Here is a 202,712-nt window from a genome sequence, read left to right on the forward strand (position 1 = left end):
TGGGGGGGGCACCAAGAGGTAGCTTGAACAAATGCAGGGGTGTGGGTTGGAGTGGAGTGTCTCCACTAAAGGCTCCTGGGAAGGAGCTCAGAGCCTGGTTAGCAGGTGCTGCACTCCAGCGCAGAAGCCAGGGCTTCTGTGGGGAGGGAGGCAGCCAGTCACCTGGGCCCTAACCGGTGGAGGTAGGAGCCACGGTGCCTGTACACCCCTAACCCCAACCTCCAAATGAACAGAACTATGGAGAGCTCAGCTGGCTTGTGGAGAGGATCACACCAGGAAGAAATGTTGCACAGCAGCACTGTAGCCTCCTCACACTCGTGGCTCCCATGGCCCTCTCACTCCTCCCCTCTGGTGGTCAAACCTGGCACTGCTCTCTACCCTCAGGGGCCAGGCCAGTTTCGAGAGAGACGATGGGAAAACCTGCTCAACAGGGTGGCCAAAGCCTGAACCAGCTGAACAGGACGGTCCCATCACCCCCCAGCAACCCTGTCTCCCTCCTGGCCCATAGAACAGAGCCAGAAACCCCACAAACCACTTTTATTACCCTGTGGGCGGGCTGGACTGTGATGTTGGAGAACCCTGGGGGTGGGGGCTGCGGGATGCAGCTGAGCCTCTCCTGGCTCTGTCTGCCGGTCCAGGCCAGGTTGGGGCTGGTCAAGGGCAGGGAGCCCAATCTTAGGGGAAGGCCTTCCCCACCTCTTCACCCATGCCACAGCATTAAATAAACAAAAAGCAACTCTTTACAGCACAAACGACACAGGGAAGTCCTTCCTCCCAGCCCTGGGCGCACCGTGTGGAAGAGGAGCTCTGGAGGACGGGGTTGGGGCCTCCAGGGTCTGATACCACCCCACGCCTCTTCCTAGCGCCATGGGGTAGGGACAGGCAGCTTTGAACAGAGGAAACAAAACTCCAACTTCCTCCAAACTCCTATGCAGGCAGGTCCATCTAGTCTGGTACTTCTGGTCCAAGGGTTTTCTGCTCCTTCCAAACCCTTTCTCAGGATCTGAGCTTAGCTGAGACTTCTCCAAGAGGGGCTGGAGCCCTGGTCTCTGAGGCACAGTGGGCCTGGGAAACAGGCAAGAGTCTGGTTCCAAAGTTTTTCCCAGCCCAGCCCTCTGCCTTGGCAAGCAGGAAGCAGGGCCAGGTGAGAGCCGGCAAGACCCAGGCTCAGAGGGGCTGGGTGGTGTGGTTATAGACCAGGTGCTCCGTGTCCTCAGTAGTGGAGACAGTGGAGCTAGCAGTGGTGGGTGGTGGGTGGTGGTGGTGCCTGTGGAAGCCCTTTCTCTGGTTCTTGAAGAAGCAGTAAGCTAGGATGGATACCACCACCACAATGCAGATGACCAGGAACACTGCGACAGCCATCTCCACAGAGCCTGGGGGAAGAAGGGGTAGAATAAGGGGCTCCCATAGCCTGCCTGGTTCTGACACCCACCCCCACTCTATGGAAGGGACCAAGTCAAATGGATGCCAGGTGTGGAAGGACATGGGCACCCGGCTCAGACCTCCCACATATGAGCAGCTGAACAGCTCTGTGCGGAGCTCAGAGGAACTCTGGTGGGCCTCAGGTCTCAGCTCAAACTGCATTCCTTGCAGTTAGCTTGGGGGAAGCCTGGGACGCTGCTGACGGACATCGGCACGCACTTTACTGTACTCCCTCCCTCATGTGTGGCAGGCATCCCTATTTGATTACGGTACTCTGTCTCTGTAGGCCACCTTGGCATCCTTCTCAACACAGGTTGGGCTGTCACAACCCATCAGATGGAGCTGATCCGTGAGTTGATACCTACATGCCAACCTCAGTTACAGGACAGACCAGGGCTTACCTGTGTTGGGAATGGGGTTTTCCCGCCGCAGGCCAAACACATCCTTCTCTGTAGAATGATGAGGGGAGAGACCAGTCAGTACTAAGGGCTCAGAGACTCGGCTGCTCCCCAGTGCCCCAGACCCCGCACTGCCATCCTCTCCCACCCCTACTCTAGGCACTCTGAGGATGGAGGGGTGACTCCCACAGGCCTGGGGACAGAGTGGAGGCCACTGGCTAAGCCTTCCCCCTGTACATGCCCACCCTCTCACTGGCCCGCTCACTGGAGATGCCGCCACAAGACTCGAGGCACTGCTGCTCTTCCTCAAAGTTGTTCTTGTTGCCATAACAACCGCCATAGGTAAAGCGGGCACAGTGTTCGCTGAAGGGGTTGTAGTACCAGCGCGGGATGCTCTCCTTGCAGAGTCCTGTGTCTGGCAGATCCACACAGTGCCCTGGGGGGTATGGAGCAGGCTGTGGTGAGCGAGTCCACGGCCTCCCTGCCACCTTCTGCTAGGCTCCATGTGGCTGCTGCCCAGCACCTCCCCACCCACCACGGCTCAGGGAGGGCCTGAGAGGCCCCAAAACACCTGGCCCAGCTGCAATGGTGCCAGAAAAGGGAAGACAAAGCCTGGACAATAATTGTAGGCACAAAAGTAAACTACGCTGACTCATAGTTATTTCAATTTTCTTTCAGCTTTTCTGACTGGGTCACAGTCTCAGTTTTCCAACACTGGGTCTTTGTTGGTCTTTCCAACACTGGGTGGTTTACCTCTTTTTTTTAGACAGGGTCTCGCTATGTTGCCCAGATTGACCTCAAACTCCTAGGCCAAGCGATCCTCCCACCTCAGCCTCCCTAGTAGCTGGGATTCCAGGTGTAAGCCACCACGGCTGGCTGATTTACATTTCTTAACAAAGAGGATGGGCCTCAGGGTCTGAGCCTTGGCCGGCAACAGCATCCAGCTAGAGCTTATTATTATTATTATTATTATTATTATTATTATTTTGAGACAGGGTCTCACTCTGTTGCCCAGGCTGAGGTGCAGTGGTGCCATCTCAACTGACTGGTCTCCATCTCCCAGGTTCAAGTGATCCTCCTACCTTAGCCTCCTGAGTCGCTGGGAGTACAGGAACGCATAACCACATCCGGCTAATTTTTCTATTTTTTGTAGAGATGGGGTTTTGCCATGTTGCCCAGGCTGGTCTTGAACTCCTGAGCTCAAGCAATCTGCCAGCCTTGGCCTCTCAAAGTGCTGGGATTATAGGCGTGAGTCACCGCGCCTGGCAAGCTAAAACTTTTGTTTTATTATATTTATTTTTGTTGTTTTTTAATGTTTGGCAAGTAATAGTGGCTTCCCATTTATGGTAGTGATGTGAAAGTTCCTTTTTAATATATTACATTTAAAAAGTAACTGATTGGCCGGGCGCGGTGGCTCAAGCCTGTAATCCCAGCACTTTGGGAGGCCGAGACGGGCGGATCACGAGGTCAGGAGATCGAGACCATCCTGGCTAACACGGTGAAACCCCGTCTCTACTAAAAAATACGAAAAACTAGCCGGGCGAGGTGGCGGGCGCCTGTAGTCCCAGCTACTCGGGAGGCTGAGGCAGGAGAATGGCATAAACCCGGGAGGCGGAGCTTGCAGTGAGCTGAGATCCGGCCACTGCACTCCAGCCTGGGCGACAGAGCCAGACTCCATCTCAAAAAAAAAAAAAAAAAGTAACTGATTAAGTAAATAAGATCTGAGTAACATGCGGTGGGCATGGCTGAAATTATGAAGGTGTTTGGAGAATGACTGATGCCTGGAAAACACAGAGCCACAGAAGAGAGCCCAGGACCCAGCCAGGGAAGAAGCTGAGCATCTGGAGAACTGGGAGCCCACCCCGGCTCTTCGTGCCCACAGGCCCGTACACCCGGCAGGCCCCTCAGGCACTGCTGCATAGAAATAGTGAGGACGGCAGTGTCAGAGTCTGCCCTGATCCAGGGCACCTGGGGAGGATCTCACCTTTGTCACTGGGGAAATGGATGCGCTGGAGCTCGTCAAAGCCACTCGTGTCTGCAGAGATGAAATGTCAGAGGCTCGGCCCCAACAAGGGTCTCCCAGGGGTTCAGGGCAAGGCTGTCAGGACCTCCCTGTCTGCTGCCCAACCCCCTCTATTCCCCGGCCTCACATTTTTCACAGGTGGCCTCGTCGGAGGCGTCGGGGCAGTTGGGGGTGTCATCACACTCCAGGAAACTGTCGATGCAGCAGCCATTGCTGCAGCGGAACTGGGTGGGCTGACAGGTGCCAGAGCACACTGGGTGGGGGCGGGACGGGTGGAGGGGAGGTCAGGCTCAAGCAAAGAACAAGTGCCCAGGGTCCATCTTCTACCTGGGCCTCTCTGCCCAGACACAGCACATCCCCCATTCCCTTTCCACCGACCCCACTCCTCTCCCCGCAGACTGGGTGGATCCTCACAGGAGGATGCTGGGCTGGAAGGGGAGGGATATTTGTGGTACTTCCATAAACTCTGAGGGGAGGAACAGCTTGGGCAAAGGCAGGCTGCTCAGGGGCATGGGGATGATATGGGCTGGATAAGTGGAGGGGATGGGGGATGGGGAGGGGAGTAAAGCCCACCTGGATGGTGCCTTTCCATGGAGGGGCCTGGGAGAGAGAACAGAGACATGAGAGGAGGCATGACCAGGCTCCAGTGGGGATAAGATGATTTGGGGGGGGTGGGCAAGGGAGAACTCTCACCACCCACCTCCCTGGCCACAGAAGAGAGACCACTCACCCTGGGGGAAAGTCGCCTGAGCCCCAGAGCTGCCTCTCAAAGGCCCACCTTGCACACCCCGGCAGGCTAGAATGCACTCTTCTTCCCGAAGGTAGTTGTTCTTGTTGCCCAAGCAGCCTCCATAAACGAAACTCTTGCAGATCTGCTCCATGGGGTCATAGTACCAGCGTGGGAAGGAGCCCCGGCAGCGGCCCACCTTGTTGGATGCGAGGCAGTAGTCTACGGGGGAGAGCTTATGAGGGGACCGTGCAGCCAATCCGCAGAGCGGGGGCTCCAGGTGCTGCCTCCTCACCCCTCCCTCACCTTCTGTCTGCTTGGTGGACAGCACAGTGACTGTGACGTTGGCCGTGTCCTCTGGGTGGTCTGAGCTGGTCACTGTCAGCTGGAACAGGTAGGTGCCTTCCTTGAGTCCCCACAGTTCCACCTGGTTTGGGTCTTTCCTCTGCACACAGGAGTGGCCATCAGGCTTGGGCAGATGCCTTGGGCTGCCCCAGGCTCGGCCAGACACACACCCACACCCCTGGCGAGGCCAGGGGGGACTTGGATTAAATGCATCTTCAGCCTGTCTCCTCCCCATCCCATCCGGGGCCACTGGTTGGCCTAGGGCCCCAGAAAGGGGCTCCCAGAAGGCTGGCAGGCAGAGGGCGGGGTCGGAGAGTCAGCCCAGTGTCTCACCTCTACCCTGACATCCGTGTTACCCCGCAGTAGGCGCCAATCTGTGTTTTCCACATCCTTCAGCACCAGGGGTTCCTGGGGTTGTACCTTCAAGTCTATGCCCGCCCAGGTCTTGGGGATTCCAGACCCTGGTGGGGGGAGAAAGTGAGATAAGGTCAATTCTCACTAGATGGACCAGGCTTCTCCTAGGAGCAAAGTGGGGTGGTGACAGTATGGGCCCCACCTAGACCAAACGGGGACTCTGCAGCCTGCATAGGGTGCAGGTGGGAGCCCCCAACAGAACCAGCTTCTTGATCTCTATTCAGAGACAGCATGTTTTTGGTACACTGAAGATATTTTTATGTTGTAACCCACTTTCTTTCCTTTTTTTTTGAGAGATGGGGTCTTGCTCTGTTTCCTAGGCTGGAGCACAGTGACTATTCACAGACTCGAGCACGGCCATTATAGCCTCAAATTCAAGCAATCCTCCTTCCTCAGCCTCGTGAGTAGCTGGGACTAAAGGTGCAATCACCACACCCAGCTGTAAAACCCTCTTTCTGAAGCAAATTACTGAACAAATTGCCATCTGATCTTAGTGAGTAAACACACACACACACACACACACACACACACACACACACACACACACACGTGAGGGAATGGGCTTGTTTCTATTTTCTACAATAGAAACACCTCAGACACACTCGGCTTCCAGTTACAAGGGGTCCCAGGAGCCACGCCCTTCCTTGACTTGACAGTGCCTGTGTCTGAGGCTTCCCCACCTCAGGGTCAGGGATCAGGGAGGGTGACAAGCACAGTGCAGGATCGCTACCTGTAGGGGCTGAATGGCGGCCCCTCCAAGATATGTTCACATCTAACCCCTGGGACCGTAACCGTGGTCTGATGTGGGAAGAGGGTCTTTGCAGAAGTGATTAGGATCTCCAGATGAGATCATCCTGGATGAGCTGGTGAGGCCCCAAATCCAATGACAAAGTATCCTCATAAGAAACAGAAGAGAAGACAGAGCGAAGGAAGAGAACGCCACGCGGAGACAGAGGCAGAGACTAGAGTGATGCAGCCACAGCCAAGGTATGCCTGGGGCCGCCAGAAGCTGGAAAAGACAAGGAAGGATTCTCCCCTAGGGTCTTTGGAGGGAGCGCAGCCCTGCTGACACCTTGACTTGGGGCTTCTGGCCCCCAGAACTGTGCGAGAATAATTTTTTTTTTTTTTTGAGATGGAGTCTCACTCTCATCCAGGCTGGAGTACAGTAGCACAATTTTGGCTCACTGCAACCTCCGCCTCCAGAGTTCAAGCAATTCTCCTGCCTCAGCCTCCCGAGTAGCTGGGATTACAGGTGTGCACCAACATGCCCTGCTAATTTTTGTATTTTTAGTAGAGATGGGGTTTCACCACATTGGCCTGGCTGATCTTGAACTCCTGACCCCAAGTGATCCTTCTGCTTCAACCTCTCAAAGTGCTGGGATTACAGGCAGGAGCCACTGCACCTGGCCAAATTTCTGTTGCTATTTTCTGTTTGTTTTTGTTTTTTGTTTTTTGAGACGGAGTCTCGCTCTGTTGCCCAGGCTGGAGTGCAGTGATGCAATCTGGGCTCACTGCAAGCTCCACCTCCTGGGTTCACGCCATTCTCCTGCCTCAGCCTCCCAAGTAGCTGGGACTATAGGCACCCACCACCACACCTGGCTAATTTTTTTTGTTTTTGTATTTTTAGTAGAGATGGGGTTTCACCGTGTTAGCCAGGATGGTTTCGATCTCCTGACCTCGTGTTCCACCCGCCTCAGCCTCCCAAAGTTCTGGGATTACAGGCGTGAGCCACTGCGCCCAGCAAATTTCTGTTGTTTTAAGTCAACCAGTTTGTAGTCATTTGTTTTTTTTTTGTTTTGTTTTTTTTTTTTTTTTTGAGACGGAGTCTCGCTCTGTCGCCCAGGCTGGAGTGCAGTGGCGCTATCTCGGCTCACTGCAAGCTCCGCCTCCCGGGTTTACGCCATTCTCCTGCCTCAGCCTCCCGAGTAGCTGGGACTACAGGCACCCGCCACCTCGCCCGGCTAATTTTTTTTGTATTTTTAGTAGAGACGGGGTTTCATTGTGTTAGCCAGGATGGTCTCGATCTCCTGACCTCGTGATCCGCCTATCTCGGCCTCCCAAAGTGCTGGGATTACAGGCTTGAGCCACCGCGCCCGGCCTGTAGTCATTTGTTACAGCAGCTCTAAGAAATTAATACATTGCCCTTCAGGGGATTAGTCCAGTTGGGCAGATAAGACCCCACGACATGAAGCAACATGTGGACAAAACAAGGCAGTGGACATTCAGAGAAAGGAGGCCACGGCAGGCTAAGAGGATAAGGGAAGGCTTTCTGGAGGAGGGAGAAAGGATTTTTTGTTTTTTTCGTTTTTGTTCTTGTTTGGTTGTTGGGAGAATGTAGGGTGTTGTTGAAAATGGCAGAACACAGCTGAGCAAGGTGGCTCATGCCTATAATCCCAGCACTTTGGGCAGCCAAGGCATGCAGACACAAGATCAGGAGATCAAGACCATCCTGGCTAACACGGTGAAACCCTCTCTCTACTAAAAATACAAAAAATTAGCCGGGCATGGTGGCACGTGCCTGTAATCCTAGCTACTCAGGAGACTGAGGCAGGAGAATTACTTGAACCCAGGAGGCGGAGGCTGTAGTGAGATGAGATCGTGCCACTGCACTCCAGCCTGGTGACAGAGCGAGGCTCCATCTAAAAAAAAAAAAAAGAAAAGAAAATGGTAGAACTCATGAGAAACCAAAGCAAAGCAAGGAGTTAGGAATTTGCAAGGCCAGTTCGGTGGACAGTAAGGAGAACAGCTGGGTTTGAGTTGACCTGAAAGCACCCTGGATGCCAGGCCAGGGTGTTTGGACACAGCAGGAGTAACATTCAAATATTAAACAACTGGTAGTACAGAAAGGGGACAGACACTGGCCGTGAGCAGTGGCACAGAGTCCTGGAGGCCACAGCTGCACCAGACATTGACCTCTTAGATACATGACAGAGGTCCAGGAGTTCAAAGGGAGGGGCCAAAGGCTTGGACAGCAGGGACACTCCTGAGCTCTGGGCGGCAGCTGTTTTCCCATCCGTTTGGAAGTATTCTGTGGCACGAGGAGGCTGGCAAGTAGACCAATACAGTGGTCCAGGGCGGATAGAACAGGAGTGGCCCGAATGCCAGAGCAGTCAAGGGAATGGAGACAAGGATGTGAGAAACAACGCTGGGCTGATGCTTCTGGCTTCTCCCCTTCCAGTCTCTGGGAACTGGGAAGAAAAAGCCAGGACACAGGCAGAAGGGAAACCGGATTTAGAGGGAACATATGGGTTAAGTCACAGCGAAGTTAAATTTGGGAGAAAGCAAGCCACCCAGAACCAGCAGACAATGAGGGATAGGCATGGCTTGGAAAGAGAGGCGCTGGCTGAGTATATGCTGGGCAGCATGCTAGGGACTCCACCTGCATCAGCCATACCCGGGGTTGGCACTAGCCTGCAGGCCAAATCCAGCCCACTATCTCTTATATTTTGGAATGGATGAAAAAACAAAAGGAGAATCCTTTTTTATGACATGTGAAAAGCACATGAAATTCAAATTTGTGTCCATCGATTGGAACACAGCCTTGCCCATTACACGTTGTGTATGGCTGCTTTCATGTAACAACAGCAGAGCTGAGTAGTCACAAGTAGGACTGTACGGCCCACAAAGCCTAATAATTTTCTATTTAGATCTTTACAGAAAAAGTTTATTGTCCCCTGGAGTCCATCATGTACCTTTATAACCAGCCTGCCACACCTACATTCTCACCTCTTTTCAGATGAGAAAGTTGACACCAGAAAGATTAAATGGCTTGCCCAGAGTCATTCAGTTTCTAAAGGCAGAGCTGGGATTTGAACCAAGCGAATGCTCCACAGCGAATGCTTTCTTCAAAACGTAATTCTATAGGTTATCCACCCGCTCAGAGGTGTGATTTTAATTGCTTTTATAATCTTGGGTTTTTAAATTTTGCTTTTCTAGTTTAGGTAATACATGTATGATATAAAATTCAAAAGGTGGCTGGGTGTGGTGGCTCATACCTGTAATCCCAGCACTTTGGGAAGCTTGAGCAGAAGGATGGCTTGAGCCAAGGAGTTTGAGACTAGCCTAGGCAACATAGTGAGACCTCATATTTACAAAATAAAAAATTAGCTAGGTGTGGTGGCTACTTAGCTATTCAGGAAGATGAGGCTGGGAGGATTGCTTGAGCCTATGAGGTCGAGGCTACAGCGAGCTGTGGTTACACCACTGAATTCCAGCCTGGCTGACAGAGTGAGACCCCATTTCAAAAAAAAAAAAAATCAGAAAAGCAAAAACCAATAGTGAAAATTAAGTTACCTCTTCTCCTTAAGAAGGAACCTTCTCTATCAGGTTTATTACCCCAAAGGTATCCATTTATACGTGTGTGTGTGTGTGTGTGTGTATGTGAGAGACAGAATATCAAGAGACAGTATTTGAATTTGCAGGCATGTGAGTTCTTCATCTTGTTTTGCCCATATATATTGGAAATCGTTCCCTAGCAACACATGAAGAGTTTCCTTTTGTTGTTGCTGTATCATATTCATTGTATAAATGTATCACAATTTATAATTTATTTAACCACTCCCTACCAGTTTCCTGATTTAGATTTTCTTTCTTTCTGTCCTAAGAACTAAACCATGCTGCCTTAGGGTTTATTATTATTACGAAAACAACATCACAGTATTCAATTATAGGATGTGTTGACAGACAATGCGATTGTTTCCAATTCTTCGTTATTATAAACAATACTACAGGGACTAACTAGCTGGTAAGCTATTTTATCCGTGTATAGGTACAGCTGCAAGATGAATTCCTACAAGTGGAATTGTGTTCAGGGCTGTGTGCATTTAGGTTCGATAGATATTGCCCAACTACCCTCCACAGAGGCTCTCTAGAGAGTTTTTTCAAGTGTTAGAGTGAATGCAAAGAAAAGAAGAGAAGGTAAAGAGATAAGAACATAGGAAGGTAAAGAGATAAGCTGGTAGGAGGCTGAGTCACAGGGATTCCTCTTTGGTGAGGCAGAGAAAGCAGAGCCAATGGGGACTCACAGAAGGTGGTCCTGGGGCTGAGAAGACCAGGATGCACAATGACAGCAAAAGGGATGGGAAGGGAGAGATTTCAGGAAGAAACATGTTGAATGCTTCAGAGGCCTACAAAAATAATAGAAAGAGAACTGGGTTCCAGGGATTAGGGGAAATAAGACAGGAATGAGCAGGAACGAAAAGTGGCTGTCTGGAGGCAACCTCCCCGCCCAGGGGCTTGGTTGACAAGCAGGAGAGTACCCTGAGAGCACATGCCAAGGGAGTAGTGAGCTGGGAGGAGCCCAGTCCTCCATCCTTGCATTTTGTAGAAAGAAGACAGACTACTTAGCAGTCTGTCTAGCAGACAGACAGGCTAGCCCCACTAGGCCCCCAGAGTGGAAGTAGCATGCAGAGTGATGCATCAGACTTTGAGCTGAATCAGAGGCTGAATCTCACCCCCACACAACTCAGTCCTCTCCAAGCCCCAGCCCCCAGGACCAAGGAGCAGGTACCTTGCCTTACCACTCCCTTCTTCCCACCCCCAAGAGAGCAAAGGGCTAGAGTAGCAATAAAACCAGCCCCTCCCCCAGTTAGTTACCAGGTCTCAGGACCTCAGGGAAGTGCAGACTCCACCTTCTCAGCCACTTCGTAGGACTAGGGAGGAGGAGAGGTGGGGGAAGAGAAGGGGAGAGGAGGAAGTGCAAGCTGCTCGGCCTCCAGCTGCAGGAATCTACTGGCCTGGCCTGGCCACAGGCAGAAAGAGGAACAAACAAACGCATTCTGGGGAGCATTTATCTATGTAATAGGAGAATCAAAGGTTTGGAAGCTCTCAGTGCCCGTGACCCACCCAACCTGCCTCATCCTCCCTAGCCCTTAATGACTCTACCCTGTCATTACCCACCTCCAACCTCTCTAACTGGACCCAGCTAAGAATAAACCCCTTGACACACACACAGCTTTTCCCACTTCCCAAAGCACTGCAGTACTCTTAAGAATGGCCTAGAATGGCCTGGAGCTCATACTCAGTCCAAGCCCTACCTGCCTCCCTCAATGTACCAGGAAATCCCCACTCCACCCTCTCTTGTGGCAAACAGGCAGGTCCCGGGGGTTTCCAGATAAGGATGGCTGGTCTCAAGACCATGGGGCCACAGTCCAGCTCAGCTCCCTGACCAGACTCCAGAATTTCACACTCTGGCCCTGGAGAGGGACTCCCATGGGGCCTCTGTGGAGCAGGAAGGGCAGGAGCAACTCAGGTCAATAAGAGTCATCACCACCTACACTTCCTGCTACTTCCTTGTGGAACAGGCTGCAGCCCTGGTCCAGTGGGACTTGGTGGCCCAGCCTGGCCCTCAGATATGTCCCCCTCCCATCCCCAGGAATCCCCATGTCACCTCTCCTCAGAGACCCAGGAGAGCACTGGAAGGATAGGGAGAAAAGAGGACTCTTAGCCTGGCAGAGTGACTAGCCCAGGAAAAGGCTGCGGAGGAAAGCCCTTTCTCCACTTTCCAGAATGGAGACCACGCCCAGATGTGGCCCCAGTCCAGTTTTGGCCCCCGAACTCCCCAGTCTCCGGCTCTGTTATCCACTGGGCTATGTTGGGTCAGAATGCTAGGTTTTTACCAGAGAGATGGTCTTGTGTGAAAAACAGCACGGGTTATTTATTATTTCAAAAAAAGAAAAAAGAAAAACAGCATGGGACTTTTGGAGGTCTCCCCTGTGGTGAATCCCAGGCCTACCATTTATGGGCAGTGTTACCCTGGGCAAATTCTTTAACATGGGAGTCTCAGTTTCCTAATCTAAAAAATGGGATGACTGCTAGTAGCACCCTTTTTGGAAGTTGTTGTGATGAGGCCTGAGTGAGAGGATGTGTGGCACAGCAATCAGTAAGCTGTAAAGTGCTCACGGAGCTTATGAGAGGTGACCCTCCCCTGCCCTGGAGTCCCACCTGGCCAGAACCCCAGGTAGAGAGAATGGGGAACCAAGGCTCTGGACTGGCCCTGATCCCAGCAGACAGTTCAGCCCCGGGAAGAAAGAGGAGGAGCCCTGGCCTTCACTTTGCCTTTATCCATGGAAGTAAACAAGGCTTGGGCTACCAGATTCTAAGCAGGGAGAGCCCTGTCTGGCTCATGCACAAGCACACACACCTGCCTGGACAGCTGACATCCCTTCCCTACTAGGTATACATACCAACAGGCTGACTCACCCCACAACCCTCCTCATCCCCTACCCCAGAGCCTCTAGGCTTCTGTGCCTACAACATCACTCCTCTCCCTTTGGATCAACTGCAGACTGGGCTTGTTTTCTAGTCTCAGATCTGGCAGTCTTCCTGGACCACCAAAAGGCCAATCTATTCCTAGGGCGTAGAGAGATGCTAAGAAGTCCCAAGTCCAGCCAGTGGAGGAGTCTATGGCCAGGCTCACCTGACAGGGCATCAGTGTACCCAGACCAGTGCTTGGCCAAGGTGCCTTTCTAGTCACCAGACCATCCAGACAGCTCACTCCTTCAATCAGCCTATCAGTGCCATAGGTCAGGAGTCCTGGGGACTGCCTCTCCCCTCCAGTACACACAGCCCAGAGCCAAAGGCCTCCCTGTGAGCACCAGCCCATCACCTCTGAATATCCTGAGTTCAGGAGACAGAGCCTGGGCCCTGCCCTCCCTACTCGTGTCCCCTTTCATTTGTTTACTGTTTGTACTGCCTACTTCTAAGGAGGACTTTGGGTAGAAGTAATCCCAGCACTTTGGGAGGCCAAGGTGGGTGGATCACCTGAGGTCAGGAGTTCAAGACCAGCCTGGCCAACATGGTGAAACCCCTGCTCTACAAAAAAAAAAAAAAAATTAGCCGGGCCTGGTGGCTGGTGCCTGTAGTTCTAGCTACTCGGGAGGCTGAGACAGGAGAATCACTTGAACACGGGAGACAGAGGCTGCAGTGAGCAACCAGAGATCATGCCATTGCACTCCAGCCTGGGTGACAAGAGCGAGACTCCACCTTAGAAAAAAAAAAAGAAAAGAAAAAAGAAAGAAAAAAAGGCAAAGAAAAAAGAAGTGGACTCTCCTTAACTCCTCTCTGATGTTCGCCTCCCCTAGGACCCCACAACCAGTCCCTTTTCCGAGTCTCTCCAAACTCATCCTGACACCCTCCTCACCTCCAAAGCCCTGGGTCTGCAGCTGGCGGTAGGAGCGGTATACTTCCCTCGTGAGGTAGTTGATGAAGCCCTCCCTGGGCGCGAACTTGCACACGAAGTTCTGTTCGTAGAGGCAGTTGATGAGGAAGCAGGCGGCGATGGCGTCCTCCCCGCGGTCGGGCTGCAGCTCCACCAGCGCTAAGTTGCAGTTCTGGGTGGTGCAGCAGGCGCGCACACAGTCCCAGCCCCGGCGCACGCTGGGGGACTCTAGGAAGGTGGCTCCGTTGCTGACCGAGGCATTGGTGTCCAGCACGAAGGCAGGCACCCCGGCGGTAAAGAGGTTCAGGCAGTCGGCTCCCGAGGGCAGCCCCGGGGGCGCGGGCGGCGGCCCGGCCTGGGTGCCCTGGAGGCCGAGCGAGCACAGAAGCCACAAGGCGACGGCAGGGATGCGGGCCGGGACGAGGCGGGTGCCGGCCATAGTCCTCGCAGGGGCCATCGCCTTCCTCTCCAGGGTGATCACCTTCAGAGCGCGGGCCTCTGGGTTCCGAGGGTGCTGGTGACCTGAGAGAAGGGAGGGGACAGAGGAGGAGACACATCTGATCAGCCGGGGAGACTTCGGAGGAGGCGGGCCGGCCAGGAGGAAGTGCGGGGAGGAGGGACCGGAGCACCCCGGGAGCGAAGAGGGAGCGCGGACCCTGCCCTCCCACTCGCCCTCCAGGGACCCGGCAGCCAGACGGACCGACAGGCGGACCGCTAGGGAGGTCACGTACCCGGACACACGCAAGAGCGCAGAACAAAGGGACGGACATGCTCCAGCCCGCTCCGCCTGCGCCTCGGCCTCGCGCGCCGGGGCCCCGGTTACCTGCGCAGGTGAGTTGGGTGGGGCCGGGTCAGCCGAGGTTCCGGTCCCGGCTTCCTGCGCGTCTCGGACCGCGGCTTCCGCCCCGGTGCTCGGAGAGCTGGGGTTCGGCCGCCTTCTCCCCCTGGTTTCTGGTGAAACTGAGTCAGCGCCGTCGGGGCGGGGCCGACATTCACCTCTGCGCTGCCGGCCCCGCCCACGCCCGGTGAGCGGCGGCCTCCTCCAGCGCCGAGCTCCAGTCCCGGCCCGGCCCGCCCCGCGGCCCCGCAGCCCGGGCGCCTCCCCGGCAGCCAGCTCCTGTAGGGGCTCTCGGGCTCCATCCAGTCTAGCCTCGCGAGGGAGCCCCGCGCCCGAAGCGCATCCCCAGCCGGGAGGGGACGCGGCCCGGACGGGAGGGTCCGGCCTCTGGGGCGGCGGCCTCCCGCCTTCCTTTCCGGCCGGGGCCTGCATTCCCAGCCCCAGACCTGAGGCCTGATGCAAATAATCTTTCCGGCCCTCGGGAAATCATTTCCATTTCGTGGCGGGAAGGGAACACAAAAGTTGCGTGGCTGCACCTGTGATAACTGGGATCCGGGATGTCTGCCTCACTGTCAGCTCCGGGAAGCCCTCCCTGCTGTCAGGGTGAGAAACGGAGGTGATTCCCCACGTCCAGGCTGCCCTGGCTCATTGGACTGTTGCCCCTTTCCCTGGGGCCCAGGCTTCCTCTCTTTCACAAAAGGGACGCTGCTGGCCACTTTCTTCCAGGGAAATATCATCCTCGGAAGCCTGGAGGTTCTCCAGTTCACCAAGTAGCTGAGTTATTGCCCGTCACGAAACCGTGGACTCCTTGAAGCCAAGCTTATTGCTCCTCCTGAGTAAAGAACTCTTAAGAGACCATTCTTTACACGGCAAGGGTCTGAACAGGTGAAAGACAGATGAAGGCAGGGCTGGAGGAAGGAATCACATAGCATGCTCTCTTACAATAGAGATTCCAAACCTTTTCCTGATGGCTTAACAACCCCCAACCCAATGGGAACATTCTTCCCAGTTTCTCATCCAGAGCAGCTTTGCCTAGCAGATCCTGTGGCCAACCCTTGGATTTTGCTGAACTGCGACATCCTTCAGCTGCTCACATGAAGCGTGTTGGGGTGGGAATCTGGGGCCTGTCTCCCCTTCTCTGGATTTTTAGGGTTTATCCACAGACCCTGGCACACTGGTGGATATAGAACAATGATGGTGTGCCGGAAATGAAGAAAATGATTGTGCAGTCACTGGGAAGAGTTTTGTGATTTGATTTCCCCTTATGGCTAACACATTCAAGAATCTTTTTCTTTTTCTTTTTTTTTTTTTTTTTTTGAGACGGAGTCTTACACTGTCACCCAGGCCGGAGTGCAATGGCATGATCTCGGCTCACTGCAACCTCCACCTTCCAGATTCAGGTGATTCTGCCTCAGCCTCCCAAGTAGCTGGGCTTACAGGTGCGCACCACCATACCCAGCTAATTTTTGTATTTTTAGTAGAAACGGAGTTTCACCTTGTTGGCCAGGCTAGTCTTGAACTCCTGACCTCAGGAGATCCACCTGCCTCAGCCTCCCAAAGTGCTGGGATTACAGGCATGAGCCACTGCGCCCAACCTCAAGAATCTTAATAGAGGGGAATATTACCTTATGGTAATATTACATTACCATAAATTTATCATTACATCCATTACACTCACCATTATAAAAACCAACATGAATTCAGCACTGACAATGCCTAAACTCTGTTCCTAAGCACTGCCCATACATTACCCTATACTCAAAACAAATCTAGGGAAGTACTATTTTTAGTCCCATTCTACAAATGAGCAAACAGGCTCAGACAGGTAAACTGATTTGTCAGGTCTTTCAACAGTAAAGTGGCAGAGTAGGGGCCGGGCGCGGTGGCTCAAGCCTGTAATCCCAGCACTTTGGGAGGCCGAGACGGGCGGATCACGAGGTCAGGATATCGAGACCATCCTGGCTAACACGGTGAAACCCCGTCTCTACTAAAAAACACAAAAAACTAGCCGGGCGAGGTGGCGAGCGCCTGTAGTCCCAGCTACTCGGGAGGCTGAGGCAGGAGAATGGCGTGAACCCGGGAGGCGGAGCTTGCAGTGAGCCGAGATCCCGCCACTGCACTCCAGCCTGGGCAAGAGAGCCAGACTCCGCCTCAAAAAAAAAAAAAAAAAAAAAAACCAAGTGGCAGAGTAGGGATTGGAGCCCAGGCAGGCCAACCCCATGGCTTCAGTGCTTAAACCCTGGACTTTATGGTCCTTGCAATTCTGACTTCATCTGGAAGTTCTGCCCTCACCTCAGATTCAACTTTCTTGAACCTGTAACTCACTTTCTTTTTTTTGTTGGGGGGACGGAGTCTCACTGTGTCGCCCAGGCTGGAGTGCAGTGGCACGATCTCGGCTCACTGCAAGCTCCGCCTCCTGGGTTCACACCATTCTCCTGCCTCAGCCTCCTGAGTAGCTGGGACTACAGGCGCCCGCCACCATGCCCGGCTAATTTTTGGTATTTTTAGTAGAGACGGGGTTTCTCTGTGTTATCCAGGGTGGGGTAACTCACTTTCAAGTGGTGAGCAGCCACCATTTGTTGAGATGCCCACTGTGTTCCCTCCAGGCACTTGACATAGGATTGCTAATGCTCAGGACAACTCTGGAAATTGTTTCCACTTTGCAGAAAGGTTCACTGACTCCATCAAGGTCAGGTAGTGAATGAAGAGTGGTGACAGGTTGTAGAGAAGTTAAACTTGTGAGCTTCAGACTCAGACTACTGGGTTTAGCTCTTGCATCTGCCACTTCGTGTGGCCTTATGCAAGTTATTTGATCTTTCTGTGCCTTAGTCTCCTTGAATGGAAGTGGGGCTTCATAGGGGTTTTTTTTTTGTTTGTTTTTTTGAGACGGAGTCTTGCTCTGTCGCCCAGGCAGGAGTGCAGTGGCCGGATCTCAGCTCACTGCAAGCTCCGCCTCCCGGGTTCACGCCATTCTCCTGCCTCAGCTTCCCGAGTAGCTGGGACTACAGGCGCCCGCCACCTCGCCCGGCCAGTTTTTTGTATTTTTTTTGGTAGAGACGGGGTTTCACCGTGTTAGCCAGGCTGGTCTCGATCTCCTGACCTCGTGATCCGCCCGTCTCGGCCTCCCAAAGTGCTGGGATTACAGGCTTGAGCCACCACGCCCGGCCCATAGGGTTTTTTATGAGGATTAAATGAGTTAATGCAGATAAAGCATTTGACACCTAGAGTTCTCAATAAATGTTACTTGAAATGACAACAACAACAACAACACATGCTGGTGAGGATGCAGAGAAAAGGGAACGCTTATACATTGTTGGTGGGAATGTAAATCAGTTCAGCCACTGTGGAAAGCAACTTGGAGATTTCTCAGAAACTTAGAACTACCATTCAACTCAGCAATCCTATTACTGGGTATATAACCAAAGGAAAATATATTGTTTTTCCAAAAAGACACATGCACTTGTACGTTCATCACAGCACTATTCACAATAGCAAAGACATGGAATCTACCTAGATGCCCATCAGTGATGGATTGGATAAAGATAATGTACTTCATACATCCCACGGAATACTACGCAGTCATAAAATGAACAAAATCACGTCCTTGCCAGCAATACGAATGCAGCTGGAGGCCATTATCCTAAGCGAATTAAGGCAGGAAGAGAAAACCAAATACTACATGTTCTCACTTATAAATGGGAGCTAAGCATTGACATAATGATGGAACAATAGACACTGAGGACTACCAGAAGAGAGAGGGAGGGAGGGGAGCATGGGGAACGTGGGCTGAAAAACAACCTTTTAGGTAATATGCTCACTACCTGGGTGACAGGCTCATCTGTACCCCAAACCCTATACCCATGTAAGAAACCTGCACATATACCCACTGAATCTAAAATAAAAGTTGAGGCCGGGCGCAATGGCTCATGTCTGTGATCCAGGCACTTTAGGAGGCCGAGGCAGGAGGATTGCTTGAGCCCAGGAGTTCAAGACCAGCCTAGGCAACATGGCAAGACCCCATCTCTATAAAAAAAAAATACAAAAACATAGCCAGGCATAGTGGCGCATGCCTGTAGTACCAGGTACTCAGGAGGTTGAGGTGGGGGGATTGCTTGAGCCGGGGAGGTCAAGGCTACAGTGAGCTATGATCATGCCACTGCACTCCAGCCTGGGTGAAAGAACTAGACCCTGTCCCAAAAATAAATCAAATAAAAGTTCAAATGATTCTTTTAAAAAAGTGACAGAGCCAGGATTGTATCTGAAGTCTTTCTGACATTAAAAGCCGTACTTTCCAAATACTACCTTATGCTGCTTCTTACATACTAAAAAGAAAAACTACATATGAAGAGAAGAAAGACTACAAGGTATTCCATCAAAGGAGTGAAAGTGATGGTATTTGAATGGTGAGTCTATAGGATAACATTTCTGCTTTCTCATTTTAAAAATATTTTCCAAGATCCCTTCAGTGAACATGGGATGCTTCCATAATGAAGAGAGAGACACACCGTGATGACCTCCACATACCATATTTGATGACAGTCTTCCATGGTAATCACTCACATCCATCTCTTGTCTGTTCCCTCTGCTGCCCTTGATCTAGGCTCTGTGCCAGCTTCATGATGGAACTCCAGGCCACCCTGCACACTGCCATGTGGTTCCCTCCTCCGGCCCTGCCTTCATCTGTCCCTCACCTGTTCAGACCCTCAGTGATCCCCAAGAACTTCTCTGGCAGAGTGTACAGAGCCAACCGTTCCCTGGATGAAGTTCAGTATTTGCATAGGCAGACAGTGTCAGAGCTGTCAGAGGAGACTCAGCTAAAACCCTTCCCCTGGCTGGGCACCGTGGCTTACGCTTGTAGTCCCAACACTTTGGGAGGCCGAGGTAGGGGGACTGCTTGAGGTCAGGAGTTCAAGACCAGCCTGGGCAACATAGTGTCTAAAAAAATAAATTTTAAAAAACAACCCGGCCAGGCGCAGTGACTCATGCCTGTAATCCCAGCACTTTGAGAGGCCAAGGTGGGTGGATCATGAGGTCAAGAGATTGAGACCATCCTGGCCAACATGGTGAAACCCCATCTCTACTAAAAACACAAAAATAAGCTGGGTGTGGTAGCACGTACCTGTAGTCCCGGCTACTTGGGAGGCTGAGGGAGGAGAATCACTTGAATCTGGGAGGTGGAGGTTGCAGTGAGCTGAGATCGTGCCACTGCACTCCAGCCTGGCGACAGAGCGAGACTGTCTCAAAACAAAACAAAACAAAAACCCTTCTCCTTATATATAGCAAACTGAGGCCCAGAGAGTTGGCCTTGGTTTGTTCATAGACACAAGGCCAGCTCCAGACCTCAGGTCTCTTGACTGCCAACCTTAGGCCCTTTCCTTAATTTGAACTGCCTTCCTGCAAAGTATTTGCAAATGATACTGTTTTCTAACTCTATACTGCCGGCCCTAAGGGGAGTTCACCTCTTCTCTTCTCTTCTTTTTCCCTTTCCTTTCCTTTCCTCCTTCCCTTCCCTTCCCTTCCCTTCCCTTCCCTTTCCTTTCCTTTCCTTTCCTCCTTCCCTTCCCTTCCCTTCCCTTTCCTTTCCTTTCCTTTCCTCCTTCCCTTCCCTTCCCTTCCCTTCCCTTCCTCCCTCCCCTCCCCTCCCCTTCCCTCCCCTCCCCTCTCCTCCCCTCCCCTCCCCTCTCCTCCCCTCCCCTCCCCTCTCCTCCCTTCCCCTCCCCTTCCCTTCCCTTCCCTTCCCTTCCCAAGATGGAGTCTCGCTCTGTCACCCAGGCTGGAGTGCAGTGGCATGATCTCGGCTCACTGCAACCTCTGCCTCCCAGCTTCAAGTGATTCAAGTGATTCTCTTGCCTCAGCCTCCTAAGTAGCTGGGACTGCAGGTGCCCACCACCATGTCTGGTTATTTTTTTAATTTTTTGGTGGAGACGGGGTTTCACCATGTTGTCTAGGCTGGTCTTGAGCTCCTGACCTCAAGTGATCCACCCGCCTCAGCCTCCCAGAGTGTTGGGATTACAGGCATAAGCCACCGTGCCCGGCCAAGTCTGTGTAGCTGTTTTCTTAGGCCATGTAGCTCACTCTTTTCTTAGGCTGTGTAGTTCACTTTCCCACTGCAAGCTTTGGGAAGAGAAGCTCTGTGCCACAGGCTCCATTCCTATTTGCCACATCACAAATACCAATCATTGCTTTAAGGAGTGGATGATTTGATGAGAATATTCAGTTCTTACACCACTACTAGAAGAGGAACACTGACTGCCTTGTTGTGGAAGTGGTCTGGCAGTTTCTGTAGGTAGGAGTGGTGGATTGTCTGCAAATGTGGCCACCGACAGCGCCTCCCATTCCTGTGTGTACATGCTGCTTCTCCCACTAGAAGGTGTCTTTTACTTTCCTTCTCTTTGAATCTGGAACTTGCTTTGACCAGTTGGACCTAGCAGAAGTGGGGCCCTGTGACTTGCAGGCCTTATGAAATCTCGTAGCTTTGTTTTTCCCTTTTAGAGCCAGCTGTGATATAAAGAAGTTTGTCTGTGCTGCGTGAGAGAGATACCACCTGAAGACAACAAGGCCCTGGAGGATGAGAGATTCTCAAGGAAAAGAGAAGGGCCTGCCGTCTTCCAGCCACACCAGCCCCCAACTGAGGAGCTGGGTGAGGCCATCTTGCATCTTTAGCCTCAGTCAAGTTGCCTCAGCAGAGACTAGCTGACGCTGCCAAGCCCTGCCCAAGTTACAGAATCATGAGCAAATAAATGACTGTTTCTGTTTTAGGCTTTTACATTTTGGGGGTGGTTTGTGTGCCAGTAGTAACTGAAACAGATAATATATTTACAGAATAAACTGTAGTTTTAATGATCTAAGTAAAAACCCACTAATTCATTATGCAGAAAAAAATGATTTTTTTTGAGACAGAGTCTCGCTCTGTTGCCCAGGCTAGAGTGCTGTGGCACAATCACAGCTCACTGCAGCCTCGACCTCCCTGGTTCAAGCGATCCTCACACCTCAGCCTCCTGAGTAGTTGAGACCGCACGTACGTTCCACCACACCCGGCTAATTTTGTAATTTTTTTGTACAAACGGGGTCTCGCCATATTGCTGAGGCTGGTCTCTAACTTCTGGGCTCAAGCCATCCTCCTTCCTCAGCCTCCCAAAGTGTTGGGATTACAGGTATGCGCCACTGTGCCCAGAAAATTTAACTTTTATTTTAAAAAGACAGTCCTCTCAGTTAGTGCTACAGCTCCGTTAAATCAAATATAGCCTCCTTACATATTTTAAGTTTCACCTAAAGGTTTCTCTGTACATAGTGAGCTATCACCTAAATGGAGGTATAAACAGCCTATAATCTACCCTTGTGCCAAACACCAAGTTTTGGCCAATCAAAAGGGGCCAACTGTTTAAACCCTCTTCAAATAAGGCAAACACTGAGCTGTAACCAATCTGGCTGTTTCTGTCCCTTGCTTCCATTTTCTGTACATCACTTTCCTTATTCTGTCCATAAATCTCTGAGCCTACTCTGGCTCAGAAGGCTGCCCAATTTACCAATCGTACTTTGCTCAATTAAACTCTTAAATTTCATTTGGCTATGGAATTTTTTTTTTTTTTTTTTTTTTTTTTGAGACAGAGGTTTACTCTTGTCACCCAGGCTGGAGTGCAATGGCATGATCTCAGCTCACCACAACCTCTGTCTTCTGGGTTCAAGAGATTCTCCTGCCTCAGCCTCCCGAGTAACTGGGATTACAGGTATGCACCACCACACCTGGCTAATTTTGTATTTTTAGTAGAAACGGGGTTTCTCCATGTTGGTCAGGCTGGTCTCAAAATCCTGACCTTAGGTGATCTGCCCACCTCGGCCTCCCAAAGTGTTGGGATTACAGGCATGAGCCACTGTGCCCAGCCTAATTTGGCTATGGATTTTATTTTATCAGCCCTTAAAGGGGAATTTTTTTTTTTTTTTTTTTTTTTTGAGATAAAGTTTCGCTCTTGTTGCCCAGGCTGGAATGCAATGGCTCTATCTCAGCTCACTGCAACCTCTGCCTCCCGGCTTCAAGTGATTCTCCTCCCTTAGCCTCCTGAGTAACTGGGATTATAGGCGTGCGCCACCATGCCTGACTAATTTTGTATTTTTAGTAGAGACGGGGTTTCTTCATGTTGGTCAGGCTAGTCTCGAACTCCCAACCTCAGGTGATCCACCCACCTCGGCCTTCCTAGGTGTTGGGATTACAGGCATGAGCCACTGCACCCAGCCTGTTTTTATTTTATTTTATTAAGTTCTGGGGTACATGTGTAGGATGTACAGGTTTGTTGCATAGGTAAACATGTGCCATGGTGGTTTGCTGCACCTATGAGCCCATCACCTAGGTATTAAGCCCTGCATGCATTAACTATTTATCCTGATGCTCTCCCTCCCCACAACCTACCCCACAGGCCCCAGTGTGTGTTGTTCCCCTCCCTGTGTCCTAAAGGGTTATTTTTGAGGAATGCTTCTAATGTCAGAAATGCTCACATGAGGGTGGAGGGTACAGGGAGGTGATAATGAAAGGATACAAAGCCTCAGGAGGAAGTTTGATATTTTTGTATGAGATCTATTGTACATGGTAAATATAACTAATAATTGAGAACTGTACATTTCAAAATTGCTGAGAGAATAAATTTAAAATGTTTTCATTATAAAAAATATTAAACATTCGAAAAAAATGCTCACAGTATTCCATTGTGGTAGGTTGCTTCCAAATGGCTCCCAATGATCTATACCTCCTGGTACTATTGCCTTGTATAATTTCCTCTCCTTGAGTGTAGTTGAACCTGGTGACTTGCTTCTAATGGATAGAATCAAGCAAAAATCATTTGGTTACGAAGACTGTAACTTTCTCTCTCTTTGTCTCTCTCTCTCTCTCTCTCTCTCTCTCTCTCTCTCCCCCCCCCCCCCAGTGCCCTTGGTGTGGTAGAAGCAAGGTGTCATGTGATAAGTAAGCCTCCAGAGAGGCCTGCATGGCAGGATCCAATGTCTCTAGCCAACAGCCTCTGGGGACCTGAGACCTGCCAACACCCTTGTTAGTGAACCTGGAAGTGGACCTCCTGCTCTTGGACCTTGAGGTGACTATAGTACTGGCTGACACCTTGACTGCAGTCCCTGAGCTGGGGTGTCCAACTGAGCTACTCTCAGAATCCCCCCTACTGAAACAGTGATATAATAAATGCTTATTGTTTCAAGCTGGTAAATTTTGGAATGCTTTGTTATGCAGCAAAAGATAACTAATACATTCATCACTGAAAAAATGAGGATATCAAACTATAAACTCTTTATTTAGTCGACCTTTTAGGGAACTAATATGGACATAAATATCAAGCCTCCTACAATTTTGCACATTCTTTGACTTTGTAGTTCTACATCTATAAACTTCTCTTAAGGGAAATCATGGATGCTAACAAAGAAATACTTACAGAAATGTTCAGCAGAGGAGCACTATTTATAATGGCAATCCGCGTATCTAAAGATGGGATTGAGTGACTAAATCATGGAGTCACCTCTAATAGAACAGGTTGGGGTTCATTAGTGAGTTTTAAAAACAGTAAAGGGATTTGCCACTGGCATTTGAAAAGTTAAAATAAAATTAAATAGAATGAAAAATATCAGAGTAAGGACAAGTTTTGCTTCATAAGAAATTTAGCTTTATATTTGTACATGTGTACATTGTGATATTAAATTCCTTACTCTGAGTCGTGGTCCAAATTTTGAAAACCTGAAGTGTTAATAAAAGATGTATATAAAACTACTTAGGTCAGGCATGGTGGCTCACACCTGTAATCCCAGCACTTTGGGAGGCCAAGGTGGGCGGATCACCTGAGGTCAGGAGTTCGTAGACTAGTCTGGCCAACATGGTGAAACCGCATCTCTACTAAAAAAACAAAAATTAGCTGGGCGTGGTGGCAGGCTCCTGTAATCCCAGCTACTCAGGAGGCTGAGGCGGGAGAATCGCTTGAACCCAGGAGGTGGAGGTTGCCGTGAGCCGAGATGGTGCCATTGCACTCCAGCCTGGGGGACAAGAACAAGACTTTGTCTCAAAAAAAAAAAAAAAAAAAGTACAAAAATTAGCTGGGCATAGTGGCAGGTGCCTGTAATCCCAGCAATCAGGAGGCAGGGGAATCACTTGAATCCGGGAGGCAGAGGTTGCAGTGAGCTGAGATCGCACCACCGTACTCCAGCCTGGGCGACAGAGCGAGACTCTGTCTCAAAAAATAAATAAATACAACTACTTAATGACATAAAATGTATCCAAAATATATTAAGTTATAAAATGTATTCATAATGTTAGAAAATGATTAATTTGGTGAAAACCCAAACAATATATGAAAAAAATGGAAAATAAATACACCAAACAGAAAATTTATACTTTTCTTTATTCATTTGTATTTTAGAGTTTTCCACAATGAGCACATCTTCTTAAAGACTCATTTCTTTTTTTTTTTTTTAAGACTCATTTCTTGAATAATCATACTAATTTAAAAGTTTTCCAAATAACTGTATATAGTATTTAACTATGTTAAATATATATGCGTAGAGGGCCGGGTGCAGTGGCTCAAGCCTGTAATCCCAGCACTTTGGGAGGCTGAGGTGGGCAGATCACCTAAGGTCAGGAGTTTGAGACCACACTGCCAACATGGTAAAACCCCGTCTCTACTAAAAATACAAAAATTAGCTGGGCGTGGTGGCAGTTGTCTGTAGTCCCAGCTACTCGGGAGGCTGAGGCAGGAGAATAGCTTGAAGTGGGGAGGCGGAGGTTGAAGTGGGCTGAGATCACACCACTGCACTCCAGCCTGGGTGACAGAGCAAGACTCCGTCTCAAAAAAAAAATTAAATTAAATTAAAATTAAATTAAATTAAAAATATATATAAAGACTAGAAAAAAATAGACAAGAAAGAAACTTGTCAGAATGTTAGTGGTGGTGGTTTTTGTCTGGTGGGATTATGGGAAATTTTGAATATTAAAAAAAATTTTTTTTTGAGACAAGAGCCTTGCTCTGTCGCCCAGGCTAGAGTGCAGGGGCACAATCTAGGCTCAATGCAACCTCCACCTCCCGGGCTCAAGACATTCTTCTGCCTCAGCCTCCCGAGTAGCTGGAATTACAGGCACGCGCCACCATGCCCAGCTAATTGTTTGTATTTTTAGTAGAGATGGGGTTTCACCACGTTGCCCAGGCTGGTCTCGAACTCCCGACCTCAGCCTCTCAATGTGCTGGGATTACAAGCGTGAGCCACCATGCCCGGCCATGTTTTAGAAAATGTAGAAAAGTTTATAAATAAACATGTTTTTCTTCTATAATAAAGTTTTTAATAAAAGAAAAGGCATTTAAAAAGAGCAACCTGGTTCTGTTGGGGTCTGCCTGCTGCCCATTTTATCTCAGCACTGGATCTGGCCCAAGCCAGGAGAGCAGGCAGGCACCTTTCTCCCCGCCCAGGCCCCCGCCCTCTTTTTCTGCCCTGATGTGGCTGTGTGCTCCTGGTGGCTTTTATCTCTCATCTCATCTTGGATCTCGAGCTCCCTTATCTTTGGGCAAACTTACTGATGAATGGTGGCACCAATAGGCCAGGGAGGAGATGTGGGTCACTGCTAAGTTGGAAGGATATCAATAAGGCACCTCTTGCTATAAATAATGGACATCACTCATTAGTGTGCCATCAAGCTTCATGGTATCCATGCTGCGTGCTCATATAGAATCTTACCAACCCCCAGTTTACGAATGAAACACGTTCGTGGAGGCTGCATGCATGCATCTGTCTGTCTCAGTGTAGGCTTTCATAAAGTTTGCATGTTTGTGTGTCCCCAGCCCATTACCAGTCAGTATCTGTTAAATGTTACCTCCTAAATAGCTCTCCAATCTGCCTGCTTCTTGCCATTGACAGCACTACCTCCCCTACTAGCTCTACTGCAATGGCCTTCTAGCTGACCTCCACCAGCCCTTCTGTGCCCTCTGATTGTCTTTCTGTGCAACAGCCACGGTGATTTTTGGAAGTTTAAATCTGAATATGTCAACTTGCCCAAGCACCATCTTTTAAGACTCTTCAATGACTGCCCAATGCCTTTTAGATGGAGACAAAATTCCTCAACGTGGCTTACAAGGCCCTGCGTGGGTATCTCAGCCCTTTCTCCTGCCTCACTTTTCCCTCTCTCCTCCCTCTGTTCCAGCACCATTGACCCTGTTAGTCCCTTGTACTCACCATCTCCCTTCTGCCACCGGGCCTTTGCATGTTCTCTGTATTCTGCCAGGCCAATTCTTGCTGGCTCCTAGGCCAGGTTAACTCCTACTCATCTGTCAGAATTCAGTCCAGATGTTATCACTCTCCAGGTTACACCTTCATTAGACATTCATATAGCACCTCCTACTTTTCTTCAAATCACTAAATGAAATTGCAATTTTACATTTATTTGATTAGTTGATTATTGTTTATTTATTTTCCCACTAGACTATAAGTTCCTTCCATGAAGGCAAGGAACTGTCTCTTTTGTTGTTTTTTGTTTTGTTTGTTCTTTGTTGTTGTTTGTTTGTTTGTTTTGAGATGGAGTTTCGCTCTCGTTGCCCAGGCTGAAGTGCAAAGGCGCGATCTCGGCTCACTGCAACCTCCGCCTCCTGGGTTCAAGCAATTCTCTTGCCTCAGCCTCCCAAGTAGCTGGGATTAGAGGTGCCCACCACCACGTCTGGCTAAATTTTTGTATTTTTAGTAGAGATGAGGTTTCACCATATTGGCCAGGCTGGTCTCAAACTCCTGACCTCAGGTGATCCACCTGCCTCAGTCTCTCAAAGTGCTGGGATTATGGGTGTAAGCCACCGTGCCTGGCTTTGTTTTGTTTTTGTAGAGACAAGGTCTCTATGTTGACCAGGCTGGTCTTGAACCCCTGGCCTCAACCAATCTTCTCGCCTCAGCCTCCCAAAGTGCTGGGATTACAGGTGTGACCCACCGTGCCCATCCTGTGTCTCTTTTGAATAACCAATCTCCAGTACTGAGCATAATGTTTGACCTACCAGGGGAGCTCATAAAATCTTTGTTAACTGAGTAAATAAATAAATGAACAAAACACAGTGACTCTTCTCATTTAGTTTCTTTTCCTGAAAGGGCTCTCAAACCCTTCAGTAGACAGGGAACAGAAGAGGCAGAGAACTATCATAATAATGCCTCCTGGCCACAGAGTGTTAAAGTGACAGCTGAGTCGACAAGATGCATCCTAGAGGCCCCCTCCTCCTGCTCAGAAAGAGAGCCACATTGTGAAAGCCCAGGCATTGGCCACCAGAGCTTCGCCAGGAGGGCAGGGAGAGCGGGGAGGTAAATAAAGGACAGGAATGAATATCTACTGACAGGGACTCTGTGTTGGATGCCATGCTAAATGTTTACAGGCATCATCTCATTTTATCTTCCCAACAAGCCCAATCTGCAGATGTGAAACCAGACTATGAAACTTGGCCAAGGATTATGAAACCAATGCAGGGCAAAGCTGAGTTGAACTCAGGTTGTCAGCCTTCCTCCAAAGCCAGGGCTTTGCCTGGCTGCCATCTTAGCTTCCAACACCTCAAACACCTCCCTCACCTTCTTAAGTGAGGGCCTAAAATTTCATCATTAAACTGTCATCCATTCGCCTTTTTCCTTTATGAGACAGGGTCTTGCTCTGTCGCCCATGCTTAAGTGCAGTGTTGCCATCGTAGCTCACTGTAGCCTCGAACTCCTGGGCTGAAGTGATTTTCCCACCTTCCAAGCAACTAGGATGACAGTTGTGCACCACCATATCTGAGTAATCTTACTGTTCATCTTTTACTTTTTTTTTTTTTTTTTTGAGACGGAGTCTTGCTCTGTCACCCAGGCTGGAGTGCAGTGGCACGATCTCGGCTCACTGCAACCTCCGCCTCCCGGGCCCAAGTGATTCTCCTGCGTCAGCCTCCTGAATAGCTGGGGCTACAGACATGCGCCACCACACCTGGCTAATTTTTGTTTTTTCAGTAGAGACGGGGTTTCGCCATGTTGGCCTGGCTGATCTCTAACTCCTGATCTCAAGTCATCTGTCCGCCTTAGCCTCCCAAAGTGCTGGGATTACAGGCATGAGCCACCGTGCCTGGCCCATTGTTTACATTTTTTTTAATGGAGACAAGATCTCGCTATGTTGCCCGGGCTGGTCTTGAACTACTGGCCTCAAGCGATCTTCCCGCCTTGGCCTCCCAAAGCAGCTAATTTTTTTTTTTTTTTGTAGAGATGGAATTTCACCATGTTGCTCAGGCTGGTCCTGAACTCCTGAGCTCAAGCAATCCACCCGCCTCAGCCTCCCAAAGTGCTAGGATTACAGGTGTGAGCCACCGTGCCTGGCCCCATTTTTTAAAAATTACAGGCTGGGCACAGTGGCTCACTCCTGTAATCCCAGCATTTTGGGAGGCCGAGACGGGTGGATCATGAGGTCAGGCATTTGAGACCAGCCTGAGCAACACAGTGAAACCCTGTCTCTACTAAAAATACAAAAAATTATCCGGGCATGGTGGCAGGTGGCTGTAATCCCAGCTACTTGGGAGGCTGAGGCAGGAGACTTGCTTGAACCTGGGAGGCAGAGGTTGCAGTGAGCCAAGATCACGCCATTGCCCTCCAACGTGGGTGATAGTGCGAGACTCCATCTCAAAAAAAAAAAAAAAAAAAAAAAATTACAATGTTTTTCTGTCACTTTTTTTAAAAGTTTAGCAATTTTCATTACAAAAGACTAAACAAAAATACCTTGCCTTAGAATACAAGTATGTATGCCTGGAAGTATTAGTCCCTGACACCTGCGTATAGGTTAGGTCTGCAGGTTTCCTCTGTGTCAGGAAATATATGAATCAGGGGAGGGTCACGTGGTCATAAACATGGCTTCCTAAGCAGTTGCCTCAGGCAAGCGGGCATGGTAGACTAGGCTCGATAAATTTGCCTTTGCAAGCAGGTAAACTGCCTTTATAGGCCAGGCTGATAACAGTTTACATTTGGACACACCCAGACACTGGGGGCACTGGTCCCGTGGGAGCCATGGATAACTGACCTCCAACTCCATCCACCAGCTGGGACTCTGCCCCCAGTGGTGCTACATTCTGAGCAAGAATCCCTGCCAGCCAGGGACGCTGCTTCTGCGGAATCTGACCACGGCTTCTCAGAGCCCAGAGTGGATCTAGCCCCAAGAAGGTGGGATACAGAGGGATCCCAGGTGAGAACGATTCAGATCCCGTTCCAGAACTGGCCATAGAGCAGCAATTGGAGCCCTGTACGCTTCAGGACCCCAGGGCCCCTTCCTCCTCAGTGGGCATGGCAGCCTCTTGACCTTTGCTCATCTGCACTTTATGCCACTTTGGGCCCGAGAAGCTGCAGAAAGGGAGGCTGGGGCATGGCTCTGGAGTGCCACTCACTGGCTGGCAGTGAGGAGCCAGGAGACTGGCATTCCCAGCACCAAAGTCCTATTGATCTTTGCCCTTGCCCCTCCCTGGGAGCCTTGGCCCTCCTCCTGCCTTTATTTCTTCTCTGCTGGCCTTTCCTGTTCTCTGTCTCCTCACTTCCCTCCGTGGCCCTGCTCTGAACTGGCGGTTTTTCCCAGCTCCTTGCCCAGGCCAGTCCTTCCATGCTGTCTTCAAGCCCTGCTTCCTGCACATCTCCCAGCCCAGACGGGGAGAACCCATGTAAGAAGGTCCACTGGGCTTCTGGGAGGAGCAGGACATCATCCACAGACTCAGAGTCCAAGTCCCACCAGGACTCCTCCAAGATACCCAGGTCCCGGAGACCCAGCCGCCTGACAGTGAAGTATGACCGGGGCCAGCTCCAGCGCTGGCTGGAGATGGAGCAATGGGTGGATGCTCAGGTTCAGGAACTCTTCCAGGTGGGTAGCACAGGGGAGAGTGGGAGGAGATAGGGGGCCTGGGGCCCACCCAGGGGACTAAGACCTTCACAGGAGCTGAAGGGCTGATGTGAGATGCTTCCATGAAGAGAAAGCTTTTGTAACTGATGAAAGGAAGAAGCAACGGTTTGAAATCCAGAAGTCTGCCTCGCTCCAGCCTTGGCTGTGCCTCTGTGCTCTTTGTGATCTGGGGAAGGTCTTTTAACATCTCTAATCTATAAAACAGGGCTGTTAGTGCCTGTTATGTCTCCTTTATAGGACTTTCTGAGGCTCCAATGAGATAATAGAAGGGAAAATGCTTGGTCACACTATTTTTCAAAATTTTATATCTTGATTTACTCCCATCCTCAATGCACATGCATGTCCAGAGCTACATTTTCTTTTCTTTTTCTTTCTTTCTTTCTTCTTTTTTTTGTTTGTTTGTTTTTGAGATAAAGTCTCACTCTGTTGCACAGGCTGGAATGCAGTAGTACAATGCAGTAGTACAATGCAGTAGTGCCTCTCAAATGCAGTAGTGCCTCTCAAAGTGCTGGGATTAGAGGCGTGCACCACCATGCACCACCATGCCCAGCCTAGAGCTATATTTTCCAATTCTGTAACCATCAGCCATGTGTAGCTGTTTGACTTTAAATGAATTATTATTATTATTATTATTATTATTATTTGAGATGGAGTCTCACTCTGTCCCCCAGGCTGGAGTGCAGTGGTGCAATCTCAGCTCACTGCAAGCTCTACCTCCCGGGTTCACACCATTCTCCTGCCTTAGCTTCCCCAGCAGCTGGGACTACAGGCGCACGCCACCATGCCCAGCTAATTTTTGTATTTTCAGTAGAGACGGGTTTTCACCATGTTAGCCAGGATGGTCTGGATCTCCTGACCCTGTGATCCGCCCGCCTCGGCCTCTCAAAGTGCTGGGATTACAGGCGGGAGCCACCGCGCCCAGCCAACTTTAAATGAATTGTAATTAAATAAAATTATTCAGTTCCCCAGTCACATGGGCCACATTTCTTTTCTCTTTTTCTTTTTTTTGAGACAGAGCCTTACTCTGTCACCCAGCCTGGAGTGCAATGGCGCGATCTCAGCTCACTGCAACCTCCGCCTCCCAGGTTCAAGCAATTCTCAGCCTCAGCCTCCCGAGTAGCTGGGATTACAGGCATGTGCCACCATGCCTGACTAATTTTGTATTTTTAGTAGAGACGGGGTTTCTCCATGTTGGTCAGACTGGTCCCAAACTCCCAACCTCAGGTGATCTGCCCACCTCGGCCTCCCAGTGCTGGGATTACAGGCGTGAGTCACCATGCCCCGCCAACATAGGCCACATTTCAAGTGTTAAATAGCCCCATGTGGCTAGTGACTACTATGTTGTCAGCCCAAATATAGAACATTTTCGTTATTTCAGAATGGACAGTGCAGGACTAGAATGTTAAGAGTAACCAAAGTTGAGTGCCAATACCAGGACCTAAGCAATCTTTGACCCTGGCTCTGACTAACACTCTTCAACCCCACTCTGGGAAAAGGACAGGCCTTGGTCCCTGGTCACTGGAAATGGCACTTTCTTACTTATATACCTTCAAACCTGGATTCTAGAGAGGTGACAACTGCTGCTCCAGCAATAAGAATAACATTCTGAACACTTAACTATGTGCTAGGCACAATGCCAGGCACTGACATGCATTCTTTCATTTAATCCTCCCCACAACTCCATTAAGCAGGTACTGTTTTTCTTTTCTTTTTCTTTTTTTATAGAGATGAGGTCTTGCTATGTTGCCCAGGTTGGTCTTGAACTCCTGGGCTCAAACGATCCTCCAATCTTGTCCTCTCAAAGTGCTGGGATTATAGGTGTGAGCCACCATGCCTGGCCAGCAGGTACTGTTTTATAGCTGAGGGAATGGAGGTTTATACATGTTGAGTAACTTGCCCAAGGTCACACAGCTAGGAAGCCATGGGATCAGGTGTGAAGCCTGGCCACTTATTTGAGCAGCCAGTTATTCTCCACACTTGAAATACTTAAGAAAAAAAAACAGATGCCCTGGCTCCTCCTCAACTGAATTTAAATCTACTATAGTGGAGTCCAGATACTGGGCGTTTTTTATAAGCTCCACAGTTGGTTCTAATGTGTGGCTGGGCTGAGAACCATAGGCCAGGCTAGCCAGGAGTTCAAAATATGTGGTCCTTGTTTCTCCTTCTTGTTGACTCGGATCCTATCTTTTTGGGGCAGCAGGGCCGTATAATGGGTAAGGGTTCTCAGCAGTCCTAGGGTGCAGGTGGTGAAGAATGATTGATGTGACCCAGTCTATCTCGATACTAACTGGGTCATGTGTCCGTTTGGTTAAGGTGTTGACCATGTCCCTTGCAGCATCCCAAGCATCTACCTCCCAAGCCCACTCACTGAGGGTGGGGAGACCCCGTGGAGCTGGGAGGCAAACTATCTTGGCCTGTGTCTCCTCTGACCTTGCAGGACACATCCACTGCCCCTCACTAATTCCAGCACTCTCCATTGGATCAGTTTCAATTTCAGAGTGTTTATTGTGCACTTGCATAAAGTCTCAAATTTCTGACACTCCAGGGCAAATCCTTCCAGGCATCAAAGAAAGACAGTAGCTAAAGAACCTTGTTTTGCAAGATGAAAGTGGAGGGCTGGAGGCTGTACAGTAATAAGCCTGTAACACAGAAAACAAGACATGTGGGAGGACCACTCCCAGGCAATGACTGGAATAAAATGCCTGGCCTGTGATTGCCATGGCAATTGTCCAAAGGTGCCAGGTGGCAGTTTCTTTCCCAATCCCTGCGCTTTGCAGCAGGAAGCAGTTAAGTAGCTGGGGAAGCCCCAGGTGGTTGATCATCTTGGGCAGAGGTCAAGACAGCACAGTCTCCAGCCTTACTCTACTCTATTCCAGTTTTATGAAGAGTTCCTGCCCACCCACCAGGGCTCTACCCCAGACACCCACCTTAGACAGCCGCAGTGGGAAAGCATCTAAAGATGCAACACAACACTTTATTTGTTTAGTATCTTGGGACCAACCTTCCTTTGTTGGAGGGCTCTACCTCTTCTCCCTGGATGTGCAGCCTGGTGTGGGGTCTTTGGAGGAACCAAGTCTGGGAATGCAGACTTGGGGTCCTAGAGCTCCTATTGTCTGGAGGTAGAGCATGGATTTGCCTTCTAAACAGGGACTTAAATATGCATGAGTTTCTCCTGTTTTATGGAGACCCTTGCCCAACATGCACCCCTTTAGTTACCATCCGCTGTATTTCTTTTCTTTTCTGGACAGGGTTTCACTCTTGTTGCCCAGGCTAGAGTGCAATGGCGCAATCTTGGCTCACTGCAACCTCTGCCTCCCAGATTCAAGAGATTCTCCTGCCTCAGCTTTTCAAGTAGCTGGAATTACAGATGCCCACTACCACACTTAGCTAATTTTTTTTTTTTTTTTTTTTTGAGACGGAGTCTCGCTCTGTCACCCAGGCTGGAGTGCAGTGGCCGGATCTCAGCTCACTGCAAGCTCCGCCTCCCGGGTTCATGCCATTCTCCTGCCTCAGCCTCCGGAGTAGCTGGTGGCGCCCGCCACCTCGCTCGGCTAGTTTTTTATGTATTTTTAGTAGAGACGGGGTTTCACCGTGTTAGCCAGGATGGTCTCTATCTCCTGACCTCGTGATCCACCCGTCTTGGCCTCCCAAAGTGCTGGGATTACAGGCTTGAGCCACCGCGCCCGGCCTATTTTTTTTGTATTTTTAATAGAGACGGGGGTTTCACCATGTTGGCCAGGATGGTCTCAAACTACTGACTTCAGGTGATCCATCAGCCTCAGCCTCCCAAAGTGCTGGGATTACAGGCGTGAACCACCACACCTAGCCTACTGTCCCCTATTTCTTGTCACCTTAGAGCCAAACTCCTTAAAGGACTTGTCCACACTCACAGCCTTATTTACTTTTTCCCTGCCTGTCGTCAGTCAGTCCACTGGAATCTGCCTTCTGCTTCTACCACTCTATTGAGAGCTCTGGCCAAGGTCACCAGTCACTGCCTTGGGGGTAAATCTAATGTTCACATTAGCAAGGGACACTGTTGACCATCCCAGAGTTTTGAAACATTCCTTTCCTGTAGCTTCCTTTTTGATATAGTAACATTTTAAGTAATAATTCTATTAAGCTTTTGACTTAAAAAAAAGTATTGTCTGGACAGGCGCGGTGGCTCATGCCTGTAATCCCATCACTTTGGGAGGCCGAGGCGGGCAGATCACGAGGTCAGGAGATTGAGACCATCCTGGCTAACACGATGAAATCCCGTCTCTACTAAAAATACAAAAAAATTAGCCGGGCGTGGTGGCAGGCGCCTGTAGTCCCAGCTACTCGGGAGGCTGAGGCAGGAGAATGGCGTGAACCCGGGAGGTGGAGCTTGCAGTGAGCCACGATCATGCCATTGCACTCCAACCTGGGTGACAGAGCGAGACTTCATCTCAAAAAAAAAAAAAGTATTGTCAACTGGGTGCAGTGAATCATGCCTATAATCCCAGCACTTTGGGAGGCTGAGGTGGGCAAATTGCTTGAGCACAGGAGTTCGAGATTAGCATAGGTAATATGGTGAAACCCTGTCCAAAAAAATACAAAAATTTAGCAGCGTGTGATGGTGTGTGCCTGTGGTCCCAACCACTTGGGAGGCTGAGGTGGGAGCATTGCTTGAGCCTGGGAGGTCAAGGCTGCAGTGAGTCATGATCGTGCCACCGCACTCCAGCCTGGGCGACAAAGCAAGACCCCGTCTCAAGAAAAAAAAAAAAAAGTATTGTCGATGAATGTGTGAAACAAACATTTGTGTTTAACTTGATTGCCTCTATAAAAAAAGGAAAAAAAGTTGTTGGTTCATCTGAGCCTTATTTCATTGCTGGTCTCCCTGGTGGAGAGGTCAGGAGTAAGGGCCCTGGATATGGAGAGGAGGTAAGAAAGGGGGTTAAATCAGGCAGCAGCCTCCAGCAAACCACCCTATGTGAGATAGAGTCACATGTTTCACACTTGTTCATCTCAGTAGGGGTTGTTTTATATACCTGCTTATGTTCTGAGAGTTCAAAAATTATTTGAGGGCAAGAGTATTTGGACTGTGATGTCAGCCCACATTCTCAACACCAGATTGCAGTGGTAGCCCTTTTTTTTTTTTTTTTTTTTTTAATAGAGATGGAGTCTTGCTATGTTGTCCAGGCCCCTCTTTAACCCCTGGGCTCAAGCAATCCTTCCACCTTGGACTCCCAAAGTGCTGGGATTACAGGGGCGAGCCACTGCGCCCGGCCTGCAGTGGCAGTCTTGTACTCAGTAATACACATACCTGATATTAAATATGTAGTCATGCCCTGCTTAACCACAGGGATGCATTCTGTGAACTGCTACATTGTTAAGCAATTTCATCATTGTGCAAACCTCATAGAGTGTACCTACACAAACCTAGTAGCTATTGTTCCTTGGCTACAAACCTGTACAGCAGGTTACTGTACTGAATACTGTAGGCAGCTGTAATATAATGCTAAGTATTTATATATCGAAACATAGAAAAGGTATAGTAAAAATATGGTAGAAAAGATTTTAAATGGCACGACTGTATAGGGCACTTACTATGAATGGAGCTTGCAGGACTGGAAGTTGTTCTGGGTGAGTGGGTGAGTGAATAGTGAGTGAATGTGAAGGCCTAGGACATTACTGTAGATTTTATAAACACTGTACACTTAGGCTACACTAAATTCTTTCTTTTCCTGCTGGGTACAGTGGCTCATAACTGTAATCCCAGAACTTGAGAGGCCAAGGCAGGAGGATTGCTTGAGCCCAGGAGTTCAAGACCAGCCTGGGCAACATAGTGGGACCCCACTCTACAAAAAAAAAATTTTTTTTTTTTTTTGAGATCGAGTCTCGCTTTGTTGCCTAGGCTGGAGTGCAGTGGTGTGATCTCGGCTCACTGCAAGCTCCGCCTCCCGGGTTCACGCCATTTTCCTGCCTCAGCCTCCCGAGTAGCTGGGACTACAGGCGCCCGCCACCACGCCTGGCTAATTTTTTGTATTTTTAGTAGAGACAGGGTTTCACCGTGTTAGCTAGGACGGTCTCGATTTCCTGACCTCGTAATCTGCCTGCCTCAGCCTCCGAAAGTGCTGGAATTACAGGTGTGAGCCACTGCGTCCCGCCAAAAAAATTTTTTTAAATTAGCCAGGGGCCAGTCGCAGTGGCTCATGCCTGTAATCCCAGCACTTTGGGAGGCCAAAGTGGATGGATCACATGAGGTCAGGAGTTAGAGACCAGCCTGGCCAACATGATGAAACCCCGTCTCTACTAAAAATACAAAATTAGCCAGTCATGGTGGTGGCCACCTGCAATCCCAGCTACTCGGGATGCTGAGGCAGGAGAATCGCTTGAACCCAGGAGGCGGAGGTTGCAATAAGCCGAGATTGCACCATTGCACTCCAGCCTGGGTGACAAGAGCAAAACTCTGTTAAAAAAAAAAAAAAAATCAGCTGGATGCGGTGGTGTGCACCTGTAGTCCCAACTACTTGAGAGGCTGAGGTAGGTGGATTGCTTGAGCCCGGGAGGTTGAGGCTGCAGTGAGCTGTGACTGTGCCACTGCACTGCAGCTTGGGTGACAGAATGAGACCCTATCTCAAAAACAAAAACAAAAAAACACCCCACAAAACAACAACAACAACAAAATGTCTTTTTAATTTTTAAAAAACTGTTTCTGAGGCCAGGCATGGTGGCTCATGCCTGTAATCCCAGCACTTCGGGAGGCCAAGGCAGGCAGATCACCTGAGGTTGGGAGTTTGAGACCAGCCTGACCAACATGGCAAAACCCCATCTCTACTAAAAAAATACAAAAATTAGGAGGGCCTGGTGGCGGGCACCTGTAACCCCAGCTTCTTGGGAGGCTGAGGCAGAAGAGTCACTTGAACCCGGGAGGCGGAGGTTGCAGTGAGCTGAGATCGTGCCTTTGCACTCCAGCCTGGGCAACAACAGTGAAACTCCGTCTCAAAAAAAAAAAACCAAAAAAAAACAAAACTGGTCTTGAACTCCTGACCTCAAGCGATCCTCCTGCCTTGGACTTTCAAAGTGTTGGGATTATAGGCATGAACCACCATAACCAGCTGCTACACTAAATTCATAAAAATTTTTTTTTTCTTTCTTTTTTCTTTTTTTTTTTTGAGACAAGTTCTCACTATGTTTCCCAGGCTGGTCTCGAACTTCTGGGCTCAAGCAATCTGCCTGCCTTGGCCTCCCAAAGTGCTAGGATTACAGGCATGAGCCACTGTGCCCAACCTATAAATTTTTTTGTCTTTCTTCAGTAATAAGCTAACTTCAGATTACTGTAACTTTTTTACTTTATAAACTTTAAATTAAAAAAAAAAAAAAGAGAGATGGGGTCTTGCCATGTTGCCCAGGCTGGTCTCTAACTCCTGGACTCAAGCAATCCTCCCACCTCAGCCTTCCAAAGTGCTGGGATTACAGGTGTGAGCTACCACACTCGGCCCTGAACTTTTTAATTTTTTAAATTTTTGACTCTTTTGTAATAACACTTAGTTTAAAACACAATCACATTTTACAGTTGTACAGAAATATTTTCTTTCTTTATATCCTTATTCTACAAGCATTTTTTTTTTTTAGACAGGGTGTCACTTTGTTACCCAGGCTGGAGTGCAGTGCACGAATATGGCTCACTGCAGCCTCGACCTCCCGGGTTCAAGAGATTCTCCTACCTCAGCCTCCCAAATAGCTGGGACTACAGGCCCACATCACCATGCCTGGCTAATTTTTGTATTTTTTGTAGAGATGGGGTTTCACCATGTTGAGCAGGCTGGAGCTTTGTACTATTTTTTAAATTTGAAATTTTTTTTTCTTACTTTTTGAACTTTTTTTTTTTTTAGCCGAATACATAAGCACACACATTCGCCTAAATAGGGTCAGGATCATCGATATCACTATCTTCCACCTCCACTTCTTGTGCCACTGGAAGGTCTTTTTTTTTTTTTTTTTTTCTTTCCAGTTGCAAGATTTAATAGAGTGAAGACAGAGCTCCCATACAAAGGGAGAGGACCCAAAGAGGGTAGCCGTTGCTGGCTCAAATGCCTGGGTTTATATCCTGATCATTGTCCCTCCCACTGTGCTCTCAGGCAATAGGTGATTGGCTATTTCTTTACCTCCTGTTTTTGCCTAATTAGCAATTTAGTGAGCTCTCTTTACTATCTGGTCGGGTGTGAGCTAAGTTGCAAGCCCCGTGTTTAAAAGTGGAAGCGGTCACCTTCCCAGCTAGGCTTAGGGATTCTTAGTCAGCCTAGGAAATCCAGCTAGTCCTGTCTCGCAGTCCCCCTCTCAACAGGAAAACCCAAGTGCTGTTGGGGAGATTGGCCGACGACCACTCTGACTGCTTCCTGCTGAATTGGGGTGTAGTACGGGTTGTGCAGTTGAGATTTCCTTGAAACAGGTGCCTTTGATGTCATTAACATTGGAGCACAGGCTAGCAGGCCGGTCCAGGGGTCCGTGGTAGATTTTAGTCATGGACTGCATCTGGGGCTCCATTTGAAGAACGATTTGTAGCTTTACAGCTTTGATTCTGGAAGAGACAAACTTAACAGGGAGGTTAAAGATACAGGGTTCAAAGAGGAGTAACACTATTATAGCTGCTAGAGGTCCTAAGAAGGGGAGAATCCAGGGCATCCATTGGCTGGGGAGGCCCCAGGGTCCGTTGTTTTGAAGCTCCTCTGCTCTATGTTGTATTCGATCTCGAATTTCTTTAACTTTTTCGGTGACGATTCTGGATTGATTAACGTAATAACAGCATTCTTCCCCTAAAATAAACAGGTTCCCCCTCTTTCGGTGGTTAGCAAGTCTAAAGCTCTTTGATTTCGAAGGACTACAGCTTCTAGGGAGTTAAGTTTGATCTTGCAAGGTGACCAGGGAGTCGGCAACCCATTCCATGTCACCATTTAGCTCTTGAGATAGTTCGTAGTAGAACTGAGTAGAGGTTGTGATACCGCCAATGCCAATACCTAGTCCGCCTAGCACTCCTGCTCCAATAACAAAAGGAAGAATGGATACTCTTTTGTTGCGGGGCTTAGGTAAGACATGATTGTATAAATCTTGTTCAGTGTAGATGGTCATAGGGGGCACTAAGAATGAGAGGAAGCACATAGATTCTGAAGAGCCATTCAAACAACCATAGACTGAGGTACCACAGACAAAAATATTCCTGAGGGTAGGCAGACTATTCGTGTGCAAGGAGTTACCCACCTGATGCATTGGGAGTTGGCTGTGTCTGTAGTATTGCTACATTTTACATAGGTGAGGTTTGAGGTATGGGTTATTTCCAGATTGGAAACAAGAGGTCCTACTAAAACGGAAGTGGAGTTTATTTCCGTGCTGAAGTTGTTCCATTGTTCAGGTACAGGGATTGAAATGTATGGCCTGAAGTGCAGGGGGAGGCACATCCAACAGTTAGAAGGATTTTGGGCCGAGACCTCATGGAGCCCAGTGAGGGTGATATTAAATAGACTTACCAGGTGAGTATGGGTACAGAGGGTTTCATGTAGTTTTGAGAAATCTAGTGCTTTGTAGGGGGTAGGGGTGCTATGTACCCGGGTCAGTTGAGAGATTGCTTCCTTTACGTGTTTTTCTCTTGCCTGATCTTGAACTCCATCCCCATCAGACATACCGGTATGGGTGAAGTAAGTCCAACAGACAGACCACTGGAAGGTCTTTAGGGGCAATAACAGGCATGCAGCTGTCATCTCCAAGATAACAGTGCCTTCTTCTGGAATACCTCCTGAGGAATCTGCCTGAGACTGTTTTACAGTTACTTTTTTGTTTGTTTAACGAGTAGAAGGAGAACACCCTAAAATAATGATTAAAAGTATAGTATAGTAAATACATAAACTAATATCATTGTTATTTATTATCATTAGATGTATTCTGTACTGTGTGTAATTGTATGTGCTATACATTTACACAACTGCAGTACAGTAGGTTTATTTACACCAGCATCACAATATGTAATTAATGCCTTGCACTATGACCTTATGATGGCTACAATGTCACAAGGCAATAGGAAATTTTCAGCTCCATTATAATCTCTGTTTTGTTTGTTTGTTTGTTTGTTTGTTTGTTTTTTAGACAAAGTCTTGCTCTGTCACCCAGGCTGGAGTGCAGTGATATGATCTCAGTTCACTGCAACCTCCGCCTTCCAGGTTCAAGCGATTCTCCTGCCTCAGCCTCCTGAGTAGCGGGATTACAGGGACGTGTCACCATGCTAGGCTTATTTTTGTATTTTTAGTAGAGACAGAGTTTCCTCATGTTGCCAGGCTGGTCTCGAACTCCTGACCTCAGGTGATCCGCCTGCCTTGGCCTCCCAAAGTGCTGGGATTACAGGCATGAGCCTCTGCTCCCAGACTCCATTATTATTATTATTATTTGGGATAGGTTTTGGCCCTGTGACCCAGGCTGGAGTGCAGTGGCTTGATCTTGGCTCATTGCAACCTCCACCTCCTGGGATCAAGCCAGCCTCCCACCTCAGCCTTCCAAGTAGCTGGGAGCACAGGTGCATGCCACCACACCCGGGTAATTTTTTCATTTTGTGTAGAGATGGGGTTTTACCATGTTTCCCTGGCTGGTCTCAAACTCCTGAGCTCAAGTGATCCACCTGCCTTGGCCTCCAAAAGTGTTGGGATTACAGGCATGAGCCACTTAGCCTGGCCCCATTATAACGTTATGGGATTACCATTGTATATGTGGTCAGTTATTGACTGAAACATCGTTATGTGGCACATGACTATACATGTATTGAATATCAAAAGTGATATAATGATGGTTTTGGGGGCAGGACTGATACTTTTTTTTATTATTATTATTTAATTTTTTTATATATATGTGTGTGTGTGTGTGTGTGTGTAGAGACAAGGTCTCCCTATGTTGCCCAGACTGGTCTTGAACTCCTGGACTTAAGCAATCCTCCCACCTCAGCCTCCCAAAGTGCTGGGATTACAGGTATAAGCCACTGCACCTGACCAAGACTGATGCCTTTTTAAAGGCAAAGTTCTAATCATTAGAGTGTTTTTTGTTTGTTTGTTTGTTTGTTTGTTTGTTTGTTTTTTTGAGACGGAGTCTCGCTCTGCCGCCCAGGCTGGAGTGCAGTAGCCGGATCTCAGTTCACTGCAAGCTCCGCCTCCCGGGTTTACGCCATTCTCCTGCCTCAGCCTCCCGAGTAGCTGGGACTACAGGCACCCGCCACCTCGCCCGGCTAGTTTTTTGTATTTTTTAGTAGAGACGGGGTTTCACTGTGTTAGCCAGGATGGTCTCGATCTCCTGACCTCGTGATCCGCCCGTCTCGGCCTCCCAAAGTGCTGGGATTACAGGCTTGAGCCACCGCGCCCGGTCTGTTTGTTTGTTTTTGAGACAGAGTCTCACTTTATCACCCAGGCTGGAGTGCAGTGGCACGATCTCGGCTCACCACAACCTCCGCCTCCCAGGTTTGAGTGATTCTCCTGCCTCAGCCTCCCCGGTAGCTGGGGTTACAGGCATGCACCACCACACCTGGATAATTGTTGTATTTTTAGTAGAGACGGGGTTTCGCCATGGTTGCCAGTCTGGTCTCAAACCCCTAACCTCAGGTGATCCGCCCACCTCGGCCTCCCAAAGGGCTGGGATTACAGGCATGAGCCACTACGCCTGGCCTAGAGTGTATCTTTATTATAATGCTCACCCGCACCTTCTGAGATTCCAATTATAGATGTTAGACCACTTGATATCCATAGGTCATCAAAGTTCTTTTCTATTCTGTGCTCCCCCCTACCCTGCCCACCCAGGATTTTTTTAATCTGTACTTCCTTTTGGCTCATTTCATTTGCTATATCTTCAACTGACCTTTTTTTTTTTTTTTTCCACACAGTGTTAAACATACTGTTAATTCTATCCAGTAAAGTTTACATTTTAAATATGCAGTTTTTCTTCTCTAGGTGCTCCATTTGTTTTTTTGTTTGTTTGTTTGTTTTGAGACAGACTCTCACTCTGTCACTGAGGCTGGAGTGCAAAAGGTGCGATCTCAGCTCACTGCAACCTCTGCCTCCCTGGTTCAAACAATTCTCCTGCCTTAGCCTCCTGAGTAGCTGGGATTACAGGCATGGACACCATGTCCGGCTAATTTTTGTATTTTTAGTAGAGATGGGGTTTCACCATGTTAGCCAGGCTGATCTCGAACCCCTGACTTCAGGTAATCCCCACCTTGGCCTCCCAAAGTGCTAGAATTACAAGTGTGAGCCACGGCACCCGGCCTAGTTCTTTTTTCTTAATTTTTTTTTTAATGGGGAAGAGTTCTTGCTATGTTGCCCAGGGTGGTCTCAAACTCCTGGCCTCAAGCACTCTCCTGTCTTAGCCCCCACCAAAGTGCTGAAATTAACGCATGAGCCACTGTGCCCAGCTGGTTCTTTTATTTATTTATTTATTTATTTTTATTTTTATTTTATTTTGAGACAGAGTCTTGCTCTGTCACCCAGGCTGGAGGGCAGTGGCATGATCTCGGCTCACTGCAACCTCCACCTCCCAGGTTCAAGCCATTCTGCTGCCTCAGCTTCCTGAGTAACTGGGATTACAGGTGCATGCCACAACACCTGGCTAAATTTTTGTGCTTACCTCAAGTAAGCCACCCATCTCAGCCTCCCAAAGTGCTGCGATTATAGGCATGAGCCACTGCACCTGGCCTGATTCTTTCTTTTATCTTCCATATCTCTCATTACTGTGTTCATGTTTTCCATGTCTGCTAATTCTATCATTTATGTCATTTCTGGGTCTGCTTTTTAAGTTTTTTAATCCAGGCCACACCTGTAATCCCAACACTTTGGGAGGCTGAGGTGGGTGGATTACCTGAGGTCAGGAGTTAGAGACCAGCCTGGCCAACATGGTAAAACCCCATCTCTGCTAAAAATACAAAAACTAGCCAGGCATGGCGGCGGCACCTATAATCCCAGCTACTTGGGAGGCTGAGGCAGGAGAATTGCTTGAACCTGGAAGGCAGAGGTTGCAGTAAGCTGAGATCGTGCCACTGCACTCCAGCCTAGGCGACAGAGCAAGACTACATCTCAAAAAAAAAAAAAGTTTTAAATCCAGAGTGAGAGGGAGAGGAGCAGCAAGATTGTTAAGGGGCAGAAGGAGCTTGGTCTGCTTTTATTGACTAATTTCCCTCTTGGTTATAGGTCACGTTTTCCTGCTTCTTAGCACAACTAGTAATTTTTGATTAGAAACTAGGCATTGCACATTTTATGTTGAGTGACTGAATTTTTAGTTTGGCTTTGTTCTAGTAGGTGATTAAGTTACTTATGGTTCAGCTTGATCTGTCTGAGCTTGCTTTTAAGCTTTGCTAGAGTTAGTCTAGAGTAACCTTTAATCTGGAGAGGAATTTAACCCTCTAGTAATGCCTGACCTTTGTTATTATTATTATTATTATTATCATTATTTTTTGAGACAGAATCTTGTTCTGTTGCCCATGCTGGAGTGCAGTGATGTAATCAGGGCTCCCTGCAACCTCAGCCTCCCAGGCTCAAGTGATCCTCTTGCCTTAGCCTCCCTCAGATCTGGGACTACAGGAGCATGCTACCACACCTGGATAATTTTTAAACTTTTTTTTTGTAGAGACAGGGTCTCACTATGCTGCCCAGGCTGGTCTCAAACTCCTGAGCTCAAGTGATCCTCCCGTGTCAGCCTTCTAAAGTGCTAGGATTATAGGCAGGAGCCACCATGCCCAGTAAGCATGACCCTTTTGAGGTCTGTACTGAACTCCTGCATGATCAAGAATAACTGTCCACTCTGGTTGGAACTCAGTTTGTCTCCAAGTCCTGTGTGGGGTCTCGGAACTGTTTCCCTCTGTGCCTTCAGTGCCTCATAATATCTGGTCTTGTGAAAATTTTACTCTATGAATATGCATCTTAAGAGTTCAACACGGTGGCTCAAGCCTGTAATCCCAGCACTTTGGGAGGCCGAGATGGGCGGATCACGAGGTCAGGAGATCGAGACCATCCTGGCTAACCCGGTGAAACCCCGTCTCTACTAAAAAATACAAAAAACTAGCCGGGCGAGGTGGCGAGCGCCTGTAGTCCCAGCTATTCGGGAGGCTGAGGCAGGAGAATGGCGTAAACTCAGGAGGCAGAGCTTGCAGTGAGCTGAGATCCGGCCACTGCACTCCAGGCTGGGGGACAGAGCGAGACTCCGTCTCAAAAAAAAAAAAAAAAAAAAGAGTTCAACAAAGATTCAAGAGAACCTTTATGCAGATTGCTGGAGGTCTCGTTCTGCATACATCCTTCCTTCCCAGAACTTTGTCCAGTAACTTCCAGCCATCTCACCCCTCTTAAACTCTGATCTGTCTTACCAATTTAGCAAGACCACTGTGCTCTATTTGGGATCTCTCTGCTCTGTGATTTGGAAGTTGCCTCCAGGAAGAAATCTGGGGCAATGGGAGTTTACCTCTTTTGTGTCCTGGTCTCTGGGATTACAGTCCTGAGTTACCTGTCATCCAATGTCTGAAAATATTGTTCATATATTTTGTCTAGTTTTCTAGTGACTCAAATTGTGAGAATAAACTTCATCGTGACCAGAAGCATAAATATCTGATTAACTCAGCCTTCAGGTCTCAGAGGAGAGCTCACTGCCTAGGAAGCCTTCCTGAACCCCAGCCTTGGTTAAGCTCCCCTCCCATGTGCTGCCATAGTATCTCATCAGGGTACCTATCACCCTGTTATGTTTTTTGTCTTGTTTTGGTTTTTTGTTTTGTTTTGTTTTGTTTTGAGACAGCGTCTCACTCTATTGCCCAGGCTGGAGTGCAGTGGTGCGACCTTGGCTCACTGCAATCTCAGCCTCCCGAGTTCAAGCAATTCTCCAGCCTCAGCCTCTCGAGTAGCTGGGATTAAAGGTGCCCACCATCACGCTCGGCTAATTTTTTTGTATTATTAGAAAAGAGGGGGTTTCACCATATTGGCAAGGCTGGTTTCGAATTCCTGACCTCAAGTGATCTGCCCACCTCAGCCTCCCAAAATGCTAGGATTACAGGCATGAGCCACTGCGCCTGGGCTCACTCTGTATGGTAACTGCCATTTCACTTGTCTGTATCCCTCAATAAACTATAGGCTTTTTAAGGCCAGGGTCCTCCTCTCTGTCTTGCTGTATGCCCCAGCACTCATCATAATGCTTAGTACATAGGATGCACTCAATAACAAGGCAGAGGCCAGGCCTGGCCCTGTCTCTACAAAGAAATACAAAAATTTTCCAGGTGTGGTGGAGCATGCCAGTAGTCACAGCTACTCAGAAGGCTGAAGCAGGAGGTTTTCTTGAGCCCAAGGAACTTGAGGCTGCAGTGAGCTATGATCGCACCAATACACTCCAGCCTGGGTGACAGAGTGACACCGTGACACCTCGAATCAAAAAAATATGAATAAAAATAAACAAATAAATGCTGAGTAAGATGACCTAGATGTCAAGGAAGCAAAGGGGAAAATCTAGATCTTAAGGTGAAAGGGCTAACTTAGGCATTATTTATTTTTAAAAAGGTATGGAAGGACCAGAATTGTTAAAGTGGTTATCCACTGGCAATGGGAGCAGTGAGAAGGTAGGTGAGGTTTCTTTTTCTTTTTCTTTGATTTATTTTTTTCTTCTCTCTTCTTTCTTCTTCTTCTTCTTCTTCTTCTTCTTCTTCTTCTTCTTCTTCTTCTTCTTCTTCTTCTTCTTCTTCTACAAGCAACTTTATTGAAGTATAATTGACATAGCAGTAAATTTGCACTTTTTTTTTTTTTTTTTTTTTTTTTGAGATGGAGTCTCCCTCTGTCACCCAGGCTGGAGTGCAATGGAGTGATCTCAGCTCACTGCAACCTCCGCCTCCCAAGTTCAAGCAATTCTCCTGCCTCAGTCTCCCGAGTAGCTGGGACTACAGGCACCCGCCACCACCATGTCTGGCTAATTTTTTGTATTTTTAGTAGAGATGGGGTTTCACCATGGTAGCCAGGATGGTCTCAATCTCCCGACCTCATGATCCATTCACCTCCGCCTCCCAAACTGCTGGGATTACAGGCGTGAGCCACTGCATCCGGCCTATATAATTTAATTACTTATAATGTCTATTTTTATTATGTCTCCTTGACTGCCACCACCTCTTTGAGGCAGCATCTTTGTTTTTCTCACTGAAGTTCTCAAGTTCACAATGCCAGGTAAATAATAGGCACTGGGCACATATGTTGAATAAATTCCAAAGGATTTTAATCAAATGCAAAGGGTGAAATTCTCTGTCAGGTGTGGTGGCTCACACCTGTAATCCCAGCACTTTGGGAGGCTGAGGCGGGCAGATCACTTGAGGTCAGGAGTTCAAGACCAGCCTGCTCAACATGGTGAAACCCCGTCTTGACTACAAATACAAAAATTAGCCATCCTGGTGGCAGGCACCTGTAATCCCAGCTATTCGGGAGGCTGAGGCAGGAGAATCGCATGAACCTGGGAGGTGGAGGTTGCAGTGAGCTGAGATGGAGCCACTGCATTCTAGCCTGGGCTACAGAGCAAGACTCCATCTCAAAAAAAAAAAAAAAAAAAAAAATTACGGCTGGGTGCAGTGACTCACACTTGTTATCCCAGCACTTTGGGAGGCTGAGGCGGGCAGATCACGAGGTCAGGAGATGGAGACCAGGCTGGCTAACAATGGTGAAACCCTGTCTCTACTAAAAATACAAAAATTAGCTGGGCATGGTGGCCGGTGCCTGTAATCCCAGCTACTCGGGAGGCTGAGACAGGAATGTCACTTGAACCCGGGAGGCAGACGTTGCAGTGAGTTGAGATCGTACCACTGCACTCCAGCCTGGGCAACAGAGCAAGACTCCGTCTCAAAAAAAATAATAAATGAATAAATAAAATAAAATAAAAATACAAAAATTAGCCAGGCCCAGTGGTGGGCTCCTCTTGTCCCAGCTACTCAGGAGGCTGAGGCATTGAGAATCACTTGAACCTGGAATGCCATGGTTGCAGTAAGCTGAGATTGCGCCACTGCCCTCCAGCCTGGGCAACAGAGTAAGATTCTGCCTCAAAAAAATAAAATAAAATAAAGTAAAAAAAAGGTGAAATTCTCAAACCAGTGAAAAATTGTAAACGTGAATATAAAATATGTGTCCAAGTCAGTATGGGGAAAACTTGTTAAGCATTAAAAAAAAAAAAAAAAAAAAGTAGTGGCTGGGCAGGGTGATTCATGCCTGTAATCCCAGCACTTTGGGTGGCCGAGGTGGGTGGATTGCTTGAGCTCAGGAGTTAAAGACCAGCCTGGGCAACATGGTGAAACCCCGTTTCTACCACAAATATAAAAATCAGCTGGGTGTGTTGGTGCACGTCTGTGGTCCTGTCTACTCAGGAAGCTGAGGTGGGAGGATTGCTGGAGCCCAGGAAGTTGAAGCTGCAGTGAGCTGTGATCGCACCACTACACTCCAGCTTGGATGACAGAGCGAGACCCCTGTCTGGAAGAAAAAAAAAAAAAAAAGTTCTGGGCAGAGTCTGATGCCTGTAATCCCAGCACTTTGGGAGGCCGAGGTGGGCAGATCACCCGAGGTTGGGAGTTCAGGACCAGCCTAACCAACATGGAGAAACCCAGTCTCTACTAAAAATACAAAATTAGTCAGGCGTGGTGGCGCATGCCTGTAATCCCAGCTACTCAGGAGGCTGAGGCAGGAGAATTGCTTGAACCCGGGAGGCGAAGGTTGTGGTGAGGCGAGATCACGCCATTGTACTCCAGCCTGAGCAACAAGAGCAAAACTCCATCTCAAAAAAAAAAAAAAGCAATACACACTGGAAAATACCATTAGATTCAACTATATAAATACATACATGTATTTCCCCAACAGCACCCCTCCAGCACAATAGATATTTCCATCATATGTGGAATCTAGGGTTAATCTGAATTCAATAAGTTAAAAAGAAAGAGTTCTTAAATCAGTAAGAAAAAACTGAAAATCTCAACAGAAAAATGGATAACATATCAGTGCTTGAAGTAGTCTGGTGACCTATGGAGGTTTCCAAGAACTCATTCAAAGGTTCTGTGATTATTTTCATAATAACAGTAACTTTTTTTTTTTTTTTTTTTGAGTAACAGAATCTTGCTCTGTCACCCAGGCTGGAGTGCAGTGGCGCAATACTGGCTCACTGCAACCTCCGCTTCCCAAGTTCAAGCCATTCTCCTGCCTCAGCCTCCCAAGTAGCTGGGATTACAGGCGCATGGCACCATACCTGGCTAATTTTTGTATTTTTAGTAGAGACAGGGGTTACACCAAGTTGGCCAGGCTGGTTTCGAACTCCTGACCTCAAGTGATCCGTCTGCCTCAGCATCCCAAAGTGTTGGGATTACTTACAAGCGTGAGCCACTGCTACTGGCCAATGCTAAGATTTTGTTTGCCTTTTCCAGTGTGTTGACGTTTGTGCTGATAATGCAAAAGCAACAGTGGCCCTTAACATGAATCAAGAAAGTGGCACTAAACTGTACTAGTAATCGTGTTCTTCGCCACCACGTCGTTTTCACTTAAGAAAGTCCTCTTCAGCGGGGCGTGGTGGTTCACGCCTGTAATCCCAGCACTTTGGGAGGCCGAGGCGGGCGGATCACAAGGTCCGGAGATAGAGACCATCCTGGCTAACACGGTGAAACACCGTCTCTACTAAAAATACAAAAAAAATTAGCCAGGTGAGGTGGCGGGCGCCTGTAGTCCCAGCTACTCGGGAGGCTGAGGCAGAAGAATGGCCTGAACCTGGGAGGCAGAGCTTGCAGTGAGCCCAGATCACACCACTGCACTCCAGCCTGGGCGACAGAGCAAGATTCTCTCAAAAAAAAAAAAAAAAAAAAAAAGTCCCCTTCATCTGTAAAATGGGTAAATGAAAAGATAGCAGAAAGAATGTCCTTGTTGAAGCAGCAAAATATGAATTTTATTATATTTGAGCTCACGTCCTTTTTTTTTTTTTTTTTTTTTTTTTGAGATGGAGTCTCACTCTGTCCCCCAGGCTGGAGTGCAGTGGCCGGATCTCAGCTCACTGCAAGCTCCGCCTCCCGGGTTTACGCCATTCTCCTGCCTCAGCCTCCCGAGTAGCTGGGACTACAGGCGCCCGCCGCCTCGCCCGGCTAGTTTTTTGTATTTTTTAGTAGAGACGGGGTTTCACCGAGTTAGCCAGGATGGTCTCGATCTCCTGACCTCGTGATCCGCCCGTCTGGGCCTCCCAAAGTGCTGGGATTACAGGCTTGAGCCACCGCGCCCGGCCAATTTTTTTAATTTTTAAATTATTTTTATTTTTTTCTTTTTGCAACGAAATCTCCCTCTGTCACCCAGGATGGAGTATAGTGGCACAGTCTCAGCTCACTGCAACCTCTGCCTCCCAGGTTCTGGGTTCAAGTGATTCTCCCGCCTCAGCCTCCCAAGTAGCTGGGATTACAGGCATCTACCACCATGCCTGGTTAATTTTTGTAGTTTTAGTAAAGATGGGGTTTCACAATGTTGGCCAGGCTGGTCTTGAACCCTTGACCTCAGGTGATCTGCCTGCCTCGGCCTCCCAAAGTGCTGGGATTACAGGTGTGAGCCTCCGCACCCAGCCAAAATATAGTACATGTTTAGTAAATTACTGTTGAATGGAAAACTGAATGGGTGTTCTGAGTGAGGAGAAAGTCTAACCATGGGAAATTGGAGAGAGGTGGGCTGAGTCCCTGACAGTAACCTTCATTCTAGCACCAGCTGGTCAGGCCCCTCTGAGACCCATGTGATTTCCAAATAGGATCAAGCAACCCCTTCTGAGCCTGAGATTGACCTGGAGGCTCTCATGGATCTATCCACAGAGGAGCAGAAGACTCAGCTGGAGGTAGGATGGGGGCTAGAAGCCGGCCTTGGGTCAGAGGGAACCCAGACTCCCAGGTTCTGCCTCCTTTGGTGGAGTGGAGAGAACCAACCCAGAGGGGAGAATTCTTGGGAGATTGGTGGGGACTTGTGGGAAAATGCTGTGACTTGGGGCCCTCTCTGTGTTCTCCCCTATCTAGGCCATTCTTGGGAACTGCCCTCGCCCCACAGAGGTAAGGGACGTTCTGCTGGTCTGGGGTAAGAGGAGGCCCAATGTGGGAGGCAGCTAATGAAGAGGAGTATTTGAAGGGAAGGCTTGACTGTGGGTCTTCTCCTTCTCTGGGGAGTTAGGGGTAGGGGAAGATTAGAGAGGGCAGGGTGAGGGGTGAATTGTGACCCCAAGCCTTGGTCTCACTCCTGTTTCTCCCTCAGGTTTTTATCTCTGAGCTGCTCAGTCAACTCAAGAAACTCCGGAGACTCAGCCGGCCTCAGAAATAAGCTTGAAAGACCATCTTTAGCAGCCTCGGTGCTGCCAGGCCTGCCCTGAAACTCCAGATCCTGGCTAAGAGGGAAATAGCTCCTTGGGACACAAACAAGAAATGTGAACAAGGAGGGACATTTGCATACTCCTACTGGCTGTGCGGTCACAACTAGTTTCTGTCAGCTGGGCTCTCTGGGAGAGAGCTGGCTGCTGTCTAATGCCTTCCTTGGCAGCGAAGTGGATAAAACCTTTAGGAGCCCCAGCTCAATGGAGTGTGGAACATGTCTGTGCTGAGGGACAGGGGAGGGAGAGGATGAAGTGATACACAGAAAGGCCACAACCTAAGTCACTAGGCTGTGCCCACACACCCTGTCCGTCCGTCCGTCCGTCCGTCCGTCCGTCCATCCGTCCATCCGTCCATCCATCCATCCAAAGGACTCGAGAATTCAAAGACGAAGGTCACAGCTCCACTTCAGAGAGATCACAATCTAGCAAGGCCAAGGAGCCAAGCAGACATTATCTGCCTAAGGTACACAGCCTCCTGGCATAACCAACAAGAGGGACGCCAATGGCAAAGACTAGTTTCAAATCCTAGAGAGGAAGTAACAGGAAAAACCTAGCTGGATCCGAGAGCCTCAGAAAAGGCTCCTCCAACCACAAATGATGCAGGAGGTAGACCTCAGCCCGAGGACTCCTTAGGGAGTTGGTTCTAGCCAGGGGCAGGAAGAGAAATAGCAGAGGCAATGCAGAGGCATGTGAAGGGTACATGCCGAGAGGTCAGGGGTCCGGTTAGGGCGCATCACTGGAAGAGAGATACTGAGACTGAACGGCAGGCAGGTTGGTACAGGAGCCCTAGGAGGTGGGGTCCTTTGCCAGTAAGGCAGGAAGCAGGGTGTGTGTGCATTGTCCCAGCATGCATTGTGTGAGTAGTGGAGAGGCTGAGAAATCCAAGATGGTGGGGCCTGGTGGCTAAGTAGGGCTGCCCAGAGCTGGAGCACAGTTCAAATGAATGAATGCGCATGTTTACTTCATGTGACGCCACCAGGATGGGTAGGGTTGCTCCTGCCTGGAGAAGTTCATAGGATGGCTCAACCTTTTCCCCCATTCCCCACAACTGTGCTTACAGCCTGCTGTGTTCCTGCCACCGCTCACAGGGCCCAGGCTCACAGGGTTGTAGAAATGAGATGCTAGGCTCAATGTATCAACATACTTTATTAGATCCACTAAGTGCCAGGGGAGGGCCCTGTGCCCCAGAGCCAGGTTACAGGGCTCACCCGTAGATTCAGTCTGGTCTCTCCCCATCATGCCTCTCACTTCCAGTCTGGGCTTCTAATAGGAGGGCCGCGACTTCTTCCCTCGGCCCTCCCAGTCATCTTCTCGAATAGAGAATCTTTCCTCATTTCAGGGACACCAAAGCTCAGGAAGGGGCCTATCCATCATCAGTAGAGCCAGACAAGCTCTCCCATCGGACGTCCTGTGGCTGGGCCCAGAAATGGGTGCCACTGCCTGTGGGACTGCCTTTCCAGGAGAACCAGGGTGTCCTCAGTGCTCTCGGCCTGCACGCGGAGGGGAGTAGGCAGATGTGTGGTGCTCTTTAAGCTCAAAGGCATCATGGCCCTCTCTGTGGAACAAAGGGATACAAGTCAGGGATCCAGGCAGCCCTTGAGCCCTCCCACAGAACATTCCACCTGCACCCACCGGAAGCAGCGGGCACAGAAGAGGTCCCCGTCGCAGCCAGCGCAGCGTAGGGTGGCATCCTCATTGCAGATGCAGCACCAGGGGAGCTCCTCTTCCTCAGCCTCAGGCCTGGGGTCCACATCCTGGGCCTTCAGGGACCAGAGAGGCATAGAGGAAGTAAGGTACCCAGTGGGGTGTGGGAGCCGCTGCAGGAGCAGTCAGCCAGGCAGGAAGCAAGGCTGTGGGCGGCCTGGGGGTCTGCACCTGGGGCTTTTCTCACCTCAGGCTGTGTCCTTCGGGGTTGGGTCCGGGGTCGAGAAGCCTGCTCTGCCGGGATGTTAAAGCCACTTGCCTCATCCAGGGCAGCTTCTTCAGTGAGCTGCAGACAGGGTGAAGAGGTACCACTCCCTGCTCCAGGCCCAGGCCCTCCATCTCCCAGTATTTCTGTGTGCTGTGGACTTAGCTTCTCAAACTCATCTTTTTCTTTACTTGTGGCTTGTGGCTGCTGATTCCCTATCTCCAGGGACCAGTGGGCAGGTCTGGGTCACAGGGACAGTGGGGGCCCAATGAGAACTCCCAATGAGGCTCCCACACCCCACTGGGTACCTTACTTCCTCTATTCCTCTCTTGTCCCTGAAGGAGCTTCACAGTTACTGTCTAACCACGGTGGAGGTGGGGCAATGAGGCAGAGATGGGACAAGCGGTGGCAGGTGAGTAAGCCAGGCCCACCTGCTGCAGGACTCTCTGGATGGCTGTCTCCTCATCCTCGTCGTCATCACTGTCTGGGAGGCGATAGTCCTGGAGGGTCACTTGAAGAGGGAGATGGGAACAGGGGAAGGGGGAGTGAGGGTGAGAGATTTCACATGAGTGGCTGCCCTCCTGCCTCCCAGAACTGGTGCGGTTCCCAGGGGCACTTATTTCAGAGCTGAGAAGCCTCTTCGGCTACCCTGATCAGACCTGTCCCTGCCTGCCCCAGCCCTGCAGGGCTGGGCCATCACTGAAGCAGGCCTGAGGGCTAGGTTGGAGGCAGGAGTGGAAGCCTCAGCCCCTGAATGGACTGAAGGTCCCCTGCCCTCTTGGCTGCCCCTGACTCCTCCTCACCCACTGCTTTGCTCCACCACCTTCCTTGTGGCTCTGGGCTGGGCTCAGCAGATCTCTGGACACAAATACCCCCAGCACCTGACTCAGCCCTGCCAGGGAGGCCTTGACCAAGGGACACCAGTGAGCAGCTGCTCCCCAGCCTTCACCTCTCTCGGGGTCCTGTCCCCGCAGTACGGCCAGTCGCTTGGCCAGGGCCAGAATCCGTTCCTGCCTCGTGTTCTCCTCCCGCAACTCAAGTGCTGCCTCAGCCAGCAGTCTGCTCTTCTCCGCCTCCAAGGACCAGCTGGCCTGCTTCTTGGAATTAGTGCTCCCTGGGCCACCCTGGTTGAGGTCATTCTGGAGAGAGGCAGCTGGAAGGGGTAATGCCATCAGAGAGGCAGAGACTTCCCAAGATCTCTCCTCAGAAGCCAGTGAGCCCATTTCTCAATGCTTTCTTGCTCTTAAATAATTTTCTTTTTTTTTTTTGAGGCGGAGTCTCGCTCTGTCACCCAGGCTGGAGTGTAGTGGTGCCATCTCAGCTCACTGCAACCTCTGCCTCCCGGATTCAAGCAATTCTCCTGCCTCAGCCTCCCGAGTAGCTGGGATTACAGGCACATGCCCCCATGCCCAGCTCATTTTTGTATTTTTAGTAAAGATGGGGTTTCAACATGTTGGTATCCAACTCCTGACCTGTGATCCACCCACCTCGGCCTCCCAAAGTGCTGGGATTACAGGCGTGAGTCATCACGCCCGGCCTTTCTCAACCCTTTCTAATCACAGATCATCAGCTTTTTGCTCAGCACTAGAGCCTATGGTTTCTATTACAAATAAAATCAGTATTCCTCCATTTTCCCAAATGTAAAAAACTAGTAATCTTAGCCATGTCTTTTCCAACCACATCCATCCCCATCTACCTGATATTTTAACAGTCTGTCCTAAGGGTGGGTATCCTATGGTTTGAGAATCACTGCCCTAAAGGAACAAGACATGATGAGGCCAAGGTTCAGTCAGTCTCTTTGCCTTTCAGGGCAGGAATTACCATTTCCTGGGATCAGCACAGAGAGGGCAATGAAGCCAAGACCTTGTATATCACTGGGCAGGAAGAATTTTACCAGATTAGGTGTGGCTCTGACACAGTCACCTTCAGTTTAGTGTTTCAGAGCAAGAGGTTTAAAATTACAGCTTAGGTTTAAGTCTCATCTCTGTAGCTTAATGTCTGTGTGACCTTGGTCAAGTTCCTCAAGCTTACCAGGCCTGTTTCCTCATTTATAAAAAAGAACAGTATATACCTCATAAGATTTTTTTTTTTTTAAACAGGGTCTTGCTATGTTGCCCTGGCAAGTCTTAAACTCCCAGGTTCAAGCTATCCTCCCTCCTGCCTCTGCCTCCTTAGGTGTTTAGGATTACAGGCATGAGCCACCACACCTGGCCTCCTAAGATTATCAAAGCTATTCAATGAGATTGTGCCTCTAAAGCAGGATTTCTCAATCTTAGTTCTCTTGACACTTTGGACTGGGTAATTCTTCATTGTGATGTGCTGTCCTGTGACACAGTAGATTTAGTAGCATCCCTGGCTTCTATCCTCTAGGTGCCAGTAATATCCTGAGTTGTGACAACCAAAAAGTCCCTAAATGTTGCCACAAGTAGCCTGGGGGCCAAAATCATCCTTTGTTGAAAAACACTGCTCTGGCCGGGCGCGGTGGCTCAAGCCTGTAATCCCAGCACTTTGGGAGGCCGAGACGGGCGGATCACGAGGTCAGGAGATCGAGACCATCCTGGCTAACACGGTGAAACCCCGTCTCTACTGAAAAATACAAAAAACTAGCCGGGCAAGGTGGCGGGCACCTGTAGTCCCAGCTACTCCAGAGGCTGAGGCAGGAGAATGGTGTGAACCCGGGAGGCGGAGCTTGCAGTGAGCTGAGATCCAGCCACTGCACTCCAGCCTGGGCGACAGAGCAAGACTCCGTCTCAAAAAAAAAAAAAAAAAAAAAGAAAAACACTGCTCTGAAGCCTTCAAACAGCACTGTCCAACAGAATGTTCTATGATGACAGAAACATTCCATATCATGTTCTATATCTGTGCTGCCCAAGATGGCAGCCATGAAGCCCATGTGGCTACTGAGCATTGAGATGTGGCTGGTGCTACTAAATAGCTTCTTCCTCCTTATCAACATCATGATTGCAGAGAATATTCACTGAGTACTCACTATGAGTCAGATACCATCCCAAGCACTTATTGGATTATCTCATTTACTCCTCGTGATTTCCCTGAGGTAGGTTTTTCCATACATAACTTCATTTTACACATGAGGAAAGTGAGACTTAGGTCAAGTAACTTGTCCAGCATCACACAGCTAATACGTGGTAGAACTGGGAATCACTGTCTGACTCTAAAGCCCGTGCATTTAAACACTAGACTTACACTGGCTCCCTTTGGAGTAAGCACTCAATGAATCGTAACTCTTACAATGTTGATCACGCTCTGATTTACATTCATCTCCCAGAGGGTGGACAGCAGAGCCTCTCCAGTCTGGGGAAAGAGGTGGGGCAGATTCCTAGGGAGCCAAATGGAGGGGTTACCTGGGCCTCCTCCTTTCCAGCTGTCGATAGCCACCTCAGCTGCCAGCTGCGTTAGCAGATCCTGTGTCTGCTGGGCTTGGGTCCTGTTGTCTGGTGTGTGATGTGCCTGTCCAGACGAGGAAACCTCAGTGGAGAGCAGGGGTAGCCCAGAAGCAGTCTAGGTCAGGGATGGATGCTAAGGAGTTCTCAAAGCCCAGGGAAAGGAGAAGGATCCACGGCCCACATAATCAAGTAGGTCTGGCAGTCCCCAACAGGACTGAGGGGCCACTTTTTCCTGCCCTACCCAATTGTGCTGTTTGTCCCTGGTCCCCGGGTCTGGTAGCAGGCCTGAGGATCAGGAGGTAGGGGTGGCAGGCTTTGCCAACTCCTGCAAAGTACATAAAATACAAAGGTTGGTGCAAAAGTAACTGAGGTTTTTGCAATTAAAAGTAATAACAAAAACTGCAATTACTTTTGTACAACCCCAATACCTGTGTCTGGGCATCTGCTGGGTCCTCCCCCTAGCACTCCTGCTTCTCTCCTAAGCCATAACACTCACCGGCTGGGGGGTTTGAGAAGGTAGAACTCTGCCCTGCAACGCCGCAAGTCGTGCCTCCATTTCCCGGGTGGAAGGGATGGAGCCCTGACGTTCATCCTTTAGCGCAGCCAGTCGTGCCTCTATCTCTTCCTGTGAGGGGACTAACTCTGCAATTGGCACGGAGGGAGCCTTGTAAGGGCCAGAGGCATCTCAGTCCCAGAAGCCCTGGACTGTGTCCTCTAGGCAACCCCATCTGCCCCCGCTCACTGGGCTTGTTCTCCTGGCGGAGTCGTGCTAGGCGCTCAGCAATCATCTGGTCTTGTCGGGTCAGTCCCTGGCTCTGGGAAGTGCTGGGCTTCTGCCTGGCTTCCAAGGCTGCCACACGCCTGGCAGGATATGAGATAGAGGCTCTTGAAGAAGGCAGAGGGGAAGAGTGAAGGCACCCACTCACTGTTTCCCATTCAAATCGAATCATTTCTGGGCACCTAGGGAGGCCTCCAGTGGGCAATCTGCTGTGCCCCTCACTCATGCCACCCTGCAGCCCAACCTGGCTGACCAGCCAGAGGGTCTAGCTGAAAGGACAAGCTATACCTAGTGCCTGTCCTGGAGAGAGGGCTGAAGAGCTGCTTTAGAAGCCCAAGAGGGCAGTGAGGAGCTGGAGAGGAGAGCATTCTCCTGATTCTGTGCTCATTCCATCTAGAAGATTCGGGGAGGGTCTTTCCCTATGGCTCCCTTAGCCTTTCCCCAACCCTCTTTGTCTTTTTCTCTTCAGCACTTACTTCTTATAGTTCTGAGGTGGTGACCACTTGGAGGCATTGGCAGAAGATCCTCTACAGAGAGGAAATCTAGTGTTATAAGTCCTGCCATCCCACCAGGTAGTGCCCCCCACTCCAAACACTTCCTCGGCTGACTCTCGCCACAGAGTACAAAGCTGTGGGGGCTGGCCAGATGCCCACTGCCATACTTGACTGAACTTTCACCCATGCCTGCCTCTCACCTGGTCAGGACCTCGTGGCATTGCTTGCAGACTTTCTGTTGGGTGTTCCCAGTCCGAGGCACTGCTGCATTGAAGCTTAGGCAGCCTGAACAAAAGGCCCTGCCACAATTCTTACAGCCATACTACAAGAAACATGAAACAGGAGATCCACCTCTCACCTGCCCCTGCAGGCTGTTCCCAGGGACTCTCCAATCTTACACACAGAGAAGTCACTGAAGTTATGGCCAGCTGCTGGGAGGAGGAAGAGGAGTGGGGCCCCTAAGGCCTAGGGGTAGAGAGTAAAGCAATTCCTCGGTTTCCAGCATCTTATTCAAGCCAAATGAAGGTTTATACAAAATTCCCATGCTTTCTACCCTGTCTTCAATTCCCTGACCCAGGGGTGTAGAAGGCAGATAGATAAAACCAGTATTTCAGGCCACTGACTCTTCCACAAAGGAGAATCAGAGACTGGGCAGAGCCCATGCCTCCTCTGCTCTTGCAGAGATGGAGGGAGGCTTGGCTCAGGATGGGCTAACAATAGCCTCCATTTATTAAGCACTTACTATGTACCAGGCACTAAACCCAGTACTTAACATTCATCATGTGATTTATTCCTCACAATTTACACACATTATTTTACTTAATCTTGATGCCAACCGTGATTATACTTGTTTCGAGAGGAACAGAGGTCCTTTTACCCAAACCAAGGTCACCCCCTCAGTAAGATAGCAGATCTCAGATTTGAACCCTGACTCCAAAATCCAGGTTGGTAAACGCTACACAGTCCTGCCTTCCTACATGATACTAATTTACTCCATCTGGTTCCCAGCATCTCCTGGTCAGAATCCCTAGCCACAACTGAGGCAGAGGGGGCCTGCAGTTTACTAGAGGAATCTGGCAGGTCTGTGATAAGGACAGGACAGCTACCCTTCACCATGGTGCCCCTGAATCAGGAGGAAGTGTGGTAACCGAACTCGAGTGACCTGGAGAAGGGCGGGCTGCGGGATGGGGAAGGTTCAGAGCGGAGAGAGTAACGGGCTTGGTGTGATAGACACCGCGCTTCGGAGGGGCAGGGTGGAGAGGAAAAAACCGCCAGATGCTACACTGGGCCGACAGAAAAGAGTAGCGTTGCAAAAATGACGGCAGCGCGCTTTACAGTTTATAGGGAACTCTCAACCTAAAGCACTTCAGTGGACCCTCACATAAACTCAGAAAGCGAGGGAATGTTAGTCCCATTTTACAGAAATGGAAACTGAGGATCAATGACTTCATCAAAACTACATAGCTGGAAAGGGGCCGTAAGACCAAGTTTTGGACGTTAAGTCCCGCGCTTTTCCCTCCTCTCCTCCCTGGCCCTGCAGCTTTCGGGGAGGGAAGACTCGCCTCCTTCTTGAAGAGGGTGAACTTGACAGCGCAGCCGTAGCACCTACTCTCCATGGTGGCTCCCAGCACCGCAGGATCTGCAGAGTTGAAGTCACGCCGGCCAAGTCCTAGGCCCCTTGTACCCTCACCCCAGCTCCGCCCTTCCCTTCCCTGCCCTGCCACGCCCTGCCCCGCCTCACACGCCCACTGGCACTGTCCGGCCGCGACCTACAGCGGGGAATCCGCACGCTCCCCTGCAGCCAGCGTACGGCAGCGGCGGCAACGGGGGCTGCTGGGAGTCGTAGTTCATTCACGACTGCCAGCCTCCCTCAGAGTCAGTCAAGCCTGACCCAGAACACAATTCCCAGAGGGCTAGGCGCCACTCGGAGCCGGCAGTCCCCACGCGCGCTTAGACTCTTGGGAGTTGTAGTACGAATCCGTCAGGCCAGAACCATGGCAGTGACCAAGGAGCTCTTACAGATGGACCTGTACGCGCTGCTAGGCATTGAGGAGAAGGCAGCGGACAAAGAGGTGAGAATGGTGGCGAGGAAGGCTGATCCTGAGAGGTCTGGCGGCCCTTCCTGTCCTAGCGCCAGGGCCGCGGCTGGTATCCGCTCTCCAGGTTCATTCGGGTCCTGGGCGGGGAGCGAGGGTCGGCCCTATGCCCTCCGCAGCGGGCTCCCAGACATTTCCTGGACGGTCCGAGGGCCTCAAGAGGAAGCGGGGAACAGAGGGCTCTTCGCGCCGGGTGGCTGTGCTCTCCCTGTGGCCTCTGTCTGCTAGAGGCCGCGGGGTGAGGCTGCGAGGGAACGCTAGCCTCCTCTGCGCTTGCGCAGTCTCGGCCTCCGTTTCCGCTTCTGCCTTGGCTGTGACAAGAGGTGCCTCGTTTCAGTCTCTTCTGCAGGCTGATTTAATTCCTCCACTTAGAGCCTAGGGCGAAAGAAAAGTCAGATCTCAAGGCCTCTCCACTCCCTTTTCATGCCCCCTTGCCAATGTGACCGATGACCCTGCTGTCTCTATTTTCTTTTCCACTCTAGCCCATTGATTCTTTTCAGGTAGCTGATGCCCTTCTCAGCATGTGCTCGTTAGTGGGCTAAAAGCAGGAGGATCAGAAAGTTAAGGCAGACGGCCTAGAGTTCCATGCTACCTTAGGTGTTGATAGAAGATGCCAGGGAGTGAAACACTGATCAAGCTGGATTTAGGATTTCTGTTATCTCCCCCTGGATCATGGTGGTAGTTTTAACAATATAGGGAGAGGCGTTCATCAAATGAAAATTAGTGCCCAACTGAGCCGAGATCGCGCCACTGCACTCCATCCTGGGCGGCAAAGCAAGACTCCGTCTCAAAAAAAAAAAAAAAAAGTAAAATTAGTGCCCATTAGGCCGGGTGAGGTGGCTCACACTTCTAATCCCCGCACTTTGGGAGGCCGAGGCGGGTGGATCACGAGGTCAGGAGTTCGAGACCAGCCTGGCCAATATGGTGAAAGCCCGTCTCTATTAAAAATACAAAAACTAGCCAGGCGTGGTGGCACGCACCAATAGCCTCAGCTACTCGGTGGGCTGAGGCAAGAGAATCGCTGGAACCCGGGAGGTGGAGGTTGCAGTGAGCCAAGATTGTGCCACTGCACTCCAGCCTGGGTGACAGAGCGAGACTCCGTCTCAAATTAAAAAAAAAAAAAAAAAGGAAAAAAGAAAATTAGTGCCCACTATTGTCCCTGTACTTCTGAGCTGCCCTGCTCATGGGGTGAGTGAGCTTTTGAGAAGAGGAAGCTCTGGGGCAGAAAATCAGGGAGACCCAGAGGGTCCCTGAGAGATGCTGTCAACCTGCACAAATCTGTCCCCTGCAGCCGCAGTTGAAATCAGAAGTGGCCATGGCATGTCTATGAAGCATCAAAAGCATCTGCTCCACCTCTCTCATGTTTTAATATTTTAGGATTAATAATTCCTAACACCTGTATAATGCTTACTATGTCCTAGACAGTATTTTTTTTTTCCTGGATTGTATTCTAAGTGCTCTCCGTTTGCAAATTATTATTTTAAAAATTCTTTATTTATTATTATTTTTTGAGATGGAGTCTTGCTCTGTCGCCCAGAGCTGGAGTGCAGTGGCGCAATCTCAGCTAATTGCAACTTCTGCCTCCTAGGTTCAAGTGATTCTCCTGCCTCAGCCTCCCGAGTAGCTGGGACTATAGGCATGCACCAGCACGCCTGGCTAATTTTTTTTTTTTTTTTTCCGTGATCTTCCCACCTCGGCCTCCCAAAGTGCTGGGATTACAGGTGAGAGCCACCATGCCCTGCCTGCATATTATTTAATTAGTACTTTATTACTAGTGGGAAATTATTTGAGACATTTCACCCAAGATCCGAGTGGGAAATCTGGAGTTTTGGGGTTTTTTTTTTTTTTTTTGAGATGGAGTCTCACTCTGTTGCCCAGGCTGGAGTGCAGTGATGCAATCTTGGCTCACTGCAACCTCTGCCTCCCAGGTTCAAGGAATTCTCCTGCCTCACCCTCCTGAGCAGCTGGGATTACGGGCATGTGCCACCATGCCCAGCTAATTTTTGTGTTTTTATCAGAGACAGGGTTTCACCCTGTTGGTCAGGCTGGTCTTGAACTCCTGACCTCAAGTGATCCACCAGCCTTGGCCTCCCAAAGTGCTGGGATTATAGGCATGAGCTACCGCGCCCAGCTGAAATCTAGAGTTTCTAACCCTGAACTTGAGAACTCCTGAGGAAGTCAGTTGGAAGCCATTCTCTATTAATTAGAGAAGTTACATAATCAGATTTTCTTTTTTTTTAATTCTAGTTTTTGAGAAAAGATCTCTCTCTCATTCAGGCTGGAATGCAGTGGCACAATCACAGCTCGCTGCAGCCTCGACTTCCTGGGCTCAAGTCAACCCACCTCAGCCTCCCATGTAGCTGGGACTGCAGGTGTGCATCATCATGCCTGGCTAATTTGTTTTGTGTGTGTGTGTGTTTTTCTCCCAGAGATGGGGTCCAGCTGTATTGCCCAGGCTGGTCTCAAACTCCTGGGCTCAAGTGATCCTCCTGCCTTGGTCTCCCAGAGTGCTGGGATTGCACGTGTGAGCCACTGTGCCCTGCCCATAATTGGATTTTAAAGAAAGTATTCAGCTGAATGTGATGGCTCACACCTGCAATTCCAGCACTTTGGGAGGCCAAGGTGGAAGGAATGCTTGAGGTCAGGAGTTTGAGACCAGCCTGGGAAACATAGTGAGACTCTGTCTCTCCATATATATAAAAAACAAAAAAAAAAAGCTGGGCAGGGTGTTACACGCCTGTAGTCCTCACTACATGGAAGGCTGAGGTGGGAGGATCACTTGAGCCTGGGAAGTTGCAGTGAGCTATGATTTTGCCACTGCATTCCAGCCTGGATGACAGGGTGAGACCCTGCCTCTCTTAAAAAAGAAACGAGAAAAGAAAAGAAAAGAAAAAAGGAAAGAAAAGAAAATTCAACTCTAGTCTGCATAATGAAAATGGGTGGGGGTGGGAGGAATGGAAGAGCTGCCACTAGGGGGTCAGGTGGGGCTGGTGTCTAGGCAAGAGACCAAGGTCTGAGCTGGGCAATAGTGACTGGGATCCAGTTCTAACTCAGATGAGATAAGGGATATGTGTGAAGCCTCTTTATAAAGCGTAACAGGTGCTGTTCCTGCCTTTTAGTAGGAGAGGCAAGATTCATGCATACAAGGGAGACATGGTAAGTTCCTTAAGAGGGGTACAAAGTGCTGTGGATGTTCAGTGTAGGCTGAGATTGCTTTTAGTTTGAGAGAAGGGATAAAGGAAGTAGAGAAGGTATTTGGGGCCTTGAAGAATGAGAAGAGTTTGGACATGTGGAGGTGGAGGCAGGGCATTCTAAGAAAGCAAATGTATATATTAATACGTACAGTCTATTTTGGAGCATAAGTAGGTGGCACCCTCAAAGAGGCCTTACCTATTTTTCTTTTTCATAGCAGCCAGTTCTCCTTTCTAGCACTTATTCCCATTTGCACTTTGGATACACTGGCTAGCTTCATGGCAACAGACACTTTTTGGTAGAAAACAAGAGAGACCTAGGCCCTGGTGTCCCCTCACCATGGTTTAATACCTGTCATAGCCAACCTAGGTTGCTGTCATAGGGCAACCTAGAGGATACACAAATATTTCAAGTGTATACAAGGAAGAACTCCTAAACTGGTTGTCCAAATAGCCTGGGAGTTCTCAATTTGGCCTCTACAGAAAGTCTCCAGGAACTGGGTGAAGGAACCTCTGAAAATCATGTGTGATATTTTTTATGTATTTATTCTGGAGGAGAGGGGGACATTTTTTTTTCTTTCTTTTTTTTTTTTTTTTTTTTTTTTTTGAGGCAGGGTCTCTCCCTGTTACCCATGCTGGAGTCAGTGGCATGATTACTGCTCACTGCAAACTCCTCCTGGCCTCAAGCAATCCTCCCACCTCAGCCTCAAAAGTAACTGGGACCACAGGTGTGCACCACCATGCCCGGCTAATTTTTGTATTTTTGTAGAGATGGGGTTCCACCATGTTGGCCACGTTGGTCTTGAACTCCTGGGTTCAAGCAATCCTCCCACCTTGGCCTCCGAAAAGTGTTGGGATTATAGGCATGAGGTACCACACCTGGCCAGAGGAGGGAATTTTAATTCAAAAAAGGTTAAAGAAGCCCTGATGGAGGCCAAGCTCCTTGTGTTACTGATGGTGAAACTGCGGCTCAGAGAAGTGGGTTAGTGGCAGAATTGAGACTAGAACCCTGATGCTCAGGCCTCTGCTCCGTCTACTAAGGCTCCCTGGCCCTGTCCAGTGCGGTTCAGTGGTAGTGATGAGCACCACTACCAAATTTAACTTGTGTTCAGACTACTTCTCTGAATCCCTAATCCATGTATCTATCTGCCTGTTTGATCCCTCCATTTGGATGTTTCACAGCAGTCTAAATCTTACTACATCCAAAAATTGGTCAGGCACAGTGGCTTATGTCTAATCCCAGCACTTTGGGAGGCCCAGGCAGGCACATCACCTGAGGTCAGGAGTTTGAGACCAGCCTGGCCAACAGGGTAAAATCCCATCTCTACTAAAAATACAAAAATTAGCCAGATGCAGTGGCACGTGCCTGTAGTCCCAGCTACTGGGAGGCTGAGGCAGGAGAATTGCCTGAACCTGGGAGGCGGAGGTTGCAGTGAGCTGAGATCAAGTCACTGCACTCCAGCCTGGGTGACAGAGCTAGAATCTGTCTCAAAAAAAAAAAAAAAAAAAAATTGAACTCTTTCAAGTCTCTCTCCAAACCTGCTCCTTCCTTGGATTTCCCTATCTTTTGGCACCACCATCCATCTATTCAAGCTAGGAACCTGGAGTCATTCTCAGTACCTCCCTGTCCTCTCACCCATGCCATCTAGAACATCACCGGGTCCTGATGAGTCAGGCTCCCAAATAATCCTCAAACCTGTTCACCCTCTCTGTCTCCACCACCACCACTCCAGCCCAGGCCCCCATCCACTCAGCCGAATGTTTCAAGGAGCCTGCCAACCTGTTTCTGCTTTCAGCCTATTCCATTCTGATCTATTGGGCCTCTCCAGTTCTCCTCACAGAAAATGGAGTGACTTTGCTACTCCCTGAAAACCCTATTTAGCACTTTTAATAAAATACTCAATAGAATTTCTTAGCCCATTCTTACATTTTCCTCTGCCAGGAATGCTCTTCCTCCCCTTCTGCTAATCTGAGTTGCTTTCACTTGTCCTCCAGAACTCAGTTGAAATGGCATTCTCAGAGAAGCCTTGCCTATATTCTCTTTCATAGCAGCTGGCTTTTCTTTTTTCTAACACTTATTTCAGTTTGCATTTATGTATTTATTTGTGTGATTATTTGTCTCATACCTTAATGCCTTCTGCACTCCTGCTTCTGAGGACCAGATCTGATTCAGGCTCTTCCGTAGCAGCCCCTTCCCTGGTGACTGGCAAATAGTAGGTTCTCAATAAGTATTTGTTGAATGAATGAAGTAGTAGCTAAAGAGACCACTGCAACAACTTTACTTGACAATCAGGAGACCAAGGGCAGTCACTGCCTCTCTCAGGGCCTGACTTTCCCCAAATGTAAAATGAAGGAGTAGGGCAAACTACAGTTTGAGGGGACAAATGGCCCATGACCTTTTTTTTTTTTTTTTTTTTGAGACGGAGTCTCACGCTGTTGCCCAGGCTGGAGTGCAGTGGCACGATCTCGGCTCACTGCAAGCTCCACCTCCCGGGTTCCCACCATTCTCCTGCCTCAGCCTCCTGAGTAGCTGGGACTACAGGCGCCCGCCACTGCGCCCGGCTAATTTTTTGTATTTTTAGTAGAGACGGGGTTTCACTGTGGTCTCGATCTCCTGACCTTGTGATCCGCCCGCCTCGGCCTCCCAAAGTGCTGGGATTACAGGCTTGAGCCACCGCGCCCGGCCGACCTTTTTTTTTTGAGACAAGAGTCTCACTGTCACCCAGGCTGGAGTGTGGTGGTGTAATCTTGGCTCACTGCAACCTCTGCCTCCCGGGTTCAAGCAATTCTCTGCTTCAGTCTCCGGAGTAGCTGAGATTACAGGCACTCACCACCACACCCAGCTAATTTTTGTATTTTTAGTAGAGACGGGGTTTCACCATCTTGGCCTGGCTGATCTTGAACTCCTGACCTCGTGATCCACCTGCCTCGGCCTCCCAAAGTGCTAGGATTACAGGCGTAAGCCACCACACTCAGCCAACCTTTTTTTTTTTTAATGGTTTATGTGCTAAGAATGGTTTTTACATGTTTAAATGGTTGTAGGAAAAAAACACAGCTCGACAACCAAAAAACAAACAACTCAGTTAAAAAATGGCCAAGCCAGGAGTTTGAAGTTACAGTGAACTCTGATCATGCCACTGTGCTCCAGCCTGGGTGACAGAGTGAAACTCTGTCTGTAAAAAAATTTTTAAAAAAGGAGGGTGGTGGGGGCAAAGAACCTCAATAGACATTTCTCCAAAGAAGATAATACAGGGCCGGGCGCGGTGGCTCAAGCCTGTAATCCCAGCACTTTGGGAGGCCGAGACGGGCGGATCACGAGGTCAGGAGATCAAGACCATCCTGGCTAACACGGTGAAACCCCGTCTCTACTAAAATATACAAAAAACTAGCCGGGCGAGGTGGCGGGTGCCTGTAGTCCCAGCTACTCGGGAGGCTGAGGCAGGAGAATGGCGTGAACCCGGGAGGCGGAGCTTGCAGTGAGCTGAGATCCGGCCACTGCACTCCAGCCTGGGCGACAGAGCAAGACTCCGTCTCAAAAAAAAAAAAAAAAAAAAGAAGATAATACAAATGGCTAATAAGCACATGAAAAGATGCTCAACTTCACTAGTCATTAGGTAAATGCAGATCAAAACCATTTTGAGTCCAGGTGCGGTGGCTCACACCTGTAATCCCAGCACTTTGGGAGGCAGAGGCAGGTGGATCACCTGAGGTCAGGAGTTCAAGACCAGCCTGGCCAACATAGTGAAACCCCATCTCTACTAAAAACACAAAAATTAGCCGGGCGTAGTGGCAGGCGCCTGTAGTCTCATCTACTTGAGGAGGCAGGAGAATCGCTTGAACCTGGGAGGCAGAGGTTGCAGTGAGCAGAGATCATGCCACTGCACTCCAGACTGGGCAATGGAGCAAGACTCCGTCTCAAAAAACAAACAAACAATGTTGTGATACCACTTCACACCCATTAAGATAGCTATTATGAGACAAAAAAAAAAAAGGCAGCCGGGCGCGGTGGCTCAAGCCTGTAATCCCAGCACTTTGGGAGGCCGAGACGGGCGGATCACGAGGTCAGGAGATCGAGACCATCCTGGCTAACACGGTGAAACCCCATCTCTACTAAAAAAATACAAAAAACTAGCCGGGCGAGGTGGTGGGCGCTTGTCGTCCCAGCTACTCCAGAGGCTAAGGCAGGAGAATGGCGTGAACCCGGGAGGCAGAGCTTGCAGTGAGCTGAGATCCATCCAGCCACTGCACTCCAGCCTGGGCGACAGAGAGAGACTCCGTCTCAAACAAACAAACAAAAAAGGCAAAAAAAACCCCTGGTGTGATGGCTTATGGAGAGGCTAAGGTGGGAGGATTGCTTGAGCTCAGGAGTTCCAGGCTACAGTGCGCTCTGATTGTGCCACTGCCCTCTGGCCTGGGTGACAGAGCGAGACCTTGTTCTAAAAATAAAAAGTAAAAAGAGAGAGAGAGAAATAAATGTTGGTGAGGATGTAGAGAAATTGGAGCCCTGTGCATTGCTGTGGTGCAGATACTGTAAGATGGTATGATGATTTCTCAAAAAATTAAACATAGCATTATCATATGACTCAACAATTATCATATGATTCATATGGTAATTAAATATAGAAGTAATATGATCCAGCAACAGAAACAAATACAAGACAACAAAGGAGAATATACAGCAAAGACCATATGTAGCTCCCTAAAATTTTTACTCTCTGGCCCTTTACAGAAAAATCTGCTCATCCTTGTTCAAGTTAGGGACAAGTTCCTTTCTGTACACTCTGCCTTTGTGTACACGAAAGTAGCCTTTCTGCAAATGTTCTTCCCTCGTATCACAACAAACCTAGCAGGCCAGAAGTGGGCTAAACACCACCTTTCATGGGGATTTAACAATCAGCCATTCTCCTTGTTCCCTGTCCAGCCCTAGAGGAGACAGGCAGGGCATGGTGTGGGGTTTTTTTGTGGGAAAGCCTTAAGTTGAGGACCTGGGTTTCGGGTGGAAGTGCTCCTGGGGAGAGGATCCGTCTCCTGCTAGAGCCTGAAGCAGCGAGCGCCAAATTCTTACACACACACTCACAAGGCGGGCACCACGCTGCCAGAATGAAGGGTTAAGTTGTAAGTTAACGCTGTTTGCAAACCTTCAAGAGAGATTCCAAAGTAATCTCAGGAATTAGCTGGGTGACTGCAGTGGCCTTTGAATCCTTTTCCTATTTCTGTTCTTGATCCTCTTGATCCTCTTCACACAGCAGCCAGAGTGAGCCTTTAGAATGTGAATCAGATTTTGTCACCTCTTGTCACAACTCCCAGTGGCTTCTCACCAGTCCTAGAATGAAATCGGAAGTCCTTCCCCTGGCCCATGTGGCTCTTATTGCCTGTCCTGCACGTTCCCTGCCACCACTCTCCCCTTTGCTCACTGTGCTCCAGCCACATCAGTCCTCCTGATATTTCCTACAACATTGTGATAAACAATATATTTAACACAAAATTTACTACTTACCATTTTCATCCTTTTTGATTATAGGATTCAGTGGCATTAAGTACATTTACATTGTTGTGCAGCCATCACCACCATCCATCTCTAGAACTTTTCCATCACTTTAAACTGAAACTCTATACTCAACAGTGATTCCCCGTTCCCTTCTCCCCCAGGCTACTGTGACCCACTCTTCTACTTTCTTTCTCTATGTGAATTTGACTATTCTATGAACCTCATATAAGTGCAACCATGCAATATTTGTCTTTTTGTGTAGGCTTATTTCGCTTAATTAACATCATGCTTTCAAGGTTCAGCCATGTTGTAGCATGTGTCAGAGCTTCCTTCCTTTTTGAGGTTGAATAATATTCCATTTTATGTATATACCACATTTCGTTTATCCATTCATCTGTCGATGAATATTTTGGTTGTTTCCAGCTTTTGACTATTGTGAATAATGCTAGTATGAATGTGGGTTAGAAATCTGTTTGAGCCAGGTGCCGTGGCTCACACCTGTAATCCCAGCACTTTGGGAGGCCGAGGCTGGTGGACTGCCTGAAGTCAGGAGTTCAAGACCAGCCTGGCCAATATGGTGAAACCCTGACTACTAAAAATAGAAAAACTAGCCAGGCATGGTGGTGGGTGCCTGTAATCCCAGCTACCCAGGGGGGCTGAGGCAGGAGAATTGCTTGAACCCAGGAGGCAGAGGTTGCAGTGAGCCGAGATCGTGCTACTGCCCTCCAGCCTGGGCAACAGAGCGAGACTCTATCTCAAAAAAAAAAAAAAAAAAAAAATCGGCTGGGTGCTGTGGCTCACACCTGTAATCCCAGCACTTTGGGAGGCTGAGGCAGGTGCATCGTCCAAGGTCAGGAGTTCAAGACCAACTTGGCCAACATAGTGAAACCCTGGCTCTACTAAAAATAGAAAAATTAGCTGGGCATGGTGGCGGGCGCCTGTAATCCCACTACTTAGGGAGTCTGAGGCAGGAGAATCACTTGAACCCAGAGGCGGAGGTTGCAGTGAGCCAAGATTGTGCCATTGTACTCCAGCCTGGGCAACAAGAGCGAAAGTCTGTCTCAAAAAAAAAGAAAAGAAAAGAAAAGAAATCTGTTTGAGTTCCTACTTTATGAATTTTTTGTGGTTATTGAAACAAGGTCTTGCTCTGTTGCCCAGGCTGGAGTGAAATTGTGCGATCACAGCTCACTGCAGCCTCAACCTCCTGGGCCCAAGTCATCCTCCCACTTCAGTCTCCTGAGTAGCTAGGACTACAGGCATGTACCATCATGCCCAGCTGATTTTTAAATTTTTTGTAGAGATGGGATTTTGCTATGTTGCCCAGGCCGGTCTCAAACTCCTGGCCTGAAGCAGAGTCCCTACTCTAATTTCTTGTGCTAGTGCGGTGGTTAATGCCTGTAATCCCAGCACTTTGGGAGACTGAGGCAGAATTGCTTGAGCCTAGGAGCTTGAGATCAGCCTGAGCAACATGGCGAAACCTTGTCTCTACAAAAAAGAAAAGAAGAAATTAGCTCATTGTGGTGGCACACGCCTGTAGTCCCAGCTACCCTACTCGGGAGGCTGAGGTGGGAGCATTGCTTTAGCCCAGGAGGTCAAGGCTATAGTGAATTGAACCACTTCACTCCAGCCTTGGTGACAGCAAGATTGGGTCACAAAAACAAAACAGTTCTTTTGAGTATATACCCAGAAGGAGAACTGCTAGATCATATGGTAATTCTATGCTTAATGTTTTGAGGACATACCAGCTTCCACAATGGCTGTGCCATTTAACCTTCCCACCAGCAATGCACAGGAGTTCCATTTTCTCCACATCCTTTCAACACTTAATTTTCTGTTTTATTTGGATAATAACCATCCTAATAAGTGTGAAGTGGGCCTCCTGTGATTTTTTCCAGCACACCTAACACATTCCTGATTTTCAGGGCCTTTACACATGCTAATCCTTCTGCTAGACTAATTCTTTCTCTGGGCAGTCATCCATCTCCCACACCTAATTCAGATTTCCATTCAAATATCATCTGCTCAGAGAGGCTTTTCCTGACCACCTATTTAAATGAGCTACCCCCACACCCTTATCTGCTGTATATTTCGAAGTAGATCTCACTACTACACATTATAGTACATGCCCATTTGCTTACCATTGCTCTCCCCATTAGAATGTAAAAAATCCAGGAAGGAAAGGACTTCCTCTGTTTTGTTTACTACAGTGTCTCCAGCACCTAGAACAATGCCTCGCCCTTGGTAGATGCTCAATAAATCTTTGCTGAATGATTGATGAACATGCATTCTTATTTTCTTGGGCAGTAATATTTTATGACGAAGTGAAGTTATTAGACTGAGAGTAAATATATTTACAAGCTTTTGGTTTATAATGCAGAATTGCATTTCAGAAAGGTCATACTGACTTATACTCTCACCCGGTAGGTAGGAAGTCGCCCATCTCTCCACTTGCAGCCCTGACTCTAGAAAGCAGCATGCTGTGTGCTTGGTGCCTTGCCCAGAGCAGGCACACACTGAACCTATTTTATTTTATTTTATTTTATTTTATTTTATTTTATTTTAGACAGAGTCTCACTCTGTTGCCCAGGCTGGAGTGCAGTGGCATGATCTTGGCTCACTGCAACCTCTGCCTCTCGGGTTCAAGTGATTCTCCTGCCTCAGCCTCCCAAGTAGCTGGGACTACAGGCGCCCACCACCACGCCCGGCTAATTTTTGTATTTTTAGTAGAGACGGATGTCACCATGTTGGCCAGGCTGGTCTTGAACCCCTGACCTTGTGATCCGCCCGCCCCGTTCTCCCAAAGTGCTGGGAGCCATCACGCCCAGCCCACACTGAACGTTTATTAAATCAAACTTGAGAGTGCCTGGTTCTTTTTCATTTCCCTTCCTTTTCTCCATGAGTGTTTTAGAGGAGGGTTGAAACATTTCCCTTAAACAGCATTTTTATTAAGTGCCTGTTTTGTGTCAAACTCTGAGCCTGGTGCTAAGGATACAAATGTGAAGAGAAGCAGTTTTAGGGCCCCCACATCTTGTCTGTTTCCATCTTCTCTGTCTCTTGCTCCCGGGGCCCATCATTTTGAAATGCAGAGGCTAACGTTGGCAGTTCTAGAAATTCGTGTTTTTCTTCCTTCCCTCCCTCCCTCACTTCCATCCCTTTCATCCCTTCTATCCCTTCCTCCCTGCCTTCCTTCCTTTTTTTGAGACACCATCTCCCTCTCCCACCCAGGATGGAGTGCAGGTGCGTGGTCATGGAAGCAATCCTCCCGCCTCGGCCTCCTAAAGTGTTGGGATCACAGGCACGAGCCACTGTGCCCAGCCTAGAAGTTTATGTTTTCTAATCAGTTGATGATTTCCTAGAGAGGATCTTGGTGCAGAAAATAACAGGTTTTCCAGAGAGGAGCAAGAGTCAGCTAAAAATACATATTAAAAATAAATTTACAGTGGCTCATGCCTGGCATCCCAGCATTTTGGGAGGCCGAGGCAGGGGCTCACCTGAGGTCGGAAGTTCGAGACCAGCCTGGCTGACACAGTGAAACATCTCTACTAAAAATACAAAAAATTAGCCGGGCTTGGTGGCAGGCACCTCTAATCCCAGCTGCTCAGAAGGCTGAGGCAGGAGAATCGCTTGAACCTGGGAGGCAGAGGTTGCAGTGAGCCGAGATCGCGCCACTGCACTCCAGCCTGGGTGACAGAGCAAGACTCCGTCTCAGAAAAAAAATAAATAAATAAAAATAAATAAATAAATTTAATAAAGAGAGTAACAGTTTTTATTTTTGTTTTTTGTTTTTTTAAAGATGGTCTCGCTTTGTTGCCCAGGCCAAAGTGCAGTGGTGCAATCATAGCTTACTGCAGCCTTGACTTCCTGGGCTCAGGTGATCCTCCCACCTCAGCCTCCTGAGTAGCTGGGCTTACAGGTGTGTGCCAGCATGCCAGGGTCATTTTTGTATTTTTTGTAGAGATGGGGTCTCACTATGTTGCCCAGGCTGGTCTTGAACTCCTGGGCTCAAGTGATCCGCTGGCCTTAGCCACCCAAAGTGCTGGGATTACAGGCATGAGCCACTGTGTCCAGCCGAAAGTAACAGGTTTTGTTTTTCTTTTCTTTTTTTTTTTTTTGAGAAGGAGTCTCGCTCTGTCGCCCAGGCTGGAGTGCAGTGACACAGTCTCCACTTACTGCAAACTCCGCCTCCCGGGTTCACGCCATTCTCCTGCCTCAGCTTCCCGTGTAGCTGGGACTATAGGCGCCCGCCACCGCACCCGGCTAATTTTTGTATTTTTAGTAGAGACAGGGTTTCACCATATTGACCAGGCTGATCTTGAACTCCTGACCTTGTGATCGGCCCGCCTTGGCCTCCCAAAGTGCTGGGATTGAAAGTAACAGTTTTTATAACTATCTTTAACGTGTGAGGCTAAGAATTGTTGCTTGTTGCATCTACCATGTGTTAAGAATAGATGGAAATCATGATACAGATGTTGGAATTGTAAATGTGCCTTCATAATTACCTTTGTACTTACTAGCAGTTACAGTTAAGAAAGTGGACTTTGGAGTCAGATTGTCTGGATACTTGCCCCATGACCTAGTTTGTGACCTGGAGCAAATATTTAACCGCTCTGTACCTTGGTTTCCTCGTCTGCAAAACAAAGATGATGATAGTCTGTCCTTGATAGCACTGTTTTGAGGCTTGATCCATGTAAGCATTTGGCACAGTACCTGGCACAGAGTGAACGCTCACTATGAGTCAGTTTTTGCTGTTTTCTTCGTGAGTCCATCTTCCTTACACTGTAAGCTTGAAAGTCAAATATAAATCGCCCCCAGCTTGTGTCCTCCACCTGAACCCCTTCTTTACTCACTCCATTCCTGACACATCAGTGCTGAGTCACCTAACAGCACACCAGTGATTCTCGATTGAGGCAGTGGTCCGGGTAGGAAGGTGGTGGAGGATCAAGTAGAACAAAACTGAAGATCACCAGAGTTCAACGTTTAGTTCACAGCAACAAATGAATGGAGTTCATCACCATGGACAAGGTACTGTTTGAGCATGGTGGAACTTAGAGCTGAGTGAGATACCACTTCTGACTTCTGGCAGCTCACACAGTTATATGCTCAGTGAACACTGAGGTACAATGAATGAGGTTCAGTAAGAGTATACAAGAAAATGCTGTAGGAATAAAGAGGAAGATGTGATTTATATGACTGGTGTTTTTGTGCAAGATCTTGAAGGGAGAAAAGAATATATTGCAGCAGTTAGAAGGGATCTTCATGGTCATTTACTGTCTTATTTTGTAGACTGGAGAATGGAGGTTCAGAGAGGTTACAAAATTTGTCCACGACCATCCAGCGAGTGAGCATCAACCTGAGACTAGAGCCCCAGTCAAGATCCTTTCCACTCTTGTGCAGCCCACATGTGTATTTCTGGGGGTCGCACTCTGTCTTCCAGGCTGGGACCACAGGAGTGCCCCATGCCTGGATAATTTTTTTTTTTTTTTTTTTTTTTTTTTTGAGATGGAGTCTGGCTCTGTCGCCCAGGCTGGAGTGCAGTGGCCGGATCTCAGCTCACTGCAAGCTCCGCCTCCTGGGTTTATGCCATTCTCCTGCCTCAGCCTCCGGAGTAGCTGGGACTACAGGCGCCCGCCACCTCGCCCGGCTAGTTTTTTTGTATTTTTTAGTAGAGACGGGGTTTCACCGTGTTCGCCAGGATGGTCTCGATCTCCTGACCTCGTGATCCGCCCGTCTCGGCCTCCCAAAGTGCTGGGATTACAGGCTTGAGCCACCGCGCCTGGCGCCTGGATAATTTTTAGAAAAATATTTTGTAGAGATGGGGTCTCCCTATGTTGCCCAGGCTGGTCTCGAACTCCTGGGCTCAAGCAATCCTCCTGCCTTGGCCTCCCAAAGTGCTGGGATTACAGGCGTGAGTCAGCATGCCCAACCTGCCTTTTTCTTCTATCTATAGCAGCCTTACCTTTCATTTGAAGCCCTTTGGAGGGTGTGTAGCTCACTCACCTTGGCAGGTAATTGCTTAGGGAAGCCAGATGCTTGAAAATGCATTTTGATTGTTTTTCAAGACTCAAAGCTTAAGTCTATTTATCAGGAAAACTACCAGGGAAACTTAATGTTGACATTTTCTGGGAGGGAGGTTATATTATAGCATAGAAATTACTGTAAGGAAAAGGCTGTTTTATCTTTAAGCTAGCTATTATCTCGGTACCACTAGCTACATATTTCTTTTATACCCTAGAAGGTGGTACATCAACATTGTTTCTTACAAATTTAAGAAGACTTGGTTTTTGAGGACAGAGGACAGACAAGGGCTCAAGGGAGCAACCAGGGCATGCCGATGTGGAGTGCCTAGCTTGACAGGGAGTGGGCATGGCCTAGGGTTTGCTGACAAAGGTCATAGGAGATGAATCTGAGAACTGTGTGTTTGGGCCTCTAGGCCCTAGGGTGGTTACGCTTGATTCTGTGGGCATCTGGGGGCCATTTCTGGATCTGAAGTGTGCCTGACGAGGTCTCCAAAGGGGGCCTTTCCCAGAGCCTCTTATATCTAGACCAGATGCTGAGGCCTTAAGGTTGGGTACTGAGCCTGTTTGTTTTGTTTTGTTTCAGGCGGAGTTTCGCTCTTTTTGTCCAGGCTGGAGTGCAATGGCACGATCTTGGCTCACTGCAACTTCTGCCTCCTGGGTTCAAGCGATTCTCCTGCCTCAGCCTCTCCAGTAGCTGGGATTACAGACGTGTGCCACCACACCCAGCTAATTTTTGTATTTTTAGTAGAGACAGGGTTTCACCATGTTGGCCAGGCTAGTCTCAAACTCCTGACCTCAGGTCATCTGCCCACCTCAGCCTCCCAAAGTGCTGGGATTACAGGTGTGAGCCACTACGACCGGCCGCCTGTTGTTTATTATTTTATTTTATTTTATTTTTTTGAGATGGAATCTCTGTTACCCTGGCTGGCATGCAATGGTGCGGTCTTGGCTCACTGCAACCTCCGCCTCCCAGGTTCAAGTGATTCTCCTCCCTCCGCCTCCCGAGTAGCTGGGTCTACAGGCACACGCCACAATACCCAGCTAATTTTTGTATTTTTAGTAGAAATGGGGTTTCACCGTGTTGGCCAGGCTGGTCTCAAACTCCTGACCTCAGGTGATCGCCTGCCTCGGCCTGCCAAAGTGCTGGGATTATAGTCATGAGCCACCACGCCCAGCCTTTTTAAAATTTTTTTGTAGCCTCAATATATTACCACATTATTTATTTATTTATTTATTTACTTATTTACTTATTTATTATTTTTTTAGAGGCAGGATCTCCCTATATTGTCCAGGCTGGTCTTGAACTCCTGGGCTCAAGGGATCCTCCCACGTTGGCCTTCAAAAGTGCTGGGATTACAGATGTGAGTCACCACACCTGGCCTATTTTTTTTTATTTAAGTTATTTTTTCCAAGCCTGGTTTCACCAAAGCTGTCTGGCTGAAGCTCTGGATTTTTGAAGTTACTTAGCTGCCTGTTAAGTCAAAAGGAATGATTCATTTGTGTTTGTAAGCTGTAAGCAATTCATTAGCATTCAAGATAATACCTCACATATTATATGACACCAAAGTGCTTTCACATAAATTATCTCATTTGATGTGACCTTCAAAACAAGCCTGTGAGGTAGGCAAGGACCATTGGCACCAGTTCATAGATGTGGAAACAAAGACTCCGAGAGTTTAAGTGATTGGCTCAGCATAAGGTGGCGGGTTATTGTAGAGCCCCTCCCCACACCTGAATTTTCTGTTTATTTGGAAAGAGAGCCTCGCTCTGTCGCCCAGGCTGGAGTGCAGTGGCGCGATCTCGGCTCACCGCAACCTCCGCCTCCTGGGTTCAAGCCATTCTCATACCTCAGCCTCCCGAGTAGCTGGGACTACAGGCGTGTGATGTGCCGCCACGCCCGGCTGATTTTTGGGTTTTCAGTAGAGACAGGGTTCACCATGTCGACCAGGCTGATCTGAAACTCCTGACCTCAAGTGATCCACCCGCCTCAGCCTCCCAAAGTGTTTGTATCACAGGCGTGAGCCACTGTGCCTGGCCCACACCTGAATTTTTTACTACTCTTTCAGAACTTTTTCCATGACCCACACTTCAGGAGCAGTTAGATCTACAGGAGATGGGTCTGTGGGCCCCAGAGAGTCTCGCAACCCCATCTGTGACACAGAGAGATTTTACCTGCCTGGGACTTGGGTAAACCCAGCAGGTAGTAAGCGGCTCTGAACAGCTTAAGGAATTGTGTTAAGATTTGTGTTAAAACTGCTATAACACAGTTTCCATTTCAGTTAAGTTAGTGGCATTCAAAATGTTTTCCATTTGCATAACATTTTCCCTATTTTTGCTGTTCCTGAGTATTGTTATTCAGTTATTTTCACTAAATTAACTAATTTCTTTCTTTTTTTTTAATTTTTGAGATGGAGTCTCACTCTGTCGCCCAGGCTGGAGTCCAGTGGTGCAATCTCGGCTCACTGCAAGCTCCGCCTCCCAGGTTCACGCCATTCTCCTGCCTCAGCCTCCTGAAATCAACTAATTTCTTTTTACTATACAAATTTGTTTATAAAGGAAACAATGCATTAAGGGAAGACAGAAAGGAATGAGATGTAGGAAGTACCAGGGTGGCCCAGACGGAAGGAGTTCTACCCCCCGGGAAAGGGCAGAGACTGGGCAGAGAAAGTGGCTCTGGGGCTAGAGACCCAGGCCTCTAGGGGTTGAGAGTGACAGCAGGCAGTGGAAAGATGTTTCTGGCAGATCTGGGCAGTGAGAATCTACAACCTGAGAGAAGACGGTAGGAAAGGCTTTTGGGCTCTGAGCCTAATATAGCGGTGGTTAGGATAAGGTTAAAAGGGAGGAGGTGGGCCAGAGAGCAGGGTGGCATCTGAGGAGGAGAAAGAGGGCTGTAGACTGAGCTTCAGGTGGGCTGGTCTGGGGAAGTGGACTGAGGAGGGCAGGACAGGAGGGAGTACTGTGGGGGAGTGAAGGAATGGGGACCTGGAGATGAGAGCCAGGGGGATGGGAGGAGTGACCTCAGGATGGACTGAGGAACCAGAGCCCAAAGAGGGTACAAGGACCATCATTTGGCGAGAAGCAGGCCAGGCTCAGTGTGTTGCCCCAAGTGTTCCAGGTGGCACAGGCCCCTGTTCTGAGACTGAACCATAGGCCATGGTTATCAACCTGAGAGGGATGTCAGTGTGAGGCCCAGGTTCTCTGGTGTTATCTTGGTATCACCAGCAGGCCCGTGTTTTAGGAGCATTGAGCTGAGGGGCTGTCTGTGGTTGGCCAGCTCTCTGCTTGTGCCAAGCCTTCAGAGCAGCCCACAGGTTGTACGGTGCCCAGACATTTGGGGATTTCTTTGTAGTGCTGTCCCAACAGGGGTCACAGGCTCTAAGGAATGAAAGGATCAATCTTTCAGGCAGAGGGGACTTTTGTTTTTATTTATTTCTGTTTATTTAAAGAGATGGATCTCACTGTGTTGCCCAGGCTGGCATGCCATGGCATGATGACAGCTCACTGCAGCCTCAAACTCCTGGACTCAAATAATCCTTCCCAGCCCCCCACGTAGCTGGGACTCCAGGTGCATGCCACCACGCCTGGCTCATTTTTAAATTTTTTGTAGAGGTGCGATTCGCTTTGTTGCCCGTGCTGGTCTTGAACTCCTGGCTTCAAGTGATCCTCTTGCTTTGGCCTCCCAAAATGTTAGGATTACAGGCATCAGCCACGATGCCTAGCCAGAGGGGACTTTCAGACAAGTGCCCAGAGCTCTGTGGTTTGCTTCCTGCGTGTGACATCAGGCAGTCACATACCTCTGGCGTTCCTGCCAGAGGAACCCCAGAGGGGATGGGGAGGCATCTGCCTCGCCGGGCTTGGGGAGATGTAGCTGCCCCAGCTGTTATCACTCACTGTCCCTGTGACTGGAACTGGGCCTGGCAATGGGTTTCCAGCTGATTCACCCGAGATTCTTTGTCCATTCAGTGCTTGTTGTCACATAGAGCTGCCTCCCTCTGTGTCCTCCTTATCTAAGTCTAACCTCTCAGCCTGGGCCTCGTTACTTGTACCACTTACTTACCTGGCTCCAAGTTTTGTTATAAGAAAGGACAGCAACTTAAAAAAAATAATGATCCTTCTTTGTAGGGCACCTTTCTTTTAAGTTAATGATAGCTATTTTCTATTTATTGGATCCCTTAGCACTTTGCTTTTTGGGTGAGTCAGGAGTTCCTTCCCCCGTCAAGAGGTGGAACTGGAGGCAGGCGGATGTCAGAGGCCCTGCTGTGTGCCTGCAGCAAAGCTCAGTGGAGGTGGCTAGAGGCCCAGCTCCCAGCCCCCCTCTCCTGCTCTGGGTTCAGGTTGCTGAAAGTGGTAGAACCGGATGGAGCTTCCGGGGAAGGGCTGGGTGACTGCCAATTTATTATTCATTGTCTGATGTGGGCAGTGCGGGCATAACACTTAGTTCCCACTGTGGTTATCCTGGCAGTCTGCTTTAGTAATTCCTTCCCTTTCCCAGACTTGGTTTTTTAAGAGGAGGTGTTAGCAGGGACGAGGAGAAATTGCGAAATAGTGGTCAGATCTCCTAGGATCTGGATGGCACCTACTTCCTTCTGCTCCTCAGTGGGTCTGAAGTAATTGACATAGTTGAGGTTTCCGATTGTATTTTGGTTGAGAACAAATGAATGTTTGCCGATTCATGCAACAGATATGTATTGTGTGCCTGCTGTGTTCCAGGTGCTGTTCACTGTTCTGGACCCTGGGGAGAAGCAGAACTCCCTGCCTCCTAAGTACATCCACTTTGTAAGGGGAACCCCCATACCTTCCTCTACCCTTACGCTCCCATTTAAGGTACAGTTATAACCGGCTTCTCTGTTTCTCCAGACCGTACCAGAAAAGAAGCAGCAGATGAGCAGCACTTCTAGGGAAGGGCTGGCATCTGGCCATCTAGTAGAGGCCAACTAAGGAAGTAATAGGAAAACTATTAAAAGAGTAGATTTTGAAAGCCTCACCACCTAGGGAAGCAAATGAAAAGCCTGACGCTGCTCTCCATAGAGCGTGTCATACTATTCAGTAGTTTATGTTCTGGATGATGATCCTGAGACATCAAAGACAGATTAAACTCAACCAGTCTAGGATGGAAAAAGGGTGGTAGACAGTGAGGTTTTTAGAAGGACATCAGGAGAAAGACCACGTTTCTGCAAATTGGAGTTTGAAGTCCTCGGGGAGCTTACCTTTATCTGAGATCTTCGTCCTTCTGGGGCTGGGCCTTGGAAAGAGCTTGTCCTCTGAAAAGCCATGATCTGGACGGGGAACTTTGGGTTGGAAACATTTGAACCGTCACCTGGATGCTTTGTGAAATGTCAGAAATGCAAGTGTCTCTAAGTGCTAGAGAGACCAGGTGATTTAGGGGAAACTTATGGGTAAAGAAGGAAAGCTGCAAATGAAGGCTCTAGGAGCCTTCCGCACCTTGCTGGGGCCGCTTCAGCTCTGCCTAAGTGATCCCAGCACCTGCAGACACAGTTTCTTTCTTTCTTTTTTTAGAGATGGGGTCTTGCTATGTTGCCCAGGGTGGTCTCAAACTCCTGAGCTCAAGTGATCCTCCCGCGTCAGCCTCCCAAAATGCTGGGATTACAGGCATGAGCCACTGGACCTGGGCCAGACTCAGTTTCTGGAGGAGCTTGCAACCTGGGATTCCTGGGTTTCAGCAGTCCTGTCTATCCTGTATCATGAGGAGTAAGATTTTAGAGGATGGCCCCTCTATTTCTTGTTCTTCTGAAAGTTCCTCTCCTTCCCAACTTTAGGATAGTTATAAGAAATATTGTTGCACATTTTTACCCTGAATCTAGCCTTTTGAACTGTTCATAAGGTAGGATTATTTAATAATAAACAATACTGAGAACGGAAGCTTTTTCAAAGACCTGCTTTAGGAGAGTTGTGTTTACATGGTGAGAAATTCTTCAGGCAGCAGTCAACTCCAGGAGGGCTGGGCAAAGCTGGGGATCTAGTTTGTAGCACAAAGCACCAAATTCTAGGCCAACCGGTTCAAAGTCAAAACTGGTCTTCCAGGCTAAAACCAAGGGATGGGCCCTGCCCAGGGCAGGTTTAGCAGTTAAATATAGTAATAACTAGTTAATCAAGACAGACATACCTGACCAACATTCTTAGGTCAGCTGGGTTTTGATTCAAGGCCACGCTGGAAAATCTCAGGCTACCTACCCATCCCTTTTGCCCCTTGAATGAGAGTATTTCAGAGACCCTGAGAGTTAACCCAGGATTGAATTTTAGATCTACCCCCCAGCAGACTCAAATCCAGCCGTGTCCACCTAGGGAATTCAAATGGAGTTGACGTGTATCCACTGTGGACCCCGGTCCATTCCTGAATTCCTGTCCATTTGGCATCCTGCTGGCCTGGTGTCACATTTACCCTCTTCCGGAAGTAGAGGAGAGAAAGGTTTGGGAACTTGTAGGAAGCACGTAGTTTTTGTCAGGTTCTTACACAGATCATTTTCTTTCCAGCAGCCCTGCCCGTAGGGTTTATTCTTCTCACTTTGATGTTGAAGCCCCTAAGGCTGTGTGAGCTTCAGTAATTTGCCCAAGGTCATGCTATTAGTATGTAGAAGATTCCGAATTTGAAAATACATCTGTCAGACCCCGGAACTTGCCCTCTTTTAGTGAACCATGCTGCCTCCTAGCTTAGAATTGTAGAAAGAAGCTAAACAATTTTGTTTTTGGTTCTTACCAGTTTTTTTCTTGTATCACTTGGAAAGTAATACAAGCTTATAGAAAGTAAGTATCAGCTGTAACCCTTACTTTCAGCTGTTTATAAGGTAGGATTATTTAATAATAAATAATACTGAGACCAGAAGCTTTTTCAGGGATATCCCTTTTCTTTCAGAGGTATTGTTGTTGTTGTTATGGACTTTCGCTCTTCCCTCCCAGGCTGGAGTGCAATGGTGCAATCTCAGCTCACTGCAACCTCTGCCTGCTGGGTTCAAGTGCCTCAGCCTTCCGAGTAGCTGGGATTACAGGCTCCCGCCACCATGCCCAGCTAATTTTTGTATTTTTAGTAGCGACGGGGTTTCACCATGTTGGCCAAGCTGGTCTCGAACCCCTGACCTCAGGTGATGTGCCCGCCTCGGCCTCCCAAAGTGCTGGGATTACAGGTGTGAGCCAACACACCCAGCCCAGAGATATTTTTATATTTGTGTATTTCTGTCTGGTGGGGATGAAAGTCCTAGCCTCCCTGTTTGGGCTTATCCGACACCAGTCTGGCAGAGGTTTGGGGTGGCAAGAGTGGAAGTCTGTGCTCTCTACCTGGCCTTTGATGGCGTGGGTGGGGTGGTGGCTACTGTTTTTTCTGTGGTAATTGACTGGAGTAGAATATAGAATAGTTCTTGCCTAAAGTAATGTTTCTATGGCTTTTCATTGAATGGATTTTTGGTATCATAATTAACCCTTATGTCATAGTTTCCTCATTTGTAAAATGAGGAGGATACTAATTTCTTTTATTTATTTTTTTTGAGACGGAGTCTCGCTCTGTCGCCCAGGCTGGAGTGCAGTGGCCGGATCTCAGCTCACTGCAAACTCCGCCTCCCGGGTTTATGCCATTCTCCTGCCTCAGCCTCCCGAGTAGCTGGGACTACAGGTGCCCGCCACATCGCCTGGCTAATTTTTTGTATTTTTAGTAGAGTCGGAGTTTCACCGTGTTAGCCAGGATGGTCTCGATCTCCTGACCTCATGATCCGCCTGTCTCGGCCTCCCAAAGTGCCGGGATTACAGACTTGAGCCACCACGCCCGGCCAGAGGATACTAATTTCTACCTCATAGGGGCTTTAAGAGTTAAGTAAGTTAATATACGTAAAGCACTTCAAATAGAGCTTGCCATATGGCAAGCAGTGTGTAAGTGCTAGCTGCTATTTTTGTTGTTTTGGAATTTAAATGATTCCTGACTTTTCTCTGTTATGACTAATGGTATAAATGAACAGCAGCGTTTACAGATATTATATGAATTTCTAAGTATTTATTTAGAATAAACTCTTACAGGGGCCTTGCTATCAAAGGGTCGGCTTTTCAGAGCTTCCTGATATACACCGTCAGATTACATTCCAGAACCCTCATGTCAGTGTACACATTCACCACAGTGCCACTAACATACCATTTTTATTTTATTTTATTTATTTATTTTCGAGACGGAGTTTTGCTCTTGTTGCCCAGGCTGGAGTGCAGTGGTGTGATCTCGGCTCACTGCAACTTCTGCCTCCTGGGTTCAATCGATTCTCCTGCCTCAGCCTCCTGAGTAACTGGGAGTGCAGGCGTGCACCACCATGCCCAGCTAATTTTGTATTTTTAGTAGAGACTGGGTTTCTCCATGTTGGTCAGGCTGGTCTCGAACTCCTGACCTCAGGTGATCCACCCACCTCAACCTCCCAAAGTGCTGGGATTACAGGCGTGTGCCACTGCGCCCGGCCTTAACTTGCCATTTAGCTGTTGACTGACAGATGAAAAATGGGTTTTCATGTTTGAGGCTGAACATTTTTCATGTTATTAACCATTCATATTCATTTGTGACTTCTCTCTTCATGTTCCTTCTCTATTTTCTTGTTTTGTTTGTTTTTTTCTGAGGACTCTGTATGCATTCTTTATGTAGTCAAGACTGTGTTGTTCGTCATATTTCATGCAGATTCTTCCCTCAGTTTTTATGTACCTTGTCTTTTAATTTTATCTATGATTTTATTATTATTTTTTGAGACGGAGTCTTGCTCTGTTGCCCAGGCTGGAGTGCAATGGCGCAATCTCGGCTCACTGCAACCTCTGCTTCCCTGGTTCAAGCCATTCTCCTGCCTCATCCTCCCAAGTAGCTGGGACTACAGGCATGTGCCACCATGCCCAGCTAATTTTTGTATTTTTAGTAGAGATGGGGTTTCACCATGTTGGCCAGGTGGGTCTCGGAACTCCTGACCTCAGGTTATCCGCCTGCCTTGGCCTCCCAGAATGCTGGGATTACAGGTGTGAGCCACTGCACCCAGCCTGTCTATGATTTTTGACTTTGAGAAATTTGAAAAGTTTTCACTATCAGATCCACTCGTATTGTGTGTGTGCGTGCGCACATTCACGTGTGTGATTTCTTCGCTTTTATGCTCAGGAATTTCTTCTGGGAAAGGCTGAAAGCAGTTTAATAGTCCCATTACTTTCTTTTCTTTTCATTTTTTAAGTTTTTTTTTTTAATTAGTATTTTGCTCTATCTGGAATTGTTTGTGTGTGTTTTTTTGTTGTTGTTGGTTTTTTATTTTTTGAGACCTGGTGTCTGTCGCTCTGCTGCCCAGGCTGGAGTGCAGTGGTATAACCATAGCTCACTGCAGCCTTGAACTCCTGGGCTCAAGTGATCCTTTACCTCGGCCTCCCGAGTAGCTGGGATGACAGGTGTACACCACCACGTCCAGCTCATTTTAAAAAAAAATTTGTACAGACGGCATCTCATATGTTGCCCAGGTTGGTCTTGAACTCCTGGGCTCAAGCGATCCCCCCGTCTCAGCTTTCCAAAGTGCTGGGATTATAGGTGTGAACCACTGTACCTGGCCTGGAAATTATTTTGGTATGTGGTTTAAGATGAAGATATAACTTTTTTTTCACTTCGTGTAATATATTATAATAGTATCTTTTGCCACATACTTAAATACTTACTACAATTTGTTTTTTGGCTTTGCCTATGTTCCATTTATCTTGCTTGCTGCTTTTGTGCTTTATGATATATTCTCTCTTTTTTGGTGGGGGACAGAGTCTTGCTGTGTCTACCAGGCTGGAGCACAGTGACTTGAACATGTCTCGCTGCAGCCTCGATTCCCCCCTGGACTCAAGGGATCCTCCCACTTCACTCTCTCACGTAGTTGGCACTACAGGTGTGCACCACCACATCACAAAAAATTAATTTTAAAATTTTTTGTAGAGATGAGGTCTTCCTATGTTGCCCAGGCTGGTCTCAAACTCCTAGACTCAAGTGATCCTCCCACCTCAGCCTCCTGAAGTGCTAGGATTACAGGTGTAAGCCACCATACCTGGCCTATGATACATTCTCATAGCAGACAGAAAACATTGAGGTACAAGTTATTTGGGCTTGGAGACCCCCCACATTAAACCTCCTTACTCATCCATCCTGGTTTATTACGGTTGAACTCGGGAAGCTCTCCTCGTCTGGCCTGCTCAGAATGAGCATCCTGGAGCGTTCCCTTCCAATTGTTCTATTGCGTTTTTGAATCACATGTAAACCTCAGTGTATTTTCAGTATCATACTCAAGTTAACTTTATCCTTTTTTTTTTTTTTTTTTTTTTTTGAGATGGAGTCTTGCTGTGTCGCCCAGGCTGGAGTGCAGTGGCGCAATCTTGGCTCACTGCAGGCTCCGCCTCCTGGGTTCACGCCATTCTCCTGCCTCAGCCTCCCCTGTAGCGGGGACTACAGGCGCCCGCCACTGCACCCGGCTAATTTTTTGTATTTTTAGTAGAGACGGGGTTTCACCATGTTAGCCAGGATGGTCTCAATCTCCTGACCTTGTGATCCGCCCACCTCGGCCTCCCAAAGTGCTGGGATTACAGGCGTGAGCCACCGCGCCCGGCCAACTTTTATCATTTTTAAATCCCTGTTTTCTCCTCTTCCTGGGCCCGGTTTGCGTTTCTTTGCCTGTATGTATCCTACCCCTATTCCCCAGCATTTCTTTATCCCAGGTCTGTACATTGAAATCTGTTTGTACACATTGTTCTTTTCCTACAGTTTTCCTCTATTAATTTTTTTTTTTTTTTTTAAAGACAGGTTCTTGTTCTGTCTCCCAGGCTGGAGTGCAGTGGTAAGATCATGGCTCATTGCAGCTTCAAACTCCTGGGTTCAAGTGATCCTCCCACTTCAGCTTCTTGAATTGCATGCCACTAAACCCAGCTCATTTTTAAATTTTTTGTGGAGATAGGGTCTTACTATGTTCCCCAGGTTGGCCTTGAACTCCCAGGCTCAAGCAGTCCTCCCGCCTTGGCCTCCCAAAGTGCTGGGACTACAGGCACGCGCCACTGCACCCGGCCCTATGACATTTTTTGGTTGAAGTTTTTTAATTAACCAAAATGTCCTTTGACAAAAAATCTATTTTTTATTTCCATGTTTTATGGCAAACATGTCTTTTTTCATGTTCTTTTCTGTTCTCAGTACCTTTTCCTCATTAAAGCAGAACTTTCTGTTTCTCCTGTGAGTTGGTCTGGAGAAGTCTAAACTCTTATACCCTCTGTTTTGAAGGCTCTTTCAGGCTCTCTGCCTGGAGAACTACTCACCTTTCCAGACCCGGCTCAGATACTGCCTCCTCCGGGAAGCCTTCAGAGTTAAATTAGTTGCTACCTTCTCTGTGTTCCCATTCTTATGGACCACTCTTAGGCATCTCACACATTGTAATTGGAACCGATTGCTTTCCCTGGCGTCCTCTTTGCTAAACAGTATCCTTCGTCAGTGTCAGAGAACATGCCTGATTGTTCTCCGTATTCCCCATCTCCCAGTCAGAACCTGCATATCCTAGATCTCCATCAGCGAACACACAAGGTGGGGTCAGTGCAGTGCTGCACCGAGGGGCTCTCGGAGAGCTCTTTAGGGACCTTACTTCTCTCCCTGCTAATACCTAGCCAGTATATGAGACTGGCAGTGTTTTCCTAAAGGACCTGGAAATACAGAATGTTCAGCTCTGTATACTTTCAAAAGGTGGTTTGGAAGCTGAGGCACATGCCAGGCCATTGAGGGAATGGCGGTCTAGGATACCTCAAATTGATTGGGGCAGTCGTGTTTTGTTGTAAACCTTGGGAGTGTGGGAGGCTGGAAGGGCCAGGGGTAGGATGGGGTTCACCCAGGTGGGGAGTGAGAGAACCTTGTTACAGTTGTAACTAGTTGCATCAAATAAAATCTGATGAGACTCTTAAAGACACTTAACTTTTTTTTTTTTTCTTCCAATCAGCTTCTTCAAGTTGCTTATTAAAGGAACACATTCTGGAAAGAGAATTGACAAGGAAGCAAATTAATATGTAGATTAATTTATCATTATTACATAATTATTTTTCAGTTTGAATAATTTTATTTTCCTATTACAGTGAAAAACCAAACTTCCAATACTCAAAATAAATTATGAAACACAAAACAATATTTATCATTCCCTTAGAATAAAATTCAGAAAGCCTTCTCTCAAAAAAAGGAAAGAAAACGAAGGAGATGCCACTGCTGGACACCGCTTCTGTCTTGCTTTCTTACTGCTCCTTCTTCTTCTTCTTCTTCTTTTTTTTGAGATAGAATTTTACTTTTGTCGCCCAGGCTGGAGTGCAGTGGCGCAATCTCGGCTTACTGTAGCCTCTGCCTCCCAGATTCCTGCCTCAGCCTCCCTAGTAGCTGGGACTACAGGTGTGTGCCACCACACCCAGCTAATTTTTGTATTTTTGATAGAGACAGGGTTTTACCACGTTGGCCAGGCTGATCTCGAATTCCTGACCTCAAGTGATCGGCCCTCCTCGGCCTCCCAAAGTGCTGGGATAACAGGCATGAGCCACCACACCCAGCCTGCTCCTTCTTCTTCACACTCACTCCTACTCCCTCTCTCAGATTTACAAAAAGGAACATACAAACCATTTTATTTATTTATTTTTTTTGAGACAGAGCCTTACTCTGTCACCCAGGCTGGAGTGCAGTGACACAATCTCAGCTCACTATAGCCTCTGCCTCCTGGATTCAAGTGATTCTTCTGCCTCAGCTTCCCAAGTAGCTGGGATTACAAGCATGCGCCACCACTCCCAGCTAATTTTTATATTTTTAGTAGATACAGGGTTTCACCATGTTGGCCAGGCTGGTCTCAAACTCCAGACCTTAAGTGATCCACCCACCTCGGCCTCCCAAAGCAATGGGATTACAGGCATGAGCCACGCGCGCCCAGCCTACCCCACTTTGAAAGAGCCCCATGATACAAAATAAAACATCTTCCACAAAACCCGCCTACATCCCTGGGGCAAGACTACTACTCCTAGTCCTGAGGAAGTTCATCTTGAAGGTAGAGTTGCAGGTGATGCCACAGATACTGGGACATGGACCACCTCCCCCTCCCTTCCTCTCACCCATCCCAGAGAGAGGGTGGAGATAGGATCAGAGAGGAGGGGCCCAGAGGCTAGGAACAAACACCCAACAGACTCCTATCAGTGTGTGTAGGTGCTTATATGTGTGGGAACCAACCTTGATGTCAGAGGGCTGGGGACATTGAGAAAGAACATCTTTATAATATTTTTGGTATTGTTTTACTTGTTGGAAAAAAGCAAACAAAGGGCCCTGAAATATAAAAAATGTTCAGTAAAGGAAAGAGGCTGGGGGCACAATAAAGCAGGCAAAGAGAGCAAAAGAGAAAAGACGAATGATAAGCGACCTAAAAAGTAAAGATGACACTGTCTTAAGCTAGCACCTCCTTTCCCTTAATACTGTTCTTTTTTGTAGTGAAAACAGAGCTAGGGAGGGAGGGTTAGGGTGGGAAGTGAGCAGGCAGGGCAGGTGTGCTTCAGTGGGCGATTGGGAAGGCGGGCGGCACGTCTACACCCTCTCTGCCCAGCGCCTGTCCTGGGTGGTTCCTGCTGCCTCCAGCGCAGTCCAGTCGGGAGAACCAAACAGCTTGGGTTGCCCTGGCAGGTGCCCTGGCTGTGGCCCAGCAGGTGGCAGCACACCCCTGGAGGTCCTGGGCCTGTGGCTGCCTCGTGGACTTAGGAGTTGCCCAGCAGGTGTTCACCTGGTGGATGCTGGCTGCTTACCTCTGAAAGGCCTTAGGTAGCACACTTGGGCATAGAAGCGTTCCTTGCGTCCACCTTGGAAGCTTAGAAATCCAATCTGCTTAGCTCTTCCTCCAGGAGGTTTGAGCAGCAGGTAACACACCGAGCAGAAGGGAGAAAGCAAAGGCCTTGGAGGCGGAGGACGGATTCTGGGGTTGTGTACCCTTTCTTCACTTACAACAGCTATTAGGTAACACACGAAAGAGAATCTTGGTAGCTGTGTTTATTTTTACTTATGTAAGAAATATTGGGGTTTCTTTCTATTTATTTAAGAGAGAGGGTCTTGCTCTGTCACCCAGGCTGGAGGGCAGTGGCATCATCATAGCTCACTGCAGCCTCAAAATCCTTGGCTGAGGTGATCCTCCAGCCTCAGCTTCCTTAGTAGCTGGTATTAGAGGCACGCACCACTATGCCCAGCTAATTTTTTATTTTAATTTGATTTAATTTTTTTTTTTTTTTTTTTGAGACAAGGTCTCACTCTGTCACCTAGGCTGAAGTGCAATGGTGTGAACATGCTCACTACAGCTTCATCCTCCCGGGCTCCAGTGAGCCTCCCACCTCAGCCTCCTGAGTAGGGGGACAAAGGCACATGTTACCACACCTGGCTCATGTTTAAAAAATTTTTGTAGTGATGAGGTCTTGCCATGTTGCCCAGGCTGGGCTGGAACTCCTAGGCTCAAGCGATCCTCTCGCCTCAGCCCCCTGAGTAGCTGGGACTACATGCATGCACCAGCACATCTGACAAAAAACAGAGTCTCGCTCGCCCAGGCTGGAGTGCAATGGCATGATCTCAGCTCACTGCAGCCTCTGCCTCCCAGGTTCAAGCAATTCTCCTGCCTCAGCCTCCTGAGTAGCTGGGACTACAGGCACATGCTACCATGCCTGGCTAATTTTTTGTATTTTTAGTAGAGGCTGGGTTTCACCGTGTTAGCCAGAATGGTCTTGATCTCCTGACCTCGTGATCCTCCCTCCTTGGCCCCTCAGAGAGCTGGGATTACATGCATGAGCCACCGCGCCTGGCTAATTTTTTATTTTTAGCAGCAATGAGGTCTTACTATATTGCTCAGGCTGGTCTTACAATCCTGAGCTTAAGCAATCCTCCCACCTCAGCTTCCCAAAGTGCTGGGATTACAGGTGTGAGCCACTGCACCCAGGCCATTTGTTTGTTTTAAACTCAAAAGTTTTTTGTTGTTGTTGTTTGTTTTTTGAGACACAGTCTTGCTCTGTTGACCAGGCTGGAGTGCAGTGGTGCGATCTCGGCTCACTGCAACCTCCGCCTCCCGGGTTCACACCATTCTCCTGCCTAAGCTTCCTGTGTAGCTGGGACTATAGGCGCCCGCCACCATGCCCGGCTAATTTTGTATTTTTAGTAGAGACAGGGTTTCACCGTGTTAGCCAGGATGGTCTCGATCTCCTGACCTCATGATCCACCCATCTTGGCCTCCCAAAGTGCTGGGATTACAGGCTTGAGCCACTGCACCCAGCCTAAACTCAAAAGTTTATAATAAGATCTATGTCAGAACATGGATACCTCTGTCTATTATAATCTTTTATTTAAAAAAAAATTTTAATAAGCGTAGCAAATTCCTGAACAAACTTTTTTAAATTTACTTTTTGTTATTTTTTTGAGACAGGGTCTTCCTCTGTCACTCAGGCTGGAGTGCAATGGCATGATCTCAGCTCACTGCAACGTCTGCCTCTGGGGCTTAAGCGAGTCTTCTGCCTCAGTCTCCCGAGCAGCTGGGTCTACAGATGCACGCCACCATGGCCAGCTTATTTTTGTGTTTTTAATAGAGACAGGGTTTTGCCATGTTGGCCAGGCTGGTCTTGAACTCCTGACCTCAAATGATCCGCCCACCTCAGCCTTCCAAAGTGCCAGGATTACAGGCATGAGCCACCATGTCTGGCCAATCGTAATCTTTTTTTTTTTTTTTTTTGAGACAGAGTCTCGCTGTGTCGCCCAGGCTGGAGTGCAGTGGCACAATCTTGGTTCACTGCAGCCTCTGCCTCCCGCATGAATCAAGCTATTCTCATGCCTCAGCCTCCCAAGTAGCTGGAATTACAGGCAAATATGCCATCACACCCAGCTAATTTTTGTATTTTTAGTAGAGACCAGGTTTCGCCATGTTGGCCAGGCTGGTCTCCAACTCCTGACCTCAAGTGACCCACCCGCCTCGGCCTCCCAAAGTGTTATGATTACAGGCATAAGCCGCCATGCCTGGCCTCAATCATAATCTTTTATTTTATTTGAGACAGAATCTTGCTCTGTCGCCAGGCCGGAGTGTAGTGGCGTGATTTCGGCTCACTGCAACCTCTGCCTCCTGGGTTCAAGCAATTCTCCTGCCTCAGCCTCCTGAGTAGCTGGGATTACAGGTGCCTGCTAGTACACCCAGCGAATTTCTGTATTTTTAGTAGAGACGGGGTTTCACTATGTTAGTTAGGCTGGTCTCGAACTCCTGACCTCAGGTGATCTGTCCACCTCAGCCTCCCAAAGTGCTGGGATTATGGGCGTGAGCCACTGCGCCCGGCCAATCATCATCTTTTAAATAAGTCTCCCTGTTGATGGAGATCTTGGCTGGCTGATATCAACAGTGTTATAGAAAGCATCCTTGTATATTTATTTTGCCGTACTTCTACAAGTCCAGATTCCTAGGACTGGGTTAAAGGGAAAGAACATTTTAAATTTTGATGGGTGAATTTTCCTCCAGATAGGTTGCCCCAGTTTATAGGCCCACCAAGAATGTGTAGAGTACCTGTCTGCGAGTGGCTGTAGAGAAAGCAGGGTACTGTGCTCCTGCCTGTTCCAGCAGCCCGTGGACATCTGCAGTGGTGAGACTGAGCACTTGGCAGGAAGTGGGCCCAGCTCCTAGGCTGGGCGACAGTGGCTCGCTCCTTCCATGGCCTTGGCCTGCTTCATTGCAAGCCTCCCTGGTGGCTAGGAGGTGGGCGTCAGCAGCTTCTCTTTTAGGTGTGTGTGGGATTCCCCTTACCCATTGAGCAAGGTTTTCCTGTTTGTCCCTGGGATGAGAGTGAATGACAGTGTCTTGTGTCTGACTCTTCCAGGTAAAGAAGGCATATAGGCAGAAGGCCCTCTCCTGCCACCCAGACAAAAATCCAGATAATCCAAGAGCAGGTGAGACTCTTCTGAGGGCATGGGGAGAAAGAGCCGCTCACCCAGGCCTGTGTTTCCTGATGTACGCTCTGCACGTGAGTGCTGTGGGGTGTACTTACACACAGCCTGGCTCCGGGCCGTGGGTCCCAGGGCTTCCCTTCATGTTAGGGGTGTCTGGTCAGTTGCTGAGGTGCTCACCCCTCCTAATTGGTCTGTCATCTGCTGATGTCGGCTTTTCTGCCATCCTGCGGCTTTTTTTAAGTGTTTTCTGTTTGTTTGTTTTTTTGAGGGAGCACACCATCACAAAGTCTTTATTTTTCTTCTCTCTCTTTTTGATCCTTATGTTTAGCTGAACTCTTCCACCAGCTTTCTCAGGCCTTGGAGGTGCTGACTGATGCTGCAGCAAGGGTAAGCATAGCCTCCTTCATCGGAATCGTCCCCCTTGATTAGAGACTACTGCTGCCCCTCAACCTCAGTCCTCTGCCCTTTGCCATGTGGCACAGTCCTTGCTGTCTCAGCCCAGGAGACCCAGTCACCAGGCTGCCACTCTGATGGCCCTTGGGCTAGGGGCCAGGCAGATTGCTGGGGCTCTGTCTTTACTCTCCGGCTGACCCTCTGCCCTGTGCCCCTTTCTCCTGCCAGGCTGCATATGACAAGGTCAGGAAAGCCAAGAAGCAGGCAGCAGAGAGGACCCAGAAACTAGATGAAAAAAGGAAGAAAGTGAAGCTTGGTAGGTGCCATCATAGTGCTCGGTGGCCTGTGGTTTCCTGCGGCCATTTTCATTCATCTCCCTCACCTGAAGCTTCACTTCCAGCAACTCATCTCAAAGCCTTTTGGCTCAGGCTCTGGGCAAAATGCTGCTCTTAGAGGTTGGTTCCTAAAGACACTCTTAGGAATAATAATGAGGTTTAATATGAGCTAAGCATGTGACAAATGCCTTATTGTCCCTTTAATTGTCATAACTGTACAAGGAAGTGTGGGTACTAAACCTTTTTTAAAAACATGGTTTTAGGCCGGGCGCGGTGGCTCAAGCCTGTAATCCCAGCACTTTGGGAGGCCGAGGCGGGCGGATCACAAGGTCAGGAGATCGAGACCACAGTGAAACCCCGTCTCTACTAAAAATACAAAAAATTAGCCGGGCGCGGGTGGCGGGCGCCTGTAGTCCCAGCTACTCAGGAGGCTGAGGCAGGAGAATGGCGTGAACCCAGGAGGCGGAGCTTGCAGTGAGCCGAGATCGCGCCACTGCACTCCAGCCTGGGCAACAGCGTGAGACTCCATCTCAAAAAAAAAAAAAAAACATGGTTTTTTGGGGCCGGGCGCAGTGGCTCACGCCTGTAATCCCAGCACTTTGGGAGGCCGAGGCGGGTGGATCACAAGGTCAGGAGATGGAGACCAATCTGGCTATCACGGTGAAACCCCGGCTCTACTAAAAAAATACAAAAAAAATTAGCTGGGCGCCGTGGCGGGCGCCTGTAGTCCCAGCTACTCGGGAGGCTGAGGCAGGAGAATGGCGTGAACCCGGGAGGCGGAGCTTGCAGTGAGCCGAGATCGCGCCACTGCCCTCCAGCCTGGGCGACAGAGCGAGACTCCGTCTCAAAAAAAAAAAAAAAAAAAAAAAAACAAACACGGTTTTTTGAGACAGGGTCTTACCCTGTCACCTAGGCTGGAGAGCAGTGGCACGATCTCAGCTCACTGCAACCCCCACCCCCTGGGTTCAAGTGATTCTGGTTCCTCAGCCTCCCGAGTAGTAGGACTACAGACGTGTACCACCATGCCCAGCTAATTTTGTTCAATTTTTGTGGAGATGGAGTTTCACAATGTTGGCCAGGCTGGTCTTAAACTCTTGGCCTCAAGCTATCCACCTCAGCCTCCCAAAGTGCTGGGATTACAACTGTGCACTGCCGCACCTGGCCTCTGAAGCCATTTTTTATAGGCAAAGGAGCTAAGGCACCAAAAGTTTAAGAGCTTGCTGGAGCTGGGATTTAAACTTATCCAGGGTGAGTAAAATTGGTGCTTGTGGCCGGGTGCGGTGGCTCACACCTGTAATCGCAGCACTTTGGGAGGCTGAGGTGGATCACGAGAGGTGGATCACGAGGTCAGGAGTTCAAGACCAGCCTGGCCAAGATGGTAAAACTCCTTCTCTACTAAAAAAACAAAATTTAGCCGGGTGTGGTGGCGGGCGCCTGTAATCCCAGCTACTCGAGAAGCTGAGGCAGAGAATTGCTTTGTACCCGGGAGGCAGAGGTTGCAGTGAGCCGAGATCACACTGCTGCACTGTAGCCTGAGCAACAGAGCAAGACTCCATCTCAAAAAACAAACAAACAAACAAAAAACTGGTGCTTGTATTCACCATTTCTGGCTGAATCTTTTTTTTTTTATTTTTTAATAGAGAAACGGGGTTTTGTACTGTCACCCAGGCTAGGGTGGCACCATCATGGCTCACTGCAGCCTCAAACTCCTGGGCTCAAGCCGTTCTTCTGCCTCAGCCTCCTGAGTACCTGGGACTACAGGTGCAAGCCACTGTGCCTGGCTGGGTCTTTTAATTTGTTCTAAACCCAATTCCTACCCAGAGTTTTCACTTTGAGAAGCTCCCTCAGAAGGATTCAAAGAGGTCCAGGCTTTCTCTTCTCTAATAGCTTTATTGAGGTATTCTTTGTATATCATAACATCAACCCATTTCAAGTGTACACTTCAATGATTTTTCGTAAATTTACCAAATGATGCAACTCTGACTATAAATCAGATTTGGAACATTTTCATCAACCCAATAAGATTGGTACAAGCATTTTTTTTTTTTTTTCTCACTTAAAAAAACATCACTGGTTATAGCAGCATGGTCCAAGCACTTTTTTTTTTTTAAATTTTTGAGACAGAGTCTCCCTCTGTGGCCCAGGCTGGAGTGCAGTGGCACAATCTCGGCTCACTGCAAGCTCCGCCTCCCAGGTTCACACCATTCTCCTGCCTCAGTCTCCTGAGTAGCTGGGACTACAGACGCCCGCCACCATGCCTGGCTAATTTTTTGTATTTTTAGTAGAGATGGGGTTTCACCATGTTAACCAGGATGGTCTCGATCTGCTGACCTCGTGATCCGCCCGCCTTGGCCTCCCAAAGTGCTGGGATTACAGGCGTGAACCACGGCACCCAGCCTTTTTTTTTTTTTTTGAAATGGAGTTTCGCTCTTGTTGCCCAGGCTGGAGTGCAGTGGCACAATCTCGGCTCACTTCAACCTCTGCCTCCTGAGTTCAAGCGATTCTCCTACCTTAGCCTCCCGAGTAGCTGGGACTAAATTGCGTTCCACCACACCCAGCTAATTTTTGTATTTTTAGTAGAGACAGGGTTTTGCCACATTGGCTAGGCCGGTCTTGAACTCCTGACCTCAGGTGATCCACCCCCCTCGGCCTTCCAAAGTGCTATGATTACAGGTGTGAGCCACTGTGCCTGGCCCAGTCCAAGCATTCTTTTTTTTTTTTTTTTTTTGAGACGGAGTCTCGCTCTGTCGCCCAGGCTGGAGTGCAGTGGCCGGATCTCAGCTCACTGCAAGCTCCGCCTCCCGGGTTCATGCCATTCTCCGGCCTCAGCCTCCCGAGTAGCTGGGACTACAGGCGCCCGCCACCTCGCCCGGCTAGTTTTTTGTATTTCTTAATAGAGACGGGGTTTCACCGTGTTAGCCAGGATGGTTTCGATCTCCTGACCTCGTGATCCGCCCGTCTCGGCCTCCCAAAGTGCTGGGATTACAGGCTTGAGCCACCGCGCCCGGCCAAGCATTCTTTACTTAAGTTTTCTCCTTTTCCTCTCGCTCTTCAACATCTGTATATTTTAATGTGTGCATATAGCATCCCAATATCCATTTCTCTATTAAAAAAAAAAGCAAGTGCTGGGAGACTCCATCTCAAAAAAAAAAAAAGAGAGAGAGAAAAGGAGATTCTAAGTAAGTAAAGTGCACAAGCTTCCCTGGCCTAAGAGAAGGGTTTCTCACAGCAGCTGGCCTGGCACATGGTTGCAAGCAGGTTTCCCTTGGAAGGTAATGAGCTCACATAGTATGGGACCCGGGGTGATGCCCTAACGCTCTGCCCATCCCTGTAGCCAGGTCCACAGTGAGGCTTGGTAAATGTGAGCTGAGGTGGGAGCTAAAGGGGACAGTGAGAACTTGAGCTCAGTGTGTGAAAAGAATCAAAGCCAAAGCAAGGCCAGAGGTCAAGCTGTAGTGCCGAACCACAGGAATCAAACCCAACAGCTCCGCCCATTGGCACCCCTGACACATGGCCCTGGGCTGACACATGGCCCTGGGCTGCTGACATAAGCACCACCTACACCCTGTTCACTAGAGAGAACCAGCTTGGTCAGTGTGAGCTGTTTTTAACTCTTCCAGACCCCTGGCCACTCTGCTAGACCCCATACTTCTGTGCTGTGATTTTTCTCAATGGAAATTGACTCGGGGGCTTGGGCATGGAGGGAGGGGGCAGAGTTACTGTATGGTCTCATCGTGATTGAGACTTTGCGGAGGCAGCCAGAGCTGAGGTGGGCCGAGGCCACGTGGAAACTGAACAGACCAGCAGTTTGGTCATTCAACCCTTGTGCCTAGACCTGGAGGCCCGGGAGCGGCAGGCCCAGGCCCAGGAGAGTGAGGAGGAAGAGGAGAGCCGGAGCACCAGGACACTAGAGCAAGAGGTGAGCACTCAGGCACACTGGCCAGAGGGCCACCTGCAGGAGGAGGCGGGGAGGATGGACTTGGTGGTCACCATGGCTGGAGAGGGCATGCTCTTTGCACCTTCAGTGGGAGCTGGGTGCTCTGTCCCACCCACAGGTTGCTGAGCCCTAGCTTGCAGGTGGAAGCTCCCAGGGACTTTTTACAAGGTGAGCCAGCCTGGAATTGGACCTGCACAGAATTGTCACCCCCACCCCCTGCTCTGCAGATCGAACGCCTGAGAGAAGAGGGTTCTCGGCAGCTGGAGGAACAGCAGAGGCTGATCCGGGAGCAGATACGCCAGGAGCATGACCACAGGTTGAGAGGTGCAGATCCATCACCCCGCCTATCTCCCCTCCAAGGCAGCTCCAGACTGCTCAGAGTGGCCATGCTGGCTGCTCAGTGGAGCTGCTGTGGAGGCTTCTACCTGCTAGGACCCTGGGGTCACCCCATGGTACCTTACTCTGACACATGCAGATCCCCTCTTCCTCTCAGTTCTCTGGGGCCTATTTGCTTTTTACTCTGCCTGAGATCTCCTGGCCACATTTGTCTTAGTCCCAAGCAGAGCTGGCCCTGTTTTGGGGCAGATCACCACAGGGAGGGACTCTGGGACACTTTGTTTCCGTAGAACCTCATGGTCTGTCTCTGCCTCCTGCCCCTAGAAGGTGTTCCTAGCTCTCCATTCAGAGAGTGCTGACAGGTGGCCTTCAGGAGGCAGCTGGGTAGACCACCCTGGGGTGGCAGCTTTTCTGGGGATGGGCATCTACTTTCCCCACCAGGCCCTCACCAGAGCTGGGCAGGTATTGGGCACCCCTTGGTCAGGAGTGACCCTTTCCAGACCCTTCTGGCTCTGGGCTGCATCTCCTTTGGGAGACTCTGACATATTCTACTTTTCTTCTTTTCCCAATATTTCTAGGAAAGGCAGAAAATACTGAAGGCCAAGGAACCCCCAAACTAAAGGTGAGCCTGGGCAGGGTCTGTGGGCCGCCTCACACTCACCACCTCCTCTCAGCAGGAATAGACGCTTCCTGTGGCTCGAGGGTTTCTGGTGGGGCCACTGGATCTGCGTGGAGCCAGCACCATTACCACCTCCCTCCATGTTCCAGCCGCCTGGAGACCAGAGCTTGCCACGAAAGGCTGCTTTTAGCCCTGATCACAGGGCAGAGCATTCCCTAGAAGCCCTCTCAGGAGACGGTCTTCCTGGGCAGGAAGCGTCCCTGGGGTGAGCAGGCCATCCTGCCTACAAGTTCCCACCGGGAAAATGTTTCTGCTGGCACTCCCTAGATTGCAGGAGCCTTGGAGACTTGGAGGGTGGGAGGATGTCTGCTCAGACTGTCAAGCTGTCGTGGGGTGAGGTACTATTCAGCCAAGAATCGGTGTTTCATGAGTCTGTCTTTTCAGCTAAAATGGAAGTGTAAGAAGGAGGATGAGTCAAAAAGTGGCTACTCCAAAGACGTCCTCCTACGGCTTTTGCAAAAGGTCTGCCCTGTTGACGTCCAGTCTTTCCTATCGTCTCAGTCCACATCTCAGCCCACACCCTAGGCCTCTGCTCTCAATGCCTGAACTTCCCTTAACATATCTACCTGCTTTTTTTTTTTTTTCCTGTCTTGTAGACCATGGGATGACCTAAAGACTTCTCCCCAGGCTACAGCCCTCCTTTCACTTGTGTGGCCATGTGCTCCCTTCCAGCCCTCCGTCCTTTGCTACCTCAGTCTAACCCTTACCCTTAGAAGCAAAGAGCTTGGCTGAGTGGGTTGGGAGGGATGAGGTGGGTATCTGGCACAAAAACTTTCCACCACGTTCAACCAGCAAGGACGCTGTGCGTGAAATATGTCAGTCTAAGTCACCAGGGCTTTGCTCATCATTCCTTTGCTGCTCTGTGTTCCTAGAAAAAAATTTCTTTCCTATCTCTGATCTCACTTCACTAAGATAAGTAGGTGGGGCAAGAAGTTATCTCCCACCTGAAAAAGCCCCATGGACTTCAAGGTAGCCCAGGCTTGTCTCTGGCATGACCTGGGCCATCCTGAAGGCCAAGTCATGCTCATTAGGACCCCTTTGTCCCCACAGTATGGCGAGGTTCTCAACCTGGTGCTTTCCAGTAAGAAGCCAGGCACTGCTGTAGTGGAGTTTGCAACTGTCAAGGCGGCGGTGAGTGCTGCATGAGGCTTGGGGGGCCCTCGTGGCCCTGTCATTCTGGGGCAGGGACCCAATTCTGTGGGCCCTCTGAGTTAGGTGGTCCACACTCCTGGGGAATCTCCGGGCCAGCTTAGAGCCAAGGCTCCTCCCAGGAGCCCCTGACTCCTGGAAATAGAGGCACCATGTGTAAAGGGATGGATGGGGGGTGCTCTGGGGAGAAAGGAGAGCACAGACTTGACGCTGCTCCCTGCTGGTGGCTTCACACCCTCCAGCTGCACCCCTCGGGGCTCTGAGCCCCGGCACTGCCTTTTCACCCTTTGTGCTCCTCACCTCCCCACATCAGAAAGCTCCCCCCAATCCCCTCTCCCGCAGGAAAGGCCAAAGTGTTAACGCCCGTCACTTGAAGACTGCTGAGGTTGGCATCTCTGCTTAGAGGGCTAGAACGCTGGTTCTGTTCTCACTGGGGGTAGAGACAGCCTCTTTATAGCTGACTCGATGGATGGGACAGGACTAGATGCTGTGTTTGGCAGGAGCTGGCTGTCCAGAATGAAGTTGGCCTGGTGGATAACCCTCTGAAGATTTCCTGGTTGGAGGGACAGCCCCAGGGTGCCGTGGGCCGCAGCCACTCAGGACTGTCAAAGGTGAGGAGTCAGGCCTCGCCCGGCTGGACACTCAGGTCTCGGAGCTCTTCCTCCTACCTGGGCTCCTCTCAGGCTCTTTCCTCCCAAATTCAGGTCTTGGGTCCTAGAGTGAGCTTGGCAGGTCCACCAACCCAGGCCAAAGGGGCTATGATTTCACCTTGACCCCTTTTCCTCTCTGAGGGCCAAAGAGGCCCCACCCACACTGTATTCTTAGACCTTGCTTTCTCTCCGTATCTGGTCTCCTGTTGGGACTCTCCTTCTCACCAAAGGGATCTTCCTGGCCCTCAGGTTGCTTGGTTGTGGTGCGTGAAGCATTTGGAGCTTAGACGACCCAGTGCTGCAGAGAAGGGGCAGGTGACTAGGGCAGCCACTTCCTTCCCAGCACTTCAGTTTTCCGGGTATGTCCCTGGCTGCCCCAGACAGGGACCGACTGTCAAGAGGCAATGTCTCCTCTTAGAAGTAACCCTGGCAGGCTGGGTGCAGTGGCTCACGCCTGTAATCCCAGCACTTTGGGAGGCCAAGGGGGGCGGATCACCTGAGGTCAGGAGTTCAAGACCAGCCTGACCAACATAGTAAAACCCCATCTCTACAAAAACACAAAAATCAGCTGGGCATGTTGGTGCACATCTGTAATCCCAGCTACTCAGGAGGCTGAGGCAGGAGAATTGCTTTAACCTGGGAGGCGGAGCTTGCAGTGAGCCGAGATCACGCCACTGCACTCCAGCCTGGGCAACGGAGCGAGACTCCATCTCAAAAAATAAAAGTAACCTTGGCTACCCTGCTGACACAGAGTGCTGCCTGCCCAGAGTCTGGGTGCCCTGCCTGAGGTGAAGCGTAGACCTTCCAGCTTGTGTGTAACCTCCGACCCACAACCATGGCTCTGGTGGCTTTTGGCCTGGATACAAAGGCTGGGGCTTTGGGGCTCCTGGCCACACCTGTCCCCACCTTGGTTGAACAGATTGCTTTGGGGGCAAGATCTAGCAACCTGGTTCTCCCCTTCTCTGCAGTGGCCTAGGGCCTGGCTGGTGTGTCCACAGCCCCTTGGCAGGCTGGCAGGAGGCTGCTCTTACCCATGCCAGCCTGCTGCCCTGCCTGCCCCTCCACTTGATGGGGGTGACTGGAAAGCAGCTTTTTGCAAGTATGTCCCAGATCCTGGATGGAGGGAAACAAACTGGCCTGGGCCTGACTCAGGGCCCTGCTTTAGAGACCTCATTCCCACCTTCAAGTCCCAGCATTTCACAGCCCCAGATAACACTCCATAGATTGTGTTAGAAGTTTATTCATTCTCTGCTGTAGCCACAGCTCGGTGCGTATACACAGGAGGAGAGAGGGAGGCCGCCGATTTGGGTTGTAGAAATGGTGAGTGTCAGAGCTTCCTCTCCCCTTTGCTACTATTAGTGAGGCCTGGGGGCCACCAACACACGGCCCCGCCAGTGCTGCTGGGCTCTGGTTTCTGTGTTCTGGTGAGGCCATGGGGTGGGGCCATAGTGCAGCCTGTGCTGTGGCTTTGACCCGGTGGGCTTGGCCTGGTTGGCAGGCACATCGTCAGAGGGTTCAGGCGGCAGAACTCCCTAATCCTGGGAGACAGGTCTGGAGACCAGCTGTGCCGCTTCGCCATTGAATGCCCATCCCTGGATCCAGTTCTCCTCTCTTCAAGGAAGGAAATCTGCCAGGGCTCCCACACTAATAATTCTGGGAATTCCCCAAAGCACCCCTTTGTAAGCCGTGCGCGTGCCTTTGGCTGGCATTCTCTAGAGCTGCCTTCACCAGGGATTGCTCCAGGTAGCTGTGTTGGCAGACTGAACCACATCCTCATTTCTGCTAAGGATTTGCCTAGTCTTTTCCTAAGTTACACTCTCTCTCTACCTATCTCTTCCTATGTGGCCAGCCCCTGTATGCGTCTCCCCTTTGCTGGTGGCTCCAGGCCACGGTCTAGCCAGCGCTGTCCAGTAGAACTTTGTGCAGCGATGTTCGCGTCCATTCTGCACCAACCAGTGTGGCAGCCATTAATCATGTGTGGCCACCAGCCGTTTGGAATGTGGAATCTGGAATAATGCTGCAAGTGAGGAACTGAATTGTTACTTAATTTCAATTCGGTGTCATGCAGTGAGTGACCACCAGATTAGACAGGGTCAGGCCTGTCTCCCCTTTCTTCCTGGGCCTTCCCACTTTCCTCTTCCGCCTGGGTTGGACTGCTTTTACCCAGGCTTGTCCTGTGACCTCTCTCTGTTGACGCTGGCTTCCAAAGAGGCTGGCACAGGGCACTCATCCCTTCTGCCCAGTCTGTGTCCTCCCACTCCCTGATCTGACCCCGTGCCACCTTCTGGCTCTGCCAGTCTCTACCTGGTTCCTGTGGTTGCTACACATAGCCTCCCTTTCCCAGAATAGCCAGCTTCCTTCAGGGGTCATGCCAGGAAGGGGCCCCCCTCCTCAACATTTCCAGCTTGCCTCTGTCCCTCCACTCTGGGGTGCCTGGGAGGACGCTTCAGGACCCAGAGAGCAGGCAGAGCCCTGGATTCCTATCCTGGAATCCTCCCCCAGGATGGAGGAGCTCTGCCTGCCTGAACCCTCCAGCGATGGGCCTGGAGTCCTGTCCCTGCCCTTTCCTTAATCCCCAGCCTCTGGCTCTTCCAGTCACCCCGGCTTTGCCCACCCTCACCCCATTCAGAAGCTGGGCTCGCTGGGAAACTGCTCCCTTAGCATCTGCAGAACTTCCTCAAGAAGTGAAATCCCCAGGTCCACTTTGAAGGAGAGGAAGGGATCACTGAGGTCTGGGGCAGGTGTCCTCTGGAAGCAGGGAGTGTCCACAAGGCCCTTCTCTGAGTGCTGGTGGAGGGCGCTCGACAGGGAGAGCGCCGATGGCAGGGCGGCAGAGTAGGCTGCTGTGTAGGCAGGTGGGGGCTCCAGGATGTTGGGGCAGCTTGAGCTCTCTCGGTAGAGGCGTGGGGGCTTGGGTGGGGCCAGCAGGGTGGCCCGGGGCTGCTCGTCCCCCCACAGTGGCAGGCGCCGGCCATCTGGCCTCCCTCGTAGCTCCCGGATGACTTCTCGGTTGCTATACTCCTCGTGGTCCCCACCCGCTGTGCTGGCCTGGCTAAGCACACTGCCCTGTCGCCGGAGCCGCCGTGGCCGCCCCAGGCTCAGCCGCTTGAAGAAGGAGGCGTTGCGGAAGGAGCCTTTCCGCCAGGTCTCCATGGGGCCCAGGGGAGCCCGCAGACAGGTGTTCAGGAGCAGCCAGGTTGCATGCGGTCCCTGCTGGGGCAGTGAGTGCCAGCAGCTGGGGAGGCTGCCCTAGGAGCAGAGGCCTTGGGGTTTCTGCTCAGCACAGACCTTTGACCACATCTTGGATGGTGAGTGGAGGACTCAGGAAGAAGGAACTTTTTTGTCCAGGAGAGCACACAGCTGGGAGTTCCTGGCAGCAGGAGTTTCCCACAGGGACAGGAGTGGCCGGGTTACTGAATAGGGCAGTGGAAAAAACCCCAGGTGGAAGCAGCAGCACTTACTGGAGTCAGAATGAGGGCAGCCCCAGCGGAGGCAGAGATGGACCTTCTCGGGCCAGGTGAGGCTGGCGAGCGCTCCTTCCACAGGCAGGCGGCAGATGGCCCGAGCTCACTCGCCCTGGTGTTTGCCTGGCTCCTATGCGTCTCTGGGGCAGTGTGGGGCCGTGCCCTCTCTGCCAGTGGCTCCCGGACTCTGATTAGTGGCTTGGCTGTTTGTGGCGGTGGAGATGTGTTTTTGTTCTCAGCTGACTCAGTCAGGTGGGAAGCCAGGTTTCATGCTCTTGGGTAATTGCAGCATCCGCGTGCAGGGATGGGGCAGCTGGGACCAACACCCCAGGGCAATGGGGAGCTTAAAATTCCTCTGGGGACTCATGTGGGGGCAGCCCTGCTTTATGTGTCACCACGCGGCTTCCTTTCTCATCACAGCCCCACCACCCTGGGCCCCGGCAGGTGCGCCTGGCTCCCGGCCCACAGTGTCTGGGTAGGAGGAGTTCAGGGCAGGTGGGAGTTAATTGAAAGGCAGGCGTGTGGAACGATTGTTGGGGAAGGAAGCGACCTGTGGCTGGTGTGGGTGACTCAGCCCTGCTGTCAGGCCCTCATGAGCAGAACCTGCGGGATCAGGGAAGGAGGCAGAGGGTGTGTTAACGGGGAACAGCCCCATGCGTGTGACGGGCGGGCTCTGCTGCCTAGGGTTGGGCTGGGGGCCCGCCAAGGGTGGCTCCAAGTTTTCTTGGCAGAGCAGCATTAACCTGGGGACGGGAGACGTGGCCTTCTCTTGGCCTGCCATCAGCCTGGCTGCTATTTCCTTGTCCTCCCTTGTTTTACCCTCGTAGGCTCCTGCCAGGAGAGCGGCAGTTGAGGGCCGGGCCATGCTGCCTGCTGCCTGGCCGTGCTCCAGCCCTTCCCCTCTGGCTATCCAGCCTCCTCTAGGGTCCTCCTTCTCTTGCGGGAAGCTGGGCCAGGGAGGCTGCTGTGAATTGTCAGCCATGCTCTGGGCCACACTGAACAGTCCGGCCTAGCTGGGACTGCTGCAGCCGGGCAGAGGGGAGAGGGGAGAGGTGCAGCTATCGGGAGGAGCAGGGGAACCCAGGCTGAGTAACACTTCCTGTTTCTCTACACCCCTTACTCCAAACCTGCTGGCCCGGGCCTGGCATCTCAATCCCAGCCGCTCCCTTCCTATTCCCCAGGTCACTGACCACCACATTTTCCTCCTGCCTTGTTCCGTGAGAGCGTCCCCATGTGGGGTACCGCGGATCAGGGCCCCACAGCTCTCTGCTATGAGCAGGCCACCGCATCCTGCAATCCCTGGCCTAGCTCACTTCTGTGCCATCTCAGGTGGGCTTCACACTTCTCTGAGAAGCTGTTGGGACCACATGATCATCACACAGCCTAAGCGGCACTGAGGGAGGAAAAGGTTTAATTCCCACCGCAGACCTTATCAGGGTGTGGGTTGGCAGCCTAGGCCCCACTGTAGAGCTGCTTCTCCACCCTACAGCCTTGGCCCATTCAGACGGTTGTTTATTATTCTTTTGATTATGTAAATACAGCATTCCTTAATCTCCTGCACTGTGCTGGCAAATTCATAAAAGCTTTGAGCCATGGGCCCTGCCCTCCAGGAGCCCTGCTGTGTAGTTTTAGAGGCACGCTGGCCTCATGCTTGCCCTTCTCCCCTTCGAGGGTGGGGCTCCCTTCTGCATCCTCAGCAGGAGCCAGACCACAGGGCACCGGGCATGGACAGAGCCGGGGTCAGTGCCCAGCAGAGCCAGGTGCATCCCTGCACCTCAACTTCCCTTCCTTGGGAACCTAAGAGGCGGAAGCCATGGGGTAGAGGGAAAGGGGTGAAGGATAAAGGGCCCAGAGGAAATGAAGGAGACGAGGGCCTAGCTAGAGGGCCCACAGGTGATTCCTGGAAAACAGATGGACCAGAGCTGACGGGGCCTAGGGAAAGGGAGGGGGAGCTGGCTGGGTAGAAGCCGGCCTGGAGGCCACAGGTGACTTGTTCTGGGGGACACAGGTAAGCCAGGATTCCAGAAGGATGCTCCAGGTTCCTTCCCTTCCTCTGCTTTCCTCCCTCTGAGACTCTTAGACCACAGCTCTGCCTCGGCACCGTCCTCGGAGTCTGGAGTCTGTGGGGCTGTGCCCTGCCGTCCCTGACCCTTCTCCATCCCTGCTCTGTCCAACAGGGCTCAGTACTGTCAGAGAGGGACTATGAGAGTCTCGTCATGATGCGCATGCGCCAGGCGGCTGAGCGGCAACAGCTGATCGCAAGGATGCAGCAGGAGGACCAGGAGGGGCCGCCCACGTAGCCCCGGCTCCAGCCACCCATCCCTCAGCCCTTTTCTTCAACGTCACCAATAAATTTTTTTTTAAGACTTTAGTTCTATTCCATGCATAGGTATAGGGTGCTGGGCTCTGCAGCAGAGGGTTCCACCCAGGCCTGGTGCCCCTCCCAGGAAGTGGGCAGACCCCTAGGGAAACACTCTGCATGGTGAGAGTCCCAGAGTCCGTGCACAAGCAGAGCACAGGCGCAGCCACTCATCACTGCCCTTTATTGGCTTGGGCTAGCTATGCAGGAGCCACGCACCAGGGCCCCTGGGGTGCCCAGCTCCGGCCCGGGGCAGCTGCCCAAGGAACATGGCCTGCCCAAGGCCCTTGGCCCAGGCCCGAAGCAGGAGGGCAGCTGGGAGCACCGGGCACTGCCCTCTCCCACTGCTTGAGGCAAGGTTTCAGAGAAGGCCATTCACTGCCTGTTGGGGCTGGGCCCATGGCGGTGACGATTTGGGAAGAGAGGGGCAAGGTGGTCAGTGAGGCAGGAGCTTGGAGTTCAGGGCCCACAGCAGCCCCTCCACAGGGGCGCCCCGGCTGCAAATCAGCGTGAGAAGGTCACTCCTTGTGCAGGCACCACACCAGCGTCTGACCCACCCCCGTCATGCTCAGCACACGGAAGCCCCTGCGTTCCAGCTTGTCCAGGACTATGCGGGGAGGGTCATTGACGTAGTATTCATAACTGCAAAGAGACAGAATGGGTTGGGTGAGGAGGGGCACACAGCAAGCTCCCGGTCCAAAGCTAGTGTCTGCGGCAGGCGGCCTGGCCACTCTTGTAGTGACTCACACTTGCTGGCTGGGTAAGTGCACGCCCCCTGCCTCCTCCCCTTCTAGGTACTTCACGAGCTATCTCATTTATTCCCAACAAGCTAGTGAAGGTGCCACTGTTGTGGCCATTGATACATGAGAAAACAGGGGTTAAGCAGGTTCCCCAGCGTCCCAGATGGTAGACCGTGTTAGTCTGACCACAGCCCTGCTGCCTCCCCTCCCTGGGCTTGCTCCCCACCCAGGCCTCCAAGTGGGAGGAGGTTGAGGCTGCAGTGAGCCATGATTGCACCACTGCACTCCAGCCTGGGCGACAAGAGTGAGACTCCATTTCAAAAAAACAAAACAGGCCGGGCACGGTGGCTCAAGCCTGTAATCCCAGTACTTTGGGAGGCCGAGGCAGGCGGATCACGAGGTCAGGAGATCGAGACCATCCTGGCTAACCCGGTGAAACCCCGTCTCTACTAAAAAATACAAAAAAAATTAGCCGGGCGAGGTGGCGGGCACCTGTAGTCCCAGCTGCTCGGGAGGCTGAGGCAGGAGAATGGCGTGAATCCAGGAGGCGGAGCTTGCAGTGAGCTGAGATCCGGCCACTGCACTCCAGCCTGGGCGACAGAGCGAGACTCCGTCTCAAAAACAAAACAAAACAAGCCTCCAGGCCCCTCACTGCCCTGGCTGTCCTGCAGTTCTGAAGCAACAAGGCTGAGCCCCAGTAACGCCTGGCTCTGTGTGCCACTCCCTAGCATGGATAATGCTGGGGTCCTTTCAGGTTTAATTGATGCCGAAGGACCATGAAGCAGACAAAGGGCTCAAGCCCCAACCTGGGCATGGAGAGGCAGGTGCCTCATGGCAAAGGGAGGGGGCTGGCTTCCTTCCCCCAGCCTTGACCCAGGGGCTGGGATCAGCCCTCCTTCTCTTTCCCCTCTTTGAACTGGGACGCACTCTGGCAACTCTTTGCAGAGAGCCTGTGTAGCCTGGGTTCTCCCTGCCTCCAGGGGTGAGAGGAAGAATGGAAGCAGTGGTCACAGTTTAGACATGGAGGCATTAGGAAGGATGCCAAGGGAAGTGGCCAGGTCCCCAGGCAGCAGCCACCCTGGAGGTAGGACCCAGGCTCCCGGCTCCCTGCTTCTAGGACTTAGCTTTGCGACTCAGCCAGATCCTCACTACAAAAACCTTTCTCTCTGTACCTGTCTGGGCTTGATGGGGTCCAGCTTAGAGAGGAGAGGGCAGGGCAAGCAACAGTCCGCTAGTGGAGTCCTAGACCCAGGGAACAGACTGTTTTCTGCGCTTCCAGTAAGGATGTGGAAAGCTTTCAGAGCAAGCCTCATGGAGGAGAGGGGGAATGTTGGAGAGGCTACAGATGGGACCAACTCCTCCAGAGAACAGAGCCCCAGGATGCAGGCAGGGGCTCTGATGCTGGGCCCTGTCCCTGGGCTTGGAGGTTGTGTAAAGGGAGCAGAGGCGGGTATAGGGGCTGGCAGGGAGAGGATACTGAGGGAGGCTGCTACTTACAAGTTGTTTCCCAAGACACTTCTCTTTGAAGCCCCCAGATGCTGCATCAGCTCTGGATCCGACTGTTCATCACCCACCATAGTGGGGCCCACCTCCTGCAAGGTAAGGCACAGTGGCTGCTTGGCTGGCTGCCAGGAGGAGGTAGAAGGTTTTGCGTCCCCTTCCTCCCCTGCCTGCTAGTCCGGAGTGAGCTTCAGGTAAAGGCCACAGAGAGTAGCGAGAATCCTTAGGGGCTGAGCACAAGCTGCGAAGGGGTGGAGCCCACCAATGATCAGGAGGAGCGATGTAGAGGCCCTCCCTAGTCCCTTAAAGCTCAGCCTTATAGTCCCAGCTACTTGGGAGGCTGAAGTGGGAGGAGGTTGAGGCTGCAGTGAGCCATGATTGCACCACTGCACTCCAGCCTGGGCGACAGAGTGAGACTCCATTTAAAAAAAACAAAAACATTATGTAAATGAAAGAAGCCAGACACAGATCACATTACCACAGAAAGGTAATTAGTGGTTATCTAGGGCTGAAGGACTTGGGGGAAATCAAGAGTTTCTGCCAGTAGGTACAGGGTTTCCTTTTGGGGTATTAGAAATGTTCTAGCCGGGTGCGGTGGCTCACACCTGTAATCCCAACACTTTGGGAGGCCGAGGCGGGCGGATCACAAGGTCAGGAGATCGAGACCATCTTGGCAAACACGGTGAAACCCCATCTCTACTAAAAATAGAAAAAAAATTAGCCAGGCATGGTGGCGGGCGCCTGTAGTCCCAGCTTCTCGGGAGGCTGAGGCAGGAGAATGGCGTGAACCCAGGAGAGGGAGCTTGCAGTGAGCTGAGATTGTGCCACTGCACTCCAGCCTGGGCAACAGAGCAAGACTCCGTCTCAAAAAACAAAAAAATGTTCTAAAACTGATTATGGTGATGGTTGCACAACTCTGAGTACACTAAAAAAACACTGAATTGTACACTTTAAATCAAAGAATTTATGGTATGCATATTACTTATCAATAAAGACATGTCTTTTAAAAAATAAGAATCACATCGGGAGGCTATTTCCAAGTATGGATTCCCAAGCCCCAGAGTTTTGGGAGATCTGGGAAGGGACCCAGGAATCCACATTTTGACAGCTGCGCAGATGGCTGCTTCACAAACCGCTGCCCAGCGCTCTGCAAGAGCTCTCCTGTTGCGTGGTGAACCCACCAAGGGGGTTGTGTACCCGTAGTGGGCAGGGGCAGAGGAGCACCTTGCTGCCCATCTGGGGGCAGAGTCGTATCTTTCTGAAGCTAAAAGGAGACTCCTGAGGGGCAATCAGAACCTTTTTACAGATAAGGAAACTGCGCCCAGAGAAAGGAACATGACTTCGAATTCATGGTGTTCCCACCTCCAACTGCACGGCTCCTTCTCGCCTTCCTTTTTTCCCAAGCAGGGGGTTCTTTCTTTTCTTCCTTTCCTAAAGCTTCAGGGATAGCCCTTCCTGGAAGCGCCTAAGGGTGCAGCTAGTTGCTGTTTATGGGTCAAGGACTTGGCACAGGGGTTTTAGCGCCTTGGCACGTCCTTATCTTTTCCAAACTTCTTTCCCTCAGGTTATTCCCCCTTTTTTCCCCTGCGGAGCGGCTCTGTGCAGGGCACTGGGTGCTGCGCGTGAGGCCGGGGCTCCCTGGGTCCCTCCCGCCAACAGGTAGGACAGGAGCCGGAAGCGCCCGGAGGTGGCCCTGTTGCCGGGACGCACGTACCGGGGCCCTTTCGCGGCAATAAAGGCTCCGGGCCGGCCAGAGCTCGCTGAGTCCCGGGAGCCAGGCTGAACCAGCTTCTCCACTCCCTCTCCCCCGCCAAAGGGGCGTGTCTGGGCGGGTTCCCGGTCCAGCCCCCGGTGGGTGCAGCCCAGGAGAGAGGCATGAAGGCGCGGTCGCAGCTCCCTAGGGCCTGGTCCTGGCTCCAAGTCGCCGGGCGGCCGGTACTCACCATGCGGATCTGGGTGCTGATGAGCAGGTAGGGCATGGTGCGCGCGTCCCGGCCTGGCTCCCACTTGGTGGCTCTAGGCTGGGCGCCGACTCCAGCCTTCCTCGCGTCGGGACTGCGACGGGGCGCCCCGCCCATGGCCGCCGTGGCCGCCAATCAGGAGCAGCTGCCGTGACGCGCCCTGCAGTCCGCGGTTCGGGGCCCGTCCCCGCCCTCCCGGCGGCGGACTTGGACCCCGGGGCCCACCTGAAGCTTCCGCCTAGTGGTCCAGTTGCGGGAAGGTGGAGTGCGGGGAGGAGGGGACGATCCCACGGTCTGAAAGGACACTATCCTGAAGCTCTAGCGTCCTCCAGGACGCTCAGTGCTGTTTTCTTTGCAGCCTGTGATCTACCTGCTTCCCCGCGCGCGTGTTGCCCCCGCGCCCGCTTCTTGCAACTCTGCAGGCCAGGTTCCAAAGTCCCTGCCAGGCAGAGCCCAGAGCAAATGGAGGCTTCTCCAGGCCCCAGCCCACCCCCGACAGAGACACCTCGACAGCTTCAGCGGGGCCCCACTTCCCTTCGTCAAGACACGCGCTCCAGAGATTCCGTAAGGGCTGAGGAGGCCGGGGCACGAGGCTCGGGGCTAGCCCTGAAGACAACAACTAAAATACCATCCTGGGTGCACTGCTCATTCCCCCTCCCAGACTCTGATTCCAGCACAGCAGCGGATCCTTGCATTTCTGTGGACCTGCAGGAAAGTCTGTAAAGGAACCGCGCGCTTGGCTGGATGCCAGGTATGGAGGGACTGAATGGATGGAACCTGGCCCTCCCTCCCCTGAGCTTCCCGCGCAGCTGGACAGACGCGGCGCACGTGCCGGAGGTCACTGGGCAACACCTGGGGCAAATGAAACAACTTCCCCCGCACCAGTCACCAATAAGCGGTTGCGAGTTCCCAATCTTGCGTCCACGCCCCTCATTCGCAGGTATCAAAATCTGACAACTCATCATTCTTTATCTGCCTTGTTGTGATTGGTGTTTTTTTGTTTGTTTGTTTGTTTTGAAATGGAGTTTCGCTCTTATTGCCCAGGCTGGAGTGCAGTGTCGCCATCTCGGCTCACCACTACCTCCGCCTCCCGGTTCAAGCGATTCTCCTGCCTCAGCCTCCTGAGTAGGTAGGATTTACAGGCATGCGGTCACGACGCCTGGTTAATTTTGTATTTTTAGTAGAGACGGGGTTTCTCCATGTTGGTCAGGCTCGTGGCAACTCCCGACCTCAGGTGATCCACCCGCCTCGGCCTCCCAAAGGGCTTGGATTACAGGCGTGAACCACCGCACCTGGCCTGTGATTGGTTTTCTAGAAAATAAAGCAAAACAAAAACAGCCTGTCTAGCCTTCCCTCCTATGGGAGGGTAAAAATCTTCACTTTTTAAGAGAGGCATTTATAGGGGATGCTGCGCTTCCAACACTTTGACAGACGTGGAGAGAGCTATAAGAGAAGTAGGAAGTTGTAATCCTAAACGTCCCTTAACTGGTCTAATTTATTATTCTGTAGTTCCTACCCCTGCCCTCTTACTCACTGACCTAATAAGTTAGCCAGAGAGATAAAACACAGGATGTGTTTTATCTTAACAAAGGATGTGTTAAAACTGACAAAAGGACTGGGAGGGCGCGGTGGCTCACGCCTGTAATCCCAGCACTTTGGGAGGCCGAGGCGGGCGGATCACGAGGTTAGGAGATCCAGAACATCCTGGCTAACACAGTGAAACCCCGTCTCTACTAAAAATACAAAAAATTAGCCGGGCGTGGTGGGGGGCGCCTGTGGTCTCAGCTACTCTGGAGGCTGAGGCAGGAGAATGTCGTGAACCCGGGAGGCGGAGCTTGCAATGAGCTAAGATCCGGCCACTGCACTCCAGCCTGGGCGACAGAGCGAGACTCTGTCTCAAAAAACAAACAACAACAACAAAACTGACAAAAGATTAATGCCCAGGAGCTCCTACAACTCAGTGAGAAAAAGATGAACAATGGAAAAAACAGGGGTAACTGACTTGACTAGGCCCTTCCCAAAAGAGGAAATAGAAATGACCAATAAACATATAACATGATGCCCAGTATATCATTATTAGAAATCCAGGAAATACAAATTAAATTTTACTTTTTTTCATTTTAACCAAATTTATTTAAACCACAAAACTTTGTAGACACAGTGGCTCACGCCTGTAATGTCAGCACTTTGGGAGGCCAAGCTGGGAGGATTGCTTGAACCCAGAAAGTCAAGGTTGCAGTGAGGCATGATTTGGTTTATTTTTAAGTAATCCATCCCTACTTAAAGACAGATTACCCTACATGTGAAAGCTATGTACAAAAATCATCCATTGATTAGAAGGATTTTTTTTTAAGTTATACAATTGTCCTTGGTTTTTACAATGATAAATGAAAAACATTAAAATTCTTCAGTTTTTTAATGTTTTTTTGAATGAAGTATGGAAGGATTTTTATGTTGTCATTTTTTAGTTAAAACAGAGCAAAATATAACTTACTGGAATGTAGAGATAAGAACTGAGCGGGGCCGGGCACGGTGGCTCAAGCCTGTAATCCCAGCACTTTGGGAGGCCGAGACGGGCGGATCACGAGGTCAGGAGATCGAAACCATCCTGGCTAACACGGTGAAACCCCGTCTCTACTAAAAAATACAAAAAACTAGCCGGGCAAGGTGGCAGGCGCCTGTTGTTCCAGCTACTCGGGAGGCTGAGGCAGGAGAATGGCATGAACCCGGGAGGCGGAGCTTGCAGTGAGCTGAGATCCGGCCACTGCACTCCAGCCTGGGCGACAGAGTGAGACTCCGTCTCAAAAAAAAAAAAAAAAAAAAGAACTGAGCGGGGTGCAGTGGCTCATGTCTGTAATCCCAGCACTTTGGGAGGCCAAGGCGGGTGGGTCACTTGAAGTCAGGAGTTCGAGACCAACTTGGCCAACATTGTGAAACCCCTGTCTCTACTAAAAATACAAAAATTAGCTGGGCGTGGTGGCACACACCTGTAGTCGCAGCTACTTGGGAGGCTGAGGCAGGAGAATCACTTGAACCCAGGAGGCAGAGGTTGCAGTGAGCTGAGATCACACCACTGCACTTCCGCCTAGGTGACCGAGTGAGACTCTGTCAAAAAAAAAAAAAAAAAAAAAAGCCGAATGTGGTAGCACATGCCTGTAGTCCTGCTTGAACCTGGCAGGCGGAGGCTGCAGTGGGCCAAGATTACACTACTGCACTCCAGCCTGGGCAACAGAGCGAGATTCCGTCTAAAATATATGAAAAAAAAGATGAGATGAATGAGCATGCTACAAATGGAGAAAGGGGGTATTTTCACAGAACCAGTATTTTCCCAGTCCCATCTCCACTTGATGTCCTTTATTTATTTATTTATTTATTTATTTTTTTTTGAAGAGTCTCGCTCTGTCGCCCAGAAATCTCATCTCCACTTGTTCTGAAGCAGTAATCAGAACACACCTTTAGCCATTTTACAAAAAACAAACAGAAACACAAATGCAATGTGCTGGTACACAAACACCCGTTACTGTATGTACAACAAAGGAAAGGAGAAGGTGAAAATGAAATAGAACTATACTGTATTGGTCAGGATGTAATGAAACCAAATTGCAGTTTTCTAATTGAGGATATAATCTTGGTCTGTAAGAACAGGTTTGGAGTAAAGTAGTAGGTTCCTTTTTTAGTAGACACCTGTCTCCTGCAGAAACACGTCAATTATGTATTCATCCTCCATTACCAGCTATGCAGGTATGTCTGTTTCATTGATTGGCTGCCCGTCAAATCTGAATCTGATCTGCCTCATTGACAAACCCTGTTATTCACAATAGGCTCTCATCAGTTTACCAGGTGGTATACGCCTCTTAAACTGCTACAGAACTATCCTGCCACACCACCTTCAAATAAATATGATCGTTGTTCCCAGTCTTCTTCCTTGAGCTTCCATGGCCATGGCAAGCACCAGAATCTCTGCAGCTGCTGCTTCACAAAGCAGGTACTGTTACCGCCCTCAAGGGAGGGTCACTTGACCCACCCAGTGCAGTTCTCGCCAATAGAATGGAACCGGGTTCAGTAAAGCAGAGCAGAAACGTTCACTGGTCAAGGAATGGAAAAGGGGAGCTTCTGCTCAAAGCACCTGCTCCCTGGACATTGGGTAAAGGGGGATCTTAAGGGCTTTTTGGGCAGATAGGTGAAGACTAGGGTAGGGATTCCTGGATGGATTCTTCCAGGAGCAGCTGGAGTGTGTAGATTCTTTTTGCACCTGGTACTGTTTGTGCTTACCTGGGTACACTTCTCCGCACTGGGTGGAGATTTTAGTATAACAGCGAAGCAGTAATTTAGGTCAAGGCAGCACTGCTGAGTTCAGTTCATCTTGTGGCTGGTTCCTGATTATTGGCACCTGGCCTTTGTTTCTGTAAGCAAGCACAGCTGGGAGGATGGTTCATTTCACAGGTTTTGGGGCTTCCTGAAAGAATTGAGGGCCAACGCAGTGGCCCCCGCCTGTAATCTCAGCACTCTGGGAGTCTAAGGCATGCAGAATGCCTGAGGCTGGGAGTTAGAGACCACCCTGGCAAACATGATGAAGCCCTGACTCTACTAAAAATACAAAAAGTTGGCTAGGCATGGTGACGCATGCCTGTAATCCCAGCACTTTGGGAGGCTGAAGTGGGTAGATCACTTGAGGTCAGGAGTTCAGACCAGCCTGGGCAGCTGGTCTCTGCCCAGTGAAACCCTGTTTCTATTAAAAATACAAAAAATTAGCTGGGCGTGGTGGCGGGCGCCTATAGTCCCAGCTACTCGGGAGGCTGAGGCAGGAGAATCGCTTGAACCTGGGAGGTGGAGATTTCAGTGAGCCAAGATCGAGCTGCTACACTCCAGCCTGGGCAACAGAGCAAGACTCCGTCTGAAAAAAATAAAATCAGAAAAATTTGCTGGGCATGGTGGCATGTACCTGTAGTGCCAGCTATTTGGGAGGCTAAGGCATAAGAATCGCTTGAACCCTAGAGGTGGAGGTTGCAGTGAGCCCAGATCACACCACTGCACTCTAGCCTGGGCAACAGAGTGAGACTCCATCTGAAAAAAAAAAAAAAAGAATTGCGGTCATGTTGCGGTAACAGTACCAGATCCAACTAAACAAGCACAGAAGCAACACCAGGAGGCAGAAGACTAAATTATTTTTTTTTTTTCTTTTCTTTTTTTTTTTTTTTTTTTTTGAGGAGTCTCGCTCTGTCGCCCAGGCTAGAGTGCAGTGGCCCAATCTCGGCTCACTGTAAGCTCCGCCTCCCGAGTTCATGCCATTCTCCTGCCTCAGCCTCCCGAGTAGCTGGGACTACAGGCACCTGCACCACGCCCGGCCAAATTTTTTTGTACTTTTTTTTAGTAGAGACGAGGTTTCACCGTGTTAGCCAGGATGGTTTCAGGAGGCCCGCCTTGGCCTCCCAAAGTGCTGGGATTACAGGTGTGAGACACCGTGCCCAGCCACTTTTTTTTTTTTTTTTTTTTTTTTTTTTAGAGACAGGGTCTTGCTCTGTCACCCAGGCTGGAGTGCAGTGGTGTGATCAAAGCTCACTGTAACCTTGAGCTCCTGGACTTGAGGCATCCTCCCACCTCACCTCCCACATGCCACCATCCCCAGTTATTATTTTTATTTTTATTTTTTTTTTTTTTTTGAGACGGAGTCTCACTCTGTCCCCCTTGCTGGAGTGCAGTGGCCGGATCTCAGCTCACTGCAAGCTCCGCCTCCCGGGTTCAGGCCATTCTCCTGCCTCAGCCTCCGGAGTAGCTGGGACTACAGGCGCCCGCCACCTCGCCCGGCTAGTTTTTTTGTATTTTTTAGTAGATACGGGGTTTCACTGTGTTAGCCAGGATGGTCTCGATCTCCTGACCTCGTGATCCACCCGTCTCGGCCTCCCAAAGTGCTGGGATTACAGGCTTGAGCCACGGCGCCCGGCCTCTAAGCTACATTTTAAATCTGCAGTGAGTTAGTGCTTTACAGGTTAGCAAAAAATAAAATAAATAAATAAAATAAAAATGTTAAAATCTGTAAATATCAAGTGTTAGTGAAGATGTCAACAATCCCACTACTGTTGGGCTTGCAAGTTGGTGTGAATGATACTTACCTATGACGCACCCTATACACACACACACACACACACACACATATATATTTCTAAAAGGGCTGGGCATGGTGGCTCATGCCTGTAATCCCAGCATTTTGGGAGGCCGAGGCAGGGGGAATGCCCGAGCCCAGGAGTTTAAGACCAGCCTGGGGAATACAGGGAGACCCTGTTTCTACAAAAAATTTTAAAAATTAGCTGGGCATGGCGGCATGTACCTGTAGTCCCACCTGCTCAGGAGGCTGAGGTGGGAGGATAGTTTGAGCCTGGAAGGCGGAGGTTGCAGTGAGCTGAGATCATGGCATACCTGGCTAATTTATTTTTTGTGTTTTTAGAAGAGACAGGGTTTCACCATGTTGGCCTGATCTTGTGATCCACCTACCTTGGCCTCCCAAAGTGCTGGGATTGCAGGTGTGAGCCACTGCACCCAGTCAATTTTTGTATTTTTTAGTAGAGATGGGGTTTCACCATATTGGCCAGGCTGGTCTTGAACTCCTGACCTCATGATCCACCTAAGTCGGCGTCCCAAAGTGCTAGGATTACAGGTGTGAGCTACCATGCCCGGCCTAAAAAAAGAATTATTTTTTAAGGCATCAAGAACCTTAAACTTTATACACAAGGGTAAGGCCACCATCTCAAGGCATTTGACTTGTCACCTCTCTTGGAAGAGCCAGGCAGATGAGGCAGATGTTCTGGGCAGAGGGCAGGACGAGAGTTTGGGGTCTGGTCTGCTCTCTTCTCCGGCTGGGCTGTGGAGGGGGTGGGAAGGTGGGCAATGCATATCTCAGGCAGCCAGGCCTTTACTACATTTGCGAAGCTGGTCTGCAGATGCAGCACAAGATAAAGAGCTCTGTCCAGAACCACCCGCCACACTGCTGATTGCCCTGGCAGACACGCGCCTGCCAGATAACATCTTTAATATCCAGGGGGAAATGAATTCCCCTGCTTGGTCTGCCCATTTGGCCTAGCCTCTCATCACAATCTGTTTATCTCGCAGAGCTTCCTCCCCTGGTACAGAGAGGAGAAATTGTTCTTCTGCCACTGAGCTTTCTGCCACAGCTGAGAACACACTGTCAAAATGGCAGGGTGTGCTGTCGGTCATGCCTTTTCTTCCTTCCTGCATTCAGCTTTTATGGATGCTTTTGCATTAGAGCTGTGCCAGGCACAGGGGACCTGGGATGAATCAGGAATGAACCCCGTCCTGGAAGAGTGGGTAGTGCAGTGGTGTAGACAGACTAGAAAACGAATTATCACAGAACAGAGTATAATGGGCCTGGCGCAGTGGCTCACGCCTGTAATCCCACTACTTTGGGAGACTGAGGCGAGCAGATTACTTGAGGTCAGGAGTTCGAGACCAGCCTGACCAACATGTAGAAATCCGGTCTCTACTGAAAATACAAAAAGTAGCCAGGTGTGCGCATGCCTGTAATTCCAGCTACTCAGGAGGCTGAGGCAGGAGAATCCCTTGAACCCAGGAGCGGGGGCGGAGGTTGCAGTGAGCCGAGGTCACTCCACTGTACTCCAGCTTGGGCGAAAGAGCAAAACTCTGTCTAAAAAAAAAAAAAAAAAGGATAATGGAGGCAGTGGAGCCATGGAGCCACAGGAGCAAAGCAGGGTGAAAAGCTTAATTTCACCAAGGTGGTGGTCTGGGAAGGTTTCCAGAGAAAATGAATTTTTATTTCCTCCAAAATAAAGTATATATATGTTTTTGTTATTGTTTTTATTTTGAGAGGAGGCCTCACTCTGTCGCCCAAGCTGGAGTACAGTGGCAACATCTTGGCTCACTGCAACCTCCACCTCCCGGGTTCAAGTGATTCTCCTGCTCAGCCTCCCGAGTAGCTGGGATTACAGGCACGCACCACCATGCCTGGCTAATTTTTGTACTTTTAGTAGAGACGGGTGTAAAGGTAAACTGAGGCTGGAGCCAAACCAGGAATGAAGACACAAGGCAAATGGCAGTGAGAATAGCTTTTATTAGGGCTTGCGGGCGAGGTTCCTCAGTCTAAAGGTGTGGGCCGAGGAAGGCGCTGAGGGAGGAGGGTGGGGGCTTCTTATAGCCTGAGAGGTAGGGAAGCTGGTTGTGCAAACAGGGCCTGGGGGGTCTTGAAACTACTAGAGCAGGAGTTGAGTAAGGGTCATGAGGAAGGGGTCTTTGGAAACTGTCGACGGAAATTGCTGTTGACGAACTTGTGGAATGCAGGTGAGCTGCAGGTCATGGGGGAGTGTGACTGCCCAGCCGGAACTCTGACGCATGTAAGTCTGAGGGTGTGTACAAGGGTGAAGGGAGTCTTTAACAAAAGGCCTGCTACGCCGGGTAACGCTGCCATGTTGGGTCTAGATTCCTGCCTAACATTCCGACCTCTTTCTAATAAGAAAATGGGGCGACGTGTTCCTCCGGCTGCTTCCTGCTGGTATGGGTCATCGTGGGGTTTTTCGGAGGTCGGAACTTGGGTATTGGGGTGGAGCAGCTGATTGAAAGTGACCTGGGAGACTTCTTTCATGCGGTCCTGGATGAAGTGGAGGACACAGGGAGCTATGAGTAGCAAGAAGCCAATGATTAGTAAGGGGCTTAGAAAGGGTAGGACTTAACCGGCCACAGATGACTGCCACCACCTAAGTAAGGGCCTCTTGGGTAAGTTCGGTGGCAGCCGCCAGGGCTCGCAGACAAGGTTGCCAGCCCTGGACTGTGGGATCTAACTGCTTGGAGAGATAGGCCACAGCCTGGTATGTGGATCCAACCGGCTGGGCTAGGAGGCCAGTGGCTACCTTCTGGCACTCCTCGGTGAATAGATGAAAGGGCTGAAGGGGGTTGGGGAGAGAGAGCAGGGGCAGAAAGGAGACAGTCCTGAAGCTTCTTGAAAGAGTTGGCGACTAAGGAGGGGTCGGACAGCGGTCCGGTGGGTGTCTCCCTGGCAGCCTGGTAGAGGGGCTTGCCTAGGACCCCGAAGCTGGGAATCCAATGCCTGAAATACCCTACCAGTCCTAGGAAGGACAAGATCTCTTCCGCATCCTGAGGAGGCTGGAGAGTTTTAATGAGGCTTATTCTATCTGCCGTAAGGCTTTTTGTAGTGGGTGTGAGTTGTATGCCTAGGTAGGTGACAGAAGGGGTGCAAAGTTGAGCCTTAGCCAGGGTAACCCAATAACCTCAGTTGCCTAGAAAACTTAGAAGTGTAGCAGTGTCTGCAAGGGAGCACTCCCAGGAAGGACTACATAGTAATAGATCATCTACGTATTGTAGAAGGGTGCTATGGGTTAGGGGGCAGAGGAAGATGTCCTGTGCCAGTGCCTGTCCGAAAAAATGGGGGCTATCTCAGAACCCTTGAGGCAAGACAGTCCAGGTCAACGGGGAAGAAACATGAGTGTCTGGGTCCTCCCATGTGAAGGCAAACAGAAAGTGGCAGTCTGGGTGTAGAGGGATGGTAAAGAAGGTATCTTTCAGGTCAAGGCCAGTGAAATGAGTAGGGTCAGGGAAACTCGTGAGAGGAGTGCATATGGATTAGGAACTACTGGAAAGGTAGGGACGACTGCCTCACTGATGTAGGTCCTGCACGAGGCGATAGTCCCCAGAGCTTTTCCGTACAGGCAGGATAGGAGTATTGCATGGTGAGCTGGCAGGAACTAGAATGGGCTGTCGGAGCAGGCATGTAATGATAGGTTTTAATCCCTGTCGATGTTCAAGGGAGATAGGGAACTGGGGTCTAGACGGGAACTTGGAAGGGTCTTTTAGCCGGATGTGGACCGGAGTGTGGTGCTGGGCAATGATCAGGGTGGAGGTGTCTCACACCTTAGGGTTAATGGGGACTGGAAACGGGAGTGGGGGGGTCAGCCTGGCGGGGTTTGTCAGGTGAGAGGAGGGGGAAGAGGAACGCGAGGTGTGGGGAGGGGTTGGGTCGGAAGTGAACTGAGGCCCTAGCTTGGAGAGGAGATCTCGTCCTAACAAGAGGACTGGGCACGAAGGAATGATAAGAAATGAGTGCGAGAAGAGGGAGCCATCCAAGCGGCAAGACAGAGGAGGAGTCTGGCGGTAGGTGGAGGGAGTGCCATCAATTCCCATGACCGTGACAGTGGAGGGGTGGCTGGGGCCACTAAAGGAAGGTAAAACAGAGTAGGTAGCCTCCGTGTCCATAAGGAAGGATATGGACTTACCCACTACCTGGAGCATAACCCCGGCTCGGCGAGAGTGAGAGGGGTCCCCGAGTCTGGGCCTCTTCAATCTTCGTCAGTGTCGAGGAGCTGGAAGGCGCCTCCAATACCTGGAGGAGGGTCGTCACGTGAAGGCGCAGCGACCGTCCTTAGGTTGGGGGCAGTCTGACTTCCAGTGGCCCATCTGCCGACAGTTCAGACAGGGGTGAGTTGACTCCTTTGGGTTAGGGCACTGCCTGGCCCAGTGGCTGTCGTTGCCGCACTTGAAGCAGGCACCAGATGGCGCTCGGGGAGTACCTCCTTTCTGGGAGCTCCTGGAGCCGGCCAGCCTCAGGGCTGCTACCAAGGCCTGGGTTTGGAGTTGTACCTTCAGTTTTAGCCTGGCCTGTCGTTGGGCCTCAGCTGCTTCCTCCCTGGAGTTGTAGACCTTGAAGGCCAGTTTGACTAAGTCCTGGATGGGAGTTTGAGGGCATTCCTCCGCCTTTAAAAAAATTTTTTTTTGGATATCAGGGGCCGACTGAGAAATGAAATATGAGGCCAAGATGGTTCCTCCTGCAGGGGAGACAAGGTCAAGGCGGGTGTACTGAATAAGTGCCTCAGTCAGCCCGTTAAGAAAAACAGCTGGATTTTCATCTGCGCCTTGGACTACCTCCTTTAGTTTGTTAAAGTTGACTGATTTGTTAGAGGTTGCCTGCATGCCGGCAAGAAGGCACTGAACCATCATGTCTTGGCGGCAGCGGCAGCCTGCCTGCCCCACCTGGTAGTCCCAGTTGGGCTCAGCCGAGAGCACTGCCTGGCATGGCAGGGTCAGTTAAATGAACCTGGTTAGCATGCTGCCTGGCTGCCGCTAGGATGCGTTCCTGCTCCTCAAGAGACAGGGTTGAGGTCATAACGACATGAAGGTCGTGCCAGGTGAGATCATATTCCTGGCATAGACACCTAAACTCTTTGATATAACCAGTAGGATTGGCCGAAAAGGAGCCTGCACACTCCTCAACCTTAGACAAGTCTGCCAATGAAAACGGCACATGGACCCAGACTACTCCTTCGGCGCCTGCCACCTCTCATAAGGGACACAGGAGGTCGGTCCTGGACCGAGTATGGGCTGAGACAGGCGAGGAAGGGGAGGAGGTGGAGGTAGGTGAGACAGAATCTGTCGGGTTTGGTAAGGGCACAGGAGGGGGGGAAGGGTGGGGCGGCATTGACAAGGATGGGGAAAATGGTGGGTCAGGGTAAGGAGGAGGTTGGGCAGGAGACCGGAGGGGTGGCCAGGATAGGGTGTCAGGAGGCTCAGAAAAAGAGGAGTAATCATCCCTCTCCTTGCCCGAGGGAAAAGACTTTGCGAGCAGAACTTGAGCTAACGAGCATTGGGCGCAGAGATCTGGGCGAGAACGCAAGTCCCAAAAGGCCTGAACATAGGGTATCTCGGACCATTTGCCTAGTCTCTTGCAGAAGTTGGTCAGATCTGTGAGAACGTTAAAGTCTAGAGTGCCTTCTGCAGGCCACTGAGACTGATTATCCAATTTATACTGCGGTCATGCTACCGTGCAGAAGAAAATGAGCCGCTTTTTTTTAGGTCTTGGCTGAGACTTAAAGTCTGGAAATTAGCCAAGAGGCACCTCAGAGGGGATTTTCCGTCTGGTTTGGACTGGGTAGTTCCCATGGTCTTAAGGCGGGCAGTCCGGAGGCAATGGGAGCGTCCTCTCACTGCCACGCGGAGTGCGGGGTATGGTGGCTTCCGGGGAGGTTGGACGTCTCCTAGTCCCTGGTGCTGAGGTCACAGCTGACGGGAGAGAGCCCCTGACACGGCCGTGCGTTTCGGACAGGGACTCCCGGAGGGAGCCTTCAGGATGGGGGAAACTTACCCAGCAGTGATCGAATTTAGTCTTACATTTGGTGAGACGGCGCCAGGCTTGAGGAGGGGATCCCAGCTCGGGGAGAGGAGAGGCTGCCCGACCCAGCAGGGGTCTGGGGAGGGGGTCTCCTCCCTGGTTTCGGCACCAAATATAAAGGTAAACTGAGGCTGGAGCTGAACCGGGAACGAAGACACAAGGCAAATAAATGGCAGTGAGAATAGCTTTTAAGGGCTTGCGGGCGAGGTTCCTCAGTCCAAAGGTGTGGGCCGAGGAAGTCGCGCTGAGGGAGGAGGGTGGGGGCTTCTTATAGCCTGAGAGGTAGGGAAGCTGGTTGTGCAAACAGGGCCTGGGGGGTCTTGAAACTACTAGAGCAGGAGTTGAGTAAGGGTCATGAGGAAGGGGTCTTTGGAAACTGTCGACGGAAATTGCTGTTGACGAACTTGTGGAATGCACGTGAGCTGCAGGTCACTGGGCGTGTGACTGCCCAGCCGGAACTCTGACGCATGTAAGTCTGAGGGTGTGTACAAGGGTGAAGGGAGTCTTTAACAAAAGGCCTGCTAGCCGGGTAACGCTGCCATGTTGGGTCTAGATTCCTGCCTAACAACGGGGTTTCGCCAGGTTGGCCAGGGTGGCCTCGAAATCCTGACTTCTGTTGCCCAGAGTGCTCATGGCTCATTGCAGCCTCCACACCCTGGGCTCAAGTGATCCTCCCATCTCAGCCCCCAGGGTATGTGGGACTACAGTCACATGCCACCACCAGAGGCCTCCTGTATTCTTATATGTATACAGTAACTCACAATTAAAGCGTAAAGAAATATAAGATCTAGTCAAGGGTATTGGGAGAACTGGCCTAGAACTTTCTTCTTTCACTAAAGAAAATTTTAACTCTTAAGAAATATTCACAATACAATCGTCATCGTAGTCCATAAAATCGGTCTTTTTAGTTGCCAAAATTAGAAGTTGCATACAATTACAAGAGTAAAATAGAATTATAAAACGGTACGTTAGGTTTAAGGTTTATGGCCGGGTGCGGCGGCTCACGCACTTTGGGAGGCCGAGGCAGGCGGATCGCTGGAGACCAGGAGAGCGGGACCCAGTCTCTACAAAATAAAAATAAAATGTGGGGAGAGGGTGACGTTTTCCAGGTACAGAGGGGAGGTCCGGGCAGAAGCGCAGGGAGAAAGTGTGAATATGCTGAGCGTATTCCGGGAGCAGCAAGTAAGCCGGTGTGACCGGAGGGAAATGGAGGCCTGGATGCCGGACGGTGAGGGTGACTGCGCCAGCGTCCGCCCAAGAAGTCTCCCCGCTTTCCCGCCTTTCCTCAGCCTTCGGACCCTTTTTGCTTTCCTTTTGCGCTGTGCTGACTCCGCCCCTCCGCCGGCGCCCGTGGCCTGGCTCCTGAGGGAAACAGGCCGGGGGTGGGGCCGGCGTGGTCATCTCCGTGCGCCTTCCCTCAGGGCGCCGAGCCGCTGGCGCCGTCTGTCTGACGTCACGGTCACTGACAGCGTGAGCCCGCGGCGGCTGCTGCCATGGTGGCTGGCGGCCGGGTAAGGTTTTGAGTGGGTCTCCTGCCAGGCCAGAGCGCGTTCCTGGGCCGCAGGGGAAGGCCGGGAGTTTGCAGCCAGGGCGGCGGGTTTGTGGTCTGCAGTGTTGTGAGGCTGAGGTGGAGGGTTGAAGGCCCAGAAGCCGTACTCTGTGACCCGGATCGGAGGATGTGCTGGAGGGGTGGCTATGTCCAGGCTGGGTGAGGGGAGCGGCAGTGGGGCCCAGGGGGCTGGAGGAAGCCTTAGGGTTCAGACTGGGATGCAGGTAGTCAGGAGCTCAGGGTTTGGGCAAGGGGGTACCTGCCGGGGTTCTGCCTTGGGGGTGGGTTTACCAGACTCACGAATCTCTCTCTCTCCCTACGCCCGCCCGCCCGCCTGCTCCCGGTGGCTTCTGCTGGCCGCAGGTGCAGCATGTCTAGACTGGGAGCCCTGGGTGGTGCCCGTGCCGGGCTGGGACTGTTGCTGGGTACCGCCGCCGGCCTTGGATTCCTGTGCCTCCTTTACAGCCAGCGATGGAAACGGACCCAGCGCCATGGCCGCAGCCAGAGCCTGCCCAACTCCCTGGACTATACGCAGACTTCAGAGACCGGACGCCAGGGTAGGAGCCCGTCTCCTGAGACCGCGGTCACTGCAGACTGATGGGCCTGGGGTCTAGGCTGCTTTTGGTGGAGATTGTGGGACAGGGCAACGTAGAGAAGCGCCTTAGGGTTTCACTTTTTTGGAAGCTTGTTGAAAAAGCAGTCGTCGGGCCGGGCGCGGTGGCTCACGCCTATAATCCCAGCACTTTGGGAGGCCTAAGCGGGCGGATCACCTGAGGTCAGGAGTTCAACACTGGCCTGACCAACATTCAACCAGATGTCAACATGGTGAAACCCCATCTCTACCAAAAATACAAAAATTAGCCGGGCGTGATGGCGCGGCCTGTAGTCCCAGCTACTGGGGAGGCTGAGGCACGAGAATCGCTTGAACCCAATAGGCAGAGGTTGCAGTGAGCTGAGGTTTCACCACTGCACTCCAGCGTGGGCGACAGAGTGGGACTCCGTCTCAAAAAAAAAAAAAAAAAAAAAAAAGGCAGTCATGGTTTTCTCTACTCTTTACCCTGTATTCCCAAGCAAGTATATTTCAAAAAGACTGCTTAGCTTTCACTTTTAGTTCTGGCCACACTAGTGCTATGTGGGTGTTAAAGGCACTTGCTTAGTGTTGGGTGAGGTGTGTAATAAGTGGAGAGAATCCAAAAGAGGGCAAAAAGAATAATCTTGTAGGGATTAAAAGTCTTCAGGCTTATGTATTAAATCATATATTTGAATTTGAAGACAACTTGGAAACGATCTCATTCAAGTTTTTTTGTTTGTTTGGTTTTTTAATCCCTCCTATGAGGAAACCAAGATTTAAAAAGACTGTGTAACTTTCCTGAGGCTGTCACAGATTAAGTGGCAAGGCTGGGCCTGTTGGGCCTGGTCACCTGGTCCAGTGGAGTTTCTACGGCATAGGGCTAGGAGCACGCTTAATGCAATTGAAGCTGAATGTGGCTGGCAGCCCGCACAGCTGAAATGAGTAGTTCTTTCAAATTTGCAGATTTGTTAATTCGTTTGAGCAAAGGATCTAGGGCTGGTTCAAACTACTACCATATTTGTGCAAGAGGAGTGTTTTTTTCTTTTCTTTTCTTTTTTTTTTTTTTTTTGAGATGGAGTCTCACTCTGTTGCCCAGGCTGGAGTACAGTGGCATGATCTTGGCTTACTGCAACTTCCACCTCCCTGGGTTCAAGTGATTCTTATGCCTCAGCCTCCCAAGTAGCTGGGATCACAGGTGTGCGCCACCATGCCCAGCTAATTTTTGTATTTTTAGTAAAGATGGGGTTTCCCCATGTTGGCCAGGCTGGTCTCGAACTCCTGGCCTCGGCCTCCTAAAGTGCTGGGATTACAGGCGTGAGCCACCACACCTGGCCAAGAGGAGCGTTTACATTATCTCACTCCCACGCTAATTGGAAGTGAGTGTTTTCTCTGATTGCCAGTGTTAGATGGTTTGGAAAAGTTAGTTCTGGAGGAGTCTTCAAAGAGCTATCACCTTAGATTGCAACTGATTGTCAGCACTTTATAATCTGGTGGTAATCTAGTATTGCAGTGTGCTTCCTTCCCTTGTATTTTGTTTGTTAATTGCTTCACAGTAGTCTTTCTTCTGAGATTAGAAGTGGCCACATTCCCAGAGATCTTTCTTGCTCTACATTCTTGAGCATTATTGGATGTGTGTTGTGGCCTGGCCTAGTTTTTTTTTTTTTTTTAACCAGATTTCCTTAAAGAAGGGATTTATGCTTGCCATATTGTGGGGTCCTGCCTCTCTGGTTTCCTTTTTGTTTTTGCATTTTTCAGTCCAGTTACCATAGGTGGTTGTCACTTTGCTACCATTTCACTGCTGGAATTTACTCAAAAGAGTGAGGCCTAGGGTTGGGTCAGCAGGGCTTAGTAATGGTGTGTTTCTGAGGCGGTTTGGATGGGCTTTTTCTGGTGTACCTCTTCTCTTAGCAACTGCCCCCTTTCTCCTAGTCCTTCTCTGATACACTAAATGAAGTTCTGGGAGAAACTCCCAAGTTTTCCCTACTATCGTTTGTGAAGTGAGAGATCAGAATGTGATGGAGCTCAGTTTTAGTTTTAGTTTTGCTGTGTGGTTGGTTTTGACTCCCTGGTATTGGGCACTATACGGTGAGGTAAAGGTTTTTTTTTTTACTCTAGCAGGACAGCTGTCCTCCTTCAGATTCCACACTCGGGCAAGCATTTTACATTATCTGTCGTGGTGTGCAGCATTCCTGAAGGGCCCTGGTATGGAAGGTTCTTGGGGCAGAGGACTCTTGTTTAGAGATCTCTGGGTAGTTTCTTGGGACTTGTTACCATGACCTGGCTGTGAACGTCTGCTACCTGAGCGTCACTGGGCCTTCTCTTCTAATGGAAAGCAGGTGTTCTTGAATTCTAGGTGTGAGATCTCTTCCCCACTATATTCCTGGGTGTCACTGGCTCCCATTCTCCTTCCTTCAGTGATGCTCTTGCGGGCTGTCTCAGGTGGGGCTGGAGATGCCGCAGTGCTGCCCAGCCTTCCACGGGAAGGACAGGAGAAGGTGCTGGACCGCCTCGACTTTGTGCTGACCAGCCTTGTGGCACTGCGGCGAGAGGTGGAGGAGCTGAGGAGCAGCCTGCGAGGACTTGCCGGGGAGATTGTTGGGGAGGTCCGGTGAGTAATGCAGCTTCCTCTCCCGCTTTATCCCTCCCCTGCAGCTTTTTCAGCTGAGGTGTGTTCTGGCCTTTGCTTTCTGTCTCTAAAGAAGAAACCAGTTTTATAGCTTCTAGCCTAATCTGGGTGGAAGCTGTACATTTGGTACCTCGCCTTGCACACGCTCCTTGCTGCTTCTGGACTCTCATGGTTGATCTGTTGTAGCAGCTGAAATGCTCTGTTTGCCCAACCTGGTCTGTCTGTGTGGTCTGGGCCCAGGGAGCTGCCCTTCTTACCCTCCTGAGGGTTAGAGACCTAGGATTTTCTCTGCTTTTGGCCCTTTAATGAGGAGCAGTAGTAAGAGGCACCCCATGGTGAGCAGAAAGACAGGCTGGATGGGACCTAATGGTACCCTTCGGGATGGGGCCTGCTTTCCAGATCCCACATGGAAGAGAACCAGAGAGTGGCTCGGCGGCGAAGGTTTCCGTTTGTCCGGGAGAGGAGTGACTCCACTGGCTCCAGCTCTGTCTACTTCACGGCCTCCTCGGGAGCCACATTCACAGATGCTGAGAGTGAAGGGGGGTGAGTTGTCTCTCCTGGAGGCAGTTATGGCTACAGCCAGGTGGTGTTTTGTAAAAGTATTATCAATGGAAAATCCAAACTAAGCTGCTGCAAATAATTTTTGGAACAGGTAAGAGTATAATAAATACAGAAGAGTTGAAACGAAAAACCCATCCAATTTATGTCATTCAGACAAATGTAGATGTTAATAGCAGTTATTGCTTACATCTGTTATCTTAGTTTATTACAAAGTTATGATATATTATTTGGGCGTTTTTCTGTGTTATCACAAGGACTTGATAAGCATTGTTTGACTTTGTTCCTTTCCTTGGGTGGCCGAGCTGTTGTACCTAGATGTCTAAGCACGAAGCATGCTCCTCCCTGGGAGTCACCCTCTTCCCACAGGGGAGCCTTGCCTGTGATCTTTTGCATTTTTACAGGTGGGAGGTGGATGTCCTGAGTTCTTAGTGGCCCAGGAGGGCTGACGATAGGCCTTTCTTTGAGGCGGGGCAGGTGGCAGGAGTCTGGTGGACAGCCTCCTCCAAGTCTGGTCATGCTAAGGGCGTTTTGAGTTTAAACCACTAGCACCACTTTGAAACTTTGGTCCCAAGGATAGAGTCTGATGTTGTCACTAGCAGCATCTGCCCTTGTCTGCTGCTAGCTCCGATCATTCAGGTAGCCTGTGTGAGGCCTAGAGGCCGATTTCTCCTTGTCCAGCCTTCTTCTCAAGGGAAAGACTGGTGCAGAGAACAGCCAAGTTTTATGCTGGATCAGAGAAATTAGCTCTAAGCAGGCAAATGGAAACTAGAAGTTAAAATCAGTCAGTTAAAACCAGGCATGGTGGTGGCTCATGGTAATCCCAGCACTTTGGTAGGCCGAGACAGGAGGATTGCTTGAGTTCAGGAGCTTGAGACCACCCTGGGCAAGGCAGCAAGACTACATCTCTACAGAAAGTAACTACCTGGGGGAGGCCAAGGTGGGCGGATCACCTGAGGTCAGGAGTTTGAGACCAGTCTGGCCAACATGCTGAAATCCTGTCTACTAAAAATACAAAAATTAGCCAGGCGTGGTGGTGCATGCCTGTAATCCCAGCTACTCGGGAGGCTGAGGCAGCAGAATTGCTGGAACCCAGGAGGCGGAGGTTTCAGTGAGCCGAGATCATGCCACTGCACCCCAGCCTGGGAGATAAGAGTGAGACTCCATCTCAAAAAAAAAAAAAAAAAAAAGAGCTGGGCATGGTGGCATGGGCTGGTAGTCCCAGCTACTTGGGAGGCTGGGAGTTTGAGGCTGGAGTGAGCCATAATTGTGCCACTGCACTCCAGCCTGGGTGACAGAGCAAGACCCTGCCTCAAAAAAAAAAAAAAAAAAAAGTAAATACTAGGTGATAGGAATTTTTCAGCTCCATTATAATCATATGCACCCACTGTTAGATGCGCAGTCCATTGTTGACTGACACGTCATTATCACCAACGCTGGATTTGATGACTGCTCAGGGGCCTCCAGAAACCTGTGGAGTGGTGGCGAAGAGCTCTGCTCCTCCATGGGGGACTGCTGTTGCCTGGGTTGTCAGATCCCTATTATCTGTATTCTCAAGGGCAAGCAGAGGTGGCCCTTTTCTTTTTTTTTTTTTTTGAGACGGAGTCTCGCTCTGTCGCCCAGGCTGGAGTGCAGTGGCCGGATCTCAGCTCACTGCAAGCTCCGCCTCCCAGGTTTACGCCATTCTCCTGCCTCAGCCTCCCGAGTAGCTGGGACTACAGGCGCCTGCCACCTAGCCCGGCTAGTTTTTTGTATTTTTTAGTAGAGACGGGGTTTCACCGTGTTAGCCAGGATGGTCTCGATCTCCTGACCTCGTGATCCGCCCGTCTCGGCCTCCCAAAGTGCTGGGATTACAGGCTTGAGCCACCGCGCCCGGCCAAGGTGGCCCTTTTCTATTCAATTTACCTAAATGGCTCTGGGCCAAGAGATGCTTCCAGAAGTTGTGTTAAAGAGGGGGCAAAAATGAAATTAACATTTGATACATCTGAAGTGAAGAGAGAGATGGAGGAAGTAGTTGACAGTGGGCACTGAGATGTAAAAGAACATCTCTGCAACCCAAGGAAGCAGGCCACTTGGGTGGGGAATTGATATTTGAACTCTCTAAGGAGGCGGAACAGAAGGAGAGGTCACAGCTCTGCCCCAGATCAAACACAACTTGAGGTCCTTCATGACTGTTTTTTGTTTTGTTTTGAGACAGGGTCTCACTCTGTTGCCCAGGCTGGAGTTCAGTGGCACCATCACAGCACAGCAGCCTCAACCCCTTGGGCTCAAGTGGTCCTCCTGCTTCAGCCTTCTGAGTAGTGGGGACTACAGGCATGTGCCACCATGCCAGCCAATTTTATTTATTTTTTTGTAGAGATGGGGTCTCACTATGTTGCCCAGGCTGGTCTTGAACTCCTGGCCTCAAGCACTTCTTCCACATTGGCCTCCAAGTGCTGAGATTACAGGCATGAACCATCGCACCTGGTCCTCTTTGTGATGATTTAAAGAAGTTGTCCTAGGCCGGCGCAGTGGCTCAGGCCTGTAATTCCAGCACTTTGGAAGGCCGAGGCGGGTGGATCACTTGAGGTCAGGAGTTCAAGACCAGACGACCAACATGGTGAAACCCTGTGTCTACTAAAAATACAAAAATTAGCTGGGCGTGGTGGTGGGCGCCTGTAATTCCAGCTATTCCGGAGGCTGAGACAGGAGAATCACTTGAACCCAGGAGGTGGAGGTTGCTGTGAGCCAAGATTGCACCACTGCACTCCAGCCTGGGCAACAAAGACTCCACCTCAAAAAGATAAGTACAAACTTCTGGGGTCAGTGGGAGCCAGAGCAGTTAACCAGGGACATCTGTGGGACCTTCACTGCTAGGGGTGCTCACTGGGACTCCCAAGGCCACAAGGAGCAGGCCAGAGCTGCCAGACACCTGTGATGGGGCAAGGGGAGGGGTGGCTTTCTTAATTATAGCTCCATCAGGCTGTGTCCTATGCCCAGTCCCGTGGCATGACAGCAGGTGGTGGTGCAACACTCTGTGGTTGAGCTGGCTGCTCTCTAGGGCAGTGGCCGTGGTGAATGATTCTTTGTGCCATCGTCATTGCCATGTAGGTCAAGGGGGAGCTCTAGGAGTCTACAAACTCTGAAATGGCTTTGAACCTGTGTCTTGGGGCAAGGAGAGCTGCTTTGAGGGATGAAGGGCTGAGATTTGATGGGCTGCTTGATTTCACTGAAAGCTGTATTCCTTCTTCCAAATAACAACTTTGAGGTCTCAGGAGATTGAGGGTGGCAGAGGCAGAATCACTGTGCAGCTCTGTGAGCTTGTTCCCCGGGCATTGTACCAAACACAGCTTGAGTTCCCTGTCAGAACCCAACTTGCCCTAAAACACCAGCTCCTCCAGCAAGCCTTCCCAGGCATCTCAGCCAAGAGAGATTGCCTGCAGCCTCATCGTGAAGACTCCTTCTTGGGCATTTATGGCCTCACTAAGTTGGGTCTTATCTCAAGGTCAGGGCCCATGTCATCTTTGAAGACCTCATACTCAGTCTCTAACATGGTTTAGGTAGAGTTAAGAGAAACTTAATTGCCAGGAGGGGAGATGTGCATAACTGAGTCCTTCATTACTGCTTAAGAGTGGCAGTCTCCTTGCTCAGAGGGAGCCTTGGGTCTCTGGTCCACTGTGGGAACTCCAGTCCTCCGGAGTGCACGGGACCAAAGGACCTTTTCAAAGGTCCCTGCTAGTCCCTGGCAGATCTCAAAAGCCTCAGGCTATGTTAAAAGGGTCACTTCTCTGTGGTAGATTTCTCCAAGGACTGGTTGGGTTAGTCCGGGAGGTGGAAGGTGAAAGAGAATGGTGTAAATGTGGTAGCCCTTGGCATGTGATTAATCTCTTCTGAGGCCCCAGTAGCTGCTCCAGGCGGTAGGGTTTCAGATTGATGAGGAGAGTGCCTTAAAGTGGGGCTGAGATGCAATTAAAGTCCACTCTTTAAAGTGCCAGGTTCCCTGGAGCCTTCCTGCCTCACAGGGCTCTACCAGCTTTCACTCTGTTTGTGGCAGCAAGGCCCCCTGACCTCTCTTCTTGGCTTTGGGAGCTGGGCCTTTAGGATCCAGAGGGATGGCAGTATCACAGGTCAGGTCCCAGGGGATTCTGTGCTGATGCCTGGGCTCCAGCAGTGCTAGGTCCCTCCCTGGGGGTACTGGAGGCAGAGAGACTCCTGTTTGGACTCCTGATTGGCTGAGGCAGTCTTCAACCCAGCAAGAAATAGGGTCTCCCCCTCTTTCTAGCAAAGGGAGATGATGTGATTCCAGCTTTCTGTTCCAGATAAACCATCTATCCATTTTGCCTTTGGGCCTGGCTGGGCAGAGAAGACTCTGGTTTGATTTTTCTTAATCTGTGGCAGGTGCAGTTGGGAGTTTCAGTTTCTCTAGGTTGCCTGTGGGTGGTCTCACTCATCAGTACCTAGGTTGGTTACAAAATCTAATGACACTTATCCTTCTGCCTTTAATTTCTAAAGGTGCTTTTTTTTTTTTCCTAATAACTAAAGGGGAAAGATACTTGGATAACCTCTTAAAAAACAAAGGTGCGGTTAAGAAAGGTTTTAAATACCTTACAAGTTCTTGTAGTAGATATGTCTGGGGCCTCTTTTTTAGATGAGGCTGAAGCTCCTCTGTAAGGATGCTGTCAGCATGGACTGGGCATCCGGTCTGGTTGCTCACTTCCAGAGCCTTCAGAGCCTGCCGCCTTGTAGTTTCTGGACTGGAGGACAGCACTTCTGCCCTGACATTAGGCTATCATGTGTTGACTTTATTTGTAGGTGTGTGTGTCATCTCTCCTTCAATCCTGTTTTGCTCCAGCCACAGGGAGCCTACTCTCTTTTTTCTTTTTCTTTTTTTTTTTGGACGTTGTCTCTCTTTGTCGCCCAGGCTGGAGTGCAGCGGCATGATCTCGGCTCACTGCAAGCTCCGCCTCCCGGGTTCACACTATTCTCCTGCCTCAGCCTCCCGAGTAGCTGGGACTATAGGTGCCTGCCACCACGCCTGGCTAAGTTTTTGTTTTTAGTAGAGATGGGGGTTTCACCGTGTTAGCCAGGATGGTCTCGATCTCCTGACCTCGTGATCCATCCACCTCGGCCTCCCAGAGTGCTGGGATTACAGGCGTGAGCCACCGCGCCTGACCTTGTGTTTGCTTCTGACCCCTAGAAGTCCTGCCTTTTCCCTTGCTCAGTCTTTATCTATTTTAGGCAATTAGGGAAAACACCCTAATCAACTGCTGGTGGCTGAGATCCAAGAGAAACTCAGCTTCCTCTTTAGTGGGTGCATCAGGGTTGGGGCTTCTTAGGAGCCACCTAGCATGTGGCAGCCCCACCCCCAAAACACCTTTTCAAGGGGTGGTTTGCATTGTCTTCCCCTTCTTCTGGTTGCAAAGTGATTCCTATCACCTCTCCTCACATCCTTAAGTTCTCAAGGTTACCAAGGGCTACTCCTGTTGCAGTTTAGGTTTGGTTGACTTGGGCCAGAGGTTATGTTTGTGGATGCATGTGGCTGCCCATGATCTGAAGCTGCACCCACCCACATTGGTTCTGATAAGTGTCTCTGACTCATAAGGCAGAAATGAGCAGGGGCTTCTCACATTTGCCTTGACTGTCACAGGGCCCCAGCTGGTCAGCTACTCTTTCCTTCCCGGATCATTTTCCCAGCCCTTAGTTCCCATAGGAAGCTTTCTCTCAAATAATGATTTCTGCTGGCCATGGTGGCTCATGCCTGTAATCCCAGCACTTTGGGAGGCCAAGGTGGGCAGATCACTTGAGGCCAGGGGTTTGAGACCAGTCTGGGCAACATGGCAAAACCCCATCTCTACTAAAAATACAAAAAAATTAGGTGGGAGAGTTGTTTGAACCCAGGAGGTGGAAGTTCAAGTGAGCCAAGATCGAGCCACTGCACTCCACCCTATCTCAAGAAAAGAAAAAAGAAAAAAAATCTGCCCTCAAGAGGTATTTGGTGCTTTGGACAATGCCATGAAGAGTGCTGCTTTGGTGGTGAGGGATACAGACCCTAGGGGCTCTGAGCTGAATAATCCTCTTGTCCCTTACATTTCTCTGCCAGTTATACAACAGCCAATGCGGAGTCTGACAATGAGCGGGACTCTGACAAAGAAAGTGAGGACGGGGAAGATGAAGTGAGCTGCGAGACTGTGAAGATGGGAAGAAAGGATTCTCTAGACCTGGAGGAGGAGGCAGCTTCGGGTGTTGTGCCCAGTGCCCTGGAGGCTGGAGGTTCCTCAGGCTTGGAGGATGTGCTGCCTCTCCTGCAGCAGGCTGACGAGCTGCACAGGGGTGATGAGCAAGGCAAGCGGGAGGGCTTCCAGCTGCTGCTCAACAACAAGCTGGCGGTGAGGCTCCAGCTGCCTGCCTGCTTCTCCCTCCCTTCCTCCCTCCCTCCATCTGCTTCTGAGCCCTGGGGAATGAAGGCCCATGTGGTTACTGCCCCTACAAGGTGACATGGGACGAGAAATGGTGAGACAGCTGGTTCTGCATCTGTCCCCTGGGTTGCATATCCTCTTCTAAGGAGGCCCAGCATGGACCCTAGGGCCAGGGTACCGCTTGCCCCAGAGCTGCCTCCCCTCTGGGGATGGGGAGCGTAGTCCTCTGCCTTCTGTAGAGCTACTGCAGAAAGGACTGTACCTCTCACTTCTAGGGGGAAATGTGGAAAGAACTGTATTTTTTTTCTCTTGTTTCCCTTGAGGCAGAGTCCAAGCTGCCAGCCCCATTACAAGTGACAACTGTGTAGGTCGTTCACCCACAATTCTCTTCTCAGGTTCAGACAAAATTTATGCCCACCCAGGTATAAATGCCCCCCTCCGGAAGTTAGAAGTTTCCCTTTTCCTTTCACACTTTCTTCATGTGTCAGCAAAAGACCTCGTGCCTTATGACATCTTGGAGTTGACCTTTCCTCCCGCCAGTTCTAGGAGGCCAGAATGCCCTCTGTGATTGTGCAAGCTACTGGCTAGACAGAGAATGTGTCATACATTAACTGCATGTGGGAAGGGATGACTGGGGGGAAGACTGCCTGTAGGAGCTGGCCTGATATTGATTGTAACATACTAGCTTGGAAATTCAAACCTAGGGTGTGGGGGAAGGTCAGGGCCCCCATTCTCCACAGCTGAGGAAAAAGGGGCCTTACCTGTTTCCGTCTGGTCTTCAGTATGGAAGCCGGCAGGACTTTCTCTGGCGCCTGGCCCGAGCCTACAGTGACATGTGTGAGCTCACTGAGGAGGTGAGCGAGAAGAAGTCATATGCCCTAGATGGTAAGTGCTGACAGCTTCCTGTGGGAAGGTGACTGGTTCGGGGTGGGGCTGGCCCATCTGCGTGGGGAACCACCAAGATGCTGTCAGAGCAGTTGTGGCTCAGTTACCCACTAGGGACAAACTCTGGCTCCCCGAGACCCTTGCTTTCTCCTCTGGAGGAAGAGAGCAGTCTTTGTTTATCTGTATATCATGCTGATTAGTAACACACGTGCATATGTTTTTAGGAGTACTTGTATCCTATCAGCATTATTCGTTTTTCTCACTCTCTAGCCACAGAGGGCAAAACCTTTTTTCTTAACCTGAGGTTTTTTTGCTACTTAGAAATCTGGTTTCAGTTATGAAGCCTGTGGGGCAGGTGTTCTAAGAATATGGGTAGCTTACGCCGGGCACGGTGGCTCACGCCTATAATCCAGCACTTTGGGAGGCCGAGGTGGGTGGATCACGAGGTCAGGAGATCGAGACCATCCTGGCTAACACGGTGAAACCCCATCTCTACTAAAAATACAAAAAAATTAGCCAGGCATGGTGGCAGGCACCTGTAGTCCCAGCTACTTGGGAGGCTGAGGCAGAATGGTGTGAACCCAGGAGGCGGAGCTTGCAGTGAGCCGAGATCGCGCCACTGCACTCCAGCCTGAGCAACAGAGTGAGACTCCATCTCAAAAAAAATAAATAAATAACAATATATATAGAGAGAGAGCTAGCTTAGAAGACTCTGGAATCCACTTGGCAAGTCTATTGGCAAAGGCTCCACCCTGGAGGATAGGGTGCATCTGACCTGTGCCAGGCTCAGGGCTTGGCCTTGTCTGTCATGAGGTCAGTGAATCCTGGGACTTTCGAGACTGATGTGTCCTACTGAACTCCACACACTGAGTCAGGTACTATCAGTGGGTTTCTAGGTCTGTGGTTCAGTTAATATCTTTTTTTTTTTTTTTTCAAACAGTCTTTCTCTGTTGCCCAGGCTGGAGTTCAGTGGTCTGATCTCGGCTGAATGCAACCTCCACCTCCTGGGCTCAAGCAATTCTCCTGCCTCAGCCTCCCCAGTAGCTGGGATTACAAACACATGCCACCATACCCGACTAATTCTTATATTTTTAGTAGAGATGGGGTTTCGTCATGTTGGCCAAGCTGGTCTCGAACTCCTGGCCTCAAGTAATCCACCCACCTAGGCCTCCCAAAGTGCTGGGATAACAGGCATAAGCCACTGCGCCTGGCCAGTTAACTGTCTAAAATAGATTTGTTTACCTTTCTATTATAAGTACAGCCTGATAAATATTATTGAATCCTTGATAATGTATACTCTAACAATACCTCAAGGTTAATATTCTAAACATCTGTAGAATTCTGTCGATGGAGAAAGAACAGACCAGTTGAGTAGGATGTGTCTGCAGACCCTCAGAAAAATTCCTAGAAGTTTTAACAAAAGATGCTTAATTATGATTACTTTCTCTTCAAAAGTTTCTATTTTCCCTCCTGAATTTCAGGTAAGGATTCCCAATCAGTTTTTGGGCTGATTTTTGGACTTGTCATGTCAACAACCTTTCCTTTCCCTCTTGATCATTGATCATCTCTTATTAGTGCTAGTAGCCAGCATGAACCCCAAAGACAGAAGTGGAGGCAGTGGTTAGAGGGACGGCATTTGGTTGGTCTGGCCTCCTGAGCTTAGCACCCATGGACAAATCTTTACCTGCTGGAGGTCAGATGACTATGGAATGTCTCTGAAGGTTCTGCTCTGAGATCACAGCCTTTAAGAATTATCCTTACTGGGTATAAAGTTTATTTCATTGTATCTCTAGGAGCTGGACCACCAGGGAGGTACTCATTCTGTGGGGTCTCAGGCAATGTCTTGTCTACAACGCTGTCTAGCTTGTCAGCAACTGGTTGTCTCATTCTGCTATTATTTTCCTAGTGAGGCAGTACTTTGAAGAGGGCAGAGAGAAATTCCCAAAGAGGCAGTGTCCCTCATTGGTGGGGCCATGTGGTCCTTCTGTTTGGGAAGGATCCCAGCACTTTGGGAGGCTGAGGCAAGTGCGTCACCTGAGGTCAGGAGTTCGAGACCAGCCTGGCCAACATGGCGAAACCCATCTCTACTAAAAATACAAAAATTAGCCGGGTGTGGTGGCACACACCTATAATCCCAGCTACTGGGGAGGCTGAGGCAGGAGAATCGCTTGAACCCGGGAGGCGGAGGTTGCAGTCAGCCGAGATCACGCTATTGCACTCCAACCTCCAACCTTGGCAACAGTGAGACTCTTGTCTTTTTGTTGTTGTTGTTGTTGTTGTTTCTTTTTGAGACGGAGTCTCGCTCTGTCGCCCAGGCTGCAGTGCAGTGACCAGATCTCAGCTCACTGCAAGCTCTGCCTCCCGGGTTTACGCCATTCTCCTGCCTCAGCCTCCCGAGCAGCTGGGACTACAGGCGCCCGCCACCTCGCCCGGCTAGTTTTTCGTATTTTCAGTAGAGACAGGGTTTCACCATGTTAGCCAGGATGGTCTCGATCTCCTGACCTAGTGATCCGCCCGTCTCGGCCTCCCAAAGTGCTGGGATTACAGGCTTGAGCCACCGCGCCCGGCCGAGACTCTTGTCTTAAAAAAAAATCCTATGTTGCAGTGTCTTCTCCAGTGCATAGGCATATGATGATCCTTATCTGGCAGTCCATAGGCTCCAGCCTCGATACTTTTATTTTTTTGTGTGTGACATAGTCTTGCTCTGTTGCCCAGGCTGGAGTGCAGTGGAGCAATCTCGGCTCACTGCAAGCTCCGCCTCCCAGGTTCACGTCATTCTCCTGCCTCAGCCTCCCATTTAGCTGGGACTACAGGCGCCTGCCACTGTGCCCGGCTAATTATTGTATTTTTAGTAGAGACGGGGTTTCACCGTGTTAGCCAGGATGGTCTTGATCTCCTCACCTCGTGATCCGCCCGTCTCAGCCTCCCAAAGTGCTGGGATTACAGGCGTGAGCCACTGCGCCCGGCCCAGCCTTGATACTCTTAAGTGACGCTTGTCAGAACTTTCATGTGTATGGGCTTTCATTTCTTTGTTAGAACACTAACCTAGAAAGCTTGGGTTAAGACTAAGTGAAAGTCATCCCTGGTCAGACCTCAGTCCATGTGGCTCTTGTGAAAGAGTTTTGGTCTAGAGCTAATTAATATTCTTGGATTGTGTATCCTTTTGAGAATATATATATATATATATATATATATATATATTTTTTTTTTTTTTTTTTTTTTTTTTTTTTAAGAGATAGGGTCTGGCTGTATTGCCCAGATTGGTCTTGAACTCTTGGTCCCAAGCTATCCTCTCCTTGGCCTCTCAAAGTTCTAGGATTACAGGTGTGAGCCAATGTACCCATCCCCTTTAGAGAATTTTATCAAAGCTGTGATCCCTCTCCCCAGTTACCTAAAATTTTATACAACTTGAGATCCATGGACACCACACCTCCAGAATAAGGTCTGTTGAGGACAATTTCTGATTGTGTTGGATCTTTTTTTTTTTGAGGCAGAGTCTCTCACCCAGGCTGAGTGCAGTGGTGCAATCTTGGCTCGTTGAAACTTCTGCCTCAGCCTCTGGAGGAGCTGGGACTACAGGCATGTGCCAACACACCCGGCTAATTTTTGTATTTTTACTAGAGACAGGGTTTCACCATGTTGCTCAGGCTTGTCTCGAACACTTGATCTCAAGTGATCCACCCACCTCGGCCTTCCAAAGTGCTAGGATTACAGGCATAAGCCATCGTGCCTGGCTGGATCCTTTTATATTTCAAATGCTAAAATCTGCTTCAAGCACATCAGGTGGGCGTTATAAAAAGAAGGTAACGGCCGGGCGCGGTGGCTGAAGCCTGTAATCCCAGCACTTTGGGAGGCCGAGACGGGTGGATCACGAGGTCAGGAGATTAAGACCATCCTGGCGAACACGGTGAAACCCTGTCTCTACTAAAAAATACAAAAAACTAGCCGGGTGAGGTGGCGGGCGCCTGTAGTCCCAGCTACTCGGGAGGCTGAGGCAGGAGAATGACGTAAACCTGGGAGGCGGAGCTTGCAGTGAGCCGAGATTGCGCCACTGCACTCCAGCCTGGGCAACAGAGCGAGACTCCGTCTCAAAAACAAAAAAGAAAAGAAAGAAAAAGAAGGTAACTTGGGTTTCTAATGACAGATGGGGAAGCCAAGGTGAAGCAGAAGTCATCCCTGAAGTCTTCCCTTAGAAGCCGTTTGCAGCCTTTTCTGAGACAGTCTCACTCTGTCACCTAGTCTGCAGTGCAGTGGTGCAATCTCGGCTCACTGCAACTTCTGCCTCCTGGGTTCAAGTGATTATCCTGCCTCAGCCTCCTGAGTAGCTGGGACTACAGGTGCTTGCCACCAAGCCCAGCTAATTTTTGCATTTTTGGTAGAGATGGGGTTTCACCATGTTGGCCAGGCTGGTCTCCAACTCCTGACCTCAGGTGATCTACCCGCCTCAGCCTCCCAAAGTGCTGGGATTACAGGCGTGAGCCACTGTGCCTGGCTTGTTTGAGGCCTTTTATTCTGCTCAAGTTCACAACTATTTCCAAACAAGTACAAGCTGGGTAGGGATTGATGAGAGCTAAAGCAGTCATTCTTCCCACAAGCCTTCCTATGAAAGTGTGCATAAGAGCTGTGTCAACTCTGGATCTACCTTTGTCCTACAGGAAAAGAAGAAGCAGAGGCTGCTCTGGAGAAGGGAAATGAGAGTGCTGACTGTCACCTGTGGTAATAACACCCTGCAGTGTCCTGGGAAGAGCCAGCAAGGGCCAAAGCAGAGGACAGCTCTTTCTTTTCTCTGCCTGGGCCACAGAGGCATTTTCCAAAGGATCCAGGAGAGGGAGCTCTGGCTTGTATTTCCACATGCCTCAGTCTACCCCTAGCCAGAGACAAGGGAAGTTTCTGGTAGGGGAGGTGGCTTGGGGATGAGGCAAGGGGGGAGTACAAGGTTTTTTCTGATGGGGCTTGGAGAAATGAGTAGCTTTGTAAGTCATCCTAGCTACAAAACTGGAGTTCTTAGCTCTCAGGAGGCTGGGACAATCTGCAGCTCCCCTATCCTGCACAAGCTCTTCTTTCCACTGTGTGATCCCTGGCTGCTGGTACTTCGGCTTCTTTGCTTGGTTTGTGTGAGGAAAAGTAGATGTGAGCTCACCCCTCCGGAAACATCAAAGTTCTGTCAACTTACTTGGGCCAGGGTGAACTCAAATCCTGGGGTCTGGTTCCAGCACCTGAGTTTTAGTGAAAATGTTCCTTTCCCACTGCCACCCTTGCTTTTCATGTCTCCACCCTCAGACTGTGAGCTAAGTGAGAGGCTGTGTTTCTCCATCTGTTGCTGAAAATTTTGTCTCTGCAAGGGTTCTTCTCAGAGGCCAGGTAACTGTTTCTTGGGTGTCACTGCTTCTCGGGGCTTCCAAGGATGAATAGCTATTCCTGAGGAACAGCTGTTTGGATTAAACATGGAAATGAGCCTCTAGAAGTGTCTGATACCCTCCAGATACTTAGCATATACATGAAAAAGCAACTTGGGCTGGTTACTCATCTAATGTCAACTATGCTGCTAGGAACAATGCTGGGAGGATGGGGGAGTAAGACTTTGTTTCTGAAGACAGACCATGGGAAGCTGGCTGGCTGGTTCCCTTTGGGAGGGGCAATGTGGGGAAGAGGGCAAATATAGGAGGTCTTTCTTTCTCTGATTCTGTTGGTTTCCAAGTTAACATTAGAAATTCCTAGAATAGGCCGGGCGCGGTGGCTCAAGCCTGTAATCCCAGCACTTTGGGAGGCTGAGACGGGTGGATCACGAGGTCAGGAGATCGAGACCATCCTGGATAACACGGTGAAACCCCGTCTCTACTAAGAAATACAAAAAACTAGCCGGGCGAGGTGGCGGGTGCCTGTAGTCCCAGCTACTCGGGAGGCTGAGGCCAGAGAATGGCATGAACCTGGGAGGCGGAGCTTGCAGTGAGCTGAGATCCGGCCACTGCACTCCAGCCTGGGCTACAGAGCGAGACTCCGTCTCAAAAAAAAAAAAAAAAAAAAATTCCTAGAATATCCCCTCCCATTGTGACTATCCTAAGAAATTGTTTCCCAAGTCCCAGTGATACACCTGTATGCTTAAAAGCTAATGAGACCCACTTTTTTGTCTGCCCAGAAGATAAGTAGTATACTCAGGTCTCTTATACTTTCATGCTGATTATTTTGATGCTTTTTTATTAATGCCTGTGGCTGTACTCTTTATGAGAGAGGGGAAATCTGGAGATACGGACTGAGAACTTGCATAAATATTCTTAAGTGTAAGAGAGATTTACTGTGGTGAATCCAGCTTTAATACCTAGAATACTTTGGAGACTTGTAAGCCTACCATTATCTACTAAAGAATACTAGTTGGGGCCAGAGGTCTGTGAAGAGAGGGGATTACGTAGAGATGAAAATTAGGTATTTTTAGCGCTAGTTGAGGGTAGAGGGATAGGGGACAATGCAACTAGGCTGTGGGTGGGGCATCCATTCCTTACAGTGATGGTGCTCAGCCCTTCTCCCTGAGCTTGCTGCTTCCCCCCTAGGTATGCGGTGCTTTGTGGTCAGCTGGCTGAGCATGAGAGCATCCAGAGGCGCATCCAGAGTGGCTTTAGCTTCAAGGTGAGGACAGGCTTTTCCTCCTTCCTTGTGCTGGCATATCCCAGATTCCCTGCTCCTTTCCGACTCCCTGCCAAAAGCTTTTCTACAGCCTCAGTGACTTGCCTTTTTTTTTTTTTTTTTTTGAGACAGAGTCTCACTCTGTTGCCCAAGCTGGAGTGCAGTGATGTGATCTTGGCTCACTGCTACCTCTTGGGTTCAAGCGATTTTCCTGCCTCAGCCTCCCAAGTAGCTGGGATTACAGGCATGTACCACCATGCCCGGCTAATTTTTATATTTTTAGTAGAGATGGGGTTTCACCATGTTGGCCAGGACTAGTCTCAAACTCCTGAACTCAGGTGATCCACCTGCTTCAGCCTCCCAAAGTGCAGGGATTACAGGCATGAGCCACCGCATCCAGCCCTTGCCTCTCTTTTAGCAACTCTGGTGTCTGATGTTAGTTTATATTTACATTTTCCCCTTAGGAGCATGTGGACAAAGCCATTGCTCTCCAGCCAGAAAACCCCATGGCTCACTTTCTTCTTGGCAGGTGGTGCTATCAGGTAAGCTGCATTTCAGCACTTGACTTATTGGTCCTAAATGCCTTCTGATACTGATTTCCTTGCCAGGAAGAACAAGATCCTCAGCCTGGTCTGGCTCAGGTGCCCTTTCCTCTGAATGCTCATATTATTGGTGGTTGGACCCAGCCTCGTTTGACCCTATTTTCAGTATATCCCCAAAGATTTAAAAAAAAAAAAAAAAAAAAAAACTTTTAAAACCTCTTATACACACCTTGATCTTTTGGTGGCAGGTCTCTCATCTGAGCTGGCTAGAAAAAAAAACTGCTACAGCCTTGCTTGAAAGCCCTCTCAGTGCCACTGTGGAAGATGCCCTCCAGAGCTTCCTAAAGGTATCAGAGAGGGGCAGGTGGCAGGCAAAAACACCAGGGTAACCTTTTTTCCTAAGGACATTACTGAGACCCTTAACGGGAGGGGTTTTCCTGGTAGGGGGCAATTTTGTGTTTGCCTGTTCTATGGGAAAATCAGAATCCTTGCACAGCTTATCAAAAATATAGATTTCTTCAGACCCACTGAATCAGCCACATGGTTGGGGACTAGAAATCTCTAACAAACTTCAGCCTGATTAGAATATAGGAACCTCTTACTGAAATATCTTTGTCCCTTTTCCCAGGCTGAAGAACTACAGCCAGGATTTTCCAAAGCAGGAAGGGTATATATTTCCAAGGTAAACTCACTTTTCTACTTCAACATAGTTCTGGGAACTCCTGAAAGCACACAGTATCAGTTTTCACTGTTGTCTCTTTTCAGTGCTATAGAGAACTAGGGAAAAACTCTGAAGCTAGGTGGTGGATGAAATTAGCCCTGGAGCTGCCAGATGTCACGAAGGAGGTAATGCTTTTTAAGTCGGGCAGATCACCTGAGGTCGGGAGTTCAAGGTCAGCCATAGAGAAACCCCGTCTCTACTAAAATTACAAAATTAGTTGGGCATGGTGGTGCATGCCTGTAATCCCAGCTACTCAGGAGGCTGAGGCAGGAGAATCGCTTGAATCCAGGAGGTGGAGGTTGCAGTGAGCTGAGATCATGCCACTGCACTCCAGCCTGGGCAACAAGAGCGAAAGTCCATCTCAAAAAAACAAAACTGCCTGTCTTCACTGAATCATGTGACAATTTTAAGAAAAAAGTCTTTCCTAGAGGTCTTATTTCCCTAGGAAAAAGCGTCTACCTCTAGGGGGAAGAGACAGATTTAATAGGCTCCAGGCTATCCTGGGAAAGTAGGAAAAAGACTGTAGCAGAGCTCAGAAAGGAAGCAAAGGGCCCCTCTTCTCAGGTTCCACTGGTTTGGGAAAATGCTGGTTTAAATATTGAGCCCTAGATTTGTTCTTTGTCTCCCTAGGATTTGGCTCTCCAGAAGGACCTGGAAGAATTGGAAGTCACTTTAGGAGACTAACCACATGTCACTGGCCTTCATGACGATGCTACTATTTAAGCGGGGAGGTGGGGGGGAAGGCTTTTTTCCTTAGACCTTGCTGAGATCAGGAAACCACACAAATCTGACTCCTGGGTCTGACTGCTACCCAGTACCATTCCCCATTAGTTAATTTATTCTAACCTCTAACCTAATCTAGAATTGGGGCAGTACTTGTGGCTTGGGTTTCTGTTATTCTCTCCCTTGAGTAATCTCTTGAAAAAAATCAAGATTCACACCTGCCCCAGGATTACACATGGGTGGAGCCTGCTGGTGACGTGGATGAACTTCAAAGCTATAGGAACAAAGCACAGAACTTGTCACTTTAATCTTTTTCACTGACGAATAGGCCTCAATACATATAGTCCTAAGATCATACCTTACCTACCAAGATAAAAGGGATCAGAGTAGCCCATAGGCATTGCTTTCTTATCACCTATCATGTGAATTCTACCTGCATTCCTGGGCTGGACCACTTGATGACTTCCAGAGTCCTGTTAGCTTTTGGAATGACAGCAGTGGTATAGGGTTTATGATGCTATAAAACAAACAATGTCTGAAAAGTTGCCTAGAATATATTTTGTTACAGACTTGAAATAAACCAAATTTGATGTTATCAGCTCTGTATTCTTACTTGACACCTCCATGATTGTTTCCACCTACAGAGGCTATTGCAGGCAGGTTATGATTAATGCTCTTTACAGTATATGAAATACAGGTATCAAGCTTATTTTTAGCCTAAACAAGGCCTATTGCCACTAAGCAGGTACTCCCTGCCCCTCTCATGTTCATTCTTAGGGCCACGAGCACAAACCCCTAAATCCACCTAGAAGAAAATTTAGATGCTTAGGCCGGGCGTGGTAGCTCATGCTTGCAATCCTAGCACTCTGGGAGGCCGAGGTGGGTGGAACACATGAGGCCAGGAGTTTGAGACCAGCCTGGCCAACATGATGAAACCCCCATCTCTACTAAAAATACAGGGAAAAAAAAAATTAGCTTGGTATGGTGGCACATGCCTGTAATCTTGGCTAGTAGGGAGGCTATGGCAAGAGAATCACCTGAGCCTGGGAGGCACAGGTTGTAGCGAGCTGAGATCATGCCATTGCACTCCAGCCTGGGCAACAAGAGCGAAACTCTGTCTCAAAAAAAAAAAAAAAAAAAAATTGAGATGAACCAACCTCTTAATCTAGAATGTCACTGTGTCTTTATTACACTAACCCAGATTTTTTTTTTTTTTTTGAGATGGAGTCTCGCTCTGTTGCCCAGGCTGGAGTACAGTGGCGTGATCTCGGCTCACTGCAACCTCCACCTCCCGGGTTCAAGCGATTCCACTGCATCAGCCTCCTGAGTAGCTGGGATTACAGGCGCACACCACCACACCCAGCTAAACTTTTTTGCATTTTTAGTAGAGACAGGGTTTGAACTCCTGACCTCAGGCAATCCGCCCACCTCAACCTCCCAAAGTGCTGAGATTACAGGTGTTAGCCACTGTGCCTGGCCCTCAGATTTATTTTGTGGTGTAGTAATGAAAGAGGACCTGAGATACACTCAATTCTAATAATAAAACATTCCTTTTTGGTCTAAAACCTAGATTAGGTGGGTCTGGGAATCCATGTGTCTCCAGGTGATTTTCCCAAAGAACAGGCAAACACAAAATTGCCCCTTACCAGAAACCCTCCCACTAAGGGTCTCAATAATGTCCTCGGGGGAAAAACAAGGTTACCCTGGTATTTCTGTCACCCGCATCCCTCTTCTCCCCCTCACCCCCTCAATACCTTTAGGAAGCTCTGGATGGCACATCCTGCACAGTGGCACTGAGAGGGCTTTCAAGGAAGGCTGGAGCAGCTTTTTTTTTTTTTTTTCCTAGCCAGCTCAGGTGAGACCTGTCACCAAAAGATTAAGGTGTGAATAAGAGGTTTTAAAGGTTTTTTTTTTAATTAGGAACGCTGACTATTCTGTATGGAGAACAAGCGGCTTGGCCCAGCCACCAATAACATGAGCATTCAGAGGAAAAGGTACCTGAGCCAGATCAGGCTGAAAACCTTATTCTTCCTGGCAGGGATATCAGTGTCATTGGACACTTATATTTTTGTTTTGTTTTTGAGATGGAGTCTCGCTCTGTACCCAGGCTGAAGTGCAGTGGTGTGATCTGGGCTCACTGCACCCTGTGTCTCCCGGGTTCAAGCAATTCTCCTGCCTTAGCCTCCCGCGTAGCTGGGATTACAGGTGTGTGCCACCACGCACAGGTAAGTTTTGTATATATATTTTTTGAGATGGAGTTTTTTTCGCTCTTGTTGCCCAGGCTGGACTGCAATGGCACGATCTTGACTCACTGCAACCTCCGCCTCCCGGGTTCAAGCAATTCTCCTGCCTCAACCTCCCAAGTAGCTGGGATTATAGGCATGTGTAACCACACCCGGCTAATTTTGTAATTTTAGTAGAGATGGGGTTTCTCCATGTTGGTCAGGCTGGTCTCAAATTCCCGACCTCAGGTGATCTGCCCACCTCAGCCTCCCAAAGTGCTGGCATTACAGGTGTGAGCCACCACGCCCGGCCAGTTTTTTATTTTTAGTAGAAATGGGGTTTTGCCATGTTGGCCAGGCTGTTCTCGAACTCCTGACCTCAGGTGATCCGCCCGCCTCGGCCTCCCAAAGTGCTGGCATTACAGGTGTGAGCCACTGTGCCTGGCCTCCTTATATGTATTAGTATCATAACATCATGTTGTACACCTTAACTGTACAATAAATTTATTTTAAAAACAGGAAAACATTTTGGATGGTCACTGAGCACTTTGGGTAAGATATGGATTGGAAGTGCTAACTACTGAAATGAAGTAAAGGGAAAAAAAAGAGTCCCATAAACTCCATTTGGCATCTGGCTTCCAGGGACATTGACAATGCTACTTTTCAATCTTTGATTTTTTTTTGAGACGGCCTTGCTTTGTCACCCGTGCTGCAGTGCAGTGGTGTGAACAGGGCTCACTGCAGCCGCTACCTCCTGGGCTCAAGGGATCCTCCCACCTAAGCCACTGGAGTAGCTGGGGACTATAAGTGTATCCCAACATGCATGAATAATTTTTTAACTTCTATATTTTTTGTACAGACAGGGTTTCACCATGTTGCCCAGGCTGACCTCAAACTCCTGGCTCAAGTGATCTACCCACTTTGGCCTCCCGTTGGGATTACAGATGTGAGCCACCACACCTGGCCCAGTCCCTGATTCTTAATCTTTAAAGACAGGCCAGGTGTGGTGGCTCACATCTGTGATCCCAGAACTTTGGGAGGCCAAGGTGGCCAGATTACCTGAGGTCAGGAGTTCAAGATCAGCCTTGTCAAAATAGTGAAAAGCATCTCTACTAAAAATACAAAAATTTGTCAGGCATGGTGGCACATGCCTGTAATCCCAGCTACTCGGGAGGCTGAGGCAGGAGAATCGCTTGAACCTGGTAGGCGGAGGTTGCAGTGAGTTGTGCCACTGCACTCCAGCCTGGGCAACAGAGCAAGACTCTGTCTCAAAAAAAAAAAAAAAAAAAAAAAAAAAGGCCAGGCGCGGTGGCTCACGCCTGTAACCGCAGCACTTTGGAGGGCCGAGGCGGGCGGATCACAAAGTCAGGAGATCGAGACTATCCTGGCTAACACGGTGAAACCCTGTCTCTACTAAAAATAGCCGGGCGTGATGGCGGACGCCTATAGTCCCAGCTACTCGGGAAGCTGAGGCAGGAGAATGGTGTGAACCTGGGAGGCAGAGTTTGCAGTGAGTCCAGATTGTACCACAGCACTCCAGCCTGGGCGACAGAGCCAGACTCTGTCTCAAAAAAAAAAAAAAAAAGACTAGAACTGCTTTTAAAACAAAGCATCACAGGGCTATGCAAGGTGGTTCGTGCCTGTAATCCCAACACTTTGGGAGGTCAAGGTGGGCAGATCACTGAGATCAGGGGTTCGAGACCAGTTTGGCCAACATGGTGAAACCCCATCTCTACTACTAATACAAAAATCAGCAGGGCGTGGTGGCAGGCATCTATTGTCCCAGCTACTCGGGAGGCTGAGGCTGGAGAATTGCTAGAACCCAGGAGGCGGAGGTTGTGGTGAGCCAAGATCGCGCCACTGCACTCCAGCCTAGGCAACAAGAGTGAAACTCCGTCTCAAAAAAAAAAGCCACAAGGCAAGCCATGGTATGTCTGTCTTTTATTTTCTATTAGGTTGAAAGACAAGCACAATCATCTGCAAGTGGGACTTTCCTTTCTGGTTTCAAATCTTAAAGTAATAGAAACTGATCACCCCTATACAGAGCCAAAAAGATTACGGAAACCCTGTCTTGAAATAGCTTGCACTAGAATAACTGCTATAAACAGCACATTCACTACTAATAACTACTTTATTAGAAGCCTCACAATCAAATCTGTTTACTTAGCCTCTGAAATGATTGCTTTCTTTTTTGTTTGAAACATGGTCTCATTCTGTCGCCCAGGCTGGAGTACAGTGGTACAATCTCAACTCACTGCAACCTCCACCTTCCAGGCTTAAGTGATCCTCCCACCTCAGGCTATCGAGTAGCTGGGACTATAGGCACGGGCCACAGCATGTCCAGCTAAGTTTGGCATTTTTGTAGTGATGGGGTTTCGCCATGTTGGCCAGGCTGGACTTAAAACTCCTGGGCTCAAGCGATCCACCACCTCGGCCTCCCAAAATGTTGGGATTACAGACACAAGACACCACACCTGGCCTGAAATGCTTAAGACTCTAGAATTATCTTGAGTTAGTCTTAGCAATAAAAGACCAAACAGGCAGTCGGTGAAGGGCTAATGGCCCAGTAGGCTTGGCACAAGACTCCATAACCAAAACCTTACACAAGATCATTCAGATAGACAACTTAAAAACCTGCTTGAGAGTTTTACTGACAGAAAAAAAGAATCTGTGCAGAGACCCATTCCCTTTGCTACATAGCTCAGGCATTTTATTTTACCATTAATTCAGAAGTGAGAGAAGGGTCACGTCTCTCCAGCTTTAGTTCTCCTGGAAACTAAGATTGTCCAGTACACAGCTTGTTAAACCCAAGTCATTCCCAAGGCACCATGTCAAAGATACTTCATACCCCTCCTCCAAAACCAAAGAAAACACACAGAGATTAATACACTACAGAAGGAATAAACATTTTAGATTAGTTTGTGATTACTGACCTGTGTCCTGTTTACACCATCAGAAAAACTGATACAATAGCTGTTTTCCTGGAAGCCTTTTCCTGGTAGTCACAACAGGAAGAGGCCTGTAGAGAACCCCAGGGAGCAGTACACTCTCATTAGGCTGCAGCACTTAAGGTTTTTAACAGAGAAAAACCCAATGATTCAGTCTTTGGCGTCTCCCACTCCATCTGCATTGATGGCAAACATAGCTTCAGCTTCAGGAAGACAGGGAGAGTCGTAGATTTTGCAGATTCTGGTTTCCCCTCTTCCTTTCCTCAGATACAATCTGACCCAAAGACACAGACCAAAGCACCAATTTGTTATAATTAAACAATTCCATCCTGACTTTAAAACAGAGCTGAAAATTTTTTAGACATGTATTCTTCCTAGAAGGACCCTGGGAATATTTCTGTACTGTTTTCCTTAGTGCATTTCCAACCTGGCAGAATCCATTTTTGCCCTGGCCCCTCTCAGTGGACTGTCCATACTGAAACAAACATTAAAAAAAGAAAAAGTTTCTTTCAAGACACTGGCTTGATCTTTTGCCAGGCTGGAGTGCAGTGGTGTGTGATCATAGCTCAACACAGCCTCGAATTCCTACGCTCAACTGATCCTCCTGCCTCAGTCTCCTCGGTAGCTAAGACTACAGGCACATGCCACCACACCGGCTACCTCTTTTGTAGAGACAGGGGCCTCACTTTGTTACCCTGACTAGTCTCGAATTCCTGGCCTCAAGTCATCCTCTCACCTTGGCCTCCCAAAGTGTTGGTATTATCAGTGTGAATCACAGTGCCCAGCCCATTTTTTAAATAACGAGGGAGAGGCATCTCTATTATTCATATTCATTCTTCCACACTTGTGGGTTTTTAATTCTTTTATGAACTAAAACATCTATACCAACCAGAGCATGTTAATTAGATTAGCAAGAGTTCCTAAGTGTCTATACAACAGTAGCTTTAACAGGGCTTAAATGAAAATACTATATATTCATGTCTACTTCACAGTTAACATGACATTCTGAAAAGAATCAATCCCATCAACACCTTACCTGGTTGTTGATGCATGGGCGATGATATTTCCTCCAATAGGTTTTTTGGGATCAGCAGCAAACATGGCTGCTCCATCCACTTGGGCTACCACCTGATTAGTGATTACCACTGCTACACCAAACTGATGGGGAAAGGATAAATGTCAATTTTGTGGCCGTAGACACTCCAAGAACCTCAATACTGCCACCACTTTGCCCCACAAAGCAATGAATGACTAATGTCTCTCTCCTTCCTTTTCTAATAGAGCTTGATGATCTCAGGCACTGATGTCTTGGCTTCCTAGCAAGGTTCCTGGAATTCACAGCCACTGAAAGTAGGCATTCTCTGTCCCTATCCCACAACTTACCTCATCAGCAAGTCGCAGAAGCATCCGCAGAAACCTGGCCAAGTGCATCTGCCTGGCTGAAAGCTCACCTCGACCCGAGTAGTCTGTTCTGTAAAGGGCGGTGGCACTGTCTACAATAAGCAGTGCATACCTACAGGAAACAAGGATTCTCTGAAGCCTATTTCTAGCCTGTGTCAGATTCTGCTCCCTTCTTTACCACCCTAAAATCTCATATTCATAGTTTTCCTTGTATGTAGATGTTTTATTAAAATATTTGCACAGGCCGGGCGCGGTGGCTCACGCCTGTAATCCCAGCACTTTGGGAGGCCGAGGCGGGCGGATCACAAGGTCAGGAGATCGAGACCACGGTGAAACCCTGTCTCTACTAAAAATACAAAAAATTAGCCGGGCGCGGTTGTGGGCGCCTGTAGTCCCAGCTACTCGGGAGGCTGAGGCAGGAGAATGGCGTGAACCCGGGAGGCGGAGCTTGCAGTGAGCCGAGATCGCGCCACTGCACTCCAGCCTGGGCGACAGAGCGAGACTCCGTCTCAAAAAAAAAAATAAATAAATAAAATAAAATAAAATAAAATAAAATAAAATATTTGCACAGCACTAACATCTGACGCACCGTTTAACAAGATTTCCAGCAAATTCAAGTAGATTATGATTTCATTTTTAATAGGTACTTGACCTAAACTATAAAGCAAGAGTGTCAAAACAGGAATTAAACTTAAACCTCCTCATTTCTAATTCAAGCTACTATCAATCTGGCCAAATAGCCATTACAAGACTCAGGGAAGGACTCGAAGAACATATTTGATGTCTTACACTGAGCACACACCTAGATTCTACCATCATGGCTGATGCTTGATAAAGGAGCTGGGTCTGATGGTCTGTGTTGAACGCTCGAGCATATGCTACATTATCCAGGACATCACTGCCAGACAGACCATACCTATGGGAGAGGAGAAAACATTTTTAGGCTGCATACAGAACTCAGGCAGATGAGCAATTCATTTCTGACAATTACCTGAATAGGTAGGGAAGAAGTGGTACTGAGAGTAGTTTCAGGGCCAAAGAATGTAATTCCCTTTCTATTAAGAAATTCAGGCAAACTACAAGCAGAGAGATGATAGCACCCAACTACTATGAGCTCTACCTGGCAAGTCTTCAGGACAAATCAAATCTATTCTTTTTTTTTTTTGAGACGGAGTCTTGCTCTGTCACCCAGGCTGGAGTGCAGTGGCGTGATCTCACTGCAACCTCCGCCTCCCAGGTTCATGCGATTCTGTTGCCTCAGCCTCCCGAGTAGCTGGGATTACAGGCGTGCACTACCATGCATGGCTAATTTATTTTCAGTAGAGACAGGGTTTCACCATACTGATCAGGCTGGTCTTGAACTCCTGACCTCATAGTCTGCCCACCTCAACCTCCCAAAATACTGGGACTACAGGCATGAGCCACCACACCCAGCCTAAATCAAATCTATTCTTTGAGGGCCAGGAACGGTGGCTCATGCCTGTAATCCTAGCACTTTGGGATGCCGAGGCGGGTGGATCACCTGATATCAGGAGTTGGAGACCAGTCTGGCCAACATGGCAAATCCCTGTCTCTACTGAAAATACAAAAATTAGCCAGGCGTGGTGGCAGTCACCTATTACAATCCCAGCTACATGGGAGGCTGAGGCAGGAGAATCACTTGAACCTGGGAGACGGAGGTTGCTGTGAGTGGAGATCGCACCATTGCACTCCAGACTGGGTGACAGAGTAAGACTCCATCTCAAAAAAAAAAAAAAAAAAAAAAAAGGCCGGGCGCGGTGGCTCAAGCCTGGAATCCCAGCACTTTGGGAGGCCGAGACGGGCGGATCACAAGGTCAGGAGATTGAGACCATCCTCGCTAACACGGTGAAACCCCATCTCTACTAAAAAATGCAAAAAAACTAGCCGGGCGGGTTGGCGGGCGCCTGTAGTCCCAGCTACTCGGGAGGCTGAGGTAGGAGAATGGCGTAAACCTGGGAGGCGGAGCTTGCAGTGAGCTGAGATCCGGCCACTGCACCCCAGCCTGGGCGACAGAGCAAGACTCCGTCTCAAAAAAAAAAAAAAAAAAAAGTTCAAAAGAGAATGTTTACATATAACCCAGTGTGCTATAATTATGTTCTAGGTTCATGATTCTATCATGAAGATTAAACAGATGGCATAAGGATAGAATTACACCTTACGATCCTGACCAAATAAAAGAAGAATGAAGAGATATATGTTTTCTCTATTTAGACTGTGAATGTATGGTTAAACAAACAAACAAAAAAAACAAGCTATAACAGGCGTAAGTACTTTACCTCACAAGTCTTCTAGTTGTGCCTCAAGAAACACTGATATGGCTGGGCACGGTGGCTCACACCTGTAATCCCAGCAATTTGCGAGGCCAAGGTGCGCAGATCACGTGAGATCAGGAGTTTGAGACCAGCCTGGCCTACCTGGTGAAACACCGTCTCTACTAAAAATACAAACTGCAGCCGGGTGTGGTGGCAGGTGCCTGTAATCCCTGCTTCTCAGCTCCTCACGAGGCTGAGGCAGGAGAATCTCTTGAACCCAGGAGGCAGAGGTTGCAGTGAGCCGAGATCACACCACTGCACTCCACCCTGGGTGACAGAGCAAGACTGTCTCAAAAACAAACAAAAAAATACACTGGTATAATCTACTATCAGAAAGGGAGAAGAGGCTGGGCGCAGTGGCTCATGCTTGTAATCCCAGCACTTTGGGAGGCTGAGGAGGGAGGATTGCTTGAGCTCAGGAGTTTGAAACCAGCCTGGGCAACATGGCAAAACCCTGTCTCTATTTATAAAATTTTAAAAAATTAAAAATTAAAAAAGAAAGGGAGATTATCTATTTGCTATAAAAACAGAGAAGGTTTACCAGAAAAAAGAGTTGTTCTAGCTTTTCTCTCAGCAGTGCTCACAAAAAAAACTACAGGAACCTCTGTGCTTAGGCTCCAGAAGCAGGACATGGAATTCCCACAGCTTGGGAAAAGTTGGCTGGAAATAGCATCCTCTTTCATAGTGTTTCTTGAACTTCCTTAAAGATAAGAATAACCTGGAACACCCGTTAGGAAACAAATTCCTGGGCTGGGCACGGTGAGTCACGCCTGTAATCCTAGCACCTTGGGAGGCCAAGGCAAGCGGATCATTTGAGGTCAGGGGTCCGAGACTATCCTGGCCAACATGGTGAAACCCAATCTCTACTAAAAATACAAAATTTAGATGGGCATGGTGGTGCGTGCCTGTAATCCCAGGTACTCGGGAGGCTGAGGCAGGAGAATCGCTTGAACCCGAGAGGAGGAGGTTGCAGTGAGCCGGTATCACGCCACTGCACTCCAGCCTGGCAGCCTGGGTGACGAGTGAAACTCCGTCTCAAAAAAAAAAAAAAAAAAAAAAAAAAAAAAAAAAAAACAGAGAAAAGGAAAAAAAATCCTGAGCCTAACCTAGACTCAATGAATTAGAATTATCAGAGAAGAGCCTGGTAATTTGTATATTTAACAAATACCTCAGGTTATTCTTAACATGTACATTTGAAAATCTAAGCTTATCTCAAATGAGCGATTCTCCTGCCTCATTCTTTCACAGTACTTCAAAGATTTTCAAGCAAGGCTAGCAATTGTGGTCATGGTTTTCAAACTTTAGCAAGCATAAGATTACCTGGAGAGCTTGTGTTTTTTTGTTTTTTGTTTTTTTTTATTGTTTTTTTGAGATGGAGCTTCGCTCTGTCACCCAGTCTGGAGTACAGTGGCACGATCTTGGCTCACTGCAACCTCCGCCTCTCGGGTTCAAGCGATTCTTCTGCCTCAGCCTCCCGACTAACTGGGATTACAGGCACCTGCCAATGTGCCCAGCTAGTTTTTGTATTTTTAGTAGAGACGGGGTTTTACCATGTTGGCTAGGGTGGTCTCAAACTCCTGGCCTCAAGTGATCCACCAGCTCGGCCTCCCAAAGTGTTGGGATTACAGGCGTGAGCCATGGTGCCTGGCCCTGGAGAGCTTGTTAAAACAGGTTGCTAGCCCGAGTATCTGATTGTTTCTGATTCAGTAGATCTGAAGTCCCATCAGACAATTTGCATTTCTAATCTCAAGTAATGGTAATGCTGGGGACCATGTTCTGGAAACATCAAAGCTACAGTAACATGAATGTGGGTTAATATTCTTCAACAGGGCATGGCAAAAATTAATCAGTAAGGGTTCTTCTGTTGTGAATGAAAGAGGGCTATTTTTTATTAGCTTAAGGAGGCCTTGTGACATTCTCAGAAATACACATTTTTTTCTTGATAGAGAGACCTGATTTTTTTTTTTTTTCCAGATGGAGTCTCGCTCTGTGGCCCAGGCTGGAGCGCAGTGGTGCGATCTCGGCTCACTGCAAGCTCTGCCTCCCGGGTTCATGCCATTCTCCTGCCTCAGCCTCCCGAGTAGCTGGGACTACAGGTACCCACCACAATGCCCAGCTTATTTTTTGTATTTTCAGTAGAGACGGGGTTTCACCGTGTTAGCCAGGATGATCTCGATCTCGATCTTGTGATCCGACCATCTCGGCCTCCCAAAGTGCTGGGATTACAGGTGCGAGCCATCGCGCCTGGCTGATAAAGAGACCTGATTAAAACAAATTAATGAAATTTCTATGTAAACATATTTTTCAGTGAGGCACAGTCACTTATGCCTGCCTGTAATCTCAGCACTTTGGGAGGCTGAGGAGGGAGAATCACTCTAGGCCAAGAGTTCGAGACCAGCCTGGGCAACACAGTGAGACCTCATCTCTACAAAAATAATAGGCAGGGCACGGTGGCTCACGCCTGTAATCCCAGCACTTTGGGAGGCCAAGGTGGGTGAATCACGTGGTAAGGAGACCGAGACCATCCTAACACGGTGAAACCCCGTCTCTACTAAAAAATACAAAAAAATTAGCCAGGTGCGGTGGCGGGTGCCGGTAGTCCCAGCTACTCGGGAGGCTGAGGCAGGAGAATGGCGTGAACCGTGGTTTATGCCTGTTATCCCAGCACTTTGGGAGGCTGAGGCAGGGGATCACCTGAGGTCAGGAGTTCAAGACCAGCCTCAACATGGAGAAACCCCCTCTCTACTAAAAATACAAAATTAGCTGGGCGTGGTGGTGCATGCCTGTAATCCCGGCTATTCAGGAGGCTGAGGCAGGAGAATTGCTTGAACATGGGAGGCGGAGGTTGCAGTGAGCCAAGATCATGCCATTGCACTCCAGCCTGGGCAACAAGAGCAAAACTCTGTCTCAAAAAAAAAAAAAAAAAAAAAAAAAAAAAAAAAAAGAAAAAGAAAAAGAAAGAAAAATAGAAAAATATTTGCTGGGCTTGGTGGTACATGCCTGTAATCCCAGCTACACTGAGGAGGGAGGACTGCTTGAGCCCTGGAGTCAGAGGCTGCAGTTGTACTGTTGTACTGTTGATTGTACTGTTGCATTCTAGCGGGGCAGAGTGAGACCCCATCTCTAAAAACACAAACAAAAAAAATATTTTTTGTGAGCAAAACATTCATTAACAAATGCTGAATGCACTGCTCTATGGCTTGGGCATCCAGTGGTTGACCAAATCAAAGTTCTTGTCCTCATAGCCTATATTCTACTAGCTCATCTATCCTATCTGAATACTTATGTTACGAGACGATGTTTTAGTGACTCTGTGCAAAAGAGAATCCTTAAACTACTAAAATAGTATACTTAAAAGTATGAATGCTGTACAAGATTGCCAAAACAATTTTGGGAGGGAAGACACAAGTATATACATCTTCAGAAAACTAAGATCAGGCTGCAAAAGAGTAATTCCTTTTCCTTCATAGGGATTTTGTAGTCAGAGGCAAAAAGCTGCAATTACTATTCCAACCTAATTTTGTGCTTCAGGGTATACATTTATTTTTTTTTATTTTTTTTTTTTTTGAGACGGAGTCTCGCTTTGTTGCCCAGGCTGGAGTGCAGTGGCCGGATCTCAGCTCACTGCAAGCTCCGCCTCCCGGGTTTACGCCATTCTCCTGCCTCAGCCTCCCGAGTAGCTGGGACTACAGGCGCCCACCACCTCGCCCAGCTAGTTTTTTTTTTGTATTTTTAGTAGAGACGGGGTTTCACCATATTAGCCAGGATGGTCTCGATCTCCTGACCTCGTGATCCGCCCGTCTCGGCCTCCCAAAGTGCTGGGATTACAGGCTTGAGCCACCGCAGCCCGGCCCAGGGTATACATTTAATAGGTTGCAGTCCTCAAGTTATAAGCTGGGAAAGATAATTTGATTATAAAACAAGAGAGAATATTCTCCTCAACTTATTTAGGCAGGTTCCAACTTGAGTCTGACATCTCAGCATATAATTAAATTGTTTTATCACTGGGTTTCCATAAAATGTGTGGCAGGGCTAAATTACCACATTTGACCCTAGACAAAGGAAAAGAAGTAAAACAATTTTGAGGCTGTATTTCAAAACTTTATTTGAGGATACAGAAACTTATAACCTCTTCACAAGCTTTACTCAGGTATAATTAACATATCTCAAAAATGACCCGCTGTAAATATAAAATTCATTGAGAGCTTTAGTGAATTTGCAGAGTTGTATAACCATGAGCACAATCCAATTTTAGAACATTTTCATCACCCCTAAAAAAATCTCTCAGCTTCATTCACAATTACTCCTAATTCCTATCGACAGTAACCACAATTCTATCTCTTAGATTATCCCCTTCTGGAAATTTCTTTTTTTTTTTTTTTTTGAGACGGAATCTCGCTCTGTCGCCCAGGCTGGAGTGCAGTGGCGCGATCTTGGCTCACTGCAAGCTCCGCCTCCCGGGTTCACGCCATTCTCCTGCCTCAGCCTCCCGAGTAGCTGGGACTACAGGCGCCCACAACCGCGCCCGGCTAATTTTTTGTATTTTTAGTAGAGACGGGGTTTCACCGTGGTCTCGATCTCCTGACCTTGTGATCCGCCCGTCTCGGCCTCCCAAAGTGCTGGGATTACAGGCGTGAGCCACCGCGCCCGGCCTGGAAATTTCATATAAACGGAATCATACAATATGTGGTCTTTTGTGTTTAACTTCTATCATTTAGCATATTTCAAAGTTCATCCATGTTGTTAACATGTATCAGTACTTAAGTTCTTTTTTTATTGCTGAAGAGTATCCCATTGTATGGAGAAAACAAATTTTGGTTATTCCTTTACCAGTTGATGGATATTTTGGGCTATTACAGTGATACCATAAACATTATCATACAAGTCTTTGTATGACATGTTTTTATTTCTCTTGGGTATATAACTAGAGTAAAATTGCTGCATCATATGGTAAATTCATTTTTAACTTTTTAAGCAGCCACCTGTTTTGCAAAGAGACCACCAATGCATATTGTCACCAGCAATATGTGAGGGTTCCAGTTTCTCTACGTCCTCCCAGTATTTGTTACTGTCTTTTTTTATTATAGCCTTCATAGTGGGTGTGAAGTGGTAGCTCACCACGGTTTCAATTTGCATTTTCCTGATGATTAATGATGTTGAGCATCTTTTTATGTGCTTATCAGCCATTGTATATCCTCTTTGGAGAGATATCTATTCAAATCCTTTGCCCATTTAAACAACTGGATTATCTTTTTATTGTTGGGTTATAATAGTTCTTTATATATTCTGGATACTAGACCTTTATCAGATACATGATTTGCAAATATTTTCTCACATTCTTTGGGTTATCTTTTCATTTTCTTCATAGTGTCCTTTGAAGCACAAAAGTTTTTAATTTTGATGAAGTGAAAACTCACTCTATTATCAATTTATTCTTTCATGGACTGTGTGTTTGGTGGTGTAGCTAATATTTGCCTACCCCAAGGTCACTAAGATTTCCCCCCATGTTCTCTCTGAAACATTATAGTTTAGGCTCTTATTTAGGATTACCACCCTTCTAAAAACAGTATAGTAAAACATATAACATTAAATTGAGCATTTTAACTATTTTAAAGTATACAGTTCAGGTGCATTAAGGACATTCATGCTGCTATGCAACCATCACCACTATTCATCTCCAGAGCTTTTTCATCATCCCCAACTGAAACTGTACCATTAAACAATAACACCCCAGTCTCCCTACCCTCAGAAAACCACATTCTACTTTCTGTCTGATTTTGAAGTACCACATATTAGTGGAATCATACAGTTTTTGTCCTTTTTTTTCCTTTTCCGAGCCAGAGTTTCACTCTTGTTGCTCAGGCTATAGTGCAATGGCATGATCTCGGCACACTGCAACCTCCGACTCCCAGGTTCAAGCGATTCTCCTGCCTCAGCCTCCGGAGTAGCTGGGATTACAGGTGTGTGCCACCACGCCTGGCTAATTTTTTCATATTTTTAGTAGTGATGGGGATTCACCATGTTGGCCAGGCTGGTTTCAACTGACCTAAGGTGATCCACCTGCCTCGGCCTCCCAAAGTGCTGGGATTACAGGCATGAAGCCACTGCGCCTGGCCTCAGTTTTTGTCTTTTTGTGACTAACTTATTTCACTTAGCATGTCCTCAAGGTGAGTGGATGTTAATAGCATGTGTCAGAATTTCCTATCTTTTTATCTGCAGGACTAGGTCTAAGAAAAACATTTTTTTTCTTCCTTTTAAGGCTAAAATAACATTTCATTGTGTGTATATACCACATGTTATATATTCATTTGTCAATGGACATAGGGTTATTTCCAAAGCTATTGTGAGTAATGCTGCTATGAACATCGGTGTCCAAGTCTCTGAGTTCCTATTTTCAATTCTTTTGAATATATAGCAGGAAATGGAAGTGTCAGATCACATGGTCATTCTGTGTTTAATTTTTTGAGGAATGACCACACTGTTATCTATTTTAATTTTTACGTGTGGTGTATAGTAAGGGTCTAAAGTTATTGTTTTGCATTTGGAAATTCACCTACATCAGCACAATTTATTGAAAAGACCATTCTTTCCCTCATTAAATTGCCTTGTCAACCAGGTTTGGTGGCTCACATCTGTAATCCTAATACTTTGGGAAGGTTGAGTTGGGAGGATCACCTGAGCCAGGAGTTCGAGACCAGCCTGGGCAACACAGCGAGACCATGTGTATTTGCAAAAAATTTAAAATTTAAAAAAATCGCCCCTTACCTTCGTCAAAAATCAAGTGACCATAAAGGTTTCATTTCTGAACTCTCCATGTTTATCCTTATGCCATCACCATATTGTCTTGGTTATTGTAGCTTTATAATAAGTTTTTAAACCAAAAAGTCTAAAATCTCAAATTTTCTTTTTTTTCCAGACATTTCAGCTATTCTGGGTCCTTTGCATTTCCATATGTTATATCCCATAAATGTGATTATTTTGTAAATTTCTGCAAAAAAAAAACGCTTGCTGGAATTTTGATCAGGATTGTGTTGAATCTGTAGATAAATCTGAGGAGAACTCAGTCTGGTGTCTTGAGACAGACTCCACCCAGGCTGGAGTGCAGTGGCACAATCTCAGATTACTGCAACCTGTCTCCCTGGTTCAAGTGATTCTCCTTCCTCACCCTCCCAAGTAGCTCGGACTACAGGCAGTATGCCACCATGTCTGGCTAATTTTTGTATTTTTAGTAGAGACAGGGATTTGCCATGCTGGTCAGGCTGGTCTGGAACTCCTGACCTCGGGTAATCCGCCCACCTTGGCCTCCCAAAGTGTTGGGATTAAGGTGGGCGCCCCTGTACCTGGCCAAGAATGCCATTTTAATAATATTGAGTTTTCCCATCCATGATATGGAATGTTTCTCTTTATGTAAATCTTCCATTTTTCTCAGCAATGTTTTAAGAGTTTTTGCTGTACAAATCTTACATTCCTTTTGTTAAATTTATTCCTAAGTATTTTATTATTTTTCATGCTACTGTGAAGTTTTTTTTAAGCTTGACTTTTGAATTGTTATGGTCCAGTATATAGAAATACAATGTATTTTTGTATATTGATACTGTATTCTGCAACTTTCCTGAACCAGTTTATTTAGTTCTAGTTTTTCTTGTAGGATTTTCTACATATAGCACCATGTCATCAGTAAATAGTTTTCCTTCTTCTATTCCAATCTGGATGCCACTTATTTCATTTGCTTGTCTGACTACACTGTCCACAATCTTCGGTACATTACTGAATGTAAATAGTGAAAGTGGGCATCCTTGCCTTGTTACTGACTTTAGGGGGAAAAGCATTCAGAATTTCACCATTAAGGCTGGGTGCAGTGGCTCATACCTGTAATCCCAGCACTTTTGGGAGGCCAAGGCAGGCACATCACTTGAGGTCAGGAGTTTGAGACCAGCCTGGCCAACATGGAGAAACCCTGTCTCTTCTAAAAATACAAAAATTAGCTGGGCGTGGTGGCACACGCCTGTAGTACCAGCTATTCGGGAGGCTGAGGCAGGAGAGTCACTTGAACCCGAGAGGTGGAAGTTGCAGTGAGACAAGATACCACCACTGCATTCCAGTCTGGGCAACAGAGAATTTTCACCATTTAGTATGATGCTACCTGTAGGTATTTCACAGATGCCCTTTAGTAGGACCTCTGATACATATTATATTCATTATTGAGAGTGAGATATTGAAGCCTGTATCCATTACTGAAAATGAAAAACTGGTCCCCTACTATTATTGTTGAGTTGTCTATTTCCCCCTTTAATTCAGTTTTTGTTTCGTGTATTTTGGGGCTTTGTTGTTAGGCGTGTGTGTATATGTTTACAACTGTTATATCTTCCTGACAAACTGACCTTTTAATTATAAAATGTTCCTCTTTGTATATAATGTGTTTGTCTTAAAGTGTACTTTATCTGATAATAGTATAGCCACTCAGGGTCTCTTATGGTTACTATTTGCATGCAATATCTTTTTCCATTCTTTTACTTTCTAAAGGGTTTCTCTGGAAGAAAACATATAGTTGGATTTTTTTTTTTTTTTAATCCAGTCTGAGAGCAACTGTAAAGAATGCCTTTTCCTGGCCAGGTGTGGTGGCTCACGCCTGTAATCTCAGCACTTTGGAAGGTCAAGGGAGGTGGATCACCTGAGGTCAGGAGTCCAAGACCAGCCTGGCCAACATGGTGAAACCCCATCTCTACTAAAAATACAAAACATTAGCTGGGCGTAGTGGCGGGCACCTGTAATCTCAGCTACTAGGGAGGCTGAACCCAGGAGGTGGAGGTTGCAGTGAGCTGAGATCACGCCATTGCGCTCTAGCCTGGGTGACAAGAGCGAGGCTCCATCTGGAAAAAAAAAAAAAAAAAAAACACCTTTTTCTACTAAGGAAGTCATTCTTTTGAACCACACATATAACTTTGGGAAGTGGGGTTATAGAAGAAACACTCTTTGGCCAAACTAACCCGGGCAGTCACTACTTTGATAAGTGTAGCCATATTCCCTCTTATCTAACCCAGTAACCTACCTCTCAGCCACTGCCAGCAGTCGTTCTGGCCTAAAGGTACCCTCGGTGTCAATGTACATGGCCTTTCCTTCACCTCCACCCCGGTCAATGGGAAGCTATAGAGAACAAAAACAACAGTGGAAATGAACATTGTATTTCTGATATAGCTGACCAAGTTTCTCATGACATCTTTATAATTCCTCCAAGGCAAAGGGGAAACAACAGTTAAGAATGACAGTGGTGGCCGGGCGCGGTGGCTCAAGCCTGTAATCCCAGCACTTTGGGAGGCCAAGACGGGCGGATCACGAGGTCAGGAGATCGAGACCATCCTGGCTGACACGGTGAAACCCCGTCTCTACTAAAAATACAAAAACTTAGCCGGGCGAGGTGGCAGGCGCCTGTAGTCCCAGCTACTCGGGAGGCTGAGGCAGGAGAATGGCGTGAACCCGGGAGGCGGAGCTTGCAGTGAGCTGAGATCCGGCCACTGCACTCCAGCCTGGGTGACAGAGCGAGACTCCGTCTCAAAAAAAAAAAAAAAAAGAATGACAGTGGTAGGAAGGCGGCATTCCCTTCTGATATTAATAGCAATACAGCTAGAAAAACATGTAAAGCTGATTGTGTCTCAGTACATACAGCTAGTCTTGTCAAAACTGGACTGCTTAGAAATACAGCCCAAAGTAGGTAATTATTTTCTTCTCTCTTTTTTTATTGCGATGGAGTCTCACTCTGTCGCCCAGGCTGGAGTGCAGTGGCGTTATTTTGGTTCACGGCAACCTCCACCTCCTGGGTTCAAGCAATTCTCCTGCCTCAGCCTCCCGAGTAGCTGAGATTAAAGGCGTATGCCACCATGCCCAGCTAATTTTTGTATTATTAGTAGAAACAGGGTTTTACCAAGTTGGCTAGGCTGGTCTTGAACTCCCAACCTCAGATGATCTGCCTGCCTTGGCCTCCCAAAGTGCTGGGATTCTAGGCACGAGCCATTGCACCTGGCCTTTTTTTGTTTTGGAGGTAAGATCTCACTCTGCCGCCCAGGCTGCAGTGCAGTGACACAATCTTGAACTCCTGAGCACAGGTGACCCACCCACCTCAGCCTCCCAAAGTGCTGGGATTACAGGCGTGGGCCACCGTGCAACCTCTGCATTACAGGCTCAGGTGATCCTCTCATCTCAGCCTCCCGAATAGCTGAGACCATAGATGTGCACCACCACACCCGTTAAATTTTTTTGTAGACAGGGTTTTGCCACATTGCCCAAACTGGTCTTAAACTCCTGGACTCAAGTAATCTGCCTGACTCAGCCTCTTAAAGTGCTGGGATAACAGGCATGAGCCACCACACCTGGCCAGTAATAAAATTCTGTAACTGCATGCCAACACGAGACTGATCAATTCAAAAGCACAAAAACTTGGAAGACCATTTACCTTAGCTTTAATCAATAACGGGCCATGATCCAAAGCCCAGTTAATCTTAGCATGTCTAAATCAAACTTACACTTCACTTTATTGAGCAATTCATTCTTCAGGGGTACTAAAGGGGCTTGTCAATGCCCTCGGAGCGTCCATAGCAAATTTCAAGTGTGAGCAAGAAAGAAAAAAACATATTTGCTCCAATAGTATAAACAAGATATTTAAAATGAATAATTGGAGAAAACAGAAAAATAAGTAGTAGAAAGAATTTTGAAAAGAAATCAAAAAGGAAAGAAAAGAGAAGTAAATGAAATGCCATGAAAACTGTCTCATGAGCCCCTCAAGGAAATCTCTGCTTTAGGCTACCCATCCCATACCAGATACCTTTGAATTTTTCTACAAAGTTTAAGTGAATGATGCTAAAGGCTAATTTCCACTCTAGAAATCTACTTTGGAGTCATAATTCACCTTTAAATTCTGAGGAAAATCCCTTAGAACATTTTACGTTAAAGTTCTAAGAGAACCAAATTTTTTCTTTCTTTTTTTTTTTTTTTTTTTGAGACGGAGTTTTGCTCTTGTTGCCCAGGCTGGAGTGCAATGGCACGATCTCAGCTCACCACAACCTCTGCCTCCCAGATTCAAGCAATGCTCCTCCCTCAGCCTCCCAAGTAGCTGGAATTTCAGGCACGCACCACCACGCCCGACTAATTTTGTATTTTTTAGTAGTGATGGGGTTTCTCCACATTGGTCAGGCTGGTCTCAAACTCCTGACCTCAGGTGATTCACCCACCTTGGCCTCCCACAGTGCTGGGATTATAGGCACGAGCCACTGCGCCTGGCCCAAATTTTTTCTTATCTTCGAGAATTTTTTTTGAAATTACAAAACAAGTATGTGCTGGCCGGGCGCGGTGGCTCAAGCCTGTAATCCCAGCACTTTGGGAGGCCCAGACGGGCGGATCACAAGGTCAGGAGATCGAGACCATCCTGGCTAACACGGCGAAACCCCGTCTCTACTAAAAACACAAAAAACTAGCCGGGCGAGGTGGCGGCGCCTGTGGTCCCAGCTACTCGGGAGGCTGAGGCAGGAGAATGGCGGGAACCCGGGAGGCGGAGCTTGCAGTGAGCTGAGATCTGGCCACTGCACTCCAGCCTGGGCGACAGAGCGAGACTCCGTCTCAAAAAACAAAAACAAAAACAAAAACAAAAACAAACAAGTATGTGCTTATATTAAAAATCCAAACAACATAGAAGTAGAGGGCCGGACATGGTGGCTCACACCTGTAATCCCAGCAGTTTGGGAGGCCAAGGCGAGTGGATCACTTGAGGTCAGGAGTTTGAGACCAGCCTGGCCAACGTGGTGAAACCCTGTCTCTACTAAAAATACAAAAATTAGCCGGGCATGGTGGTGCACACCTGTAATCCCAGCTACTCGGGAGGCTGCGGCACGAGAATTGCTTGAAACCAGGAGGCGGAGTGTACAGTGAGTGAGATCGTGCCATTGCACTCCAGCTTGGGTGACAGAGTAAGAATCTGTCTCAAAAAAAAAAAAAAAAAAAAAAAAAAGTAGAGTAAAAACTGAAACCTTTTCAGCACTCTCCATCTCCCAGAAATAATTTCCCAGGTTATTTTCTATGCATTTTCATACACTTCTTTTACATAAGTGGTTCTTCCACTTAACTATGTGATTCTCAGAATATTCCTTCCTTTTCTGTAAAATGTAAATAAAACTGACCTTATGGGATTGTTTTAAAAACTAAATAAAATAATTCATGTAAAGTGTTTAGCACAGTACACTCTGAAGACATGATTTCCCCAACCTTGAGGGCACTGACTTTAGTGTATACAGTTATGGAAGGCTTTGTTAATTTGGTAAGGGAAAAATTATGCTACTATTTGGCAGATAAAATCTTTCACATGGGAATCCATGGAAGGAGCAAAGGACACATATACAACAAAAGAGGGTGGTGCCTAAAGAAAGATTTGGAACCAGTGGCCAAGAAGACAGAGAGCAGAAGCTGCCTCAGCTTCTTGGAGAGGAGGAAATATTAACACTCTGGGGGCTAAGTCCCCAGGAAATAAGATGAATGAAGTTTCCCTTACTCCTACCTCCAGGTAATATTAAGTGCTACTATGACAGGGGAATTTTTTCCAATTGAATAGACTTCCTTGGCAAAGGAAAGCCACAGATGATTGGGCATAGGTAGGCAGACTTATAATAGGATAGTGGACAAGCTCCCAGGGTAAGCTCAGGGGGATGGATTACATGCTCTGTTCTCCAGCTTATTTGGCCCTTTCCACTTTGCCCTCCCAGTGCCATCATAGCCATCTTCTATACACATCTTCTATTATTGGATTGGGATACCATCAGGTTAGCTCTTCTTAGGACCATAATTCAATACTTCTTCTCATTTTATAGTGATTCACTTTGTTTCTAACTTTTACCATTTTACTGATGCTTTGGTATAAATTTTTTGTACATTTATCTTTGCGTATATGTGAAATGTTCTGTAAGACAAATTTTCTGTCAAAGGGTATGTGATTTTTTTTTTTTTTTTGAGACAGAGTCTTGCTCTGTCACCCAGGCTGGAGTGCAGTGGCACAATCTCAGCTCACTGCAACCTCTGCCTCCTGCGTTCAAGCAATTCTCTGCCTCAGCCTCCCAAGTAGCTGGGATTATAGGCACCCACCACCCTGCCTGGCTAATTTTTGTATTTTTAGTAGAGACGAGGTTTCACCGTCTTGGCCAGGCTGTTCTTGAACTCCTGACGTCGTGATCCATCCGCCTCAGCCTCTCAAAGTGTTGGGACTATAGGCGTGAGCCACCACGCCCAGCTGCACATGTGTTTTTAAAATTGGTACTTGTGTTAAATTGTCTTCTCAGAATTGTTTTTATTTTTATTTTTTAATTGAGATGGGGTCTCGCCATATTCCCCACACTCATCTGGAACTCCTGCCTCAGCCTCCCAAAGTGCTGGAATTAAAAGCATGAGCCACTATGCCTGGCCCAGTATTTTAAAATTACTGTAGTATTTTGGACAAGCATGGGCTAATTCACTTTGTAACCTAACTGTAGCTCTCAACTTTATGACTTTTCTATGACAGAGAGATCTAACACATAACGGGGTTTTACTTTATTAAATTGATAAATTTGAACAAATGAGAGTAGATCATGTTTAGATTTAAGCAATAGTCTAACATCCTCTCTATATCCCTGGTTCCAACTCTCAGGCTAATGAAATGTAATCTTTTCTATTATTAATTAATTAGCATTCTTTTTCTTTAAAAATAAAAATCAACGATCTATATAGTTGTTCAGCCATCTGCAAATGTTATTTTAACAGGCTATGTTTTCTTGAGAATTTTGCTTTAGTTTATTGTTGACAGACATCATTTGACTACTTAATAAACATTCTCAGGCTAGGATTCTATTTGTACAACTTTGGAGCACCAGCATGCTATGCTGAGTTGCCATGGCAACTACAGATATTGTGTACTGTAGTCTAAGTATTTATTCTACAAAACTCCCTGTCAAAACAACATGGGAAAACATTTCTATTTAAAAAGGTCACACATCATGTCAAATGACGGATAAAAGAGTGACATTTGGCCGGGCGCGGTGGCTCACGCCTGTAATCCCAGCACTTTGGGAGGCCGAGGCGGGCGGATCACAAGGTCAGGAGATCGAGACCACGGTGAAACCCCGTCTCTACTAAAAATACAAAAAATTAGCCGGGCGCGGTGGCGGGCGCCTGTAGTCCCAGCTACTCAGGAGGCTGAGGCAGGAGAATGGCGTAAACCCAGGAGGCGGAGCTTGCAGTGAGCCGAGATCGCACCACTGTACTCCAGCCTGGGCGACAGAGCGAGACTCCGTCTCAAAAAAAAAAAAAAAAAAAAGAGTGACATTTTAAACAGCCCTAATTCCCTTTAGCTATCAAATTTCTAATGGAGCTCAGGCAATAGCTACAGCTTCTATAACTTACTCTTACTCTTCTCAATGTTTCCTCCCTTATTATCATAAAAGGTCTCCTAAGTATCCTCCTCCCCCCCACAACTCTTTCTTCCTAATGATTATAAGGATCTGGGTGCAGAGGCATTTGCCTGTAATCCCAGCTATGTGGGAGGCTGAGGTGGGAAGACTGCTTGCGCTCAGTACTTTGAGAACAGCCGGGGCAACATACGGAGACCCAATCTCCAAAAGAAAAAAAAAAAAAAAAAAAAGAATTTATTTCTGAGGATAGTTAACAATGGATTAGGTCTACTCGATACTGAAATACTAGCTTGGCTGTCTCATAAGACATATGGTAGCCAGACTGTAATCCCAACACTTTGAGAGGCCGAGGTGGGCGGATCATGAAGCCAGGAGATCGAGACCATCCTGGCTAACACGGTGAAACCCTGTCTCTACTAAAAATACAAAAAACTAGCCGGGCGAGGTGGCGGGCGCCTATAGTCCCAGCTACTTGGGAGGCTGGGGCAGGAGAATGGCGTAAACCCGGGAGGCGGAGCTTGCAGTGAGCCGAGATCGCACCACTGCACTCCAGCCTGGGCGACAGAGAGAGACTCCGTCTCAAAAAAAAAAAAAAAAAAAAAAAAGAAAAATGGGAGACTATCAAGCTAGATTACTTGATGTTATATTTAAATAAACTTGGGCCAGGTGCAGTGGTTCACACCTGTAATCCCAGAACTTTGGGAGGCTGAGGCAGGCGGATCACCTAAGGTCAAAAGTTCGAGACCACCCCAACCAATATGGTGAAACCCTGTCTCTACTAACAATACAAAAATTAGCAGGGGGTGGTGGTGTGTGCCTGTGGTCCCAGTTACTGGGGAGGCTGAGACAGAATTGCTTGAACCCAGGAGGCAGAGGTTGCAGTGAGCTGAGATCATGCCACTACACTACACTCCAGCCTGGGCGACAGGGCGAGACTGCCTCAAAAAAAAAAAAAATTTTTTTTAAATAAACTTTTATTCATGAAGAACCAGAGTATTTTCTATCTTTTAAGAAATGGCATTCACCACCTCAACACAGTGGTGACTGATGAAGGACATATCTGTAATATGAAAAAAAATTGAGATATATTAGTCTCTACAGAGACTGATTTTCTCATTTCTTGCATATGGTTTACTATGGAAGACACAGGGCCCTAATAAAATCCGTATTTTTTTTTTAAGATAGGGTCTTGCTTTGTCACCCAGGCTGGAGTATAGTGATGCAATCACAGCTCACTGTAGCCTCAACCTCCCAGGCTCAAGCCACCACACCTGACTAATTTTTGAAAAACTATTATTATTATTATTATTCTTTTTTTTTTTGAGACGGAGTCTCGCTCTGTCGCCCGGGCTGGAGTGCAGTGGCGCGATCTCGGCTCACTGCAAGCTCTGCCTCCCAGGTTCACGCCATTCTCCTACCTCAGCTTCCTGAGGAGCTGGGACTACAGGCGACCGCCACCATGCCCAGCTAATTTTTTGTATTTTTAGTAGAGACGGGGTTTCACTGTGTTAACCAGGATGGTCTCAATCTCCTGACCTCGTGATCTGCCCGCCTCGGCCTCCCAAAGTGCTGGGATTACAGGTGTGAGTCACCGCGCCTGGCTAAAAATTATTATTTATAGAGATAAGATTTTGCTGTGTTGCTCAGGCTGCTCTCAAACTCCTGGGCTCAAGAGATTTGACCACCTTGGCCTCCCAAACCACTGGTATTACAGACTTGAGCCACTATACCCGACGTTCAAAATCCACATTTGTTTTTTTTTTTTAGATGGAGTCTCACTCTGTCGCCCAGGCTGGAGTGCCGTGGTACAGTCTCGGCTCACTGCAAGCTGCACCTCCCGGGTTCACGCCATTCTCCTGCGTCAGCCTCCCAAGTAGCTGGGACTACAGGCACCAGCCAACACGACTAATTTTTTATGTTTTTAGTAGAGACAGGGTTTCACTGCATTAGCCAGAGCGGTCTCGATCTCCTGACCTCGTGATCCACCCACTTCGGCCTCCCAAAGTGCAGGGATTACAGGTGTGAGCCACCACGCCCAGCCCTAGATCCACATTTTTAATGACACATACCATCTTTAACTGTAAAACAGCATTACATCAATGTAATAAACTTTTTTTTTTTTTGAGATGGAGTCTCGCTCTGTCGCCCAGGTTGGAGTGCAGTGAGGTGATCTCGGCTTACTGTAAGCTCCGCCTCCCGGGTTCACGCCATTCTCATGCCTCAGCCTCCAGAGTAGCTGGGACTACAGGCGCCCGCCACCATGCCCCGCTAATTTTTTGTATTTTTAGTGGAGATGGGGTTTCACCATGTTATCCAGGATGACCTGGATCTCCTGACCTCGTGATCCACCCGCCTTGGCCTCCCAAAGTGCTGGGATTACAGGTGTGAGCCACGGTGCCCAGCCAATAAACATTTTTAATAAAGTATTACTTAAAGTCAGATAAATTGGCCAGTCACGGTAGTTAGCGCCTGTAATCCTAGCACTTTGGGAGGCCGAGGCAGGCAGATCACTTGAGGTCAGGAATTTGAAACCAGCCTGGCCAACATGGTGAAACCCTGTCTCTACTAAAAATACAAAAAAACTACCCAGATGTGGTGGCAGGCACCTGTAATCCCAGCTACTTGGGAGGCTGAGGCAGGAGAATTGCTTGAACCCAGGAGGTGGAGGTTACAGTGAGCTGAGATTGTGCTGCTGCACTTCAGCCTGGGCGATAGAGTGAGACTCCAAATAAATACATAAATAAATAAATAAATTCAGAGTAAATTATTAAGGACAGTTCTTAACTTGATTTACAAGAAAAAACACAAAAGAAAATAATTTACATAGGATGTCTAAATCTATAACTGAGTTCTAAAAACTACTGCTATTTTTTTGAGAGGATAAGAACACAGGCCGTGCATGGTGGCTCATACCTGTAATCACAGCACTTTGGGAGGCCGAGAGGAGCAGATCACTTGAGGTCAGGAGTTCAAGACCAGCCTGGCCAACATGGTGAAACTCCGTCTCTACTAAAAATACAAAAATTAGCTGGGTGTGGTGGCAGACACCTGTAATCCCAGCTACTTGGGAAGCTGAGGCAGGAAAGTGGCTTGAACTTGGAAGGCGGAGGTTGCAGCAAGCCAAGATCGCACCACTACACTCCAGCCTGGACAACAGAGCAAGACTCCTTCTCAAAAAGAAAAAAAAAAGAAAGAAAAAAAGAACTTGCCAGGCACAAGACCCCATCTCAAAAAAAAAAAAAGAAAAAAAAAAAAAGAAAAAAAGAACTCAACTGAGTCCTGAGGATAGAAAAACACTAGGAAGCCTCTTTTTTTTTTTTTTTTTTTTGAGACGGAGTCTCGCTCTGCCACCCAGGCTGGAGTGCAGTGGCCAGATCTCAGCTCACTGCAAGCTCCGCCTCCCAGGTTCACGCCATTCTCCTGCCTCAGCCTCCCAAGTAGCTGGGACTACAGGCGCCCACCACCTCGCCTGGCTAGTTTTTTGTATTTTTTAGTAGAGACGGGGTTTCACCGTGTTAGCCAGGATGGTCTCGAACTCCTGACCTCGTGATCCGCCCGTCTCGGCCTCCCAAAGTGCTGGGATTATAGGCTTGAGCCACCGCGCCCGGCCGGAAGCCTCTTCTATAACACTGATATAAGGCAGATTTTGTTTCAGTTATTCTTGATCTCCAACAGTAAGTTGTGTCCATGGCAGAAGTGGGTATAATCTATCTAGGTTAAACTAATGCCATGTTCTTCAAACTAACTAAAATTGTAATAAAGTTTCAAAAGATTATAGCAGAAGAGTTGGTCCACGGGCATAGGCCAGGTTCGAGGATACTCTGTGGACTGGCTACTCATGCGGCACCTCCTCAAAGCCAGAGAACATTAGGACCCACTTAGATGAGGAAAAAGGGTTCCTCATTACACTGCCTGAAGTTGCAGAAAAGATGAAAGTTTGTTAGCTTTCTCTTCTATATCCTACTCCCTCCATTTCTCATGGATCTTTCATTTCCAGAATGAGACTGAGTTCCACATCTCTCAATACAGCTAGAAGTTTTCACTTAGGGTTTGTCACCTCAAACCTGTCATCTCTAAACTTGTACTCACGTTGCCAACAAAACTGTCTTCCCCCCCCAAAACACTTTTTAGGTTTACTAAGTTACTGTAATACATCGTTGGGCTGAGGTGTATTTTATTTTTTTGGGGGGGACGAGTCTCGCTCTCTCACCCAGGCTGGAGTGCAGTGGCGTGATCTCAGCTCACAGCAAGCTCCACCTTCTGGGTTCATGCCATTCTCCTGCCTCAGCCTCCCGAGTAGCTGGGACTACAGGCGCCCGCCACCACGCCCGGCTAATTTTTTGTATTTTTAGTAGAGACGGGGTTTCACCATATGAGCCAGGATGGCCTGGATCTCCTGACCTCGTGATCTGCCTGCCTCCGCCTCCCAAAGTGCAGAGATTACAGGAGGGAGCTACCACACCCAGCTGGGCTGAGGTGTATTTTTTACAGTCATTAAGTGCTGCCCTTTACAACATATTTCACCTATGTCTCCTTAGTGTCACTATCTTAGTTTAGTCCTGACCAGCTAATGCTTACTCTCCACAAACTCAAGTTTAAACTTCTCAACCTTCTGAAATAGGGTTTGTTTTTTTTTTTTTGAGACAGAGACAAAATCTTGCTCTGTTGCCCAGCCTGGAGAGTAGTGGTGATACAATCTTGACTCACGGCAACCTTGGCCTCCTGAGCTCAAGAGACTCTCCCGCCTCCACCTCCCAAGTAGCTGGCACTACAGGCACAGGCCACCACGTCTGGCTAATTTTTATATTATTTGTAGAGATGAGGATTTGCCATGTTGCTCAGGCTGGTCTCAAACTCCTGAGCTCAAGCGATCCACCCACCTTGGCCTCCCAAAGTGCTGGGATTACAGGTGTGAGCTACCATGCCCAGTTTGATGTATATTTTTAAGGATCATCTCCTACTTTTCTTTTTTTTTTTTTTTTTTTTTTTTTTGAGACGGAGTCTTGCTCTGTCACCCAGGCTGGAGTGCAGTGGCCGGATCTCAGCTCACTGCAAGCTCCGCCTCCTGGGTTCACGCCATTCTCCTGCCTCAGCCTCCCGAGTAGCTGGGACTACAGGCGCCTGCCACCTCGCCCGGCTAAGTTTTTGTATTTTTAGTAGAGACAGGGTTTCACTGTGTTACCCAGGATGGTCTCGATCTCCTGACCTCGTGATCCGCCCGTCTTGGCCTCCCAAAGTGCTGGGATTACAGGCTTGAGCCACCGCGCCCGGCCATCTCCTACTTTTCTACACAAACTCTGAACCAGGTAAATGACCTTGCTTATTTATTGTCTTTTCTTTCTAACTTATGCCTTCCCATCCTCTGTCCATCCCTTTCTGTACAGTTAAATGCTTTTAATTTCCTTCCTTCCCAAATTTAGCATTCTTCAGAAGTCTGGTCCAATATCTTTTCTCTATAAAGTATTCCATCATCACTCTAGGGTGAAATTACCGCTTTCTATTCGTTAAACGGCTAACCCATTTCCTCTATGACATTAATTTTATATATCAGGCATGTTTTTGGACATCTATTATCTCCACCCATTCAAGCATTTATTGTTTACTGAGTGCTAAGCACTGCCTTAGGCACTAGCAATACAGCAGAAAACATGCAGTGGCATGATCCCAGTCACTGGAGCCTTGACCTCCTAGGCTCAAGAGATTCTCTCTCCTCAGCTTCCTGAGTAGCTAGGATCACAGGTACACACCATCATGCTGGGTTAATAATTGTTTTTTTTTTTTTGCTTGCTTTTAGAAACAGCGTCTCAGAAACAGGGTCTCACTATGTTGCCTAGGCGGGTCTCACTATGTTGCCCAGGCTGGTCTCAAATTCCTGGCCTCACGCGATCCTCCCACTTTGGCTTCCCAAAGTACTGGAATTACAGGCATGAACCACCGTGACTGGCCTCTTATGAAGTTTTAAGAACATCATCGGCTGGACGCGGTGGCTCAAGCCTGTAATCCCAGCACTTTGGGAGGCCGAGACGGGCGGATCATGAGGTCAGGAGATCGAGACCATCCTGGCTAACATGGTGAAACCCCGTCTCTACTAAAAAAAATACAAAAAACTAGCCGGGCGAGGTGGCGGGCGCCTGTAGTCCCAGCTACTCGGGAAGCTGAGGCAGGAGAATGGCGTGCACCCGGGAGGCGGAGCTTGCAGTGAGCTGAGATCCGGCCACTGCACTCCAGCCTGGGCGACAGAGCCAGACTCAGTCTCAAAAAAAAAAAAAAAAAGAACATCATCTCTGAAGTCTGGTTTGAGTCCAGTATCTGCTACTTAAATACAATGTACTGGGAAATTATTTAACCCACTGTGTCTGTTTCCAAATCTACCCACAAATGGGAGCATAAGTAAAGGAGAAAGAAACTGAAGCGGTCCACGGAAAGTTCTTTCCTAATGGAGGAGACAGTAGGCATATTTGTATACTAATGAGGATAATCTCCTAGAGAGGTATAAGAGAAAATGGAAGGAGTAGAGTCCTTGAGAAGGTGGCAGGAGATGGTAACCAAATCATTGATAGAATGGGCCTTTGAGAAGAAAAGGGACACTTTCTCCATTGCAATCTGAGATAAGAAAAGATGGGCACAAATGTAGATTTGATGCAAAGAGCAGTTAGGTTATTGGCTGAGAATGAGAGTTGAAGAGGAGCATAAAGTTATGATAACAGAAGACAAAGTATGAGATTATGAGATGCCTGTCTAACTCAGTGGGAAAGTACACCTAAATGGAGAAAGTAGACTTGCCAAGAAGTTTTGACCGGTAAAAGTTTGTTATCTTGAATTTTTTCGTTTTTTTTCTTTTTCCTTTTTTTTTTTTTTTTTGAGGCAGTCTCACTTCTTTGACCAGGCTGGAATGCAATGGTGCGATCTCAGCTCACTGCAACCTCCGCCTCCTAGGTTCAAGCGATTCTCCCGCCTCAGCCTCCCAAGTAGCTGGGATTACAGGCACGTGCCAACACGCCCAGCTAATTTTTGTATTTTTAGTAGAGACGGGGTTTCACCATGTTGGTCAGGCTGGTCTTGAACTCCTGACCTCAAGTGATCCGCCCAGCTTGGCCTCCCAAAGTGCTGGGATTACAGACGTGAGCCACCATGCCTGGCCAGTCATCTTGAATTTAAAGTGAAGTCAGTCAGCTTTATTATATGATTTTTCTCCAGCGTAATCTGCTATTTGGGTACAGACACTGAGAAGACAGATGAGTTTCATCTAAGGTTGGCATCTCTTCAAGTGGGTATGTAAACTGAGGCTATTTGCAAGAGAATTACTTTAATGATGAATCATAAAATCTAGACTAATGAAGAAGATAGAGGGCTGGGCACAGTGGTTTACGGCTGTAATCCCAGCACTTTGGGAGGCCGAGGAGGGTGGATCACTTGAGGTCAGGAGTTCAAGAGCAGCCTGGCCAACATGGTGAAACCCCGTCTTTACTAAAAACACAAAAATTAGCCGGGCATGCTGGTGGGCACCTGTAATCCCAGGTACTCAGGAGGCTGATGGAGAATCACTTGAACCGGAAAGGAGGTTGCAGTGAGCTGAGATCACACCACTGCACTCAAGCCAGGGCGACAGAGCGAGAATGTCTCAAAAACAGGAAAAAAAAAAAGCAGGTAAAGCCAGGAAAGGCCTGGTAGGAAAGTATGTGAAATCAGTGTACCTGAAAGGAGATCAATGATTTGGAAGTTTCCATGACATGGAAGAATTTTGCAGTAGGAGTCTATTTTCTAACTATTAACAGCTATAAGATTCCTGAGGACAGAGACACTGCCTTTTACGGCCATCCTAACAGATGCTTGCAACTAGCAGGAATGAAGTAATGTTTGCTTATTTGATTAGCCATAGCCCCAGTAGCTCACCTGGCAGGTGACAGCTAGTGTATGACAGATCTGGGTCTTCCCAGTTCGGAATTCTCCAAACATTTCTGTGATAGATCCAGTCTCAATTCCACCTAAAAGAGCAATAAGAAATACCTCTTAGCATAATACAAACATTTAGAAACTGTAGTCACAGAAATGTTCTTGGAGCTCAAGAGAAGGATATTTACATAAATTAAAAATTCAATTTCCAACAACCGATTTTTCAAAAATGTATTTTGAGGCTAGCCATGGTGGCTCAGGCCTGTAATACCAGCACTTTAGGAAGCTGAGGTGGGCTGATTGCTTGAGTTCAGGAGTTTGAGACCAGCCTGGGCAACATGGTGAAGGCCTGTCTCTACAAAAAATACAAAAATTAGCCGGGCATGGTGGTGGGTGCCTGTAGTGCCAGCTACTCAAGAGCTAAGATGAGAGGATCACTTGAGCCTGGGAGGCAGAAGCTGCAGTGAGCCGAGATCATGCCACTGCACTCCAGCCTAGGCGACACAGTGAGACCCTGTTTCAAAACAAACAAACTGGCCGGGCGCGGTGGCTCAAGCCTGTAATCCCAGCACTTTGGGAGGCCGAGGCGGGCGGATCACAAGGTCAGGAGATCGAGACCACAGTGAAACCCCGTCTCTACTAAAAATACAAAAAATTAGCCGGGCGCGGTGGCGGGCGCCTGTAGTCCCAGCTACTCAGGAGGCTGAGGCAGGAGAATGGCGGGAACCCGGGAGGTGGAGCTTGCAGTGAGCCGAGATAGCGCCACTGCACTCCAGCCTGGGCAACAGCGTGAGACTCCGTCTCAAAAAAAAAAAAAAAAAAAAACAAACTAAAAGTATTTTGAAATAATTATAGATTTATAGGCCGGGCGCGGTGGCTCACGCCTGTAATCCCAGCACTTTGGGAGGCCGAGGCGGGCGGATCACAAGGTCAGGAGATCGAGACCACAGTGAAACCCCGTCTCTACTAAAAATACAAAAAATTAGCCGGGCGCGGTTGTGGGCGCCTGTAGTCCCAGCTACTCGGGAGGCTGAGGCAGGAGAATGGCGTGAACCCGGGAGGCGGAGCTTGCAGTGAGCCGAGATCACGCCACTGCACTCCAGCCTGGGCGACAGAGCGAGACTCCGTCTCAAAAAAAAAAAAAATTATAGATTTATAGATAGTTGCAAATAAGGCTAGGTGCGGTGGCTCATGCCTGTAATCCCAGCACTTTGGGAGGCCAAGGCAGGCGAATCACCTGAGGTCACGAGCTTGAGAGCAGCCTGGCCAACATTGTGAAACTTCGTCTCTACTAAAAATACAAAAATCAGCTGGACATGGTGATGGGCACCTGTAATCCTAGCTACTCAGCAGGCTGAAGCACGAGAATCACTTGAACCTGGGAGGCAGAGGTTGCAGTGAGCCGAGATCACACCACTGCACTCCAGCCTGGGTGACAGAGTGAGACGCCTTCTAAAAAAAAAAAAAAAAAGGCTGGGCACAATATGGTGAAACACCATCTCTACTAAAAATACAAAAATTAGCCAGGCATGGTGGCCCATGCCTGTAGTCCCAGCTACTTGGGAGGCTGAGGCAGAAGAATCACTTGAACCCGGGGGGTGGAAGTGGCAGTGAGCCGAGATCACGCTACTGCACTCCAGCCTGGGCGACAGAGCAAGACTCTGTCTCAAAAAAAAAAAAAAAAAAAAAAAAAACAGCTGGGTGCAGTGACTCACGCCTGTAATTCCAGCACTTTGGGAGACTGAGGTGGATAGATCAGGAGGTCAGGAGTCTGAGACCAGCCTGGCCAAGATGGTGAAACCCTGTCTCTACTAAAAATACAAAACTTAGCCAGGCACGGTGGCAGAGGCCTGTCATCCCAGCTACTCATGAGGCTGAGGCAGGAGAATCGCTTGAACCCGGGAGTCAGGGGTTGCAGTGAGCTGAGATCGTGCCACTGCACTCTAGCCTGGGCAACAGAGCAAGACTCTGTCTTTAAAAAAAAAAAACAAACAAGGCCGGGCGTAGTGGCTCACGCTTGTAATCCCAGCACTTTAGGAGGCTGAGGCGGGCGGATCATGAGGTCAGGAGATTGAGACCATCCTGGTTAACATGGTGAAACCCCGTCTCTACTAAAAATACAAAAAATTAGCCGGGTGTGGTGGCAGGCACCTGTAGTCCCAGCTACTGGGGAGGCTGAGGCAGGAGAATGGCGTGAACCTGGGAGGCAGAGCTTGTAGTGAGCCTAGATCATGCCACTGCACTCCAGCCTGGGCAACAGTGCAAGACTCTGTCTCAAACAAACAAGCAAAACCATAGGGAGGTTCTATGCACCTAGCCTTCTGTAGTGTTAACATCTTGCATAGTGATAGTACAGCACTGCTATTAGAAAACGGACATTGGGGGCTGGGCACAGTGGCACACGCCTGTAATCCCAGCACTTTGGGATGCTGAGGTGGGTAGATCATCTGAGGTCAGGAGTTCAAGACCAACCTAGCCAACATGGTGAAACCTCATCTCTACTAAAAATACAAAAATTAGCTGGGCGTGGTGGCACTCGCCTGTAGTCCCAGCTACTTGGGAGACTGAGGCAGGAGAATCACTTGAACCCAGGAGGTGGAGGCTGCAGTGAGCTGAGATTATGCCACTGCACTCTGGCCTGGGTAACAGAGCAAGACTCTGTCTCAAAAAAAAGGAAAGAAAACCGACATTGGGCCAGGAGAGGTGGCTCAAGCCTATAATCCCAGCAGTTTTGGAGGCTGAGGCAGAAGAATGGCTTGAGCTCAGGATTTCGAGACCAGCTGGACAACATAGTGAGGCCCTGTCTCAAAAAAAAAAAAAAAAAATTAGCCAGGAAGTAAATGATTGTAGTCCTAGCTCTGGGGAGACTGAGGCTAGAAGATCACTTGAGCCCAGGAAGCAGAGGTTGCAGTGAGCTGAGACCATGCCACTGCACTCCGGGTGACAGAGTGAGACCCCGTCTCTAAAAATAAATAATAAGGTCGAAAGCTTTATAGTTTTCCCTGAAGTCCTGAAGATTAGTGTGTACACAATGAGTAGTATTCAAACATGGATGTTTTAACCAGTCATCAGGCTTTCAACCTTGTGGTAGAGGAGGTTATAATTATAGTTACTTCCTTAAGCAAAAGGAGCTTACTCTCTCAATGCAATATTAAATGGAGACTAAATTCTTTAATTTGCAGGTAAGTGTAGTATTTTATAAATAAGGGCCTACCTTGCAGCAGTCTTACCTCTTCAATGTAGATACTTTCTTTATCTCTCTTTTTTTTTGAGACAGAGTTTTGCTCGTCACCCAGGCTAGAGTGCAGTGGCGCATTCTTGGCTCACAGCAACCTCCATCTTCCAGGTTCAAGCAATTCTCCTGCCTCAGCCTCCCGAGTAGCTGGGATCACAGGCATGTGCCACCACGCCCAGCTAATTTTGTACTTTTAATAGGTTTCTCCATCTTGGCTGGGCTGGTCTCAAATTCCTAACCTCAGGTGATCTGCCCACCTTGGCCTCCTAAAGTGCTGAGATTACAGGCATGAGCCACTGCACCTGGCCTTCTTTTATCTCTTTATCATTATCTAACAAGTAAATGCTACCTAAACATTTCAGTTTTGTTCCATAACCTGGAAGCTTTCCTAACTAGAGTTCACAACACAGAATAAGGGATTACTACACCTTGAAGTAGTTTGTCAAGCTCTTTGGAGCCAGTAGTAATCTGTATGATCTCTGACCGCCTTTGGTGGAATTCAGTTGCAGTGGTGAAACCCATTGGAACTAATTTAGCTGCCTCAGCCTGGGAAAAATAAGAAATGTTAAATCAACAAAATAATATTTCTTACCACAGTGATCTTGAGGGCAAAAAATATATATATAAAGAAAAAAGAAATATTAGTAAAACAAGAATCCGGTGTGCAATGAAACGAGAAACTAATAAAATTACCAGGATGATTTCTCTTTAGAAAGTCATAAAAAAGATAATCTCATTCAGAGACTCCATGAAGATCAATTTGTTAATCACCAATTCAAGTTAATATGTTAATACAGTTTTAAAAACTATTATAGATCCATACATATGTGTTTTGCCCAATTTATGACAAAAATGACAATACAGTACACCTTCATTTCCTGCTCCATCAACCGCAGACTGTATCCCTTAACTTCCTACTTTGTAAAAATGAGGACATTTGGCCTTCCATCTTTTCTCTCTCCATGGCTACTTCCCCACCTCTATCAGCCGTACCTTTTCTTTCATATTGTCTGGCTGAGAACATTCACATTCTATTTTGTAATTACAGATAAGTATTCTATAATAGCACCATGGGTTGATTCTAAAATTGAAAAGTAAATGCATTCACAAATATGCAAAAATAAAGCAACACACTCCTAAATAACCAACAAGTCAAAGAAGAAATGACAAGGGAAATGAGAAAATATTTTTTTCAATGAATGAAAATGAAGATAAACCAAAACTTACGGGCTCCAACAAAAGCAGTGCTCAGAGAGAAATTCATAGCTATAAATACCTGTATTAGAAAAGAAGGCTGGGTGCGGTGGCTCATGCCTGTAATCCCAGCACTTTGGGAGGCTGAGGTGGGAGGAATGCTGGAAGCCAGGAGTTTGAGACCAGCCTGAGCAACAAAGTGGGACCCTGGCTCTAAAAAATGTTTTAAAATTAGCAGGGCATGGCTGGGCACGGTGGCTCACACCTGTAATCCCAGCACTTTGGGAGTGTGAGGTGCGCAGATCACAAAGTCAGGAGTTCAAGACCAGCCTGCCCAATATGGTGAAACCCCATCTCTACTAAAAATACAAAAATTAGCTGGGCATGGTGCCATGCACCTGTAGTCCCAACTACTCAGGAGGCTGAAACAGGAGAATTGCTTGAATCCAGGTGGCGGAGACTGCAGTGAGCTGAGATCGCACCACTGAACCCCAGCCTGGGCAACAGAGCAAGACTCCGTCAGAAAAAAAAAAAAAAATGGCCTGGCGTGGTGGCTCATGTCTATAATCCCAGCACTTTGGGAGGCTGAGGCAGGCAGATCACGAGGTCAGGAGACCGAGACCATCCTGGATAACATGGTGAAACCCCATCTCTACTAAAAATACAAAAAATTAGCCAGGCATCATGGCACGCGCCTATAATCCCAGCCACTCGGGAGGCTGAGGCAGAAGAATCACTTGAATCCAAGAGGCGGAGGTTGCAGTCAGCAGAGATCGCACCACTGCACTCCAGCCTGGGCACAGCGGGAGACTCTGTCTCAAAAAAAAAAAAAAACAAACAAACAAACAAAAAAAAAAACAACAAATTAGCAGGCCATTGTGGAGCGTGCCTGTGGTCCTAGTTACCTGGGAGGCTGAGGCAGAAGGTTTGTTTGAACCAGGAGTTGGAGGCTGCAGTGAGCTATAATCGCACCACTGCACTGCAACAAAGTAACAGAACAAGACTCTGTCTCTAAAAATGAAACAGATAAATCCTAACCTAACCTTCCAAAGAACAGCAAACAAAACAAAGCAAGCAGAAGGATGGAAATAAAACAAGTTGGGTCGAAACTATTAGGTAAAGGACAGAATAATAGAGAAAAATCAATGAAACTAAAAGCTGGTTCTTTGAAAACATCAACGAAATTGACAAACTTTTAGCTGCACTGACCAAAAAAAGAGAGAAAAGACTCAAATTACTAAAATCAAGAATGAAAGAGGGAACATTACTACTGACTTTATGGAAATAAAAAGTAGTATAAGGAAACCCTTTGAGCAACTCTATGTCAACAAGTTAGATAACTTAGATGAAATAAGCAAATTCCTAGAAAGATAAACTACAAAAACTCACTCAAGAAGAAAATCTAGGCCAGGCGCGGTGGCTCACGCCTGTAATCCCAGCACTTTGGGAGGCCGAGTCGGGCGGATCACGAGGTCAGGAGATCAAGACCATACTGGCTAACACGGTGAAACCCCGTCTCTACTAAAAATACAAAAAATTAGCCAGGCATGGTGGCAGGCACCTGTAGTCCCAGCTACTCGGGAGGCTGAGGCAGGAGAATGGCGTGAACCTGGGAGGCGGAGCTTACAGTGAGCTGAGATCGCGCCACTGCACTCCAGCCTGGGCGACAGAGCAAGACTCCGTCTCAAAAAAAAAAAAAAAAAAAAGAGGCCGGGCGCGGTGGCTCAAGCCTGTAATCCCAGCACTTTGGGAGGCCAAGACGGGCGGATCACGAGGTTAGGAGATCGAGACTATCCTGGCTAACTCGGTGAAACCCCGACTCTATTAAAAAATACAAAAACCTAGCCGGGCGAGGTGGCGGGCACCTGTAGTCCCAGCTACTTGGGAGGCTGAGGCGGGAGAATGGCGTAAACCCGGGAGGCGGAGCTTGCAGTGAGCTGAGATCCGGCCACTGCACTCCAGCCTGGGAGACAAAGCGAGACTCTGTCTCAACAACAACAAAAAAAAAAAAAAAAAAAAAAAAGAAAAAAAGAAAAGAAAATCTAAATAGACCCATGGAAAGTACAAAGATTAAACTTTTATAATTTTAAAATTTCCCATGAAGGAAAAAAAAAAATAAACAAATAGTTGAAAAAGTCAATGAAAGTTTATTTTCTAAACTTTTCTATATATTTAATATTTCATTTAAAAATTTATTGCAGGGCCAGGTGCATTGGCTCACGCCTGTAATCCCAGCACTTTGGGAGACTGAGGCGGGCGGATTACCCGAGGCCAGGATTTTGAGACCAGCCTGACCAATTCATATACTCACTGTCAATTCCGTGCAACAAACATATACTAGACACTTACTCTGTATGAAACATAATCCCAGGGACTCTGAAGGATATGGAGAAAAAGAAGAGCAGATTCTTGCCTCCATAGAACTTATAATTTAATTAGGAAGATACACTATACAAAATAACTATAGTACAAGTAGATGTGATGGGTAATATAAGAAGTACTAACAAAAGAGCCATGGGAGCTCAAGGAATATAGACTGCTTCCTTTGGTGAAAAACAGAAAGAGAAGGTATTAGCAAAGACGAAACTGGTAGAAATGGCCAGGTTAGTGACATGTGCCTGTAGTCCCAGCTACTCAGGAGGCTGAGGAGAATTCCTTGAGCCCAAGAGTTTGAAGCTGCAGTGAGCTATGATCATGCCATTGCACTCCAGCTTGGGCAACAGAGTGAGAGTCTGTCTCTCTCTCTCTTTTTTTTTTTTTAAAAAGGTGGGCATAGTGGCTCGTGCCTGTAATTTCAGCACTTTGGGAGGCTGAGGCAGGTGGATTGCTTGAGGCCAGGAGTTTGAGACCAGCCTGGGCAACATGGTGAAACCCCGTTTCAACTGAAAATACAAAAAGTAACCAAGTGTGGTGGTGGACGCCTGTAATCCCAGCTACTCGGGAGGTTGAGGCAGGAGAATCACTTGAACCTGGGAGGCAAAGGTTGCAGTGAGCCAAGCCAAGATTGCACCACTGTGCTCCAGCCTGGGTGACACAGCGAGACTCTGCCTCAGAAAAAAAAAAAAAAAAAGGAAAACAAACAATACAATCATAATCTTTACTGGCCAGAAACTAAGAACATAAAATATTGAAAAGTTAAGACACATATGTCTATACCATTTTGCATTTCAAATCATGATATTCTAGGTTTGCATTTTTGTGTTCATAGAAGCAGAGAAGTGATTCGATTTCTGAAACCAAGATCTCACAAGGCAAAAAGTAAAGATCCTGTCAGCATTTGTTCATTCACAAAAACTGATGCCCAAAAAGTGAAAACAGAAAGACTTTAGAGACCCCTACTGGCTTAGTCAATATGACAATCTTTTAACAAAAGTACTGTTAAGGACTCAGAACTCTTTCTTATTTCCAATTAAGCAACCACTTCAACAAATATTCATTTATTTGAGTAATCCAATAAATTTATCTAACGCTAACAGTAATCGATACGTGAAAATACAATTTTATAAATAAATATTTGCAGACCGGGCGCGGTGGCTCAAGCCTGTAATCCCAGCACTTTGGGAGGCCGAGACGGGCGGATCACGAGGTCAGGAGATCGAGATCATCCTGGCTAACACAGTGAAACCCCGTCTCTACTAAAAAATACAAAAAACTAGCCAGGCGCGGTGGCGGGCACCTGTAGTCCCAACTACTCGGGAGGCTGAGGCAGAAGAATGGCGTGAACCCGGGAGGCGGAGCTTGCAGTGAGCTGAGATCCGGCCACTGCACTCCAGCCTGGGCGGCAGAGCGAGACTGCGTCTCAAAATAAATAAATAAATAAATAAATAAATATTTGCAGCGGGACATGGTGGCTCACACCTGTTATCTCAGCACTTTAGGAGGCTGAGGTAGGCAGATCACAAGGTCAGGAGATCAAGACCATCCTGGCCAACATGGTGAAACCCTGTCTCTACCAAAAATACAAAAATAAGCTGGGCGTGGTGGCAGGTACCTGTAGTCCCAGCTAATGGGGAGGCTGAGGCAGGAGAATTGCTTGAACCTGGGAGGCGGAAGTTGCAGTGAGCCGAGATTGCACCACTGTACTCCAGCCTGGCAATAGAGCAAGACTCTGTCTCAAAAAAAAAAAAAAAAAAAAAAAAAAAATCTGCTCTCTACTATATAAAACTGCAAGGATAAAGGCAGTAAAACTGTGTAACTATATAAATACTGAAGGAATAGGTTCATAAAACAAAATGTAACCATGGCAAAGTATGGATGTTAAAGAACTATATGAAGCTAGAAAAATAAAGAGGCCAGGCACAGTAGCTCACACCTGTAATCCCAGCACTTTGGGAGGCTGAGGTAGGTGAATCACCTGAGCTCAGGAGTTCGAGATTACCCCAGCATGGTGGCATGTGCCTGTAGTCCCAGCTACTTGGGAGACTGAGGTGGAAGAATCGCTTGAGCTTAGGAGGCGAAGGCTGCAGTGAGCTGAGATGGCACCACTGCACTCCAGCCTGTGTGACAGAGCAAGAACCTGTCTCCAAAAAAAAAAAAAGAAACAGGTAACAGTCACCCCTGGAAAGGAGAACGAGATGACAGAAGAATGAGAGATGGAAGTAAGAAGTCTTTCACTACATTACCTTTTGTACTAGTCCCACTAATGCCTCCCTAGGTCAATTAAGCAGTACTTACCAGAATTTTATCAGCTTTGGCTTCACTAATTCCCTTAATATTTATTAGCTCCTTCTTTGGTGCATAGGCAACAGCCTCCACAGTATGGAATCCAGCTTCTTCCAATTTCTTCACATCGTTGGCATTTATGCCACACTGCTGCAAATGAAGAAAACCATGGATAAATTTAAGCTTTAGTTATTTAATCTAACACAGATGATATGTGTCCTACATACGCCACAGAGGTGCTTGAAGACTTGTAATACAACTGTCCCTTGAAATCCTGGGGTGGGGAGATGGGAAGTTGGTTCCAGGATCCCCAGCAGATAACAAAATCCAAGAATGCTCAAGTCCCTTATATAAAATGGCATATTACCTGCATATAACCTCTGTACATCCTCCTGTATACCTTTTTTTTTAATATGTAGTTGATTGAATTTTTGATATGTAGTTTGTTGAATTTGCTGATGCAGAATCCAGGGATATAGAGAGCCTACTGGATTATATGCAAAAGCTGAAAAATGAGCCCTATATATGAGGTACTTAATAACAAATTAACAACCTTTTCATTATCAAAATCAATAATTTTAAACTAGCACTATGCCATGTATATTAAAAAGAACTCTTATAAGCAAATGGAATTAAAAAGTAACTCCCAACTTTTTTTGTGTGACCCTAAATGATCTCCGAGACTTTGGGCCCTACAAGATCAGTTTAAGACCGTGTTGCTCAGCACTTTCCATATCAAGCACATAAAAAATGATATTTTTACACTATGGTAGGGTAAACAGATAAGGCTGCTCAGAATGAAAAGAGCGCTATCTTGGCCTATCAATACCTTTTTGTTGAACAATGACCAGAAAGCTCTGCTCTAACAACTGACATTAACAGTGAGGAAAACTACTTTTTGTCAGGGACTTTTATATCTCTTCTTAAACCACCCAAATCCACCTCTTTCTTCCTATATTCAAGTCAGTTTTGGTTTCATTAGCCACCAAAACCATGACTTCTGGGAAAACATGAGTTAGTAGGTGAATGTGAGTGTATTCAGGGGTTGGGAGAATTTAGAAGAGGGGAAAGATTAGTTTGCCAACATAAGCCATGTCTGCTGTTAATATTTAAGCAATAAGCAATATGCATGTATGAGTATAAGGATGCTCATGGCACCAGAAGTTATGATTCTGAACTTTAAAATGTTTATCACAAATCCATTTAAGTAACTTCTAGAGTCTTTTTTAAATAAGCTTTTTGCACTCCTAGAGTCTTGAAGATTAGTCGGAGATGGGAAATTTGAAAAAAGAGACAGAAGAATCAAGTCTTTCTCTGCTTTCCCCCTACTTATCTCAGCCCCAATCAGCTGCACTCACACGGCAGTCTCTATACAATGGGCAGAAATAGTGTGAGGCCTCAGCTCCGGTGCTTAATGTTCTTGTGCAGAATCCTGAATTGGAGCTTATCTCTTATACCGTAACACCACCACAGCCTTCTCTCTGCCAATGACAGCTGACAGCACAAAGCTAGGTCAATAAAGAGAAGTTGCTACCCTGTCTTCCTTGCATAACTGGTCCAGGCCACTATAATTCCCAGAACGGCACTTTCATACTTAGCGCAAACAGCACAGGATGCTTTGGCTGGGCGTGGTGGCTCATGACTGTAATCCTAGCAGTTTGGGACGCTGAGGCAGGTGGATTGCTTGAGGCCAGGAGTTCAAGACAAACCTGGTCAACACAGTAAGACCCATTTCTTAAAAACAAAACAAAAAACAGCACAGGCCGGGCATGGTGGCTCATGCCTGTAATCCCAGCACTTTGGGAGTCCAAGGCGGGCGGATCACCTGAGGTCGGGAGTTCGAGACTAGCCTGACCAACATAGAGAAACCCTGTCTCTACTAAAAAATACAAAAAAACTAGCCAGGTAAGGTGGCGGGCGCCTGTAGTCCCAGCTACTCGGGAGGCTGAGGCAGGAGAATGGCGTAAACCCGGGAGGCGGAGCTTGCAGTGAGCGGAGATCCAGCCATTGCACTCCAGCCTGGGCGACAGAGCGAGACTCCATCTCCCAAAAAAAAAAAAAAAAAAAAAAACATATACATATATAAAATTAGCTGGGCGTGGTAGCGCATGCCTGTAATTCCAGCTACTTGGGAGGCTGAGGCAGGAGAATCGCTTGAACCTGGGAGGCAGAGGTTGTAGTGAGCTGAGATTGCGCCTCTGTACTCCAGCTTAGGCAACAAGAGCGAAACCCCATCTCAAAACAAACAAACAAAAAAAAGCACAGCACAGACATTCCACCATGGGATCCTAGGCCTCATTTTCTGACAGTCCAGCTCTCAGAAATAAAAATGATAAAGTAAGAAGAGAATGGTTGACAAAGGAAGACGCCCTGCCAGACATATTTAGCAACAATCTGCAGCCTTTCCACAGGATTATTGACAACACTTCTGAAAAGTCTTGGGTCTTGACCTTGGTAGTAAACCTACAGTTTATGTAAAGGTTATAATACCTTCCACTAGGTAGAAGAATCTAGTATATATTTTCAAAATTAGCAACTAAGCACATACCTCTAACCGTGAAATGGGTTGTGGGCCAAAGCTTTCTTCTTCCACTGAAGTATCTGCATTTGCTTCAAGCTGCATCTGCATTGCCATTACTGAAAAATACAAATGCCTATCAGTATAAACACTAGAGAAATAAGGTGCATCTCTCTCCCTATCTTCTATCTAGCTAGTTGTATCAAAAAGACTTTAGGAAGAGCCAAGGCCATTCTCTTATTGTGTCTCTCTGTTCTCCTGCTTTATATTCCTTCAGAGTAGGGGCCAAGTTTTACTTATTTTTATATACCCCATTATACGTTATGAATGTGTTTGCAAACAAATACTGTGTGATCTCACTCATATGTAGATTCTAAAAAAGTTGATCTTGGCAGGGTGCAGAGGCTCATACCTGTAATCCCAGCACTTTAGGAGGCCTAGGTGGGTAGATCACGAGGTCAGGAGATTGAGACCATCCCGGCCAACATGTGAAACCCTGTCTCTACTAAAACTGCAAATATTAGCAGGGTGTGGTGGCACACGCCTGTAATCCCAGCTACTCAGGAGGCTGCGGCAGGAGAATGGCTTGAACCTGGAAGGCAGAAGATTGCAGTGAGCTGAGATCACGCCACTGTACTCCAGCCTCATGACAGAGCGAGACTGCGTCTCAAAAAAAAAAAAAGTTCATCTCATACAAGGAACAAATAGAAGAGTGGTAACCAGAGACTGAGGAGAATGCAGCCGTTGCAGGGGGCAGGAAGGAGAGAGGTTGATCAACAGGCACAAAGTTTCAGTTAGATAGGAGGAATAAGTTCTAGGGTTCTATTTCATAGTAGGGTGACTACAGTAAACACTAATGTAATGAGTACTTCAAAATAGCCAGAAGAGAGTATTTTGAATGTTCTCACCACAAAGAGAAATGACAAGTGTTTGAACTGAATTGATGGATATGCTGACTACCCTGATTTGATCATTCATTATTCAATATATATGTACTGAAATATCAACTTGTTCTCATAAATATGTACAATCATCTGTCAAAAACAAAGTAAAACTTATTATTTTCACAACCTTGGGATATAAAAAGATTTCTTGAAACGATACATAACGCACTAGCCAAAAAGGAAAAGACTGAAAGGTGAACTACATTTAAATTCAGCACTTCGGCCAGGCACTGTGGCTCAGGCCTGTAATCCCAGCACTTTGGGAGGCTGAGACGGGCAGATCACCTGAGTTCAGGAGTTCGAGACCAGCCTGACCAACATGGAGAAACCCTGTCTCTACTAAAGAAAAATACAAAATTAGCCGGGCGTGGTAGCACATGCCTGTAATCCCAGCTACTCAGGAGGCTGAGGCAGGAGAATCGCTTGAACCCGGGAGGTGGAGGTTGCGGTCAGCCAAGATCGCGCCATTGCACTCCAGCTTGGGCAACAAGAGTGACTCTCTGTCTCAAAAGGAAATATAAATAAATAAAATAAAAAATAAAAAAATAAATTCAGCACTTCTATTCATCAAAGGACACCACTAAGAGAATGACAAGTCAAACCACAGTAGAGGTGAAAACATTTAGCACAAACATAACTGAGGGCTGATAACCAGAATATAAAGAACTTTGGCCCGGCACGGTGGCTCAAGCCTGTAATCCCAGCACTTACGGAGGCCAAGACGGGCGGATCACGAGGTCAGGAGATCGAGACCATCCTGGCTAACACGGTGAAACCCTGTCTCTACTAAAAAATACAAAAAACTAGCTGGGCATGGTGGCAGGCGCCTGTAGTCCCAGCTACTGGGGAGGCTGAGGCAGGAGAATGGCGTGAACCCGGGAGGCGGAGCTTGCAGTGAGCTGAGATCCGGCCACTGCACTCCAGTCTGGGCAACAAAGCGAGACTCTGTCTCAACAAAAAAAAAAAAAAAAAAAAAAAAAAAAAAAAAAAAAAAAAGAACTTCACATCAGTAAGAAAAAGTAGAAAAATAGACAAGAGATTTGAACAAGTACATCACAGAAGATATCCAAATGGGAAAAACATATGAACAAATACCCAACCTCATTAGTAATCAGGAAAATTAAAATCACATTGAGACATTACTGTGTAACCAGCAGAATAGTTAAAAAAAAAAATTTTTTTTTTTTTTTTTTTTTTGAGACGGAGTCTTGCTCTGTCGCCCAGGCTGGAATGCAGTGGCGCCATCTCGGCTCACTGCAAGCTCCGCCTCCCGACTCATTGCATCTCGGTTCACTGCAATTCTCCTGCCTCAGCCTCCCCAGTAGCTGGGACCACGGGCGCCCGCCACCACGCCCGGCTAATTTTTTTTGTATTTTTAGTAGAGACGGGGTTTCACCATGTTAGCCAGGATGGTCTCTATCTCCTGACCTTGTGATCCCCATGTCTCAGCCTCCCAAAGTGCTGGGATTACAGGCGTGAGCCACCGCGCCCGGCCAGAATAGTTAAAATATAAAAGGCTGAAAATCGCGTTGTCAAGCATGTAAAACAACGAAACACTCAACACTCCTGATGTATTTTTATATAAAATTCAAAAACGAGCAACATTAGTTAATCGCATTAGAAACCAGTATACCAGTTACCACTGTAAAAAGGGGAAAATATTAAATACTACATAAGGAAGGCTTCTGGGGACCATTCTATTAAGTGGTGATTACGTAGGTGTACATTCATTTTGTCTTGCTCTATCGCCCAGGTTGGAGTGCAGTGGCCTCATCACGGCTCACTGCAGCTTATACTTCCCAGGCTAGATCCTCCCTTCTCAGCCTCCTGAATAGCTGGGCCTACAGGTGCACGCCACCAAGCCTGGCTAATTTTTTCTATCTGTAGAGATACTGGTCTCACTATCTTGACCAGGCTGTTCTCGAACTCTTGGGCTCAATTGTCCTCCCGCCTCCACCTCCTAAAGTGCTGGGACTACAGACTTGAGACACTACACCCGGCCAGTACATTTTGTAATAATTCACGGAGTTGTATACAGTTGTGAATGTGCATTTTTCTACATGTATATTACATATCACTTTAGAAGTTTAAAAAAAAAAACAGGGGCCAGGCGCAGTGGCTCACGCCTGTAATCCCAGCACTTTGGGAGGTGGAGGCGGGTGGATAACCTGAGGTCAGGAGTTCGAGACCAGCCTGACCAGCATGGTGAAACCCTGTCTCTACTAAAAATACAAAAATCAGCCAGTCGTGGTGGCGGGAGCCTGTAATCTCAGCTCCTTGGGAGGCTGAGGTAGGAGAATCGCTTGAACCCGAAGGCGGAGGTTGCAGTGAGCCGAGATCGCGCCACTACACTCCAGCCTGGGCTAAAGAGCGAGACTTCATCTCAAAAAAAAAAAAAAAAAAAAGTTTTAAGAAAACCAAGCCTCACTTCAGATCATTCTCTAGGCATTATGCGAATGGTTTTCCGCATTAGATGACGAAAATACTGTTTTGGCAATTGCAGGTTGGTACTTTCTAAGCACGGTGTAACGGAAAGACAGACCAAGAATCCGGAAGCCCTGGCTGTGATATTAAACAGCTGTGGCTACACCGCTCTGATCTGACTCCTCGCTCAAACTCATAAAACGGGTGTTGGCTATGAAGGCTCTAATGTTTCTCCCCTAGTTCTAAAGACTGGGGTCCACCTGTGTTTTCGCCCCAGCAACTGAGGGTCGGTCGGACGCGGACACGCCCTGCCACGTCCGGGTTTCACACTGTGCGCGGAGACCCCACCTGCCTCTGAGCATTGGACCGGCCAGGACCCAGGTGGGCGACGACAAGCCGCAGCTATAGAGGGCCCGGCCTGCGCCTCACACACTCACCTTGGCCCTCAGCGCTGCTCTTTCCAACGGGCCGCGCGCTCCGACTTCACCCTGCGGGGGTGACACGCGCCTGACCCGCGCGGACCCCAACGCCCCTGGCTTACGCCCCACTTCAAGTCTACTCGCTTGCCCCAGCCTTCTGCGCACAACCCAGACGAGTTTCAACTCCCAGCTGCACGCCTCGGGAAGCGCCGCGCTCTCCTTAAGGGTCGGTCTCCGGTCGCTGGGCGCGCTCCGCCGGCGGCTTTCAGAATTCGCGCCAAACCCTCTCGCCCAGGGTCACGCCCGCGTCGGCGTAACGTATCTCCGCCTTCCGGATCCGCCTTCTTGCCCCTTCCGCCCTCCGCGCTAGCCCAAGACTGGAACTCGAGAGCTTGATCCTGCGCGAGGTTACGGACTGCCCTCTTCCCTTTTTGCGTAAGGACTAATTCAGACTTTATGCCGGGCGCGGTGGCTCACGCGCGTAGTCCCAGCTAACTCGGGAGGCCGAGGCGAGAGGATCGTCTGAGCCTAGGAGTTCTAGGCCAACCACGGCAACGCCCCTACTCTTACCCTAGTCCCTCGCGGGTGGGGCGAGGGTTTTCGGGGGACGGTGGGGGAAGACATCAGAGTTGCTGTGGTCTGTTTACCAGATCGAAGACTACAACTCCCAAGAGGTAATGCGTCGGCCCGGGACTGCATCTCCCGGCATGCACCGCCGGCGGGCCTGCGAGTTCCTACCGTCATCCCAGCTGGACTATTACCTGGAGCCGGACTATTACCTGGAGCCTTAGCACTCTTGTGGTTTGTTTCAGCAGTATCTGAACGTCAGCTTTTGGCGCTGGTAGCTCTGAGCCTCCGACTCACATTCCTGGAACCAGGTGCTTTCCAGGCCTCATGGAGGTGGAGGAGCTGAGGAAGCTCGAGAAGATGGATAGAAGTGGGAAATGGAGCTATCGGAGGGGAGAGGGAAATGGCTGGAATATTCGTCAATCTGTGGTGCTTTACTGGAGATTTGCAGGACTTCAGAGGAAGGGGGCATTGAATTTCATAACCTAAACCGTCTCGTGGTTTACCAGAAAGTTTTGACCCGTGATTCCGGTTTTAAAGGCTGAGTAGGGCCGAGAATCGCTTGAACCCGGGAGGAAGAGGTTGCAGCAAACCGAGATCTCGCCACTGTACTCCAGCGTGGGCGACAGAACGAGAGTGTCTCAAAACAACACAAGCTAGCTGAGTAGGATTTCTTGGGCGAAGTGGAAGACACTATAAGCAGATAGGGTAGTATGGGCATGGAAACAAACTACATGATTAAAGATTAGTATTATCTAGCGAGGGAGGAAAAGTGCCAGAACAAGTGCCGAAACTGGAAAGTTACATTTAGTTCAGGATATGAAGAGGCTTAAGATCATATAAGGCCTGCACAGTGGCTCACGCCTGTGATCCCAGCACTTTGGGAAGCCAAGGCAGGAGAGGATCGCTTGAGCTCAGGAGTTGGAGGCCAGCCTGGGCAACATAGTGGGACCCCATATCTCCAAAAAGAATAAGCTGGGCATGGTGGCTTGTGCCTGTGGTCTCAGCTATCCCGGAAGCTGAGGTGGGAGGATTGCTTGAGCTCAGGACGTCAAGGCTGCAGTGAGCTATGATGGGACACTGCACTCCAACCTGGGCTACAGAGTGAGATCTTGTCCCAAAAAGCAAGCAACAACAACAAAACATGTAAGAAGAGGCCACGCGCGGTGGCTCAAGCCTGTAATCCCAGCACTTTGGGAAGCCAAGGTGGGTGGATCACGTGGTCAGTTCAAGACCAGCCTGGCCAAGATGGCAAAACCCCATCTCTACTAAAACTACAAAAAGTAGCTGGGCGTGGTGACGCATGCAAGTAATCCCAGCTACTTGGGAGGCTGAGGCACAGAATTGCTTGAACCTGGGAGGTGGAGGTTGCAGTGAGCCGAGATCACCCCACTGCACTCCAGCCTGGGCAACAGAGCAAGACTCCGTCTCAAAAAATACATATATAAGGAGCTTTGTTCTCTAGGTACTGAATAAATCACTGAAAGTTTTTAAGAAGACAAGTTATTTGGTTAGATCTATTTCCCCTCCACTATTACTAATTTGTTATTATTATTATTATTATTATTTTTAGATGGAGTCTCACTCTGTTACCCAGGCTGGAGTGCAGGGATGCGATCTCAGCTCACTGCAACCCCCACCTCCCAGATGCAAGCGAGTCTCCATGCCTCAGCCTCCCAAGTAACTGGGATTTTAGGCACTCGCCACCACACCCAGCTAATTTTTTGTATTTTTAGTAGAGTCAGGGTTTCACCATGTTGGCCAGGCTGGTCTCAAACTCCTGACCTCAGGTGATCCACCTGCCTTGGCCTCCCAAAGTGCTGGAATTACAGGTGTGAACCATCATGCCTGGCTTTTTTTTTATTTTTGAGATAGCGTCTCGCTCTGTTCAAGTTGGTCTTGAACTCCTGGCCTCAAGTGATCCTCCCACCTTGACCTCCCAAAGTGTTGGAATTACAGGTGTGAGCCATTGCAACGGCCTTATTACTACTTTATATATGTGGAGTGCTTTAAAGTTGACAAAGTTTTTATTTAATCCTCACACTATTACCCTGTGGCATTGAAGAATAGATTTCAGGAGAGTGAAAGTGAAGACAGCAAAAAGGAAGTTGTTGCAATATTTCAGGCAAGAGATGAAGATTTAAATTAGATTCCAATTCTACCTTTTTGGCACCAGGGACCTGTTTTATCAAAGACAGTTTTCTACAGGGCTCGGGGGGTGGGCCTGAGGCAGAGAATGGTTTTGGAATGAAACTGTTGTACCTCAAGATCATCAGTTAGATTCCCATAAGGAGTGTGCAATCTAGATTCCTCACAGGTGCAGTTCAAAATAGGGTTTGTGGCCAGGTGCGGTGGCTCAAGCCTGTAATCCCAGCACTTTGGGAGGCCGAGACGGGCGGATCACGAGGTCAGGAGATGGAGACCATCCTGGCTAACCCCGTGAAACCCCGTCTCTACTAAAAAATACAAAATAGGCCAGGTGCGGTGGCTCAAGCCTGTAATCCCAGCACTTTGGGAGGCCGAGACGGGCGGATCATGAGGTCAGGAGATCGAGACCATCCTGGCTAACACGGTGAAACCCCGTATCTACTAAAAAATACAAAAAAACTAGCCGGGCAAGGTGGCGGGTGCCTGTAGTCCCAGCTACTCGGGAGGCTGAGGCAGGACAATGGTGTGAACCCAGGAGGCGGAGCTTGCAGTGAGCTGAGATCGCGCCACTGCACTCCAGCCTGGGCGGCAGAGCGAGACTCCGTCTCAAAAAAAAAAAAAAAAAAGGCCGGGCGCGGTGGCTCAAACCTGTAATCCCAGCACTTCGGGAGGCCGAGACGGGTGGATCACGAGGTCAGGAGATCGAGACCATCCTGGCTAACACGGTGAAACCCCGTCTCTACTAAAAATACAAAAAAAAAGTAGCCGGGCGAAGTGGCGGGCGCCTGTAGTCCCAGCTACTCGGGAGGCTGAGGCGGGAGAATGGCGTGAACCTGGGAGGCGGAGCTTGCAGTGAGCTGAGATCCAGCCTGGGCGACAGAGCGAGACTCCGTCTCAAAAAAAAAATAAATAAATAAAATTAAAAAAAAAAAAAAAAAAATAGCCAGGTGAGGTGGCGGGCGCCTGTAGTCCCGCCTTGTGTAAACCCGCAAGGCGGAGCTTGCAGCGAGCTGAGATCCGGCCACTGCACTCCAGCCTGGGCGACAGAGCGAGACTCCGTCTCAAAAAACAAACAAACAAACAAACAAAAGAATAGGGTTTGAGTTCCTGTGAGAATCTAATGCTCTCCCTGATCTGATAGGAGGCAGAGCTCAGGCAGTAATGCTTGCTTGCCAGCTGCTCACCTCCTGCTGTTCAGCCCAGTTCCTAACAGGCCACAGGTCTACGATGGGGCATTGGGGTCCTCTGAATTAGAGGAATGACAGAGAGAACAGACTCAGGCAGCTTTCTGGATGTAGAAACAACCTAACTTAGTGATTATAGATAGTACCTGTGATAATAGTGAACTTTCTTCCATATCAAAGTTACACACCTTTGCCTCCAGTTCTTCCCACACCTTTAGAGCATCTGCAAACCTACAGCCCTCCTCCTAGCTGACTGTAGTCACATGACTTTTACCTTTCTGACCACTGGTTGTACCAGCAGTGTTCATCTGACCCCAAATCAGCCAATCATTTTCCTGCTCCTGGAAAATTGTACTTGGGTTTTATATTCAAGTCTGACCTCAGGAATTTGTGGAGCAAAGTACACAGATAGATGTGTCAAATCAGAGAAAGCACATCTGCAGAAAGATTAAGAAATTGATGTCAGGCGCGATGGCTCAAGCCTGTAACCCCAGCTCTCTGGGAGACCAAGGCAGGTGGATCACCTGAGGTCAGGAGGAGTTCGAGACCAGCCTGGCCAACATAGTGAAACCCCATCTCTACTAAAAATACAAAAATTAGCTGGGTGTGGTGGCACATGCCGGTAATCCCAGCTACTCAGGAGGCCGAGGCAGGAGAATCGCTTGAACCCGGGAGGCAGAGGTTGCAGTGAGCTGAGATCATGCCACTAGACTCCAGCCTGGACGACAGAGCAAGACTCTGTCTCAAAAAAAAAAAAAAGAAAGAAAGAAATTGAGATACTAAGGAGAGAGTCAAAGATAAATGGACCATTTGAATTCTGACTCCTTTCCAGATTGCCTTTCCAGTTTCTCAGAAGCCTAGCAGTACTTACTCCTCCTGCTCTTGGGTTCTTTTGACTTAAAAAAAAAAAAAAAAAAAGGCCGGGCGCGGTGGCTCAAGCCTGTAATCCCAGCACTTTGGGAGGCCGAGACGGGCGGATCACGAGGTCAGGAGTTCGAGACCATCCTGGCTAACACAGTGAAACCCCGTCTCTACTAAAAAATACAAAAAACTAGCCGGGCGAGGTGGCGGGCGCCTGTAGTCCTGGCTACTCGGGAGGCTGAGGCAGGAGAATGGCGTAAAAACCCGGGAGGCAGAGCTTGCAGTGAGCTGAGATCCGGCCACTGCACTCCAGCCTGGGCGACACAGCGAGACTCCGTCTCAAAAAAAAAAAAAAAAAAAAAAAGAAATTGAACTCTTAAGGATTAATGCTCTTGAGTTATGAGATATCCCTACATTCCAATAAATCTCCCTTCCATTTTTATTGATTAAACTGGTTTGAGTAGTTTCTGTTCCTTTCCTCCAAAACAACCCACTGAGAACTTGGAAATAAGGCAAACTAGATTTCCCTCTAATAGCTAAATTGGCAATCTATGAGAATATTTATAAATAACGTTAATTGAAAAATTTTGGAGTGTGGTGGCTCACACTTGTAATCCTACTGCATTGAGAGTCTGAGGTGAGAGGACCATTTGAGGCCAGGAGTTAGAGACTAGTCTGGGCAACATAGTGAGACCCCCAACTCTACAAAAAAATTGCTTTTTTTTTTTTTTTTTTGAGACGGAGTCTCGCTCTGTCACCAGGCTGAAGTATAGTGGTGTGATCTGGGCTCACTGCAACCTCTACCTCCCAGGTTCAAGCGATACTCTTGCCTCAACCTCCCGAGTAGCTGGGACTACAGGCGTCCGCCACCACGCCTGGCTCATTTTTTGTATTTTTAGTAGAGATAGGGTTTCACCATGTTGGTCAGGCTGGTCTCGAATTCCAGAGCTCGTGATCTGCCCGCGTTGGCCTCCCAAAGTGCTGGAATTACAGGCGTGAGCCACCACACTTGGCCAAAAAAATTTTTTTTTAATTAGCCAGGTGTGGTGATGCATGCTTGTAGTCCTAGCTATCTGGGAAGCTGAGGAAAGAGGATTGCTTGAGCCCAGGAGTTCAAGGCTACAGTGAGCTATGATTGCACCTTGCACCACTGCACTCCAGTCTGGGTGAAAGAGTGAAACTTTGTCTCAAAAAAAAAAAAATATATATATATATATATATTATATATACACACATACACACATATACATATATATGTATGTATATATAAGGTGATATGTATCAAGTGATCTAATCTGCTCCTTACTAATTCGACTCCCCTAGTATGCTTACAAAATGAGAGTCCTCGAGTAGCAGACTTGCATTGTAAATAAATGATCATCTTTCTACAAGTATATTTCCCCAAGGTTCAACCGAATATAGTTTGCTATGATTTCTTAAAATTCAATCAATTTCACATCCATTAAACTTACAAGTACTGTAATCCAGTCTTCCCAGAAAAACTAAGCCCAGCTGAACCTTGGGAAAAATACCCGTGTTAAACATATATACATGATAGATTTTAAATGTTTTCACCACAAAAAATGGTAAGTACGTGAGGTGATAGAGTTGTTAACTAGCTTGATTTAATAATTTCACAATGTAAACAATTAAAATTACATTGTATCGCATAAATACATATAATTATTGTCAATTAAAAATAAAATATAGGCCGAGCACGGCGGCTCACACCTGTAATCCCAGCACTTTGGGAGGCTGAGGCGGGCGGATCACAAGGTCAGCAGATTGAGACCATCCTGGCTAACACGGAGAAACCCCGTCGCTACTAAAAGTACAAAAAAAATTAGCCGGACATGGCATGTGCCTGTAGTCCCAGCAACTCGGGAGGCGGAGGCAGGAGAATGGCGTGAACCCGGGAGGCGGAGCTTGCAGTGGGCCGAGATCACGTCACTTCACTCCAGCCTGGGCAACAGAGTGAGACTATGTCTCAAATAAATAAATAAATAAAATATATATGTTTTTAGGAAGGTAATAGCTACTATTTATTGAGTACTTACTTTATGCTGACATTTTATATGTATGAGCTCATTTAATGCTCACAACTTATGAGGAAGTACTACTCTAGTTTTACAGATGAGGAAAATAAAGCTCAAAAAGGTTAATAGTGGCTGTCCATTGCTACAGAGTATGCCAGAAACTTGTGACAGGATTAGCTGTCTCTGTGAAGCTGCCTTGCTTCCTAACAATCCCAACTCTGCAAAGGCCTTAAAAGGCCAAAAGGAAAGGCAGAGAGAGTTGTTGACTCAGCACCTTCCTCAAAGTAGAGACATTGCTGGGGCAGTGGGAATCCAATCCTAGCAGAAGATGGTGGAAATCTTCACCCCTGCCTCAGCAAGGGCTGGCCTTGCGCACGTTCCCAATCCAAACAGCCAATTATTATCCAAATACAGGAGAAATATAGAGGAGCAGCTGAAAAACTTGAAGAGACTCAATAAACAAACCACATGAGCCAGACAACATGGCATATTTTTTTTTTTTTTTTTTTGAGACGGAGTCTCGCTCTATTGCCCAGGCTGGAGTGCAGTGGCCGGATCTCAGCTCACTGCAAGCTCCGCCTCCCGGGTTCACGCCATTCTCCTGCCTCAGCCTCCTGAGTAGCTGGGACTACAGGCGCTCGCCACCTCGCCCGGCTAGTTTTTTGTATTTTTTTAGTAGAGACGGGGTTTCACCGTGTTAGCCAGGATGGTCTCGATCTCCTGACCTCGTGATCCGCCCATCTTGGCCTCCCAAAGTGCTGGGATTACAGGCTTGAGCCACCGCGCCCGGCCCCTCAACATGGCATATTATCACCTCAGATTCACTAATTACCTAGAAGGTAACAACTCTGGACATATCACTGGACACACTGACCAATTTGGACACAACAGTTGTCCCAAACAATGATTGTCCCCAACTAGCCAACCTGGGATAGAAAGTCCTGCTTTACTCCTAGTACCCTGGGAGCTCTTTTTCACCCTGCCCATTTGCAAAAGATGGGAATGAGACATGTTAACACCAGAGTCCCAGCAAGTAATCTATTTATATAAAATGTTGATGAGTGTTTCCTTGGGAGTGCAACTGGATTTGGTTCACTCATGATCTCTACAAGCATCTTGGGATGACATGAAAACCACACTAGTTGATGATGCTTACAGTTGACAAGAAGTGACTACTTACAAGAATTTGTACTTGCAAGTTATATATATATATATATATATATATATAACATTATTATTATTGAGACAGAGCCTCACTCTGTTGTTCAGGCTGGAATGCAGTGGTGCCATCACGGCTCACTGCAGCTTCAACTTCCCCAGGCTCAGGTGATCTTCCTGCCTCAGCCTCTCCAGTAGCTGGGACCACAGACACATGCCACCATGCCAAGCTAACTTGTATTTTTTGTAGAGATGGGTTTTTGCCGTGTTCCCAGACTGATCTCGAACTCCTGGGCTCAAGTGACCCACCTGCCTCAACTTCCCAAAGTGCTGGGATTACAGGTGAGAGTCACTGCTCCCTGCTGCAAATTTCTTATTAAATCTGTTTGACAGATTTTAGAATTTCTATAAGTAATGTTTAAAATTACAACCATTTGGGCTGGGTACGGTGGCTCATGCCTGTAATCCCAGCACTTTGGGAGGCTAAGGCAGGTGGATCCCTTGAAGTCAGGAGTTCGAGACCAGCCTGGGCAACATGGCAAAACCCCATCTCTAATAAATGTACAAAAGCTAGCCAGGCATGGGGGCAGGCACCTGTAATCCCAGCTACTTGGGAGGATGAGGCAGGAGAATTGCTTGAACCCAGGAGGTAGAGGTTGCAGTGAGCCAAGATCACGCCACTGCACTCTAGCCTGGGTAACAGAGGGAGACTTCATCTCAAAAAACAAAATAAAATAAATAAAATTACAAACATTTGAACTTACAGTTGCACAAAAGTGTTTAAATAATTTTATGTGTTGCAAGGAGGCAGAGCAAGATGGCTAAATACAGGCCTCCAGCAATCATCCCTCCAACAGAAATATCAAATTGAACAGCTACATTAAAAAAGCACCTTCATAAGAACCAAAAATCAGGTGAAGGATTGCAGTACCTGGTTTTATTATCATATTAAGGAAACAGGCACTGAAGAGGTAAAGAAATATAGTCTTGAATTGTCGACATCATCCCTCTTCATCCCCTGGTAGTGGCCACTTGGCGTGAGGAGAGAATCTGCTCCTGGGGGAGGAAGAATACAATGATTGTAAGACTCTGCATTTGAACTCAGTGCTGCCCTGGCACAGCAGAAAGCAACACAGGGCAGACATCAGCCAATAACCCAGAGGGAGCATTTAGACCAACTCTAGCCAGAGGGGAATTGTCCATTCCAGCAGTTGGAACCTGAGTTCCGGCAAGCCCCATAGGCTAAAGTGCTTTGGAGGCCTAGGTAAACTTGAAAGGCAGTGTAGGCCACAGGGACTGCAATTCCTGGGCAAGTCCTGGTGCTGTGCTAGGCTCAGAGCCAGTGGACTTTGGGGTGCACACAACCTAGTGAGATACCAGCTGGGGTGGCCAAGGGAGTACTTATATCCCAGAACCCCAGGCAGTGCAGCTGACAGCTCTAGGAGAGACTCCTTCCTCCTGATTGAGGAGAGGAAAGGGAAGAGTAAAGAGGACTTTGTCTTGCATCTTGGATACCAGCTCAACTAACATGGAATCGGGCACGAGGCAAAGTCCTGAGGCCTCATTCCAGGCCCGTGCTGCTGGATGACATTTCTAGACACATCCTGGGCTAGAAGGGAGCCTGCTGCCTTGCAGAGAAGGACCCAGTCCTGGCAGGATTCATCACTTGCTTACTAAAGAGCCACTGGGACCTGAATAGTCAGGCAGTACTCACGGCAGGCCTTGGGTAAGACTCAGAGCCATGCTGGCTTCAGGTGTAACCCAGCACATTCCGAACTGTGGTGGCTATGGGTAGAGACTCCTGCTTGAGGAAAGGAGAGGGAAGAATAAAGGGGACTTTGTCTTGCAGCTTGGGTACCAGCTGAGTCACAGTGGGGTAGAGCAACAAGCAGCCTTCCAGGGTCCCCAATTCCAGGCCTTGCCTCCTGGAAAGCATTTCTTTTTTTTTTTTTTTTATTGAGACGGAGTCTCGCTCTGTTGACCAGGCTGGAGTGCAGTGGTGCAATCTTGCCTCACTGCAAGCTCCTCCTCCCGGGTTCACACCATTCTCCTGCCTCAGCCTCCCGAGTAGCTGGGACTGCAGGCGCCCTCCACCACGCCTGGTTAATATTTTTGTATTTTTAGTAGGAGACGAGGTTTCACCGTGTTAGCCAAGATGATCTCGATTTCCTGACCTCGTGATCCGCCCGCCTCAGCCTCCCAAAGTGCTGGGATTACAGGCGTGAGCCACTGCGCCCAGCCCCTGGAAAGCATTTCTGGAACTACTCTGGGCCAGAAGGGAATCCATTGCCCTAAAGGGAGAGAACCAGGCCTGGCAGCATTCACCACGACCTGACTGAAGAGCCCTTGGGCCTTAAGTGAACTTTGATGGTAGCCAGGCAGTACTTGCCATGGGACTGAGGCAGTAGTGGTCATGGGGAGAGACTCTTCTACTTGAGGAAAGAGGTGGGAAGAGTGGGAAGAACTTCATCTTGCAACGTAGGTGCCAGCTTAGCTGCAGTACAATGCAGTACCAGGTAGAGTCCTAAGATTCCTGACTTGAGGCCCTGGCTCCTTGATGGCATCTTTGGACCTACCCAGGGCCAAGGGGAACTCACTGCCCTGAAGGGAAGGACATAAGATTGGCTGGATTCACCACCTGCTGATTGTAGTACCCTTGGGCCTTAAGTGAACATAGGCAGTAGCCAGGCAGTGGTCACCATGGGCGTTGGGTGAAACCCAGTGCTCTACTGGCTTCGGGTCTGATCCAGTGCAGTCTCAGTGGTGGTGGTCACAGGACTGATTGTGTCACCCCTTTCCCAGACCCAGGCGACTCAACACGGGGAGACAGAGACTTTGTCTGGGGGAAAGTGACGGAAAAGAACAAGAGTCTCGGCCGGGCGCGGTGGCTCAAGCCTGTAATCCCAGCACTTTGGGAGGCCGAGACGGGCGGATCACGAGGTCAGGAGATCGAGACCATCCTGGCTAACACAGTGAAACCCCGTCTCTACTAAAAAATACAAAAAACTAGCCGGGCGAGGTGGTGGGCGCCTGTAGTCCCAGCCACTCGGGAGGCTGAGGCAGGAGAATGGCGTAAACCTGGGAGGCGGAGCTTGCAGTGAGCTGAGATCCGGCCACTGCACTCCAGCCTGGGCGACAGAGTAAGACTCCGTCTCAAAAAAAAAAAAAAAAAAAAAAAGAACAAGAGTCTCTGCCTAGTAATCCAGGGAATTCTCCCAGATCTTACCCAGGACCACCAAGTTGGTATCTCTAATAGTCTGCAAGAGCCACAGCATTACTGAGCTTGGGGTGCCCCTTGATACAGCTACAGTGATCAAAGACTTAGATCATAACACACAAGTCCTTTAAAATACAAGAAGGACAGGTACAAACAAGCCCAGATTGTAAAGACTACAATAAATATCTAACCCTTCAATGCCCAAACACTGATAAACATCCATAAACATCAGTTCCATCCACGAAAACATAACCTCACTGAACAAACTGAATAAGACACCAAGGACTAATCCTGGAGAAACAGAGGTATATGACTTTTTAGACAGAGAATTCAAAATAGCTCTTTTGAGAAAGCTCAATAAAATTCAAGATAACACTGAGAAGGAATTCAGAATCCTATCAGATATATTTAACAAATATATTGAAATAATTTAAAAGAATCAAGCAGAAATACTGGAGTTGAAAAATGTAGTTGATGTACTGAAGAATGCATCAGAGTATGTTAACAGCAGAATTGATCAAACAGAAGAAAGAATTAGTGAGTTTGAAGACAGGCTATTTGAAAATACACAGGGCCGGGTGTGGTGGCTCAAGCCTGTAATCCCAGCACTTTGGGAGGCCGAGATGGGTGGATCACAAGGTCAGGAGATCGAGACCATCCTGGCTAACATGGTGAAACCCCGTCTCTACTAAAAAATACAAAAAACTAGCCAGGCAAGGTGGCAGGCACCTGTAGTCCCAGTTACTTGGGAGGCTGAGGCAGGAGAATGGCGTGAACCTGGGAGGCAGAGCTTGCAGTGAGGTGAGATCCGGCCACTGCACTCCAGCCTGGGCGACAGAGCGAGACTCCGTCTCAAAAAAAAAAAAAAAAAAGAAAATACACAGTCAGGCCGGGCACGGTGGCTCAAGCCTGTAATCCCAGCACTTTGGGAGGCCGAGACGGGCAGATCACGAGGTCAGGAGATCGAGACTATCCTGGCTAACACAATGAAACCCCGTCTCCACTAAAAATATAAAAAAATTAGCCGGGCGTGGTGGCGGCACCTGTAGTCCCAGCTACTCGGGAGGCTGAGGCAGGAGAATGGCGGGAACCCGGGAGGCGGAGCTTGCAGTGAGCCGAGATCGCGCCACTGCACTCCAGCCTGGGCGACAGAGCGAGACTCCGCCTCAAAAAAAAAAAAAAAAAAAAAAAGAAAATACACAGTCAGGCCAGGCCCAGTGTTTCATGCCTATAATCCTAGCATTTTGGGAGGCTGAGGTGGGTGGATCACCCGAGGTCAGGAGTTCAAGACCAACCTGGCCAACATGGCAAAACCCCATTTCTACTACAAATACAAAAATTAGCCAGGCATGGTGGTGCATACCTGTAGTCCCAACTACTCAGGAGGATGAGGCACAAGAATCCCTTGAACCCAGGAGGCAGAGGTTGCAGTGAGCTGAGATTATTCCATTGCACTCCAGTTTGGGTGACAGAGTGAGGCTCTTTAAAAAAAAAAAAAAAAAAGACAAAGATGAAAGAAAGAAAGGCAGAGAGAGAGAGAGGGAAAGAAAGAGAAAGAAAAAGGAAAGAAAGGGAAGAAAGAAAGAGAGAAAGGAAAGGAAAAAGAGAAAGAGAAAGGAGGGAGGGAAGAAAGGAAGGAACGAACAAACACAGTCACAGGAGACAAAAGAAAAAAGAGTAAAAAACAATGAAGCACACCTACAGAATCTAGAAAATAGCCTCAAAAGGGGAAATCTAAGAGTTATTAGCCTTAAAAGGGAGGTAGAGAGATAAATAGGGGTGGAAAGTTTATTTAGAGGGATTATATCAGATAATTTTCAAACTTAGAGAAAGATATCGATGTTCGAGTACACGAAGGTCATAGAACATCAAGCAGATCTAACCCAAATAAGACTACCTCAAGTCATTTAATAATGAAACTCCCAAAGGTCAGAGATAAAGAAAGAGTCCTAAAAGCAGCAAGAGAAAAGTAACAAATAACATACAAAAGAGCTCTAATACTTCTGGCAGCAGACTTATCAGTGGAAACCTTACAAGCAAGGAGAGAATGGTATGACATATTCAAAGTGTTGAAGAAAGAAACTTTTATCCCAGGATAGTATATCTGAACATGAAGGAGAAATAAAGACTTTCCTAGACAAGCAAAAGCTGAGGAACTTCTTCAACACCAGACCTATCTTATAAGAAATCCTAAAAGATATTTATTCTGAAAGAAAAGAATGTTGATAAGCAAGAAATCATATGAACGTACAAAACTCACTAGTGAAGAGGCAGAGCAAGATGGCAGAATAGAAGGCTACACTGTTTGTCCCTGCTACTGGAACACCACATTTTAATAATTATCGACACACAGAAAAGCACCATAACAAGAACCAAAAAATCAGATGAGCGATCATAGTACATGGTTTTAACTTCATATCACTAAAAAGGCATTGAGGAGGGCAGTCTTGAATCACCAATGCCACCCCTCCCCCATCCCCTGACAGCAGCCATGTGGCATAGAGAGAATCTCTGCACTTTGGGGAGAGAAAGCACAGTGACTGGGGTACTTTACATTGGGGTACTTTACATTGAACTCAGTGCTGCCCTGTCACAGCAGATAAAGCCATGAGCCCAGCACCCACACATGCAAAAAAACATTTGGACCAGCCCTAGCCAGAGGGGAGCTGGCTCATCCCAATGGTTGGAACTTGAGTTTCTCTGGGGTCCCAAGTAAACTTGAGAGGCGGTCTAGGACATAAGGACTACAATTCCTACGCAATTCCTAGTGCTAGGCTGGGCTTAGAGGTGGGCTAGCTTAGCTGTGTAGAATAGAACATCAAGTAAACTGCTAAAATTTTTTATCATAATCCCTGGCTCCCAGACAACATCTCTGGACACACCTGGGACCTGGTGGAACTCACTGCCCTGAAGGCAAAGGTCTTGGGCAAGACCCAGTGTTGACCGGGCGTGGTGGCTCACGCCTGTAATCCCAACACTTTGGGAAGCCAAGGCGGGTGGATCATTTGAGGTCAGGAGTTTGAGACCAGCCTGGCCAACATCTTATCTCTACTAAAAATACAAAAAAATTAGCCAAGCATGGTGGCGGATGCCTGTAATCCCAGCTACTCAGGAGGCTGAGGCAGAGAATTGCCTGAACCCATGAAACGGAGGCTGCAGTGAACCAAGATTGTGCCACTGCACTCCAGCCTCAGCCACAGAGTGAGACTCCGTCTCAAAAAAAAAAAAAAAAAAAAA

At 48.5% G+C, this 202,712-nt stretch overlaps 8 protein-coding genes and 2 long non-coding RNA genes across 27 annotated transcripts; 4 read left to right on the top strand and 6 right to left on the bottom strand.

Moving 5' to 3' along the window:
- Nucleotides 1-522: 522 nt before the first annotated feature.
- Nucleotides 523-13,944, bottom strand: LOC105492090 (serine peptidase inhibitor, Kunitz type 1). 4 transcript variants are annotated; one of them, XM_011758995.2, is made up of 10 exons: nucleotides 13,470-13,944; nucleotides 5,249-5,376; nucleotides 4,877-5,015; nucleotides 4,622-4,792; nucleotides 4,417-4,443; nucleotides 3,971-4,096; nucleotides 3,805-3,855; nucleotides 2,086-2,256; nucleotides 1,824-1,871; nucleotides 523-1,373 (listed from the first exon to the last, which is right to left on the bottom strand). In XM_011758995.2, the coding sequence occupies exons 1-10, from the start codon at nucleotides 13,942-13,944 to the stop codon at nucleotides 1,168-1,170; spliced, it is 1,542 nt and encodes a 513-aa protein (XP_011757297.2). In that variant the 3' UTR covers nucleotides 523-1,167. The 4 variants fall into 4 exon arrangements, with proteins under 4 accessions (XP_011757297.2, XP_011757282.2, XP_011757312.2 ...); XM_011758980.2 differs by having other exon boundaries at nucleotides 4,574-4,792; XM_011759010.2 differs by lacking the exon at nucleotides 3,971-4,096.
- A 256-nt stretch (nucleotides 13,945-14,200) lies between these two features.
- LOC105492083 (uncharacterized) lies at nucleotides 14,201-23,531 on the top strand. Of its 3 annotated transcripts, none has more exons than XR_011606142.1 (4): nucleotides 14,232-14,318; nucleotides 18,782-18,873; nucleotides 20,799-20,965; nucleotides 23,241-23,531. It is a non-coding gene; the product is annotated as an uncharacterized lncRNA (long non-coding RNA). The 3 variants fall into 3 exon arrangements; XR_011606143.1 differs by having other exon boundaries at nucleotides 20,818-20,965; XR_011606144.1 differs by lacking the exon at nucleotides 18,782-18,873 and having other exon boundaries at nucleotides 14,201-14,318; nucleotides 20,818-20,965.
- Nucleotides 23,532-29,825: 6,294 nt separating this feature from the next.
- On the top strand, nucleotides 29,826-52,910 carry LOC105492112 (protein phosphatase 1 regulatory inhibitor subunit 14D). Of its 2 annotated transcripts, XM_011759029.2 has the most exons (5): nucleotides 29,826-30,178; nucleotides 49,958-50,041; nucleotides 50,217-50,249; nucleotides 50,449-51,026; nucleotides 52,814-52,910. In XM_011759029.2, exons 1-4 carry the CDS (start codon nucleotides 29,924-29,926, stop codon nucleotides 50,512-50,514), a joined length of 438 nt encoding a protein of 145 aa, XP_011757331.1. In that variant the 5' UTR covers nucleotides 29,826-29,923; the 3' UTR covers nucleotides 50,515-51,026; nucleotides 52,814-52,910. The 2 variants fall into 2 exon arrangements, with proteins under 2 accessions (XP_011757331.1, XP_011757337.1); XM_011759035.2 differs by lacking the exon at nucleotides 50,217-50,249.
- LOC105492137 (zinc finger FYVE-type containing 19) lies at nucleotides 51,691-58,909 on the bottom strand. Of its 2 annotated transcripts, XM_011759099.3 has the most exons (11): nucleotides 58,711-58,842; nucleotides 57,349-57,470; nucleotides 57,131-57,181; nucleotides 56,619-56,737; nucleotides 56,373-56,518; nucleotides 55,835-55,940; nucleotides 53,422-53,625; nucleotides 52,904-52,983; nucleotides 52,455-52,553; nucleotides 52,196-52,323; nucleotides 51,691-52,118 (listed from the first exon to the last, which is right to left on the bottom strand). In XM_011759099.3, the coding sequence occupies exons 1-11, from the start codon at nucleotides 58,762-58,764 to the stop codon at nucleotides 52,040-52,042; spliced, it is 1,188 nt and encodes a 395-aa protein (XP_011757401.1). In that variant the 5' UTR covers nucleotides 58,765-58,842; the 3' UTR covers nucleotides 51,691-52,039. The 2 variants fall into 2 exon arrangements, with proteins under 2 accessions (XP_011757401.1, XP_070923181.1); XM_071067080.1 differs by lacking the exon at nucleotides 57,131-57,181 and having other exon boundaries at nucleotides 58,711-58,909.
- Nucleotides 58,910-59,099: 190 nt separating this feature from the next.
- Nucleotides 59,100-104,167, top strand: LOC105492122 (DnaJ heat shock protein family (Hsp40) member C17). 3 transcript variants are annotated; one of them, XM_011759064.3, is made up of 12 exons: nucleotides 59,141-59,220; nucleotides 78,651-78,764; nucleotides 90,789-90,858; nucleotides 91,187-91,245; nucleotides 91,480-91,567; nucleotides 95,420-95,505; nucleotides 95,751-95,847; nucleotides 96,438-96,481; nucleotides 96,923-97,000; nucleotides 97,589-97,669; nucleotides 98,188-98,298; nucleotides 103,979-104,167. In XM_011759064.3, the coding sequence occupies exons 1-12, from the start codon at nucleotides 59,143-59,145 to the stop codon at nucleotides 104,099-104,101; spliced, it is 1,029 nt and encodes a 342-aa protein (XP_011757366.1). In that variant the 5' UTR covers nucleotides 59,141-59,142; the 3' UTR covers nucleotides 104,102-104,167. The 3 variants fall into 3 exon arrangements, with proteins under 3 accessions (XP_011757384.1, XP_011757366.1, XP_011757373.1); XM_011759082.2 differs by lacking the exon at nucleotides 78,651-78,764 and having other exon boundaries at nucleotides 59,100-59,220; XM_011759071.3 differs by lacking the exon at nucleotides 98,188-98,298.
- C7H15orf62 (chromosome 7 C15orf62 homolog) lies at nucleotides 99,458-103,807 on the bottom strand. Its single transcript, XM_011759052.3, has one exon. It carries the CDS (start codon nucleotides 101,488-101,490, stop codon nucleotides 100,963-100,965), a length of 528 nt encoding a protein of 175 aa, XP_011757354.1. The 5' UTR covers nucleotides 101,491-103,807; the 3' UTR covers nucleotides 99,458-100,962.
- A 22-nt stretch (nucleotides 104,168-104,189) lies between the features above and the next one.
- LOC139355462 (GTP cyclohydrolase I feedback regulator) lies at nucleotides 104,190-108,469 on the bottom strand. Its single transcript, XM_071067082.1, has 3 exons — nucleotides 108,344-108,469; nucleotides 106,398-106,492; nucleotides 104,190-104,802 (listed from the first exon to the last, which is right to left on the bottom strand). Exons 1-3 carry the CDS (start codon nucleotides 108,377-108,379, stop codon nucleotides 104,679-104,681), a joined length of 255 nt encoding a protein of 84 aa, XP_070923183.1. The 5' UTR covers nucleotides 108,380-108,469; the 3' UTR covers nucleotides 104,190-104,678.
- Nucleotides 108,470-112,331: 3,862 nt separating this feature from the next.
- Nucleotides 112,332-142,286, top strand: LOC105492139 (regulator of microtubule dynamics 3). Of its 5 annotated transcripts, none has more exons than XM_071067078.1 (13): nucleotides 112,332-112,346; nucleotides 122,416-122,609; nucleotides 125,039-125,231; nucleotides 125,649-125,792; nucleotides 131,887-132,172; nucleotides 132,985-133,087; nucleotides 137,743-137,803; nucleotides 139,633-139,708; nucleotides 140,170-140,247; nucleotides 140,496-140,594; nucleotides 140,876-140,929; nucleotides 141,013-141,093; nucleotides 141,599-142,286. In XM_071067078.1, exons 2-13 carry the CDS (start codon nucleotides 122,423-122,425, stop codon nucleotides 141,650-141,652), a joined length of 1,416 nt encoding a protein of 471 aa, XP_070923179.1. In that variant the 5' UTR covers nucleotides 112,332-112,346; nucleotides 122,416-122,422; the 3' UTR covers nucleotides 141,653-142,286. The 5 variants fall into 5 exon arrangements, with proteins under 5 accessions (XP_070923179.1, XP_070923177.1, XP_070923178.1 ...); XM_071067076.1 differs by lacking the exon at nucleotides 112,332-112,346 and adding an exon at nucleotides 116,448-116,879; XM_071067077.1 differs by lacking the exon at nucleotides 112,332-112,346 and adding an exon at nucleotides 119,627-119,748.
- LOC139355463 (uncharacterized) lies at nucleotides 116,422-120,611 on the bottom strand. The gene is made up of 3 exons (XR_011606145.1): nucleotides 120,477-120,611; nucleotides 118,615-119,163; nucleotides 116,422-117,001 (listed from the first exon to the last, which is right to left on the bottom strand). It is a non-coding gene; the product is annotated as an uncharacterized lncRNA (long non-coding RNA).
- Nucleotides 142,287-146,803: 4,517 nt separating the features above from the next.
- Nucleotides 146,804-188,986, bottom strand: LOC105493187 (RAD51 recombinase). 5 transcript variants are annotated; one of them, XM_071067085.1, is made up of 10 exons: nucleotides 188,875-188,986; nucleotides 184,548-184,636; nucleotides 182,012-182,149; nucleotides 176,572-176,689; nucleotides 172,909-173,000; nucleotides 159,645-159,739; nucleotides 149,065-149,178; nucleotides 148,245-148,374; nucleotides 147,898-148,019; nucleotides 146,804-147,135 (listed from the first exon to the last, which is right to left on the bottom strand). In XM_071067085.1, the coding sequence occupies exons 2-10, from the start codon at nucleotides 184,632-184,634 to the stop codon at nucleotides 147,012-147,014; spliced, it is 1,020 nt and encodes a 339-aa protein (XP_070923186.1). In that variant the 5' UTR covers nucleotides 184,635-184,636; nucleotides 188,875-188,986; the 3' UTR covers nucleotides 146,804-147,011. The 5 variants fall into 5 exon arrangements, with proteins under 5 accessions (XP_070923186.1, XP_070923184.1, XP_070923185.1 ...); XM_071067083.1 differs by having other exon boundaries at nucleotides 188,323-188,935; XM_071067084.1 differs by lacking the exon at nucleotides 188,875-188,986 and adding an exon at nucleotides 188,146-188,300.
- Nucleotides 188,987-202,712: the final 13,726 nt, after the last annotated feature.

The sequence above is a fragment of the Macaca nemestrina genome, chromosome 7, assembly GCF_043159975.1.
Source record: "Macaca nemestrina isolate mMacNem1 chromosome 7, mMacNem.hap1, whole genome shotgun sequence".
Classification (NCBI taxonomy): domain Eukaryota; kingdom Metazoa; phylum Chordata; class Mammalia; order Primates; family Cercopithecidae; genus Macaca; species Macaca nemestrina.

What these genes read in the sequence shown, in the direction of transcription:
- LOC105492090 (XM_011758980.2), bottom strand. Translation starts at nt 13,944, where the DNA reads ATGGCCCCTGCGAGGACTATGGCCGGCACCCGCCTCGTCCCGGCCCGC. An exon ending in GTCCACCAAGCAGACAGAAG is followed by an intron (nt 4,793 to 4,876) that starts GTGAGGGAGGGG and finishes TCTCCCCCGTAG; the next exon opens with ACTACTGCCTCGCATCCAAC. An exon ending in CATGGAAAGGCACCATCCAG is followed by an intron (nt 4,097 to 4,416) that starts GTGGGCTTTACT and finishes GCCCCCACCCAG; the next exon opens with TGTGCTCTGGCACCTGTCAG.
- LOC105492112 (XM_011759029.2), top strand. Translation starts at nt 29,924, where the DNA reads ATGCTGTCTTCAAGCCCTGCTTCCTGCACATCTCCCAGCCCAGACGGG. An exon ending in AGGTTCAGGAACTCTTCCAG is followed by an intron (nt 30,179 to 49,957) that starts GTGGGTAGCACA and finishes ATTTCCAAATAG; the next exon opens with GATCAAGCAACCCCTTCTGA. An exon ending in AGCAGAAGACTCAGCTGGAG is followed by an intron (nt 50,042 to 50,216) that starts GTAGGATGGGGG and finishes TCCCCTATCTAG; the next exon opens with GCCATTCTTGGGAACTGCCC.
- LOC105492137 (XM_011759099.3), bottom strand. Translation starts at nt 58,764, where the DNA reads ATGGAGAGTAGGTGCTACGGCTGCGCTGTCAAGTTCACCCTCTTCAAG. An exon ending in CCGCCAGGAGAACAAGCCCA is followed by an intron (nt 56,519 to 56,618) that starts GTGAGCGGGGGC and finishes TGCCAATTGCAG; the next exon opens with AGTTAGTCCCCTCACAGGAA. An exon ending in CCCGAAGGACACAGCCTGAG is followed by an intron (nt 52,324 to 52,454) that starts GTGAGAAAAGCC and finishes TGGTCCCTGAAG; the next exon opens with GCCCAGGATGTGGACCCCAG.
- LOC105492122 (XM_011759064.3), top strand. Translation starts at nt 59,143, where the DNA reads ATGGCAGTGACCAAGGAGCTCTTACAGATGGACCTGTACGCGCTGCTA. An exon ending in TCCAGATAATCCAAGAGCAG is followed by an intron (nt 90,859 to 91,186) that starts GTGAGACTCTTC and finishes CCTTATGTTTAG; the next exon opens with CTGAACTCTTCCACCAGCTT. An exon ending in AAGGAACCCCCAAACTAAAG is followed by an intron (nt 96,482 to 96,922) that starts GTGAGCCTGGGC and finishes CTGTCTTTTCAG; the next exon opens with CTAAAATGGAAGTGTAAGAA.
- C7H15orf62 (XM_011759052.3), bottom strand. Translation starts at nt 101,490, where the DNA reads ATGGAGACCTGGCGGAAAGGCTCCTTCCGCAACGCCTCCTTCTTCAAG.
- LOC139355462 (XM_071067082.1), bottom strand. Translation starts at nt 108,379, where the DNA reads ATGCCCTACCTGCTCATCAGCACCCAGATCCGCATG. An exon ending in TCAGCACCCAGATCCGCATG is followed by an intron (nt 106,493 to 108,343) that starts GTGAGTACCGGC and finishes CTTACCTTGCAG; the next exon opens with GAGGTGGGCCCCACTATGGT. An exon ending in AGTGTCTTGGGAAACAACTT is followed by an intron (nt 104,803 to 106,397) that starts GTAAGTAGCAGC and finishes GTCTCTTTGCAG; the next exon opens with TTATGAATACTACGTCAATG.
- LOC105492139 (XM_071067076.1), top strand. Translation starts at nt 116,683, where the DNA reads ATGGGGGAGTGTGACTGCCCAGCCGGAACTCTGACGCATGTAAGTCTG. An exon ending in TTGGCAGGTGGTGCTATCAG is followed by an intron (nt 140,248 to 140,495) that starts GTAAGCTGCATT and finishes TTTTGGTGGCAG; the next exon opens with GTCTCTCATCTGAGCTGGCT. An exon ending in TGCCAGATGTCACGAAGGAG is followed by an intron (nt 141,094 to 141,598) that starts GTAATGCTTTTT and finishes TTGTCTCCCTAG; the next exon opens with GATTTGGCTCTCCAGAAGGA.
- LOC105493187 (XM_071067085.1), bottom strand. Translation starts at nt 184,634, where the DNA reads ATGGCAATGCAGATGCAGCTTGAAGCAAATGCAGATACTTCAGTGGAA. An exon ending in AACCCATTTCACGGTTAGAG is followed by an intron (nt 182,150 to 184,547) that starts GTATGTGCTTAG and finishes CTTCATTTGCAG; the next exon opens with CAGTGTGGCATAAATGCCAA. An exon ending in GCCATGATGGTAGAATCTAG is followed by an intron (nt 148,375 to 149,064) that starts GTGTGTGCTCAG and finishes TGTTTCCTGTAG; the next exon opens with GTATGCACTGCTTATTGTAG.